Source organism: Amphiprion ocellaris, chromosome 5 (assembly GCF_022539595.1).
Source record: "Amphiprion ocellaris isolate individual 3 ecotype Okinawa chromosome 5, ASM2253959v1, whole genome shotgun sequence".
Lineage (NCBI taxonomy): Eukaryota > Metazoa > Chordata > Actinopteri > Pomacentridae > Amphiprion > Amphiprion ocellaris.
This window is the reverse complement of record NC_072770.1, coordinates 12,456,209-12,744,566: the sequence shown is the minus strand read 5'-3', so window position 1 is coordinate 12,744,566 and position 288,358 is coordinate 12,456,209. Positions and strand designations below refer to the sequence as shown.

Below are 288,358 nucleotides of genomic sequence, written 5' to 3'. Positions count from 1 at the left end.
AAACAAGATGGAGTTTTGAGTTTCCTCCTCATGTTTAAGGCCAATCCATAGGCTGCATCCGTGTGCAGCATGTGCACAATAATGCACAATAATTCAACAATAACAAACACAAGAAAACAGTAAACTCCAAGTCAAATTATTGTATTTAGTTGTCCTTACACTCACCATAGACTAGGAAAGGGAATAGGATTGCTTGTGTGCTGTTCTGCCAGAGAGTTGGGTCATTGATAAGCGACAGTTGTAGATTTGAGCATGAAAGCAGTTTTTACTGGACAGTGTTCTGATGGTGCAAATTGGTGGAAATTGCACTAATTACCTCCGTTGCTCCTGTTGTTCGTAAAGCTGCAGACTTATTGTTATAGCTACTGGGGCTAAGTAGATCTGTTTATTTACATGCAGCTAGCATTGCATACTTGCATAACAAGGTATCCTTGGGCACAAAATGAGAGTCTTGTTTACTTTTTCAACACAGGCACAGAAGATTTGATTCCATGCAGTCCTCAAAATAGGGCCCCATGAGTTTTTTCCGTAGTTGTATGCAGGCAGATGCTCACAGACATACAACATTTATGTCATGATGACTCTTGCTGACCCTCGCAAAAGTGGATACCTTGAATTGGACCAAAACAATCAAGCATTCACCAAACTTGTGAATTTGATAAATGGTATAAGATTCCTCAAAGACATGTAGCTAAAACGTAATATATATACAAAGTGCATTATATAGTTGTGTCACTGTAAGAGTCAGAAAGAAAACACAAACTATCACCTGCTGCTGAGAGACATTTAGTCAGGATGGTCAAGAATAAACCAAAAATCACTAAAAAGCAGGTTTGCAATGAATTAGAAGCTGTTGGAAATCAGGTGTCAGTGTCCACAGTCAGGTGTGTTTTACATGAGCTGAGAGGCTGCTGTGCAAGAAGGAAACACTTTCTCCAGAAATGGCACCTGCAAGCTTGACTGGAAAGAAAAGGTCCTCTAGAAGAAATTTTAGTTGTAATATGAAACAAAAATTTAGCTATTTGACCATAATGACCAGCAATATGTTTGGAGGAGAGAGGGTGAGGCCTTCAATCCCAAAGATCACCAAACTTACCATCAAGCATGGTGGTGGTATTTTTATGCCCCACAAAGTCCAGACATAGATAGATAGATAGATGGACAGACTTACGGACGCATGGATGGATGGACGGATGGACGGACGGATGGACGGACAGACGGACGGCCCGACGGCCCGACCCACTGACCCTTCATTAATCCTTTGCAGGAAATTACAGTGCCACAGCAACTTCATAACAGTCATAACACCACACACTTCATTGCATAATAAGTTAAAAAGAACAATGAATAAATACTAAGAACCATAAAAACAAAAAATAAAAAATGCAAAGTCATTTTTGTGCATTGTAAAATCTGACAGCAGCTGGAATAAAAGACTTAAACCTTATTAAGAGCTTGTGGACTGTTGTGAAGAAGCAAGTTTGTGTCAGGAAGACAAATAATTTAGTGTAACTGTTCCAATTCTGTCAAGAGGTCTGGTCGAAGATACGACCAAAAGCTTGTGGACGGCTACCAAAGGTGCCTGGCTGAGAACAAAATGACCAAAGGACTCAATCAAATATTAGCATTGTTGTATGTATACTTCTGACACAGCAGATTTAGTCATTTTTCCAGAGGACCTTCAATAAATCTTTTAAAGAACCAACATACAAGATTGTTCTTTGTGTCAAAGACGTATGTGTTTCAGTGATTCCGTCACAGAAAATTCAGTTATAGGAGTCATTGGAAACCCATTGGACTGTCATGATACATATGGTCTTTACAACTGTGTGGAAACTTTTGTTCACGACTGTATGTTGTCAACTAGGTTGGAAAACCAGGTTTCTCTGTTCCATTCCATTCCATTTGAGAAAGGTTATTCCAGGAAGACGAGAGAGAGGGGGCACTTTAGAAAGTTCTCGTGTCTCGTGGCATTTTAAGGCATAACTGTACCATATAAAGCTTTATATCACTGTCATCAAAAACCCAAATGCTTGAAGCAATCAAAGACAAAAGGAGAGGAACACTTCGAGCTGGTTTGTTGTCGCTTCAAGAGAATGAGCCCGTCTACACAAATAACGTGACATAAGCAGCAAATGTAGCTCTCCCTGCAAAGAAATTATCATGAACATTTGACTTTTTACTGTCAGAGATACAAACCATGCCCCAAAATGGGAGTCACATCCCTTGTTTCCAGGGGAGGCAGAGACTTATTGGAAGTACCTCTGTTTGTTTGAGGAAAGCAGCAAAGGTCAAACAAATAACAAAGCAATGGTGCAATTTGAGTGTTGATTCTTCACACTTAAGTATTGTGAGGTGTAATTTATCCCTTCCTTCATTTAGAACCTGAGGAGAGGAAAGGTAAAACAAACCTCAGCATCAGCCACACGATTGCTCAGAGCTGATCACATCTTACAAGAGAAAGCAGCATTGTTTTAACACAACCAGGTTGGGTAATGTGTTTAGCATGATTTAAGAAAATTCACTTGCACTTCACATCTTGGAAACACTATCTGCTGATTGCCAGGGTACGTTCTGTGCATTCTTGATTGCCTAACACAAAGTACAGCACAGCTGCAGGTTGCACATGTTTCGTCTATATCTAGATCTTCTTCCATCGGTTTTCCTTGCATCTTTAAACTGTTATTCCCCCAATCTTCACCTCCTCTGGCCTGCTGACAAAACCACAGCGAGATTTTTTTCTGACCCATGAAAAAAAGAGGACCACAACAACACTCTTTCCCCCAGGAAACCATTTAGAAAGAACTGGAACTGAGGACAATAGCATCAGCCTGATGTCTCGGTCTGTTGGTAAGCGTCGCTGCCAGGCTCCTCTCAAAGTGTAATGTAAGGTCACACATGATTACATCTGTCCCGACTATGAACTCTCTCTATTATCACACCGTCATGGAAGACACGGCTTGACTTACACCTTGACTTCTCTGATGGAAGATAACCAAGAGGCATCGAGGACTTTCAGGTGATGTAACACCCGTTCTGCTTGTATAATGATAGCAACGAGCAAGTGTTTTAATCATCTTCAGAATGAAAGTCAAGGGGTCTTTTGATGAGGTGGACAGGAGATTTATGAAAACACTCTGCTGGGAGAAATAGGTTCACCAGCAATTTTCAGCAGAAATTAGTTCCAGGTGCATCTGTGATAAATAAAACTAACCAGTCCCTTAGGCAATGTGCTAACCGTTTAGCAAAAGACAATAGAAGACATAACCCTTTCTTCTTTGTGCACATGAAAAGTTAAACTCCACTGCAGTAAAACTCACCAAACCAAACATGGATTCTAACCAGACAAAATGAGAAATTTGTACCTCTGAATTAAGATATCACATATGATGGGTCCTCTATCTTCCATCTTGTGCCAACTTAAATCTATTTTTTCAATACTAAACTCATTTGCAAGTTACATTTTATTCGATTGCTTCATTTTTTGTTCTATATGTCAGGTAATACACACAAGAAACCTTGGGCAAAGTTCTATAATCTATAATATTTTCATTAGCAATACATCTGATCAATACATTTTTACCTAACCCTGCTTTAGATTATTTTCAAGGTAATTTTACATTTACTTTGAAGCTCCTCTCTTGGTTATTATAAGGACTAGACATAGAACATTCCAGGCTATCCAGATCTTTTGCCAATACTTTGAGATTTGTTTTGTTAACCTCTTTGTCAAGGGGCAAAAAAGCTGTGTAACCAAATTGTCTTGGTTTTGCCACTGATGCCAGTAATCTGAGCAGACCTAACTTAGCTGTTGCAGTAGATAAGGTTTTCCTGAATTACCTAGCTGACTGTGACACTATATTTCCACAAATGGACCTGAAATGACATGAATGCAGACAGGTTTGTGTGTGCATGTTAAAGTGCACCTCAACATACTAACACATTTACATATATACAAGGATACATCTTTCTCAAGGGAAATGTAAATGCGCTGTCAGAGGAGGTTTCACAGAACATCCCTTGACAGCACATTTACATTTCTTGAGTGCTGTTCACCTCATATGCTTCTGTCAAACTTACATGAGAAGAACAAAGTGAGACCATATCCGAACACACAGGAGCCGACCTTGGCTGACATGGCACATCTCTGCAGCCTGACGTTCCGTCACATTAATAAAAACACTACACCTCCCATGAGACCTCATTAAGGCCCTCGCTGCCGTGCTGATAGGACAGAATAGGGCTCTCGCTTTGTATGCTGGACTTCACCGCCACCTCAGGCAGGCAGGACTGAAAAAAACTGAACCAGGAATAAAGGGCTATTGTCCGATTCCTGCCTGCTCCCACTCACTGTGTCACTGTTCATCCTTCAAACGCCGGCCCTGCCACAACAAGCCCCATGCCAAATGTTCCTGATCCACTGGGGCTGGGGATTTGGCATCCAGTGTACACACTCAAAAACAGTGATACGGTTTTGAAGTACAGTCCATTTTTCAGAGATGTATCATGACATAATGGGCGCTCATGAGGGCATGATGTGAAGTATCTGATCCACCAAAGAAGATGGCTCTTACTATAATAACAAACAATAGTGACTATTCATACTGGTAATTTCATAAAAATCTGCAGTGTGTAGGGTAGGCTACAGCTAAATTAAACTACAATCACTGCATTGACACAGTTTCCTGCATTTTGGCTCCGTACACCACCACAATGGATCTGAAATGAAACAATCAAGATGTGTTTTAAGTGCATACTTCAGCTTTAATTTGAAGGTATTTACATCCAAATCTGGTGAATATTGTAGGAATTACAAGACATTTTATATGTTCTCTCCACATTTTTGAGGGATCAGAAGTAATTGGACAAACTAACATAATCATAAATCCAGCTGTCACGTGTAATATTTGGGTACAAGTCCTTTGCAGTCAGTGACAGCCTAAAATCTGGAACCCATAGACATCAACAGACGTTGGGTTTGGTCCGTGGTGATGTTCTGCCAGGCCTCTACTGCAGCTGTCTTCATTTTCTGCTTCTTCTTGGGGCATTTTTGATTCAGTTTGGTCTTCAGCAAGTGAAATGCTGAAAACCTGAAAGACTGCACTTTAAAGTCCATCTTGATTGTTTCATTTTAAATCCACTGTGGTGGTGTACAGAGCTGAAATGCTGAAAACTGTGTTAATGTCCAAGTATTTATGATTGTATACATTTAACATCTCAACAATTTCAATTACCTGGGACAGGTACAGGTAAATAGGGCACTAGAACCAAAAAAACAGCAACGTGAGAGCTGATTATTTAATGCCATGTAGTGTATTACAGCTGATGACAACCAATACTGTTCAAAAAAGTACTGATCACTGTACGATTATTGATTATACTGGTCTGGTATTGATTTAAAACCACATTTCTGTTACCAAAATTTGTGTCAGGAATGACTCAGTGTTATGCCCTTTCTGAGGGTATCATGAATTATTACACATTGCAGGCGTGTTGTAGGCGCTGATTGCATGACGTTTTGTCTGGCAACACTGCTCGGTTGGTTTTCTATGTAGGGATAATATTCATCAGTGAGAAAAACACTAAAATTTAAGTTTTGAAACAATGTTTGAATCTGGAACCATTACTACAGAGTGGAGAACAACAAAAAAAACAATGGATTTTCCAAATTCAAATTCCATGGTCAGGACATGGAAGTCAATGATTTCTCTGCCTCTGATGATTTAGATCTTATTGATTAACAGCTTAAAACTTTACATGTACCTCAACAAGCTTTTTGCCCTCTGAAAGGGTTCTTCCTCAGAGTATATGAAGCCCTCTGCCACTGTCCAGCAGGGCCGTTTGGGATCTTAGCACTGATGAGCAACACACTAACTGGGTTAGCGGAAAAATGGGGCACTGTGGGAAATAAAACAAGGTTGTGTTTTGAGTCAAATCAAAGCTGAGGTTCCATGTCAGCGAGCACTGTGGGGAGATGAGAAATCAAAAGACGCCGCTGTTAGAATCACTTGAGGCACTCAATAAAAACCAGTAGCAGGTCCCTGCTTGTCACTTTCTCTGTTTAATGAGGAACTTGTATCGAAGAGGGAACTTATTGTTCCCAGAGCGGTAGATGATTTTTCCATTTGTCTCCATTTCTATGTAGGCAGAGTGAATCTGATAGCTGGCGTGCCTATATGGTGTCGGAACGCACTGCAGTGAAACTATATCGCTCGGTCAACAGTAAGGAAATGTACCGTGATATCCTGGTCCACAGACACAAGCAGTAATCAGATCCCAGTGCTCCCATCGCCACGGACGCTTCAACGTCTCTGGCCAGACTGGATTAAAGGTCGCTGTGCTTAAAGCCGCACGAAACAAATGACATGAGGCAAACGAGGTAGAAATAAAGCAATAAAATAAACATACTACTATCTATATACTAACTGTAATTACTATTATCCTTAGTAGTTTAAGTAGAAGCAGTTGTTTTGATGCAGTAGTTGTAGCAGTAATTTTTTTTATTATTTTATTCTGCTGTACTTCACTAATTCTTAAATTGATCTGCAGCAGTTTGGCATATTTGTTAACGATCTGTGTTGGAACACACACCATTAGTTATGTAAGAAAGTCAGGGATAGTTTCCTGTCTTGTGTGTGTGTGTGCGTGTGTGTGTGTAACTTGGCTCTGAGCAGAATGAGCCTTAAACAAACCTAGTTGTAAGAAAATGCCTGCAGGACGACTAACGAAGGCAACAAGGGAATAAAATCTACACATGCACTCACACATTCACACACTTGGCCTTTACTAAAAGCTTTCAAAGAGAAGCCCCACTGCTCAGCGAAGTCTTGAAGCCTGCCGTGTGGAAAAGTCATTTCATAAGAATCTTTAACATTCACAGCACCCTGAGTGTCTTTATTCCTCTATTCCATGTGGTACAAAACCTAAATGTCACCAAGGCATAATTATTATGTTCTTTTAAATGTGAAGGAACATGTTCAGTGCAATTTTATTACATAGTTAAATGGAGTTTATAATGTCATTTAGGTTCCTCAAACACTTATTGAGTCATGGGAAAAAGAGAGAAAATGTAAAGATGTTAAAAAAAAAAAAAAAAAAAAAGGGAAAAGTAACCACAGTAGAACATTAAATGTTCCATATTGTGGCCCTTTTCAGCAAAGTACTGAAAGTCTCAGGTGTCCCCAGATTGTGTTTTTCCATTTTTTTTTTAAAGCTAATCCCTGCAAAGATAGTTCATTTTATTACGACTGGTTAATCTTTGGTTTTAGCCCTGTTTTTTTAAACAGTTTTTTCATAGCCTGTAGTGTCAAATGCAACTAAGTAGTGGCAGTAAAACATTACATTCAGGAAGAAAACTCTCCCTGTGTTTGCGTATGACAGTGCAGAGAAAAAAACACACAGCAGCTGGCAGAGACATGATTTTACATGGATTGTTGCTGAAAAGACAGCACAGATGTTGTTAATTTATGTGTACAGTGAGTTTGTCAGATGACAACACAGTTATAAAATCAATATTTTGGCTTGGAAATGACTGCTGGGTAACCTGTAGTATTATTTGTCAATCTTTCCTTATGATCTTGTTCGGTTGTCTGAGAGCACAAACAGAAAAATATGCAAATAAAAACAGCTTCATTGAAATATGAGCTGTAATAAAATACAGTTTATGTGACCTGTCCAGTGCTTGTTTATGGCTTTCATATCACTCTTAAAGTTTCTATCCTCTCTAATATTCCGTTAACATCACAGTTTTTAAATACAATCAAAGCTAATGGTAACATTAGCCACATTAGATGCACAAGTTAGCTAACACTAAGGATTTTCAAATTGTGGTGACAGTGAAAGTAATCCACTGGATCTTCGGTTCCTCAGATGCTAGGAGTGCATGAAGACTTGTGTGTCCACTCTTGCAGCCAACAGCTAAACATCTGGTGAGCTTTCGCCAAATGACATTTTAAAATAAGCAGAAACAGCAACTCTTTCCAAATGGAATTGGATTGAGCGGCTATCTAGTCGTAATAAAAAGCAGAAGTCAACCTCTTCTTATTGTTTTATTTTACACCCACAAATTTACAACCACAAATCACTGTAAAAATGAATCCATATGGGACCTTTAAGGCAATCGTAATGTATTCATTTACCGCATTTGTACACAGCTGCAGAAAGCAAGTTAAAATGTCGGATGTATTTTTTTTTTTGTCTTTTTGATTTTAATTTGTTTTTAGTCATACGCCTCCCAGTAAGTTTGCATTTTTGTCACATTGTTCATCATTCAATGATCACAAAACAAGATTTTTCAGTTATGTTTTCCAGCATTTTAAGTACATTGTTTCTCTTTTTTTTATTTTTAGAAAAATCTTCTGCTGACATATTCATATTAAAGCAGGAACATGAGGGTCTTGTAGTTCACTTTCCACACTGGTTAGTCCAGTAGTTATTACTCTAAGATTCCTATAGATTGCACTTGATGAATTATAACAGAAAATTTTAGAAAAGTGTAGTTATGTCGTCACTATAATAAATACCACAGAGGTGAGTTATTTTTAAAAATTATACAGTTTATTCTTGTTGATAATTCAGACGAAGCACTGCATCTAAACCAGGAAGTGACTCATTCCTTCTGACAACCACATAAAATATATTCCATGCCATGACAACGTTACACCAGCTTACCTTTTATAAACGCTGCAGTGCGTCTGTTCATTGACAAAATTAAGACTGCTGGTAATTGTAGCGTATTACTGTACATCGATGTGCAGAGAGGTTGAGTTGTACCATTAGTTTCTGTACAACTGCTTTTATTTGGTCAAACACATCAAACTAATGGAGGAAACAATCCTTACTGTTAACACTTCCTCACTGCAGACACAAACAAGAATAAATGTTTAGAATTTGAAACATTTTCTTCCTAGTTAATGTGCAACATGCTCATTTTGTAATTATGATTAATTGGCAGTGACAGTGTTTCCATATACCTGAAGATTCCTTAACAAACATGTTCTGCAACAGCAAATATATCTGATTTGGACATAAAACAAATGATCGTTAACGCTTGATGGCCTTTAAGCCTGTAATGGCACTGAATGTTTATATCCGCCACTGAAATCCGACCATGTTGGTAGGACATTATGTAACATGTTTACTGACTGCTCATTCAGAGACACTAAAATATTCATATATGCATGCTTCCTTATATCTCCAGGATCAACATGTGTACTCGATGGTATCCCTAGACAGAGCAGCTGCTGTTCTGGATCACAGATTCTGTACATACCTGAGAAGGTGTAGAGTTTCACAGCAAGAGCCACGGTGGTGTGAAGCTCTGGTGTCGTTTCTTGAAAGCTGGGGAATGTGTGACATCCCTCACTTCAACACGGTGGAGGTGTTGTGTGCACTGCAGTGACGATGATGCACAGCAAATTCCATTTCATGCCCTGTAATTTTAGCAAAGCGTGACAAGCCATTGCTGCATTTATTTTCTCTGCTACTGAAACCAATTGACAACATAAAAAAAATATCTGAATATGAGCGCTACTTTATACTGCAGGTGATGCTTTTACAGTCCGCTTTTGAAAGCATGAGGAACTGCTGAACTGTGGTATTTAGTTCTGTCCAGAGACTGATAAAACGCTCCCAGCTTGCTGGGTGTGAACACTGTCTTACTGCAGATGCATCCCACATATTTTCATTCAGATATTTTCAAAACATCCACATGAAGCTCTGCAGTCTAAAAGGCCAGTAGGGGTTTGAGGGAAACATATTTTTATCTGTTTTATTTTACTGTCTTATTGTTTTGCTTTAATTGTTTTCATATTGTTGATGATTTATTTTACTGTACAGCACTTTGGTTGGTAATAAGCCTTTTAAAAGTGCTGTATAAATAAATCTGACATTGACATTTACAGACATGGACAAAATTGTTTGTAGAGAAAAACCCACAATCGTCTCTGAAATAACTTGAAACTGACAAAAATAAGAATACATTTTTAAAAAATACTGAAAATTAACAAATGAAAATCAGACATTGCTTTTGAATTGTGGTTCAACAGAATCATTAAAAAAACAAATTAATGAAACTGTCCTGGACAACAATGATGGTACCCTTAACTTAATATTTTGTTGCACAACCTTTTGAGGCAATCACTGCAATCAAATAATTTCTGTAACTCCAACTGTAATTCTTGTTTTTAATTTATTATTACCTTTGTCAGTTTCGAGATATTTCAGTGACTATTGTGGATTTTTCCTTCTTTAACAGAAGGGTACCGACGTTTTTGTCCATGTCATTAATTGGGATGCTAAATATAAACCTGACAACTCTGCATGCTGTAAAACGACAAAAGTGTGCAGCCTTTGATTCAATTAGACATTTCTATTTCTATATGTGTCTGTTTCACTACCCTACACACTCTACTTTAACAGCTTACACCACACTAGCAGGATGCTTGTAAGAACCCAAATATCCATCTGCCACCTGGCCCACCACTATAGTATCGACTTACATAACTCCATTTATGATGAAATTTTGTGCAGCTTGATTCAACCGATATCTACAAGGCAGAAATTCTAGAAATAACAACACTGCAGACTATCTAACACATAGGCTAAATGTCTCACCAGCTATCAGATGGATTGTCAAGAAACACTGACGACAATCTCCCCAGGATGAACTGAATATTTTTGGTGGCCTCTTTACATTTTTATCTAGCACTATCATCAATGTGTGCTGCACTTTGGTTTGGAAATTTGATACTGAACATGTTAACATAGCATTTAGCTCGAAGCACTGCGGTGACTGAGTGCAGCTTTACAGAGTTGCCAGTAAAGATCTGGACTCTTAAGGCCTGTTTAAGTTTTGTTAAGCTTCATTTTAGGGGGCCATGGCAGCCACATGCAAAGGCTTTAAGGTTCCCTTGCAGATTACAGGATTGTTGCGTGGTCCAGAACATAACTACACATCAGGACTACAGCGTCAATGCAGGGACCACATGTTGGCCGCAAAAGCTGTCGTGGGCTGTTTACCTGCTATGTTTTTCTGGCCTTGACACATTCATCAGTCTCTCTGGTTTGTGTGACCTCTTTGTAAGTGTAGGTGCAGCACTTTGACACCAAATGCAGATCCTGTGATAAAGTTTGGGACTTTTTATCTTTCAGATGCTGCTGGGGAAGTTGGTTCGTGAAAAATTGGTAGCTGTTTGAAATTTAGAGCATTTGTTTTCGTCACAGTGGAGCAATGATTTCTAATCATTTAGACATCTTTTCAAATCCTTAGAAACATCTACAACTTTTTATTTTGAAGGCCTCAGCACATTAAAATAAGACTGGTTGATCCTCTCACTCCCACTGAGGTTCTAATCATTGTTACGTAATGTGAAAGCCTTTATGTTAATTTCTGAAAATGACTATGAATATGAATATTTCAAGTATTAACCCAATAACCACATCTTAACCCTTTAAAAAAACAGTCCAGAACCTCAATTTGGCCACCACAATGACAAGATACCCCACTGATTGGTGTATAGTCAGTTTCTGTTTAAAGTTTAAAGCAAAAGCACATATTTTCTCACACAGTTTCTTTTTTTTTAATTATTAAAGGGAGTGCTGTCTGTTGGTAAAATCTTGGTTTTCAGATTTAACATCATACACAAACAAAAAAAAACTCCTCTTCTGAAATTATTTTTGCCATCTACAGCATAAATATTTTTTTTGCCTTTTAAATAGCATTTCCAAAGCTAGCTAGCATTCATAAAGCTCATCACTGCTATTTCCAGTCACTGTAGAAGCTCTCATCTCTGCTTAAACTCTCTGCTAGCCTGCTGCTGTGGCACAAACACAGATTTATTTCCATTCATGTTAGCAAGTCTCTAATGAGATCATTCGGAACTACAAACCTGAACAAAATCATATTGCTGGTCATGCTGGGCTGCAGCCTTTATACTAAAGAATAACCAAAGAGGCTGTTTGGGAGATTCCAGGCTCACTCTATGCTTTGTAGTAAACTGTCACAGTAAATCCACTTTTACATGTAATGGGCCAGTAACTGCAGAATGCAAAATACCAAACACAAATACACTGAATGCCCATTGTTGATACTGTTAAACAAAAGCAGTGCATGGAACAAGATTGTTATGAAAGTGGAGTATACACCTTTTGCCAGATTCAGTGAATATCTCCTCAGGGTCCACTAGCTGTTCATTCTGTGTACAGTATAAGAAAGATGTGGTGTTTAGACACAGTTCTGAGTCTATGCACAACACTACTGCTCATGTACAGGAAGAAAGAAAGATGTATGCATGTACGCTACCGTTCAAAAGTTTGGGTTCACTTAGAAATGTCCTTATTTTTGAAAGAAAAGCATTTTTTTCAGTGAAGATAACATTAAATGAATCAGAAATACAGTCTAGACATTGTTAATGTGGTAAATGACTATTCTAGCTGGAAACAGCTGATTTTTAATGGAATATCTCCATAGGGGTACAGAGGAACATTTCCAGCAACCATCACTCCTGTGTTCTAATGCTACATTGTGTTAGCTAATGGTGTTGAAAGGCTAACTGATGATTAGAAAACCCTTGTGCAGTTATGTTGGCACATGAATACAAGTGTGAGCTTTCATGGGAAATGAGAAATTGTCTGAGTGACCCCAAACTTTTGAACCCTAGTGTATGTAAATGTGTAAGTATATTGGGACTGCAGTTTAACATGCACACATAAACCTGGATGTGCTCAGGTCATTTCAGGTCCTTTAGTGGAAATATCGAGTAGCAGTCAGCCAGTTAATTCATGGTGGCCTCATCTACTGAAAACAGCTAAGTCAAGTTTGCTCATTTTAATGGCATCAGTGGCAAAACATCTGAGGAACTTCTCTATTTCTAGTAATTTATGAGGATTATTTCCCCCCATTGACATAAAGTCATTTTTCCGTACTTTGGAGACACTTCTGTGTGGTCAATGAGCTCCACATTGCAAACTAACTGTACAGCATATCCATCTCTGTAATTCCCAGTTGGGATACTGAACAATACAGTGCTCATATCAAAGCGCTGTTTCATACCACAAGAGCAGAGATCAATGGCTGCTCCATGTTTGCTCATACTGACCTTGTGCAGAAGGAGTCAGAGAGACTCAGGCATCCAGCCAGGTGAGCAGCAGGGAGGCCGGAGCGCTGAGATCACTGAGCATGTGATTAGGAAAGTAGTGTGATAAAGAAATATGCAAAGGCTGCACTCCCACACGGAGGTCAGCCTATCAGAAAATGAAGTATTCAGGGAGAGCCTGCTCCCCACTGATGTACTTTTAAAGTGCTACCATTTGAAAGCCTGGTGTAAAGCAGAGTCTTTAGCAGAGTAACCGTAATTTCCGGACAGAGAGCAATGCTTTAAAATGGAAATCCAGCGCTTTGTGCTCAAAATGTGGCACACTTCTTCGCCAGATAGAGATTAGAAGGAGAATATGGGAAGCTGGCTGTAGTTTGACTTTATATTAGTTCACAGATAAAAGGTGTGGAGGAGTTTCTGCTAACTCAGGACAGTGATTCAGGAATGACTCAAACTGTGGACATTTCTTCCAAATAAATGACTTTATTTTCCATACTGTGAAAACAAAGCTGTGTTACCTGTCTAAGTCAGAGAATAAGCTGAAAAACATACAAACAGGTAAAAATAGTATTCTATATACAAACAGTTTTTGTACATAGTGTTTCAGGTTTGCTTTAACATGGTCACAGTATTGGTAATTCTCTCTGTAATCTGGTTGCTGCTTATGATAATGAAAGCCTTTCAATCCTTTATGTCTTTTACATGTAAACATTATATCCAGATTTCTAAAACTTGGATCAGTCCTTTCCCTAGGAGAAACTCCACACTGGTAGGTGTAGACATGTTCATTACTTTAGCAGAGTAGCCACAATTTCTAGACTGAGAACAATACTTTAAAATGGAAATACAGCGCTTTAGTGCTAAAAATATGAGAAATATGGTACATTTCTTTGCCAGATAAAGTTTGGAAGGGGAATATGGGAAACTAGCTGCAGGTTGAGTTTATATTAGTTCACAGATAAAGGTGTGGAGGTGTTTCTGTTAACTCAGGACAGTGATTCAGGAATGACTCAAATTGCTGTAATTTCGAGATAAGCATCTTAACCAAAGCTTTCTCTCACCAAACTGGCTTTATTTTCCATAATCAAATCAAATCATCAAATCAAACTTTATTTGTATAGTACTTTTCATACAATAAAATTGCACCATAAAGTGCTTTACAACATTAAAAACATTAAATTAAAAACAAGAAAACCTTTCGCTCCCACCCTGGATATGTACATATATACACACAGAGACATGGCATGGCACTGAGGATCATGGAAAATAATGTGTAAAACCAAAGGTGCATTACCTGTTAAAGTCACATAATTAGCTTGTTAACTTATAAATTAGTAACTTGGGAATTCTATATACAGTTTTTGTACATAATGTTTCAGGTTTGCTTTAACTTCATCACAGTGTTACTGATTCTCTCTTTAACCTGTTTTATAGGATTTCATTGTACTGATAACTTTGCTCTTTGCTGCGTATAACAATAAATGCTTTGAATCCTTTCTGTCTGTAAATGTAAACACTGATGTCAGATTTCTAAAAGCTGGATCAACCAGGTTGAGACTCCATATCGCTTGAGTCCGCTGAAAGAAAATACTCTACGACTGCATGTGAACAGCTTGTCCAGGCTTCTAAATGCTCTGACTGTGTGTTTGTGAGCAACGTCGGCGTCTCATTTCTGACTGGGAAGAACATACTTGGTTATTTATGTAGGTGACCTATTCAAGTCTGTAGAAGACAAGTCACAGGATGAAACAAGTCAGGTCACATTCATTTAAAGTTAAGTTACATAATCCAGAATTAATGATTCCAGTATTGCTGCTTTGTGCGTGTAGCTGACAGTAATGAGTAACCACACTTTATCCTGCGTTCACGGATCAGCAGAAACACATGTCTGTGTTGCATGTAAACCTCATATTGTATCCAAGAACAGATTAAACCTAATAATCCAGACCCTCATGTCTGTGGAGATGTTTGCTGACATGTCAGCGAAAGTAATGAGTGATTGACAGGCCGGTATCATCGGTGCTGCCGTCATCAGCTGTTTACCTGTGTTTGTTTTGGCCTTGCTTATCGGCAAACAGTCCGACCGGGGTCCTGAGGGGACTTTCTGGAACATGGAACAGTGTCTGTCTGAGCAAATATTGACCAGAGCACGAAACCGCTATCGTCATGAGCTGCAGCAGGTCAGTGGCACTGAGGAGAGGCAGGCGTGTGGCGTGGACAGTGATGTGTCGCAACATGTGGGTATATTTACACACTGATAGCGACGGGTGGAAAGTAGCTACTGCTCTGGTGGACTTTTTCTGTAGAATTCCAGCTGTGCATCACTTTACACTTGTATTTAACCAATTTAGAGTTTAATAATCTGTCGCTTCTGCTAATCCACAAATATTACAAGGACAAGTGAATAATTAATTTGTTTTCTAACGAATTCCTGAAAGCATTATTTTTCCTAAGCTCGAGTGTTTTAAGATTGTAGGTTTTATATGTAAAAGATCTAAATATACCTTTTCTACCACTGCTGATAGTCTTTTGTATACAGGGTGGGCCAAAAGTTGGCTTACACTTAGTAGGTATGCACTTTACATTTTTTATGAACATTTTATTGGGAGGTGGGCTCCTGGGTGTTTTCACACTTCCAATACTGTTTTAGTATCCACTTTCTTTGCTCTTGATTTAATTTGTTTGCCATTGCTCACAATTCCTGTAAAAAAAAAAAATAATAATAATAATTTTAAAAAACCCCATAAAAATCACAACTGAAATTGGAAGAAATAACTTAATAACATTTCCAAAATGAGAATAAGAGATATGGAATACTGGTTTGGATAAATTAGATCTAAAACGTGAAACAAACAGTGAAACAACTGTAAGTCTACTTTTGACCCACCCTGTTATTATGTGAGGATTAAGCGGTGTATAGATAATGGATGGATGTTATTATGTGATAGTCATGTGGTTTAGCTCAAGTTGTGGATTGAGAATCACTTTACAGGAAAATGTATTTATTTATTTATCTGACCGTTACTTTACCAGGTAAAAACATTTGAGAACCAGTTCTCATTTGCACACATGACCTGGCCAAGAGGTGCCAGTAGGAACAAGTACACATGTAAACCACAGACACAAATTAGACACACAAACATAACATAGAACAGAAGTAAACAGGTCAACAAGGAAGAGGCATGGGAGCATATACATGTGAGAGAAAAAAATGTGCATGAGGTGTAGGAAAGTGTGTGAGTATATACATGCGTGCATGTAAGTCAGGTCCGTAGTGATCAGCAGAAGCAAGAGTCAACCACAATCTGTTGGAGTTTAAAGAGTCAAAGTTGCAAGTTTGAGGGTGTTTTTTAAGGTGTTCCAGTCGTTAGATGCTGCAAAGCGAAAGGAGTTATGGCCAAAAATAGTAGAAGTATTGGCCATGATGAGCTTGATGTATTCACTGGACCTAGTGCGGTATGATAGGAAAATGCACACAGCAGTTGGAGAAATATTTTCCTTCCATTGAGCAGATCTGCCACCTGATCCCACAGATATCCAATAACTAAGCTAACTGGGCTGAGCTCACTAGTGGAACTGCATGCGGAGGCATCAAAAACATTCAATTTGACGAACAGTGGGGTGTAAAACTCTGACACCACATTAGAAAAAAAACAGGAAGAGAAACTACTCTAAAAAAAAAACATTTAATAACACCAGAAGTTCTGACATGTAAGATGAAGAGGAAATGTTTCAGATTCTGCACTATTTCTAGGTCATAGGAAGCAGATAAGTGCCGGTGACCATCTTAATAATGTTAAAAAGGTCAGATCTGCTTGAGTTGTATCCTTCGATTGAAGCAAATGACACTAACCTGCTAAACATTTACATGAAAAGAGGCTCTCTGGGACATTTTCATGCTGGAATAACATGAATTAAGATGTCTGGAGTCCATGAAGCTGAGGGCTGCTGTTATTAAAGCAAAATGAGGCAAACAAATACTGAGAGATTCAACTTTTCACTCATATTGTAAAGATTTAAATGAGTTAAACTTAAATGCTCAGTCTCTGTTTTGTTTCTAAAACTAAGGCACGATTAATTGACTTGAATGAAATTTTACTCAGCAGTAAAAGCAGTTCGACTTCAGTGTTTTTTGTTTGTTTGAAATGTCTGATGTTGTAATCTTCTGGTGAGTCATTGTGTGCCTCTGTGTTTTTTCAATGCCATTTTCTCCTTGCAGGCACATCATTAAAGAAAAATCAGCCAAAGTTTCCGCTTTCATGGATCTCCAGCTTTAGTAAACTCGGCTTTTCACCACACAAAGAGCAGCTGTTGCGTACACATTTCTGTTTAGTGTAATAAATATCTGGTTCGCATTTGTCATCCAGAAGAATTGCTGCATTATTCAGCTACACTTTCTCATTCAGATCTGCCGTTTCATTGGGTTATTGCATAACTTTTGGCTGTTTGGGATGACTGGAAGTGTTTCCAAGGAATATTTCAGACTTCGTTCTCCAAAAAGAACATGCTGCACCACTAATGCGCATTCCTCATATGGAAATCTTTATCATCATTTCGGTCCTTGTTGTATTCTTTTAACTGTAATTGAAGACATAAACTGTTGTGCTGCTCACTGAGTTCATTTAAAGCAGGGGCTTTCCTATCAGAAACACATGTTGCTGTTTGGGAGCTGCTTGGATTCAGTATAGCTGGTAGAGCCGCAAAGCACTCCTGACTGGAAGCTGATATGCTAGAGCTACACTACACCTTCGTTGAAGCTACATTACAGGAGTCAGTATATTTTTTTTTTCCCATTTTAAACAGATTCATTCGTAATTATATCAGTAAAGTTTTCATCTGAGACTAAATTCACTGTGAAAAATTTGTATTTGATAGAGCAATGTTTGCTTAGTAAATGATTTTCAAACATCATCTCACATTCTTTAGCTTTGTCTGTCTTTCTTTCTGTGATTTGAGCAACACAACTGAAGAGTTTTCAGCAGCTAATAAAAGGACCCTTAAGTCGCCTTTCAACTTGTGTTCTTTCTATAAATCTAACAGAAACTTTACGTGTCGAATTCATGCCTAAATGCCCATCCAAGTTCACTTTTCTGTAGAAGTTGTGAGCAAGCTCAGCATCAGTATTGATCCAAAAACATCCAAAACTGAAAAGACAATTTGCATCAAAAATCACAAAACATTTTTGTCATTTACTCTGGGCCACAATTTCACAACCATTACAAACTAAAAATGTTCATGAGAGAAAAATTTTACAATGATAAAACAGATTAACAAGACCTTAAGGTATTCCAGGTTTTAACAAATAGTTAACAGGAACTGAAGTTCAGTTTGTTGCTTCCAGCTGTTTGTAGGAGTCTTTTCTCATTTAATATCAGCAGCATCAAATAGCAACAGGATCCACATGAGCATCTTCAAAGAGAGAGAGTTGCACATATTTTACGCTAAAAAAATGTCATTAATCATTTCTATTTTACAGAATCCTCAACATGGAGACAGGATCAATCAGAATTTAATGGATCACAGTTTATCAGCTGCAGGTAAATAATTTGTTACATAGTGACCTTCCTCAGATTGAGTCCTGAACTCCACCAGCTGTAGGGACTTTTTTATTTGATTTTTAGTCCAGTAGTAGCTGGATTACCATTACTATTATCATACATAGAGAGAATTTTCAATGTTCAGGAAATGATAAATGAACGAGACCATTAGTGTTTTTGACACTTTCATAAGCTTCATATTGGCAACTGGATGTACTGTTCAATCTCACATGAATGACTGTTTTTATCCCTGTGTTTCTCTGACTTTGTCAATATGCTGCCAAAGTTATCACAACAAGTCCTCAAACATTAACAGCAATATATGGTATTTCCCTAAATTCTGAAAATTAGCCAATGGACAGAACATTTTCTGCCAGTAACAAATATTTTAACCCCAGGTTGAAAATTTCTGAGCACAAAAACTACCTGATTAAGTTTAGGGGAATGTCAGGGTTTGGGTTAAAATAAGCATCTTCATTACCATGGTACAATAAAAACCACACGGTCGAGTTTATGGAACAATTGTGCTTTTTAAGGAGGTCCAATGTTTTGGTGGCCCGTCCAACCACCCCGACCTCCTCTCTATGCCGACATTGTGACTCTATAACTTTGTCACTTGACCTGCTAATTTTATTCCTGTCATAATTACTACTGCCAAAGAGGGCATTGCTAAAATTTCACAATAATGAGGTTGATAAATGACTTGTGGGGTTATTTTTTTATGGGAGGAGACTTCCTAATGAAAAAAACTATTCACAAACCAATCAGCTGGAAATTATCTCCTAATTTATGTCATAAATCGAGCCCATACTGTAATTGGCCAACACAGTAATAACTCATCCCTGGCTGCATTTATTGGCCAACAGTACACCTAATGAAGTTGTTAAAGTTGTAAAATGTGTGGCAGCAACAAATCTGATTATAAAAATATTTGACTCAGTCTGTGATGTTAACTGCATTTAGTTTGTTCACAGAACACAGACCTTCTGCAAATAGCCAGTAATGTGTGGTACACCAGGCTGCTAGATCATTATGTCAATTATTCCCTAACCCTCATCCAATTAAAATAAGAGGTTAAGTTGTTTCCCTTTGCAGAAAATATGTAAACTTTTATGAAAACTCAAAACAATGAGATTGCTTGAGAGACATTTCAGCAGCACCTTGAAATGAGCACCAAACCTGCACTTTTGAGGCAATACGATAAATGGATGCAACATGCCTCACCAAGCAGACATCCATGTAGTAGAAACAGATCTGCAAGTGCATCTATTATGTCTGTTTTGGGGTATATTTGGATGTTTTATGTCCAACTAATTGGCCAAACTTGTATGAAGAAATCAACAGAATAAAACAGAAAGTTAGCTGCTCTGTCACCAGACTAGTAACTGCAAAGCCAATTATCACTGCTCAGAAAAAGTTAAATCCAGCGACATTGAATCATGCTATCTTGAGGGTGATTGGAAACAATCAACTGCACTTGAAAAAGGATTTTTAAAAAACTATTCCCAATACTTTAAATGCATGGGTGCAAGATATAATTTCAAATATACTAATTTAGACCAACTTTTTACATTTCAGATATTATCTTGATGAGTTGTGTTGACATAATAACGTTGGTCATTGCATCAACTAAATTTTGTGTGTAATTTAAAGTCAAATTTCTGTGTTAATTGATTTGAAATTAAATTTAAATCGGGTAACTTAATGAAATTGACTTGATAACTTCACTTTTCTTCACCTTGAGCTCAGGTTTCCAAGCCCCTATACAATTTCAAACCGGTAATTTAAAACACCTTTGATCTTAGAATAAATGCTAACTCCTGTCATCTAATGTAGCTTGGTTGAAAATAACTTCATTACCAGTTGCCATAACCCAAAAAGAAATGATGCAAGCTGTTAATTTATTTTGTTGAACCCAAACAGCATTTTTTGGGTGTACAGTAGTGAACAGGAGTGTCTGTCCCTGGTATATTTCCATCTAAAGAACCCTCATATCTGTCCCTTTTCTGATTCCTGCTGAGCTCTACTACTGCTACTATCAACAGAGGCTTAAATTGCAAAAAAAAAAAAAAAAAAGATGGGCAAATATTTCTCCTTCAGCCACCAGGCCTCCTGGCGCAACTCTGATAAACCTTATTTAGACATTGAACTGACTTTGTCCTTCATGTGGCACCATCAAATCCCTGTAATAGTGCCAAAGCAGCCCCTGGGTTACAGGGACTCTTTAGATAACCAGTGTCTGTTTCGAGAGTGTTAGACAAAAGCAGGTCAAAATTACTATCCGATATGTGTGCTAGTTTTCTCCAGGTAGTACGTACCACTGCTTATGGCTAAAGGCGGTCAGTGACCAGATGCTGCCTCCAAACAAACACCCCTATTCAACAAATCTTTAAAAAACTAAGTCATTATGAAGTTACTGAGTCATCATGACCTCAGTTGATAAATTAAATTCCATTTGAAAAGTATGCTGGTGGTCATTTTAGACACCGTTGCTCCAGTAACAAGATTTGAAGGCTTATAGATGATTTGGATGCCTGCTGTGTGTCTATCGATGGACATATGTGACTTTTTTTTCCCCCCACAAGAGTCTAGGCTATCCAGATTCATTTTATATGAGAACACCTGCATTTTATTTGATTTTTTTAATACTAGCCTTTAAATCAAGCCATGAATGGTAAATGGTCTGCACTTATATATCGCCTTTCTACCTTGGTGGTACTCAAAGCCCTTTACAATATGTTTCTCATTCACACTCTATGTCTGCCATTGGGAGCAACTTCAGGTTCGATATCTTGCCCAAGGATACTTGGACATGTGGAAGGGTGTGGGATTGAACCACCAACCTCATGATCAGTGGATAACTCACTCTGCCACTTGCGCCATAGTCACCCATATAGTGTTTTCTGGAGGTTAGTTTTGATCCCAAAACAGAGAGTTGTGGCAGTGAAAGGTAAAATTATGAAATAAATAATCTTGACAGAGGAGCTCAGGTGGTTGATGATGATCAGCTGGAGACAGTGAAGTCTGTCTGAAGAGGGAGTGTAGAGCTACTGAGTGGATCTACACATGTGATAAGCACTACAGATTAAATACTCAGCTTGTTTCACTGGAGGTGGCTGAAGAGTCGCTGAGGATAGCACCATAGTCGCAGAACAATCTGCCACTGGAGAGCAGGAGAAGCCAGAGCTTAATGGAGGTCTTGATGCGATGAGATGATTTGCAGGTGTTCAATCAGCCAGCTGCAGTGAGCTAAGCTACGCCTTCAATCACACACTGAAAAGGAATGAAGGAGAACAAAAGAGGAAGGAAAGGAAAGCAGCAGTAGTCCTGTATGACTTAGAAACTGGGACAAATATCTGCTCTGTCATTATTTACTCAGTGAAGTGTTTACATACTACTTGCACATGTGGCAATCCAGGCAAATGTTGGCATGTTCATATCTATCCAAACATTGTGCCGCATACAAATCACAACATATATAAATGAATACAGCTATGCATGAGTAATTCCAACTAGTATTATGGGTGTGCAGATGGATGCAGGTTTTAAATAATTCAAAATGATCTTTTTCTTGCCACACTTGTCCATCAGACTCTAAGGGTTAAAGAATGAAAAGTGAGTCTTTTCTGGTTCTGCAGACCTGGTTTAGGGGTTAAAAAGACCCTCAATTGATGCATCACACAATAAACTTAATGGATATGCCTGATGATGTCCTAAAACAAAGAAACTAGATAAAGTAACTAGGTTAGCCTTTGTCTGGAGTGATCTGTGTTTCCAGACAAAAAGTTGATCATAATCTGCAACACAAGGCTTCAAACTGGCTTCAATGCAAACCAAAGGGTAACACAACACCTTAGTAGGTCTGTCTTCACATGCATCCATGGTCTCCTCTCTGGAGTAATGTATGATTTAGGCAATTATATGCAAACTTATGTATATGGTACTGTGTTGACACATGCTTTATCACACATCTTGTGATTGAAAGACCCACAAACTTGCTGCTGTATACTACACTTTGACTCGCTCACGACAATCTGTGTCTGCGTGGTTCGGGTCATGCAGGAGTGAAAATTTTAAAAAGCAATTATTTTTAATGACCCATGTGATCATGCATACACCTGCTAAAAAGCTTCAGGCAAATTAGAAATGAAGTTGTACTGAACAGTACTGCTGAAAATGCTCGTATGGAGGTCAGTGTAATCCAGCAGCCAGTAGGGATATCAAAAGTCTCTGACTCATGCAAACACACACACACACACACACACACACACACACACACACACACACACACACACACACACACACACACACACACACACACACACACACACACACACACACACACACACACACACACTTATCCTTGAGAAATCCCTGCACAGACAGCTGACACTGCATGTCAAAATTTCAGAGCATGCTACATTCAGTGGCAACATGTTGTGCAATTGTCCTGCTCATTACATAAGAGCCACAGTGATTTCAGAGGGCCTGGTTAGTCTGACCTGCTCACCTTGGCAGCCCACATGGACTCATATTTCATAGACCTTTGAGCTCACACCTGCCTGGCAGGGCAGCACAGGAATGTCAATCACCTATTAATATGTGAAGTTTTCAGAAATTTTTACTTACAATTTTAGTAACCTTTTCACCTGCCAGTATGTCTGTGTAGATTCTCAGTCATCCAGGTCATGGTCATAGAAATCAAATGGGCTTCTCTTGTTGGTTCTTGAAGACGTTTCACCTTCCATCCAAGAAGCTTCTTCAGTTCTAACTTCTTCCAGCTTCTTCAGTTAGAACTGACTCCTTGGATGGAAGTGAAATGTCTTCAAGAACGTACAAGAGAAGTCCAGGTTTTATTTTCCAGATTAATTAATAGATCCTAAATCTGTATTTGCAGCTACAAATGCCTTGTGTGTTGGCAGAGTTCAAATTATGGAGAATATGGTCTGTTTATACACATTTCCTCTCATGATCTGCACTGAGCAGAAAACTTGTTGAACTTCCATTACTGTATGTTAGCATTGGTTTGAAATGTAATGTGCCATTTTGGGTGAACCGACTTCTGTATTTTAGCCATCATACTGCTTTTTAAACTAAATGATCATAAATATGAGCTCTAAAACACACTACATATTACACACAGACATACAGCATTGATCCTTTATCGGGTCAAATTAAAGTAACAGTTTGATTGGATTTGCTGCTGATGGACTGGTTTAAGGAACATTGTATATTCTTGTTATTTCAGCCAGCTCTCACCGCTGATTTATAGTGGTTAAGCATAATACACTAAAGGCAACTGTAACTCAGGCGGTAGAGCAGGTGATCCACCAATTGCAGGGTTGGCTGTTCGTCCCATTGCCCCTCCACAACTCGAAATATCTGGGCAATACACTGAACCTCAAGTTGCTCCTGATCTTGTTTGAAAATTCCACCACCCTTTGGCCTGAGTAAAATATAAAGTACTTGGAGTACCACTAAAGTAAAAAATGTAAGTACAGACCAATTATTGTTTATTATGGTACATCTATGTACTAAATTCAGTCTGTCAGGACTTTCATTCATTCCAGAGAACAGACAGGGTAACTGGATGTGTCCATTTTGTTTGTTCGCAGAGTATGAAGACTTCCTTTGAGCTCCATGCAAAAAATCATGGTGTGTATTGGACGTGTCATCCCAGAGTCCAACATAAAACACCACATTGCTCTGGATCTCACCTGGCGGCAACTCAGGATCGTACAAAAAAGACACATCCTGTCCATTGCATCACTCAGTCCCAACAAAATTGGAACAATGTCCGAGCTTGAAGGAGTCAATGGGCATGATAAAATTAAGACCCGCTAGTGGAAGGATCATGGACAAGTTTGGAAGTGAACAGAAAATGAACAATAACTAATATTTGGAATTGCAGGTTTTTTGAAATGACATGAAAACGCTGGAGGATTTGATCCGACCAGCAAGCACTGCAAGGTTCTGTACTGTCAAAATGTACGAACTCTCTGAGAGGAAAACCTCCTACAGTTGAAATACTATGAATTCTTCAAGTTCAATGACAACTCATTTCAAGCCTGAGTAAAAGTCAACAGCCATGCTAGCAGTTCTGTGATGCTGCTACACCCCTTATCTGATGTTTCCTCAATCTTCATGTGATCCAGAAAGAACTGAAGAGGATCTATGAGGAGTCTAAACCTAGGATGCATGAAGACAACATTCATTTAAACTCCACTTTATTATAAATCTGACTGATTTGAAGCCGCATCACAACACGTCCACTAAATTGACGAAAAACAGAACCAACTTTAAATATTAAACATCAAGATTTAGACTGCATTTGGTTTCAGATTCCACGTCTTGTTAGAATATCTGTTGGTCTAAAAGAAACGAAAAAACTTTTGCCTACGTCATTTTTCTCGGATTTCCATTTCAGTCTGTGTCATGATTAATACTATATTCAGGGAAAAGGAGAGTCTGACGTCTTTCAACAATAAAAAGTATTTACTTGTCACTTCTATTCAGTTTTATTGGTAGCACCGTGTCCACTGTGATATTACTGTACACCAAATCAATTTTTGAGTTCTAGTTTGTAACCACACAGATGTCAGCTCTTATTTTCTGTGTTTTAACATCTTTTTCGCGCCTCAACTTTCTCCTCCTTTTTCTCTCTTTCTCTTCAGCCAGACATCTCCTACGCAGATATGCAGACTCCACTCTTTAGCAATTGTCCGTCCACTGAGACGTCTGCAGCATCTATTTTCGCTCGTCTCTTTGTGCACAGACGCTGCCAGTGGAGGCCGTATTCTCTCCTCCTGAAACCACACAGGAAGAGCAGATTTTAACAGTAAACCGCTCTAAATAGAACCTTACTCAGACTAGCTGAGACCAGAAGGCCACTGGGTTGTTTCCGCTGCACTCAGGTTTTTATTAAGGGTTTGAATTATGAACTTTTCGGCCAGTAAACATTAATATGAGCTAATGTAGAAGAATTTGAGTAGATGCAGGAAAAATGGATACAGTTATGATTCTGGTAAAAACTATACACCTCTTTATTTTCTTCTGTGTGTCCAAATAATGGCACATTTTCTATGGTTGAAACCTCAGTGAAGCCAGTGTTTTTCATGCATGCAGCGAGGCAAAGTAGGGCCACAGACCCCACAGGATCGGCAAAATATCTGAGTCTAATTTATTTGATTTATTCCTGAGCCAAAGTGGACATAAACTTTCAGTGCCATTTGTCTGTCAGCAAGATTACGCAAAAGCCAACAGGCTAAACTTCATGAAACTTGGTGAAACATTGATACAGGAAGAATATTTATATTATGTTGTGATCCAGGGCTGCATGATGGCTCAGCTGTCCCAGCTAGAAGATCCCTATTCACATTCTGGAGTTTGCATGTTCTCCCTGTGCATGCATGGGTTTTTATGGGTACTCTAGCTTCCTCCCACAGTCCAAAAATATGCTGAGGTTAATTGATAACTCTAAATTATCCGTAGGTGTGAATGTGAGAGTTCTTGTTTGTCTCTATATATAGCCCTGTGATAGACTGGTGACCTGTCCAGGTGTCCCCTGCCTTCACCTGAGTCAGCTGGGATAGACTCCAGCCCCTGATTACCTACAGAGGACTGAGCGGTGCATACATAACAGAGGATGTTGTGATCCAGATCAGTTTGATTCAAACTGATCCTCAGCTCCCCTTCTAGTCACAAATTTGCATGGACTTTGTTCTAGTGAAGTACAAGAAGTTCTCCATCCTCCATCTTCCATGGAGGATGCTTTCACGGATCTGAATTTAACACCTAAATTGCAAAGGTTCATATTGACCTCATTCAATCTTGAGTGTGTTTTATCAAACTTTTTTCATTTTTTGTCTCGAAGAGAACCTCAAAAAAGGTTCTGTTATTCCACCATTAATGTTTTGTACGACTGCAACCAACATTTTTCCTGGCTGACGCTCAGTATATAAAATGAACATATTCAAATTACCTTCGACAGGCTGTCGATTCTCATTTAAACCACACTGTAAAAGGTTTATTTGAGCTCCTATTAGAGTGAAGTACTTCACTGACAGAACTTTACTTTTGTGGCTTCTGTCAACTTCAGATCACATTTGGTCCCTTTAAACTGATGCATGAATGACAGTGAGAGTGTAAAAATTAGATTTACTACTCCTTTAGCATCTGACAGTCATGTTTCTTTCTTTTTCTGCTGCAACTCAACTGGCATTTTCTACAAGTAGGATTAAAGACCAATAAAGAATAGTACATCAACAAAATCCTGTTTTAAATTTTACATTTGGGTGAAAGAAACACTTTAAGTTGGGAAAACAGAAAACTTTAAATTTACTTTCCTTAAAATGCAGTTGTAGCAATGCTTTTTCAGTGGCATTACTACTAATTGTTAACTTAATTCGGAAGTAATTCAGTTGTGTGTTACCAACCAAAGCAATTCATTTAAGCTGATCCAACATTTATTTTTTTTAATTAAATGGTAAAGACAGTACTTGGGGCTTGTTGCCCCAAATTGTAAACAGCTGCAGCTACTGTCAGTGTTTTAAATGCACATACAGTACAGTATGAGGAACTATCTGACTGATGATCTCATTAGTTTGGCACGTCTTTAATAGGTTTATGACACCAGTCACGAACACAAAATTAGTCTGAGTTATAAATAACTTCCTTCTACATGTTGATGTAGAGCAACAGAATGTGGATAGGGGTGAAATGCAAGTTGCAAGTGATGGAGAACAGTGCAGGCTTTGTTTGAAACGCGTCTTACTGGTAGTTAGGAGGAAGTCCTACAATAACACACTCATTCTCTCTCACACATACATGAAGCCATGTGGGTCTATGTATAATGGCACACAGATGTGGTCCAACCCTTGGCTCTCTGAAGAGGATATCCTGATGACTGCCTGGTGCAGCTGCCAGATCTTCGCGGAAACACAGTGAAAGAAATAATGCAGAGACGCAGTGCAGATGATAACATTTACAGTGATTTTACAGGGACAGCGTCTAGTTTGGTGCAAGTGTTGAGATGGAGCAGAGGACAGTCCATCTGCATGCATGTAGGTACAAATTAAAGTTCATCAAAAACAAGTTACTCTTTAACTAACCCTGCTGTCCGACATTAGGGCAGACAAAAGAGCTTTTAAACAGGGAACACGGTTTCATTCGACCTTTTCCACAACATCTAAAACAAGTTTCCTTTTGTTTAGGAGGTAAATGTTTCATAATTTGGTGTTTTTCCAAGGTACAGTTCACAGTGTTTCAGAGATTATCAGGTAACAACAGTTAGTACAACACTGAGCAAAATAATAAACACAAAATCAACTGTTAATGTTTCATAAGCTTACCGCCTGCCCTTTTGTCTTTTTTTTTTTTTTTTTTTTTTTTTTGATCAATCTTTTACCACATGGAAAAACACAGCCAGTGAGTAGATTGGAACTTGAAAAGTGGAGACGAGACATAGCAATGGTGTCAGGCTGCTACTAAAGAAGTAAAGAAAATTGAACACAACATAAATATTATGCATTGACTAGTCTTTGCAATAAATACATGAAAAGGGAATCCATTCACTTACATACTGCAGTGTCAGAATGCACACTCTGAGATGGAAGTGACTCCCACACACACTGCCTACATATATCTTGCAGTAAAGGTAGACAGTGTGCTGGAGTCCTTTTGAAACTTTCACCTATGCACCCATCTCATGAAACAGATGTACAAAGAGCTGCGTTGTCCTAAATCCTACATGGAAATCATGAAATCAGCTGGCAATATGTAGCCATGGTGCAATCTGACATTCAAACCAGCCAGCATCAACTTGAGCTTGAGTTTGCCAGTTTAAAGTACCAGTTAACTAGCTTTTCTCTAGTAATGGCTGTGACTTTTAATGCATTTTTATGTTTTATTTCTATGATTTTAATGCATGATCTTAATGTCTTTTAGATCATCTTTATAATTAGTTATTTTAATGTATTTCTGCGCCACTGTAAAGTACCTTGAACTGCCTTGTGTATGAAGTATGCTGTACAAATAAATCTGCCTTGCCTTACCTTCCCTTTATAGCAAAAGTTGACACGTTTTTAGGCAGATTATCAAACCATTTTAAACCCAGTTATGACACAAAAATATCTCTCTGTGTCAGTCTGTTTCTCTCCCTAACTTATCATCCATCTACTTCCAGGAAACTAATGGTTTCTTAACGGTTCTTTGGACGACTCTGACTTCCAAAAGCACCACTCCTAGCTGAAGAAATTCTATATTTAGGGGATATTTCTGATGATTGATGCAGCAGTTTGAATGTATTTGTGTCTCAAAGCTTCTATTTTGTACTTGCTCTGGATGCTGCAGCTTGACTAAACCAATAACAGCATTTTAAGACTGCCACTGCAGACGTGTTGGTGTTTACGTACTTTATTTAGCCAGTAAAAGATCTGCGGTTTCCATAAACTGGGAATGCATTGTGCAGATGTGCAGGCGGCAGTGTGTTCAAAGCAAATGGAAGGCGATGAGAATGAGCAGCCCATTGTCTCACTGTTTCCCTTCGAGGAGGAAACGTGGTTCCCTGTGGAGGACCAGTGTATCTGTGCAGGCCGAGGTCCTCCAGGTTGCTTGGCAGGCGTATAGGTACACAAGCAAGCACAACACGTGGGAAAAAAAACATATTCAGTTGCACAAACGCGTCCAAGATAACACTGTTTCCTTGGACATTCATAGAGCAGACTCATCACTGCCATTCTGCATCCATTATCGCGTCTCCAGTATAAACGATAGATCACAGAGACTCTGAAACCCCCGAAGACAATTAATCAGCCCAGACAACCTGCTCGGTGCTAACTCACCAGACTTAATGCAGACACGAAGCACCTCCAGGTGATTAGCATGTAACCTTGAGCCTGTCTGAACACCATAAAGCCGGAGGGAACACTGATAAGATACTGCATGTGTACCAACAATATACAGTCTCCTGTGTGGTACTCAGTGTCCAGAGAGATGATACAGAGCAGACTGAATGTAAATAATGTTACGTTTCCCAAGCGGGACCCCAGGAAAATACCCAGAACCCCAAACTTTATTAAACTATCAAAAGGAAAACCGTAACAAAACAAAGAACCCCAACACAAATAAACCAAACAAAAGGTCACAAAATGGGTTCGGAAAGGTGATAGAGGTAGATTGCCTCTATCCCCCACTAAGCCAGCCAAAATGGCTGGAAAAATTATAATAAACAAAACCAAACAAAAGGAGGGGAGGGTGAAATAAATGTGCTTAGGGCGTAAACACAATTCAAAGGGGCTTTATTTCTCACAAGAGAACTATTTGACACCCGCTCTCAAACGAACAGAGAAATATGATGTGCAGTTCTCTGAAGTCGGAGCCCATCTGAACAGCTCAAGAGTCTGTCTTTTAAAGGAGTGTCACCAATCAGTCCAGCAGGTGCGTCGGATGCAGCAGCTGTAGCCACTCAGCCTAATCAACCAGTGTCCCAACAGTGATCACATAGACACATATGGAAAAACAGCAAAACAACACAAATTTGCAGTCACAAAGCCACAAAACAAGTTTGAAATGGCCAAAAATACAAGACACAAAACTCAAGTGAACTGATCAATGTGTTTTAAGCATTATTTCCTTCACTGTGGTCACTCATGAATTAAAAAGTCCCCTCACAAACATATGGCCACCAAAATTGGGCAAGACACCACACAAACTCATAACAATAACAACAGCATCTTTGGGACACAACAGGACACTGAGGTGGTTAAATATTTATCGGGTGACTTACACTGGACTTCTCATTTTCTGTCTTTATACCAGTTCTGGTGTATCACAATGGATAACTGATGTCGATCTTGTTGACACCTCATGATGTTCCAACAAGTTTTTTTTTAACCTTGTCTCTCTAATGTTGACCAAAAAGAACACAGAGCACTCTTTTGCTATACATGAAAGGGCAGACAACCCCCCAAAAAACAAAGCCTTTGGTTCAACTTTTCCTCTTCTTTTTCCAACATAAGACAGCCAGTATCCCACACACAGACGGCATTGTTCTTTTACGCTCGTTTTCCGAAACCGATCCCTCGCCAAGCTGGACCAACACGTGCCTCACCCAAATCCCAGCAAGAGCTTATGACTCCATAATCACCCAGTCTGACACAGTGACCATGTTATCAGACAAACATTGTGTCGTTGGACTGGACTCACTGATAAAGACTTGATTACTGGTGATATAGAGTTTCCTTTTTGCTTTTTGCTTCCTCCTGACAGCAGCAGGTGTGTGTTAGTATTCAATCAGCAGACACAACAGCTGTGTTGCGCCAGTTTCCACATGGTCTGCTTTTATGCAAAAGCCTTTAGTTTTTTGTGGACTTTAAAGACCTTTGGCTAAACAAAGGAACTGTGTTGTTTGCAAAATGTGCACTACGAGTGTGTAGCTGCAGCCAGACAGGTCAGTGTTTTTAGCCTCGTAGCTCAGGCCAGTGCTGCTGCTGTATGTATGTTTGATGTGCCGCATGCTGTAGTTTGTCTTTTTATGGAGGGCATTTATTATTAGCCAAGTTATGGGATATTTCTGAGTGGATTAATCAAAATATAGATGCTACTGTTCATAGGACAAACCTAAACACAGTCTGTATTATATATATAATCTATGCAATGTTGAACATTACAATATATAGACATAGAACGCTTCTAAAGTGCCATGATAAGAGGGAAATATTAATGATGTCCTGTTGAGGACCAAGGCTTTCTATAGTCACAGTCTGTTGTCTGTTTCTATTTTTATTTCTGTTCCATTTTTGTGGAATTCGTAGTTCAGTGGTTGTCATCTGCAAAATTGTTCAAACATGTTGAAAACACAATTTGCGCCTGAAGTTGTTAGAGATTATAAAAAATGTGGCAGTTTTTAATGAAATACTGTTGGAACGCAGCAGTGTGGAATCTTTGCAAACTGTGCTTTTTGGACATGCATTTGTTTTTTTCTTTCTGCTCCTGTGATTTTTTTTTTGTCATTAGTTATGAGACACTTTTATGCAGATTCATGAAATACTGGGTGCTGCCTTTCATGTTACATGCTACAAACCACACTGCTGTGTGTAAATGGTTTAATATTTCTGACCTTCTTGCTACCAACTTTCTGTCTGTCCGGAGCAAAGTTCCTCAGGCATCTACACTGAGACCTGAAACCAGGAAATTCATCTTTATTATACGACCGTCCTACTGAAATCCCCAAAAACTGCTGAGTTTGAGACCAATTTTTTTACTTGTGGAGCTTAGCTTTGATTGTTTGCAAAGTCAGACAGAGAGAGACTCCACTGGTCTTAGATGTTTGACTTTAACTGTTCTGAATGTTGTCTGTTTAGAGTTTGCAGAGTTGTACAAATTTACCTGCAGGTAAGATTTGTGACATCTCAACAACTAGCTTCATAATTAATCCCAGTTAAATAGTTAGTAAGCAAATGTGACGTTACAACTACATTCAGTGGTAAAACTTTTGAAATGCAAAATACTTACACTACCATTCAAAAGTTTGGGGTCACCCAGACAATTCCCTATTTTCCATGAAAACTCACACTTTTATTCATGTGCTAACATAATTGAACAAGGGTTTTCTAATCATCAATTAGCCTTTCAACACCATTAGCTAACACAATGTAGCATTAGAACACAGGAGTGATGGTTGCTGGAAATGTTCCTCTGTACCTCTATGGAGATATTCCATTAAAAATCAGCCATTTCTAGCTAGAATAGTCATTTACCACATTAACAATGTCTAGACTGGATTTCTGATTCATTTAATGTTATCTTCATTGCAACAAAATGTTTTTCTTTCAAAAAAAAGGACATTTCTAAATAACCCCAAACTTTTGAATGGTAGTGTACATGCAAGTGAGTATTTAAGTATTCACAGATTCTGGATTTTAGACATCATATTGGGCATTTTTATGGAGCAAAAGACAAAAATCAATCATTTAAACTTCTGTGTGAATTGCCTTAAAATGAAATTCAAGTAGTGAATTCGTTAACTTTACTTGATGCCTTCTCCACCTTTAGTCCAGGATTTCAAGTCCCTAAAAACTTGCCTGTATGCTTCCAATTATTTGGTAACTGGTCATTTGAAATACTAGTAATTGTAAACCAAAGACTGCTTGAATCGGTGAGTTATGGACTCAAATGAATACACCAATGGCAGATGTTTAAGAAACAAAAAGCAAATTTTGATCAAAATACAAAAAAAACACCACAGTCCACACACATCTAAAGCATGGGCGATGTTTTATGAAAAAATCCTAAAATGGTAACAAAAGCATGGCGTAAACAGAAGCAAGAAATAGAGAAACATGAGAAGAACTTGTATACCCCCCAGGAGTGAAAGGCTGGAGGTCACCATGAAAACCAAATACACTGGTGTGAATCTGAAGCTGCAACAATCTGCTGTAATTCTGTCAGTTCACCTGCTTTGTGGTTCTGCAACATGGACAGAAGTCAAAAGGACTGTCAGCGGCTTTGTGCAGTAATCATCCAAAGCCAAACAAGACACAAGCTGTTAGTGTAAATTTAAGATGAGCTGATGGCCCAAGGTGCATTTTACACTTTTTGTCACTTTAGGAAATCTGTTCTGGGGTTAGAGTTGTCCTGAAAATGCAACGAATCAACTAGAAGATGGAGCACATGAGTTTAGTAACTGTTTAGTGGTGAGCTGCTGATATTGTTTGGTATGTTGATGGTGTTGTACTGACAAAAAGCATTTTCCAACAGCAGGTGCCCTTTCATACTGGTTAGTCACCAGTGGCATCCCATTACCACAAGTGCTGTAGTAAATGTATAAGTATACACCAATCAGCCCCAACATTAAAACCAGCCTGTCTAATAAGCAGCAGGTCACACTTATTGCTTCACAGCTGGCGACACAGCTGTGCAATGACAATAATAAGTGCTCACCTATGAAATGTAGCAGTTTACATGAGGACGCTGTGCAGTTGCAGAGCAGTGGGAGGCGGTTTCCAGGTGAGCTGTGTGGCAGTAGGCGTGACGGCAAATGAGTTTGAACAGGCAACTGACTATTTAATTTAGGGTGCATTCATTACTCTGCACAGCATGGTGTAGTGAGGTGTCATGTGAGGATAAGAACGGAGGTTGAGTTGAAAGCCTAAACTCGTGTCTTTAAGTATAACTGATTTTAGGCCAGCAGAGTTTATTACAGCTGTGTGTAGAAAACAACTTTAAGTAATTATTACATCAAATTGTCATTCCAGTTGAGCTGCACTGAGGAATTATAGTCAAAAGAAGAATAAATTTCCTCTGTAGACGGCACCAGATTATCAGTTATAAATGTAAATCCACTTTCCTCAGTAATGAGAGAGGGGGAAACAACTGCTGTGGGTGTCCATGGACATTATTTAGCTCTAAATCAAATCATCAGGTAGGTTGGTACTTTATTGATCCTGAGGGCAATTCAAGAAACCAGCAGAATATGAAACATACAGAACATACAGAAGTAAGAAATAAGAGTAGAGCACACTGGGGATGTTGAGATATAAACAATATAAAGGCAGAATTATGTACAGAATGTATATACTAAAGCTAAAAGACTGTGCAGATAGGGTGTAAATAGGCAGAAAAATATAAATCAAATAAGAACTGTGCACTCAGTAATGTGCAAATAACCACTGATGTCCATTTATATACAAGTATGTGTTCAGTTGACCAACATTGTTGGAACAGTAAATGTTTGTCTCTGTGAGGAGAAGTTGAAGAGTCGGACACTTCCTAAAGAATCAACAGCAGAATAAAGAATTACTAGACAAAGACGTGACAACAGTCTAAACTCTACAGCATCTTCTTTTTCTCTCCAGCTCATGTGTTTCTGCTTACTGTCAAAAAATATCTACAACGGATATTTGTGGATTATATCCTTTGAGGTGTGTTTGTTAGTTTACTGACAGTTTTCTGCATCTGAGGTCTGGTTATGATGGACCAGCTGGAGATAAAACATGACATGAACAAGCGGAAACTTCCAAGTGGGTCCACTTTAGCCCAGGTGTGACCACACAGCAAGCAACACCTGACACTTGGTCAGTGAACATACATCCATGAAGTGCACATTTAAAACACGCATGTTGAGAGTGACGTGTCCAAATGCCAACAAGGTCTAACCGGTCCAAAAGTAGCTGAGCTGTAATTATCAGTCATTATATTTATTTTAAGAAAATGAATAGGTTTGACGAAATCAGAGTTTAATTAAAATGATCACTTACAAAAGAGCTTGTGTGCTTTCGAGACAGGAACACAAACAAACCCGAGTCGCTCCCTGGAATAAGCTGAAACTGGGCTCCTCATGCTTTTATGGAGGAGAGTTTCCTCCTTTTTTTTTCTTGAACCAGCTTTCAGAGTAATTTTATTTCTTCGGCTGGTTGCTGTTCAGGCTCATCTCAGCCTGTACAACCTTGGTGACATCTGGATCAATCTGCTCCTGTCAGATCTGCTCATCCCTGTGGACTGTTTCTTTAAATTATCATACATGTCAGAGTTTTCATCATACATTCAATAAACATGATCATTTCTTCAGCATATTCCACTTTTAATGAGTTTTAGGTGACATCTCGCTACTAAAAACAGTTCAAATGAACAAGTAGAAGGCTGCCAACACATACCTGAGGTAAGGCTTGAGGTTTGATGTTGATTTTACTCAGATACAGACGGTTTAAACCTGATTTCACTCCACGTAACAGGGACAGATTCTACCACATAAAAACCCTCCAGCTGTGGCCAACATCTGGCACTCTGCCAGTTCTCATTCTACAGCTTCATTCTAGTTTTATACTCCCAGAGAGAAAGTCTTCTCTCTGCCAAAGAGTTTGAAAAGACTTTCCTAAAATAGCCAAAAAATAGTTTTAAGGCAATGACACCAGCACGCATATTGTTGCCATTTTATTAGGTACACCTTGCTATTAAGAGGTTGGACCCTCTTTTGCCATCAGAACTGACTTAATTTTTGGTGGCATAGATTCAACGAGGTGTTGGAAACATTCCTCAGAGATTTTGGTCCACACTGACATGATAGTATCACACAGTTGCTGCAAATTTGACATCCATGATGAGAATCTCTCGTTCCACCACATCCCAAAGGTGCTCTGCTAGATTTAGATCTGGTGACTGTGGAGGCCGTTGGAGTGCAGTGAATTCACTGTCATGATGAAGAAACCAGCTTTGAGAATATTTGAGCTTTGTGACATGATTCATTATCCTGCTGGAAGTATCCATCAGAAGATGGAACTCTGTGGTCACAAAGGAATGGACAAGGTCAGCAACAATACTCAGGTATGCTGTGGTGTTTAAATGATGCTCAATTTGTACTGAGGGGCCCAAAGTGTGCCAAGAATGTATCTCCCACACCAGTACACCACCAGCAGCAGCCTGAACCGTTGATACAAGGCAGGATGGATCCGTGCTTTCATGTTGTTTATGCCAAATTCTGAACATCTGAATGTCGCAGCTGAAATCGAGACTCATCAGACCAGACAACATTTTTCCAGTCTTCTATTGTCCAGTTTTGTTGAGCCTGTGTGAACTGTAGCCTCAGTTTCCTGTTCTTAGCTGACACCCAGTGTGGTCTTCTGCTGCTGTTGCCCATCTTCTTCAAGGTTCGACATGTTGTGCGTTCAGAGATGGTATTCTGTATTCCTTAGTTGTAACCACTGGTTATTTGAGTTACTGTTGCCTTTCTATCATCTCCAACCAGTCACCCTGTTCTCAGACCTCTCACATCAACAAGTCATTTTCATCCACACAACTACACCTGACTGGATATTTTCTTTTTTACCAGACCATTCTCTGTAAACCCGAGAGATGGTTGTGAAAATCGCAGTAGATCAGCAGTTTCTGAAATACTCAGACCAGTCCATCTGGCACTAACAACCATGCCACGTTCAAAGTCACTTAAACCCCCTTTCTTCTCCATTTTGATGCTCAGTTTGAACTCCAGCAAGTTGTCTTGACCACGTCTACACGCCTAAATGCAGTGAGTTGCGGCCATGTGATTGGCTGCTTACATATTTGTGTCAAGCAATTGAGCTGTTGTACCTAATAAAGTGTTCAGTGAGTGTATATATATTTATCACTATCAACAACAACACTTTTTGTTTGTAATGTAATCATAGATGTACAGACAACTATCACTGGATTACTGTGATACTGAAGAAAACCTAAATATGTGGTGATACTCAGTCTGTGGTTATACGTAGCGGCTTTTTTCCCGTCATTTATATGCAGATTTATGGAGGTTTATTCATGAAGGACACAGATTATAATAATATCCTTGCAAAGTGTAAGTCACACTGAATCTGTGATGATTTAGGTGTTTGTAGCATTTGGACACCAACGATTTTAGTTATCTAACTTCAGCCTCACAGCTCCTGCTTTTCAGAAACTCTGGGGAATAGACATACACATAAAAAATGCCCAAAAATAGTAAACCTGCAAAACAAACTAAATGCAGCAAGAATCTGGAATTTCTCTTTGTCTGCTTACATTCACTACCTCACCGTTTCTAAGGTAATGTCTGTGGCCCTAGTGACAGGAAAAGTAGGCTTTTATTTTGAAGCCACGCACTCTCGTCAATGGTCTGTATACAGAAATGTGCAGCTTAGTAAATACAAGAAGACGTGTGTTGCTTTTCAGTTTTATTTGTAAATGCATCTCGGATAGAACAAAGAAAATATATATATATAATATATCCATATGTACTGAAATGTTATGTACACATTTTAGGGTTTACACTAGAAATCTTCACAACCACTGATTCATTTTTAAGATACGGTATCAGAACAGTCTCTGTGTGTTTCCTGGATGCAGCGATGTCCACTCCTGCATATTTACATACATTCATAGGATGCGATAAAACACCTGTGTTCACACAAGCATTAAAAATTCAAAAATTGAATGAAAGGAATGATGTACAATGTCGTGTACCCCGGCTTGTTGTCACTTTACAGACATGAATTACACGTGGACGGTCCGGTCGCACCCCTACATATTCACAGCGGGGCGTCGAACACATAGCAAAAACAATGTTTGAGAGCAATTAGAGCATTAAAAAATATGGGTGTCATGGCCTCAAAAATGATCACTACACTTGCCAGAAGCTCCTGGTAGTTCAGCACCATGGTGTGTCCGTTGGCTTCACCTCGACGTGACTCGAGGCGGAAGGCTGTCAGGGTGTTTCCAGTAACAGATAAAGCAGAGTTGAGGCAGATTTTGTGTCAAGTCATCAGCAAAACAACGGTTCAAAGATAGAGACATTCGGTTCCATGGCTATGCACTGAATGACGTGAAATTAAAAATCACCGGAAAGCCCGTTTGACTCTCCAGCAAGGACTATGTGGTGCAGTAAGGCCTGTAATATGATACAAACAGAAGACCAGCAAGCAGGTACACATGATTTAGCTTAATAAAACAACAATAAAGAACATTTAACACTGATCAGAAAGCTGATTCAACAATCACTGTGCGCTTAACCTTTAAGTTGTGTTTCATTTTTTTTGCATTTCTTGTGTTGCTCCGTGATTCAGCCCCTCTTTTTATCCTCCTATTCCTCAGCTGGTTTACAAAGTCTCTCCAAAATGTGAGGAATCCAGGTAGCTTATTGTGAGATTTCCCTTCACTTTGATATGCAATCAGTAGTTCCTTTCCACGTTAAGTTCGCCAAGCAGAATGACAAACGGATCCACGATTTTTGTCAGTGAACTGTGGTACAAGGTAGCAAAAATCCAGGACGAAGCCATGAGAGAAACTCTGTGGATGTGAAGGAAGAGAAACCCTGGTAGTCGCTAACAGGGATCCTAATGAGCATCGATTTCATTTCCTAAACATTGCATAAGATGAGGAATGTCCAAGACATTGGCAGCGTTCAGGAAGATAAAAGGCAGCTGTTGTTGTTATCCAGGTGAAATGGACACGCAAAAGTGTCACGTAATCCAAATAATCTTATCTTCTGCGGGGGCAGGAGATAAGAACAGAACAAACATGAGGAGAGAAGCACCAGCAGCAACAACAACCTTCAGCTCATTACAGATGACTTCTTGTTTTTTTTTTTTTACTTTGATTAGAATTAGAACAATCACAGACTGCTCAAACACAACGTGTGCTTCCACGGACTTCCTGTACGCTCACACCTCGTTCCTGAATCCTATCTGTCCATATAAGAGGGCGATCCCAGTGTTCCCAGTGATCCCAGTAATCCCAGTGATCGGAGTGGAGCATCAGTTTGCTGAGCGAACTGTCCGGCTGCTTCGTGGAAAACGGTGGACTTTGATGTGTTTTGACAGATGGTCGCTGCGGGCGAACTTCTTCTCACATACAGGACACTGGTAGGGTTTCACCCCCGAGTGGGAGCGCCTGTGTCTAGAGAGCTCATCTGACCGGGAAAACCTGGAAGGAAGAAGGGGAAAGATGATTTATATACAGTTGGAGAAAGATAGAAGTCATGACTCTGGAAATCTGAGACATTAATTTCACTTTATTACCAACAACTTCAGCTTTTTAGACCGAAATTTACGTGAATACAAAAACTTTTCAGCAACTCCACTCGTTTTTTTGCTGAAAATTTATACATTACAATATATTTACATAATCAAACTGTCCAATAATTTTGCATTTTCTGCTACTAATTGGTCCACTTAGTAACAATGGTTTGTACAAAAAGTGACTGCAAAAAGACTATGGATAGACCAATTATCAGCCTGGCAGATTACCGAGGACGATATCTGACATTTTTCCACATCATTATTTTTATTATTATTCGTTATCAATAAATTAAATGCACTACATTAAGTCTCATCACAATCAGAAATACTTCATTGATCCGAGATTACATTGATCCCATTCAGTCTTAGAAACTGAAGCAGTACAAAGAATATATAGATAAACACAAGTAGAAAAATATGTCCTAAAAATAGGAACATAAGTAGAAAATTATAAGCATATAAAGTAAAGTGTGCATTGTTTAAAAATAAATAAATAAACACAAGTATACAGTGTAATCAATAGTAATGGAGTTATATTTGTGTTATTGGATGGAGAATTAGTTATTGTAGTTGTTACACATTATTGAGTGTTAACTCAAAAAGTGAAGTGAAAATTAGTTATCTACTTAATGCTGCTTAATGCAGTTCCCTCTGTCTGTAATCAGTCTGTGGTCTCTGCAACACCTCTGATCAAAAAACACAAGCCATCGCCACAAACCAGGAAGTTAACTACTTTCACAGTGGCTAAAGCGACGCTGATGGTTCCTGGTTAAGTTAGAAGGCGGCTACAGATTACTCCCAAACAGTGTCTGGAAAACAATAACTGACAATGTTTAAGATTTAGGCCTTTTAGGGCCATAAATATAACTGCTGGAGACAAACTGTTCTTGATCTTAATTGGTTGATCTCACAGCAAACAAAGGAGCGCATCCTAGTGTCACAAGATGTCCTGACATTATCGCTCCTATTACTGGCATACGTATGTAGGGTGAGTAATCCCTGTTAATGAAAGAGCATAGTTATGGATGAGATGTTCCCTGTTATCACATGATGTTGAAAGGCTATGTAAAATATATCGGTTCTACATATCATCTTTCTTGATTACCAATGATCAGCATCAGTATCGACCCAGAAAAACCAATATCGATTGATCCCAATAACAGACGACTCAGTTTAGTTTTTTTTCTTTCAGGTTTGGTTTCACAAAGGTCGTACTCCACTAGTGTCAAGCCAGACGTAAAACAAACCAACTAGGGATCTGACAAAAACATTTAACTGCTGAAATTTCAGTATGTGAGAATTTTTCACAGCGCCAAACTTAACATGAGTTTATGATGTAATCAGAGACAAAAAACCTTTCTGTTGCCCTTGTGCCGCTCACTGCTCCCCGTTTTTCCCATCAACCTTTCTGACTAAGCCTTGCAGATTTAACTGTGTAATTATTTCTCAACAGAGCCAGAATGCTTCACATGTTGATGCTACAACTCATTTGCCTGTAACTCATTTGACAAGCAAAGCCTCGCAGCAGGATTAACGTGGAGGGAAAACGCTACTTGGCTGGATCCACATGGGTGACAGCTGCAGGGTTTCTTCCTAGTAACCCAGTTCTCTGACACCGACTGTCCCCAGCAGAGAGCTCTGCATCCCAGATGTATCTCTGCTGACCTGACAAGATGACAAATCGGTACAATCGAAGCCTGTAATTAAGCAGCAACACTTAAGGAGCTGCAATACAAAAGAACCCCAGTGCACTCTCTGTAATGTGAAGATACAACCAGCCAACAGCTAAGAGCTAAAGAATCACTGCTGCAGTAACATAGGATAAGATAAAACTTTAATCCCGAAGGAAATTCATGTGCCAGATATTGCTCAGAAAAAAATAAAATTACATAACGTAAGAAATGCAGTGCCTAAAAGGTAGAAAAGCATCAAAGTATAAGTATGATATAATACTGAAATACAATAAGCAGCTAAAATGAGGCTAGAATAGAAAACTGAAAAATAATGCTGGAAATTATACTGAGGTGATAAGTAATATCTCACATGATAATGAAATATTGCACCAGAAAAATTGGAGGAAAATGAAAATATTATATTGCACGTGTTATTAAAATTAAATGCTACACTTGATAATGAGATATTTCTCATTAAACTGGAATGTTGTACCTGACAAATTCCATGTTGCACATGAAAAGGAAATGCTACACATGATACAGAAACTGCAACTATTAAGAAAAGTAGTATCGCAAATGGTATTGATATTACTGCTTATATCTAAGAGCCCAATATGTAAGTATAATGAAGTCAAACATCTGACAGCAGTTCATACAAAGACACACTGCCAGTAAAACCACTCACTCTTCCAATAGCACCCTAAGACGCATAGGACTCTGATCAGTTTCACTGCTCAACCAGAGCATGGAGGTGGCATTATCATCACAGGATGGGATGAAATTTCATAAGTGACGATAAAAGAATACAGCGGCTTCACCAAACCCTTCACACACAACCACGTGTGTCCAAATCTGATAGCCAAACTGTTTTTTGTAGATCTGTAAACAGTAACACTGTAACTGCAACTGATGTTCCAACATCTGGTTTGGATCTGTTGCTACGTGAAATGACAGAGTGCCGGAGAGGCAGTGACAGGATTTATAAGGCTTTTAACCACTTTTAGTCTAAACTTCACTGCACTTGTTATTATATCATGTTAGCTAACAGCTGAGAAAACATCTTTAACGTTTACATTTCAAACTGAATTTTGTTAGAAAAGAGTGTTGGATTGGGTTGGCACATGAAAGGCAGAATGTGAAAGTAACAATGTCTTGTGCAACTTCAAATAAAAAATCAGAGGAAAACACACGATATAAACAACTGCCATGATAAATATAATCTGTCATCTGTCGATCAAAACTAGTGAACACGGACCAACATTTAGTAACGAAAGGCTTGCTGACTATAGAGTAAATCATTTAAAATCTAAGTATTGTCAAGTATTGGAAATAAAATAGCAATTTCAGCATCACAGGCTTTGAAAAAAAGTAACACAACTACTGAGAAATGCTGATGTGAGGTGATCCCAATGTCACAATGACTCTCACTCCAAGCATTCCTGAACTTTACACAGTTTTTAAAAATGTATTTCATTACTCATGTCACAAACATATTTATTTATTCTGCGTGCACACTTATTTATATCAATCTGGATTAAACGATAAAGGGGGAACTCCCATCGTTTAGAACGTCAACACACAAACCAAAGCCTGGATGGGTCACGTTCCCACGGCCAGGGATGACCGTCGCCATGGTTACCGTCTCTCTGTACCTGCTGCTGCCTGTAACTGTTATAGGACTCAGTAATAAAAGTCTGTTTCACTCTAGCAGTGCTTTTCTTCTCCTTTTCAGTCTAACTTTAGTGGCTCACACATGTAGTAGTTCATATATGACTTAATATCACTCAGACTAGATACTGGTGGCAGTGTATCGACTTTTTACAGTGTCCTCCGTGTCCACATCAATGTGAAATTATGAGTTTAGATAATCTTCCTTTATTATTGGAACCAATTATAGAACACAAACCACTATCTGAAAGAGTGAAGTAACAGCTTGGACGCTCCGTGCAGCTTTACTGCAAACTACGATAAGCTACGAAGGATTAGTTGTTGTGTCTTACGCTAACTGTCAGTCCTGACATCTTTTCGGGTCAAGCTACTGTCAGTAAAATGACACAAGACACGATGTGATTGCTTTAAACTAGCAAGGACCACTTTCTCTGTTACCATAGGATCAGTGGATGTTCACTGTTCAGATCTGTACAGTATGTGCTCAAGAATGAAACTAAGTAATTACCTTCACCGTGGCTTCCCAGGAATGCCTTTATTCACCAGGGTTGTGCCACACTGTATAGAGCTGTAGCACCTAGTTATATCTGACGTTTTACCTGTATTATATCTGACTAGTGACAACCTCTGATAGAACTTTCAGCTGTCAGTGGTGTCTATGTTAACCAGAAATGAAAATGTCAATGTTCGTATCATTCCAGCTCTCATTCAAGTCGTCTTTCTGTTCAATATGGGCTGCATGTGTGGCTCTGGTCTTCTCTCTTTGGGTTCCATCATCACATACTAAAAATCCTTTCATGGAACAAGAATGAATGCGTTGTTGCTCTTTGAACTATCATTTGCAGGCTGGATAACCAACCAAGTAAATCCAAACCCCCTGGGGCTTCACAAGTTCCACAGTTCTACTGTGTTTCACTTGGTTTTTTCCCATTTGCAGTGGGAAACTACATTTAAGACCTTAATTATTTTAGTTGCTGCACACATGGTGCACATTTCAAAATAAATTTGTTGAAAGGGCCCTCAACAGGGCTAAAACAGCAACCATTTACTAGATTACAGCCAGGCATAGCTGTACCGGGTTAATAATATCACTGTTTTAAAGTTTGAAGTTGTGTGTAGCACTTATACAGATATGTCCTCACAATATGAAGAGTTTGGCTAGGCAACAAAACACACAAAAAACTGAAAATAGACGCTCTGCAGGACTAACAAAGCTAATCGCTTTCACATCTTCTGGGATTACCAGTTTATAAAAACTTACTGGGAATGGGTCCATGAACATATAAAAGTTTCTTTAAAATGTCAAATTATGTGTTTGGGAGATATATTGCTTTAAAAAAAAAAAGAATATTAATGACAGGAAATGACTTAATATCATGAGGAAATGGTCAAAAGTAGAACCACCCACCACTGAGGATTGGATTGACATTGAGATTTAAAAAGGTGACATTTTCCCTAAAGAGAGCAAAAAGGTAAGTTTCATCAGAAATGGACTAAATGAACTGAGTATGTAAAACCAATACGGTCTCTGGCTCTCTTCATCTATTTTTCTTTTTATTCTTTATTTCTTGCCCAATGTGAAGTTAATTACCAAGAGTAAGCTCCCTGGTTCTGCTGTTCTTATGCAATGACAAAAGAGTGCCCTAAAAAATGGAAATGTTAGAAAACAAATATGCAATGGAAATTGTAATAACTTGCTTTTTCAAACCGAGAAAAATTAGATATTAGAAATGGGAAGTCTTGTGCAACTAATCCACCTGAACAGACGCACCTTGCACAGTAAATTTCGTTGTGTTGGAGTGACGCTGCTGCACATTTGAATATACAGTACTACACTCAGTGCATTTTCCACGCAGCCGTTCCCTCCCAGTTCCTCCCCGACTATATGAGGAACCTCGCCTGATCCCTCTCTTCCCTTTCATGCATCGTGGCAGCCTGGACGTTCCTAACCCACAGTCATGGTAACTATTCAACACTTTGTCTTTGTTCGCTCCACTTCCTCACTGCTGCTCCCTTCAAGTGATTGTGTGCAAAACTGAGACAGGACTTTTCTTTCTATCTCCCTCTCTCGCACCGCCTCAGCTGTTCCGCCACAACTTTTTCTCGTCTTTTTTTCCCTACTTCTTTAAAATTTGACTTACTCTCACTTGCTCCTCATTCCATTCAGCTGCTTCTCTCGCAAATTTCCCAACTATGTTTTTTTTTCTTTTTTTCCTTCGGGCGGCCCCCTCATTTACCCCATCACATACAGTGGGTTACACACACACACACACACACACACACACACACACACACACACACACACACACACACACACGCGCACACACACACACACACACACACACACACTTCCATCCAAACTAGATCCTGCCTGTTGTGTACAGACAAGAGCCCTTTGTTAGCTGGAACACACAGCCTGGATTACTACTGCACAAGTTTCTGCAGCTCCCCTCATGCATTAGAGCACATTTATGCAGCGTTATAAATACAGTACACAAGTGGCAGAGGACTACCAGGGTGGTATCATAGTCAACACAAAGTTTAAAAGAGAAACCTGCATGCAATAATGTTTTTAAGTGACTGAATATATAAAATCTACTTAACAGCCTGGTCTCTGCAAGCTGTGGCAGGTAAGAGTCAAAATTTACATAAGAGCTCACTGGTTGGGGCAGTTTTTGACACTTCATGTCACACACATAGATCAAGGCCAAACCATGTGCATCTTGTCGGTACTTGCCATTTTACTATGAGGAAACTCTTCATCCAGAGTGTGTGAGAGTTCTGGCAACTACATTGCAGCAAAAAACTGCAACTACAGCTTGGAAACCAAGGGTATTAAAACATGGCAAGAAGCAATTACAGCTATGCTTGGCTCAATCTGGCATAAGCTAAGAAGTGTGATTAAAAAAATATTTATATTCCACGTGGTATTTTCAAGCAAAGCAGGCTAATGTTGGTTAAAAAAACAACAACAAAACAATCAATGGGCTTATATGGGCATTTTTTTTAGCTTTCTTTGAGAAAAACAGTGCAATAGAGTTTTTTACTTTCAACATCTCTGCTACTAGTACAGACCAAAGAACCACTCTACAACATGCCAGTGATTTTTTTATTTAAAATTCAAACTACCAGTTGAACAAGGACAAAATGTAATGTAAAAGTAATATATAGTGAGTGTATAAACACCACCGGCCGTGACTCTGTCTCAGCATATTTCCTGAATCCATTAGTAAAGACGGCAATTTCTCTCATTGTTAACACAATAACAGGAGCCAGTAAAACTTTTAAATTTGTGAATTAATCTCTAAACCTGTCATTAAAGTGAAGCAGCAGAGGTTCAGTAAAAGAAAAGAGCCATCAGGAGCAGCAGTTCAGTGTCTCGCCAAAGGACACTTTGGCTCTACAGGGACAGTATTTAGTCCCATGTGACGCTCTGCATACAGCTAATGGTAACTAAAACCCATATTGCAATCAATATTGCATCCAAGGGCAGATGTCAGTTTTTTCCTTGACAGAGTTAGAGCGACTTGCATTAATACAGATTTTGCAACAAAAAAAAGAACCATAAAGACAACTGTTTGATTTGTGCTGAGCTACAAGTCCTGAACTCTCAGACAGATTTTCCACCTCTGACTCAGTGACCTGTTTCGTGAATAGCTACAGTAGGCCGCTATCTTTGTTTTAGCATAGTAGACTATATGAAGTAGTCTGCCATATGGTCCGGTAAACTAAGCTGTTGAATGAAAGTGGTGGAGGACACTAGTGAGAAAACTGTTACTGGCTGGTGGCAGCAGAAACCACTATAACGACTGTACAACCTGGTCGGACTGCCTGCATTTCACCACACGCATCCACAAGCTCGTAAATATGCCGCCAACAATAAGCACATTTATATGCAAGAAAATGCAATTTATTAGCATTATTTAAGGAGAATCTTTTGAGGGAGAACAGTCAGAGGGTGCTGGATGGTCGCAAATTGACTTTTTGAAATCACAATTACAAGTAATTCTAATTAAAAGTTGACTATAAGGAACACATTCATCCCCAGTCCTGTCAGGAGCTACTGGTCAAAGAGAAACATTATAGAGAATGTCAAACAGACTCTTCATCAGTTCGAGTCCGTCTCACTGGCCGACCTGACGTCCTCAGGAAACCAGCCAGCTCAACTCTGGCAACTCTGAACACAAGTCACACTCTATCACACACAAATAAAACACACACACTTTCAGACTAATGGATGTAAGACGATGCTTTACTTTAATGAGCAAAGAAATTGCCTCACTGATGAAGACATCCAAGTTCTCTCTCTGCCATTATACACAGCAGGTCCCAAATTAGATCTTACTGCTTTGTACTTAGAATACACAAATACGCACGCACACTCATACTGCCCCAGCAACTGCACAGCTGTTGACTCTCAGCAGGAGGTGCCCATGTTGTGCCCATGTGACTGCAGCCCACATGCTCTGTCCCAGATTTAGTTTACATCCACACAAAAAAAGACACCCCGGCTATTCTTGCACATCCTACATATCTCGCTGCCTGATGAAATGTGATTGTGCAAGCGATGCCACTTTTATTGCCTCCACCTCACATCATTCCAATTAACACTTGCCAGGCTGCATGACAGCCATCAGGAGCTCTTACAGCTGCTGGGCTTAGTGAAAAGGAAACAGGATGATTGTTTTTGCTCGGCTTTTCAGTTGCAGATGCTTGAGTCACTGTGAGTTTCCTGGAAGTCTTGCTTCAAGGGCAATGTACTCTGTTAGAAACAACAACATTCATGCAATGGAGCTGCTTCTCTCAGTTTGAGTTACTTGGAGCTTGAGCTAACAGATGACCCTCAAATTGACAGTACCAGTAAAAATCTGCACCACACTTGTTTCAATTGAGCAACATGATAACAGCAGACAGACATGTCCCACTGACATATAATTACTGCTGCTTCCAGATAGGACACGCCAATAAATGGCGGTTAAGTCCTTTGAAATTATGCAGATGCAAGCTGACGTCTGCTGATATTACTCAGTGCTTTGAACAAACAAACCTTTACACAGGATTCATATAACTAGTCATAAACATGAGTCAATCTCTGAGTCTAATCTGCTAAGATAACAAACATAAAACTGGACTGTGCCATTATGGTAATTTTGCATGAGCAGAGATCATGTTTGTGAGATGAATGTTAGATGTTATCTAGTGTCCTGCATGTTTAAATGTTATGTAGAAAAACATTCATTCATTTTGTTCCCTCTAAAGTACCCACCTCCATCCACAGCCCTGCCAGTTGCAGGCGAAAGGTTTCTCCCCCGTGTGCCTCCTCAGGTGGGCCTTCAGGTGGCTGCTCTTGGTGTACATCTTGGTGCAACCAGGAAAAGTGCATTTGTGCATTTTGATAAGATCCGCCACTGGGTTCTTCTGGAACTTCTGACCTCCAACAAGAATCCCAGATCCCTGGTTGGCGGCGCCATCGCTGAGCCCGAGAGGCTTGGCTGCAATGGGGACTGGAGCAATACGTACAAACTTGGAGGAGACGTTAAGGCTGGGGGAAGGCAGGATGTGGGGCACCAGGGCAAAGGTCTGACCTTGGATGTTGACTAGAAGCTGCGCAATTTTGATGTCTGAGGCCGGGGCAGGCTGTGGGGGATGGGCTACAGGGGTGAGAGGTGCCGCTGTGGGTTCCTGTTTAATGTGAATGGGCTGAAACTGTAGGACGACCGGCATCCCACTGCCAGTGTCTGCTGATGAAGGTTTGTCGGTTGATGCATTCTTGGGCCCGGTGCTGGATTCATGTGTGAGGTCAACTGACGTGGTTTTGGTCTCACCGGAGGCAGCATCAGCCAGACTGGCAGTGCTAGCAGTGGGGACAGTTTGGTCGGAATATTTGGCCTCCGACTCCAGTTTAGGCTCAGGGGAGGCCTCTCTGCACCACTCCAGACCAACTTCTAGACCAAGAGCCTCCTCCCGTTCTACTCCCAACCCTGGGCAACCCTCTCGGATCTCCTGCTTCATCGTCACCACCTCCATGTTCTCCTCCAGGAATTCTTCGATCTCTTCCAGTGTGGGCTGGAAGGACACTCCGAGTTGTTCCTCCGTCTCCACCTGGGACCAGGTGAGAAAGTCAAAATTTTCCTCCTTTACAGTTTCATGTTTGGGGAGCTCATCTCTCCGTGAGTCCCACAGGAAAGTGGATAACGGTATCGGTGCCACAGAACCTGCCGGCAAACTGCTGGCACCCCCTAAGGAGGCCTGGGACAGCAGGTGGTCCAGGATGCTGTCCTGGCTTTCAGCACTAGAGTTGCTGCCATAGCTGGAGCTGAGCACCTGGGAGTCCGGGCTGGAGCAGGAACGAGGGCTGGACGACTCGCTCAGGTCGTCCTCCGAAAACGGCGACGGCATCACCTGGTAGGATCCCAGGTCCGTGACCATGTTGGACAGCTGGTAGGCCGATGGAGAGCCACCGTACGTTAAAAAAGTCTCCTCACTCACTAGGGAGTTATCTACCATCCCTGGCTACTGCCAAGCCACTGTCTCTTGCTAGACTCTGAGTCTGTGGATGATTTGTAAGACAATTATTCCTTGTGCCGGTGAAGTTAGACCAAATAAACCAAGGTCAAAGAGGCCGCACTTCCCACTTGGGTGAGATAGTAAAACACCTGGTCTGGAAAAAGTAAGTGTCAGGGAAACAGTCTTGCAATCCAAGGATTCCAGCCAGGATACAGTGTATCTGAGCAGAAACAAACAGACAGTGAGAGGTCGGTTAGGTTTAATGGCACAAGCACCTACTGTGAATCTGGCAGAGGCTGAATGAATATGAGGTGATTATATATCTACTGAAAAATGCATGATACGATACCAGATCCTTTAATCCCTCTGTCATATGCCAATGTGAGATGCTAACCACAGTCTAGATATGCTAATTTGGAGATGCTGCAGTCGTACATTAGATTTTCAAGTTGATAACTGAATGCAATTGTCAAGTATGAACAGCACTGTGAAAATACAACTGTACACAACAAATCCTGAGTCACTGAGTCACTACAGTTACAGTCCTTAAACAGCATGATTTCTACATTTCTTCCTGGTTTTCAACATTTTCTGCTTGTGAGTACCCAAGGAATGCCTACTGGTGACCCCTGTTGAACAGACTGGTGTTCCCCTCTCAAAACTACTCATTTTAACCATTTCTAAGTCATGGAAACTCTCGTCTAAGAAACAATAAATGTGTTAAAGAAAAAAATGTACATTTGAGCTTCATTTCTGACCTTGATGACAAAAATGTCACCAGATTAAAACTATCAGATGTAGTTAAAAGTCCCTTAACAAATCCGGCAAGGTGAATATGAGTGGAGATTTATTTTGTTGACCTTACTTTTGTCTTGTCGTCTCATTTTCTATCTTGTGACCTCTCACACTAAGCCTGCAACTCACAACATACATTTCCCAACAAAGACTCACTGCACTGTTCCTATAGCAACCTTTGACTAGAGCATATTATTAGAGAGCTTAATCAACTAATTGATGTTTAGTCAATTAGTTTAGTCATTTTAGTCATTATTCAGAGCAAAATGAGGATTTGCGGATTCTTGTTCCTACATTGGAGTAACTGGAATCATTATTTGATTATAATGTAATAGCTTTAGATTGTTTTTTAGATCAAAACAATTCAATTTGCCTCAAGTTCTGTAATACTGTGATCAACATTTCCCTCTTTTTTTGGACAGATATAATAATCGAGAAAATTAGATGATCCTCTAATTAAAGCAAGGGTTAGTTGGAGATTTATTTACAACTTCTTTGTTGTGTATTCCCTCACATCCTGTCATATTACTGTGATTTTTTTTACATACTCTCTTGGCTTCAGTTTGTTTCTCATATGCTCAAATATCATCCAGTTTCCTATATTGAAATCAGTGACTTTTATCAGCCTCCTACATTTTAGGAGGGCCATAGTTCATTAATCATATCATTTTTTATGGTGGCCTATTTAAATAGCAGCCCCCGTGTAGCACTAATAGATAAGAAGGCTGCCATTGTTTTCCATGTGTCAGCACTGATAGTGTGCAGCATGGCTCCACTTAATCATATTTTTATTATGTCCTACTATAGTCCTTCCTAAATAGGTTATTTTCCTGGAACAGGGACCGTCGGTTCACTCTGTCCCCACCTCCTCACTGCCTCCCTCCCGCCTCAATCCCTTTCCAGGGGCCCCTGCATGGTCTGAGTGACCGAGAATAAACCCGGGCCAGAAAGAGAAGAGAGGGAAAAAAACACACACATTATTATCAGAACACACCGCATGGGGCAGCCGGGAGCAGCATGCGCTCCTCTCCGCTGCATGCGTAAATCACCTGCCCCGCTTGTTTACGGGACAATTAAAGAGCAGTAAATCAGTCAGAGCGCTGCCTCTGAAGTTGGGAGGAGGAAAATTTCACTTATCAGTCTTGACATGTATCTTTTACAGCATGCACGGTGCAAAGTTGTCGCCTTTAGTGCCACATTTTCATGCATTTCTGGAAGACATGACTGAGTTGAGCATTCCTACACAGCTGGGGCCTTGCGTTTGGACTTACAACTACACATGATCTCATTTTTGTGTTGCATAACAATGATAATGAGACCATTAAGCGCTCCGCAGCGTCATGTTTTGCAGGCAGCATGGACCAGAAAACTTAGAAATCCGGCCGCAGCGCGGTTGCAACCAGCAGAACAAAACTCATTCAAAATCCATTCATTTATAATATTTTCTCAAAAGGAGCAAAATCACAGCATAAAAACAAACCCACTATGCGCCCTATATGTCCGTGCGCTCCCCTCCTCCGCGGCGCATAACGCATGAGTAGGCGCGCGTCTCCGCTCTCAACGTAAACATGTTTTCGTCCAGGCGGCTGCAGCAGCATATGGCACGGAGCAGCTCCCTCCTCAACAAGACGGAAAACAAACCACAGAGTCTTACCTCACAGCAAATATAATCCCAGAGCAAAATGCGCAAAGGAGACGATGTTTTTTATCCGTTGCATCCGTCTATTGCCACAGAGCACGATTTGCCCTTGAGGCTCTCCATGCAGCGGCAGCAGCGTTCAGACTGGACTGAGCGCTGACTGAGTTGTACTATATGACCGTCACATGACTGCCAGTGTGCGTTACAGGCTGTACTGTAGTGAGAAATAAGAGGCTGCCGCTGAAGGCTCGTCCCGCTCTGCAGCCTCATTGGTTGGTAGCGGAGAGGAGATGGAGGCGGGTCGTCCCGTCTGTCAGTCAGGTTCTGCTGCGTGGAACAACATGTGGGAGTCAGCAAGGGAAGGAAAGGCAGCATTAGTGGTGGTAACCTGTTATCATGATGGATAACCAACGCAGAGGTGTGAAGGAAAAGTGGGTCAGCTGGATGCAGGGGCAGTGGTGGAGCTGGAAGCAGCTTTTATTAGAAGAATTATCTCAAAGATGTCAGCTGGTGTTATCTGTTACAAAGTAAACTCAACACCCACTTTATTAGGTACACCTGTTGACTGCTCCTTAAAGCAAAAATCTAATCAGCCAATCACATGGCAGCAACTCAGTGCATTTAAGGAAGGCAAATGCAGTCAAGATGGCCTGCTGAAGTTCAAGCCGAGGATCAGAGGGAGGAATAAAAGTGAATTAGGTGACTTAAAGAGAAGGAATGATCTTTTTAAGAAACTGCTGATCTACTGGGGTTTTCACACACATCCATCTCCAGGGTTTACAGAGAACGATCCGAAAAAGACACGAAAACTTCCTCGAAATTGTCCTGTTGAGGTCAGAAGAGAACAGCCAGGCTGGTTCAAGATAATAGAAGGGCAACAATAACTCAAATAAACTCTTGTTACAACCAAAGAATGCAGACAACCATCTTTGCACGTCAAATCTTGAAGCAGCAGAAGACCACACTGGGTGTCATTGATGTCAGCTATGAACAGGAACGAGAGGCTACAATTCACCAAAATCAGACTTTGAAAGATAGAAAACGTTGCCTGGTCTAATTAATCTTGATTTCTACTGCAACATTCCGATGACCAGAATTTTGAGTGAACAACATGAAAGCAGGAATCCATCCTGCCTTGTGTCAACAGTTCAGGCTGCTGGTGGCGTAATGGTGTGAGGGATGTTTTCTTGGAACACTTTGGGCCCCTTAGTACCAACTGAGCATCATTTAAACTCCACAGTCTACCTGAGTATTGTTGCCAACCATGTCCATCCCTTTATGACCACAGTGTTCCATCTTCTGATGCTACTTCCAGCAGGATAATGCACCACGTCACAAAGCTCAGATCATCTCAAACTGGTTTCTTGAACATGACAATGAGTTCGCTGTACTCCAGTGGCCTCCACAGTCACCAGATCTCTAGCCAATAGAGCAGATTTGGGATGTGGTGGAACAAGAGATTCTCATCATGGATGTGTAGATCTGGATAACTTGGAGTGTTCTGATAAAATAAACATACAGCATGAATGTCTACTCCTTACAATGACCAAGATAACAGCTAAAAAGTAAAGGCTGTTTTCTTCATCCTGAAGAAATCTGAAATATAAAAACAGGCTGTTATTTGATTTATTTAATTGGATTCATAAATAAATGACAAAATAGCAAATCCCATTTCTCATTTACCATTTTTGGGTTCTCATATAAAAAATTAAAATCTTTTCTTTTTAGCTGTAATTTGTTTGTTTCCACATTAAATTAGGAGAACAGTAAGTGGCAAAATATCCATAACACCATCATTAATGCAATCACTTCAAGACAAATGTCCAAGAGGTGAAAAGTCCAAGTCCAAGTTTCCCATTAGGTCCAATCGAGCCTTCTTTTTACACCTGAAAAACCTCTTCCCACAGTGGTATTTAACCTCTGCAGGTAAGCTGTAATTTACTGCACTGAACTGTAGTTGCTCTGCCCTTCACAGGGAACCACTCGAGCAGTTTGTCATCATGTGATCTGACTGACTTGTTCTGAGGGATACTGAGTGTCGTTCCCAGGCCTTCAAATTTGATCAAAACAACTCAAAACAAGGGAATTGCTCAACAGTTGTCAGCTTCCTTTTGTCACTTAAATGAGCCAAAACACTGGTTATGTCATTCACACTCTAATAAAGTCCCAATTTCTCCAGTCAATCTGCTGTCAGTGCTGTGTTTATAATGTTTTTATATGAAAGATTCCAAACATGGACAGGTGTTGAGGTGCATATTTCTTATATATACAATTAAAATTTCATTCATGATTAAGCTGCTTAGATGTAAGTTTGTTTTTTAAGATTCAGTTTGATTGTCATCATGCAACACAATCACAGTCCCAGTCTATCACAGGGTTATGGTTATGGTTAGTCACAGAAAGATCCCAGGGTTGGGGTTGGGACTCGGATCCCAGGCCAAGTCACTGTGCAGCCCCCAACACAACATTCTATAAAAAAAAATTCCAGATGTAGTTCCTTTGTGTAACTTACAAAAGAAAAGACAAGTTATTTAAGAATAAATACTCCAGTAGCCCAACCTATTTTTGTGGTAACGTGGAGAACGGATTCAGCAATTTCACAGTCAATGTCATTGTTATGGTGTTTAGACAGTTTTTCTTTCAGCTGCTTGGTGATGTTTGATGGTCATGGGAGCAAGTAAAGAACAAATATAAAAACATAATTTCAATAGTTGAATCAGATTTTACTGCAAATCCTATGAGGTCAGCAAGGACAAGTACCTTAATCAGTCTCTATTTGAACCCTTTGATGCAAAACATGGGTCAAAAGTGACTCAAATCCAATGGAAAATGGGTATCTCCTGACCCACACTGCGCATCAAAGGGTTAAGATTATATCCCTATGCAGAGGCCTGTAGAAGAATGAAATGGCTTTTCATCCACAGACTGGTGATGCCATCTTCCTGAAGAAAGGATCTTTTATCTCAAACATCACCTGCTCCAGAGCAAGCTAAATGTGCAGCATGATCATGAAAAGAAAACCACCTCCTGGAGTTAATAACCTCAAATCTTGCTTCATACGAGAGGTCTCAAATCCTTTATTCCAGATTTAGCACTGCAATGTATGTAATGGAAACTGCTTCTAAATTACCTCACACGCTTTAAAAAAAAACCCTCAATGATGGTACTTTCAGTCCTATCACATGGTCTCCATCAGCGGGTGGCCCACTTGTCATGCAATCATAGGTTAAAGATTATGTTAAAAATGTTCATTCTTTTTAAGCAGCCTTTAAATATATTGCAGTTGTATTAATGTTAACAATATATTTCAGTTAGAAGCTTATTTTAAATATATAGATTCTTCATCCAACAGTTATGTGAACCAGCCATGGATGCTGCAAGACCAATGCGCAAACTGATTTTATCTGCAGATCGGTTCATTAGGTTTTCCCTTTTAAATAAGACATAATGTCATCAGCGTTCATACTTCAAGTCCTACTTTTCTGTCTTTGCTAGAAGTTTGCAGAATGTTTCGATTTTAGGTTCACAACCTCCAACAAAACTAGTGCTGCTCCTTAAATAGACCTCGTGATGAGATGATTTTATTGACTGCCGTTTCCAACGACAAGAATAAACTTTGAACCTCCAAAGAAATATTTTCCAATCCTGTGCTGTGACTCTGTATCAGCTTCAGTAGTAACATCAGCTCAGTTACTGGCTGCCAATCAGAGGCCCGTCAGAGGGAAATGTGGGTCACTGCGGGTCAGAAGCTTCAGTATCTGACATCAACACTTCCTCACCCAGAGAGGAACTCACTCTCTCTGGAACAATGTGGGCAAACCAGTCGAGCTTGACAGGAAGTGTTTCAAAAGCATTAGGTTGTTCTTTAACACGCTGTTTGTTTTGCAGTTGCTCCAAGACTCTGAAAGACACCAGATTACGAGGAGAAAGAAAGAGTGTGTGTCCGTGTGTTATTCTGGGAATAGCAGCTGCAATTAGGTGTATCCACATAATTGGCTTATGATGTGGCAGAGTTTTTCTACCCCACAATTCCACATTTTAGCGCCTGGAGGAAGGAGCTTGAAATAGACTGTGAGGAGGCATCGTGTTTTTAATTCCTCTCTCTTTGTAATGATTGTGCTGGTGATCAGAAGGAATGTCTGCTGTAAAGGGTTGAGAAAGGAAAAGTGCTGAGAGATGACAGCATTTAATATATATATATATATATATATATATATATATATATATATATATATATATATATATATATGTATATATATATATATATATATATATGTATATATATATATATACATATATATATATATATATATACATATATATATATATATATGTATATATATATATATATATATATATATATATGTATATATATATATATATATATATATATATATATATATATATATATATATATATATATATATATATATATATATATATACATATATATATATATATATATATATATCTGGAGACTAAGGTTTTCCAGCTGATTAAACCACATAAATACAAGAAATGATTCCTGATTCATTCAAAGCAAATGATGAGATGAGCTGTTATATGGAAACACCCAACATTACAAAACAACAATTAAGAGTAGATCCAACTCCAATCTATACAACCACATCAGAATAATCTGTAAATGCAACTATCACCTCGTTAAGTAGTGAGCAATGATAGCAAGCTGTATATTCTAGTTATTCAGCTAGAGGCAACATTCTTATTAATTTGTAGTTGTGTTTCTGGCCACCTTAGTTCAATAGTCACTCCCCTTTAACTCCGTTTTGGTCTCCACCAATTAAAAGAAAAACAATAAAAGAGCTTGCTTTTTAGTGGTAAATGTTCCAATGTGTTCATTAAAGCTTTTCAGTTGAAGCAACAGTAATTAGAGTCGCAACTTTGAGGCCAAAAGTCGTTGCCCTGAAAACCAAAATAACACTAGAAGAGACTAAAACACCCTGTATGTTGTTATTTGTTCTTACAAGTCAATCAGTTCAATCAATCATTCAGTTAAAATAGTCTGTTGTGTGACTCTTTGACTTGTTTGTTTCATTATTGTAGACAGGGATACAAGGCTTTACAGTATACAGTTATACACCAAAATGGGAGTTATGCCTTTGTGTCTGGGTAACGACTCAACTCCATACAACTTTTTTGAAGCACACGCGTCTCTTTAGTGTGCTATATTGTTTTTTTTAGGGCAACAACCTTTGTGTTCAAAGTTGCTGCTTTAATTACTGCTGCTTCAACTGAAAACCTTTGATGAACCCACTATAAACTATCTGTCCAGTGTCCATCAGCACACAGGCAAAGGTAGCAGTGACTCGGTGAACAGATTGGAACATTTACCATGAAAGAGTGAACTCTTCTTTTCTTTGGGAGTTGGTGGACACCAAAACAGTGCAAAAAGGCAAGTCTGAAATGAGTAAAATAAGTGAGATAAATCTATTGTCTCTTCCTTGTCTTTTCTTCTGTACCTCTGGTGGCAGGCGCTAGGACAGGAACCCAGGAAAGACATCAAGGAGGTACAAACTCAAAGTGAAAAGAGGGGATTCTTTGTTTTTGTCTGTATGGCTCCTCTTTTACTGATTCTATCATTCTACACAGTTATGTCAAATCATCACATCAGTGACTCCATATTTAAACCCTGGTTCCTCATCCACTCATTGCCAGATTGTTGTGTGATTTCAACACTATGGCCTTTTAGCTTTGCTCTGTGTTTTACCTTTTTGCATTGATTCTGCCTTCCTTCTGCCTTGCTCACTCCATTTTTGCCTGCTCCACCAGCCTCTAGTTTAATTCACCTGCCATTACATCCATTCCCATTCCTTGCCTTTTGAGCCTTGCAACAAACTGTTGTCTGTGTCCTGCATTTGGGTCTAACCTGTTAATTGGAACAGCTCTAGTCTTTGCAGCATTGAGATGGTATTTGGGACTGAATCAAAATAAAGAAATTATCAAGCTAATCCTTTAATAGAGCAAAAAGACAAGAAACGTGATTTTAAACGGGTGAAATTTCAAATCGTGAAGTCCTTACTCTGCAGGTCAGTTACCTCCTGTCTCCATTGAAGTATAAACTAAAGAGCTTGACCAGGCTCTGCATGAGACCTATACAGAACACATTACAGTAACTGAATGTTATTAGGCCTACCATGTTGTGTGACAGGCAGAGCAGCATGTCTGGCTGATCCCACTTGACCCCCTAATCCAGCCATCAAACAGCTGGAGCCAACAGCGCCGAGGCGGCCCCTGTAGGGCGGCTCTCCCCGGCCTACAGATTACAGGCTCAGTCTGGAGGGATGGAAACGCCACTGATTCGAGGATTAGTCACTTGCCTTTGCCCTACTTCTTGTTCTGAGTCTCTGCTTCCCCTGGGACATATGCAGGCTCTCGTATTCAGATGGTGGATGCTAGAATCTGGTTCCCTCAAGAGATTCAACACGCCAAAGGAGGCCGCATTACGACAGAAGAAACCATTCAGTTGTAAATAAGGAAGATGATTTATTCTAAACAGATGCATCATATGAGATTCGAAGACAGCAGTGACACTATTTCATATTTTTATTTGGTGGTGACAAATATAGAAGAGCACAGACTCCGAGATCAGAGCAGTTTTCTTTAATTATGCCGCTGGATTTGCATTCCAAGTGCGAAACAAGTCAGAGTCACACCAGTCTACTTTTGGATTTGCAAGGAATCCCACATTTTCCCTCTTTTTTACAAATAACTGTTGAGATGTGTCTTTTATCTTTATATCATGGTTTTATATAATAGTCTAAGCTATGGAAGCAAATCAGACTCATCAGATTCTGAATTTTAAAAGCTGCTAAATTTCTTACTTTGAATTTTTTTGCATCAAAATTTCGTATGTGAATTTTTTATGCCTGAATTTAGCTCATCAAAATTCTAAAAACCAGTTAAAAATTCAATGTCTTCAAAATTCGCCATCAAAAAAATTCAATGTCTTCAAAATTCGTCATCAAAAAAATTCAATGTGTTCAAAATTCACCATCAAAAAAATTCAATGTTCAAAATTCGCCATCAAAAAATTCAGTGTTCAAAATTCGCCATCAAAAAATTCAATGTTAAAAAATTCGCTGTCAAAAAATTCGCTGTTCACATCTGGGGGACTCAGGCGTAAACAATCGATCCTGGCCAAAATCGAACCAATGCCCAGCCAATCACGTGGCGCTCCTCCGGTCATGTGACATAGACGGTTCCCCTCACAACACCGGGGTCAACCACGGTTACCAGCATGAACGACAGCTTCAGTGAGTGTATTAATCCTTTTTGTCCTGTATGTGGTTTATTTTTGTGAGAGTCAGTTAGCTGTAATGCATGCCGTTAGCTGCGCTAGCACAGCGCTAGCCGCGCTAATACAGCGCTAGCACAGCGTTAGCCGCGCTAATACAACGCTAGCACAGCGCTATCACAGCGTTAGCTGCGCTAGCCGCGCTAATACAGTGTTAGCCGCGCTAATACAGTGTTAGCTGCGCTAGCACAGTAATGAGGTCATACAGACAGCACGTTCTGCAGCTGGGTAGTTGAGTAACAATTTTATAAACGCACAAATGGGTGGAAGTGTGATTTATGCGCCCGAAAATGCAGTTAAGTCACAGAGCAGTAGGGTTGCCACCTTTCAGAAATGAAAATAAAGGACGCCCACCACGGCTCCTTGGGGCCACAGTTCAGTAAAATCGGAAAGATATTCACAGATTCAGAATTCCACCATCAATAACTCATTATAAACGATGCCTCTTTTCTATCGCTGTAAGGTAGACAATGTGCTACAAGCCTAGTTTTAACAACAGTAGCTGTCTTTCAAGCTGCAGAAATAACATTGGTGTCAACAGGAGCCAGTTGAAGGCTGCAGTGATTTTAGTGACACTACAATGTATAAGAGTGAAGTTAATGAATATTTGTCTCTCTTTGCTGTTGCAGCAGTTTTGCAATTTGCACACGGACCCTGTTCACTCCATAGACACCAATGTTATTCCTGTAGCTTGAAAGACAGCTACTTTTGATAAAACTGGGCTTGTAGCACATTGTCTGCCTTGCAACAATGGGAAAGAGGCACAGTTTATGTTTTGACAACCTATATCTAATGAGTTATTGATGCTGGAAGTCCGAATCTGTGAATATCTTTCCAACTTTACTGAACTTGGGGCCACTACCACCTAAGGAGTGATATATTTAATTCTGAAAAAAGCATTTAGCCATACTTAAAGCTTTAAGTGCTTTATTAACACGGACCTAAAAATTTTGTATTGTTTTATTATCACAGGTTCTGTCTGAAAAGAGGTGGCATCATTTTAAACAGTGAAATCAAACTAACAAAATGTAATGACCAACCAGTGAGTAATACTGGATTCTGCAAAAACATAAACAACTTTTTAAAAAAAAATCTAAATCTTATCTTAACACAGTTAATGTATTAACTTATTTTTGTGTGTATGCATGTATTTATTGATTTATTTAGTACTGTTAACATCAGAGTTCTGAGTGAGTTTTTCTTCAGATAGGCAAAGGCCATTTATTGATTACATATAGGCTGTTAAATGTTTATTAAAAACTAAAAAGCATTTTAAATAAAACAATTCAATTCAATTCAATTTTATTTATATAGCACCAATTACAGTCAAATTGTCTCGAGACGCTTTACAGAACCAATATGCCTGACCCCAGAGCAAGCCAAAAGGTGACAGTGGCAGGAAAACACCCTTTTAACAGGGAAAAAAACCTCGAGCAGAACCCGGCTCTGATGTGGGGGGACCCATCTGCCTGCTGGCCGGGCGGGTTGACTCAGGCATTTATTGAGTCACTAAAATACTGTAGAGTACAGACCACATCAGAATGATTATAAGCATCCTCTGGTAAATTAACAACCAGATACTGATGTCTCTCACCATATGGACTTCAGGAGATGACTGGGGGATGATAAACTGTGACCTACTGGTTGGGTTCTCTCTGTTCTCATGTTTCTTACATGTTTGTCCCCTGACAGCCGGGTCCTAATGTTTTTTGAGCAACACACCATACTATGACGTTTTTACAATGATGGTTCTACTATGAAACCAGTTTGACATGTTCAGGTGTTCTTTGTGTGAAAACTCAGAGATTTCAGGTATCAGAAGGTGGTTTTCAACTTTCTTTGTTAACTTTCTGCTTCAACTTTAAACTAAATTTCCTTCACTAACCCAGCCCTCTGGACTTCCAGTAAGCTGTGTTCCTATTGGCTGTCCAGGTGGCTGCTTGGTGTTATCAGGAACACCTGAGCAGCTCAGTGTCTTCCTGCTTTATTTAGCTGCAGACAAACATTTCCTCTGTTTCTCTTCACCACAGAACTGGGTTTGGCTCCAATGCTTTAGTTTGTTCTTTAGGCGTTGACTTGCAGCTTCCAGCAGTAAAATCGTCTTTAATGTGTTTCTTGGTGTGTTTTAGGGCTTTGTACTGGATAGTTGTCTTGGTAAATGAGGTTCTTTAGCCACAGTTAGCACATGGTGCTAATGTGTGCAGTGATTAGTGGATTTGGTGCAGCTGAGTTGTGTCTTTATCTTGGCTGTAGTGAGTCTTCAGAGGTTTTTGGTCAGACACATTCTGTATTCTTGTGAACCAACGTTGGTTGTCCAGAAGGTAAGAGTTCCTGTCCTGATTCTCTGTTCTCAGAGGTTCTCTGGTAGGCTGCAGGAGACTTTAGCATTTGGGTTGTGCTAGTTTGGTTTTTGTACGGTTTCATTTGGACGACTAGCTTGAGGCCCCTCCATGTGGCTTAGTGAGGTTTTCTGGAACAGTTCTACAAAGCAACCTGCAGCAGAAGAGACTTTGAGAGTTTTTAGGAAGTTCTGGAGACCAGACTTTAGAGCAGCAGAAACATTTATCAGCAGTTTGAGCAGGAGAAGAAGAGTAGAAATAAGACGGAAACCTTCTTGACCTGTGTGGTGAGGTCCTGTACCAAGAGTTTGAGCAGGTTGTGAAGAGTCTGTAGTTCTTTGGTCTGAAAGCACAAGAAGAGTCGACTCATTAAAGGAGAAAACAGGAGATATTGTTGCTTCTTCTGTCGCTCTGCAGTTTCCTTAGACTGAATGTCAAGTTTATATTTTAAATGATTTACCATGTGAGCCCAAGAAGACTTCAATAAACTCCCTCCCTCCCCTGGACACAACATATTTTATTACCATGTTAAATCTTTTTTAAAAAAAATATGTTTTTGAGTTTTAATTATAGTTTTAGCATAGTTTTTTTCTCTTTGCTTGTTTAGTTTTGTCATCTGTGTAAAAGGTGCTAAACAAATAAAGCTGAATTGATAAACTGAATAACTGACTAACTCATGATTGTGGCAACAGAAGTATTTTCATTGTGATTTAAGGGTTTATTTCATTTTTAAGGTTGGGGTTAAAATCTTGACAGAAAAAGAAGATTAAAAAAATAAACTACATAACAAAAAGCAATTAAATCAAAGGAAAAAAAAATAATACAGTAGAACTTTTAAAAAGTTTTATTATTAAAAAGATTTAAGAAATTTAAGATGTAATTTCTAATTAAACATTTAATTTTTTAATTAAATGTTTTGTCTTTTTAAAGGTTTAATGATCCAATTGCATTTTTAAAAATGTTTAATATTCTTCTTGTTTAATTGTATTTTTTAAATGTTTATTTCTGGAAAATATTTTATCTGTAATTTTGAATATTTGTATTTTAAAAATTTCGTTTAATTTCATAATGACATGTATTGTATCTTGTTGAATTATCTAATTCAATATTTTGTCTGTTTAATAGAGTTAAACATTAAATACAATTAAATTATATATACATATACCACCTTTTAATGTTTAGTTTTGTTTTTAAATGCTTCATTGTATTTTCTGTTTAATTCCTATTTGAAGTTTTATTGTCTTTAAGATGTAATTTTCTAATTAAACATTTAATTTTGTAATTAAATGTTTTGTCTTTTTAAAGGTTTAATAATCTAATTAAATGTTTTGTCTTTTTAAAGGTTTAATGATCCAATTAAATGTTTTGCATTTTTTAAAATGTTTCACATTCTTCTTGTTTAATTGTATTTTTGAAATGTTTAATTCTGGAAAATATTTTATCTGTAATTTTGAATATTTGTATTTTAAAAATTTTGTTTCATTTCATAATGACATGTATTGTATATTGCTGAATTATCTCATTCAATATTTTGTCTGTTTAATATAATTTAATTGTAATTAATGTTTAACTCTATTAAACAGACAAAATATTGAATGAGATAATTCAGCAATATACAATACATGTCATTATGAAATGAAACAAAATTTTTAAAATACAAATATTCAAAATCACAGATAAAATATTTTCCAGAATTAAACATTTAAAAAATACAATTAAACAAGAAGAATGTTAAACATTTTAAAAAATGCAAAACATTTAATTGAATCATTAAACCTGTAAAAAGACATGACATTGGTACTTGTATAGCTCAATGGGTTAAGCGGGTGACCCATGTACAGGGGCTGGTCTCTGACGCAGTGGCTCGGGTTTGAATCCCGCTCTCGACCCTTTGTTGCATGTCTTCCCCCCGACTCTTTTCCCCCGTTTCCTGTTTGTCTCTCACTACGCCTATCCAATAAAAAGCTAAAAAAGCCCCCCCCCCAAAAAAAGACAAAACATTTAATTAAAAAATTAAATGTTTAATCAGAAAATTACATCTTAAAGACAATAAAACTTCAAATAGGAATTACACAGAAAATACAATGAAGCATTTAAAAAGAAAATTAAACATTAAAAGGTGGTAAAACATTTAAAAAGAAAAACCTTAAAGATTTAATCGAAACATTAAATATTGGGAAAGAAAAAGAAACTCAAACAAGCCGATAAAGCATTTAGAAAAACAATTAAACATTAAAAAGACAAAACATTTGGAAATCAAATCAGACATTAGAAAAGAATAAAAGGTGAGAAAAGAGCAAAACTAAACGTTTAAGAAGAATCAAACTAAAGACGAAACATTTCAAAAGACACCAGTTAGACTTTAGAAGATCAAATTAAACAGAAGAGACAATAAAACGATCAAAAAGAGCAAAAACAGATAAAGGTCTGAAAGCGTTTTCTAGTCTGAAATGAAAACATCAAGTTGTTTCTTCAAACATTTCCTCTTTCTATGTTCTTGGTTTGATTGTGGATAGATTTACTAAGAACTCATTTCAGAAAACTGCTTTCCAGATAAAGTCTGCTAGTAGTTGAAGGCATTGATCAAACTAATGTTACCTTCTGATCTCCACAAACTTTGCTGTTCAGTGAAGAGAATCAAAGTTTGTTGAGTATTTCTAAAAAACCCACAGGTGAAGGTCTGAGAAGAACTCAGATTGATGGTCTAAATGTGAAATCAAGACTCATGGTCACAAGTTTTAAGGCTTCTGTTAACCAGAAAGTTCAAACTAACAGAGAACTACAGAGAAACTTTTAAAATTTCAGTCCTCAGACTGTCTAAAGGTTCAAACTAACAGAGAACTACTGAAGAACTTTTAGGTTTTCAGTCCTCAGACTGTCTGAAGGTTCAAACTAAAAGAGAACTACTCAGGAACTTAGAAGATTTCAGTCCTCAGACTGTCTGTCTCAATCGTACGACGCAGTGTGTAACTGTATGCAGCACAGTGAGACGGCATACTCGTTTCCGTTTCCACGCCGTCTACATCAACTGAATGCACTGAAACTTTGCTCCCACTAGCTTAGCCTCGCCGTAGCACGCAGCTCAAAGGGGCGTGTCCTATCTACTCATTCATATCTATGAGAACAACGATGGCTGCACATAAGGACGCCTGACATTGATTAGCTGCGTAAATACCATTATATACAGTCTATGGTAAATACGTATGTGAATCGCATCATTGGCTGCAGCAGCCAGTCACCGGTCACTCACTGACTCACATTGAAAAATAGCACAGAATGAATTGTTACGTGTTTATTTTATTTACAATTTAGGTTAGATTTTTTTTTTTTGTGCGCAGCGCAGATTTTCTGTGCACGGAGACCGTGTCAGCAGTGCGCAATTGCGCACGCGTGCACCTTAGAGGGAACAGTGCTGGAGGGTGTTTGTGATGCTGAAGCAGTGACCAGTTTTTCTGTTTCTTCTCTGGAGATGCACAATGAGGAGTCTCACCACATCCTGACATGAGGAAAAAGACTTTATTGAAGACTACAATGAGAAAAACTATCAGACAGCAGACGGCTGCATTCAAGGTGAGCTCTGAACATTTGATCTGGAACAGGAATTCAATAACGGCAGCATGAGCTTCACTTCAGTCTGTAGCTGCTGAATTCATGGATGAATCATCTGGCACTAGAGAGGAAGACTATCAAACATCCACGTCAGCTGATGGAGGTCCAAGAGTCTCACCAAACAAACAACCTACAGAGTGAAGACCTCGAATCTGATTGGACGGCCTCCTATTCAGCCACATGTGTGAACAAATGCCTCTAAGCTGATTTGTTTTCTAAAATAAATCTAGTTTGAGTCCTAATCTATGCCTGTGTGTTTGCTTCTTTACACCGCTGTTAACAGTTTAGGCTGTTAGATTGTTCCAGATAAAACAAGTACAAGATTCTTCTGAGTCGTTCTACCACGAGCCTGACAGGAAGAACTCCAACAGCTACTGAATGTTCCTGTGGTTCCCTCAAGGCTACAGGAGGAGTCCTATGAGGACGAGCTGGTCCACCTGATGGCGGCCAGTCGCTGCGGTTCAAAGCCAACACCGACTACATGGACTTCTACTGGACCACATGGAGGCCTTCAAACTGGACCAACAAGTTCACCGTCTCCCCGACTCGTGGGTCTGAGGACGCCGCCGAGCCTCGGCCCAGCCGGCCTCCTGTCTGTGGGTGTTTGAGTGCTGAGAGGTTTGTGGATGCATGTGAACGTGTCTGTGTTGAAACAGCAGCTTTGGACTCAGTAACGCCGGGAAAAACCAAGAGCTCCTTTATTTGTGACTTCCACTAAAAAAACTGATGAAAATAAGTTTGCCAGGGTTCTGACTGATAACAGATTATTAAATAATGAAAGTAATTGTTTAAATATTCCTTTAAACAATCCTTTTAGGTCTACATTTCCTTTACACTGACTTCTTGGTATATGTACAAGTATTTTGGGTGGAATATACCATTAAGCCCAATGTTCAAGGGTTCTTCTGGGAATATACCATTAAACCAACCTTTTAGGTAAATGTTCCAAGATGTTGGGTAGAATATACCATCAGATCAACCTGTTAGGTCTACATTGGAAGATTTTAGAGTAGAATATTACTCCAAACCATCCTTTAGCTCTACATTTAAGGTGGAATACTCCTTTATACCAAGATTTTTTGGTCTACATTGAAGGATTTTGGGTGGAATATTCCTTTGAATGAACTTTTTAAGTTTATGTTCAAGGATGTTGGGTGGAATATACCACCTGTTTTTGTGTTGCTCCTCAGCGACCCTAGACAGCCGGGTCATAATGTTTTTTGAGCAACACACCATACTATGACGTTTTTACAATGATGGTTCTACTATGAAACCAGTATGACATGTTCAGGCGTTCTTTGTGTGAAAACTCAGAGATTTCAGGTATCAGAAGGTGGTTTTCAACTTTCTTTGTTAACTTTCTGCCTCAACTTTAAACTAAATTTCCTTCACTAACCCAACCCTCTGGACTTCTAGTAAGCTGTGTTCCTATTGGCTGTCCAGGTGGCTGCTTGGTGTTATCAGGAACACCTGAGCAGCTCACTATCTTCCTGCTTTATGTGGCTGCAGACAAACATTTCTTCTGCTTCCCTTCACCACTGAACCGGGTTTGGCTCCATTGCTTTAGTTTGTTCTTTAGGCGTTGGCTTGCAGCTTCCAGCAGTAAAATAGACTTTAATGTGTTTCTTGGTGTGTTTTAGGGCTTTGTACTGGATAGTTGTCTTGGTAAATGTGGTTCTTTAGCCACAGTTAGCACATGGTGCTGATGTGTGCAGTGATTAGTGGATTTGCTGCAGCTGAGTTGTCTTTATCTTGGCTGTAGTGAGTCTTCAGAGGTTTTTGGTCAGACACATTCTGTATTCTTGTTTGTGAACCAACGTTGGTTGTCCAGAAGGTAAGAGTTCCTGTCCTGATTCTCTGTTCTCAGAGGTTCTCTGGTAGGCTGCAGGAGACTTTAGCGTTTGGGTTGTGCTAGTTTGGTTTTTGTATGGTTTCATTTGGACTATCTTGAGGCTCCTCCATGTGGTTTAGTGAGGTTTTCTGTAACAGTTCTACAAAGCAACCTGCAGCAGAAGAGACTTTGAGAGTTTTTAGGAAGTTCTGGAGACCAGACTTTAGAGCAGCAGAAACATTTGTCAGCAGTTTGAGCAGGAGAATGTGAGCTTCAGAGTAGAAATGAGACGGAAACCTTCTTGACCCATGTGGTGAGGGCCTGTACCAAGAGTTTGAGCAGGTTGTGAAGAGTCTGTAGTTCTTTGGTCTGAAAGCACAAGAAGAGTCGACTCATTAAAGGAGAAAACAGGAGATAATGGTTCTTCTGTCACTCTGCAGTTTCCTTAGACTGAATATAAAGTTTATATTTTAAATGATTTGCCATGTGAGCCCAAGAAGACTTCAATAAACTCCCTCCATCCCCTGGACACAACACATTTTATTACCATGTTAAATCTTTTTTTTTTTTTTAAATATGTTTTTTGTTTTAGCATAGTTTTTTCTCTTTTTTCACAGTTTTGTCATCTGTGTAAAAGGTGCTAAACAAATAAAGCTCAATTGATAAACTGAATAACTGACTAACTCATGATTGTGACAACAGAAGTATTTTCATTGTGATTTAAGGGTTTGTTTCATTTCTAAGGTTGAGGTTAAAATCTTGACAGAAAAAAAGATTAAAGAAATAAACTACATTTTAAAAAAACCAATTAAATCAAAGGAAAAAAACATTTAATACAACAAAACTTTTAAAAAGAAAATTAAACATTAAATACAATTAAATTATATTAAACAGACAAAATAAATAAACAAGATACAAAATGTAATTATGAAATTAAACAAAATTTATTAAACAAAAATATGAAACATTGAAGATTAAATATTTTAGATAATTAAACATTTAAAAAATAAAATTAAACAAGAATATTACACATTTTTTAAAAATACAAAACATTAAATTAATTATTAAACCTTTAAAAATACAAAACATTGAATTAAAAATTTAATGTTTAATTGGAAAATTAAATCTTAAAGACAATAAACTTTAAATAGGAATTAAACAGAAAATACAATGAAGCATTTAAAAAGAAAATTAAACATTAAAAGGTGGTAAAACATTTAAAAAGAAAAACCTTAAAGATTTAATCGAAAAATTAAACACAGAGAAAGAAAAGGAAATTTTTCAAACAAGCCGATAAAACATTTGAAAAAACAAACATTAAAAAGACAAAACATTTGGAAATCAAATCAGACATTAGAAAAGAATAAAAGGTGAGAAAAGAGCAAAACTAAACATTTAAGAAGAATCAAACTAAAGACAAAACATTTGAAAAGACACCAGTTAAACTTTAGAAGATCAAATTAAACAGAAGAAACAATAAAATGATCAAAAGAGCAAAAACAGACAAAGGTCTGAAAGCGTTTTCTAGTCTGAAATGAAAACATCAAGTTGTTTCTTCAAACATTTCCTCTTTCTATGTTCTTGGTTTCATTGTGGACAGATTTACTAAGAACTCATTTCAGAAAACTGCTTTCCAGATAAAGTCTGCTAGTAGTTGAAGGCATTGATCAAACTAATGTTACCTTCTGATCTCCACAAACTTTACTCTTCAGTGAAGAGAATCAAAGTTTGTTGAGGATTTCTAAAAAACCCACAGGTGAAGGTCTGAGAAGAACTCAGATGGATGATCTAAATGTGAAATCAAGACTCATGGTCACAAGTTTTAAGGCTTCTGTTAACCATAAAGTTCAAACTAACAGAGAAGTACTGAGAAACTTTTAAGATTTCATTCCTCAGACTGTCTAAAGGTTCAAACTAACAGAGAACTACTCAAGAACTTTTAGGTTGTCAGCCCTCAGACTGTCTGAAGGTTCAAACTAACAGAGAACTACTCAGAAACTTACAAGACATCAGTCCTTGGACTGTCTGAAAGTTAAATCTAACAGAGAACTACTGTGGGACTTAGAAAATTTCAGCCCTCAGACTGTGTGAAAGCTCAGGTCCTGAGGACTCGGGAGGTGTGGAGGCTTGGAAAGTCTTGGAACTGAGGGTTCAACCCTCCAGCACAAAGGCTGAAGTCCAACCTCCTGAGAAAAACGGTCGAGTCGAGACTCGAGTTAAAAAAAAACTCGAAAACGACAAAAAATAGATGATAAATGCGCAAAAAAAAGAAGAATTAGTATCTGAGCGAATAGCTCAGGGGGTTAAGAAGACAGACTACAGAGTGGAAGGTCGCAGGTTCAAGACCCACCACCGGCATTTTCTTTCTTTGTCTTAGTCAGGATTTTGATAAAACTTAAGAAGGGTCTGGTCTTGAACCAGCGACCTGCAGCTCCATAGGCAAATCCTTAACTCACTGAGCTACAGATCAGATGAAAAGAAATAAATTCGTCGTCCCTTTGGCATCGTAGTTTCCGAAGTGACCACATGGGTGGAGCCAAGGCGGAGTCTGGGTGGAGTCTGGGTGGAGAGTAGGCGGGGAGGTGGGTGGCGGCCTCCCCCCCTCTACTCCCCCACCTCCCCCCATCACCCACCACACCTTCCCCCGCCCGACGAGTTCTTCGAGTCTCCACGAGTTCTTCGAGTCTCCATGGGTTTTCCCGAGTTTCTGGAGTTTCCACCAGGTCGGAGGCAGAACAAGTTGTCATGAAGAGGTGTTGATGTCGGCCAGGATGGACTGACTTTTTACAGCGACTAGAAGGAAGACGACTAGAAGAGCAGGTCTTTAACCAGCATCCATAAAATCCATGGAGTCGGCTCCAGAGAAATGAAGGGAGGTCAATTTTTTATCAACCTCCATCCAGATGTTCAACTTCATATCTTTACTTTGACATTTTTAGCACCACAAACCTTTAGTATCACACTTTATCATTTATTAGGACTTTATCGGAATCCACCAGCAGATTTAGTTTTTGTTGACAAACTTTATTCTTGTCGTCGTGGGACTGCATTATTTAAAACTCTTCCTTCTATTTGACCTCATGTTTATTAGTTTTAGTGGAGAAAGTTATTTTAGTTGTCGATTAGTCTCTTAAAAACCAAATAATAAATTGGATTAGTCAAGCGGTTTAAATTTCTTACTTTGTCATATTTTAAATGTGACAGAAAATGGAAAAATAAAGTGCCTTGAGACAATTTCACCTGTAATTGGCGTTATGTAAATAAAATTGAATTAAAATTGTATGTATCTTGTAATGTTGGAGTAATTCAGCCATATATGTTGGAAAACACATTTTCTTTGACCATTAATCTGTTGATTGTTTTCTCCAGTAATTCATTTCTTGTTTTGGTTTATAAAATGTCAAACCCAAATATATTCAGTTTACTGTCATAAAAACCAAAAAGATTTACATTCATGATGCAGGAATCAGGCAGTTTTCCACTTTTTATCTTAGTTTAGTCAGAATGATAGTTGATGATGTGTGAATTGTTGCAGCTTGTGAGCCGTAGAAGGTTTTAATCTTTGGGGCAGAGTGTCAAAAAACATTTGGAAACCAACATCATTTGCATGACAATGTCAAATTAAAGGACATTTATTTCCAACGTAAATGTGTGATATTCATCCTCTGGAGCTTTCTCTTCACATCGTCTTCCACCTGGACTGGTTTGGTCGGGAGCATGTGCAACAAACATTTGAAAAACTGCACTTCAACATCAATGAATGACACTGAAGTTTAATCTCTACATAAATGAGACTGAGTCTGGATGTGCTGCTCTGTCATTAACTTCTAAGTTTAGGGAAAGTTAAAACAAAAGAGGACAGTTCAGATAAGACTTGAGAATGAGCTTATTTTGAACAAACATCTCAGACTTTCTGAGCTTCAGCACCTCTAGCAAGATATTTTAACAACAAGCAACTCAAGAGATCCAGAAGTTGGAGAGAGTTAGCTTTAGCTGAGCCAAAGAACATGTGGGACGCTAACCTAGCAAACATTTCAGACTTTTCTCTGAATTCTGAGAAATAATTTCCCATTTAATGACAGAGCTACACATCTTAACTCAGTCTCATTAAAACAGACTCTAATTCAGTGTCATCCATCCATATTGAAGTGCACTTACCCAAAATGTTTGTTGCATGAGCTCCAACAAAACCTGTCCAGGTAGGAGGCCACTTTGACAAACAGGAAGTGGAAGATTCCAAGCAGATTTATAGAAGGGGGAACCGGACTGTACGAAGTGTGGTTGAGTATAGAGGGGTGTTTTGTGGGTTTTTAAGGCTGATAATGATTATTAGTGAAACATTTGGAGTAGATATTCATTTGCAGTAAATGAAAATATTTAAAATCTTGGAGTTAAACTTAGAAGAACACAAACTCTAACAGGAAACTTTGTTGATACGTTTTTGTTTTGTTTACAGATGTTAAGTTAAAGGAGTTTTATTCGTGACGTATAACCAATCAAATCACTCCAGAAGACAGAGCAACCACAGGTAGATTAAGGTTCAGAGCCAAAGTAGCGCCATTTTTAAATGTATTTATTACCGTAAATCAGTAAAAAATAAAATACTGATAATCAGTAAATCAGTCAACCCACAATTACTACAATTCTACAATGTATGTCTCTTTCCTTTGACTTGTTATTTGTACAATATACCATGTATATGATGGCGTTTTTTCATACCAAAGGCTATACTATGATGTTTTCTAAGAGACATACGATGCTACTGTGGTTGTTCTGGTCCTGGGCTGCTGCACTCCTCCTCTGTTGTTTTCTGGATTGTACTCAGCTGCATGCCTTCGTCCACCAGGCCTCCGTTGACTCGTCCTGCCTGCCGTCTCTGGAGCTGAAGCTGGATTGGAACAGACCAAAGTACAGTCCAATCACGATGCCAGCTGCCTCTCAAAAGGCTCCTTCATCTGGCGGAACTTCTTCTGAGGGGAAGCTGAGCTGGCCCGGCAGAACTTTGGAGATGTGTTCCAGTGGTTGGTGGATGTGTGGGGAGATAGAGAAGGACCTTTGAATTGTTCAGAAAGGAAAACAGAAAACCCATTGGTAGTTTTAGTTTAGGGTGCTACTGCGGTGTGTTTTTGGGTTTTAAGAGGTGAACAGGAAGAGTTTTTTTTTCGTATTGATTATCTTTTACTTTGTTCCTGGTTGGAATGCCCATCAATGTCAACATGAAGTTCACTTTTAGTTCTGTATATTTATTTTTATTTTACTAACACCCATTTGCTTTTAACCCCCTCACATGTTGTGTTGTTGTAAACTTACTCTTTCAAATAAATACTTGTCTAACCCTCTGGAAACCAGCGTTTGTACTGTTTTTGTGTTGCTCCTCACCTACTTCAGACAGCCAGGACAAAACAATGTTTTGTGGACTAAAGGCTTTTCTATGACGTTTTTAGAGCGACATGCTATACTATGACGTTTTTAGACCAAAGGCTCTAATATGACGTTTTTTGGGCGACATGTTATACTATGACGTTTTTAGACCAAAGGCTATACCATGACATTTGTTGGACGACATGCTATACTATGACGTTTTTAGAGCGACATGCTACACTACGAGATTTTTAGAGCGACATGCTATACTATGACGTTTTCTGAATGACATGCTATACTATGACGTTTGTTGGACGACATGCTATACTACGACGTTTTAAGAGCAACATGCTAAACTATGACAATTTTAGAGCGACATGCTATAGTATGGACATTTTCTGGACCAAAGGCTAAACTATGACGTTTGTTGGGAACATGCTATACTAAAGCCTTTTTAATTGACATATTACTATGTGTTTTTTGTTTGCGTTTTTTTGTTTTTTAGCAACATATAATAATTTGAACAGTTTTAAAAATTACTATACTTTTACTTGTGCAACGAAATATTATTCTTTTTAGGCAAAGGCCATGTTTGATTACATATAGGCTATTAAATAAATGTTTATTAAAAACTAAAAAGCATTAAAAAATAATAACCAACTTAGGCATTTACTGAGTCACTAAAATAGTGTAGTCTACGGCCACATCAGCATTATTATAAGCATCCTCTGGTAAATTCACAGCCATATACTGTAGGAAATCTAGCTGATCTCATCATGATGTCCACTTACCATATCGACTTCAGGAGATGATTAGATGATGATAAACTGTGACCTGCTGGTTGGGTTCTCTCTGTTCTCATATTTCCTCCATGTTTGTCTCCTCATGCTGCCTTACTTCAGCCAGTCCATGAGCAACAGAAAACACAGTTTGCATTGTATCCATTGCCAGGGATTCCACTCTTCCCACTCCAGTCTGTACATTTGCAAACGTTTTTGCTTCTTTGAACGTGGTGGAGTTTCAGGTGTAGACATTTTTAAACGTGCGGGTGCAGCAGCGTCTGTAACCTGGCGACCAGAGACAGGACCGGACAGGACGGGACACACAGAGACGTCTGAAGTCTGTCCACTGGACCTGGCATCGGGTCCTCGCTACATGGGTCCTACGAAGATGAAATTGGTTGCCCTTAATATTTCCTGTGTTTTATTTTATTCATTATGCAGTTTTGATGAGTGTGTGACAGACGTGTACGGGGCATTTATGAAAATACGGAACAACTTGCGTCCCGTATTGATTCAATACGGGACGCAACAATTAATTGTCAAATAAAGGACGTTTCCGTAATTTAAGGGACGGGTGGCAACCCTACAGAGCAGTGTAAAGAAACTGGTCACCTAGCAACCTGAATTAGTCTAGGTAACACTTTGTTTATTATGTGTGTTTTCTGCTCAAGTTAATGTCCTGGTTTGATTCATTTTAAATTACTCCTGATCTTGAAAGGTTTTAAACTGTGCAATCAAAGTAGTTACAACTGTGAGCGAATAGCTTGAAATGAACTGCCCTAGACTGCTCTGTTCATAGCTGACCATTCTTTCACAGCGATATCAACAGTTATTGTGCAATGATAGTAATGCAGCCCATTTTTCAACCGTTTCCTGTTTAGTATGTGTAACCTCCTCTTAATTTGTTCTAAAAGAAATGTCTAATGAGGCAGTCTAGTCTTTCAGTCAGGTTGTCATTTTTCCCATTGGTGGTTTGCATTATATAGCTTTGTTTTTCTCTGTTCTAGGAACTATTGTTAAATCATCTTTATGTGAGACTTTGTTCTCGTTTGGAGCATATTCTCAGACACATGCCTCTGGATCTGGACTTCTTAGAGTTCACTTGCACACAAGAACTTGTGTTTTTAAATGCTTTATCCAACCAAGTAGAAGTTTGCCCAGCTATTTTAAATGCACTGACACAGCTACACCATCTTATCAGCTCAGAAAAAGAAAACAGGAATCAGTACATTGCAACTGTGCACTCAGAGAGAGGAGCAGCTGGGCAACAAAGAATGGTCACATCCCCAGAGCACCTGTACAACTTACTGGAACTAAATATGTCTGTCCCATGTATAGATAATGGTATCTGTGAAATATTAGCTGAGTATGTCAAATACTTTTAGATTTTTTTAAGTGAACCGTAGACCTAGTTTCAGTATTTTTTTTCTCACATTGAAATTTGAGGCTATATATATTATATATAATATCTCAAGAATAATTCAAGATAAAAGCCTGAAATTTTCATTTATTTGTCTTGCTAACATAAGCATATCAGACTGCTATTAAATACAGCGGTGGAAAGAAGTTTTTGGACACCTCATACATTTGTGAAATATTGCATTAAGAATCCCTCTGAGGTCTTCAAATGCAATTTCTATTAGTTCAGTCACAGCCATAATACGAAACAAATCCTAAAAATGTCAATAAAAACTTGAAATTCATTGGTTCCTTAAAAATAAGAAATTTTGAGTATTGGGTCATTTTGGTAGAATTTAGTTTTGTTAGTCATGTAAACAATAAACAAAAAAAGCATCATTTGTGTCTGTCTAATGCAGTCACACCTTTTGAAACACAAAAGACTTTCCAACAAATATTTCACGATAATATTTGAGATTGTGGAAAATTTTCAAGGTGCCTGAAAACTTTTTTCCACCACTGTATCTGTCAAAGCATGAAAATTTGCCATTGGAAAAATGCCACTATATTCAGAAAGATATATGTGGTCATGGTTCCATTATACCAATGTCATGGTAATGACTGGATGCAGGGCTAATTTACAAAGAAATTACACAAAACAACATGTCAGGTTTCGAAGACTGGACTTTTCATAGACCACTTCATTTTTTTCATATTTCAACTCACCCATAATCTGAGATTATTGATCTACTTGTTCAGTATTATAGATTCTTCATCATTGTTCTGAGATAGTGTCATTCAAACAACCTCAAATTTCAATGTGCAAAAAAATGCCTGTTGAAGTAGGTTGACAGTGACAGCCAATTTAAAAATATTTTTTGCTCTGACAGTATTTGGCATACAATATATATATATATATATATATATATATATATATATATATATATATATATATATATATATATATATATACTGTCAGCCTATAAATAAATAAATAAATAAATATATATATATGTATATATGTATATATATATATATATATATATATATATATATATATATATATATATATATATATATATATATATATATATATATATAGGCTGCTGTTTTGTAATATTGCAACGGATTTTCATCCCATTCACCAGTGAGAAAATAAAGTCAGTACAGTCCAGTTCATTTTTAACTCCTGCTTTAATGCTGTGATTCCATGTATTGTTCACCAGAAATATTCTTAACTTCAGATACTTTAAATGTATGGCAGAAACACGCATACTTGAGCCAGATAACCTGTCAGGTGAGTTGGGAGAACAGGTAGGGGAGGGAATCCAAAAGTGCACTTAGTTTTGTCAGTCAAGTAAAACTAACTAGATAACAACACCTAACATATCTTGACTGGCAAGTGCAAATACAAGCCAGGATATCAGTCTTAAATGATGTGTAGTCCTTGTTAAGTCCTGGGATGTGTAAGGTCTCATAGCAGGTGGAGGCTGTCAGGTATCTGCCATTCACTACTTCTGAGGAGAGAGTTCTTGGTAGAGTCTCCTATCCAGTCCAGAATTTCACCAGACTGGTCAGTTCAGACGGTGTTGCTATGGAGTGGATTCAAATTGATTAAATAAATGGCTACAACAAATGATCAAAAACAATCTAGGGTACGCATACTAAACAGGAAACAGTTGAAAAAATGGGCTGCATTTATCTATCATTGCACAATAACTCTTGATATAGCTGCTGTGAAAGAATGGTCGGTTATAAACAGAGCAGTCTAGGGCAGTTCATTTCAAGCTATTCGCTTACAGTTGTAACTACTTTGACTGCACAGTTTAAAACCTTTCAAGATCAGGAATAATTTAAAATGAATCAAACCAGGACATTAACTTGAGCAGAAAACACACATAATAAACAGAGTGTTACCTAGACTAATTCAGGTTGCTCGGTGACCAGTTTCTTTACACTGCTCTGTGACTTAACTGCATTTTCGGGCGCATAAATCACACTTCCACCCATTTGTGCGTTTAGAAAATTGTTACTCAACTACCCAGCTGCAGAACGTGCTGTCTGTATGACCTCATTACTGTGCTAGCGCGGCTAGCGCTGTATTAGCGCGGCTAGCGCGGCTAACGCTGTATTAGCGTCGCTAGCGCTGTATTAGCGCGGCTAACGCTGTGCTAGCGCAGCTAACGGCATGCATTACAGCTTACTGACTCTCACAAAAACAAACCACATACAAGACAAAAAGGATTAATACACTCACTGAAGCGCCGTCGTTCATGCTGGTAGCTGTGGTTGACCTCGGTCTTGTGAGGTGAACCGTCTACGTCACATGACCGGAGGAGCGCCACGTGATTGGCTGGGCATTGGTTCGATTTTGGCCAGGATCGATTGTTTACGCCTGAGTCCCCCGGATGTGAACAGCGAATTTTTTGACAGCGAATTTTGAACATTGAATTTTTTGATGGCGAATTTTGAACATTGAATTTTTTTGATGATGAATCTTGAAGACGTTGAATTTTTAACTGGTTTTTAGAATTTTTATGAGCTAAATTCAGGCATAAAAGATTCACATACGTAATTTTGATGCAAAAAAAATTCAAAGTAAGAAATTCAGCAGCTTTTAAAATTCAGAATCTGATGAGTCTGATTTGCTTCCATACTAAGCTCATTATGTTATAATATAGTTTAAAGCTAAGTGGTTCCCAGCCTTTATTGTCTGGCATCCTCTATAGTCAAACTTAGATGATACACCTTCATCAAAGCTGTTAGTTTCCAAATGTGTCCATGTGATGGACATTGACTAAAGGTAGTAGATATTGTTAACATGTTTTGATGTGGCTGTAGTCATACTGGAACTGTCTCCTTTTCCAGTGGGTAACTGCCTTGTCTAGATACTGCTTCAAGAGTGTTTTAGTTTTTCTGTTCGGATCTGTTGCTGTTAAAAAAGAACATGTTATAAAAAGCACTGAAGCATGATTATTTACCTTCAATCTGGATGTTTTGCATCATATCCTTTGACCTTTATGACCTCCAGTGGCTCTCTCTGGTAGTCTCTTACAAGCATCTGATGACCTTCTGTTGAAAATTGTTCCTCATGTGCAGAAGCTTCCATCTCTCTAACATTCTCGGGTTTCTGTTCTGCAGCTTTTTTCTTTAAGTCTTAACAATAATTTTTAAGTGGAACTCAGATTGTCCACTCCAGGACATTCCAGGAACATTTTCTGAAACAAGACGTCCACTTGGAGGTTTGTTTGGTTTTATCGTCTTGCTGGGAAGTCCAGTGATTACCAGCTTCAGTTTACACTCTCATTACTCCAAACTCCCAGAGCTGATCCACATTCTCTTACTTGTACTTTTTGGTCATGAATGAAGTGCAGTGAGGTTTCAGGAGATCAAGTTGTAGCTTGTTTTGTGGTCTTCCTATTGTCTACGTTGATACTGTTGTTGTTGCCTTCATCAGGTCCGCCTGCAGGTAGTTTCGCTGAGCAATAGTGCTTTGTCTTCCATAGGTGGGAAAGTTTGTTGCTGCACCAGGAAATTTATGTGGATTTTATGTGGAAATCTTCGTGTTACCCATTGCCTTTTAGGTGTAATGAAAAAATTTGTTCTCTTTTTCAGCTATAATAGGCAGGATTTATCCCTGCATGCAACTTTTCTGTCATTGTAGAGTTCCCAAAGGTTTCAACACATTTGGAAATGATATAGTTGCAACTAGTAAGTGAAAAAACAGCTGCATTTAAGAGCAGCTGAATAATTCTGACATGACTATTACAGATAATTTAATGACGTAATCTTTTCTGCAACTCATCCAAAGGTAGGGTTAAATAGTTCTGAACAATTTTGATTTTAACTGTAAGAAAATTAAAGGATGACGATGATATGAACGGGCGATGAGTTGTATTAAATCCTTGTTGTCGCTTCCTATGTGAAATGTCTGATTAAAGAACACTGGTCAAAATGTGCAAAATGCATCAGAGCTGATTTTTGTCACTGAACCCTCAACAGAGGTTGATAAAGGTTATGATCACCTGATGCCTCCGAAAGATGCAGCAGATCTTGGTAAATATCAATGCAACATGTGCATGATGTAATTGTAATATACAGTGCCAAGTTCAAACGTCTGCTTGCCAAAGCTGCCAATAGTGGACATTTAGTTACAGTCCAAAGATTTATCTGTGGCCAGATGAGGGGTTCTGTTTCCTCACTCTGTCAATACATCCATCAGAGGTGAACCAAGAGATAAAAAAAGATGGAATCCAGCCATAAAGACTGAGAAATCAGTCCTACCAGAGTAGCAATTCTTCTGTCATCCATCCACCAGGTGCCATCATCACTCCATACCTTTGAATTTTAGTCATAGACTGTTTATAAAATATAGATGTAGCGTCTTAGTCTTAAAAATGAAGCAAATGTGGAAGTGACTGAAACCTGCAATGTGTCTAACAGCCAACAGGGGGACTGCTCTTGTTGCCAAAAGAAGTCTCTTCGTACAGGAAAATGAGCCTATTTCTCAGCTGATTTGTTGTCTCAGTAAAAAATATTCCTAATGAGTTCAGGGTATCACTAAGTAGCTTCAAGTTTTCCTGAATACAACGTGATAGTTGTTTAGTAAATTATGGTCCCACTTGGAGTAAAACAGATGACAAAGCAGCATTAGTTTTAGGATGTGGCTACCTTGTGGCATGTCACTACCATATGGCTGTATGATAGCAATTCAGAACAGTCGTCTACAAACCATTGGGTGGTGTTACAGTGGTTATGTCCATCTTTAATATACAGTTTACAGAGGTCAAGGCACCTGAATTTATACCTGCAGATGTTCCCTGCTTCTATTCCTATAAACCTGCTACTCATATTTGGACCTACATCTTCTGCTCATAAGCTTTTTTTTTATTGCCTTGTACAGACAAATGTGACATCCAGACAGTGATTAGCATCTAGAAGAGCAACACGGAATATCATTATTGGATAATTTTTTAAAGAAGCAGCCTTTCCCATAATATTCTGAGTTGCAGTTCACCAAACATTTGACGAGAGTTTTATCTTCACCTGTCATTGCTAGAAAAAAACTGATGTAACAAAGGGCGATAATAATTCCACATTCTGTAAACACCAGACCTCTGGAGCTGACATCTGAATGTAATGCAGGAGTCATTAACAATTTTCATCCTTCTTCAGCTGATTTGACAGTTAAAGCTGTGAAAATATAACAAGCTACTACTGTTTCTCTGACAGAAACTGAGAAACTGAGGAAACTGTGGAATTTTAGTCCTAGATCCTTATTAGATACCTGTAATTATTTCTAGTCCACCATGAAAGTGATCAAACACAATTGCTAAGTAGCAGCAGCAAGCTGCGGCTTCAAGCTAAGCCGATGTTTTAGTACATCAAAGTGAAACACCATCAATAGCCACTACATGTTGGCTCCAACCGTACGACTCCTACTGATTTCTCTCTGAAAATACTGCACCAGTCATTTTTCTATGAATCTGGGCTCTTAAAAATACTTGCTGGTGGTCCTTTTGGATAATAAATGCAGCTAAAATATCTAATGTTAGTTCATGTGTGGAGTGGTCAGGATTTTTATGAAGCTGGCATTGGTTTGGTTCACAGTAGCGTGTTTCCAGATTGTGACACATCCTGCACTCCTTACTTGGATGACCTTGGATCCAAACAAGAAAAGATAGAGTCAAATATAATATAAATATAAATATATATCAAATACAAGGTGCAACTCTGGGCTTCAAACTTGCTCCAAAGAAAACCACTGGATGGTCTTTATAAACTGTTTGCTGTTGCTAATTACTAATAATAATTCCATCAACAACAATACTGAAAGCTGCAGTTCGATGATTTTGTAAAGCAGTAGGAGATCATAGGAGTTGCTGTCTTCACTACTGCTACTGTAGGTAACTTTATGTGGTGAATTTACTCACAGGGTAGACCACTTCCGTTATCTTTGGTCAAAATAATCATACTAAAATAAATGTGATCCATTAATAACACTATGAAGTGGCTAGCTACTCCACGTGCTTCATTCTACATCATTCTGTATTCTCTGACGCATCACCTGGTGTTTGCCGTTTTATCTCACAGTTACCTCAGTGCATTTGCACAAGTCCAGAGGCAAACAGAAACCAACACGGTGCAGATCAGAGGGCAGGCTGCACCAAGGAACTGTCAGTACATAAACCCTAATACGTCCATGGGATAAGCCCAGTCTATCCCTTGGTGAGATAAAACAATGTGCTGCAACAGATCTAATCTGCCTGTAATCCCTAGAAAGAAGAAGTATTCAGCTCTTTCATGCACTCGATTTATCAAGGACCAGTGGATACTGGACTCATAGATGATGCCTACTCACTTCAATGAAAGGCTGCATTCCAGTTTATATACTTTATCTTTTTACTTTTACTACATACTTCAGTCACCCTTTCAGAGTTCATATTGTTGAGACATATGACTTCATCATTTATACTTGTGCAAGACACTTTGAATATGTGATAAATGTTCTGCTGAGTACAGGATTGTGGGTCAGAATGTCCAGAAAAGCATGCTGACTGCACAATACAAGCAGATGAAGGACATCTTGACATTTTTTACATATTACATTTTACATATTAGGTATTGAAACATCCTAAATCTTTTTCTCATTACAACATTGTACGTTAGTTGGTCTTTGGGATCTACTGCACATGGACTTACTCAAATAAACCCTCTTTTTGTAGGTGCTTGGGATGTTTTAGAAATATAAAACCATCAAATCATATAAATTATTAACGGAAAAAGTAGTTGGAATGGAAGGTGCCCTGTCAACAGCTTTTTAGACGTCTCATTTGTCTTGGTCGTCTGTGTTTTTAGCCTAGAGGGTATTTTTTGCAGCAGTGGGGTGGCCACTGGAAGAAATTTGCAAAAAATCTGAGTGGTGATGTGAAGAGTTAATCAAACTTAAAGTCTAAGTATAATATCAGCTCAGATTCACATGATTAACTGACGATTAAAACATGCAGTCTACCTGGTTACATTGCATGCTGAGACTAAAACATAAAAATTTAAATATTAAAGAGGTGGACCTACATTTTACAATCATTTAAGTCTTCAGGGGTCACCAGCAGGTTTATGGCACAACCTTCTGTAAATGGTCTGCACTTGTCTTGCACCTTTTAATCTTAGTTGTGTTCTACAAAGTCTTTGACAACGGGTTTCTCATTCACACATGCATACTCATTTGCGTACCATCAGGAGCAATTTGGGGTTAGGGGTCTTGCCCAAGGAGACTTGGACCCATGGGTTAAGGGGTTAAACCACCAACCTTTCAATTAGTGGACAACCCACTCTACCACCTGAACAATGGGCGGCCCAAATGGGTTGTGTGAAATGTTTAGATTTAGATAGAATTACAACCTCATAATGTATTCTGTTCTGAGCTTCTGTGTCAAAACCCTCCAACATTTTTGTTGTGACAACTGTTGCTGTTACCAAGCTCTCATATTCAAGTAGTGCGGTGTAGTGGAAACGCCACAGAAGATGGCCGGCTTCAAGAACAATTCATAACCTGGTAATATTCATCTATGGGTGCTTTGTCTGCTTTCATCATTCACATGGTTGTATATCTTAATATTTCTGACCACTGTCATAATTAAGCCTCTGAAGGTCTTTTGTAATTGTAATATTTGTAGAGGTCAATATATGAAGAGATGAAAATGCTTAGAGCTGCTCTCTATGGAAGTTAAGGAGACACTATATGACGTGGATGCCACCTGCTGGTCAGAAACAGTATTCTATAAAGGGGCATGGCTTTTAGTGACAGCCAATTTTAAATGATTTGCAACATAGCTGAATGTGTCAAAAGGATATTATGTACATGGGTTTTTCTTTTAAATATGGCAACATGGTCTAACTTCAGAGAATCTGTGGCACTAATAAAAATAACACTTCAGTGGCCAGATTACTCAAAACTGCTCAAAATATATGAAGGAATCACAATTATGAATATTTGTACTTATAATACATTCTCCAGTGACAAGGAAATGGAAAAGTTTATGCATTTACTGTATTATGAAGTACACTGATCAGCCACAACATTAAAACCACTGAAGGCCCTTAATCATCTCTTTACAATGTAATGTTCTGCAGGGAAACTTGGGCTCTGGCAGTCGTGTGGAGGTTATTTCGATACGTACCAACCACCTAAACAGTGTTCCAGACAATCCAGCAGAATAATGTGCCCTGGCACAATGCAAAACTGCTCAGAAACAACTTCAGTGCATTGACTCCACCTCTAAACTCCCCAGATTCCAATCCGATCCACTCTACTCAAACCCTGAAGTGTCCACTCAACATCTCAGTGCCAAATACCAAAGGACACCCCAAGATGTTCTGTTTACTTACTCCGGTAAGTCACAGCTGTTTCAGGAACCCACACAATATTGCGCAGGTGGTATTAATGGTGTAACTTTTCAGTGCAAATGTGAACTGCACAACGTAATGGCTACAGAATGACAGTATAGGTATTCGGATCGGTTACTTCTAAACCTCATCTTCATACCAAGTACATCTCACAAAACAACTGGAGGAACTGTGGAAATTTGACACAGCAAAACGACGTTTGAAAAGCTGTCTCTTTCCCTAAAAAAAAGTCTCACTGTGCATCTTGATTCAGTGGCAAATATAAAAATCACAACTATGATTATGGTTTCCTTTATCATGCTTAATCTCTAGATGCAACAGAACCCCTTATTGATTGGTGGCTGTGTGCTTTGCTATGTAGAGATGTAATAATTATCACCCTGTATATACAGAATGAAGGGGTGACAGATACCAGGAACAGCTGTGCAAACTATTATACTGCTGCTATTGGCCCAACAATCCAGGCCTTTAGGGATGTTTCGGGGTCACCTGAGCTAGCTCCAACGATAAGATTTATCACAAACAAAGGTTATAAGTCTAACTTTAAAAGTAGAGAGTAAACTGACAAGGGGCAACAGAGGAGCCTTATAGTTAGATAAAGCTCTACACCAATTCTGATTCTGGAAACTTTTGGAACCACAAGTAAACCTGTAATAAGAGAGCAAAGTGCTCTGTTAGGATGATATGGTACAATAAGGCCTTTTTCATAAGGACTTTTGTATTTAAGAAGTAGAATTTTAAACTTTATTCTGGATTTTACTCAGTGCTAATGAAGAGAAGCTAACATGGGAGAAACAACATCTCTTTTGCTGGTTTCTGTCAGAATTCTGGCTGCAGTGTCTTGGATCAACTGCAGTGTTTTCAGGTTGTTATTGAGACATCGTGATTGTAAGGACTTAGAGTAGTCCAGCCTAGAAGCAAATGCATTGGCTAGTTTTTCAGCATTACTCTAAGACAGGATGTTGAAAATACTGCGCAGGTGAAAGGAGGACGTCCCACTATGTCCACACTGAAGGACACAACCTGATCAAAAATGACTCCAAGGTGATCACGTCCTGAGTATCTATGTTTAGATTGTGTTTATGTTTCAGGGAGAAATGCAGTAACTTCAGCTTGTCTGAATTTATAACTATGTAATAACAGGTCAGGCTTTTTGTCTTTAACACAGGCTTGAAGTTATACTGATTAGTTTCATCTGGCTTCACAGAAAAATATAGCTGTTAGTCACTTGCATGGCTATGATCTATGCACTGTTTTTTAATCATAATGTCTAAGAAGTAATAAAACTATCAGTTCAGCAAATGGGTCTTAACTGAGGTGTATGTGGAAGTTCTGCTGACAGGAACAAACTGGAAGCTATCTGATAAATACTATATGAACTAGCCTAATGTGGTTCCTTTAATCCCAAAAACATGTTCCACTTTATAATAAAATGTGACCAGTGGTGTCAAATGCAGCACTGAGATCTAGCAGGACAAGTATAGAGACGAGTCCGCTGTCTGAAGGGAGAAGATTAGTGGTCATCGGTAAATCTTCTATCTGATCACGATGAAAACAGTATATCTTCTTCAATCAAACAAGGTCAAATGAAAGCGCCTCCACACACCGTTCTGATTGTGCTTTGACTCTTTAATTCCTCTGTGTTTGGCTCTGCCACTGTAAACTTGCAGCTAAATAATAAATAAACTGATGACATTATTACAAGAAGGTAGTAACTCGTGTCACTCTGCATACAAACACATGATCGGGCATATTTTCAACATGGACCTACTGCTGCCGTAGAAAAATAAAATCTAGCAAAACAAGTCAAAATAACAGCAAATAAAGCAGATAACCCGCCAGTGGAGGCGTGCACAGCGTGGGGCGTCTGTAAGGCAACTGGAGCGTAGACAGCGCACTGTGTGTGCATGAGTGGCAATGTGGCACTGTGGAATAGACACCATTACTGTTGACACCCACAGGACACAGAGGCTCAGGGAGCCTCTGACATGACAGTGCTCTCAGCTTTGATTTTGGTACAAACTGGACTTTACAAATAAACAATATTTCTTCTGAACAAAATATCCTCATCTCCTCCTCTCAAGGTGCATTATATGTGGAATCATGTCCACCCCATCCACAAACTACATTAAGCACATGTCCAAAAAGGCCTTCAAAGTCACAGACAAAGACGAGGCAACCGTTTGATGGAGTCAAACATCTCGGGTATGTTTGTCGATGTAAACTGTGGACAGTTACGAGGTGTCAGCGAGGCCCATCAGACCTCTGACCCAGCAGCTCTCTGGGTGTCACTCTAAGTCCTGGAGGTTGATTGTGCTTCCTGTAAACTGGGAGTTATCTGAGCCGTTGTCGTCCTCAGTCATCACTGAAGGTTCCTGTGAGGAAACATCGCAGCTTAGTTGTCTCACACTGATTCTCTCTCATTCTCTCCCTGCACAGATATTATAGGGGAAAGTGGCAGTTTTCCTCAGCTTCCAAATGCTAGATAAACAAATACTGCTCATGTCAGCATTAAGATTATGGTGCATGTGTTTAAATTTCCCAATTCTACATGCTGTCAGCTGCACAGAAATGAACATTTCTTAAACACGTACAACAAAAATAACTACATAAACAACAGAACTGATAAATGAGAACTTTTCTCACCTGTAAAATGTTGACAGGCAGGTCGACAGTGAGCTGAGAGTGGGAGCTGGAGGGCTGAGAACTCAGCTGGAAAGCCAGGTCACCATCACTTGCTGGGTCATCCTGCATAAACACACGCTCTGATGAGCATTTCTTTCAATGACAGCTACACTTCACCTTGCTATTCACTGAACTCTGACCTCCATTAAAGAGTGAGAAATGGGCAAAATGATTTTAAATGTTCATATTACAAGATCTGGTCTGTATTAAGCATCAAAACAAAAAGCAAATAAACACAAATAAATGTCAATAATGCTGCTTAGAAATGAGAAAAGACATCTCTGAATGTGCCAGAGAATCATCACATTTAATGGCTTTTAGGTATCACAGTAATTCACTCATAATATTACGAACAGGTGTCAATAATGGATAATCCAACTGGTTTTAATAGCACCACTTTCACCAATTGCAACAAATGCAACCGAAAAACACTGCTTAACGAGGACCGCAGTAACTACCTGTAGCTGACATAACAACAGCACTTTAAATAACTTACAGGTTGTCGGCATCCTGACCCTTTTAAACAATTCTTCCTGTCGTCTTGGTTCCCAAATAAGTTTCTCCACTTTCACTCAAAAACTCAAATTCACACTGAGCTGATAAAATGCAGGCAAAGAAAAGCTTCTCATGGAAAAAAAATTCCTTTATGTATACATATATATTCATATTGTGAGGTATTATAAATAAGTTATAGAGGGTATTATATATTTTGCTTTTCCCTGCATCTCAAACTGAGGCATCAACATTGCACTCATCAAATGTGTGTCATCAGCCATGATTTCTGACTGCTTACTGCCGTCTTTCCCACAGATCTAAATGCAGGTGTCATTTTAGACACTGTTCCTATAGAAACCAGCTGTGTAGTCTGTGTGACTGAAGCAGGAGTGAATCAACCATCTTTCAAAGTCACTTTCATCCGAATACAAAATCAGAGGGGTCTGCTCAGCATATTTATACATGCCAGAGAGCCTGACTAATTGCTAAATGCTTAATTGTACCATGCAACAGACCTGTGTGGAAGCATCTGCATTTGTTGTGTTTCTCCACTCATTAATTCAGATTGTTCCTTTAAATTTGTCACCCGTTGTCTGTACTTTGGAGGGAGAGAAAAATGACCAAGGGAGGGAACATTAAGATGCACCACCTCCCAATGCTAAATAAAAGCCATCAAATGGAGTATAAGCATGTTTTAATGTTTGGTGGAATCCAGCTCTATCAGATCTTCACACTGGGTAGTTGGGAAATGAGTTGGACAGTAATCAGACATCTGAGAATCTCACCTGCAGCAGCTGAATCTGGACATACTGGGCCCCAGTAACAGGGTCCCGCAGGGTCAGGCCTCCATTGGCTGCTGTAGCTCCATCACTGTAACGACCACCAGAGGGAGCCAGAGGCACTGGAGCCACGGGTGCCTTAGCTCCTTTAGTTTTTCTCTGGCTTGAACCTGAAGTGCCTGAGTTGGACAAAGAGAAGCCCATTATCACTCACTGTTGTACAATGATTTTAGTCTCTGTCAAGACTGAATATGGAGCATTAAATAAAAGGGTAAATAGGTGAATTTATCGTACCAGATGAGGCTGAGGGGCCCCTTTGTTTCTTCTTCTTGGCCAGCTGAATGGCTCTGTAGTCAGTCCTGGCTGACCCTCCACTCTCCTGAAAAACAAAATGGGTGCACATTAGGGTTGGAACTAGGGCTGCAACTATCTGCACTGCATCGTGCACATATAGTATATACATATATTATATATGAACGATACAGCATGGATGTCCGTGTTCAGCGCTCTGCTTGGACAGTGATTTCTGTTACATTGCGCGCTCACTTCCACTTTCAATGACGTATCGTGCTCAGACAATTCATCATTAGTTGCAGCCCTAGTTAAAACTATCACTATAATAAACAAATCTGCATATTATGTTTTCAATTAACTGATTATTTGTCCAATTAAATGTCAGCAAATGTTGATAATTACAATTGACCACTTTCCTTTAATCTATCCAACAGTCTAAAAACCCAAGTACACTCATTGTACTTATCACAGAAGGATAAAAAGACCAGCAAAAAATTACTTCTGAAAGGTGAAAAGCAACATTTTTGCCTTTTTCATACTTTTAAGAAAAGACTAACCAAATAAATTGATCATCAAAGGCAGATTTGGAATATGTAACATTACTACTTCTTCAAGTTCTTAAAGTGGCAGCTTTTTGACATTTACAGTGTCCTTTAATGAAGAGCACTGCATGCTGCTGTGATAAGCAGAGGGAGGGAGGCTCAACAGACAGACAGCAAACAGAGGCTTAAAAAACAGTCAATAATTGATTAGGAAGATGTTCTCTCATGATCCTAAAATGTTAACTTGGGACTCTCTTAATTCCTGCAAGTACATTGCCTGCCAGAAGTATTCATCCCTCTTGGTGTTTTTCCTCTTTTACTGTATTACTTCCTGGAATTACTGGATTTGAATGGACCTAACACAAGAATCCAAATGTTTCAAAGGAGTGAAAGATAATAGCGCAGAAAAGGATGAAAAACAGAAAATTTGTGATCGCACATGTATCCATCCTCTTTGCTACAAAACCTCTAAATTTGATCAAACAAATTCAGAAATTCCATAATATGTTGATTAAAGTCCAACTGTGTGCAATCAAAGTGTCATATGATGCTTGCTGTTGTCTTTGACATTCACCAAGACAGCAACAATACAGGACAGCAAACAATTTTCCCCAATGGCAAATGCATGCTTCATCATGACAATGCACCCCTTCATAGTGCATTAAAACATGCAAGTATTGTTTGATTTTTTTGGGGGATAATATTTGTGCACAGAAGTTAAAGATTGAGATATTAAATTTTTAACACTGATGTTGGACGGCAGTACAGGACATGTATATTGTTTTGCCTCGTATCATCTTCCCAAAATATTGATCTAGTGGCTTTCAATTCAGACTGCTGTAGCTTTAATGGAAAAAGAGAGCAGAGTCCTTATTCAGACACGAGACTGACATGTTGAATTGTGCTCAGATCAACAGAGAAGACTGCATGTCTGAAAGTTGTGTATCTGTTTTTTGTTGATTTGACTGATGAGTAAATTGTTTCAACTAAGCAGCTCATTGTACCAACTGCAATAACAGTTTCCTCAAGATCCACATGCCCAGTACCAAAGAATACAGAGTAATGTTTTCCATTTCTTTTAAGAGCCGTACACCTTTAAAAACTTATAAATATTTTAATTTTTGAATAAAGAAAGACTATGTGGCTGCTCACCAGGAAGCTGCTCGGTGACACAGCATTGAGTTCTGTGTCTTTTTGTGGGCTGAAGCTGCTGCTGTGACTGGGGAAGACGAACTGGGTGAGAACTTTTCCTCCCTCCTGAGGTCCCAGCACCTCCACACAGCCCAGCAGAGGCCCTGCGCCCCCCTGGCCACCCACCTCCACTACTTTGGAGGGTGAGGCCAGCAGCTCGGCAACGGGGGTCACAGCCAGGGAAGCTGCTGACTCCACGCCCAGGGCGCTGGAAGAGCTGAGTGGGTGCTGCAGACTGGGATCCACAGATGCACCAGCACCCTGCATGGTGAGAGCCGTGAGGGTTCCCAGCGCCTCCGGGGTAACAGTCTGCACATCATCCAGGTTGAGGGTACCTTGTGGGGGTAGGACATCACCCACTGTTCCCTCCAGACCATGGTGGTGGCCCATGTCAGCACTGGCTGCCAAGATAAGAGGATCCACAGCCTTGGCTAGTGTGGTGCTAGTGCCAGTACCGAGTGTGCTGCCCACTGAGGAGGGGTCGATGGTGAGAATGCCCGAGCTGATCAGGGAGAGGTCCATTGTGAAGGTGCCGTTACAGCTTCCACCACCCACGGGAATTCCCACTCCGATGCCGGCAGTGGGCGCCGTGCCTCCAGGCACAGCAGAGAACAGAGAGCTGAGGTCCAAGTTAGTTAGCTGGTCGCCTCCGGCAATACCGGGCCCTGCAACCGTCGTTGGGGTGGAACTGATGAGTTCACTGCTGGGGGTCAGGGTGGGCGTCGTCTCCATCTGGTTCAGAACATCTGGGAAGGAGGAGAGGAAAAAAGTTTGCTAATAAGGACAGTCCACAATTTCCTACAAACAACTGTAAATATGTAATGAATGATTTTGTAAAATTGCTCCTAAAGAAAGAAATATTTTTAAATATGAGAATGAAAGTTACATCAGCAGCTGCACCTTTATTCAGTTTCATTACAATACATCATCACCTGACTGAAGAGAGAAAAACACACGTCCTTGTTTGAGTTGAGCAAGGTGGATGCAGAGGATCATCTGAGGTTGTCAGACATAACAGCAGATGTCCATAAAAGCGGCACATTCTGCCAAATAGTCAGACAAACTGCTATTTATCCTTTTCAAACATATACCGAATACTAAGCTTAGGGCTACTGTTGAATGTCAAAAAAGACAGCAAGTACATTATAGTTAGGACTCATTATCCAAAGAATATATCTATGCATGTATAAGAAACACCCTGTTTCTGTAAGACACTGCTGTCATCAAACAAAGAAGCATAAGTGGGTCATATATGGATATGTCTTGTTCTGTTTTAGGTTAACAGTACTGATTCCCTGGCTACTACAGGAAACCTAATTTGAAATGAATGAAGCTAAATGAATCATAGGCTGTTTTTAGGTCATGAGCCAACAGTGATGGTTACTAACCAGGACTGAGGTGGTGGTGTTTGAGCATGTGGCTCTTAAGGCTACTGCGGGAGGAGAAGTGCTTGGAGCAGTTGGCCACAGGACAGCGGGTCCTCAGGGTGCTGGCATCCTGCTTATGCTTCTTGGAGTGGATGTACAAGCTGCTGCGTGCTGAGAATTTGGCATTGCAGCCTGACAAACACACAGGAGGCAAACATCAGAGCCACATCACAGAAAATAAACAAACAGGAATGCTGTACAATTAAAAGACCTGACTACTACCATATTTTGATGTTTGAAGCTGTATCTGCTCTATGTACCTTCTGCATGGCACTGAAAGGGCTTGGTGCCCAGGTGTGTGATACTGTGACCCTTGAGGTGCTCGGCACGAGTGAAGGACTTTCCACAACCCTCCTCTGTACAGACAAAACGCCGGTCATCATCGTGTTTCCTGATAAACACAGACACAAATTCATACATTAAAAAACATCCAGTTAAAACTAATTTTGAATCAACCTTACCGCAATGCCTAAAACACTAAAGAAAAAAAGCTTGTAATGTCAAGATAATAAGTAAACTGTACCTATAAAACAGAAATGCAATAGTAAGGTAAGGTGACGGATACTAAAACAAAACTAAACATTTAACAGATGTGTTACCTCAAATCACAAACATTCAGTGTTGAAACATACCAAACTGTAACGCTAAACCAAAGCTACATTAACAAGCTTGTGTGACATGGCCTAGTCTGTCATTACTTGCTATTTCTACTGCATAATCCGATCTGTCAATACCTCAAGCACTAACTAACAGGTGAAATAAGTGAAGTCACAGCAGCTTTACTACTTTCAACCTATCTGACTTTAACAGTAAGCGTTGGAAGAGCACAAGTGGAAAAGCACAAGTTAATAAGCACTTACCGTTTATGTCGGAGCAACTTTGACATGCTAGTAAAGGACCAACCGCAGCCCTCTGAATCACAGACAAATGGTCTCTCACCTAAAGACAAGAAGGCAGAAAGTTTAATTGCGAGTGCATTAGGCGGTAACAAGCTAAATGTGAGCTTAGATTATGATTTCTGTAAAACTGGCCTATGTCATCCACTGCTGCACGGCTGACCTGCTTTAGTTTCCATTCAAACAAGATATTTTAGTTTCCAGTGACTACTTCTGTAATTATGGTTTGGAAATACCAAACACTGACAGTCATTGATTATGTCCGCAGCATCTGGCTGCTCTGTGATTTACTGTATTTCTGTGTCCACCAGAAATATTTTAGGAGCGCACGGCAGCCACATTTCAAATGTAATAAAGTTGGGTTTTTTCAACTGACATTTTCTGTGTTTTACAATGCAGTGAACAGATGCTTTTTGTTGCAGATACTTGGTGGCCATACTCTCATTTTAAATGACAGTACAGCTGATGTCATGGCTCAGCTGTTTTGATTTGCCTGGAATGTTGTTTAGTGTGCTCATATTTTGTGTTGATACTAATAAAGACTTTAGCTAAAGCACCATCTTGGTACTGACTTCTGGTTAACACCATGACCTCTTTATTAGCTGTGAACATAAGTACACTACTCCCAACATATATCAATGACAGGGAAATAAAAACACGTAAATAAAAAAAATGAATGCTGCATTTACCAGCATTAAAACGAAAAATAGCGCTAAAATTTGCCTATTTTGTGAGTACATGAGGGTCAGCAAGGGTCTGAGTGACATAAATGTCATAATTAGAGGGTGTCTGTGAAACTCAAACTTCTGCTCATTTCATTCATTTATCTGACAGGGACAGGGCTCATTGATCAAGTAACTTCAAATGAGCCAAGATTAGCCTACAAGACACTTGAGTGAAAGCTGCTCTCATCTGCAATGAGTGAACAAAGAGTAGCACATTCAAAGCCTCTTTGATTGAGGAATGTTTTTTTTTTGTTGGTTTATCTAAGGAGGAAGCCTAAAAATTTATCTGTGGCCTAAATACTCATCATTGTAGAATTATACCACGTATATTTAAAGACACTGTTCACTTATCTGTAGCTTTAGGTCCAGTTATACAGCACTGGACCCTCCTTCCTGAAGTACTGCAGAGATGTGAAATTGTTTCTCACTGTGTATGCATGTGGAGATTGTAAAATTATTTCTCACTGTGTATGCATGTGGAGATTGTAAAATTATTTAATAAATACCACCATATATAAGGTCAAAAATATTTTGGCACCCGTTTATACACCTGTTCGCCCTAAATAAGGTCTATGTGTGAGAAACTGAATACTTTATTATAACTTACCAGTGTGACTCCTCAGGTGGATTTTGAGACGACAGGCCTTGTCATACGTTTTGTCGCAGCCTGGATAGGAACATGTGAAATGGCCCGTTTCTCTGAAATGAGTACGATTGTGGGAGAACAGGGCACTGAAGGTGATGAAGGTTTTCTCACAGCCTGCATAGAGCAGAAAGGGGAACACGTAAATAAAAAAGTACACAAAAGCACAATTTATATCAAACCTGTAAAACCTAAATTATCAGATTGTTCAAAAATGGGGCATATAGTATTGCTGGAAAAGTACACCATGTGACTAACTGTTAGATCCTGATCAATCCTATCTCCATGTTGGGGATAATTTATAATAAAAAACAATTAGTTAGGTTACTACAATTATTCCATGTGTGTAAATGCATGCGACAGTCTCCCTTTAGAGACCCTTGTGCTGTCTGATGCTGCGGGTATTTAATAAACTCAGAGGAAAGACTGCTACAAACAGCTGGAAGCAACAAGCCAGATTTCAGCTCCTGTTAATGTTTTGTCAAAACATGAACTACATTCATTATTGGCGAGTCTCATTAATTGGAAACTCCATCTTCATCACATTAACATTTTTCTTTTGTGGACACTTTTAGTCTTAATAGATGTTTTTAAAGTACAAAGTGACTGAGAAAGATCTTTTACTAACCAACTGTGTCTTTTGCACTTTCTGACCACTATCGGTGCTGAAATGTGGAAAATCTCTTACTCAAATTGCTTCACATGACTCAAAGTAATGCAGCTTGTGAGTGCATTTATGACTGCATGCAGTTCGGACCTAAGACTGCCTCATGACTATTACAGAAAAGTGACCAGTGCACTCATTCAGACATGAAGCTGACCAATCAGATGCCATCAGATTAAAGGAAAGGAGTACATATCTGAAAGGGGCTTTGGTAGAAAAAGAGAACAGACAAGCTTCTACAAAAGAAATGATGTCGAGAAGAATTTAGACTCCTTAATATAAAATCCTTGGACCGGTTCTTCTTTTTACTATAACACACCAGACTGATAAGTACAGTTGAGTCGCTTCACCCTAAGATGTTCTGTGCAGCTGGTACAATACCAAACAGCAGATGGAGCACATGTGAAAGAAAAAGGGAGAAATTCTGAAATAAAAAGCATGATGGGAAAAAAACTATCACTAGTTTGTGTTACCTGGAAATTCACACTTGTGTGGCCTCTGCGGCTCAAAGTGGACCCTTTGGTGATTGGTGAGTCGCGTAGCACTGCGAAACCTCTCACTGCAGATTTCACAGATGAAAGCGTTGTCCTGTTCGTGGACTTTGACATGAGCCTTAAGGTTGTAGACGGTGGTGAAACGCCGTCCACAGCCTTCAAACTGGCAAGTGTGTGGCCGCTGCTTGTCGTGGGACTGACGATGCCGCTTTAACTTGTAAGAAGTAGCAAACGCCCAGCCGCATCCCTCCACGTTGCACTGATAGGGCCGTGGGTCCTCTGCGTGGTTCAGGAGGTGAACCTTGAGTTTCTGACGGGTGTCAAATGTGCAGGAGCAGCCTGGTTCTGGGCATCCAAAAGAGGCCAGTGTCTCTTTTTTGGACCTGATTAGTGGTACAGACTGGAAGTCCTCGTTGTCCGTGGCTTTGGGGGATGGAGTGACCAGATCGGCCTCTGTTACAGCACACAGCACCCCTGATTCTTGCTTCACAATAGGACAGGAGTCCAGTGAGGTGCCCAGCTCTGACAATGAGCAGTCATCCACGAGAGCCAGCTCAGAGTCGCTGACAGACAACCCAGGCGTGGGCTCTTCCTCCCGGCTGGAGCTGGCCAGTGCCAACGTGCTGATCTTCCCGATGGACTTGGTACCACTGTCATAGTTGAGAAGAACAATATCCTCATGGTCTTTCATGCCTAGGTGCTCCCTTAAGCTAATCATGTCATCCTCCTTGTGTACATACCCCTCTGGCGGGGCAGCCAGAGTCAGTATCCCATTCTCTATGGTCACTATGATGCTTTGGTTGTTTATCGTGATGGTTCCGGAGAAGCTTTCACTTGCAGGCGGGCTTGAGGAGGCCATGACCGGGTTTGTAGCGTCCTGCAGCCCGGTGGTGTCTGAAATAAAGCCCGATGTATCCATGGCTTCTACGATGCCCGCCGCCCCTGAGATCAAGGTCTCGTCGATCCGGGACGAGAGCTCCCTGACCAGCTTACTGTCATTGTTTTCGGTGCAGATCTGCCCACAGATCTTATCGCCATATTTGTTTGTCAAAACAACGTCTTCGACAGTACGGTGGTAGGCGACCTGTTTACCGTCACTCAGGGCGGAATTATCGCCCAGTAAACCGAAAATATGCTCAGGTTTTTTCAACGTTTGCGTATCAAGACAGTTCAAGTCGTCGTTAGCTTCGCAGAGAACAACGTTACTGCCGTTTCCTACATCCATGGAGCCCCGGTGACTCGGTTTCGAGCTCTCCGGTGGTTTACCTTTCACTTTATCCTCACATGATGCATCCTGTCGGGGTTTGCTCCCATCCTCTTCAGCTAAAAACAGCTCCTGTGTTGTTTTATCCGAACCGTTTATCGGTGTGTTGAAGCTGCCCGGGGCGGCGGTAGCAGCAGCAGGACAGTGGCCGGTTCCTGGCTGCTGCTTCGAGGCGCCGTCCTCACGCTGCTGCCGTAAAACTGGAAACAGTAACGTTAGCTGCCGCTGCGGTTCCTCTTCCCCTTCAAACAGAGGCAGCGCCATTTGCATTACCGTCTCCCCGCTTTCCGCCCCGTACTTCCTGCCCGTCCTCACCGACTCCAACTCATGTTCCCTCCTCACGTTATAAAGTCCGACGCTCGGTTTGATACCCGGTAAATTAACGGTCGTTTGCGGTCTGCTAACTGGCGAACAAGCCTCCTCGCTGCCATTTTCCGCCAGCAGGCGAAACGGCGACGTCCTCGGCCTGGTGTTGTTGTTGTTGTTGTCGCTGTGAGGCTCCAACGGTCCGTCGGCGTCGTTTTCGCTGGGAACAAAACGAGGTAACGATCCGGTGGCCGACCGAAGCGGAGACGAAGCGGTTCTGTGTAGGGCGCCATGTTGAGAGTGAATGTTTTGGGCATCAGAAAGCCCCTGGATTTCCATCTTGGTATCCCTGTAGCAGCGCCACAGAAAAGGCCCGCCCAAGTAGACGGAGGGGATCCGCGGAGCCACTTCACGGTTTCCAGCAGGCCCAGTGAGGCGTTCACAGCCAGCACGGAAATCCCCCACAAATCAATAGAGGGCTACATAAAAAAAAAGCTTATTATAGTTTACACGAGTTGTCACATGCTTCTACATAACAGTCTAGCAAATGGGCAAGAGTGAGTGACCCTCAAAAGACTGAAAAAAATAACAAGAAATTGTGCCACCACACTGTGAGGAATGGTCATTTATATATTAAACTAATCAAAAGAAAATGATTTTTTAAAGTATAATTCAAGTAATCAATTTTATACCACATGTAGCATTTTGGAAAAAAATGTTGACAACTTAGAAAAAGCAACCAAATAAAAACATTTAATTTCAGTTTAGTTATGTGACAGAGTTACGTGACGATCGGCGTCTGTTTGTCTGTGCGCAACATTACTCAAAAACAGAATAACAGAATTTGGATGAAATTTTCAGGGAAAGTCAGAAAGGACACAAGGACCAACTGATTAAATTTTGGCAGTGATGTGGCTCATAGTCTGGATCCACGGCCTTGTTAAAGATTGCTGTATCATTGCGAGATAGCAGCACAGCCTCAGCTGAAGATCACATGATTGCAATCCTACTACAAATCGACCGCTACTGACTTATCGGGACTTCTCCGCTGGAAATTGTACAACGACTGAGCAGCCATGGTGGAGTGCTGCAATCTCTGAGTGCTTTTCTTGTTTATTCTGTGCCAGTTCAAACCATAAGTCATCTCGTAACACTTCACATAGTAAGATAAGATTAGATGTACTTTATTCATCCCAGAGGAAATTGTAAGGGGAAGACCTTAAGAATTTTAAACAAAGAACAGAGAACCCCACAATTCAAAGTTGCCTTTGGATTCCCTATGAGCAAGCAAAGTCGGCGACGGTGGGAAGGAACCAATAAATAAATAAACATGGGGAGGGAAAAAAAATATGCCCAACAACCAGGCACAGGGAAGGCGGCCATCTGCCACGACAGGTTGGGTGAGGTGAGCGTAAGGATGAAGGGAGTGGGGGAGGCACCGCAAAATCTGACAACACAACCAAATACTGAAAATACAAAAATTCTGTACAGTCATTTTGCACACTGTCTTAACTCAGCATATTCCATTTTTAATTTTCAAATTTAATTAATCCTATTTTAACTACCACATAGCTGCTACTACTATTGTAGATCTTTTGCTACTGTTTTGTGTCCAACTTCTCTACATGCCTTAAATTGCCCCCAGGGGACAAATATATATTTTTGAAATTGAATTGAAAGGAAAAAAAGTTTTGCAGGTTGCATAGATCGCTGCACTGCACAAACATAAATCTAAGTGTGTCCTAATATCTTACTAAACAAGCCTAAATCTCAGTATCTAATCCTAATTTAACTCTTACCTGCAAAAGCAAACAAAGAGTGAATGATCCAAAACAAGACTTTGGCCAACAGTGATTTGCTGAAAAAAATAACAAGAAATTGCGTTATCACATTGTGAGTAATTGTTATTTAGGAAAATGATCAAAAGAAGAGCAAATTCAATTTGTCAGTTCATCAAATGCAACCAAATACAAAAATGAAATGCAAAAACTGACAACAACCAAGGAAGTTTTTTCAGTGAGTTTTGCAGGCAAAATTTAAAATGTCTAAACATAATCATAAATCATACCTGCAAATCTAACGTGAGGGCTGAATAACCCAAAAGAAACACTTTAGCCAACAGTGAATTGAGTGATGGTCTCTGCCTGGACACCTCCTATAAAAGTGATGAGAGAGATAAACATTTACTATTCCATCTGCTCTTTATTTGAAAATATTGGTTAATCAGAAACATTGATGTATATAAACGGACATCTCTGATTATGTACACATTACTAATTGCACAGTTCTTATTTGATTTGTATTTGCCTGCCTACTTTCACACCATCTACACAGTCTTATAGCTTCAGTATATATTCTGTGCATAATTATGCCTTTGTATTTTCTATATCTCTACATCCCATGTGTTCTGCTCTTATCGCTTATTTATGTATATTCTGTATGTTTAATATGCTGCTGGTTTCTTAAATATCCCTCAGGATCAATAAAGTAGCTACCTAAAAGTCTCCTGGATCCACCACTGATATTTAGGAGAATGAATAAAGCCACTGCCAAAGCCTAAACTGACTACGTAATATCATCAAATACACATTTAAAAGCAAATGCCTCTTTGTCACTCTGTAGAAAGATAACCAATCTACAGTAAAATTCCCAGAAATTCAGTATGTAGTTCCATAGATCCAGACATAGGAACCATGAGGAGTACCTGAAGGCAGCAGTAGTGTCCCACAGTGAGAGTGGAGCAGCAGTACATCTGAGTAGGATGACTTGTTGGAAGAGGGGAATTTGTAAGAAGCCTTCCTCTGCTTATGTTTTATCAGAATTTGAAATCTCTTCATAACTTCACAAACCATCATTTCCAGTTTAGTAGTGTTTTTTTTTTTCATTATCCCTCCACTGAGTGGCAGTGTTGTCCTATAAAACAGGACATTCTCTTCCACTCCGTGATTAAACCAATATTTAAAGAACACGGCACCCTCAAGGTTTAGACTGTGCATTTAAAACTCACTCTATTACGAGTGAACTCCTTACTGTGATGTTTTTTTTTTCTTTTTATTGAGATTTTCTTGCTCAGTTAACTTATACAGTCAAACTGCAGGGTGATATTTAAATGGCTAATTTAATACCTGGCTAAGGGTAAAGAGTTGAGAATGACCTGTCTGGGAAACATTGACTGAAAAAATTGACATTGACTGAAAAAAATAATGGTAACAAGGTGAACAAATATAATTTAAGCTGTAATTATTTCACAGCCGCAACCAAAATGTATATTAAAGGTTGAATGTTATACACTAAAAACTGCAGCAATTTAATCCCCATGAAAAAAAACAAAACAATAAATTAGAAAAATTAGAAGGTCCTTGTGTGGTGTCATCCAAAAGTCAGATTAACCCCCCATAAACCGAAAATAAAAACAACCCTAATCATTTTTCTACAGCCAATAGCCCAGCAATTACCACCATTACTACAGTTGAGCCTTAAATAACATCTTTATTTGGTTTCTAAGCAAAAAAAAACAGTGACAAACTTATAGATAAGTTCCGACCAACACAAATAGAGACAAAAATAACACATTTAGAGTATCATAGAGGAACAGAACGGAGGGAAGGAAGACAGCTCACAAAATTGTCTGTACATCACTTTAACATATTTACATTTGACCTACATGTACAGAACACAGCAGACTGTGGAGAAACGATGAGCAGAATATAGTTTGTCAGTGTGATTAGCTCATCCTGTACACTCTGTGTGGAAAGCTCAGCATGCTTCGTACAAAAATATGCAATAGGTTATATGACTTTGGGTTGGTGTGCTTTACTGATCACACATGCATGCATGTTTTAAAACGTCATACAAATCTACCCTACCATTCATGTATGTCCTATATGTTCCGGGTTATTATGCTGGCAGTTCCTTCAGCTATACTGTACACAACAACAGCAGAAATAGAAAGAATGTTCCTGCACAGTACACAAGTCAACACATGTAGGAATGTTGTCTGAAGTCATTTTTCAGATATGAATAAAGATACAGATAGTACAATCATTGGCAGCATATCAGCCAAAAAAGCATGCAAAATACCACAGGTTTCCTGTGTCGTCATATAAAAATAGAGTCCTCCCTCGCACATACTCGTAGGATTATGACAGAAATAAGGCCACATATCCAATTCCTTCCTGAAACAATGTGACAGATGCTCAATAATCCAGAGGAATCCATTCGTTATTGTCATTTTTGGCTTTATGGACCTCCCCGGCTTTCTGTTTTTGTGATCCTGTCAGGTTGAACATTCCTCTTAAGTTGTTTGCTGAGTCAATGAGTGTCAAAGGTCAGACACTAAAAGCTTTGACCCAATGGCACAGTGTCTGTACGCCAGAGAAAGAGGACACAACCTGTTGCAGTGTAGTAAAGTATGGTGGCCCTGAAAGCTCAGTGCGCTACAACGTGTGAACATGTGTGAAAATAATCAAAAGAAAAGCAAATTAAACTCATCAGTTTTACAACACATGTAGCATTTAGTAAGAAAATGCTAAGAAAATACAACCAAATACAGAAATGTGCTGTAAAAAGGGACAATGCAATCAAATCCAGAAAGTTTTGCGCGTCACATAGAAGTAGTAACATCTTTTACAGGACAATTAAAAGAATAAAATACAATAATCTTGTCAAGTAATTTCTTTATTTGTCTACTTTTCAGCTCCAGCTTAAAAAGAAACATGTCTGCTTTGCCTGAATCTGCCCTCAAGTCATTTTTGCGTGACCCATTTGCATTTTTTTTTCTTTCTTGAAATTAGCAAATTTCAATAGTTCACTGAATATTTTGAGTTGTTTTGCAGGGCTGGTGAGGTACAAAACAACAGAAGTCTACAGGGGACACTAAAAAGCCAAAAAGTTAAAACATACTTTAAGCTTAACATTGTGATTACATTATTCATTTGCTATTACAGATATCTGCTGTTAACCTTTCGCTTACTGCTAGCCTGCCATTTCAAATAACAGTATAAAATATTTCTATACACTACCGTTCAAAAGTTTGGGGTCGCCCAGATAATTTCATGTTTTCTATGAAAATTCACACTTTTATTCATGTGCTAACATAATTGCACAAGGGTTTTCTAATCATAAGTTATCCTTTCAACACCATTAACTAACACAATGTAGCATTAGAACACAGGAGTGATGGTTGCTGGAAATGTTCCTCTGTACCCCTATGGAGATATTCCATTAAAAATCAGCCGTTTCCAGATAGAATTTATCACATTAACAGTGTCTAGACTGGGTTTTCTGATTCATTTGATGTTATCTTCATTGAAAAAAAAACCTTTTCTTTAAAAAATAAGGACATTTCAAAGTGACCCCACAGTTTTGAACGATAGAAAAATCGAAATGTTAAAAAAAGTCATTTCTGTTTTGTTTGTACAACTTTTTGGTTGCATAATCCCACGTTTTTTTCTACATGCTATGCCCGTATAGTGTGACTGATAAACTGTGTTTTTTTTTTCTTTTTGCTTTTCTTTTGTCTATTTGCATGAGTTTTCTCAAGCTGCAGTGAGTCAAGCACTTCAGGGCCACTGTATGAAACTGATTCTATTCAAGCACCTACTTGCTTTTGCTCGAGTCCGTCATGCACACAGTAAAGGAAAGACAATCTGAAAATATCGTAAGTGTGGGAAAAAAAGTCACCATTCATGAACAACTGTGCATACATGTCCAACACTGCTGCAGCACCATGTACTAAACCACATTGTCCTTTTTTTTTTTCTTTTTTTTTTAACTCTTTCTTGGTGTCTTCCTTCTTGGAAAAAGGAACAAAAGTAATGGTGAGCCACTCACACACATACTCTGCTACATATGAAGTGTTCTGGCCTGTGAAATAATGTGCACTGACCGGCTCTATTCATTTTAAACAGGTACATGGTCCAGACAGCTTGAGAACCAGAGGCACCCTCCTCATGCATGATTCATTTTAAAATGACAGCCCCAGCTGAGAGAGTTACAATTTAGAGGAAGAGTGGGGGAGAGCAGAGCGCACAGACTCGGTTAGGTTCAGCTTTACAGCCAGGGCTGAAATAATCAGCACCTTCTTTTTCATTAAATTGTACAGCGGCTGCAGAGAGGAGAGGTGCCGGAGCGGAGAGTATTTCAGGCCCTTCTCCATCTCAAGCTGATTTTCAAGGCCTTGTATATTTCCTGCTCTCAGGAGTGGTCGCTCCTCACGTCCGAGTGGAATTAGTTTCGCTTCATCTCTGAATGGTCACCTTCAAATGTAAAATGACCACCACCCCTTTACAATTTGGCTTTCATGTTCAGCATACAGTTACATACAACAGATTTGTCTCAGGGGCCCAAGAATCAATTCCTGTTCCTCTGCATTATTGTTGAGCCTTAAAAATGCCCTGAGTGTAAACAATCAAGGAAAAGGACATCAGCCTCAGTGCTGTCTTTCTTTACAGCTGATAGAAGTTCAATCGGCCAGCTACTTCAGGATTTATTACTCTATTACAGCAGACACTCTTATCACTGTGAGCAGGAACTGAAGTGGGCTTGACAGAGCTGCAGACTTTAATATCTGGAGAAGTTCTCCGAAAAAAATTCCACGGTGGCTTTTGTCACCCGTATGAAATGCTAGAATAGATGACAAAAAGGTGTGCTGAGCATTTGAAGCCTTTGATTTAAATGCAGCCTGTGTCCTTGCAGAGTTGTGTGTCGTACCTGCAGAGCGTGTATAGTGCCGGACAAAAGTCAGAACCAGAAACATTTAAAAAGATAAAAAGTGTATTTTCTGCACTCTCAGTCCAGGTTTTGCAGATGAATCCTCACATCAGGAGCATGTTCTCTTCTTGTAGGTTCAGTTTACTGTTTGTTTGGTTCCCATCAACCATGCAAAACACACACACACACACACACACACACACACACACACACACACACACACACACCCACAGACACAAACACACACATCCTTTTGCTCAAATAGACAGTTGTGCTGCTCCACTCGCCTCCCTTCTTCTCAGGCGTGAGTGTTGCGTTGCTTGGGGGCAGGAGTGGTTGTTGCAGTGGTGGTGGTGGACATTGAGGGGGAGTCGGAGGTGGCAGGCAGCGGGGGCCGAGGTTCGATCCCTCGAGTCTTCATGAAAGATAGCAGCTGATCGGGGATCTCTGCCAGGACGTCTTTAGCCAGCCGGGCCATGCTCAGGACCTGGTTCCCTGACCGGTCGATGTAATCACGGAAAGGAACAAACTAGACAAGGAGCAACAATACATGTTGTTGTAACTGTTCAGTTTACTTCCTGACTGCAAGTACTTCCTGGGTAATAATGCACCGGTACATGCGTGTAGTTAAAAGTGAGAAGAAGCTCTCAAATTTGTTCTTAAAGTTCACAAAACACAACAGAGTGATGACATATAATGAATGAGTAAGCAGAAGATCATTGTTGGGGCGTCTGTCCATCGCTACGCCTCATTGTACAAGATGCTGCTTCAGCTGAATTGTTTTGTTGCAGGATCTAATTTCTATTACACACAGCAGCAGTCAAAATTATACAACCCAGCTGAATGTATAGAAGTTTTCATATATATACATAAACCTGTAGAATTTTTGCTGTTTATCTGACTAATGAACAATTTAAATGTAATCTGTTTTACACTACCATTCAAAAGTTTGGGGTCACTTTGAAATGTCCTTATTTTTTGAAAGAAAAGCATTTTTTTTTCAATGAAGATAATGTTAAATTAATCAGAAATACAGTATAGACAATGTAAATGACTATTCTAGCTGGAAACAGGTGATTTTTAATGGAATATCTCCATAGGGGTGCAGAGGAACATTTCCAGCAACCATCACTCCTGTGTTCTAATGCTACATTGTGTTAGCTAATGGTGTTGAAAGGCTAATTGATGACTAGAAAACCTTTGTGCAATTATGTTAGCACATGAATAAAAGTGTGAGTTTTCATGGAAAACATGCAATTGTCTGGGTGACCCCAAACATTTGATCGGTAATGTAGGTGTATGTCATAATACTGTCATATTCAACCCTTATCTATTTTTGCTATTCTTAACCACTCGCTACTATGTAAGACTAAAAAATAGTTTAAAAACACGATAGAGCTTTTAGAAACTCTGCTGCATTAGCTTCAGCTGCGATAAAGATTTAATTTGCATCTATTCGGATGTTCAAGCTGAGGATAGCAAAGATCAAAGAGCTGTCTCAAAGGCTAAGAGGTTCAAATATTTCATTACTGAAGATTTTTAAGACAAATCAAGTTCCAAGAGGCACAACTGGTAAGTTCATGTGCAAGTTTTAAACTTCTGGTACATTCCCAGAGAAATCCCTTTTTTACAGCAAATATCTGCACGAGGATCTGATGAAGGCAGCGACAGAAGCATTAGTGCAGATGATATGAAGAACTTCATGCCCAGAACCTTTGCTGCCCTTCATTCATGACCAAAAAAAAAAAACCACAAGAAAAAAAATGTGGATCAGACTGTAGAGTTCTGAGAGTCTGTTTTGTGGAATTATGAAACTTTAAAGCTAAATAATTACTAGACTTTCCAGAAAGACGATAATCCTAAGCAAACATCCAAGTGGCTCAAAGCTTGGTTGGTAATTATTCCTAGAATGGACCATCTCAGTTCCCTAGTTTATCCTTAAAAGTTTAAAATGTAATTTAAATTAAATTCACATCACTAGTTTGTCTTGCGGGGTAGATGTTGAATAATTCTGATAGCAACTGTATGATAAAATCTGAATTATCTGCAGATAGACATGAAATCTGAAGGTTAAAAACCAGAGTGTTAGTGCAATAATATGCACCTGGACGATGTCTCTCTCTGCAAAGCGTCCTCTAGAAGAAACTCTGACCTCGTCTCCATCCAGCTCCTCCATCGCTGCAGACAACAAACACATTTAACAGTCATCAGATACACCCTCCATGTAGTTAGTTGTACATATGAAACATGGTGATACCCATAAGTGGCACAAGAAAAAGCACATTTTATTGCAATGATAATATGAATAATCTTTATTTATTTAGCACTTTCTAGAATCAAGGTTACAAAAGTGCTCCACAGGAAAACAAAATACAACAGAAGGTCATGAAATCATCAGAATTTAAAAGACAGATAAAAGCACAACAAGGTGTATAAACCAACTTTAAAAGTGCTAAAGAGGTAGATAAAGTATTAAATTGAATTAAATTTAGTTCAACATAAAAAATAAAATTACATTAGAAAAGGCTCCCTGATAAAAGTATGTCTTAAGAAGAGATTTAAAAGGGATCTTCCTCGGGTAGATATAAGTGAAGATGAACACATTTTTGAAAACGAAACTGTTACAATATTCCAAATGAGAAGAAATAACGGCATGTCAAATGGTCTCTGTGCGTTTAGAAGTGAAAATAGGCTGTATTTTTGAAAGATTTCAAAGCTCTGATTATTGTCAAACTACAACCCAGATTTTTTATCACAGGCCTGACTAGATGTGAAAGAGAACCTGCTGTGGTGAGAATGTCTTTAGCCATAAACTGGGATCCACTGACAAGAATTATGTCATTGTAGTAACTGGTGTTGTGTGAGAAGCACTGCTTAGGATGTTCTTTTCAGACATAAATCATAACCCCAGCGAGTGCAGTTTATTATTCCATCCTTTCTATTTTCACAACTGTTGCAAACCGAATCTCACGTCTTTATCATTAGAGGAATTCATTAGAAATCAACAGCAGAGAAAGCTTCGCTGTCTGGCTAACTTGAATCATTTCCAGTGTAAACAACATTAATTGTGTCTCACAGGACAAAAACAGGCAAAACCTCAGCTGCTAAAAGTACATACATCTATCTTTGACTTTTTTTCCCCCCAGATCTCTAAACAGTGACTGAAATAACCTTCAACACTTGGAGACGAAAGAAGTCACAAAATATCAAAGATTATTACAACTTATTGACATGTTAGCGAACAGAGAGCTGACTTCTGTGCTCTTTCTTTTGTTTTCTGCTTTTAAATGTATGCAGTTACTCTTCAAAGTTAATCCCCAACACATTGCCTGTGATGATGCAAATAAAAAACCAGGCTGCTGACAAGCCATGCAGCCGTCCTCAGGGACCAACATGGATTTCAGACCAAAGACACGTTCTGCACCACATCTGTTTCCTGCTGCTGTCTAAGTGCAAGAAGAAACAAGAATATGTTCAGTAAAGCAGCCTCATTACAGCTTGTACAGGCCACAGGACGTAAAGATCGCATAAGACTGGAGAACTATGGAGTTCTGCATCAGTCTATTTATAGTTTGTTGTCAACGAAGGAAAACAGATGAGCAAGTGACAATCAAACAGATGGCATTCCCAAGAGGCACATGTGAATGTAAAGTAAAGAAAAAGGAAACTAAGAGAGAAAATAAAGAGAAGAGAGAAAGCAGAGCAAAAAGAAAGAAAAAAGCAAAGTCATGAAAATATAGAAATGAAACACAAGGAAAACAAATGGATACTGATGGAATGAAAGGAAAAGAATCATATGGAAACAAAAGAAATGGAGAACAAGTCACACTCTTAAAAGTAATTCAAGGTACCAACCCCTTAATTTAAAATATGGTTGCATGATGGGTTAGGTTTTAATAACAATAATAATAACATTAATAATAACAATAACAACAATAATAATGATGATGATGATAATAATAATGAGAAAAAGAAGAAGAAGAAGAAAGAATGTTGGTAATTTTACCAACTTAACATATTTAGGTTAACATTTCTGCATTAATTGATTTAAAACTAAATTCAAGTTGACATAATTTAAGAATAAAAAAAATTATTTGCTCAATAATGTTCATTTTCTTAACCTTGAGGTCAGGATTTCAGGTCTTCAGCTCTTTCCACCTTACATTTGGACAACTTTATCGTTCTAATTTGACAACTTGAAAACTTGTGTTAATTTTTCATGAGTAATCAACATAAAAACGTGTACTTATGCTACAAATCCTTAACTAAGTTGTTGTTTGTTGAACATAATTACATTAGCAGCTGTCACAACTCAAAAAGAGTGACACAAATTTTTTGCTGAACGAAAACATTATATTTTAGAGCGAAAAAAAGAAGAAAAAGTCAAGAGAAGGGGTGGAAATGCAAAGCAAGGTGAAAGAAAACAAGAAAGTAAAAAAACGAGATGAGTGTAAATGAATGGAAATCAAACAAAAGGAAGGGAGAAAAATGAACGAGAAAAGAAAAAACGGAAGAAAAATAAAGTGAAGACGCAAAAGTGAAATGAAGCTGAGTGCGGGATGCTGATGGAAGCTGGTGAGCCTCCACATGGCACACTGAGATGGCAGATGGTGGTTGGAAGCAGCAGGGGAGAAGAAAGAGGGGAAGGAATAAATTGACCGGACTGTATAAGAGAGAAGAGAGTGAGGCGGCGGGGGACGGGATGGATGGAGATACGAGAGGAAATAAAGGAGAGAAAGAAACACATTCAGGCAGAATGTGTGGAGAAACGGCAGAGAAGGAAGTGAAGGAGGGCTCAGGTGAGATGGGTAAACCTGAAAGTCTACCGAGACAGTGAGTGATGGAAAATCCTCCTGCTGCCATGAAAAACACATGGCAATCTTCTGTGTGTGTGTGTGTGTGTGTGTGTGTGTGATCACACTGTCAGAGGCTCAGGAATGTATGGAAATAACAGTCGGGCTTCCAGCTAGAGTGCAGTGAGTCATCCATGAAAACCCTGACATGCTTCTTAATGACAGAGAGAGAAAACAGATAAAGCTCCAACTGTATGTGACGCATCTAATAGGTTACTATCATTAGTGATAAGTGTATATTAAAGATCAAAGAATATCATTCATAAATCCTATACAGCTATAAACCATTTAAAAACTATTATGGACACGAATCCTTATTGTTGGTCAAAGTCCTTTGTGTATTTATTAGTAGCATAACAGAAATCATATAATAATCTACGAATGATATGAGATCAGATTAAAATGAGAATAAGAAAAGATTTAGAAAAGATAAGATTAAGATAAGACAGGATAAGAAAAGAATACATAAGAACAGAATAGAATAGAAAAGAATAGAACAGAATTTCGAATCAAAACAAGACAAAAGCGAAGACCGACGTTTATTTCACATTATTGAGAAGCTCATGCATTTTGTCATTTTAAACAAAGAGCTACACTTCCTCCAAAGCAGTTAACAGATAAATGTCACCGAACATAAAAGCGATTAAATCTAATGTTTGGTTGCGCAGCTCTTTGGTGAGATGACAGCATCAAGTCTGCGACCCACTGACAGAACAGAACGTTTAGTTTCTTCTTCAAGATGCTCCTCTGGGCCTTCAAATCAGCTGCCTTCAGTCGGTGTTTGTTGCAGGAGTTCTCTGTGCTCCGGCTCCTTTTCAGCAGCTAGAATTCATCACGTGGCCTCGCTGACACCTTCTAGTTAGTGTCACTCAAAGCATTGGTTGATGGGCAGTGTGTTAGCGCAGGATGACTGTCTGGCAAATCAGACTGGAGGAACTGCTTTGTACAAAATAATTCATCCTGCTGCTGCTGTCATCTGTTCCATCATTCAGGCTGACAAAGAGTCTGTTCTAGCAGCAGACAAACCTGTCAGGATCATGACATGTTGAACTAAGAAGCTGCACTGGTTTGGATCTTCACACCTTTCTTCATCTTCATCGCCTTTGTTCAATCTGGTCTCACATCCACCATCTTTCTTCTTGCCCAGCCTTGGGATTCCTGCTGAATTCTGCATCATTCAGTAGAGTTGTAGTTCTGCTCTTTGAGTCTCCTACCACCTGTGGATTGCGATACCGTCACACCTGCGACCTCCAGACTGACTATTGCATCTCTCATTGTTGTTTTGAGGTTCTTCCTCACAGCCTAAAGGGCCTTTTGGTCATCAGTTCCAGTAGTTTTCCTTGGGTGACCAGTGGTTTCTTTACTCCTCAGAACTTTTTACTCTACGTCACTTGATAAAGTTGTGAAGACAGGCTAACATAAACTTGTAAAGACCATGTGTATCATGGCAGTCTTGAGTTTCCAAAGATGGAATCACAGGGACCCAAGAATTTTGGTTCTTTCATAGATTTATTATAGTTCCTCTAGAAATTAGACAAAATCTGCTGGGTCATAAATATACTATATATAATATTTGGTGAAATGTTCCATGGACACTTCCACCTCAGCTAGGTGCTTTTGGAAGTCGTATACAAGCTTCTGGATCACCTTTGACCAACCCTTTTGACAAAATTGGTACAGTTAAACTAAACTGTTTGACTGTCTGACAGACTAGTTTCTTCAGCACAGTCCACCCAGTTTTGATGGGGTTTAAATCAGGATTTGGGGCAGACCAGTAAAAAACCTTAATTCCAGCTTAATTTAGACATTTCTTTACCACTTTTGATTCATGTTTGGGATCATTGTCTTGTTGGAACACCCAACTGCCTCCAAGACCAACCTTCTGGCTGCTGATTCTAGGTTTCCCTGAAGAATGTGGAAGTTATCCTCCATCATTTTGTAAAAAAACTAGTTCAACTAGCACCAGAAATCCCCCAGAGTATAATACTGCCACCACCATGGTTCATGGTAGGTTTGGTGTTCTTGGGATTAAAGGCTTCACCTTCTCTCCTCAAAACATATTTCTGGTCATTGTGGCCAAATACCCCATTTTTTGTGTCATCTGACCACAGAACTTCCCTCCAGAAGGCCTCTTCTTCTGCTTCCTTTGATTTCATATCCAGTACATACAGGTAAAAACACAAAATGTCACTTTTCTGCATTTCTTGAGGGCACACTACACACAATAGGACATATGCGTGGTTGGATTCCTACTTTTCATGAATTTTGCAATGAAAACTGCAGAATGTCAGCCTTACTCATTTATGTGATGTATGTGAGTAAGAAGGGGAGAAGGTCATCAAGATGGTTTCACACTACATGTTCTGCCTCTTTTAAATGTATATTAAACAAAAAAGAAAAAACAGATTAAAGATGCACTTTAAATGTCAGAAGCCATTTAGTGCTGCCATGTAAAATAGAAAATGCATAGAAATCACTTTATAAGATATTTATTCAAAAATGTGTCCCCTTTCAAAAGACATCCATCTTACTGTCTATTATTCATATATTTAATACCTTTATCTTTACAGTTAAAGCACAGTTATTCCTAAATTCAAATTCTCCAGTTTTCTTCAAACATTTTTTGAATGAAAGCTACATAATGTTCCAAAAACACATCTGTGGCCCAGTTTTGGTCATTTTAAAACATGGCTTCTCTCTAAGATAAGAGTAAAATGTATTTTTAGCCGTGTGGGTAGATAGATGAGCTTCAGGGTAGAGAGAGAGAGAGAAAAAAGATACATGGGGAGGATGAAACAAGTGAGAAAAGAAAGGTTTCCAATAAATTTTGATTTCAAAGGCTGATTCCCACATGGCTCTGACTGGGAGTGAGTGATGTGAGGAGGTTTCCTCAACAGGGGACAAGACCTGGGCAGCTCAAAAATCACATGAGGAGTGCTTGATTTATCCCCCTTCCCAGGACCATGTGACCATATTTGAAACTTTTCAACCTCATAGATCACACATCACAATCAGCTGAACATCAAGAAGCTCTGTATGTCGGATGACAGAATATGCAAAGTGTTTTTTTGAGTCCGTAGTGCAACTGACGGAAGGGGAGTAAAAGGAATATCAAAGATGATTCACCAAACACAACAGTGAAGATCTGCTCTTGTCACTTTAATTTCCCTCTTGTGCTTTATTCTTGACAGGTGAAGCGAATATCTTTCTTCACAAAGATCTGTTAAATTGGTGGCTGGAAGCAGACGGATCTATAAATACATGTACTGTCTTGTCCTCTAACTATCAACACTTTGTTTCTGCTTTTCCTGTCATGATCTTTCCATTCTCTGTTGAAATTCCATTTTTTCTCTCACACAAGCATTCACCCTTGACATGAGCCTTAACCCTCCATGCTGAATAATAGGTCCCAACGAGGGCTTTTAATTCACTCAGCTGGAACAATTTCTGACTTTACCATCCCTCATCTAGTCATTTAATTCAGATCATTTCGCCAATTAGCTTACAGAAAGACATCTATGCTTTGCAGGGCTGCTCGGATTGTGATTACGAATCTCTTTATAGTGGAGCTAAACTTTACATTATGAACTTTCCGTAGACTCTACAGATCAAACTGTTCGGACCAGATAGACTCAACATCACTCGTTTTTAGAGAAATGTCTCCCAAAAATAACTGGGTCCAGCCATCAAAACCTGCACCGCAATGAACCTCATGTAAGAACATTTTTATATTCTGTGAGGTTTGGTTATAAGAGTCAGATTCACTAAGATCTCTTCACTGTACAAACTAGCTACAAATTGTTCATTTTCTGACTGATGTATACCTGTTCACAAGATTTGATCATTGACATAATCAACACAAGGGATCGACTGATTATAAACAATTATTGCGGCCAATATCCAGCATCGGTTTCAGCCCTGAAAGGAACATATCGGCCAATCTTGAAATGTCCATATAAATGACAATGTAAAATTGTATTCACAACTAGAGTTACAGCATCCATCACTAATGGTTTGTCCCCACAGGAGCATTTTTCCTGGCATGGGAACGGGACACATCTGAACCTTCAGTCCATTGTGTTGGACCAACATGGCGGCTCGGTCGCAAACTTTCTCTTTTATTATGAAAACAGTTCAGCAAAAAGTATTTCTGAAAACATTTGAAGCAAGAAATAAGCTGTGCAGTTGCTGAATTGGACCTCATTTTAGTTCAACAATGGCTCGTTCAGACGCTTTACGAAAGTTTCGCAAGATGTCGAACCTCGACTCCCAGCACCTCATTTGTATAAAGTAGAAGTCAAGTTTGCTTTGTGCAAATGAGCTGTAGGCAACTTGGGGGTGACGTGCCGCAACATAGTTCAAAACACACCACAACATGACCAGAAAGTGACATGGGGCATTTCACATAGACAATGAATGAGAAGTGAGAACTTGACGGATCCTGGGAAAAGATGCCTAAAGTTAAGTTGCAGTTGACATCTGTGTCCTTCGAGACTCTTTATATAGGGTGTCGCTAAAGTCTGGACACATAGGAAATCTCATTAACTATATATTTTTTGCCTCCACAGATTAAATTCATCTGTTATCTTTCGATATGTCCATCCCTCACATCCAATGAGAAGTACCAGTTCAGCTCTTTCTTCTTTCAACAAAGCCATATTTAATCTGTGGAGGCAAAAAATTATCGTTAATGAGATTTCCTATGTGTCCAGACTTTAGAGACACCCTGTATGTGAAGACTTTTAAGTGTGTAAGTTTATTGAGTGAAAGAAAAATTAGAGCCAGATTCCTTCTATGTGTTCACCTGTTTGGCCAAGAAAGCTGATTCTGATAGAAAACAAAGTTGTAGCCATAATAGATGTTGCCTCAATCGTAGATGTTGCTACAAAGAAGCTCCACATTCTAAAGCAGGAAGCCTTCACATACCATTAACCTGGAAGCACAGAGGATCTGACAGTTTCAGGATGTTCATTTAAGATTACTGTCACCAATTCAGTGTCAGGTGAAGTTCCTGAGTTAAGGTATTGAATAATGTCCAGAAGTGTAGTTACAGAGCATCATCAAACCACAGTGAAGGTGACTTTGACCTCTTGGATGAAATTGCAGTCTTTGAACTACAAATTCTAATTGTTCATCTTTGAATCAAAGTGACTTTTTCTGCCAAAATTGAAGACATTTCTTCCAGCCAATCCTGAGAATGGGCCTGATGGAGAAACTAGAAACATAATGCCTCAGGCCACAGCAGATGTGGAGGAATAAAAATGTCCTACAAGTGTAAAAGCAACATTTTCATGCATCTGCTGCAAAAGAAATTCGGCAAAGAGGAACAGAACACAGTTAGCAGTGGCAGTAGTCTTAACTGACATCTGTGTATGCTGAGAGCTAATGAGGCCTAGACCTGGTATAAAAAGGAACAATGGCACATACCACTGGAACACACACTTTACTCAGAAACAGAGCATCTCCATTTATCACATTTTTCATCACTGTGGGCGCATTTTTCACTGCAATATGAAATTCTGCATTTCTATAGTAACAGCACAACCACAGCCAGAAGTACAGGTGTTCCCAAAACTGGAAAAAAGTGGTGACTCTACCTGCTATAGATATTTAACTAGCTTCTACAGTTGTCTGCTGGTGGCTTTGTGTAAACACACCCTGCAGTTCAGCCTAGTTCTGCTGAAAATTCCCAGAATTTTTGCCGAGTCACTGTTGGTCGTAGCTGACGAGCAACAATTTTTTCCTTTTTAAAAGAGTCTAGTTGGTACTGATAGTTTATGTTGGATGAATTTTTAAATGAGACGTGCAGAAAAAAAATGATTTTGATGAAATATGGTTTTGAGCTTGGTTTTGGACATGCTTTCCAGTGGAACAACACATCACATATTGTTAGTTCAAGGACAGTGGGGAAGTTCAAAATCCAACAGTCTTTCAGATCCTTGCATGTTTTATTTTTGTCACACCCTCAACATCAGCTGCCCAGTAGGGGCAGATTCTTTTCTTTCTCTTTCTCTCTCTATCAGGTGGCGTGTGGTATGCGGACAGGTGCTGTCAATCACAATCAGCAGTTTCAGCGAGCAGGTGGGAGTGTCTCTCAATCCACACCTTTCTTTCATAAAAGCCAGACACTGACACTCCACTTCGCCAGATCGTCAGCTACCATCTTCGGACTCCTGGCGGCTCGCCTCCCGGCTCTGTTTCCTCTGGAATCCCCGGTTCACCGTCAGTCTCACAGTACAGCCAGGACACTATCGCTGCAGCACCTGTCCGCTCCAGACTGCTTCACCTGCCTCACGCCACCTCTTCAGCCCCTCCGTCTGCTCTTTCCCAGTCCACGGACAGTTTCCAGCCTCTCTCTGAGCCAGTGTAGCATTGTTGTTGTTATATCTAGTATCGTGATTCTGCGCTCTTAGCATTAAGATTATTGTGACTCATAGCTCGTAAATAAATACGTTTCACTGCAAGCTCGTTCTGCCGTGTCTTCTTGCCTGCAACTGAGTCTCTGTAGCGGTCCCGTAACAATTTTATAGATATCATGTAATTTTAAACCCAGTTTTGGGGTTCAGATAGTTAAAAAGAAAAAAAATATCTAATGTTAGTACTTTTTTAATAAAAAACCCAAAAGAGAAATATTGATTTGTGCAGAGTTCAAGAAAAAAGCTTAACAAATAGTTGAAACTAGAGTTTTATTTTTGTCGCTTTGCCATCGATTCTGTTGATAATGAAAACTTTGTACACATTGCCTGTTTCCAGATGATTTGATTTCCAACAATTATGATTATGAGCACAATGTTATCAGGACCAACAGAATTGATGGAAATAAAAACTCTTGTAACCAGCTGTACTTTCCTTTCAATACTCAACTGTGAAAGAAAGTGAAAAGAGAAAATTTAATTAAAGACTTGCTGTTCTGGCCTGCTGCTTAATTACACATTATGCTGGTGGATATGTTCTCTGTTTGAAAAGAGGAATTTCCCAACATGTTGGCAGTCAGATGGAGAAGTCTGAGAGATGCCACCTCAGGCTTTGGGGAAACAGTGAAAACTCGACAGCATGCATTGGCATTTGGACTCTAACAATCAGTGGAGAATGAACACATTTTGATGAATTATCAACTCACTCATCAGAAAATGAAGATGGAAAAGTAAAGCATTCTGTCTGTCAGCACAACTCGGATCTGAGCAGAGCAGAAACATCTACAAGGACTTTATAACCACATCTGACTAACCTCTTAACTGTCACCGACCCATCATTATGCAGCGCTATGTAAAACAAATCTGTTTCTTTATGAGCGAAAATATCACGGGAATCATTAAAGACCTTCATGTGGGAATCGATATTCTCTTCACGCCATGCTTTTTTTCTCCAGGGTTCAGAGCAGATCATCTAAAAGGCAACAATCTGTTTGAACAGTGAGTTCTGTAACGCTTCATCACAGTACAGTAGGACTTCTCTATTTAAATAACAAACTGTGTTGCTAATTAGTGCAGCTGACAGCATGTCTTTGTTCTCTATGAAGCTTAACAGTAGGAAGCCTCTCTTTGAAAAACTGCTGTCTGACAGAAGCAGTGTGTTCACATATCAAAAATCTTAAATAATGTTAAATTAATGGTAATTTTAAATACAAACATTTTTTTCATCCCCACAGCACACAGGACAACATTGATATTAGACCCGATTTACTTTCAAACACTAAACAACATGCAAATGTGAATCCATGCTTTGGAAATCCATTAGATTTATGGAAAAGAATCTGTCCCTGAAAACAATGTAAATATATTAGTGAGCAGCACTGTCTGATTATTGAGCTCTCTGTTTAATTGGATGCCAGGTATACAATACCAACCAACTGTGCAGACACACCTTTTCTATGTATTTATGACTTGCACCAGTGCAGTACAAAACTGAGAAAGGTGTAAATAAAAGCAAGAATACATTTGCCTTGATGAGCTTCTCAACCCTACTGGCACTATCTTTGCCAAACCAACAAACGCTGATGTTAAACCAGCTCCCATGAGGAAACAAACACCAAGAGTTCCCTCTGCTGCAGAGGAGACGTTCATTAGAATGATCAACCTCAGAAATCGCCAATAAACAGCAGCTCAGATTAGAGCCACATCAGAGATTCCCAGAGTTCAAGCAGCAAACACATCTCATGACGGCAAAGAAACTATTACTGATGGAGGCCAGAAAGAAGAACAAGAACAAGAATACGAAGAGCAAGAACAAGAAAGAGGAGAAGAAGAACAAGAAGACCAAGAAGAAGAAAAAGAAGATCAAAAAGACCAAGAAGAGAAAGAAGAAGAAAAGGAAGAAGACCAAGAAGAAGAAGAAAAAAGAAAATGACCAAGAAGAAGAGGAAGAAGAACTACTTAAACCCAGGGACACAATAAATGGACATTACACCAGTGGATACTGTGTTTGTACTGTAAAATTTCATAATAAATTATATCAAATCAATTTTTTATTCCATGTAATTAAATAAAATCTATACAGAAAACTAGTTTAATGATCACTTTCAGAACCTAGAATTTTGAGTTCAGCTGACTAGATGTTTATATATAATATATTTAAATCACAAGTTAAAATGTAATGTTACGTAAACTAAGAATATAAATTGGATAGAGCACACAGAACTGAGTTAACATTAACTTGTAAATTAAATAATTGGTATCAGTTAATAGAACTTGACGTTTTAAATGTATAAACTTAAAGCTTTAAGTGAAGAAAATAAATCTAAGTACATTACATTAAACTTAAGATTTTACTGAAATAAGTAATGTGGTGCATTATAACCTATGAATGTTTATTTAGTTCCAGTGTTTTCATAATTTAGCACCTACATACAGCTCAGACGCAGAACGATTTTTTCAAAAATAAAGGTTTTTATGCTGTTTATCTGCCCATTCCACCACTGTAGCTATAACTATCTGTATGCAGTGCAAAATCTTCCCGTACTGCAAATTCCAAACATCTGTGAATAAGCTCTTTAGATACAATAATGCTTTAATGCTCCAAACAGCTTCAACACACAATGATCACACATATTTTCTTCAAGAACTGCTGCTGTAGAATTGGCCACTAATTACAGAAAGCTTTGAGAACTCTGAAGTATCAGGAGAGTTCTTCGGACTGACACAACTAAAGTCTATTTGATCCTGTCTGGAATCACCATAACAGTGATTTTTCTTCCAGTAGCACCAATTTAACATCTCCTTTAACGTCCTGGAGTCATTAAACTTTTCATGCAGGTTCTTATTTGCTATTCAGCATTAAGCGGTTGGGTTTTCCACTGGGATGTCTTTTCTCCGTTACAATATCGTGGCTGACATTTTCTGTCTGTCCATGGCTCACCACAGCCCTGCTGTAAATTATTAAACCATGAGCATAAACTGACTGATATTACAGGCTTGTACTGTAGGTGGAAGCAGGGGAGGGGATAAATAGAGGATTTACATGCCTGCGAGTGGCATTACATGGCTGAAATTTACACTGCTCCTGTGTATTAGTGTTGCTTTAACAATGCAGTGATGTGGATAGAAATAACTGTCCACTGCATTGCTTAAACAGCTCTTAATTGACCGATAAATCAATTCACTTACCGTCAAACTCAGCAGGGCCGACTCCCACTATGATGATGGACATGGGCAGGGAGGATGCCTGTGGAGGAAACACAGAAGGTGTATGAGCCAAAACTACAGTTTATCCATCAAAAAAAAAACAAAACAAAACACACAATTTAATTAAATCTTCAATTCAAAACACTTTATTTCTCCACTGGGGGCAATTTAAGGGACATAAAGTTGGACACAGAACAGAGCAACAACTGTACAATAGTAGCAGCAGCCATATGGAAATTAAAATAGGATAAATTTAATTATTTTAAAAATTTAAAAATGGAATATGCTGAGATAAGAATAAAGTAAAAATATTGTATTAACAACAAATAATGTACATGATGTGCTAAAATGGTTCCAAGAATATACACACAAGAACACTAGAATATAGTTTTCTATAGTAGTATTTACTGTGGCTGGAGATGATGTGGGTGGTAAACCCAAAACAATGAGGTGAAAGGCTTTAAAACAGTTTAAAGAGCTGAAGTTTCCTGCAGAATTTCTGACAATTCTCTGTGGGTTTTTCATTATGTGTCCACCTCCATATATGAGCCGTTGTTAACTGAAAATACTGATTAGTGCCGTTTTAAAATCCACACCAGACTTGTCATGGTGGCTATCAAAGCTAAAACTCACTGGTGAGTTTGTCTTTATTGTTGGATCCCAGAAACACTGGAAAAGCAGCACCAAGGCTTTAAAAAAGTGAAGCGTATTATCCTCTCTTTAAATATTTTGGCCGGTACTGTGGTGGTAAACTACATTTTAATAAGCTACTTTTCATAGTCTCATTTTATCACTGATCTGAAACACACACAGTCCTCCAGACTCCATCGCTCCAAATCTTTCAGTCTTAATGGTGACTTCAGTGTTAATCCTGCAGGATTTCTGGGCACAGTCGCAGCACAGGACAGGATTTATTAAATTCCCTCCTACTGAGTTCTCTCATTTACTTACATTTCTTAACATGGACTGAAACCACACAGACATATGATATCTATCATTCGGCTTTGGCAGCTACAGACTAAAATACATGCAGTTTTGTACAATAATACCCATGTTTACTCATGTTCATCAAATGATAGAATATTGTAAAGCACACTAATAAAAGTGTATGACATAAAATATGTGAATTTTTAGCAGAAAGGAGGGATATGTATTTTAATCACTCAGGATAATTACAAAAAAGAAGCCTTTGGCTGTTTCAATCCAGACGTACCTTTAATCAGAGATTTTTTTGAGAATGTATATAAATTAGTGTTTGCCAGACTCCTCTGCTGGAGCCTCAGGCTGGTGAAATGATTGTTTTTTTAATAAGAAACTAAAGTTCTGATTCACTTTTTCTATCATTTTCTTTGCTTTTTAGCTATGATTTAGTTTAAATCACTCTGTTGCTAAATTAGATTTTATTTAAGATTTTTACACATTCTTCCATCACTCTGTTTAACACATGCATATATGAAGTTTAGTGCCACTTTCTCTTAACCTAATTAAAATCATGATCTAATACAGTTAAACTACTTCACCTGCATAGTGCAGCCCATTTTAACAAAAACTGATTGAAGCGATGAAGAAATAGTATGAATTTATTTGACAAGTCTCTAATAGTAATCAGTAATATGTTTACTGATGACATGTTATTCCCATTAAACGCACAATATTGCAGTAGGATATTCAATTCATTTACACTTTCATGGTTAAGGTTATGTTTAGAGATTAAAGCTTGCAGGAGGTAAAAATGTAGAAGAAGAATCACCACAATCTCTGTTTTAAGTCTTTGTATGTCCAGATGAATGTCAACACAATTTGTACATTTGTTGCAACAAAGTCCAGTTCTTTTCCATCTCTTTACTGTGTTCGTAACAACTTGGGAACTTATCCACATGTCAGACTTTCCTTGTTTTGCTTTTGTACTGTAAATTTAATCCTCTTTTCGGCTTCATTTCTTGAATCCATCCTTCTGGTTTGTGGTAAATCCTGGGTCCTGCAGTTTATTTTTGACCGCCCACCCGCAGCAAAGTTAAACCACCCGCTCTTGTAAGAATTATGTTGTTTCCTACACAAACACAGTCCTCGTCCTCTTGATCATAATGTCACTTACTGCAGAAAAAATGATTTAAGACACAAAGTGACATTTACACCTAATCAAAACCACAATCTTTTCCCAACCTCAACCAGAGGGATTTAGGTTCCTAAACTTAAACCTGCTGTTAGGTTTGTTTCTCAGGAACAGAAGTGATGTTCCTGGGTCATGTTTAATTATCCAAAAATCCCAATAAACATTGTTTGAATCTCATTATTAACTTAATTAATAACCATTTCAATCAATATGTAGTGCAGTAGTGTTCTTTCCCTCTCACAGATCATCTTTCAGTGAGGATTTTTTTCATAAAAATGCATGTTAAAATGTTTTTTAAATGTACATGGGAAAGACCTATAAAATACAATAGTTTTACATGACAATGATTCTTTTTAAATTTTATTTTTCATTTTGTTTTTTTCTTTTTATAAACTGATCTTGATAAATTAACGCAAGACGCCTCTTCTGTTCAGGGTGGGTTTGCGTTTTTATTGTATATATTGATTACCCTTAAGAAGCCAAGCAGAAGAAGTTTCAGTCCGAAAGAAAATACTTTTACCATTTCTTTTCTTTAAAATTTGACCCGCAATATAACAAAAGGGTTAACCACAGAAGGCAGTGTGAGTGTTTGCCCTGGTCACGGGTGTAACAGGCACATGATTTATATGCCTACCATCTACCCCAACAACCTCCCAACAACTCTGATGCAATTAATAAATGAGGCGCTTAGCAAATAGTTGCTTCTGAATGCAATTGGGTATCATCAGCATGTAAACAATAAACCAGTATAACTGTATAGGAACTCAAGATTCTTTTTCTTCCTTCAAGATTTTCTATCCTAGGAGGAGAAGCTTTCAATCCTGGCAACCTTATGAAACTGACTTGCTTTTAAGGTATAACCAAAGTCCTTATAGGCAAGTGTTACCACCCAGTCGCCATCTTGGTAGTTTCACTTTTACAATGACCTAACTGATCTCTGCTTGTCTGAAATATGTGAGCTCTGGTCAGATGCCATGAAGCATCACAGAAGTCTTCCACAGTATTCCCTGGAACTTTACAACAAGGTTCAGGACCACATACAGATCATTAAAGAACAGACTGGATGCAGAATTGCATTTTTTTTCTAAATAAATTGAAGACTTTTTCACTTGTCAATCATATACACTAGACTAATTTCTATAACTTTAAAGTAAGTGTGTATTGTCTAGGAACATGGCATCAGATTGGGACTTGGAATCAGAAGACACAAAATATTAAATGACTCGGATCAGACTGGGGGCAAAAAAGTATTTTTATTAGGACATCCCCTGTCTCTACATAGTTTGGTGTTTAGTGTGCTGCTTCTACTCACATTGACCACGGCCTCTTTGGTCTGAGCCATGTCTGAGATGACGCCATCCGTGATCATCAGCAGCACAAAGTACTGAGAGCCGTCAGTCACTTCTGCAGCACACCTACCATCAATAAACACACAAACATGCACATGGAAGTTAGATCCTCAACACAGCCAGCACACATCTGCAACTCTGGTGAACATCAGCAACATATGTGCTCCGAATCCCAGGCCTCAAGGTGAAACATCACGTGAACTACACTGTTTCTGTGACCCCAACAAATACAGCAAATTTTCTGTTGCATTCATGACAACATGTCAGATTTTCTTGTGTATGTGAGCATGTTCAGCCAGAGCTACACAGAGTGGTTTTGAGAAAAAAGGTGAACTCAAATGCATGATTTTCCAGGTGACAACGCTGCATCAATCCTGCACAGCTCAACGTATCTGTGTGTTTGTAACCCCACGAAGCATGTTTGTAGACTTAACTGAGTATTGACCTGAGTTTCAGGGTAGCATATTTCAGGTGTGGAGGTAGAAACTGTTGGAAGTCTCTAAAAAAAATCACAATAATTTAATGTAACTTGAGACCTTCTCTAACTTTGTGATGAATAGCAGCACTGGAAAGAACTGCAGTGAGAAACTCCTCATTGTAATTCTTCAGCTCAAACAGGATTAAACTGATCTTAAAAAGTTTTAGTGTACAAAAAGAGTTTTAAAGTGTTGGCAGGAACGTTGTTTTGTTGAAATCACTGTGCCAGTTTATTTGATGTGGGCTTGTAACAATGGTTCAGGGGAGATATTCAGGTTGTAGAGGCTAAGCCAATGCTTGAAGTCCCTGAGGTGCTTCACCAGGATTTAAAGAGTTGACGCACTGAGAACCTTTACCGCATCTGATGGAGAGACCCAAGACCAATGCTTGTGGTTCCAACAATCTATGTTTTATTACTTCCAACAATTGTAGTCCAACAGTTTTTACCTAAAACAAACAATTCATTGTTACCGGCTTTTTCAGCGGTCAAAACAGTTTTTTCCTTCCGGGCGGAACACCTGCCCAGACAAAGATTGGTTCCTATTTATAATATAACGAACTCATTGGCTCCTACACAGGTAATTAGCAAAATTTTGTGTTTTATCTTTGCTTTTTGTTGTAGTATGAGTAAATGTCACCACAAATTATCAGAGAGGGTTTAGTCTGTTAGAGGAAAACTGAAATGAGTAATAGTAACATGAATTACAACAAAATTCAGAAATTCTGTGTCACAGAGAGGCTGTTAAGTTTTGCAGCTCAATTCTGGATTATAAGAAAAAGAACACAAGAATAAGAAGTTATTTTCAGACCAGCAGGGAAAATTGCTGCTTTGAATGTACTAGAAGTTAGATTGAAATAGCAAACTTAAAACAGTGTCCTGTTCTTAGAAGAGATCATCCTGAAGAGGTTCCTTTACATCAAAAGGAAGCAGCTGACTGCTTTGATCATCTCATCACGATGCCTCCAGGGGAAACTTCCACTAGGGTTATTTTGGGTATTTCCACTTGACAGGAGACCTCAGGGTAGACCCAGAAAATGCTGAAGGAAATATATATCTCAACTGTCTAAAACTGCTTTCTTGATTAATATCAAAATGATATAGAATTATGTTTCTCTGTGAAAGGTTCCTTGGTCAAAGCCACCATACACTGAGAGAAATTAGTATTTGATCCCGTACATGTGACATCATTTTGGCCACATACAAAAAACAAGCGGTCTTAATAGTAGTAATAATAGTTGTAATAGTAGGTTTATTTTACTGTAAGAGACAGAATATCAGCAACAGCAACAACAAAAATAATCCAGAAAAACACATTATCTAACAGTTAGAAATTAATTTCCAATTGATCAGCAAAAATAAGTATTTGATCCCTCAGCCAAATATGACTCGGTGAGGAAACCCTTTCTGGCAAGCAAAGACTTCTGAGGAACATCTAGGGACCATGTGTTTTTCTAGATGGCGACTTATGGCGTTACGTGGTTACGTTGCCATCTCCCATAAATTTATTAAGAAAGTCTTGTTCCATCATTCTGATGTACAGCGTTTGAGAAGTTAAAATAAATTTCGCACAGAACTAGAGCGGACGAATACATCGTCACGTGGCGCCACACAAGGAAGATGGCTTTGTTTACATTCACCCGTTGTACGCCACGTAAGTCACAGTATGTGAGTTCCGGCTTTCAGCGAAAATCGAGTTTTGTTGCACCATAGGAACGAAATTCCGATATAAGTTGAAGAGCCCCAGTATTCTGTCTCTTACTGTTAAAATAAACTTACTACTAAAATCATAGGCCGCTTGGTTTTTTGTATGTGGCCAATATCATGAAATATGAAGAGGACCAAATACTGACTTTCTCCACTGTACTTCTAGCCTGGTTCTCAGACCTCTGAATCTGGAACAATCTGCTGATTTTAATTGAAAGAATGAAGTTACGTAGTTTAGTAGCAATCTAAGAGTCATAAGGATAGATAAATTAATTTTCATTGTGAAGTTTGGCTAAATCCCAACAGCTGTTCCACTATAAAAACAGGAAATTTGATTTTATTTACCCAGCTGCACACAGGAAGGTTATAGCAATAAAATATTTAGTTTTAAAATCAGGTGCATTCTACTCAAGCTGTATTAGTAATATGCACTTATGAACATATATAATGTCCCCAACAGTGAGTTGCTGAATGATGTTGCAGTGAGTTATGTGTTGAACTGGGTTAAACTTTTGTAGACTGATGTAAGCCGTCAGTGTCAGCTTCTGATCACGCAGTGCTAATGTCACTGTAATCTTCACTGACATTCCACTTGTAAATTTTCTTCATCATGCAGTCGTACGTTCATATGAGCCTTCTGAATGGAGCTGGTGTCTTGCTCTGCAGGTAATTGCTCAACCACCAGATACTGTGATGATTCTCTGCAGGTTGGTCAGTGTGTGGATTTAAATAATAAGAGTGAATGCAGATTCCTTCCCTGCCAGCACAGGCTTATGATAATCTAGTCCACACTGACAGGGTTGTGTAAGTGTTTTTGTTCAGTGTGCGTGTTGCAGGTAATGTTAGGATCCCAGCAGGAAAGAAGGCCTGCTGTCTGACTCACTGTTTGATTGGCTCGTACTCTCAGTCTGGCCTGAGGCTGAGAGCTGACAAAATGGCAAACGCCCTCTCAGTTGGATTCTGGAGTCTGTCCTCCTGCCTGTCTCATCATCCATCCCTCTCCTTTTCTCTGTTTTCCTTTGTCATCTTTCTTCCAGATCCCCTCGGTTTCTCATTCAATGTCTTGACAGAATTACAGGTGAAACAATGGAACTGGTGACCAAACTGTGCTGCTATCTGAAGTCATCTTCCCTTTTCTGACCTTGTCTTTTGTGTACTTATGTGAAAAAATGCAAATATGGAAGAGATGCAGGTTCATAGCACATGAAATAATTACATGTCCATATCGATGTTCCAGCACATTTGTTGTAGATGCCTCTGGCACTGGAATAATTTAATCTGTTGATTGTAGCAGCAGTGCAACAATAGCAGGAGTGTGGTATTATCAGGTCGTGATGCACATTCAGGAAAGAAATTATAAAGCCATTTTTGCATTGCTTTACTGGAAAGAAAACACTTTGTTCACTCTCCAAAATAACAAAAAACTATTGGATAACATAAAAGCAGCACGAGACTGAGAAAGAAAGGCAAAAAATGAGGAGATATAAACTATGGTAAGAGAAATAATATCACATTGACTGTGTTCAAATATAGCAACTTGGAGCAATTATTATGGAAAAAAAGTGACACAATGACAAACAATTATGAAATTAGACTCTGACAGTGAGAGACAGCATACAAAACTGATACAAAATCAATAACTGGAAATGTGTGTTTTGTATAAATCTGGCACCTGATCTGAAACCTAGACTCAGTATTATAAGTGGCAATCCAAAATTACCTGATGGAAAAACAGTCAACACCCAAAAACACCCAAACAGAGAGCGCACAAAACACTAGTACTGCCATGATGCTCCTCCAATTCATGACCGGTTATATATATATTTAAAAAAAAAAAAAAACACATCATAGGTCATTTCCTCCATTTTGCCACAAAAGCACACCTTTTCCTAATGTGATAATTATGATACAGCATGTTATCAGAGCTACTGAACTTCTTTTAAATCACTCAGCCACCTCTTGTAGGATTTTAGATTTGAATGACGTCAAGGAGGCAAACTCGGACAGCCAGTTTTTATTTGAAATTCAATCTTTCTTTTAGACATGGGTGAAAAGGTAATATTCAAACTGTAATGACGTGCTTGAATTGAAAATTTGAAGTTTCCTGTAAAAATGCATCTTTAATTACATTTTTGAAGTAGTTTGGGTTGTGGTCTATTGAGGATGTTCATTTATTTTTTATTTTTTTATTTTTTTTTAGAAAACTTAGCTTGTTAATAATGGAAGAGGACTCTATATTGAGCAAAACCAGGCTGACTGAATGACCACAACAGGTACATCTGAGAAGAAGTATGTGGGAGATACTGATTCATATTTGTCCAAACCTGAGTCCTTGAAAAAATGAGACTCATAATCACCACTTTTCCTTTCTTCAACTATGTAGACATTTGATGTGGTCACATTACAGATGATGAACAAAGGCGCTGAAATATCTGTTATAGGTAAAACATGAGATATCTGAATAATAATGAGTATTTATGGAAATGGAAGTGAACATCTGTAAACCTCACTTTGGAACAAGTCTACATACACACAAGATAGCTAATTGCATCAATATAGGCAATTAGGCTGGCCTAATTAGGTAGGAATTGAGTTGACCTGATCCATGGATTGGGTACTGAGAATGTTGTCCTGATAAATTAGTGACATGTACTTGGAATAGACATTATGTTCAGGTTCTAGTTCAGGTTTCATTGGTCTTGTTGGGTCCAGTCCTTGTTAACACTGAGTCCAAATCTCTAGCTGGATGAGGACAGAACTGGGCACCGTAAGAATGGAACACCAGCGATCTTAAATGTTTATCTTCATCTTTATTGATTAGTATAGATGAGGTAATGGAGAGCCAAATCAGACCAGCACGTCAGATTAAATTAGTCTTAACTGTTGGTATCCCTAATCGACCTTAAAACAACATGAATTATAGTAAAAAGAACTGTAAAAAATTATAAAAAAATATCTGTTTTATTGTTTAATGTGCATTGTTAAGATGGATGGATAAAGGTTGAGTGTCACCCAATGACATTGAAGAGTGGATGTCACCAATATATGTCAATTATTTGCTGAATATGTTTCCATTGCACGTGCACTTGTCATTGATCATAGATCTTTGAAAAATTGTCATCCATTCATCCATCCATCCATCCATCCATCGCTGCTCCTCTCCCTCTAAACTAAAGGAGCTATGGAGGCTAAAGTGAACTTTTTCTGCTAAAGAAAACTTTTGTTCTTGTATAACCTTCTTTAATCCTCTAATACATCACCACATGCAGCTGCCAGACACATGAGGCTGAATCAAAACATTAAAAAAAATATCTGTGATATTTCCTAAGGGGCTTCTATGGGATCAGCGCCATAAGTTGTAGGCTTTGGATTCACAGACTTCAAAGACCTCACAGCAGAACTGAACAGCAACTCTGAACCTCCAGTTGAACCAGACAAGAGTACAAAAAAATAGACTCTTTGATCCAGGTTGTGTGTGTGAGTGTAGGCTGGTTACCTGTTTCCAATAATAATAATAAATAGTAAATAGTATATTCATGCATCCTAACAGATAAATGGCCCAGCTTTTCTGCCTACAAATGGGTGCAAAGTGGCCTCAGATAGTATATAAGAGCATAGACCAAACATGAGAGTTGGAGAAAAACTCTTTGTTTTTCATTGGCTATGACAATAAGAATACTGTTGTAATGAGGGAAGTTGCATATGACTGTGTATATTTCAGTACCTATGGATTACACCATGTATCGTACGCCTTCTCCTCTCCCTTTCTCTTTATCACTTCCCTTAACACCCCAAATGGACGACAAAAACAAAGAAGTAGTGGGTTAAAAACTGGAGGAAGATGAGGACACAGAGGGGGAGCAGTAAGGGGAAGTACAAGAGCAGGGAGAAAAGAAGGAGAGGAATTTTTGTTAACGGTAAAAGGAGGGTAACAGCGGAAAAGGAAGAGAAGGATACAGGTTAAGCAGGAAGAAGATGAAAAATAGTTTAAAAATACCTTAAAAAACAGAAAAAGTGCAGAAAAAGAAAAAACTAAGACAAAAATGTGTGCAAACAGGATGTGAAAAAGAAAAAAAAGAACAGTCAAATTCCCAGTTCCCTCTGAATAGGTGGCAGTTTTGAATCCCACAGCTGAGCAGCAGCACTGCTACACTCCATTTGATTATGCAACCACAATAACACTTAACTGGGACAGGATATTATTGCCTCATATAAGGGCTAAAAATACACTAGCGGGTAATAACCAGCCAAAATCCATTAAAAACAGAACATCAATTGGACTCCAAAAAAGTTTTGCTGGTGAAATGTAGTTTGTTTTTGCAAAGAGCTGGTAAAAGCTGCTCCAGAGTTCAGCTGGAACATGAGGTTTGTTGACATGCCCTCCTACCTATTAATGACTTATTTCAAGTACTAACTTTGACAGTGGGTGCATGGTGGTTCAGAAATAATCAAGTGCACTTAGTGATGATGCATACGCCTCAGATATTTCATGGGTTAACAGCAGAAACTATGAAAGACAAAAGGTTCAACAATTTTACCCTCCTCCACTCAAAAATGTGTTTTGGTCAGTGTGCTATCTCTTGGCTGTTTTACTGTACAGACTGATGTATGATCAGTTTATCACTAAAGACGGTTTACAAATTCATTTACTGAAAGTGGAAGGTTTCGCCGAGCTCCTTTAAAGGTAACTTAGACAAATGTGGTGCAGAAATTAAAAACCAGCGATCTTGAACATCCTCCACAAGGAGCCACAGTCAGTGCTGAAAAGGCTGGCTGTTGACCGAGTGCTGTACTGAAGCAAATTCACTGGAAGGGAAAAGTGTGGTCAGAAAAGGTGCACTAGCAACAGGGATGACCTCAGTCTTAAGAGCAGAACTTCAAGAAAGTTGATTCAAGAACTTAGGAGAGTTTCACAACGACTGAGTCTATTGTCAGTGCATCAAGAGTCAACAAGGAAAGGAGCTACAACTTTCAATCCTAATATCAAGTCACTCCTGAATCAGAGACAATGCAAAAGTAAATTTTGCATGGCCTTTGGGAATCAAAGTCTTAGAGTCTGGAGGAAGAGTGGAGAGGCACAGAATCCAAGGTGTCTTCAATCCAGTGTGAAGTTTCCACAGACTGTGATGATTTGTGGTGTCATGTAAACTCCTGGTGTTGGTTCACTGTGTCTTATGAAGTCCAAAGTCAACACAGCATCTACCAGGAGAGTTTAGAGCACTTCATGCTTCCATCTGCTGACAAGCTTTATGAAGATGTTAGTTACCTTCTCTAGCAGGACTTAACACCTGCCCACAGAGCCAAAACTATCAACATATGGTTCACTGACCATGGTATGACTGTGCTTGATTGGCCATCCAACTCACCTGACCTGAATCCCATAGAATCCCATATGTGGTAATGTCAAGAGGAAGATGAAACACCCGATCCAAAAACAGAGCTGAGGGCTGCTATCAAAGCAACCTGAGCTTCAAAACCACCTCAGCAGTACCAGAGGGCTGATCACCTCCATGCCACAACGGACTGATGCAGTAATGTGTAGTAAAGGAGCCCCAACCACGTATTGAGTGTTTAAATGAAACATACTTGTCAGAAGATGGACATTTCTGGATTGTAAATCCTTTTTGGATTGATCTTAGGAAATAGTATAATAACTTGAGATATTAAGCTTGGGCTTTAAGTCAAACTAAAGCATAAAAGGGTTGAAATATTTCACTTTACAGTACACCTGAATATAGCTGTTATGAAAGTGTATCTTTTTGAAGTAAAGTGCAAAAAACATGAATTGTTTTGATTTTTCAGATTGACAGACAGTTTCTGTGATAGGCTTGTCATGTTTCTTTTTTTTTGCTATCTGTATTCATGACATGCATGATACGGCAGCTGGCTTCCCATGATGATACGAGATAAGAGACGTATGCAAATGAATCACATAAATGTGCAGATTTTATGGATGAGTGACATTATGTATGAGTGAGTATATAATTTGTGTGTATATGTATACGTAGGATTGAGCTGACAGCTGTGTGAGTTTGAACACAATTGCTAGTAGTACACTTTCCTGTATGAGTGAATGTGTGCGTCTGTATGTGTGAGTGATGGTTTTTCTCTCACCGAGCCACCTGGTTGATGACAGGTGCAAAGTTGGTCGGTCCGTACAACTGAACAGTCCGCAGGCTCTGGAAGTAAGCCTCCAGTACGCCTTCAATCCCCACACAGTTTGGGTCTTCTGTGTTGGAATTCTGCGAGAGAGAAAATTTGGTTTGTGAGAAAAGATTTCTATGAAAGCCCAGTATTCATGTTAAATGATGTTCTGACCCACTACAAAGCCCTGCAGTAGGTTTAAAACAGCGGCGTCATAAGTCCACTGAGCCCCATGACAGGTGACACCATTCTGTGACCTAACTTGCTTTTAAAGTAAAGGAAAACCAAAAATGTGTTTCTAAACACAGTATACATGTCAGAAAGTAACTGTGGAAAACGTGAAAAAAGACTGAACTATGTATGACTGAAATGGAGTTAGATTTTTAAACTGTTTTTATCATGTTTGTGTTCAGGATTTTTTGGGGGCGGACAGGAAATCATGACTCAGTCATACAGTGGAGCAATGACATCTTCCCCAACACTGTATAAACTAGAGTAGAGTAGTTGTGTAATGAATGAAAAGTGTGCTTAAGAGAAAACTTCAAAACCTTTTTATCTAATCACCACACCTCATCTGTGCCACCGCTCACTGTATTTGGTAGAAATGTCTGACTGTCAGTTTTGAAGAGTTCCAAAAATTGCACTTTTCACCACCAGGGGTTTATGATGCATTTGGATGCTGGATCATACTGACGGAACAAAATCTTCACATTTTAGAGACCACTGAAATCTTTGCATTGATGGTGGAACCAGTTTAGAGACAATGTATTTTTTGGGCGGTGCTAAGCCCAGGATGTAGCAACAGTGCTGCTGAAAAATGAGTGGATTGTTTTAGTGAAACATTTGCAAGCAGGGAGGTAGTCACTGTTATTAAAATGTCTAATTCAGCAAAAAAGTAAGAAGAAATATAAACAAAATTAAAAAAGCAAGCAACCATGTCTCACTGTGAAAAAGGGAATATTCATAACAGCCTCACACAGATAGCGAATGGGAGGAAAGCATTTTGTGAACCGTGCAGCACAAGGAGTCAGACCACTTAATGTTTCTTCTCTACTCTGATGTTCAGATATACTTTTTCACACCTGTATGTCCAAGAAGGGAAGGTGCTGTGAATTCTCACAAGTTGCAGGAATTACACCTGATTTCTAACGTGATTTTGCACTGTTGGAGTCTGAATCACACTGTTTTCCCACTTTGTTCTGCCTGAACCTGTCAGTTGTTAAAAATGAATCAGCAAGACAAGGATGTATCAGACCTGTGAGGAGCCCTTTCATCTCTTGCTTTGGTGAAAGAAAGACATGAGGAACATTACAACAACTACTTTAGGTTAAAGTAAGAGAATAACTGACATCATACCATTCCTATTTCTGACAAATCCTCAAGAATACATGTGCCTTCAGTTCCCTTTCTACTCTTTGAAATACCTGTTCCTGCATCAATCTCTGTTGTAAATGCTCAGTTTGTCATTCTTCACCACACATTCATCAACTCACAAACTTTTCTGAACCCTGTCAAGGTGAATTATCTGCTCTTGATCACTGAATTTGTCATTCTGTGGAATAAAGAAACCCTTACGATCTGAATCATATGAATGGCGTCCTTCTTTTATGTATGGCTTCTTCGATACACTCGAATTTTATTTCATTTAAAGTGTACAGAAAGTGCACCGGTACTTCTTACAAGGTTATTCAAGTAAATGCAATCATACTGCACTTCATAATAAATGAGGCACCAGGTTGATCTTAAGTGTGAAGGTCTCAGAAATTTCAAAGGTGTTTTAAGATAGAAATTGAAGTGCCCTTCACACAAATGCTACTGGTGCAGTACTTGAATTTATGCAACCAAAACAGTCCAAACAGCTGTGCAACTACTAGTAGTGAGTTAGCTAGTAAAAGACAAACATTGACAATAGAAATTTGATTTCTATAGCAACCACATAGAGAGGAAACAATAAAAAATATTTGTATACAAACCAAAAACCTATACGCCGACAGTATTAGAATGTAAATATATACACTACCGTTCAAAAGTTTGGGGTCACTTAGAAATGCCCTTATCTTTGAAAGAAAAGCATTTTTTTCAATGAAGATAACATAGAATTAATCAGAAATACAGTGTAGACATTGTTAATGTGGTAAATGACTATTCTAGCTGGAAACGGCTGATTTTTAATAGAATATCTACATAGAGGTACAGAGGAACATTTCCAGTAACCATCACTCCTGTGTTCTAATGCTACATTGTGTTAGTTAATGGTGTTGAAAGGCTGATTGATGATTAGAAAACCCTTGTGCAGTTATGTTAGCATATGAATGAAAGTGTGGCAACTATGAAACTGACTGGGTGACCCCAAACTTTTGAATGGTAGTGTGTATTATACTTAGATATGGATTTGGGACACATTTGAACACCAAGAAACTCTTACATGAACAGATTTGTTCTACAGTGGCACTTAGTTTAAGTAAAATTGGCTTAGAGGTTTATGTATTTAGTTATTTATCATTTATCCAGACCTTTTGTGTAGGTTATTGAGTCTCTACTGCCTTTCACCACAGATGAAAAACACCCGTTCAGTCCAACTGAGATTACGTTTATTACCCCTTTTCAAAGTCACAAAATACATGACTGTGCTTTTGTAAAGTATTTAGTAGTTTTTATTGTCTAATAGTTTAGAAAAGAGACCCAAAAGTCTGTGTTTGATTATTTCACAGCGGCTGGCAGGTTGCTAGTTCCAGCTTTACACTGTCGCAGAGAAACTTGTACTGTGCAAAGCAGCTTATCCATAGCCAATCCAAGTGACATCTGCAGCTATTATTATACACCGTTCAGTGTTTTTACTATCAAACCTGCAAAGTGGAATTAAAAGGTCAACTTTCACAGGTGAATGTTTGTTTGGTGGCCCATTTAACAAGCTTAGGTGCAGAACACAACATTTCTGAGTTAGATAAGATGGCTGTTACTGGTATTGATGCACCACTAGCATTACCGCTTTATGCAACATTTTCTTTGGCTGTTCTGAAATAAGGTCCATGTCAACATATACGGATTCGTAGTGGTTTTCCAGCAAATGAGCACAAAACTAAGGGGCGTCATCATGAAACTATTAACAATGAAATACAGCTTTGGAAATAATTTTTAGACAACTGTGACCAACATTTTCTGCATCTTCCTTTGGTGAACTTTCTATACTGTGGGTGCAATGTCAGCTGCTTTGTTGTTTCCAAGCAGGTTCTCTCTGCTCTTCATTAAGCACTAAAATATCCATCTCCATGTCATTTCGCAGTTCTCTTCATTTACTCATCTTCGAGTGTTAATGTATATGTACAGCATATATTAATGCATATTAGAATTAAAGAGTTTTTTTTTCCTTGACATGAATAACTTCATTCCTGGAGCCACCACAGCACTGTCCACATGAGTAGTTCCTCCTCATTTATTACAAACTTATTCTGCATGATGTCATGTTTAAATATGCAACAATGGGGGTTAATTTCCACTGTGTAGGCAGTTCACACTCAAAACCTAAACATAATTAGTGATATAAAGACACAGTGAAGGTCCATGGTGGCTCTGTTATGGTAAAGGTTAGATTTTCTAGTATAGAAACATTGTAAGCTGAACAAAGTTGATAGATCCAACATGGATGTAGAATGCTTCCATCCACAGAGCAGGAAACTCATTGAAACCATTTACGCTGTGTGTTACCACATTTCAACCACATCCAGAAAGCATCAAATGATGGTAAACTATATTAAAACACCAAATGCTGAGATTTATTCTGCATGGCTAATCATCTCCTGCTTTTCAAAGGCGAGTTCAAGCAAACACTCTGAGGCTTTCCGCTATCATTCTCCAAGACGACTTTTAATTATTTCCTCTGAGACTGGAGTTTTTGTGTAGTTATATAGGTCTCCTTAAAGTATCAAAAACAGATTCAGAAGATTAATGATGGTTAATTAAACACATAAGAGCTGCGCAGTAGAAGCACAGAGCTTATCAGTGTCAAATACCTCTCATGAAAGACAAGTATTTTATCTAGTGTCCTGATATTCATTTAGTGCAAAGGAGAGCTGCTTAAATTGTGCATGTTCTTTAGAAGTTAATGCATACACTTGCTGTTGGTTAATTAATTATTCTGACCTTTAAATGCACCATATGTGTCTAATTAAAGGGGCTTTGTGAACAATAAGAATATTCTACATGACAAATCTCAGTTTCTATTATATAGATACAAACAGCAAATTTCCACTTGCCTTCAGTTTCAGCCTCACGTTTCTAATCTACAGGTAACTTTCAGGTAATTAAACAACAACTTAGCAGTTTAGGTTTATAATTTTTCTTTCATATGCAGTAATAAATGAAGCATGCATGTTTAGTAGGTTTTACTAAAATCTTCAAAGGTTAAATTATGTTATTATAATTGTCTTGAATGTATGAAGTGTTGAAGAAATTATCTAGTTTGTTTGAAAGTTTAAAATGTTTAACTTTACGTTTACCTGCTATTTTTACTTAGTTTTCTATGCAAATAGTTATTATTATTATTAAGTCGTTGGCAAACTGCTAGCATTTATTTGTTGCTGATTTAGTCATTGGTTGTGTCTGTAATTAGTCACTAAACACTGTATAATGTCTTCGCCATTTTGTAGTGCTGTCCAAAGGTTAAGTTACAATTGTTACACCCTTTATAGTGTACTCAAAGTATCCCACAATGCACCATGAAAAGTAGCATACAGTCGATGGTCACTAAACAGCAATATGTACCATCATGCATTGCGTCAAAGGTGAATGGCAGATGGAAGGGAGCCAATGGTGGCATTTCAACAGATTTCTAACAGCGATTTTATACTGTTAAGATATATTTTATAACATTATGATATATTTTATAGTGTTAAGACATATTTTCTGAGGAATATATCTTTTCTATATGTGTAGCTTGTCCAAATGACAACAGGCATAAGACAAATCCATGAGTTATTAATATTAAACTTAAAAATTATAATTCTTACTGGTATGTTTAATGGAGCAGAGCAATGTATTACAAAACAAACAAAACAAAATGTTACCTATTAATTAACTCTGGAAGATACATTTAGTATAATATGAATCACAAAAATGCTGCTCGGTTCACTACCATAGCCAACATAACATAACATAACATAACATAGGTCGCCAAATAGTAGTAACTACACAGGGAGTAGGAAATGAGTAGATGATACCGGACACAGCCATTGTGTTTTGTGTATCTGTTGTGTGTGTATTGCTGCTTTATCCAGCCAGTATGCCGTATATGCTGCCCCTTAAAAGACACTTAATTGAGTTTATCGTTGAGGTCTAGTTGAGTTTTGCTATGTTGAGATGATATATAATAGCATGACCTGAAAGATGGAGGGTGCAGGAACTAAAATTTGTACAACAGATGCTTTTCGATCACATTGTAGTGTATTATAGTCGTTGACATCCACACGCCTGTAAGATTTTTGTTATTATTAAAGTCTCTTAACTCATATGACAACTTTCACATGACTTGCTTGACCAATAGGAGCACTTGGAGCTCCTTCCACTCCCAACTTGATGAGGCAGAAGGTAGCATAAAGGACAGACAACTCACAGCAGTCTCTTTGTGGAAATCACAGACAGGTTACTAGTCATTTTTTCTTTTCTGAATAAAAACCTGCTTTTTGTCTTTGCAAATTGGTTTCTGGCACCTTGAAAGACAGTATTTTGAGTTTAGGTCCCTCTTGGTGCCCTCCTTTAGGACATCCTTGCTTTGTAGTTTCTCATTTTTGGAGTAAATAAAAACCCCTTTGTGTTGTTGTTTGTGACTGAGATCTCACGATACTCTTGATTTGTCCTGTATGTGGCATACATTTTAAAACCAAACAGTAAAACTTTACATTTGATGAACTCTAGATAGCTCACTGTGCTGACAGCAGTTCCCAAACAATAGATTCCTAATTAGAGTCGCCTTGGCATGACACGGCTCTGGGATTTGTCACGCTGAGGTGAACTCTAATTGGGAAAGAAGATTGAGTTGCCGCTCGCACAGAAATGAGAAGAAAGTTATGCAAAGTGATGAATCTCGACTTGCAAGATGCTGACACTCGTCCACTGCTGACTTCTGACCTTAGGGAACCAGGAGGATCATTGGATTTGATAAACCTGAATGGAAATGACAGCTTCAGGTTAGAGAAACTTTTGGAAGAACTGTCTCCAGTTCTCCACTAATGAAACACACGAGGCGTGTCATTGAGATATTTACAGCCATGTGAAAAGATCTGGAAATATTATCATTTTCTTAAACAATCTCCTACTAATTTCCCCTTGCAGCCTTGGAACAGACCCAAATATAAGACTTGCTTCTTTCATGTTTATCTCCCACCCACTTTTCTCATTGTTTCTTGCAAAGTAACCATCCAAGGAGACGGTCGTCTGGAATCCAAGGGTAAGTCATTATTTTTTCCTTCTGCTGCTTTGCTAATTGCTATTCTAGCCATCTTATTGGCTGACAACACTGAGTAGAGCAACGCAACCTCAAAATGCAGCTCTACACCACTGCCTGTCCTCCGTCTGCTCTCTATTCTGTCTCCGTCACTTCCCTACCATCAAACAGATAAACTTCTTTTCTCTGGGCATGATTCACAGTGTTTTCTTCTCCCACCTTTTGTTCCTTTCCTCTGCCTCAGTCGGCTACTTCACAAGATGACTCCACGATGCCTACAGCTTCTGGGATTATGCAGCCTTTATTTTCGTTTACTTAAGTTGTCCTGAATTGAATTGGTGTTTGTTATTCGGTACATTGCAAGGGGTAATTTGACTTAGACAGATACAGTATCTGTCTCATTTGAATGTTAATTGACATTAATTTAAATGATTACTAAACACAAATGATTAATAGCTTTGTGAAATAACCTCATTGAGTCCTTGAATCACTCTGGACCGCAGAAGCATGTAAATCCGCTAGCTCAGCAGCAAACTTTTCACCTAATACCCTCAAAACAGCTGTTTGCAGTCATTTTGTGTCTCCTACTGTGTATTAGGCGGATGTTTGGAGTCATTTCTGCATGTATTTCTAGTTGACTGGAATTTCTTTGTAGTGGTTTTGCGTCAACTGGTGGTAATTTGTGTCTTTTTAAGGTGGGCATGATATATTTTTATCTGACAACAGTGTGAAAATTCTTATCATATCATATCATATCATATCATATCATATCATATCATATCATATCATATCATATCATATCATATCATATCATATCATATCATATCATATGTATAATGAATTCCAGAGAAATTACATTCTTATGTGTTCAGAGTTACAGGTTGACTGCTGCTTATGTAAATGTGAGATTTGTTAGTTGTGTAACAAAAGTTAAATATAGGCATCTCAGGTTGGGTCATGGTTGGAGTTTCAGACTAAACTCAACTAATTTAATCTAACCTTCTAAAGAGTTGCCTCAGTCTTGTCTATAAGAAGAGGTTCTGTCTAAAGAATATAGGACTTTAAACATAGTATGGAAAACTGTTAAACCTGTTGACAATAAAGCAGTGGAAAAGATTTTTGCTCACTTTCGTGGCATTAATAAGCTGTTATTTTATTCATTTTGGGTTAAAGAGGAGTGAGATCATTCTTCACATTGTATACAATGTTAAATCTGCCAATGACCCAGCAAGTGTTTTGTGTTTTCTGAATTTAATGCATGTTTATAGCAACATTTCCATGACAAGAAGCATGGACAAAGGGAGCAGAAGAATAACATGCATCAAGTGGTATATCCAGTCGGGATTGGAACTGAAGGCTCACTGTTCGGGGTATTTACACCCATGTGCTATACGCCCCAAAAACTCATACTGCTAATAGAGTGTTTTGGGCCAAAGTCAACCTTGAACAAGATCCAGTATCCAGAATGTAAGTTACCTCTCCATCAGCAGCCACCAAGACCATCTGACATATTTGACATCCCAGCAGTGATTTAGTCTGAGGTAACACTTGTCACTCAGATAAACAAATAAACAAATAAAACTTTAAAAAAAAAAAAAATCAATTTGACAAACTTGTTTCTAGTATATTGCAAAATGTAGCTGGCATGTAAAACAGATGATTAACTGAAGTTTCTGTTAGTATTAGTCCAAAAAGGAAAGCACTTACTTAGTGAATATCACAAAATGTCAGGCATTTGTATTTAAACTGCTCTTTTCAAAGGGTACAAGCAGCATTTTTCTGTGCTCTGTGGCTCTCATGCTTTTAGCTGAGATTGGACATCTGAGAACCAGGTCTATTTTACCCAATCTGCTCCCATTTTGGTCATTTTATCACCAAACTTTTTTTCCCCAGTAAGAACAAACTACAACAAGTGAACAAATCAATAGATAGTGTTTACATCAGCATCAAAGAAAATCTTCAGGGCGGCTCTTCAAGGTCAATAAATCTACTGAATATGAGCAATTTTCACTGTCTCTATTGTCCACAGCTGCTGTATATTGCATGAAAAGCTTTTTTTTTTTAGTCCATTCAATCCCTGCAGTTGCCTGGAAGTAGAAGGGCTTACTGTATATGTTAATACATCTACACCTTCTGAAGTCCCACCTTCATTAAATCACATGTAAATAACACCAGTCTACTACAAAGTAATCCCCTACAACTCAACAAAAATTTGACTCTTCTATTGGGAGTTGGGATTGTGCTGTTGCACTGTAGGACATTTTGGATTATAGCAGCTCATCAGTCCTCTGAGTGAGTGCTTTTTTTCTTATCTTGCTCTTAGGATAACAGGGGTTTCATTCTGTAGTCTTGAAATGCATTATGGTGCAAATGCTCCTTTTATAAAATGGCACATGACTCTTTGTGGTGTACACAAGAAATAAAACTGAAACACCTTGAAATAATGGGGAATGAATGGCTTCACTGACATTTTTAAAATCTATTTCTATCTACTATCTGCCTCTGGTGGTAGATTTGAGGTGTTTTGGTTGTGTCGCTTTGCACCATCCCAGTGCCAAAGTCTGGAGGCAACAACTTCCTTGAGCGGTGCTGTCCATTTGTTTATCCACTGTCGCCATGCATCACTATGATTGGCTCAGTTGTTTAACTAAGTGTTTAATTAATGCACAGCATACGTACCCAAGAACTAAAACTCTGTACTTGCTAATACAGTTTACCTGTCTAAAACAAAACCTCCCTCTCCATCCAAATCTCTTACCAGTGGGAAAGCGTGGGAGATCTTGCCGTCTGGGGGAAGTTTAGCTCCGAAGCCGTATGCTGGGAAGAGTTTGTCGCTGTCGTAGTCCTGGACGATCTCCCCGACAGCCTTCAGGGCCATGGCATATGCATTCATCTGGTATGGACTCATGTAGTGCAGGGACGTGGGCTGTGACGGGTTACCTGGCAAGGCATGCAATTATGATACACCTACTTAGCTCATGATTATTACTGATTATGATAATGATGATGATGATGATGATAATGATTGCAGGAATGAAGACACCTCCAGCACTAAAAGAACCAGTCCAAGCCCATTTTCTCCACAAAAAAATTGACTTAACTGTCAGTCTGGCCCAGGCTCCTTTGAACATATTGTCAGTTAATCTTTGACCTGCCTCGTCTTTTTCCCACCTCCTTCGTCCTCCCTGGACCCACTTATAAACCTTCTGCAGTGCCTCCACTACATATATATTCAGTGTTTCAGTCAAGGAGGCCAACTGACAACCCCTGAAGCCCAAGTGGGATAAGCTCAGTAAGTGAGTTTGCAGGTTATGCTAAGACAACTTCACTGTATGTGTAATTTTAATAAAAACACTGATGTGTAGAGGATTACACTCTGTTTATGAAATGATAATTTTAGCATTCTAGCTTGAATTCTTGTTTCTTTTTCGATATTATCCCATGTTTATTTATTTAAAATCCTACAGCATCATGACCTTTTGCTATTTCAGGTTCAATTACTTCAGTAAAATTCTTGTTGAATTAAATTCCTGGTATTTCCTGGGATGCAGTTCCTCATGTAGGATATTTGATCGTTGACTGAGGCTATACATTGTAGCTTACCTTACCCCAAAACTAAGTTTCCCACTGCTATTACCAATGAATGTAACCCAGTCACAGTACTTCAATACTAATTAAAATTGGAATATCATCTGCTTGGTTGTATTGTACCTGAGAAACGTTTTGATTTGGACTGCACAGAAGTGTATACTTTTAGCGGAAATGTTAAAAATTGCAAAGGCAAACTGTGATAATGAATTTTGATTCTCAGTGTGTCTTAGATTATGTTGATATTTAGGAACCTAACAACACTTTTATACAATCTCACTTTGGTAAAACACATACCTAAATGTATTATGCACCAATGGCCTGTTGTTAAAATAAGCACTTTCCTTCCTTGGCCCAAATACAAGAGGAACAGAGTCCCCGATGAAAGTAAAAACTGACTAAAAAGGATGTTGTAGGTAAAACATGTTCACTGAACAGCAGATGTGTGGACATTTCCTGCATGCATGAAGATGAACTAGTTTCTTACCATTAGATGCTGTGAAGTCTATGGCCACAGTGAAATTGAGTTGTGTCCTGGTGGGAGATTGAACACATCAGTATCATTCAGAGCAGAGATTTTTCTTAGTCTAGTCAGATTGTTTCATCGTTCTGGCTAGACTAAGAAACTCATCAACAGCTCACTGCTGTCATTTATAAAGGCCAAGGCAAGAGATCCATATTGAGATTCTAACAATACAAGCCACAAACCGTGCTTTCAAATTGTTTACAACTGTTATGCACTGATATTCAACATTAAAGTGTGTATTCTTTGGAAAAAACTGAAGGCATATTTTAGATTTTTGAAAGGGTTTCTTGCTTTGCGGGCAGCCACTGATTTCAGCTCATTTCAGAACAGAATAAAACAGCTTTCAGATCAACTTCCAGAAACTTGTAATGGCACTCATAATGTTTGCTACAGAAATAAATGTGATGTGATATCAAATGAAAGACTCTGAAATGTTTCAGTTATTAATCTTTTTTCATATTTTATCTACTCAGTTAACCATTTGATCATTTGTGGAACTTCAATTTACCAACATGAAGGTTGAAATGCTTTTCATACTCATAACACATATTCTTCCGTCATAGCTACAGAATACCTTTCAGTCTCTAAAATGTCTAAATACCCCCCAAAAAAATGAATAAATAAATGCATACACAAATCACAAAACACATAATAGCAAAAACGCAGCAGACATTTATCTTTGAATGCATAAAGTCAGTCTAAGTCAAAATCTATTTTCATATATTTTGACACCTAATTTGATATACTTGGACATTTTATGGCAAAACCATAAATCTGCCCTCAGCCATTTTAAGGCAGGAAGGAATTGATTTCCTAGAAAAAAAAATCTTCTAAATGTGTAGGCTTGATGGGCAGAGACAAGTTATTATGCATTAAATTAATGACTGCTGAGTAACTCTAATGCCTTCCATTAGACAATGCAATTTAAACATTACATTCAACATTACATCTTTGAAATTTTTTTTTAGATTCTAATTTGTGTAATAATTCTATGCATGCGTTGACTTTGTGAGGCCCCATTATGCGAAGATAAAACATTTCTGAGTACTTACCCTCCTCTGATGAAGTCAACAAATGTGCATTCTGACTCCACTTTGAAAGACAGCAGAGTCACCTTGAAGATGTCGAGGCAGTGAAAAGAAAATGAAGGAAAAAAAACACAACAACAGAAGAGCAGAAGAGAGAGGACGAAGATCGTGGATCACATCGAGGCTCATGGTAAACATCGGTTTACTGTTCTGACAAATCACAGCTGCTATGAGTCACATCCATGAAACATGTGACAGCTGAAAAACACTCAGATTCATCTTACCGTCCCTGAATTGATGTATTTCTTCTTCTTGCCTTTCTTTTTGGGATTCAAAACCTTGACCACAAGATGGGAAACAAGAAGTGAGCTTTTGAACAAACATGTCCGAGGCTTTCAGTACATTTCTGTGTTCCTGTGGGTGGATGTCGATAATAGATTGTCCTCAGATGAAGGCAGGAATTCATAATAGAAGAAACATCACTTAAATGAATAATATATAAGACTGTCAAGGAACTATTGATTTTGTTCCAAGTTCCCAAAACATTGTTACATTTTGATTTTCCCTACGCAGTCAGAAAAATAAAGTTTGGGAGACAATCTTTGATGATTACATTTTAATTATTTGCTGATCCAAGCTGTTCAACTTTTTCGTTTCTTTTATTTTCTTATTATTATTTTTGCTATGCTTGTATTTTACCTCGTAGACATTAAACTGGCTTTGGCCTCTGGACAGTTCTCTGTAGCTGGTGGTGAACTCTCCAATGAAGTCATGACTAGAAGGAAGAAAGACAGGAACAGACAGTCAAAGAAAGGGAAACTGTAATGGTAGCACATCTGTAATATGATACTCTGTCTGATATTTTGTGGTAAGATGTGTTTTAGCCACTGTGTTGGCAGCATCCCAGTGTTTTGAAATCCAAGCAGAATTGATCGGCTTCATCCAATAAAAAGAAACCAGTTACACAGGGGACAACTGTCCTGATTGATCTGACTGATCCTCCACTCATTACTGGCCAGTGTCAACATCTCTGCTGCTGAAATCACCCACAGCATGGTGCTGCCACCACCATGCTTCACTGTAGGGATACTGTTGGTGAATTATTAATGAAGCTGAGCATTAAAACTACATTACACTTATTTTTAGGAAGCTGAAAAACTGCTGGATAGAACTGATACTGACTGGTTAATCTCAAAGAAGGGTGCCATCAGCAAGTGCCATTGTTCTGGTAACAAATTGTGCTCTTCAGGTATCAATCTTCTTCTCTCAAACATTACCATCAAAGTAAACTTCACCTTATGGGCTGACCAAACAAAGAGCAACACACCAGTCAATCATAGTTCCCTCCATTGTTCTAGTTGTTTTGGTATGTTCAAAAAGGACATTGCAGTTGAAACTGCAGCAAAATTGTGATGTCATCTCGAATCCTGGACCCAACACCACAGTGGATACAGAAAGGCTGTTCGCCCAGGTCATTGTGGGTTCCAGCTGTTTTGGTGCTACTTTTGTGAATAGAAGTCCACACACGGGAGGTGAACTTTATCATCAATGGTATATATTTAAAAAAAACATTTCAGGAAGTGTCTGAGGGCTCTTTGAAGTTCTTTTAATCCCTTTAAAAAGAATTGTTTTCTATGTCAAAGTGTTCTAGCAGTGTTATTATAGAGAGCAGAATCCTGACCAGCTTCCCTCTGGAAGTGTCATTGACAAAACATTCAAAATATGCAACACCAGGTTTTTTTTTTTCTTTATTAGGTTGTATTCTGGAAAAAGATGAAGCCAGGAAGAACACTTTATTATAAAGTGAGTGGCCTTTTGTGCAGTCCTGCTTAGCTCTCTAGTGTTAGAGTGTTAGAGGTGACATTTCAGTTGCCGGCAACATAAAAAGTGTGGGATTGCTGGTTTTAAACTTGGAAATGAATATAATTCTGACATTTCTTCTGCTTTGGTTACTCATTCTTATTCTACAATTTAAGGTGGCTGTTTTGAAACACTACTGCTGTGTGTGGCAAAAGAACCACATAATGCCAAGTGCTTCAGGTTTGGGAAAACAATATGAATGTCCAAGCTCGTGGCAAAAAAGTGGATGGTTCACATTTGATTTGCCAGGTAGGGCTGACTGCCTGGGATGGAACATACCTTCATCTATAACAGTGACGTTTGAAAACTGCTGAAAACGTTACTTCAACCCAGTCTAAACTGTAAAATAGCGCTTGAACAACAATATTAAAACAAAGGTTCAATGACACTGATGTTCTTGAACCTGTTCTTAAAGAACTAACTGGAATAAAATTAAGTGATTAACACAATGAAAAGGTTGGCCAGCATGACACGGAATGAAGATGTAGGCTAACATTTTGGTGTCACCATTTTGCAGCTGTTATGATTCAATTTCTGGACATTTTTAGGTGTATATATATATGTTATGTTATATATATATATATATATATATATATATATATATATATATATATATATATATATATATATATATATATATATATATATATATATACATATATATGTGTATATATATATATGTATATATATACAGTATAAAGAATTAATGTACAAAGTGCTGTCACTGTATAAAAATAAACAAAATTATGTTTTAATTCCTTTTGACAATAAAAATCAGATAAATATAGAGGTTAAAACAAACAAATGCATACAAATTCTACACAATTAGTAGAATTCATTCACCCATAAAACAGGATGCCAGCATTTCTCTCATACTCAGGCTCCTGATTGTGAGCGTTATAATGAAGGCATCTGTTTTGAATGAGGAGTAATTGTGCGTCTCTCACACTGTGACATGATCAACTAAAGAGAAAATATTGCAAATACTAGGCGGATGATAAAGTCAAAGGTCATCTATTAAATCAAATGCCACTGAGCATGAATAATTCACAGTGAAACAACATTTTAATTTGCGTGTAATTTCATTACTTTCCCAGGGCATGGTCACTGCACTTCATCATTGTCAGAATGGAAATATGGCCATTTAATCTTTTTCTCTTGAGAGAAGCCCTCAGAGGAATGAGTTCAACACATCATTTTTCATGTAAACAAGAAAAAATCCCCTCCAGCATCGACTGGTAAATATCAACTCTCTGCATGCCCCCAGATCATCTCAGCATTTCAATATATCACCACCTGAAGCTGTGCGTGACACCACCGCTGCCTGTGTAATACTGGTATTTAGAAGGGAATCCTCAAGGAGCAAACAATGAGTTTATCTCCCAGCAGGGAAATAAGGAGGACAAAATATAACCAGAGGGGTGGAGAGGAAAAATTACCAAAGCTGAAACACAGGAGAAATTTTAGCAAAAAAGAGACATGGAAATCAGTGCAGAAGAATCACAAAGAAGTACAACATTTAAACAGGTTGCAATGTTTTGTTGATGTAGTTTAAAATTAATGTTGCATGTGGATAATCACAAGGTATCTGGCGTCGTCTTCCCTGTTAGATGCTTCAGAAAATATTCAGACTCCTGCACTTTGTGCACACTTTATTGTCTTGTAAATGTAATTTTTAAATGGATAAAAATGTAATCCCCCCCAACAATATACACTCAATAACCCATTGTGAAAAAGTGAAAATGATTTGAATTATAATGAACTGAAATCTCTCATTTACAAGTATTCAGAGCCTTTTCAGTGGCAGCAAATTGTGATGAATTACATATTGTTTACTTTAATATAGTAACCAAGCAAAGATGACCTTGGTCTGACAGCTGATCAAGAAACCATCGATTCCTTTCCAAACCATTCCATTTAAGGAGCACTTCCTCTACCAAGCCTTTATGAGGCTATACAGAAGGAGATGACTCTTGAGAAAAAGGCAAAGGCAACGTCAAATAATATATAAAGGACTAAGATCTTGAGAAAAAAATATTCTTTGGTCAGATAAGACAAAACCTCTTGAGCAGAACTCCAAAAAACCATTTCTGGTCCTGCTCATCACCTGCTAATAGCATCCCTGCTGTAAATCATGGTGGTGGCAGCAGCGTCATGCTGTGTGGGTGATTTCAGCTGCAGAGACACTGAGATTGGTCAGAACTGAGTGACGGATCAGTCAGAAGGCAGTGGAACTTCAATGAAATCTGCTCTAGACAGTGCATGTCCTCAGACTGTGACAGTTCACCTTTCAGCAACACCTGTAGCAAACAGCCAAGACCATGGAGTGACTTCAGGACAAGTCTCTTTCTGTGGCTAAACCAACACTAAGATGTAAACCCAAAAGAAAATGAATACAGGGACCTGAATATTCTATTTTTATGGATGCTTCAGTTTGTAATAGTTGCAAAATTTCAAGCAAAACTACATGAAAGGTGTTCTGTGTGCTCGCTGTAGCGTTGATGGGCTTCACAGCCAACTCGCTGACACAACACAAAGCTGGCACTTCATCTAATGCTGCTTTCACTTGCAGTGGGACTCACTGAAACCTGGGCACTGGAGTTCCCTGGGGGCATCACTGGCAGCACCACTGGTTTTGTACGATTCATTACTCAGTTATTCATTCATTTGATGTTATAAACTGAGGTTGTATATGCACAAGCCAAGATGATTGTGCTACAGTCTGTCAGTTATAGACCACTTTTCCTTTTTTTTTTAGCTTGATGTCAAAGCATTCTCTCTTTGTTCCTGTTACAGTGCAGCGCTACTCTGCTGACACATTGTTGGCAGCTGTAATAGTTTCTGTTCAGAAAATATTCCTACCAACAAAGTGGTCCTCTAATACAACTACTGACGCTGCTAAATTTGTCGCGTTTTGTCTGCAGATTTCCAACACAAGTGTGAAAAGTTTTCTTTTTGCTTTTTTAATAACATTTCTCTGACTGACACATCCTGCACTTTGTGGCACAATGATTACAGAGGTGTTCTTTTTGTCACAATCTTAAAGTTAAGGCCTGAGATCCATGATTAAGGCTCATTGTCAAAATAAACATTTCTTTTCATTGATGCCTTAGAAAGACAAAACCGGATAGTGAATGAAACCTTGAAAAAAAGAACTGACTGTGCAAACATGCAACAGAATTAACATGCCTGTCAGGCTGATATACTTTGATGGAATCCTGGAAGACAAACATTTACTTTTGCAGAATGGAGAGTTCGAAATCTGGGGTTGAGGATTTATAAAAATACCACAAGAATTTCAATTAATCCAGTGAAATGCAAGTAAAGCAGCGACAGCCTGATAAACCCCTTGAGTTTTCCAATTAAAGCCACAAATCTGTGAGCAGGGCTCTCGCAGAGAGGGAGAAGCCCTCCTGTCCACTCAGCGGTAACCTTTCACCTGCAAGCTCTGATTCATCACCCAGCATGAGGCGGTGGGTGGAGCCATCCATCTGCTTCAATAAGGCGCTTTGAGCTCGACAGAATAAGGTGTGACATTTGGAGGATTCCATGTGGAGCAGAAAATGAAATGAAAGAAGAAAAAAATAGAAATAACAAGCGAGAGAACTCACCTGCCGTCTCTGTCCCAGTCGTAAACGTCCACCTTGACCGTCCTAGAAGGAGGTGCGATGAAAGAGTCGAGGTGAGACAGACAGGTGAGATTCACAGAAAGACAGAGGAGACGGAGGGAAAATTACATCAAGAAGTTAGCTTTTCTTCAAAGGATGTTTAATACCGGCTTTCGCGCAGATCAATACACATCATACAGCAAAAGTGAATAGTAGTGCAATATCACTTAAATGTCAGATCAATAAAATATGAGACCTCAATTACAGTGATGGTATTACTTCTCGGTTAAACAGTGGGGTATTTGCCTCTATTTACAATTTTTACATTACCATTTAGATTTACTATATTAAAAATACAGGCTCCACGGCAGTAGAAGTCATAGTTTTCCCGTTTTCTTCTTTACATTCTCTTGTGTGAATTTGGTCGTGTGCTTTGGATCGTTATCATGCAAGAATATTCCTCTTCTGCCAAGCCTCTGCAGACTGGAAGACATCTCGTCGGCCAGTATTTTGATATATGCACAGGTTTAAATGTTGCCATCTATAAATGTCATCTCCCTAACACAATTTTGTTACGAGGTTCAGTGGGAGCTCAGGTGCAGGAAATGAACAGACGGGGTTAGAATGCAACTCTGATTTATTAACAACGTTCTCTGGGACAACAAACGGAAATCAGGATTAACACTGGGAACGGAAATAGAGAGCACTAGGCTCTGAATCTTACAGCGGCACCTTGGGGCCGGGCGGAACTGTAACAGGACCAAAATAATCACTAACTCGCGGTAGGTAACACCTAGGCGAGAAAAGTCAGTCTCAAGAATACTAAACTAACACAAGGCTATCTTTACATGGATAGCGAGAGGTAACTACAACAGAAGTCTTTACAACTATGGTGCTTCTTTAACTTGAGCTATAACTACACTTGGACAACCAACTCACGACGTAAACTGGGAATGCTCAGAACTGGATCCCAGCGGTGACAGCCAGGGTTTGGAGCAGCAACAGGTGAGTGGGGAAGGACACCAGAAAGAGGGAGTCGGCTCAGGTGAGTGTTTCCTTTTGCTCGGAGGGTCCAGGGTCCAGTGCTGACGGCACAAACGGCAGGAGCGGGTGGGTCCAGAAGGAACATGTCTTTTCTTTTACAATCCGGCACTGAGAGCTGGGTCGTGTCTGGTTATATAGTGGACTAGATCAAGCTTGATTGGTTGCCCTCTACCTGTTAATGAGCTGGCTGATTATGGCCGATGGGGAACACCTGTTCCCTCCTCTGCACTGCTGGGCTGCCCTCAAAGGAAAGAGGAAGGAGAGGGGAGGGCACTAACTAGGCCTGGCAGCAGCCAGCCTGACAAATTTACTCTCATGCAGCCCCATATCATCACACCCCCACCACTGTGCTTCACTGCCAGGACTATGCACTCACTGTGGTAGGCCTGACCAGATTCACACCATCTAAGCCCAACAAATTTATCTTGATCTCATCTGACCATGAAATGTGCTCCTAATATTCATCAGGCTTCTTTTCATGTTCTGTAGCAATGTTTCATCTGGTAGTTTTGCTCAGATTTTTCCTGGATGTTGTCTATACAGGTTGAGATTATGTGTCATAACGTAGCAAATAGGCTGCGACAAAAATGGGAATAGATGTGTGAATTTGCCAGCAAAAGACTACCTAATGAATAATAATGAACATGGAAATCTGTGGCGTCAGTGGTGTAATTGAGAGGATGAATGTGGCCTTTTATAGCCCAGGACTACTGGGCCCAAATGCTCCAGGCAGGCAAGACCGTCCACTAAGACTCCATCATCTCAACAAACCAACCTACTGGGAGCAGTAAGGATTTTCAGCTTCAATATAAAATCAGTACTCCTTTACGGTTCTGAAACCTTGAGAGTGACAAAAAACATGATCAGTAAAGTAGAGACCTTCATCAGTAGCTGCTCAAGAAAGATTCTCAAGATACCCTGCAGAAAAGATCAGTAACATTGATCTATGGTTGAAAACACAGCACTTTCCAGTAGAAGAAGAAATCGGAATATAAAGATGATGCTGGATTCAGCATACTTTACAGAAACCAGCGACAAACACCAGCAGACAAGCCCCGATGTGGAAGCCTCAAGGAAAGAGAAGAAGAGACCAAAGAACATCTGATGAAGGGATCGACAAACAGACATCTAGAGGCTCAGGTACACCTGGACCCAACTGCAAGGAAAAGCCCAAGATGTGGTTCTCTAGAGGTCCCTTGTAAACGGACTATACCCCAGGAGAGGTGTCAGGGCTTATAAAGAACCTACTGGGCCACACCGTCACATATGCACTGTTTGAGCTGTCATAGAAGCTCCCATAAGTCTAAAACTGTGAAAGCTCTGGCGTTTAAAGGTCATTTTCCAACCATGTTCATGCAATTAGGCTGATTGGAAATCAGAGGTTTTCGCAGTTTAGTTTCAGTGACAACAAGCTTTCTAAGTTGTGTGCCAGTCATCCCCATTGTATTCACTTTTGTTGCAATGAGTTTATACATTTTGGGTCTATATATTCAATATAGTCTTTCTAAAGTTTTAGTTTTTAATTGTTCATATGAGCAAATACATATTCTACCTAGAATACAATTACTGAGAGGCTAAACAATTTCAAGTAATTTGACTTTCAAGAGACATTGCACTTCTCAGTGTCGTTTTGATGACATGAAGGGAACCTACACAGCACAAGGCTAGCTTTTTTTTTTATGTTGTAGCAGACCAACGTATTAACAATACAGACGTCTTCATAATACAGACATTTCAGTGTGTGTTTTCCCTGTTGCATTACTTCCATGTTAGTCTCAATAACACCAGCACTGGCCTGAGACTAACTGTACGGCCGACTGCTGGCATTATTCTGACCACCACAGAGCCCAGTCTCTGTTGGTTCTCGCATTTTATTTACTGTATCCTCCCTCTATTGTTAACAGCTACTACGAAATGCAATATAATAGTTGATCTCTGTCATGTTTCTGTCATGTAAAAGAAACTTTTGGACCTCTGTCCCCTCACCTGTCATAGTCTCCATTGCAAAGTGCTCGAACTGGGATGGTAAACGACTGCCAAACCGGGTTCAGATTGTTCTTGATCACCTCAGTCTTGTGGCAGATGGTAAACCTGGAAATACAAAGAGGAAGCTCAACATGGAGGGAATGAAAAGTCAGAAAAATATGAACTTGAGCTAGTACGGCCAAGAAATCTGTGAAATATGCTGCTATTTCTTGCAGTATGCAGTATGTGAAGTTCACCGTAAAAAAAATGTGTATATGTTTCTAAAAGTTTTACTCCCTGGGTGAGTATTCACATGAAAGTAAAGTGATAAAGTGATAGAGACAGTCTGCTGAAAAACTGCCAGCTGGGTAAAATGCATTAGACATGCATGAGTAGAAAAAGTCCAAGCTCACAGAAGGTTTTGGTCCAGAACAGTATGTCTGAAATACTGAAAGCTACACGTGATTTATTTATTTTTTGGCTGATTTAAAAAGTGTAAATTTAGTATGATGGTTAGGTTAAACACTGTTAAAGAACACTTTACCACTTATAAAAATACAGATCTTTTCTTTAGAAAGTGTGGACCTTACAGACAGTTTTGGCCTGTTTTTTTTTTTTTCTTGTTTTCATTTTCCTGTGGTATGATTCCCAGTTGCCCTGGATCTTTCCCAAGATTTCCCATCTATATGACTGCAGCAAAAATGCCAAAAATGATCTAAAAAGACTGAAACAAATAAGGTACAACTAGGTTAGAAAATATGATCACAGTAGGTTAACTGGTCAATTTGCACTGACCGAACCAAATTCTCACTTGTGGGAAAGTCTCTTGTCACTTTATAAAGGATATGTTCTACATCAGCAGCCCTTCCAGGATAAATCCAGTATTTTAGGTGGCAAAAGGAACAAACTCTCTGTGAACAGCAACATGTTTCATGACACTGATTTCACCCACGCTAATGGAGACTGTTCGATTGAACTTATTTAACATCTACTAAACATTTACTCGGAGTTGGATCCAAATTAACTGATACCACATCAAAGTAGTTGTCAGTGTTGCTCCATTTTGCTCAAATTGATGGACAAAAAGTCAAATGTAAACTTTGCTTACAGCAGTTGATAACTTTCCAGTTTCAGAAAAAGTTTGTTCTCATCATTTCTGTATAAAGTAACCAGTTCTTCCATCTTGTTACTTGCTGGCAGATTTCCACTTGTCAGCATTAACAAGGGAAGAACTGTGACAGAGGAGCAGCACATCGGCCTCAGCTGGACCAACAGATGGACTGTCAGAGTGACTGTAAATCCTTTTGCTGTACAAACACACACTCCTGACAAACACACACACACTTACGTCCCATCCTCGTTGCTTCGGTAGAAGACAAGGAACGGGTCAGACTTGCCAAAGAAATCCTTTTTATCCAGCTTGTTGGCACAGAACTGCATGGTGGCGATGTCCTGTGGGAACAACAACAAAGTTACCACGTTAGAAAAACAGCACAACCAGGGCCACAGAGGTTGTGGCTGATAAATGCTAAAAGGAAATTCGAAAACCTTAAACCGAACTGGTTTCTTGTATAGACGGCACACATCGAAGTTTTTGCATTAATGTAAGACGTAGGCAATGCATACGTGCAGCAGAAGGTATTACCTCCCTCTGACTAATGTAAGAAATACATCTATAAATATAATAACTTGTAGGTCAAAAGTCCATGATATTAGATAGACAAGATATTTCTTCCAGAGATAGAAATTTGCACAATTATGCGGGACTGGTTACTTTTCAGTTCTACTCCATAACGTTCTAGTGTTGCAAATACATGGGTCAGAAATGGCCATTGAGCAGGCTTAGGTGTCTAATTCTGTGAGGACCTCCTCTTTTTTTTTCATTAGGATGGAAATAAAGTAACGCTGGTTCATGTCAGTCAAAGGTCTGTATGCATAGAGCAGGAAGCCCTCCGTGGTACAGATGTAGTCTCCCCCTCCTCCTTGTGGTTGGACTTTGGGACAATTTTGGTATCCAGGGTGTTATTAACATGTTAAAACTGACATAAACTGGAAGCGCCATCATGATTGCTGTAGTTGTTGGTGGACCTCCTGGCTTCACAACAATTCACACCTTGAGGCATGTGAGTCCTGATCACCGCTAGACATGTGAGCTAGAAGTGAAGAAGCCTGTTGGATGAGAGGTCAAACCTCTTTAAGAATCTCAGAGAGAAGTCCAGTTGATTTCTACTGAAGCTCCTATGATTACCATGACCTGGATGACTGAGAACCTACACAGACATATTGCTATGAAACTTCTCAAACTTCACCTGGTTCTCCCACAGTGCCATCATGGCACCCAAGTCCATAGCAGTAATGACACTGTACTGTTTAAAACCAACTTCACCAATTTCAGTGTGGTCTTGGGGCTTGAAGAAATCATTCTCACCGACCACACAATTGCTGGGCCGGTTCCTGATCAGTCAGTTGGTGAGGGTGGTTTTCCCTCCATTGGTGTGCTTCGTGTTCTTGGATTTTATTAAAAATGTTTGATTTACAAGATATTTCTTCCAGAGACAGAATTTTGTCCAATAACTCCAACAGGCCTCTCCTGCCATAGGTAATTAAAGTGAATAATCTTCAAGTTCTGAAGCCCTCGAGGTCTGTGTGATGGAGTTTAACATTCATCTGCATGATATAGAAGTGAAGGTTCAACTTAATTCTCTGTATACATTACAGGAAACTGCTTCCTCAGTAATCAGATCATTCATTAGCATGGATGTAATTGCATGTGTTTGCATGTTAAAGTACATCGCATGATGTGCATGTTTGTGTGTGTGTGTGTGTGTGTGTGTGTGTGTGTGTCTTCTCCCTTTGATTGGAGTGTCTGATTATTTACCCACTGTGGCAAGAAAAGTGAACTATGAAACCGGATAAATAATTCATGAGCAGCCGTCGTCGTCACTTTGAAGGAAAAGTACAAACTGACTTTGCCTGATGCAAATACTAAAATTATTCTGAAGCCTGTGTGGTCATTTGAATTCATTTGGCAAAGTTAAAAATGGAAACAGAATGTGAGGATTCAGACTATATTGCTTAACTTTCCGACCCCCGTTTCAAACTCTTTGAACAGCAGGTATGTGTGGCTCTAATCTGATACTAACCCGGCAGTTACTGAGCTCCTCGGCGGTGAAGATGATGGTTCCACACTTCTTCCCAGGAATCCCACTGAAGGACGAGAAGAGAGAAGAAGAAAAAACTTAAACATTAGGAACTTAAAGAAAGAAATCTGTCCAATTTCGTTGCAAATCGCAGTGACAGTAAATATATTCTAAAGAATTTAACCCTGGCAGTAAATGTGAAGATGCAGAGATGAACTTATTCCTGCAATGCAAACTATTTACTGAAATAAGGAAAATTTACTTTGCAAATTCAATCCTGTAAGAGTAGATTGCAAAAGAATTAAATGAGGCCTCCAAGTTACAAATGCTGCTAGGAAGAGTAGGCAGGGCATGACAAATTGTACATCCATATTTAATAGAGATCAATTTTAATGTTATATTAATGCTCATATTACTTTTAGTGTGTTCTGCTCAAATATTTGGAAGGTTTGTATTTTGGTTCTGTGCTAACATTATTTCTTGAAAACCTTTGTGCCAATAAAGCCCCTCTGAATTGAAATCAATTAAACTGAGAGGAAAACAAACAACAGCAGTGAAACTTCTCAGTTGTATATGGAGCTACAGAAGCTAGTTTGTGATAATTTTGTGCCCCAACACCTGCTGTACAACCGAATATTGACAGTAACAAATGAAATAATACTTGAAAAGTCATCCATCCATCCATTATCTATACACCGCTTAATCCTCACTAGGGTCGTAGGGGGGGCTGGAGCCTATCCCAGCTGACTCGGGTGAAGGCAGGGGACACCCTAGACAGGTCGCCAGTCTGTCACAGGGCTACATATACAGACAAACAAGCACTCACACATTCACACCTACGGGCAATTTAGAATAATCAATTAACCTCAGCATATTTTTGGACTGTGGGAGGAAGCCAGAGAACCCGGAGAAAACCCACGCATGCACAGGGAGAACATGCAAACTCCATGCAGAAAGATCCCGGGAAAGCCGGGACGTGAACCAGGGACCTTCTTGCTGCAAGGCGAAAGTTCTAACCACTACGCCACTGTGCAGCCCCTTGAAAAGTCACAAGTATGAAATTTCTTCTAGCAATAAATAAATAAATATCACAATAAAAAGTCAGTCAGTAACAGTCAGACAGCTGTATGTTGGTAGAAAACACTTGGGAGAGCTGAAAGATATTGAATAAAAATGTAAACACAGTTTGCAACGTTTTATTAAATCCCGTCCATTCCTTTTGACATGGGGGAAGTTTGTTGTTCCAACACACAGCATTTCTACAACAGTATAGATGTCATGAAACAACCAGCTTTATTGGAAATGATAATGGGAAGGTGAAGAGTCAGTCACAGAGCAGAAACCACGGGTCAGTAATGACTGTTTCCACCCTTTGTATCATGTAGCGCCACAAATCTGTGACATGCAGTTAATGTAGTTGTCGATGCTGCTTGTGAAATGTTGTCCACTCTTTCTGAAGTTGGTGGACGTTTTAAGGGACGTTGTCAGACATGAACAGCAGTCTGAAATGATTTCTTAGATGACAAATGGTGGAGTTGCAGATACTCAGTTGTCTGGCTACAACCTTAACAATCATGTCAGCATCCAGCAGGCCAGCAACTCGTTCTCATCTTTTTCTTGTCAATTTGTTGCGTCTTGTCATTTGAATAAAGCTGAATTTAAAAGTGGTTTTGTATTAACTGGTGAAAGGAGTGTCTGTGTAGTGGTATCTATCTCATCATTGGGTTTTAAAACCAAACATGACCAGGCTGCAGATTAACTCACCAGTTAAAGGCTCAAACCTTTTGTGCACAAGTCATTAACCATAACAACTTTTGAATTTCTTCTAAAAATTGTTAAAGGAATCAAAAGTAAAAAGAACAAATGCATGATGATTGTCAACAGAAGCATTTAGTTGCTACTGTTTAAACTTTTGATTGAAGATGAAACACACAAAAAGGATTAAATGAGAAAAAAAGTCAATGAACTTGCTTAAGACAGATGGATAATTTATTCTTCCTCTTGGGGAAATTCAAGCTATCCAGTACCTCACACATGTCACCTTCAAGAAAAATAAGGAAAATAAGGTGCAAACCATGCTGATAAATCTGTGCACTATGCACTCCAAAACAATAAAACTAGATTGTGTAAAAGTGGAACCATAAGACCTTCAAGAAGAAAGATTCAGCCTCAAAACATCCTTAAAAATCATTTTAGAAGGCACAGGCAAATGAAAGGCCAGAATATGCTTCTATGTCTTTGTCATTTATTCTCCAGGAGTATTTGGTTTCTGTGCTTGTGGCGTCAACAAAATACTAACCTCAACATTCCCACCGTTCTTCATAGTTGACCTGAGAATCTTCTAAAAATCTATCCTCAGTGAAAAACTGTAGTTTGATTCTAATGTTCTCTGGCGTTCCCCCAAATGCAAATCAGATTAGTTCTATTGCTGTCTGATTGTACATGCAGAATTTTGACACCAACAGATGCGGAGATTCTGGCATAAAATTTGGGGGTTCTGGAAGATTTGTTTGCTTTTGCGTCAAATGGTCTGCACATAATTTGATATAAAAAAGGCAACAGCAGCCACTAGAATTCAGAGGTTTAAACCTAAAGGACTGCACAATGTGTTTTATATGTCATTTGTTGTATGTCACCTTTATCTGGAGGCTCTGTTTTAAAGGGGATTAAATGTTTGCTTGTTCCGTCTAATCACAACTACCTCCTAATTTCTCTCAGGGAAGACAGGACTTTTCATTCGGTGATGAACTGTTGAACAATCTTGGTAATTGTATCGAAATTGGATCTAGATTAGAAAACGAGTCCTGCAGTCATTTCTCAGAAGGAGAAATCGCCGGCTACAGCTGGAGCTCTGTGCTGTTTTCTCTGCCTTAGAGCCGCTGGAAGTGACGCTTCATTATCAGCGATGATCATGCACTTTCTTTACTTTCTCATAAATCTGCTTTGAACTTTTCAGGATTGTTTGTTCTTCTTCTAAACTTTTATCTTCTCTCATGGCGTGTTCCGAAACACAGTAAGTTTTAAAGGCAGACAAGACAAAAGTCATCTTTATCAGCAGAATGTTTTAACTTTGCAAGAAGCTGCATAACTTAAATTCATGAAAATCGTAATAAGAGAACCGAGGAGTGGAACTAATGAAAACAGTGCACAGATGACAGACAAAAGTAAAGAAATCAAACTGAATACAAAACAAATTGTCATCTGATTGTACAGCAACCTGTCTGTTATTTTCATAGTTTTTTGTTGCTGCAGTTTTTGGAACCAGTCTGAGCACAAATTCCTGGACCCTGGCGCAGTATTGAATTTGCATCAAGATATTTTGCACTCCAGGTGCCCTACAGTCCTTCGGCACGTTGGGTAAAGCCCCTCATCGCTTCAAGCACACATTGTATGTTATACAATCGTGTATTTGGTTAAAAGGTGTTAAAAAAAAAAAAAAAGGTCATTCTTAGCGCCACAAACTAAGAATTCACAGCCATGCCAGCAGATCTATAAGGCTTAATCTTTGGTGCTTGAAGCTACATGCTAATGTCAACATGCTAACATACTGACGTTTAGCAGGCACAATCTTTGCCATGTTCAGCTTCTTAGTTTAGCATTTTAATCCTGAGGCTGACATGAATGTGTGAACTGAATGTCATGTCAATTCGACCAATACTTGTCAAGATGTTTCCCTCAGGGCCACAAACTTGAAGTTCATGTTGCTGCTAGATGAGCGGTTTGAGCATCGCCAGGATTCACTGTATTGTATGAATGTCTGGTACTGAATTTTGTGCCAGTATATCCAGAACATTATATCTGTATACATTTTAAACTTCGTGGCAAACTATCCATTTAGACGTGGAGATATTACAGTCTGGATCAAAGTGGTGATAATACACACAGAGAAATCACATACTGTTAGTAATACATGTGTTATCACTTAATTATTTCTTTTCTATGGTTTTGCACATATATTGTTGTTTTTCACTTGTATGAGCCTCCATTGTGGCTTTGTGTTTGCTCATCATGAAGTAATAATGCGATGTTTTACCAGTGTCTATGATGTAGTGAAGTACAAGTCTTATTTGACGTTTTAAACATTAATACAAAGAAATGACCTTATAACACTTTTGTTGTTTATGTGAAAAATGAATTTGATGGCATCATATCACAGCTCATCATAGACAAGCATTAATTGGACAGACTTGCCATGTTCCTTTTCTGTAAGTTATTGTTTTGTTTTGTAAGATCATATCCATTCATGTTTCCAAGTCATGTTTTACTTCCTCTTTTCGTTGTTTTCCTGCCTCTGTGACTGCCAATACTGCCATACTCTATAGTTTGCCAGAAAAATATATTTTTTACTGTCAAATGCAGTGTGTCAAAAATATCAGAATGTCAATTTGCAGTATGAAAGCCAGCACGCTTTTCTGGCCATTCTGACCCACAATCCTCTGCACAACGGAAGATTTGTTACATGCATCTGTCTCACATACATATGTCTCGCTCAACTAACAAGCTTGAGCAAACTGACAGATGATTTCACACTATAGACTGCGATGGACACATGAGCAAGATGGTCAATGCTTCAGGCGCAACAGCAAATTGTGTGCATACTGCCATGCGACAGTGCATACTTTGTAAGAGCAGCTGCAATACCTACAGATAGGAAAAAGAAAAATATGTGATTTGGAAAGCAGGGATGTTCTGCTCCTCCCTGACTGTTTCTACCTGTTCCCAATTACCTTTTCTTCCCTGGTGGATTTAGTCTTGTGCTTCTCCTTTGGTGTTTGTCAGGTCATCTGTCAGTTCCTTGCTACTTGTGTTCATCCCCAGTCCAAATGGATTTCATTCCACTATTTTCATTTAGTGCTTTAGTACGTTTTTGCTCCTTTGTATTTTGTTTTTATTTTTGTACCTCAACCTGTTACCTGCACTTTTAATACCTACACTTGAACAAGTTTCATGTAAAGCAGGCTTTTGTTCTTGAAACACGCCTCATGTATCTTAACTATGATTGCCTAAATTGTTTAATAGACAATTTTTGACTAAACAGGTAAGAATTCTAATAACTTGACTGATCCCTTCCTCACCTAATGCCATCATCACGTCAAAAGTTGTATTTGTCCAGTACTTTGGTTTCTTATCAGATACCTGCACAACTTCCTCTGCCTCAGCTAAACTTTGCATTTACTGCTAGTTAGCAATGCAGATATCAAATCTAGCTTCAGAATGAAATTGTCCTTCTCTGTCAGACATTGAATCTGCATGGGAGCAGGAGCTTGATAGGATAGTTGATGAGAAGACTTAATTGGATGCTGTGGAAACTCCTCCTCCACATGTGCTCGACATTCACTTATCTAGTTTAAATCACATTCGCCATTCCAAATTAAAACCTGCCAGAATTTAGCTGCAGCTTGAGGTCATAGAGCTCTGGAGTGGCATCCCTTATGAGCTCTGATGTCAAAACCAAACCAAGTCATACTGGGTATGGAGCAGAATAGATGGGCCTGCCAGGTGTAAGAGGGCTTTTATTTTCCCTCTTGATATTGCAGAGATTGTCAGGCAATCCTTTTAGGTTGGCCTTGTTTTCTTTTTATTAGCTGCTCGTCAACTCCTGCATTATGGTTTACTGTCTAATATTCAGTTCATGTAGAATTATTTCCTGTGACTGTTTTTCTGTTATATAATTTTGAATTCAAATGATTGAAGTTGCACTTTCTTGTATTTGTATGAACAATGTTTTAGGCAGTTTCACCTGATTCAAATAGTTAATAAAGTAACTTTAATTGTTGCTTCACAGAGCCACGTCTCATGCTTCATTGTATAGCAAACCTGTTTGCTTCACTAGTTGTTGTCAGAGGTTAAAGCAGTTCCTTGGGTGAAATTCCAAAGGTGGCATCGTCGGCAGCTGCTTGATTTTTGAGTATGGTTATATCTACTCTTGTTCCAAGCTCCTCCACACATTGTTTGCTCATACACTCGCACATTACAGGTATATCTTTGGAACTGCTCCAGAAGGGACACAACTTTCTGTATGTGGATCTGATACTTCTGAGAAGGACGAAAGCTGCTCCACCCAAACTGGATTAGAGATGTACCCTAAACTCATCTATAATGAACAGCTGTTTGCATTTTTCCTGCCACCTGAAAGACTTTTAAAGACACTTTTTGCCAAGCGAAACATTTGATGAGTTCAGCAATGTGCTGTTGGCCACATATTCTCTTCTTGTCTGTCTGTCACCTTGTCTGTTCGTATGCTTATCAGAGTTTTAGCTCCCAGATGGTTCAAGTTTGTAAACGTTTCTATATATATATATTTGTCGTCACTCTTTTTCCAGCACTCCCCCAGTATCACTTTTTATCCCCAAAGTTTTTCCCTTCAGTGCAAACAATACACAGTAATGTGCACATACTGTATATATTTGCATGCTGATACAATTCTTGTTATTTCAGCTTTTCCCAAGGGCTAATGGTTCGAAGCACACATCTGTAAAACATGATGCAGGCAGTGTGATGGCATCTGCATGCATGACTTCCAATGGTACTGAGTCACTGGTAAATATTGATGATGTGATAGAAATGTACAGAGATACACTGTCTGCTCAGATTAACAATACAGATGACCAGTGACCCAAGACATACTACAAAAAGAAAACCAGGTGTTTCTGATGGCACAGAAGTGAAATCTTTTTCAATGCCTAAGGTACATGTTCACAATATCTCGCATCCTGTTCACTGTCTTTGTGAAACGCACAGCACTGCATGTTGGTTGCGTTGCAGTGCATTTCGGTGCGTAGTGCCAGAGTTGCCCACAGCTCATTTACACAAAGTAGTTTCATTTCTACTTTATGTAAATGTGGCACGGGGGAGTGAAGGTCTGATTCATCGGCAAACTTTCGTTAAACGTCTAAACTAGCCGTCATTGAACTAAAACGAGGACAAATCCAGCAGCTTATTTCTCACCTCAAATGCTTTCAGAAATACTTTTCACTGAACTGTTTTTGTTATAATTGAGAAAGTTTGTGACCAAGCCGCCACGTTGGTCCAACGCTTCTACTGGACTGAAGGTCTGAAGGACTGTCATGTGACCACCTAGTGGCCCACTAGTGACCGCCCACCAAGCAGGTGATATTCAGATGTGGTACATTTCCATGAGAGAAAAAACTTCCCTGTGAGCACTTTTTAAAGACAAAACTAAAGGTAGAAAGTCCTGTGATGAAACAGCCAGTGAAGACCTGGCAAAGCATCATAATGTTGGAATCCCATTCTTTGGTGATGTGCATTGGTTCCAGACTTCAGGGCGTCAATGAAAGTATTAAAAATGAACATATTATTTATGACTATGTTAATTTTTCTAATTACAGTTAAGCCCCAGAAAATAGGTTGCAATTCCTATGTGTGTCGTATGATAATTTTGTTCAAATTCCTAAATTAAAGCTTAAAGTCTGCACCTTATGTGCATCTTGAGTGTTTCATCCCAAATCTATTGTGATGTACAGATGCACGACTATGAATATTGCGTTCCTGTCCAAATATTTCTGGAGTTGACAGCTGACACTATCTTATAAAACCACACCTGTCAGAATTTTTGGCCCATTTCCCACTTCCTGGCCTGGACTATCTGGGCTGTCTTTGCAGAAGGATTACAGGCCGACTGCAAAAACTGCATAATTAAAAGTTTTCAAGTCAAGTTGAGCCCCAGAAAGAAAGTCGGGAAAACCTTTATCATCCTCTTGATAATTTCCTGTGGCTGCGTGTCACACTCCACCTCACAGCACGACGCGCCGATTCGTTCCATCCACTTGAAGCGGCGCCGCTCTGAGAGGGCCGCCCGATGCTGCACCGAGATTAAAACGCCAGCTGAGATTCAAGGATGTTGCCGTAAACATCCGCGACACGCACAAACACACTCAACACATGCACACAATCCATTATGCTGGAGGGGACCTCAGATGATAATACTGCTCACAAACACATAAGACATTCTCCTTGAGAGGCCGTTTCCTGTGTCCTTGAACTGTGCTTTCACCTCACTGTCAGCGTACCACAGTCACGTAACTCCGGCTGCACGAGGAGGTAAAACTCAAACACCTTCGCTTGAAACAACAATTAATTCCTACATTTCATCTCCTCTCTTTTTCTTTTTTCTTTTTAATCAATCTGTGCTGACCCTCTCACTTTAACGAAGAGCGCAAACCGTGATGTCTGAGCGTCTGCAGGCTGCTCTGATAATGACTTTCGTATGGTCACGTGGGATGGTGGGGATACCAACAGCGTGACACACAAACGTAATGCCACAGAGGCTCTTATTCAGGTTCCTGCTGCTGATCCTAAAGGTTCAGCAGCACTGAAGTTGCACCTACTTGACTGGAGCCAAAGCACAGCAGGATGGAAGAAATCAATACAGTAAAGATGAAGAAAAATAACTTAAAATGGAAGCCATCAAAGCGAGTGTGTGTGGGCGTATGTGAGAGAGTGTGTGTCCCTCAGCAGGAGTTTTCCCACATATTTCTTGTTCTCCTCCCACATCTTCCACTGCCTGATGTGGGTCCCCACTCCCACACGTTATACAAGCTCACACACAGTTGCACAACTCTAAAGTGATACAGCAACATAAAAATGATTGCCTTTTTTTAAGATAATTATATCATTTGTTAAATAATAGTCCCACAACTTATTAATATTTGTTTAATCAGCAGCAGCAATAACAATAATAATAACAACCATAATAATGATAAGAATAATATTTATAATAATAATAAACTAAAAAGCAAAGCAAGAACTGCTAACCCGAGGCAACAAAGGCAGGAAATATACTCACTTTTAATCTCAAGTACCTAAAACTGAAAGTTGAACTTGTCCTGTAGATGAATGTTAACAGTTTTGAAAAAACACTCTTACATTATACAACAGTGCAATTTCATTTAAATATCTAATTAAATATCCTTCCAGTAATTGCATTATTTCTTAGTGGAACCATAAGGTACTTGCTCTTATGCAAAATGAACTGCTAACAGTTAACCCTTTAAAGTGCCCTCATTGAAATACTTGGAAATTCAAAATTTCAACCCTAGAGTGTTATTAGAGCACTTTTGTGACATGATTAATTTTTTTTTATTTTCATGTTGAAATTCAAGGTCAATGAAGTTACCATATATGGGTCCTTGCCCATTAGTGGTAAAAATTTTTTTAAAAATTCCTAAAAAGGTATATATCATCACTTAGCACAACTACTCAACCGTAAAATGTGTGAGTTTTGTCAACTAACCATGGTCAGTTGTGACATTTTGACTGCAAATATGGAGCCGCAAGTCCGTATTTTTCCAACTTTGTAGAAAAAAGAAAGTTTGATATGTTCCAGGCCTCTGCTGATTGGTCAAATGCCACGATGTAGTGTGCTGTAATGGAGAGCGATCTTCTCTGATTGGCTGGGCGAAAACCACATGTTTCTCAACCTCACTGAGAGGCAGGAGCAATGTCACATTTAATGTGTGCAAAAGTTGCTACATATGATCACTTACTAGATGAAGGGCTACAATGGGAACTTAATGCAATAAAAGTCAGCACACGTTTCATTACTGAAATTCAAATGCTCTGTTTTTTCAACACACTATGTCTCCCTTTTATTGATGACACACTCAACCCTCCTCAGCATGAAATATACCAGTGCTGCAAGAATTTCCAGAAAGATGTTCTCTGCTTTTTCATCAGACCTTTTTCTGCTGGTCTTTGCGTTTCTTTTTAAAATATTCCAAAGGTTTTTTTCTTGGGTTCAGGTCAGGTGACATACTTGGCTGTATGTCGTAGCTTTCACTATTTATTTCTTTAGAAATTTTTGATTTTGGCAGTCTGCTTTGGATGAATATTTCTCTTCCACCAAGCTTCTGCAGACTGGGATTCATCTTATCAGCCAGTATTTGGGTATATTTACAGATTTTCATTATTTCATCTACAAATGTTATCTCACCAACTACTTTTGCACTCATGCAGCCCCATATTGTTGCACTCCAACCTCCATGCTTCACTGTCAGGACTACACATTCACTGTGGAAGTACTGGCCAGGTTCACTAAGCACACAGGGCCCAATCAGGACCTAGTTAATTTAGCTTGGTCTTGTCTGTCCAAGCAATGTACTACAAACATTTTTAAGGCATGTTTTCATGTTCTGCAGCAAAAGTTTAATATTGCAGTTTTGTGCTGAGGAGCAGGGAAGTTTTTTTTTCCCTTGAATGCCATCAGTAGGGTTTGACGCAATGTTCCTCACACTGTCTAGCTGTTACAGAAATGCTGATGTCGATTGTTAACTCCTGTGCCAATTTGGAAGCACCTGTTTCACTCACTTTTGTTTCAATAGTCACAGATGTGTTCACTTTTGTTGACCATAACTTTCTACTTTGGGGTCTGTATTATCTATATAATCTCTCTAAAGTATTTGTTTTTGATTGTTTATGAGAGGAAAGGCTTTAGATGGAATGTAATTATTAAGAGGTGATACAATTTAGAATTGTACTGTACATGAACAGGAAATGCACTTGGCAATGTGTTGTTTGCAAAATATAAAGCAAATACTATATAAGAGGTACATCCAGCCAGTGTTTATACACACATAATCAAATACTGTCCATGTGTATCCTAACAAATTATACATAGACAGATGTGGTAGCATGACTCTAATGTTCAGTCTTGATGCTTGATTTCATCCCTTACTGACCCTTACTCTATTGTGCAACCAAACCCCCAGGATTGGAGTCAGTAGTGGCCAAACTGTGATCATTGTATGAAGCACACTGGTCCAAAAAGCACTTTTCCCTCACACAAAATGACCCTGCAACATTTCTGCAACATTTATTTCCCACACCTTTGCTAACTGCCTACTGGCCACAGCAGGATGTCAAAGGTTAAAGATGCCCTGGGGTGTATTTTGTGTGGTGTGCTGTGGCTTGTAAAAAACAAGAAAAAAACAAAAAAAAACAAAAAAAAAGCTGTAAGTGTGCAGAGTTGTGCCCATATGGATTTAGACTCTTGTTTAACAGAGCATCTTTCTCTACAGGGTGGATTAGATGCTGATGTTCAGCTGCCGAGATGTAAAGGAACTACAAAATGATGCAAACGATGCAAAAAGAAATGCAAAAAATGTTTATTTTTGTCACTTTGAACCTGCTTCCGTCTGGAGGTCTTATTTCTATGTTGGACAATGTGATGTTTGTGCCTCTGGGTCAGTTGTTGCTTAACAGGTGGTGCTGGAGGTTGATCACGCAACATTAATATGTTAACATTCTTCATTTTTACTCTTATGCTCTGTCAGTTTGTCAATTTGCTAAAGGCAGACTTTCACTTTCACTTTTGCTGTACAGTTGCAAATCTCTGTGGCAAAAAGTGGTAATTACAGGATAATAGAGCACTTATTTCTGATGGGTTTCAAGCCGGAGCAGTTCTGGACGATAGCTTCATCGAATTCTCATGAACTCATCTTGTTAACCAGCGATTGCAGTGCACACAGTCAACAGCTTATCTGGTACTGTGTTGGAAACTGGAATTGGCAACTGGACCTAGAACAGATCTGTAACATGTAAGGATGTTCCACTAATGGAAGCATCCACAGTATTTTTACAAACTGGAAAATAGCGTCTGGTGACTACTGATATGTAAAATACAAATTCTTGTTAATGCCAGGTGGTGACATTGACCAGCTACCAGGCAGAAAACCACTAAAACAATCCTAAATACAAAACTATGGGAAAAATTCCAGTGCAAAGGCTGCTTTATAACAGGGACATATGATTCTGTAGTTTCACTGACACAAACAAACAGTTGAAGGAGGATTGTGAAGAAGGCAGCTGAGTGGCAAAACTTCCTCATAAGGACTTTGCCAGCTACTTATTGCTATGAAGTGTTCTATAAGTCAGTGGTGCCTTTAAATTTACATCAGTGGTGTAGTGGACCTTTGAGAAGTTTGCTTATTCTAAAGTGAGCCGTCTCGTAATTACATGATCTCCAAGGTTCTGCTGTGAGAAAATGCTCTCCACTGTTGATTGCGAGGTTATTTGTAATTATGAAGGCTAATTTTTGCTTGAGTGAATATGACCCATCCTGCTGTGCCTCTGATTGGCTTACCTTGATGCCAATCATTTCTCCTGCCTGAAGCTAACCTAACACAACCAATGAAGGCAGTGAGTGCCAGTTAATCAGAGATAGAGTAGGGCAGGTCGTGTTTTCGGACTTGCTTCAAACTAATGAAAGATGCACTTAAAAATGATTTTTCAGTGGCGAAATGAAACATGAAACAGAAGTATGCATATAATGTATACTCGCATATCCTTCACTCTTATCCTATTGTTTGGGATCACATATGATAATGTTGATTGGGAATCTACTTTTAATGTGCCTTTTGTATATTAACAAATCAGATGGTTTGCAATTTACTGATGAAAAGTCCCCTTTGAACTAATCATTCAAATGAATTTGCATTTGACAATTTTGCATTGTACAGTACTGTTGGTGTGACGGCGTTAAGAAAGGACAGGGAAAGTAAAAGTAGAGCAATGGAAACCTTTATATCCTGTAAGAGTTGAAGCAAATCATATTCACCTGAACCTATAAAATAGACTCAGAAGAGTTTGTGTTTACGTTAAAAGCAAGAAATTAGTTACTTAAAAATACCTTCTGTCTTTCTCTGGCTGTTGGAGCAAGGAGAACTGAAATTTTAAAAAAAGCTTCCTTCTACAGTAATTCTTTCTGCTGAATCTCTTAAACCTGTACTAATACACTATAATCCTTCAATTCTGCTCTTTTTCAAGATAGTAACATAAAAGAAAAGTTACATGTAGAATTTTTCTGCCAAAACTAATTTACAGTTGTGTGTTTACTTTACAAAGGATTTGTATTAGTACAGAAACGTAATATTTGGCTGGCAGTTTAAGATGGCTGAGACTAAAATCACTGGATGCCACAGATGGAAAACAAGTTATAACAGACCATTTACCCAAGTAATGGTACGGAAATGGATTAGTCAGGTCAGAGGAAAATGTATTTGCTCCTCCACTGCACTTAGAGTTTACCTAAAATTATCCCTGTTGGTGGGGAAAACTGTTCTAAAATGTCAACTTTTCAGAAAACTTTGTATGAACTTGACAGTAATGAATTTTTAAATGTTGTGGGGTTTTTTTTTTGTTCTGCTTTGAATGAAGTATACATACTTTTTCCACCTCTGGTGTCCAAAAGAGCATTAAAGTCCATTTAACAATAGAATCTGTTCAAACTGTGCTATGCTGCCTTCACTAATTCCATCAGCTGAAGTAGCAAACAGTGGAGGAAAATTATGTCAAGTTATGTAAAGCTGGGTTTCTCAGGATATCATGCATATTATATAACCTCCCTGTGGCCATGTAAGGACATCATGTACACAGCGTGATTAACCCGATCTCTCCACAGTGACCGTGGGCAGCTAACCATCGACCCAGCGATGACGTGTGCAGTGAAGGGGATCCCTGTCAGAGCTATAAATAAAAGACTGGAAATGTAAATGCATCTAAAGCATCTAGAATCGGCAGAGCCTGGATGCTTTCTGCTGCTGCCTGTACCAGATGATGGTGTGCAGTGTTTTTGATGTGGGTGTGTGTGAGGCTGCTGTGTGACATGACTGAAGAATATATTCATGTATGTGTAAGTAGGAGTAGAAAGTAGCAGAGTAAAGACAGCCAGATACTCTAACTAAAGGGGAGATCAACTCATTTTATACATGAGGACTGAAGGGAGCAACATACAGCCTGTAATCATAGAAGGTCACGACATAAATGAATAATAATCCACATGAAAAGTCACTAGATTTGTGTTTTTTCTGTAAACAAAGATCATTTTAATATCTCCAACTTGGAACCACTTGGATGATGCTGGACAATTCTGGAAAACCTCCAATTAAGTGTCAACATTTTTCAGATTTTTAATTTCCTATCTACACATAAGAACTAAAGTATGCTGAAAGTACAGGAATAATCCTAATTATTACAAATATCACATAATGTCTAAAGTACAGTACAGGTTGGCCAATTGAAAGAACTGGTTAATGTTGGTTTATGGTTGTTTTATAGTCTGTGTTGGGTTGTGGAATAGTGTTTCCTGCAGGAAAGTCGTACGTGTCCATCCACCACCCCAACCTCCACACCATTACTCACTGCTTTGCTGCATTAAAACCCACATCACTCCTTGTGTTAGCACTGAATATTGATACTGGATGTATAATGTGAGGTGCAGAATATAAGTAACTGTGTAGAAACACAAGAGGTTGGACCAGCAGTAAACAAACGTCCATATGTGAGAAAATAAGTACAAATGGTAGAATTTGTGCAAATTGCCGTTTAAAAAAACCCGTAGTACACATTTGTCCTGGGCAACATTCAGTGAGGCAAAACAAGCCTCGTATGTTGTTAAATTTTGACATGAAGACAAGGCAACTTGTACCTTTGCACAAATAATGACATTTAGAAACCACTAGACACGTCAGTTTTTTGTGGTTCTTCGAAATAATCCACATCTCCATTTTGGCAACCAACCTTGGCTTGCTACACATTCAGTTCAATTCAAATTCATGCAGATCTGCTGTAAACTATTTTGTCAGTGTCCTCACCAAATTTCACTGCTGTAGTTGTTTTTCTGAAGGTGAAATTACAAAAATTCCATGGTCTGAAAATGTGAAATTCTCAGAATTCTGCCAAAATATTTTACAGATCATATTTTTGGATCCAAAAAAACAAAAACACATAAGTAACCTGAGTAAAATTTAAGATTGTGGAGCATCAACACTATCTCAAATGATATGGAGTGATTCTATAGAGGGATCACTAATTGAATAACCCTAATTTTTCCCCCAAAAGTATCAGCTTTTCTGGCTAAACTGTTGGCCTGTTCACAACCTATGTGATTGCCTGACTGCACAAGCTGTGATGGTCAGACATTCACTTCAAACCTCTTTAGTTATCTCAGGTAAGATTAAAACATCTTACCAATTACTACAAGTTACACAAGGACTTTTCTCATTGAAAGGCTTTGGGCAAATGTCCTTAATACATTTGCAAATCACATTATAAGTACATACACTACAGAAATTAAATGGCTTTTTCTTTCAGTTCTAAAATATATCAGTGGAAGTAATCACAGATGTGGAGGTTTTATCTTTCAATAACATAGGATTTGTATATATATTTAAAAAGAGAACTGGAGATGGCTCCTTCAGATCTGCTTTAACAGTGATGTACATTAAACAGTAGATCATTAACATCAGTCATCTAGAACTCATGAGCAATGATTAGAGATGATTTCAGATGCTATCAATAAAATATCTCCAATCACCAAGTTGCTTTTAAAGCTGCGTTCCATTTAATTGAATGAAGAAGAACTTGGAGTTTTTCTGAAGAAGAAAACGTTACAATGTCTGAAAAGATAACATAGACTTTAGCTTTGACAGAATCAGTACAGTCTGGCTCTTCTTCTTCTGAAGTTTTCTTTTTTGACAGTTTTAATGACATTTTTCCTGCGTTGAAATAATCACATTTGGGTTGAACTTTGTTCTATACAAGTCAAAGCATTCTTGATCTGTAATTAATTAAATGCAAATCAAATGAATCACAAGGGGGTTGAGATTTATTTCCGTCTTTCTTTTTTTTTTTTTACCTTTATTTTAACCAGGTTAGTCCCACTGAGATTTTATAAAAAGTCTTTATTTCAAGCAAAACCAGGCCAAGACAGCAGCATCACAATAAATATTAATGTGGCAGCAAACCAATAAACAATGTAAGAGGCAGAATGAGGTCAAAGTGGCAATGAACAGGCAGTAAAACTGTCTCTATATAAAACCCCAAAGCTTCATTATCCAAAAGGTCTTGCAGGTTCAACTTCACAAAGTCCCTCATCATCGTCTCCAAGACACTTCTGAATGCACACTGTACTGGTGGCCTGTGTTTCAGGTAGGGGTTTGACTAAGGTTGGCTATGATGAAAAAACAGAAGTAAAAGAAATTTCCTGCATTTTTTAGTGTATCTTATAATATTGATAGTAAAATAAAATTTAAGTATCATATTTAATGTTTTGCATTACTATTGTAACAACTCTACAAACAAGTTAGTTTCCTTAATGAAAACCTTATATTTGGACAGAATACAATTAGCTTTAAATAATGCTCTGGTAGCTATTTTGAAGAAATTTAACTGCAACAAGAAAACATACTTTATATACTTTCAGTTTTCTGCTGTAATGCCCAGTAGTAACTGAGTATATCAACATTTTTTTCCACTCATCTCTTCTACAATTCTCATTTTGTCAAATGGGCTGTGGGTTGACAAATCCAAATCTCCTTTAGTATGGTAACAAACAACAACCAGCTCCAGGCTAACAACCTACAACACTGAAAATCCCACGTTTTGCCAGAGATTTGGATCGTGCAGTAAAGCAACCCTGTTGAATTGTCTATTTTAATGACAGTTCCCGTCTCAGTATGTGCAACTGTTCCACAAAACAACTGCCTCGTGACTATTTTGATGTTACCTTGTTGTTGCATCCTTCGCTTACTTCTGCCAAGTATGATTGTGTTTGATTTAAAGAAATACAAACAAGCCAGTGCAGTTTCTTCCTCTACAGCAGAATGATATTGCGATGCAGCAAGATCATACTGCGCTGCAGAATGGTCTGGTCATGCAAGATGAACTGGGCTGAAGGCAGATTAACAATTTCACAAAATATGTGAGAAAATGTTGAGAAAATGTTTCAGAACCATTGTCTTTTATCGATATGGTTCCACTGAAAACCGCTGAATTTCTTACTTTGATAAAATGTGTTAAAAAAATAAAATACAGTAAACGTTGACAGCTGTTTTTGGTGATGAGCCCATTTCTCTGGAAGAGATTACTGACTTGGAATAGGATGCTGAGTTTGTTTTCATCTCCAGGTTACCTAAAGGCATTAGCTAACTTCATTAGCTACGGTACATTAGTCGCGGGATTGACAGTGACACTGACTGCTCTACTGCACCTACAAATCTGAGTGTGAACCCAATGACAGGAAATACTGATCTGTTCATCTCCCAACTTCAACAGAAAATCTTTGGGACCATAAAGTATACTGACTGGCCTTACAGGACATGATCTACATCACTAAATTGAAAATGGACGGGTCAGCACAGTAATTCAATTGTATTCAAGATGCTGTGATGTTTAAGAGCTTTAAAATACTCAGTAAAGGGACAGTCGGCATTGAAAGGAATATAAATGGCAATCTAAAACTGCTTTACAATGAATGATGTCGCTCTGAAAAACAGACATAACACCAAAGTGTCTCATGCCTGCAAAATAACACTCATCTACTTTTATTTTTTCACTTTTGTCTGATTCAGCAGATGTATAAAGACTATAAAGCAGCTTTCTCCTCCCCTTCTGCATGCTTCTAAATGTTTTTCACTATAGAAAACAAGAACCTCAGCAGCAACGAACAAGCTGATCTCTAATATATGCGTTTACCTCAGCTCAAAGAATAAAAGAGCTGTGAATAAAAAAGCAAAATAATGGTCCAGAACATAACATAAAGTAATATATTTCATGTGTTCATAACAATGTGGGAAAAAATGGAGGCCTCTGGTACTGAAAGCGAGGATGCATGATATTCCTACGTCCACAGGTTTATTCATGCAAAATTTACAGCTTTCTAAACTGCCTGCTGGTTAATAAATGTAGTGTTCTGATTTTCTTTCGACTGAATCTCAGCATCTAATAATTACTAATCGACCACCAACTCATGGAGGTAAGGAGCATAATAGGCAACTCCCCGACTGAAAATACACAAATGAATGGAAATCCAGCTATAAGACGTCCACCACCATCAACATCTTACCTCAACGTGTTTTCTTTCCTGCATAAGTACTTACTGTTTGCAGTTTTGCACCACAGAATATATAATATCCAATATGAATGTAATTCCTAGGATACTGTCCTATTGTTACATTAAGCAAGTTAACTATGTAAGAGGCAGGAAGTACAGTTCAGAAACAAACAAAAACTTGTCTGCCTACTGTGAAATGATTTTTCTTCATGTTAACAAATAGTTTAGTTCTTCCAGTGTCAGAACTTTTTTTTGACATGGAATAGTTCCCTAGAACACTACTTGAGAATTTAACCATCTTAAACGCGAACAAATAAACAATTGTGCCATCAGCGTAATATAGTAACTCAGGTAAATGTGTGACTGGTTGACCGTCGTTTTTTCATGATATTTTGAAATGTTCAGTGTTGGATTGATTACTACAGAGAAATACGGCAGAAAAAATAATTTACATTCCAACAATATGACTTAGTTTCTCTGGTGATTGATGTGGAAACGAAACAAGCGTGATGTCTAATATTTCTACCTTATCACTTGAAAGCACAGGATTTTTGTGCCATTTCTGCACTACTTTATATGAGAAACTGAATGCTCATTAGGAAAATAAACCATCCAAGAGTGTTACGTGATTTTTAGAAAAACCAGCATTAAAAATATCTAACATACGCTATAGCTGCGGCTCACATACACCGTCAAACTTCAGCGGAGAAGAGAAATAGATTGCTCCATCATTTTATAGTGAAATTTCCCCCTGTGAAGCCATTCTAAAGTGAGAAAATGGAGTCCTCTCCTCTCAACCTGTCATTAGGCTGCACTGATGGCCTCCAGCAGTTTGCCCCATATAGGCCAGGTCTAATCATATCTGCTCAGAGGGAGAGAGATGTCCTCTGTGGTCAGCGTGATTACTGTAGGAGCAGCACCGTATCAGTGACCCCGCCTTCGCTGTGCATGAAATGTTGCCATGGTGACACGGGATTGGTAATAATAATTTCTAGAATCCAGAGAATTCCTGAGAGATGAAGGTTGACTGAGGGAGGGACACTTTAAAAGCCAGTGTTATATGTGATATGTATATATTTGCTGTATATCAGGTTTTGAGTGCATTTAATATACATGTTCACTGCAGTTTTAAAACTTTGTTCTTTCTGGTTTGCACAGTCAAAGTTTGGAATGGTCCGTTTGTCGCTATTTATTGATTTAAATGTCATGTTCTCAAATTTTTTCTGCCAGGCTCCCCTTTGGAGGACAAAGGCCCCCCCCGATTAACTTTGCATATGTATACATATCTATATATATATATATATATCTATAGATATCTATATCTATATCTATAGATAGATAGATAGATAGATAACCATAAATAATAGACAACAGTAATAGATCAACAATTCATGGCATACAGCAACACTAAGTCAATGTTAGATAAGTGTTACCGTAATAAATTCACTGCAGTCAACTATCAGCATCTAACACTGTAGCATAAATAATTATCTGTCTCACTAAAACCCAGCATGTATTTAAACTAAACTTGACAAAGATTCTCAGCTGACAAATTACCTCTGCCAACCTGTTGAGCTGTACAATACAAACAATACAAAATGAAGCTGTGCAGTATCAGTTTTTGTCGAGCCGGCTTACACAAACAAATTCCAGCTGTGTTAAACTTGCGTTGTAGTACAGTCCTCTGAGTCCTAAATGAGACTGAAGGTTTATGCAAGAAAATAGCATCAACTCAACCTGGGTCGGGTTCCTGTGACACTAGATAAGGTCCAGTATCCAGTGGTAAATGTCCATTTAGATTATTTAAAGTGTCTGCAGTCTTCTTAACCTCTCTTAAACATACACTACCGGTGAAAAGTTTGAGGTCACCCAGACAATTTCATGTTTTCCATGAAAACTCACACTTCTATTCATGTGCTAACATAATTGCACAAGGTTTTCTAATCATCAATGAGCCTTTCAACACCATCAGCTAACACAATGTAGCATTAGAACACAGGAGTGATGGTTGCTGGAAATGTTCCTCTGTACCCCTATGGAGATATTCCATTAAAAATCAGCTGTTTCCAGCTAGAATAGTCATTTACCACATTAACAATGTCTAGACAGTATTTCTGATTAATTTAATGTCATTCTCATTGAAAACAAATGATTTTCTTTCAAAAATAAGGACATTTCTAAGTGACCCCAAACTTTTGAATGGTATATTTATTTCAACTTAAATGTTTGCTCGGGTGTGGAAGTGAAGAAACCAAATGTTGGAGCTCCAGCACTAAAAGTAAAAAACTGTTTGGACATAGACATTTTCATCTGCAGCTCCAATGCTGAAAGGTGTTTTGTTATTTATTTATTGTTCTCTGCACTGTACTGGTCTCTCCAACACTGCAGATGAAAATATCTCTTTATTCCCAACAGTTCTAGACATTGTTTCAACCATCATCCTTAGAAAAGCTGTTGCCTGTTCTGCCAAACACCTCTGATCCTCTGCTGCTCAGCTTCCTGTCAGTGACATGGACATAGAAAAAGAGAGGCAATACTACATTCAGTGTGCGAGTCGTACCTACACACGTGGACAAAATTGTTGGCACCCCTCGGTTAATGAAAGAAAAACCCACCATGGTCACAGAAATAATTTGAATCTGACAAAAGTTATAATAAATAATAAATTCTATGAAAATTAACCAATGAAAATCAGACATTGTTTTTGAACTGTGGTTTAACAGAATTATTTAAAAAAATAAACTCATAAAACAGGCTGAAAATAATGTGACCATAGGGACATGTTCAATCAAGGTGTGTCCTCAAATTAGCATCACAGGTGTCTACAAACTTGTAATCAGTCAGTCAGCCTATTTACAGGGTTACAAGTAGTCACTGTGCTGTTTGGTAACATGGTGTGTACCACATGTTACGTTTCCCAAGCGGGACTCCAGGAAAATACCCAGAACCCCAAACTTTATTAAAGTATCAAAAGGAAAACCGTAACAAAACAAAGAACCCCAACACAAATAAACCAAACAAAAGGTCACAAAATGGGTTCGGAAAGGTGATAGAGGTAGATTGCCTCTATCCCCCACTAAACCAGCCAAAATGGCTGGAAGAATTATAATAAACAAAACCAAACAAAAGGAGGGGAGGGTGAAATAAATGTGCTTAGGGTGTAAACACAATTCAAAGGGGCTTTATTTCTCACAAGAGAGCTATTTGACACCCGCTCTCAAAGGAACAGAGAAATATGATGTGCAGTTCTCTGAAGTCGGAGCCCATCTGAACAGCTCAAGAGTCTGTCTTTTAAAGGAGTGTCACCAATCAGTCCAGCAGGTGCGTCGGATGCAGCAGCTGTAGCCACTCAGCCTAATCAACCAGTGTCCCAACACTGATCACATAGACACATATGGAAAAACAGCAAAACAACACAAATTTGCAGTCACTAAGCCACAAAACAAGTTTGAAATGGCCAAAAATACAAAACTCAAGTGAACTGATCAATGTGTTTTAAGCATTATTTCCTTCACTGTGGTCACTCATGAATTAAAAAGTCCCCTCACAAACATATGGCCACCAAAATTGGGCAAGACACCACATAAGCTCATAACACACACTAAACATGGACCAGAGGAAGTGAAGGAGAGAGTTGTCTCAGGAGATTAGAAAGAAAATTATAGACAAGCATGTTAAAGGTAAAGGCTATAAGACCATCTCCAAGCAGCTTGATGTTCCTGTGACTACAGTTGCACATATTATTCAGAAATTTAAGATCCATGGGACTGTAGCCAACCTCCCTGGATGTGGCCACAGGAGGAAAATTGATGACAAATGGAAGAGATGGATAATATGAATGGTAACAAAAGAGCCCAGAACAACCTCTAAAGACATTAAAGGTGAACTCCAAGGTCAAGATACATCAGTGTCAGATCACACCAACCGTCGTCGTTTGAGCCAAAGTGGACTTCATGGGAGACGACCAAGGAGGACACCATTGTTGAAAAGAAATCATAAAAAAGCCAGACTGGAATTTACCAAACTGCATGTTGACAAGCCACAAAGCTTCTGGGAGAATGTCCTATGGACACACCAGACAAAACTGGAACTTTTTGGCACATCAGCTCTATGTTCACAGATGCAAAAATGAAGCATATCAAGAAAAGAACACTGTCCCTACTGTGAAACATGGAGGAGGTTATGTTATGTTCTGGGGCTGCTTTGCTGCATCTGGTACAGGGTGTCTTGAATCTGTGCAGGTACAATGAAATCTCATGACTATCAAGGTATTCTAGAGAGAAATGTGCTGCCCAGTGTCAGAAAGCTTGGTCTCAGTCGCAGGTCATGGGTCTTGCAACAGGATAATGACCCAAAACACACAGCTAAAAACAGCCAAGAATGGCTAAGAGGAAAACATTGGACTATTCTGAAGTGGCCTTCTATGAGCCCTGATCTAAATCCTATTGAACATCTGTGGAAGGAGCTGAAACATGCCGTCTGGAGAAGGAACCTTCAAACCTGAGACAACTGGAGCAGTCTGCTCATGAGGAGTGGACCAGAATACCTGCTGAGAGGTGCAGAAGTCTCATTGACAGTTACACAAATGGTTTAATTGCAGTGATTGCCTCAAAAGGTTGTGCAACAAAATATTAAGTTAAGGGTACCATCATTTTTGTCCAGGCCTGTTTCATGAGTTTATTTTTTAAAATACCTCTGTTAAACCGCGGTTCAAAAGCAATGTCTGATTTTCATTGGTTAATTTTCATAGAATTTTTATCTATTATTACTTTTGTCAGATTCAAATTGTTTCTGTGACCATTGTGGGTTTTTCTTTCATTAACCGAGGGGCACAACAATTTTGTCCACGTGTGTAAATATGCTGCCCATGCAGATAGGTGTGTACAGTGAGTGTGTCCACTCTACAAAATGTGATGCCGTCCTTCTGTCAGCGTCTCTATGGCTGATTCATTTTCATTACAAGGCAGTGAAAAGGAGAGAACAAGGGGGGGAGACCCACTCACCATGGCCTCTAGCTCACACACACACACACACACGCACGCACGCACGCACACACACACACACACACACACACACACACACACATTGTTACTCTATTTTCCCCTCTCTGTGCTGTCACCCACTGATGGGGATGACAGGGCGACAGCATGAGCAGCTCATTCAATTACACAGCTTTCTGATGAAAAGCTTTCATGTTCTCCAGAGAGAGGAAGGCGACGAGGGAAGTGGTCTGCGTTTCGGCAAAGATACAGGGGATGTAAGACGATTAGTGGGGAAGCACGGAAAGGAATGGATGTAGAAAAAACTGTGTGTGGGGCAAGTAGTTTGGTGATACTAGAATGATACTAAATCATATTTCTCTGCACTTGTTAAGCAGTGTATCCCACTAAAATGCTCTGGCACATGCTCCAAAAATAGAAATGTTATTTGTACAGATTCTTCACTTGTATAAACTAATCTTTATGGTCAAATATCACAATTCTCTCTGACTGAACCATAATAACAAATAAACTTTATTCATAGAGCACTTTTCAACAAATAGAGACAGGAGATCAATGAATAAATAATACAATTAATGCAAAAAAGCAACAATATTAGTAAAAGGCTCCTTATAAAACATCTATGAACCATCTTCTATCTTGTATTAAGCATTCTTTAACTTTACGGTAACTAAAAAACACTGCTGACTGTTGATTTTTACCTTTGAAATCTACTTCTGTGCAATATGTTTTTACGTTTTATATAAAGATAAGTGCATATATAATGTAATTATGCAGACTGAATGTGGAAATGTGTTGTGTGTGTATAGTTCACTTTTAGTCTTAGTTATTATTTTTATGTATCTTTGACTGGTATTTATAAGCTCTTTTTACTGCTGTTTTGCACAGATGAGGACTGCACTTTCAAATTAGGTGTATATATAATGACAATAAATGTATACTGATTGACTGATAAAAGTTATTTAGTAATTTTCAGTTTTTTAAAGTGACAAAATCAATTTCTCAGTCTCTGTCATTCCACAAAGACATGAAGGTTGCTATGTATGACTGAACATTAAAGCCACTGAAGGCAGAAATGTGGAAAACCAAATAAAAAATTTTAAAATGCCAGAATTTGATAAACTGGATGCTCCTCCTGTAGCTCTCTGTTCTAGGCTCCTCCCACCAGACGAACATAGACACACTTCATAGCCGAGCCAGAAGTCACGTTGACATTTAACATCCCACTCAGAGGTTAAACTGGGATATAAAGCCAGAGACAGATCTGGAGATCAGACTCAGACAGCAGAAACAGGGGCTTTTTCTCACGTTGTGAAAATTGTTCAGACTGTGTTCTGTGTGTGTGGATTATCTGGGGTCACCAAAAAATTGTTTCTGGAATGAGATGTTACAGCTGTACACACACACACACACACACACACACACACACGCACACACACACACACACACACACACACATATATAAATAAAAATAAAATCTGTCGTATTCTAGGGTTCAACAGATATGAACCTTTGAAGAAGCAGAAGCAACTTGAAATTTCATGAATGACAACTTTCTGACAACAGAAAAATCATTTAAAGCAGCTGCTAATCTGCAAGCAGCTGTTAATTTAGATGAGGCAACATTTAAAATCAAAAGAAAAAAGTTTGTCACAATAATACAACATCTCAAACATACAGGCACGTTATAAAATACACTAAATTGACAGACCACTTTTTAAATTATCTTCTTTACTTATTTTGACTAATATTTGCATTTGCTCAGAAAACACTAGCAGTCCTGCCATATATAAAAAACAGACATATCTTTGCACTGATCCAACTACAGGCTTTTCACTACTAGTCCAGCTGTCGCCTCATTTTTCATGTATCTCAGTGATTAGATCAGTTCCATTCTCATAATAATTCCAACAATTTCCAATAATTTCCGAAACTGAAAACACTATTTTATTTTTGCAGCAAAATTGAAACCTCCCTGCAATAACCCACTTTATATGGCAAAAAAATCGTGATTTTCAGGAGGAAATGCTTTTTGGCCTTTTTTGCTGAAAATAAAAGTGTAGCGAGAGTCCTCATGGATTCATCCTGAACACGACTGCTTTGTTCCCAGTGATTTCACAACACAGCATCTCTGTTTGCTGTGCAGCTTGAAAGCATTTCGGTTCACAACAATCACAATGACACATCAGGAGATGTTTGTGATAAAGTCAAAGAACAGGAGGTGATGTTCTACATTTGTTTGTTCAGTGCATGACACAGTCTGAGAGCAGATTTTAAGTTTTCTATTTCGCCTGATGTGTGATTGACTAAAATTTTCCAATCTGAAGCCTGAAAATGGAACCAAGAGGAGGTTCAGAAGTCAAGCTTCCTCTCAGACCGCTTGAATTATAATATGCTGAAAAACTACGATTGAATTTTTGCCCAAAAACCTCCCAAATAGATTTCATTTTCAGTTAATTTCTTCAATCATTGATCTTTAATGTTTGAGTTTAGATTTTATTTGCCATAGTTCTAGTTTCCAAAGTTTAGATTTTAATTAGTTTTCTTATGTTTATCAAGAAAATCTGTCATCAACAAATCATCACAAAGCATGCCTTCTTTGCGATCTAAAAACAGCAGATCGTGAGTTTTTCCACTTTAATCCCACAATTGTCTTAATTGCTCTGGTGAGAGCTGCTCTGTAGTTTGGGTTAACTGGTAGCCAATGAACAGAAACATGAAAGAACAGAGAAGTAAAGATAAGAGAAAGGAGATTAAAGTAGGTTATCCTCCTCTTCTTTCTTCCTGTCCAATTAGAGTTGGCACTCAAACATAACCATCTCTGTCTCTTTTGTCATTTTGCTCTCCCTGAAAGTAATTACAAGCAGGCACCGGCTAACTAGAAAGCTGCCAACTCATCTCTGTGCTCGTCTGTGTGAGTGAAGCTAAAGCAGCAATGCAATTAATGCAAACTATACGAAGAATGACTGAGTAAATGAAGTGAGAGTAGAGACATATGCTAAAGAACAGTGTCTGGACTTTGACTGAAATAAACCTTAGACTAATTGTAACGTGGACCTGGCACCATTAAGGTCCTGGGTGAGATCTCTGTTGCTAGAAACCATTTTTCTTGCACAAGAGTGCTTTCAGTACATCTCAACCAGTAGCTTTTTGCCTTAGAGGTCCATCCATCCATCCATCCATCCATCCATCCATCCATCCATCCATCCATCCATTTTCTACTGGGTCCAGGTACTAACAGCTAAGGAAAGTGGTTCACCTGTCACTCTCTTCCTAGGAGATCCTGAGGCAATTTCATGCCAGATGGAATATGTACACGTTCGAGCAATTTCTGGCCCTGATCAGGGTCTCGTCCCAGTTGGATGCCCCTAAGAGAAGGTGTCCAGTGGAATGGAGATGTCCAGAAGGCATCTTTACCAAATGCCCAATCCAATCTATCTGAGTTTAGATTAGAATTGGAGCTGTCTTCATCCTGTTAACAAATCTAATGTTGTCTTCTGGTCATTTAAACCCAAGGGAACTCTTCGCACATCTGTTTCATGAGGCAGGTGTGTTGGAGAGGGAAGAGCACATCCGATGATACAGATACAAAAACAGACTCCAGCACACTGTCTAACTTGACCTTCATCAGGAAAATAGTAGACTATATCTAGTACTATTTTTACTAGATCATCAAACAGTCTACTATTTGCCCGTTGAAGGTTTAGTACCGAAGCATTGCATATAAATTTATGTTTGCAAGTTAGACATTGTGCAGGAGTCTGTTTTTGTACATGCTGGATGTGTCTTCTGGTGGTGAGGACTAAGCTTCTCCATCCTTCTGGGGTCTTGCAGAATAAAGTTGTGTGCAAAATGTCACAACGTTTACAAAGAAAATCATGTAATCTGCTCATTCAGTCTTTTCGTTTTCATTGCACCGTAGGATCTGGTAGCTTCGATCGTAACACAATAAAGCAGATGAATTGTAGTTACTGGATGTAACTGCAGAAGGCTGTACTATGAAGCAAGATTAATGGATTAGCAGGTATGCTGATCTGAAAGTCAGAATTTTCAGTGTCATGAAGATGGCTCTCTTTAAACTTAGCTCGATCACAGAGATAACTCTGGGGCTAATTCGATCTGGGACAGGTTGTGTTGAGAGTTACGGATTTAAATCAGCTGTAAGAAGCGTCTTCCTTTAACCACATAGTTTCCTGATGATTCTTTTTGTGTGGTACAGATTCTAAGCTCAGCGAAATGTTAAATCTGCAAACTTTTTAAGCTGTACATTACTAAAACGACTTAACAAACTTGTGCCAATCGCATTGACATGGAACCCAACAGTTAATGATGCAGAAATCCCAAAAATATGTTTTTATGTTATTTCCTGATTTGCTGTCAAGTTCCTTTATACTGTTGGTACTGCAGCTGGTAGACACAGATTAGAAATGAATTCGTTCAATTATTATTTTTTAGAGAGAATATTGAATCAGAAACATTAATTTTGCTTTGATTTGGCCGAAAATTAAAGTGATATCCTACATTATGGGATAATGTCAGATTAAATGCACTTCAATACAGTACCATGTTTAAACGCAAAATTTGAAGTTTAACAGCTTTAATATGCATCTCTCATGTTAGAGATAAACAGCTGCATTGATCCATAAAATAAATAATAACAATAAAAAATTTTTACTGGCATTTTTGTCTTGCATCATTTGCAATAGCAGCATTTTTTACGACTATGTCAAACTCACTTCGCAGTACATCCTTCAATTCTACAAACACAGGAGAAATATACATGAATGCTTCATATGTTAGCCTATCTCGCAAATTTTACATTGTGAATGGCGATTTTGCTTCTCAAAATGAAAATTGTGCTAGTTCTGTCCGAGTTCAACCATCGAGACTGGGACTTTTCCTGGGCTGGTCAGTCGTTCTTACAGTTGCTTTTGGAAAAGAAACAAAGCTTTGTATTACCCCTGCTGGAAAAGAATCTGCAAAAATCATGTTCTTGAAAGGTTAATCACCTTAACAATCTTAATACAGGAAAAACCTAGAAGCATGTAAAGGTTTAAGTCACTATATAGAGAAAGATTTGATGTAGTTTGAACTTGTTCTTAGTGACTGGAAGTTCTTGCAGTTGGTACATGCAGCAGGTTCAGACTGTCGTAAAACAGCCCACAAGGTTTGCAGTGGACAGTGGCTTAAGGATGCTTGGACTGCTTGTGCTACTATGAAGAATAAGAGCTATGTCTCAGTACGAAATTAACAATGTCAGATTGGGCTTCACCAGCAGCAAACAACAACAGTTTCATCAGTTTTGTTTATGATTTCCACAGACAAAATCTCAAGGTTCAGCCAGGGAGAAAGAATCTCCATAAAGGTGACCTCAGGATACTTTGCAGATGATGTGATTCTGTTCAGATGGTGTGCAGTCAAGTGTAAAATAGCAATATTTGGATTGTTCCCTTCTTATTGGAACTGAATCAATTCCCAAATGAAGAACTTCAAGTATTTTGGGTTTCAGCAGCTGCTGCTATAAATTCGTAGTCTGGCTGTTGGTTGTAGTTTGACAATTCCTCATTTCAGAGCAAACAGAATGAAGTGACCCAGCCAGGCATGAGAAGCAGAAACCCCTAGAGTAGAAATGTAATCACAGAAAAGGACACTGCATGTACCGGATGACTGGAAAGAAAGGTGAATGTACTTATTTTTTTATTTTAAATACATAATACATGACAAAGTGTGTCAGGCAGTGTAACTCGAGTGAGCTGGCATATTGAGGAACTCTTTTGAAAAATCTGCAAAGACACGAGTAAGAAAGAGACAGAATAGCAGATGGGACCAGCAGGAGGATGAGCACCTTCTCCAGAGTCGATAAGGTAAAGATAAAACATGTCCATTCATAAAAAGGAGCCCGATTCATTATGCATTTTTGTGTTTCTTGGCTCTTGCACTCGCTCTTCTACTGAAATACGGTGAGAAATTTCACGCAGGATGAGAGGAAAGCTTTTTAATTGGCAGCGAGACGGCATTGTGGGTAATTCTCTTTTCACTGGCACTTAAGTGGATTATTGGAGAGTTTCAGAGCAAAAAGCAACAGGAAGTGAATGAGAAGAGGCAAGAAAATTTGCTGTTGCTGTCCGTCTGGAAGCTTTCCAGTTTCATGCTGGTTTGGCCTACATAAGAACAGAGTGTTCCATGAGAAAAAAGCACTCAAAAGACTTCAAACACTAGAAAAATAATGTTTTAAAAGAAAGCAGGTCAGTCAGCCACTTGACAGTTTCATAACCATGCATGTAGATGGAGCTGCCGGATAAATTGCTTCCACTGACACTAACCTTGTATCTCTTACAGTCAAGTGTAGGGATTTAGAATTCAATTTTAATATTATGAGGTCAAAAATATTACGATAAACAATATAATCACTATATTCAACCAATATTCTTAATAATATTTATGCATTGCTAGAATACAACAATTAGTGTTCATATATAAAATATAAAACTGGCTTTTTTTACTCTACAAAAGCATTCAATCCAGTTAAAAGCATCATGAATTGAAAAATGAACTCTATGGCTTAAAAAATGTGGAACCATGAGTTTGAATGCTCAAATATGTCATTTTTTCATGCCCCAAATGAGCAAGTTTGGTAGAAATAAGAAGTGTGCCAGTGTGGAATTTGGTTTCCAGCTCTCCATCCATGCAGCTACTGTACAAAATGTTCACAATCTTTTGTCAAACATTAGTTTTGGTTTGCTGTTTACCTCTATTTGGCAGGAAAATGGCAGGAAGGGAAGGACATGCAACAAATGACCTGGTTTGCACTTAAATCATGGAGAATGTGGTTATGTTAGGAAGTAAACATTTAGTTTCCAAAGGGCTCCACAAAGTTTACCATTTTAACCCAGTGACTATTTTTAATCGAACTTCTGTTGTTATCAGGCAAACTGACCATAAAGGTCTTGGTTTTCAGCTCCAATACTGGCACAAGACAAGTCCTAGATTTCCCACAGGCTTCTGTTGTACAAGAGACTCTTTGCTTCTTAATTTCAATTCAATTCAATTTCAAGTTTTTATTTATATCGCGCCAATTACAGGTCAAATTATCCCAAGATGCTTTACAGAACCCATATGCCTGATAATCTGCAAGATTATTTAAACAAATCTGACACATTTTGAGCTCAGATTTTTGATTTTATCACACAGAGGTAAACAGTAAAGCAGCTTCCACAGTTACTGTCTTATGCAATATGCATGGTGTCATTTCCAGTCCAAAGTGAGGAGTCTGGACAGACTATGGGCTGAGACAGCATCCTATTTAGGTTAGACCCAAAGCCCAGTGAGCTGCTATTAGGTTGCTTTTAATAATAAATGGCCACCAGGACTGAGGTTGAGCCTCTAGTCGGGGCCGTAAAATAGCGTAAAAAACGTTCATCGGTGAGCGGTGCAATCCCTGCAACGCCTATTATCCTCATTACACTTAAGGAAATAGCTCATGGCAACTCGCTTTGAGCATTAAGAGCAAGTTGGAGAGAAGGAGCGAGGAGCTATAATTAAAGTCCTGATGTGGGAAGCTGGTGGGAGAGTTAGAAGTCAGACTCACCTTATTGCATATTTGCTCAGGCTATTTCAGGATAGACTCAGCCGAGAAATGCCTCTTATAATCTCATATAGCATTGCAGTTGTGTTTCTGTTTCAATTAATAAATGATTTATGGGCTGTACAGTGTACATAAGTGAGGGGTTAGAAAGGTGCTGGCCAGGAGCCGCTGGCTGAGTGTGAGGAAACTGAAATAAATCTCCAGAGACGCTCTGACCTGCTTTTGCTGCTCCTGTGAAGTACAGAGGGTGGTGATGGAAAGAGTGACGGAGGGAGATACAGAAGAGGAGGATCTCCCACTGCCCACCCAGTATGGAGCCACACTGGATCACATACATTCTATTTGAAAGGATTCATTTATGGAAAGATGCATAAAAACTCCTCAAAATTATTATAGTAATTGCAACTGTGCACTGGTGGCTGTTGTAAAGCCTTCGACAGGCAACACGTTTTAATCTAGATGTTGCTGTTTATTGTATTGTACTTAAACACCAAGTCAAATTCCCTATATGTGAAAACCTATTTGGCAATAAAATCTTTTCTGATTTTGATTGACTTTGATTGCATAATGTGCAAAAGTTTCACCTCTCAATAATTGAATAATTAAAAAAATTATGTAAAATTATGTGAAATTTAAAAGCAGCAGTGTATATAAACTATATAAAAAATACAGAAGCCCATCATAGAAACTCAATTTTAACAGTTTTAACAGTTAGGTTGAACACTATTATGGACAGTCTGCATGGTCAGAAATGTTGGGTTGCACACAAACATCTGTACAGTTGTCTCTCGTGGTCCTAAACAGATGGTGTAATTATCACTATTGCATGCTTATATTTATTATTAATATTAATAAAAATTATATTAATAATATTAATATAATCATTTCATTACATATTTATGATTCCGCTTTTCCAAAGTACAGTTACATAATTGCATGTTTTATTACATGTAAAATAACTGTTGCAGTTGTTGCATATTTAAATTTATATGGACTTTACTGTTGATGTTGTATATTTAAATTTAGAAGGATTTACTGTTGTTTACTGTTGTTATAGTCGAAGTATAATGTTATATATATTTATGCAATGATTTTACTGTTGGTGTTGCACATTTATATTTTGTGTTGCATTTATATTTTTATCATAGTTTTACTGATCTTAGATATTATGATTTTATTGTGCTTGTCACATAGTTATATTAATAACTGAATTTACAGTTGTTGCCATATTTTTATGACTCTACTGACTTGGAACACATGTTTATATAAATGTTTAACATGTGAATATTTAATATTATACTTCAAATGATTTTATTGTTATTTCATATTTATATTAATATATTTTTTATTTATATATAAGTTTAGAATGCTTTTATTGTTGTGTTTTTGTATTTCTATTCAAAATAATTTTACTGTTGTTACATATTTATAATAATTTCAATGTTGGTGTTGCACAAATTTAATACACTATTGTACTATTTTTTTTATGACTCTACTGGTGTGTGTGCGTCTGCCTTTATATATATATATATATATATATATATATATATATATATATATATATATATATATATATATATATATATATATATATATAAAAACATGGAAATATGTAATAACAGCTGTTGCGGTTACACATAGGTGTGATGATGTTTGGTGACTCAGCTTTTATCTGTGGATTACAAACCAGAATAGCCTCTTGGGAGCAATAAAGATTCTCTCTGCTCTGTGCACAGGAGTTAATTTAACATTCTGTTTCTTGCAGGTACCGTCTGCCTTTTTCATCGACTTTAAATGTTTCACAGCAGCTCCAGAGCAACAGCTGGTAACTGCCATGAAGTTTGCTGTGATTTTATCTGCTTATGAAAACAATAAAAACGAAAAACTTTTCAAAATTTTACCAAAAATATCTACACTAGTTTTTTAATATATATATATATATATATATGTATATATACACACACACCACTAGGCGATGTACTAATATATGCAAGATTAATGCACATTTCAGTCCCAAGGTTTATATTTTCTTTTTCCATCTGTGGTCTCAGTAAATTCACTGCTTAATTAAAAAACTGGAGTGGCACAAAGACTATGGTGCTGACATTAGTTTGCGACAGGCTTAATTAACATCCTCCACTGTTTAGAGTCAGCTGGGTTACAGCAACACACTTATAGATTTTAAGAAAGCTTTAAGCTGCTGCAAAAACTATCAAATATTTCATTGCAGTCACTGGAATGATGGGATTATTCACCTCCCATCAGGCTGCGAACAGTGTTTTTTTTTTTAGGATTTCACAGAATTGTACAGTAATGGCAACTTGTCTGGATATACAGTTATATAGTTATTGAGTCATAGACAACACATCATGTTCCACTTCTTTCAACAACCCTCGGCGAGGAATACACGGGAGATAAACACTGAGAGAAGAGATGAAGACACAAACCACATCTGTGTGATCAGAAAATAACAGCTCTAATTCAAGGGCTTTACACTTGACAAGGAATCTTTTGTTCTGATGTAGGTACGTGAGAAAGAGACTAAAGAGGGACCACCTGGGGCAAAGAGAAATATTACTTCTCAAAGTAGATACTCGAAGGCCTCCCAGCGCTCTTTACTTTCTCTCGAAAAAATGTTTTTTATTCTGTTTCCATCAACTTTCTGTGATCCTTCTGTCAAATTGTCTTTCTTCATTACACAGAACTTTGCTCCTGCTACTTCATTCTCCACTGATGACCCATCGCTTGCAAACGTTTCACCCACATACGTTCTGATTCCTCAGGTGCACACTCATCCAGTCTCTGTGTCACCCGCTTAACCACACAAACTGTTTAGAAGTGTAGTAATAACTGTGGGAGCCTGGCATACATGTGACATGAAAAAAAAAGACCCAAGGCAAGAATACAGTATGAATGACAGGATGAATGCAACATCTGACATGACAGCAAGCTGAGACACTAGCATCGGAATGTCATGCAGTTCTAATGAGAGTAACTGCAACATGAGTGCTTATTAAATGATACAGTAAGTCTGGGAATTCTTTACTTTTTTTTTGTATGTCAATAAATCTCATGACATGAATGTATTCTACTAACAAGTGTGTGCAGACGTGTTATTCTTTAGATCCACAGAGCCTCATGTTGTACCATCTGTGAGTCACTGGGTAACATGTTCTTCAGTGCTATGATCAGACAGTAAACAGTCACTGGAGCGACAAAAAGTCCTCAACAAATCCACCACATGCTCCTCTTCATGTAACGTTTGACAAACAACACAGGGTTCAGTTGTTTAAAGAGAATCAAACAGCAAATACAGTGCAGAGGCAGCGGAGGTCATTCCAGATGTTCTTCTCCCCAGCAACGCTTTCTGAGTTCTTCCTAGGGGATCCTGAAGTGTTGCCAGTATAGATGAGATACACTACTGTTCAAAAGTTTGGGGTGACTCAGACAATTTGATGTTTTAGTTAAAAACTCATACTTTTATTTCTGTGCTAACATAATTGCACAAGGGTTTCGTAATCATCAATTAGCCTTTCAACACGATGAGCTAACACAATGTAGCATTAGAACACAGAAGTGATGGTTGCAGTAGATATCCCATTAAAAATCAGCTGTTTCCAGCTAGAATAGTCATTTACCAAAGTATTTCTGACTAATTTTTTTTTTTTTTTTTTTTTTTTTTTTTTTTTTTTTTTTTTTTTTTTTGTCTGCATTTGTTCTCATTGTTTAACTCCACAAAAGGGGAGTCAACATTATATGAGATTGATGCATATTTTAGTCTTGCAACCAAATATTTTAATATTTAGTGCATGTGTGTGACCATCACCGGCCCTCCCTGAAAGCTAAGTAGACCTTCTTTATTAGAATTCCCTATTATAAGCCAGGGAGGGCAGTGCTACACCTCAGTGATGTGTGGGGGAAACAAAGACTGGACAGGACGAACAGGACGAACAGGATGAACAGGGATAGAAAATAACAGGCGTTGCTATTGCAATTAAAGATTGTAAGGTGGTGTGTTATGCCCAACTACTAACTGTCCATCAATAGAAAAAAAAAAAAATAAAAATTTGAAAAAAGAAAAGAAAACCAAACCAACACAAAAGAAAAAGAGATTCAATAATAAATGAACAAACGGTACTGAGCACCATAATTGTGTGTGTCTTGATAGTATAGAATAGAATAGAATAGGCCAGAAGAGGATACTAGTGCGAGAGAGAATGAGTTTAGGGTAGAGACTGGAGAGATTCTCAGCACATTCTGGCGGGACCCATCATTTGCTGAAATGGGACTCGGCAGTAGCTGGCGAGACCTGATCAAACATGCAAGTGTGAAGAACCCCGAAGCCCAGAACAGCAATCACGGCAAGGCAGGGCCAAGCCAACAGGGCACCCCTCCCCCCAGGCAGTAGGAGCCACAGGGCGGCACCCCCAGAGAGCCACCGGGGCCACCGTGAACGACGAGGACCCAGAGAACAAGAGGGAGCAGCTACCGACACCCCCTGCGCGCCCAGACCGACCCAGGCGGCCCGGGGCACGAGGACCCACCCGCCACCCAAACCCCAACCCCGCCCACCCCAGCCCCCACCGAACCCCCCACCCCACCACCCGACCCGCCCACCCCCATCCCCCTCTCCCTCCCCCGAGGGGGCCAACGGCCCCACACAGCCAGGAAGCCAGACACAGGGGCCGAGCGGCCCACCGAAGGGGCGGCAACCAGCCCATCACAAGGCAGGCCACCACCGGGAGCCGGCCAGAGGAAATCGGAGCCGGGACCCGATGCGAGTCCAGAGGGTAAAAATGGACAGTGTGGTGGGGCCCGGCGACGCCGACAGGGAGGCACCCCGCATACCCCCCGCACCAGGCCCCAGGCGAGCGCAGTACACCCAGGGCCCCCACCCCCCGCAATGCGCCCTGACAACCCACCGGGACAGAGCCACCACATGCCACTAGCCCGCAGTACAGCCACAGCGCCCACCAAGACGGCCAATCCAGCCCCCGCAGCCCACCAAGAGCCATCGCACCTGCCCGGACCCGTCGGGCACGCAGGAGAACCCCCCCCGACCACAGCCCCCAGGTCCCGGGGACCCCCCAGCCACAGCAACACGGATGATGGTCCACCCCCGCCACCCCATAGCCATAAGGGGGCCGGGTCCCACCAGCGAGGCCATATTAGTGAAATCCCCCCATTACTCCCTATTAATATGTCTCCCGATCCCAGACTGGAGACATTATCCCTGCACCGTGATAGTGTAACCCTGAGTGTCATGTGGTGCATTAAAAGTGGGGAGGCTGGGCGAGGCGTCCAGGGGGCAGGCCAGAGGACCACAGAGGATGGCTACTCTGCAGCCTACCCTGACCCAAGTTCCCTGAGCCGTCCCAGACCTACCCCCAAGGTGTGAGTGTGTGTGGTGCATTAAAAAGAAATTAGAGAGCAGGGGAGGCAAGCAAGAGGGTGATGGGGAAGAGACAAGGCCGTAGAGCCCTGCCATCCGCCCCACCACAGAGCCCATCGTTCCTGCCCCCACCTGCTCTCGGGGCCCTAACTGTTGTGTCCCTATATGTGCCTAAGAGTAACTATATACAGTGATGTGTGAAGTATGTGAAGTGCACAGTAAGAGGCAGTCTGGTGTGGATCCGGCCCATGAGGAGAGAGCAGCGGGGGAGACAGGTAGTAAGACCACCAGGTACTGATGCAGAGGGCCCCCAGAGCCCAGAGGCAAGAGGCCGAGGTGGGCCCACACGAACCCGACCGGCCCGGCCAGCACCGAAACCCCCAGAAGTCGCAGCGCTGGAGCAGCGCCCCGGCAGACGCCGTAGCCCCACCACGGGCCAGCCGCATGCAGCACCCCGCCCCGGAGGGAGGACCAGGCCGCACCACTAGGAAGCAAGGGCCATGAGCCCCCACGCCCGCCCCGGAGCCGGCACGTCCAGGATGCAGGGCACCCACCCCGCAGCACCACCGAGACCCCACCCACCCCACCACACCCAAGGACAGCACCGGGCCCGGACAGAAGCCCCCAGCCAGCAGAAACTTATCTCCAGTGGCGGCACACAGGCAAGTACCAGGGCCTGTGCCCGGATGAGCCAGAGCCACCCCCCCAGAGAGACCACCCGGCCCCCATGCCAGACCCCCAGGCAGCGGAGGGCCCCCAGCCCCCCCAGGGGAGGGAGAGGGACGAGGACGAGCGGCCAGGCAGGAGAGGAGGGAGGAGGAGGGAAGCAGAGCAGGAAAGGACAGGGGAGCGACCGGAGGGCCGACCCACCCCAAACCCCAGGGCCAGCCAGGGCGCCCCAGAAGAGACCAGCCGCCGCTACCCCCAAGGCCCCGGGAGAGCGCACAGACCCAGCAGACCCAGGGCTCAAAGGGAGAGACACCGGGGACACCCACCCCCAGGCAGAGGGGCCCGAGCCACGCTGGCCCCGCAGAGCCAGAGAGCGACCCCAAGAGCAATAGGGAAGGGACACCACTAGTGCATGCACACAGCCTTGAAGTCCATGGTGCCATCCTACTTAAAAAGGTAGAGGGTTAATAAACTGAAATAAAGCAGACAGAAGTCAGACCATACACACAGACAGAATAATAATTACAATTTTATGAGGGAAATGGCATACGCCCACATACAAGCGGAGGCTATAGGTTAATATTTATTGATTTAATAAATGGAGACCATTTTTCTTTGAAGGAATCCAATTGGTTTTTTCTGATAGCAGATATTCTCTCAAGTGAAATGTGTTCTGTGAGGAGGTTCAGCCAATGGATGATGTTGAGGGCTTTCTTATCTTTCCAGTTAACTAAAATAGTTTTTTTGGCAATGGCGATAGCTGCAAGTGTGGGTTGGATATGAATGTCTGGAAGGGCTGTTTGCGTTAGATCACCAATTAGGCAAACGGTCGGGGAATGTGGAATCCCGCAGTCCAAAATATTGGAGAGTTTCTGTGTGATTGTTACCCAGAATTGATAGACGGGTGTACAAAGCCACAGAGCGTGAAAGTAAGTGTCCGTCATGTTTTGGGTGCATTGCGTACATGTGTCTGAGCGTGAGAAGCCCATTTTATACAGTTTATATTGTGTTATATGTGTTCTGTGAAGCACCTTAAATTGGATCAATTGTAAGTTGGTGTTTTTAGTCATTTTAAATGTGTTTTCACAGATTTGGGTCCAAAAATCAGAGTCAAAAGATTTGGATACGTCTTTTTCCCATTTTTGAGTTGGTAGGTGTATAGAGTGTGTCTTTGAGAGTAAACTATAAATTTTTGAGAGATTCTTCTTATTTCTTGGAGAGAGTTTCACAATGTAGTCGACAAATTCAGGTGGCTGTAAATCCGTTGGCTGTAAAGTAGTCTGAAGCGATGGAATTCTACTTGTAATAGTCTTCTTTACCTGTAGGTACTGAAGAAAATTTCCATTTCTTATTTCAAATGTTTGGAATAAGTTTATATATGTCCTAAATGTGTTATCATCCAGAAGGTGATGGAGGTGAGTGACTCCTCTCTCTGCCCATGTGCTGAAATAAAGAGCTATTTTGTTGTTTGCAAAATCAGGGTTGTGCCAGATTGGGGAGAGTATACTGGGTTTTAATTGAGAGCCTGTGATTTCCAGTGCTTTCCACCAAGCAGACAAGGTGGAAGCGATCATAGGGTTCTTGAAGCAGGAGTGATGTTTAAGAGCAGAAGAGATAAAGGGAAGGTCAGAGATTTTGATCTGGTTACAATCTAACTGTTCTAGTTCTAGCCAGGAGTTATATTCTTCATGTGGATGTATCCATTTGGTGAGATATTGTATTTGGTTGGATAAATAATAATACATGAAGTTGGGAGCCTCCAGTCCCCCTTCGGATTTATTCTTCTGGAGGGTAGTCAAGCTGATTTTAGCCTTTTTATTCTTTGAGTAGAATTTACCAATAGCGGAGTCTAACGATTGGAACCACTTTGATGTGGGTTTAAATGGAATCATGGAGAAAAGATAGTTGATTTTAGGTAATATTTTCATTTTGACTGTAGCTATTCGTCCCAAAAGGGAGATGGGGAGGTTGTTCCAACGCCTCAGATCATCACAGACTTTGTCCAAAAGTGGAGTGAAGTTCAGGTGAACTAATTCTGAGAGTTTGGAGGAAATATTTATGCCCAGATATCTGATGTTGCCAGTAGGAAAAGAATAATGCGAGTTTTGGGCTGCGGGCTTCCACGAGTTTTCTGTTAAAGGTAATATAATTGATTTTGACCAGTTGACGGAGTAGTCTGAAAGACGCGAGAAGGTTGTGATGAGGTTAAATACTTCCTTTACTGAAGTTTTGGGTTCTTGTAGATAAAGTAAAATGTCATCTGCGTATAGGTTAATTTTATGTTCAGACTCCAGAGCGCAGATACCTTTGATATCGGTGTTCTGACGTACAGCTGTTGCTAATGGTTCGATAAAGATCGCAAACAATAAGGGAGAGAGTGGGCATCCCTGTCTTGTTCCCCTTTGCAGACTGAAGCTTTGTGAAGTGATCCCATTAGTGGTGACTGTAGCCTTGGGTGAGTTGTACAGAGCTGATACCCACTGGATAAATGATTCTCCGAAGCCAAATTTGTGGAGCACAGCAAAGAGAAAGGACCAATTGACTTTGTCAAAGGCTTTTTCTGCGTCCAGTGACATAACAATAGCTTCTTTGTTGTGGCGTTGCGTCAAAGAGATTAGATTTAGAAGTCTTCTGATGTTGTTGGTGGAGTGTCGGCCATTTATAAATCCTGTTTGATCGCTGTGAATTATTGACGGGATGATTTTCTCCAGCCTAGAGGCGAGAGCTTTTGAGATAATTTTGATGTCGGTGTTGATTAGTGACAGAGGTCGATAGCTAGAGGGAAGCGTAGGATCTTTGTCTGGTTTCAATAATAATTTAATTGCAGCTGTATTCATGTGCGGACTGATATAACCATTATTTTTAATCTCTGTCACTGTCCTGAAGAAAAGGGGTGCTAACATTGACCAAAAATGTTTAAGAAATTCAGCAGGGAAACCATCAGGACCAGGTGCCTTGCCTGCTGGCATACTGTCTAATGCACATTGTAATTCTTTCATAGTCAATGGAGCATCTAATATGTCTCTGTAATTTGACGTTAGTTTGGGCATGTTTAAATTGTTGAGAAAATTATCTATATCTTCTATGTTTGGGTTAACTGCTGCTGAGTATAAACTCTGGTAATAATTATAGAAGGTCTGGTTGATTTCCTGAGGTGACTGAGTATATTTTCCTGAGGAATCCTGAATTGCTGTTATGAAGGATTTTTCTTTATTGCGCTGGAGTTGGTTCGCCAGAAATTTTCCTGATTTATTATTGTGTTCGAAATCATTATATCTTAGCTGTTGTAATAAAAACTCTGTTTTCTTGGATAGGATATTATCGAGGTTTAGTTTTGCATTTTGTAGTTCGGACCATAATTGATCACTTGGGTTTATTGCATAATTCTCTGTAAGTTGTTTAATTTTTTCTTCAATTTCTTTCTCTGTTTGTAGATCTTTTTTTTTCTTGTATGAGGAGTATGATATTATTTTACCTCTGATTACGGCCTTTCCAGTTTCCCAAAGCAAAGATGGGGGTAAGTCAACAGAGTCATTGTTTTTTAGAAAGTCTGCCCACTCACTCCTTATTACTCGATCAAATTCTGGGTCTTTGAGTAGAGAGATGTTGAGGCGCCAAGTCTGAGGAGGTTTAGGGATGGAATCTGTTTGCAGGCTGAGTGATATTGGTGCGTGGTCGCTGATAATGATTGGGTGGATTTTAGTAGTGACTTTATGTGCGATAGAGTTATTTAAGAGGAAAAAGTCAATTCTTGAAAATGTTTTGTGTACCGCAGAGAAAAACGTATAGTCCCTCTTTGTTGGGTTTTTGAGTCTCCAGACGTCGTCTAGTCCGAAATCTTTCATATAGTCATGTATGACTTTAACTGATTGTGACTGTTTTACGTGTATTGGACTATTAGATCGATCTACTGAAGGGTTTAAAACTATGTTGAAGTCACCACCGATAATAGTTATTGAGTTAGCAGATAAGTCTGCTAAGTGAGAGAAAACAGTGTGAAAGAAGGCTGGATCATCATTATTCGGAGCATAGAGGTTTACAATAGAATATAATTTATTAAAGATTGTTGCCTGGATAATAATATATCTGCCCTCTGAGTCCGTTACTGTACTGTTTAAAGTGAATGGAATTCTCTTATGGACTAGAATGGAGACCCCTCTTTGTCTGCTGTTATAACAAGATGAAAAGATGATACTATAATTCGAGTCTGATAAACATTTTTCTTCCGACTGTAGTAAATGTGTTTCTTGAAGGAGCAAAATATCTGCTTTTAATTTAGAGACATAGTCCATGATTTTAACTCTTTTTGTTTGTGAGCGTATGCCATGAACATTCCAGGCTACAATATTAAACTTGAACATAGAGAGAGAAGATGTTCTGTCACTGAGTATGTAGTAATGTAATATAACATCTGTGTGTGTCCTTGTGAGCTTTCTGTTGCTGTCTGTGAGCTGTGAGTGTTGGAGAGAGATGTATACAGCAGGTCAGGATCTATATATACATTATATAATAGCACATCATTGCCTGAAAAACTATCAACAAACACATTATAAAACATACAAGCACAATAAACATGGGGAGTACATAGAGTGTGAGTGAGAGTGTGGGGGGTGAGTGTGTGAGAGGGGGAGAGGGCTAAAGGGAGACATATAGAGAGGGAGAGAGAGAAAAGTAGAAGGAGGAGGGGGTTCTCCAGTGGGGAGTGTAGGTTAGGAGAGTGAGACATTTACACCTGTGACATTTTTTTTTTTTTTATAACATTTTCTAACATAAATGACTAAATGATATATTAAACGTTTAAGCCATTTTTTTTTTTTTTTTTTTTTTTTTTTTAGAAGAGCCAGGTGGTAATGGAGGGTTCCCGAAATAGCTGCCCATCTATGTATAGTTTGTCCACAACCAGTGCAGTCCGTTTACCTTTCTGTCTGTGTTCTTTCATGATGGGATATAATACTTTGCGCCTCTCGTTGATTTCCCTGGGAAACTGGTCGTTCATCCCGAACGACGTGCCTTTCAGCTCCCGTCCTTTGCTCCTTACGAGCACTTTCTGCTGGAAGTGCTCGAACTTTGCAATGATAGGACGGTGACGGTTTCCTCCTCGGGGTCCGAGCCGGTGGACGTGGTGGAAAGTGATGTTTTTAACAGTTTCCGCAGGGATTTTAAGCGCCGACACCATGAAGTTTTTAACAAGGGTCTCTGGGTTATCCGGTGTGGACTCAGGGATACCAGAAAAGATCAGGTTGTCCCGCATGCTCCTCGACTGGATGTCCAGGACGGTCTCCCTCAGGGTTTTGTTTTCTTTTTTAAGTGTACACACCTCTGAAGTGACCGCTGTCAGCGTGGACCGGAGTTCGGTGTTGTCCCTCTGCAGATCCTCGATCTGCTGGTGGGTGAACTCCAGGCTTGCTTTCAGGTCTTTTATCTCCTGGTGAAGCAAACTAAGAATATCGAGCTTCTTATTAATAGACTCGAGAACACTTACCTGGATATCCGTGACCTCCAAGTCTTGTGTGTCCGTCGAGGAGTCTGCTTTCTTCCTCTTGCTCGGGTTGGCGTCTTCCATGGTGCACCGGACGAAGTAGTCGTCAATAAAGTTCTCAAGGTCCTCCACTGTGAGCACTACCGTTTCCGATCTTGAGCAGGCTATTTAGTTAGGTTGTTGTTTTATTTATTTATTTATTTTTAATACAAATACGTCGAGATAACGGCGATTTGTTTACTTCTCATCTAGCAGCTGGGAGCCGCCATGTTGAATTTCGTCACTCTCACTGAATCTCGCGATCTCACAGCATCTCGCGATCCCTCTGACTAATTTAATGATATCTTCATTGAAAAAAGCTGTGTTTCTTTCAAAAATAAGGAGTGACCCCAAACTTTTGAACGGTAGTGTACATAATATGTCCAGTGAGTTCTGGGTCTGCCTCAGGGTCTCTTCCCAGGTGGACATGCTCAGAAAACCTCCAATGGAACTCTCAAGAGAGGCATCTAAATCAGATGTACGAACCACCTCATCTGGCTGCTTTCAACACGAAGGAGCAGCGACTCTACTCTAAGCTTCCTCCAGATGTCCGAGCTTCTCACCTTATCTTTTAGTCTGAGGACAGCAACCCTATGGAGGAAGATCACTTCAGCCGCTTGTATCCACAATATCATTCTTCTTTCACTGCTTCTTTCGGTCACTACCCAGAGCTCTTGACCATAGATGATTTACCAGTAGTTGGCTTCCTGAGCTCCACCTTCTCATTATTTGATTCGTCTGAAGTTAGGATCATTCAAGCACTGCCAGTATGTCAACCACACTGAATGAAATCTAATAGGTTTGTTTGGTCTGTCTTCATATATGCAGTCGCTCTTAGTGGTCTCAGAGGATGAGAAGTGTCTCTAAGCCACTTCTCAGGAGTGGAAACACCTGAAGTTACTCGACGCCACCCTGACCAAGGAGAAGCGGCACTCCATTATTGAAAGACAAGCTTCATCCTCTTATTCTCATCTTTTTTGGAGAAGTATTCATACCGTAGCAGGATAAGTAGTCCAAACACACCTCAAAGCTTTGACCTAAAGACCAAAGAAGACCAAGGACTGTGTTAAACTTTCCTCCACAGTCTTGATTCAAAAATATATCCAAATGATTCAAAATTGACCAAAATGACTTGAAACTCACATAAAATGCTTTAAATTTAACCAAAATGGCTTGAAACATTAAAAATTACTCAAAAATGTATCCAAAATAAATCAAAATTGACCAAAATTACTTTTATGGAGCACTTAAAAACTGAGAAAAGCAAAAAATCCTGACAAGGCAAGAAACTCTTTGGAACGCTGTTGCATAATGCTGGAATAACATAAATTATCAAGTGTGAATAAACTGCTTGGGTTCATGTGCTGCTGTCATTAAAGCAAAAATAGGACAAACAGATTCTGAGAGACATTTATCACAGACATTGATTTAAACTGAACTATTCAGTGATGCAAGGGTTGGTAAACTGTGACTTCTTGCCAGTTAAACTAAATGGGTTCTATTTCAAGAAAATCTCTGTTATATGTACTTTGGATTGACAGTTTCGGCATCTAATGAGGATGTCTCCTGAACACCTTTTTGCAAAACATGCGACTGGTAGAATGACCTTGGAGGGATTAGATCCATCCCATCTGGCCTGTGACTGCCCTAGGATCCCCTGGGGGAAGCTGAAGGACGTGACTGGGGAAACAAAATTTGAAGGCTTCTCTGCTTAGCTTGTTGCACTGTGATATAGGAAGGGATCGGAAAATAGACAAATGGACAGACTGCAGTTTCTTAATTAACTTTTGTCCAATGTTCGTCCAATCCGTCTAAGCACAATTGATTTTCAATGTCACACATTTAAATATGTGTATCACCCAAAACGGAGATTTAAGGACAGGGCAAAGAAAAGAAGGAATATTCAGCTGGAGAACCACCCAGTCAGCCTGGTAGTGATCCTAAATAAAATATGCTGATCACCTGCAGGGTAAATGGTGCTATAAATAGCTGAGCCGGTAAAAAGCCTCTCAACAAAAACCCTCAAGAACCCCTCAAGATCTCTCTCATCACTGATGCCAGTCGGAACGGGGCCCACCGGTAGAAATGAATCTTTTTTCTTTGCCAGCATCTCCTCACAGCACGGGTGTGACAAGGAGACAGTGGGTGGCAGACTATGGCATCTCCAGCTAATTATCTATTTGGACAAAGATCAAACGCCCTACTGTGGAAATTATGTTCAATGTTTATGCAAGTCTGAGCCATCGATGTGCCAAAAAGTGTGCAGAGAGGAGAGAGGTTGGAAGAAAAAGGCTTTAACAGAAGCCTTGACAAGGTGTAAAAATAAGTGTCACAGAAAAATGCTGGAAATGAAGCAGTACGCTATTAATTTTCTCCACGCATTCACACACTGCCTCAACAAATACACCAATCAGTCACAATATTCAGATTGCTGACAGTTGAAGTGCATGACACCGATCAGCTTCTTTAAAAGCAATATTCTGCAGGGAAACTACCGTGACACATGCCACCTACCAAAACCCTGTTGCAGACCAAGTACACTCCCCCATGGCAACATCAGCAGGACAATGAGCCCTACGACCAAAATAAAACTGCTCAGGAACCTGACAAAGAGCCCAAGATGTCAACTTGGCCTCCAAACTCTCCAGATCCAAATCTGATCACACCTTGCTAGCATCGGGTTGGTGCTCCTTTTGCTGTCAGAACCACCTTAATTCTTCACGATATAGATTCAACAAGGTGCTGAAGGCATTCTTCAGTGATTTTGGTCCATATTGACATGATAGCATCTCCTGTACATCCATGATACAAATCTCTCATTCCACCACATCCCAAAGGTGCTCTACTGGATTGAGGTCTGGTGACTGTGGAGGCTGTTGGAGTACAGTGAACTCATTGTAATGTTCGAGAAACCAGTTTGAGATGTTTTGAGATTTGTGACATGATGCATTATCCTGCTGGAAGTAGCATCAGAAGATGATCCACTGTAGTCACAAATGGATGGACATGGTTAGAAACAATACTCAGGTAGGCTGTGGAGTTCAGATGATGCTCAATTGGTACGAAGGGGCCCAAAATGAGCCAAGAAAATTTCTCCCACACCATTACACCACTAGCAGCCTGAACTGTTGATATAAGAAGGATGCTGTCATGTTGTGTAAGTCAAATTCTGACCCACAGTATGAATGTTACAGCAGAAATCGAAACTCATCAGACCAGGAAACATTTTTCCAATTATCTTTTGTCCAATTTTGGTGAGCCTGTGTGAATTGTAGCTTCAGTTTCTTGCTCTTAGCTGACAGGAGTGGCACCCGGTGTGGTCTTCTGCTGCTGTAGCTCATCTGATTCAAGGTTCGGCATGTTGTGCGTTCAGAGATGGTATTCTGCATTCCTTGGTTGTAACAAGTGGTTATTCGAGTTACTGTCTTTCATGTCAGACAAGTCTGGCCACTGACATCCAACTTCTGGCATCACTAAGGTATTTTCGCCAAGAGAACTGCCGCTAACTGGGCATTTTCTCTTCTTTGGACCATTCTCTGTAAACACCAGAGATAGTTGTGGGTGAAAATCCCAGGAGATCTGCAGTGCCCGTCTGGCACCAACAACCATGCCACATTCAAAGTCACCTAACCACTTTTTCTTCATCATTCTGATGCTCACTTTGAAATTCAGCAGGTTGTCTTGCCCTTTTCTACATGCCTAAACACACTGAACTGCTGCCATGTGATTAGACATTTGTGTTAAGGAGCAGTAGAACAGGTGAACCTAATACACCGACCAGTGAGTACACATACAAGGTAACTTTTCACTCTAATTTAAACAGTTTTTTGTTCAGCCAGTCCAATAAGCTACTTCACATAATTGCTATATGGTAACAAAGATCTCCACCCTCGCTGCTCACAGATTTCTGTACTTTTTCACCTGTTTCTTGAGTTGCCTGCTTTGAGTTTAACATAAATACTACTGAGGTATGGTACAGACATGACTTTGCAAACCTGCTCCAACTGCAACCCAATCAAACATCCTAATGCGAATCTTGATTATCTTTATGACATATGGAGTATTACGAAAAAACAGCTTTCTTAAACCATGCGCATTTTTTATTTGCAAAGCCTCCCCAGAGCCTACAAAAACCTATACATATGTGTAGTACAGTGCTTAAAATCGAAACAAACCATGAAGTGAAAAACCTTTTGCTGTGTTATTCTATCTAAATAATTTTATTCAGATAAATGAGACTCATTTTGGGGGTCTGCATTCAGTTCTCTTAACAATAATAAAATCATCCCTGAGGTTGTTTTAGTTGTTGTTGTTCAGCTGCAGTCAGAATGAAAATAGGTGGAGTTTAGGAGTTTTCGTTGGTTGTCCTCCTCTTACCTCGACAGTTTCTTTCTTCCTGCGTTTAATTATTTACATGCAAAGACATCATTTAAAATTTAAATGAGCCCTAAATGGCACACACCAGAGTTGGGCGTCTTGATGTTAGCAGGACATAGTATATTGTGCTTTATTGCATCCAGTACAAATGACTGAACACTGGAAAATTGTCTTATCACAAGTGTAAGTGAGCTGCATTTATTTTGACTCGGAAAGAGGTAGTTTCATCCAAATTGAAATATCTGAGGTCTTTTCCTAATTGCACAGAGGTTAATTAAAAGGTTTAAAGCCAGCAGTCGATAATGGGAAGAGCGATGAGATGAAAAAAATGGGTAGTTAGAGAACCCACCATCTCATTTTTCATCTGAATCTTAATTTTATCGGTGAGCTGCTCACAATGTAAAATGCATGTAGAAGAATTTAAGACGCAGAAATTGTCAGGATGCTGCTCGGAACAAATACGAGGCTGTGGAGCTGCTAATAACAATACCTGTCAGTGAAGAACATGCAAGGTATTTTTAGTCAGACTATTGTACTCTGAAGTGATTTGGCAGTCTGTGTCAGTGAGTCACTGTAATAATTTTCTGAACGGTTTCAGTCCAGCACTTCGTCGTTTAACTTTTAAACACACTACATGAAAGGGCTGAAAGAAGGATGACAAAGATGAATTTATCCAGCTGGTCAGTGTCTGTCTGAGCTGAACAATGCAAATGGAAATGAAAAAATTCAAACAATCCCATCATCTTGTCATTTATTTTTCCCATTGCAGCTGTGGAAGGAAAGTCATTCAAGCACTGCTGTCAGCACTAAGCTTCTGTCTGAATAGGAGGTTGGGTGGTGGTGGGATCCACTGTCACCTTCCTCCTCGGTCTGATTAAGCTCAGACCCTCCAGCTCATACATCTCAATAAAGCTCCTCGACAGCTCTTTCCTCCTGTAAATTGATGTTTGCTGGAATTTAATTTATTTTGGGAACGTGACTCCATCCCCTGCACTGGTGGAGATCTAATTATGCATGTATGAAATAAATACTTAGGCTGCTGCACCAATTCACGGTGGCACAGTGACTTATAGGTGGGTGTGGAGGTATGAAAATGGATGTAAAAGGGGCGGGGGGCAGAAAGAATAAGACAAAGATAGTCAATGGAAAGTGTTTGACTCCCACAGGAGAGTAAAAAAAACAATATCTGGTTACTGTCCATGCAATGCAAACACAGAATCTCCAGGATTTTAAAACACTGAAAACTCACTGAAGGTGATTCTTTACAGAAAAATCACATGAATTTAACATGTGGGAACATGTGGTACCATACACCTTTTTAAAATTTTTTTTGGTTCCTTCCCACCATCACTAAAAGGGAATCCAAAGGCAACTTTGGATTGTTGTGTTTTCTGCTCTCCGTTTTTAATTTGTGAGGTCTGTATCTTACTATGCTAAGCACTGTGAGATGCCATATTTGGGAATCTGTGCTATATAAATAACATTGATTTGAAAATAAAACACATGTAGAAAACCTGTCACTGCAGGTCATACAATGTGCAGCATGTTTAATTTTTTTCTACAGGTAGTGCAGTAATATGTAGACCATTTCTCCATATGCAACAGTTTAAAGGAAGTAGAGGGAGAAACTTGCATTATTACATGTGAAATCCATACAAATACTCATGAGAACCTCATTTGATTACATGTTAAATCTGTGGTATTACAATGAAAATTAAAAGTGAGACACAGACTCCAGTGAAGTTTGTATTCAATCATTAACATATTTTCACACATTTAACATGTTTAGAAACACCAACCAGAACAGTTTTTGTGATGTCAAATTCATATGATTTTTCTGTAAGCGATAAAGTCGAGTAAAGGGGGTGGATGAACATGGAACATTGTGACGACCCTCCACTTCAACACCAGATGTGCCTGATCAGGAGCCGAGGGTCGCCACCTGACTGAGCCACACCTGCAATCAGTGGCTCAGCTGCATTTAATCGCTGTCCTTTCCAGTCGAGACGGGATCGCTGACAGGAGCGGTGTGTCTTTGGAGCTCCAGCCCCACGCTGGAATGGATTTACTGATTTGGCAATAAAACCTTTGTTTTCTTCACCGTACAGTGGTTGTCTCCATGTTGTTGTTACAACTGTGGAGTCCAGTTGTAACAACATTATTTTACTACTCGCAAATGAGAGTGATTTCCCAAAATAGTGAAAAAGCAAAAAATATTTTAAAAGTAGCTATGAGGGTTTTGTCTTTACTATCTGTGGAGGAAAAAAGCCTTTGCAGGGGAAGATCATTGTTGTAGCCACTAGGATTTTTCCAATAAAGTACCGAATGACTTGGCCTTTGCATTATATCAACCAACACAAAAAAGTTTTGAAATGGCTTTTGAAGGAAGAGAATATTTAGATCAACCCCTTTTTCTAGAAATGACGCTGCTACAAAATATAAGTGACTTCATGTGCATCGTAGTTGCTGCTGTATTATTTTCAGAAGAAACTTTTAGAAACTACATTGGAGTCACCTGAAGGTGGGTGGATTTAACATCCAGACTCCCATCTGTAGTCCACAGCTTATTTCCCCAACCATGAAACTCTACTTTTAGATGTCTCTGGCAGTTTTATTTCCTTAATTTGCACTTTCACTGCAGACAAAGCACCAGGAACAGAAAAGCTCTAACTCAGGTGGAGAGGTAAGAAACCTTTAGTTTCATTTTATCTTTTAAGGTTTATCGCTGTCCCCAAATCAGTTTCCCACATGCTCTGCTCCGAAGGCTCCCTGAGGACGTAATTGAGAGCTCATCTCACTTTCATGGCCTTGTGAGTTGCTTGATTACAAAGAACAGCTCTGGTGGAGGACTTAGCAGTAGCAACATCCTCACCACCCAGAATCTCCCACACAGGAGCTCAAGTCTCCTTTCCATGGCAACATGCTGTCTGAATGACGCAAAATAAATACGATTCAGATGGGCACGAGGACACTAAAGCAGTAGTCAGATCAAAACACAAACTTCCTGCTTTGTGGAAACTCATCCAACATATCAAAGGCAAAACTACAGGCTTTTATGTCACTTTCAGATTGGAATCTGAAGCTTTCAGAGACAGGAATCGTCAGGTTCTTGTCAGATGAACAGAACTGATGTTTAAACACTGGCTGGGCAAAAAACAGTGAAGTACCACGGAGTGAAGTGACAAATCAATGCAAAGGTCTGTTAACAGGCAGGAGCGATAGGGACTGATCAAAGAGCTGGGCTCGTGCCAGTCTGCTGTATCAGTGGCACACAGGATGGGAGAAACATCAAGCATCCATTTACATATGGCTTTTTAATATTTAATGGCAGGTGGGCTGCCAATAGAAAGAGATTTACATCTGAGAGGCGAAGCCCTCGTTAAGCACACAAGTTAATAAAGTGTGCCAGTTGATATGTGCTCGGCTCATTAGTGATTCTTTTGTCAAACCTCTGATGAATATACAGCAGTGTTTGAAGTGTTTGGTTTAGCTGGGATTAAGAGCACTACTTTGTCAAAACCTGCATTTGAAGACCAAAGTGGAATCAAGGAGTGTCAAAACATATCTGCAGGAGGACAGAGAGCAAATCAATTACTGTTCTGAGGGACTGAAGACACCCGGCTAACCTCCTCCGCTATCCTGAGAGAACTTCAGATTCACTGCACTGTAAATACCACAGGGACAGCCGAGGCTCGCTCCTTACCATATTCAAACCCATCTGAATTTGTAATGTGTGAGGCAGCGGAGGAGAAATAGTTGAAGAGCAGAGGATCCCCAGTTGTGCGTGGCACCATTTAAAACAGAAAAAAAAGGAAGAAATGCTTCAAGAGGCAAAAGATGACTTGTTCTGATCTGTATGCACATACAGTAGGTCGGAGGTGGTAACTGGTAGGTGGTAGGTTGTGTGTTGCATCATTTATTGAGAGACTCGCTCTGTTAAAATCACAGCTTTAGAGACTCAACAGTCACTGATGGGCAGATTAATAACCTGCCTTCATATTTCATGCCTTCATTTAAATATAAAACAGTGTAGATATGTGGGTCACAAACTTTTTTTTCCTGGCATCCCGCCTTCATAAACCAAAAATGCTGACACCTACAGAGAAATACAGATTAGCACAACAGGATTACATTAACCCCATAACACCATATTTTGCTCCTGGTCTTCCCCACCTACATTTTAAAAATTGCTTGTTATGGATAGTGAAACATGCCTCATTTCCATGCTCACAAATACCTACTTTCCTGCTGGACTCCCAGATGCTGGTTGCTGTGGAGACCATTCAGTCATTCTAGGTCACGTCTCTCTGAACATTTCCTAATGTAGGCGAACGGTAATAGTAAAAATAACAGCGAAGTTAAACTTGTGGGAATGATTCCATAGGGCTTATTATCAAAGGTTTACGTAACTTTTATTTAAAAAATCTTTGCTTTAACTTTAACTCTTTTAGCATTGACAGATGAAGCCAACAGCATTGATCAAGTCATCACAACAGCGATGAATGTTAACGTCTGAGATCACTTGGACGGTGAAGTTAGTTCTTGTAGTCAGCGTGATGTATGTAGGAGAAATAAAGACCTGAGTGACTTTGACAAGACACAAATGATTCCAAATCATGAAAACATCTGATAATTAATTTTAAAATTGCAATTCAGCACATTTATTTTTTAAATGCCTCCGAACAGATCACAAAAATATTGTTAATGTGACTCAACTTGAACAATGCCAATGTTAGATGAGTTATACATATTTTACAACACATAGAAATTTCTGAATGTTTGCGTCTCCTAATTTGTTTTAAGAGGGGAAAAGAAGTGGGTGAGCATCAGGAATTTAGCATTTAGATTAAATTCAAATGACATTTGTGGGTTTTTTGTCTTGTGTTGTAATTAAATATGATCAAAGCACTCGCACACAGTCCAGATGATGAAGATTTGCTGAGCTTGAATGTAAAACTTTGAAGAAGTAACAGTTAGGAATGCTTTTTTAAGATTCAAGATTAGGTTTTCATGGATTTTTCTGCATATGTGAGCTTTGTCAGTCTGAGAAATGTCCTAAAGTGATGTTACTTGAATCGTCATCGGTTGAGGTTGAAGACTACAAACTTTAAAAAGTGAAAAAGTTTGGGGTTGTGGAGTTAGAGAGAGGTGTCTCATACAGACTCTAGGCTACATTAGCTGCTGCTAAAATAACTGACCTCAATGTCGGACTGAACTATTTGAAGCAAGTTTGAGGAAGGTAGAAGCAAAATGCTAAAATGATGGTACTCCATTATTGCCATGAGGGAATATACAAGATTTGAAGCCGACTTTACAGGAGCTCGCAATAATGGAAATATTTTCAGAGCTGCCATAAAGATCTGTTTACTGATCTGTAAGCATGCAAATTTGTGGAATCAGTGTGACATAAAATCCAAAAGATAATCAGATTAAAGTGGTTAAAGTGGATGAAGGTGTTTTTCAGTGACTTAAATGTGCTGATCTGGTATCTCTGTCTGAGCTGCGTATTACATGACATGCCGAGTCATTCTGCACAACATGCTTCAGCAAAAACTCCTCCGTATTTTAATTACTTTTCCTTACTGCTATGCATTAAAATGTTTCCTCTCTGCTTTCCACAGTGCACAGATTGCATGCTGGGATTGACATATTAGTGAATGTGGATTATTTTGTTAAAATATAAAGTGGCTTTTCAAATGCATAAGTATGGTGTATTTGTGCTTGGAAATCCACCTTTAATAAGCCTTTATTGGTAGTAAGTGAAACAATAACCGTGCAACTTCATGTAAAACTTGAGACTAGCGTACATTACCAAAGCAATTGATATTGATATATTGATGAATGGTTTTTCACCATCTTTGTGCTTTTTCTGGCTCAACAGAAGAGTGTGTGTCGTGACTTGATGCTTGAGGTGGGTTTCCCTCATAATCCTGTCCTCCGCACGCTAAATGCCACAGGGCCTTCTTCCTCTCCCCACCCAACATCTGAAAATAGATCCTCACCGCCGCTCTGATGTCATCCTAAGCACAGGAGAATAGAGCAGAATGAAGGAGTTGGCTTGCCCAGCTGGATTTTTCATCAGTACAGAGTATAAAGTACACTTCATGCTCTCAGTTTCCTTGGAAACACGTCTGTTATCAAAATAAAAGAAAAAAAAAATCAGTATGCATTTCTAATCTTTGTGTCTGTGTGTGCTCTCAGGTGTGTCCGTCTATACTTATCTTCTGAAAGGTCAACTTTTCTGTCAGTCTGTCTGATGTCAATGGGCTGGAAGTCTGATGCTTGTACTATGTCGATATTGATGTGTTCTCCAAGAAAGTTTGTGTAAAGACAAGTCCAAGTTGTAGCAATCTGCCTTCATACTAAGTGCTCAGGTGGTAGAGGTTGTTCAGGAAGTGTCCTTGGACAAGACACTAAACCCAACGTTGCTGATAACACATAACAAAGCACTTTGAGCACCAGTAGAGTAGAAAAGTGGTATATGTGCAGAGCATTCATCTACATGGATATTGTCTAGGTTGCTGTGACTCTTTGGGGCTTCTTCTAACACATTTGTAACTTCAAGTCCAACTCAAGACTCTTTCTTTGATGTTGTCCCATTTAAACAGGACAGTTTTGAATATGTCAAGCTTAATACAGCCTGAACTGGACACACAGAGATAAAATAGGTAAGATTCTTCTTATCTAACTCAGGTAAAGCAGCAAAGAGGTATTTTTTACCAAAATGTCAGACTGTTACCTTTAAACTTGGCATTTTATTATGCCACACTATTACTGTTAAATTTTCATGCTGTGATGGTGAACAAATCTAGCTCCTGTGTGTCTCAGTCCATCAAACATTTGCTTGGTTTGACATGAGCGGTATCGCAACTTTTATATATAGTACTGTTCAAAAGTTTGGGGTCACCCAGACAATTTCATGTTTTCCATGGAAACTCACACTTTTGTTCATGTGCTAACATAACTGCACAAGGGTTTTCTAATCATCAATTAGCCTTTAAACACCATTAGCTAACACAATGTAGCATTAGAACACAGGAGTGATGGTTGCTGGAAATGTTCCTCTGTACCCCTATGGAGATATTCTATTAAAAATCAGCTGTTTCCAGCTAGAATAGTCATTTACCACATTAACAATGTCTACACTGGATTACTGTTTAATGTTATCTTCATTAAAAACAACAACTTTTGTAGGCCTATATCTGTTTTTGTTTTTTTGTTTTTTTTTTCACCAAGGGAGTGTGACTTCCATCCAGGTTGCAGGAATCAATAGCCCCTCTCTGCTCCTGGATGCACTTCGCCTCTTGGCAACACAACCCACGTCCGTCTCATAGCTTCTCTTGATGGGACTCAGCCAACACTTCAAAACACCCAGACACCAAAGTTGCTGTAACACAGTACTGGCATCCAAGGGCATCAGAGCCTCTCCGTCTCATTGACAAGCTGTCTGAATTAGGAAACGCTCCTGCGGGCTTCAACCAAGATAAATGACGGCGCAGGAGCAGCTGCCCGATCGGCTTTGACAAAACACAGGAAGGTCTCAAACTGGGAATGTGATTTATAGGTGGCTGATTAATAGATGTGCTGCTTTATGCCCCTGTAGAGGAATCCTCCTTTCACTGCTAGGTTGTTTATGTTTTCATTTTAATGGGAGGCTTTTCTAATCAATTTTTATTAATATCCAAGCCACACACGGCATGAACAGCATCTCGGTTTCACTTTGGTCTTCATTCACACCTGCAATAAAGCAAAACAGAGCAAAATGGATTCTTTCCTCCTTTGTGAAATACTCAGAAACATCTAGGAAGGCACGTGCATGTTGCAGCTCAGCCCGTCACGATGGCCGTCTAATTATAGGCAGAACATGTTGGAAGCTCTCCGAGGCTCTCAAAACACAAACAAAAGGCCCGGTAAAATAGTAGCTTCATCTTGTTTCTTGTTGTCAGCCTGAGGCGAGCACGCTGCTCACTCCTGCGCTCTCTTAAAGGTTAGCGAAGAAAGAAGGAGAAAAAGCTGCTTCTTCATCGGATCTGCTGTCAGCTGCTGATTCGGTGATGACGGATCGATCAAAGGCCGACAGATGACGTTCACTTTCATCAGAACTGCACTGGGTTTTTGTATTCCGACTGCAATGCTATGTGGTGCATCCAAAAGCAAAAATAAAATGCTTTTAACCTTTAATATCTGACTGGGTCGCGCTGTACATGCCCCAGTATGTAGATTACATTTACACTTGGGAGCTTCACAGTACAACAACCGGCTTTCCAGACACGCCAATGACAAGATGCATTTAAAGGGGAAAAGCCCTCTTCAAAGGACAACTTATTAATATGTGAAGATGGTGGAAGCTGCATTTACATTCTCCTGGCCCTCCAGTAGTCTGGTGATGAAGTCAAGGAGCAAGTTCTAGCAAACAGTGTGGCTCCAAAATCAGCATTTTATTCTAATCACTACCAGCCTGACACGTAGGCATGAACAAGACAGTCCAACATCCTCAATCCTGTCAGTATGTCTGATATCAGCTGCCACAAATCTGAGCCAGCAAACACTAACATTGTGCAGATATTGATGTGTGGTGTGCTAAGCTAAAGCAATCGACCATCACCTATATTGATGTCAACATTGGTTTAACCTGTGAATGTCCAATACAGACTCTGTAGGTCCGAGATGTATTTGACCTTAGAAAACACACACATTACCACACTTCAGTAGATTTTATGCTGTTATGTACTTCATTAACGAGCGAGCTTATCGCAGAATAGCCAGCTTCTAATATTTTTTAATGTAAAATGACACTGATGACAGAATGTTTGGTTTGTTGTTCAGACACTTTACTGAAATGCTGCTGCTTGGAAAATAGTTCCTAAGTACAAAGTTTTGTATCATAGTTCTTCATATGTTGGATTAAATAAAGCAAATGTATTTCAAAAAGTACTCAAAGGTTCAGTATGTGTTCAGTATTTTAAAGAAAATGTGAAAATCAGAAGCAACACAGGCACTTAAAGTCGTAGTGCAGCTCTGTTGCAAATCCGTCCACATCTTTCAAAAGTTTCAATGATAAATGCGCTCTACCATTTCTAAAATTTGCTGGTGACACCCTAATTACCTGTTTTTGCACCTGTTTTATAGATGCCAGCATTATGGCACCTTATTGCTATTTATATTTCTTTGACAAGCACAATTTGCACGTTAATTGTATGTTTGTACATTGTTTCCTTCTATATCTTGAGTGTAACATGTCTGAGCCACTGGATACCTTGAATTTCCCCACAAGGCTGAATGAAGTATCTATCTATCTATCTATCTATCTATCTATCTATCTATCTATCTATCTATCTATCTATCTATCTATCTATCTATCTATCTATCTATCTATCTATCTATCTATCTATCTTTCTTGACTAGGATACTTGATTTCGAAATTGTTAGTTTCTGAACAGGGACACAACTTCATATTTCACATTTATGACTTGAAAACAGTGACTGTCATAACTTGAAACACAAACACTAGAATTTGAACTCAGGCCCAACTTCAGACTTGACTTGGGACTTGTTAGTCTTTAGAGATTCTAGCTCAAAAAGAAGTGAGATTCCATCTGTCCTAAATAAGACAGACGTCACTAAGATCTCCACATGAAGCTTTGATCCACAGGTGCAGCTACATAATCTGCTGCATTTTATTTAAAATCCTGAAAAAAACAGCAATGTGGTTCACACAATAAAGGAAACATCCCTGATCACTCGGCTCACCAGCTATCATCAGAGTGCAATTGGGACAAGTGATGGCTCAAGATATGACCCACATTCACATGGGTTCTCTTGGGAATAAAATCCTCCATCAAAACAGTACTGAAAGTGCTTTCTTGACTAACTTTGAATATTGGTAATAATGTGGTTGTTGAGTGAACTAGAAAAGAGTATGTGAAGTACAAAATAACAGAATTAGCCAAGACACAGATGTTTGGATGTGGCATATTCACTCCCAGGAAACAAATGTAATGACATTGCTGTCACATTCTCATAATAATATTTTAACAGATGGTAAAGCCAGCCTTTCATTCTGATGAATTTTAACCACACTCATCCCGAAAATGTCTGTAATGTCACAGTTTGAGTGTGAATAATAAAAGAATACTGACAAATGTGATCACAAACTGCACAGTTCTGACATTTTGCTGGAAAAAAAATTACATTTTCTACACGTAATTAGAAACAAGTGTCGATTTAACCTCTGGCGCATCATATGTGCTAGAACACAGATGTCATACCTGCCTCTGGAATGTTCATACTAATTATAATAGAGTATAATTATAATAATAGCACAGTTTTTCTTGGGTTTGTGGGGGACCGCAAAAAGGATCTTAATGTTAAGATCACAATCCTACACAGGATTCATGGAGGAGCCTGCATGCATCAGCATCTGCCAGTATGTTGTACTCACGAAAGCGTCCTCTCCAGTCTGCTGCCAGTTGAGCCGATGATCTCTCCCAGTGTGCAGAACATCTGACCCAGGAAGTCCTTCACAGATTACAGGAAACCAGCATCATCAATACAGCACACTATCGGCCAACTTCAAGCAACTATTGATTTTCCCACAAAACATTTCATTTTTATTTTGTGGTATTTTATCTGCAGCTAAATCTTCTCATTCATTCACCTCACGGACTTAGGGGGCTGCTCCAAAATCCATCTGTTTTTACGTGCATTTTCAACTGCTAAGTAAAAAACCTGAAGTACAAACGATGAAAACTTCAAAGATCAGATCTGACTGGAGCAATGAGGAAACTCCAATCTTCCTTTGAGTGAAATTGAAAACTATGGCTGAAAAAGCCAAGTCCATCATGTGTTCTATATTCTTTTTCACAGTTTAAGGATTGACTCTTTCAATTATATCAACTCGTCGTGCAATCTCCTTCTGCAATAGTTAACTGGCACTGATTGGAGATTTACTACCACTAGTTTTTTTTTTTGTTTGTTTTTTTATCTCAGTCTCACTCAATACATCCATTATTGTTATGTGAATATTAGTTTGCCATTTACACCTGGTATCTGCACACAATTTAATTCCAAACTCATCCAGATTAGGGAAAGCACATGTCAATGCAAAGTGTGAATGCATGCAGAATCCCCTGGAATTCAAATGTGTATTGGACTGAATCAGCGCTACGGTATTGGAGGGAATCGTGTTGTTTGTGACATTACGTGACACACTGGGACATGTCTAAGTCGGCATGCGCAATCTAACTGATTTACATATTGATATTGGATCAGATTGCAGCACAATGCTGATAGTACAAATTCATTTTAATACCAGATATAAATGCAAAGACCTGCAGATGGGTTGTCGGTATGTAGATAATGTATGCAGGCAGATCACATTTTAATGCCAGGTGTAGATGGTCCTGGAATAAGAGGCAATGACGTCTTAAAAGCGCTCCAAGCTGTATGAAAAGCATCTTCACTGGAAGCTTGACATTTATGCTTAATGCTGCTGCTATCATTTATCTACCAAGTCTGATCACACTGCACTGTCACATCACATCGTGCTTTCATCGATGCACCGACTTTCACACTTGAGCCAAGCACATAAAAGTTTCAGATGATTTTCTATAATGCATCACTAATGAAAACGTATCCCTGAAAGTCTGTCAAAAAGCACCACGTTACTACAATAATGCACCATCGGTAAGTGGGCAGGCGAGCTGAAATGCATTGAAAGGAACAGGTGACTAAGAAAAAGAGATCACATTCTTTTATGAGATGCTGAGATTACAATCAAAGTCTCTGAGATGAGAGAAACCTTCTCACAATTCTGCCAAGATGGCCTCTTATCTGTCCACTGTGACTTCCTTCATTCCTAAAAGAATCAGCTACGCAGTCACAGAAACACATTCAGAAGTCTATAAGTTTAACACTGCACAAAAACCTGAGGTAAGATGGGAAAATGTCCAGCAGATAGAAGGAAGAATGTTGAAAATGCTGGCTTACCTTCTGCTCATCCATGTAAGGAGGCAGTGAAGAAAGGCAGATAGGAGTTAGGGGAAAAGCTAGATAAACACATTAACAACACCTCAAGTTGATGCCAAAAAATGCATGCATACACACTGATAAAAGCTGTCTTTGTTGCTTAGTACACTAAGCTGATGTGAGATGCTTTTATCATTAGTTTGATCAACCACTGTATGATATAAATATATAAAAAACACACTATCCTTTTGATTGAATTTATGCTTTCTACATTGATTGGACACCACTTGATCTAACCTGCATGTCTTTGGACTACGGGAAAGGTTACGACAAACCACTGACCCAAACAAAAAGAAAATTCAATTCAATTTTATTCTTATAGTGCAGATTCATAACATATTTCATCTCAAAGTGCTTAGCACAGTAAGGCACAAAACTTACAAACAGAGAACAGAAAACCCAACGATCCAAAGATGTCTTTGGATTCTCTAAGAGCGACGGTGGAAAGGAACGAAAAAAAAAAACTTGGATAGTGGAGAAAACAGGTTTCACAACATTCAAAAATGGCTGAAGGCCCTGAAAGAATTTAATTTTCCCAGAATTAGAACTGCTTTAGCTGTAACTGTCCCACAAAAACACTGGAGATGCCTCAATGTAAAACAGTGGAGCTCTGATCAGTAACTACACTGCAACGCATGCATGGTAGGGTAACTGGTTAACTGATTTTCTGTCTCGGCATCCCACCTCTCACAGGTAGGAAAGACTCCAGCCCCCACCTGCAACACCTCTACAAAGCGAATATAATCAATGGATGGATAGATATTGTAACTGACAAATTTAGTATGTTTGTTACTGATGATAAAATGCTCCAAAAATGTGGCTTAATCTACCTTACATACCGACTGGAGCATGTACTAACAGTCACTATACAACAATCAGCCACAACATTAAAACCATCTGCACCTGCTGCCAAAACAGCTCTGATCATTGTTACATAAACATGGGACCTCTATGGGTTTCTTGTTATGTCTGGTCCTGGGACATCGGCAGTGGATTCCTTGGGTCCACTGGGTTGCTGGATGGATTGGGTGTGTCCCAGTAAAAACTGTGTTGGTACAAAAATGTGATCTACTCCAGATTTAACCCATCTAGGCATAGACATTTTTCATCTGGACCTGTTCTAAAGTGATTCAGATGCAAAACAGCACACTAAAATCTCCATATAGTTTTATACTTACACAAAAATAATGATTTTCCATATCAAAAATTGTTTATAGAGTCTTTAGCCTTTGTATGACAATCTATTCAAGATGTGACCCACCTAAGCTTACTGGCTTTTGATCTGGATCTGGTTTGATGTGGTCCAGGTGCAAAATAACACAGTGAAATCTCCAACATTGTAATTACATTTTCACAAATAGATTAACAGTTTTACGAATCAGAAACTGTAGGTTGAATCATCTTCCGTCTCTGTATGACAGTCTAGTCCAGAATCTAGTTCATTCACTTTTACCTGTCAGTGGTTTTAATGTTGTGGCTGATTGGTGTTTGTCACATTTCCAGCAATAGCAACACATTGTTTATAGGGTCCCTTCAGTAAAACACCATGTATGGATCATGAACATTGTTGTTCTAATGTAGTTTTGTGGCAAAAAGTTCAAAGGTCACTGTACTTATTTTTTGTTTGTTTGTTTCTGCCACACAATTCTGTTCAGCAACATTACACACTCACATCCAAAACCAATCCTCTAGTTCTATGTATCTCATCATCATATAAGCATCTGAAAATGTGGTGATGAAAATGGAAAATAGTCCTTGGGGGGAAAATGAGGCATGCAAGAGTGCTGATTTACTGTACTGTACAACATCATACTAAAAGAAGAGAATTTCAGATTTCATGTATTTGATCCATTGATTGAAGTAAAGATTAAAAAAATTAAAGAAGATTTTTCCTGAAAATAGGAAATGTAGTGAGGAAAAAGGCTGCATGGGGACTGTGACTGATTAAATGGATGAAACCCACTAGAAAAGAGTAAAATATGTTTTGTTTTATTTGATCAACTGACTGGATGTAAAAATAACAAGTAACTGAAGACAAAGCAAAACCTGTAAAACTTCAATCAACAAAGTTATTTATTCGTGTATTCAGGTACATTTTTGACCTGATATAAACCCACATGTCATTATAAAATACATTAAAATGCTGAAAAGTAGCTTACATGTTTGGAGAGGTTGGAGCTTCTGGTATCCACATTGTATCTGCAGTTTAACAAAAAAAACAACAACAAAAAGCAGACATTAGAAGAAATCATAAAAATACATGTATGGATCTGGAGCAGCGTTGAAATGTGATACAGTTTGAGTTCAACATGCAGATTTAAGTCTCTCTCTGGCTGATCTTTTTCTGCTGTTTCCCCCTGAGGATTTCCTTTTGGAAGCATCACCAGAGGTTTCGCTACAAAGAAGCTCATGTTCAACGAAAAGGAAATCCACTCTAGTGTGGAACAGCGTTACCCAGACATCCTGTATTCTTCAGGTCATCATCTCTTGATGGATCTCTCCATCTTCCAGTCATTTCTTGTCAGGATATTTTTACAAAGAGGACAAATCTTTTCACCTGTTCTCCTCATCACTTTCCTGCTCCAGAGTCACATTCACCTGACAGTAAGTAACATCCTGCATGAGTTTCAAACATGCTGGGAGCGTAAAGGTTCAAAAAGAGGTTGTAAAAAGGAAATTCCTCACTGACTCAGGGCAGGAACGGCACTGAGTACTGTACTGACATCTCAACTGTACTATCTCGGTAATGTTCAGCTCTCCAGAGGGCAGCCAGGCTTGGAGTCGATGAGTGACAAAGCTTCTGTATTTTAAGTTTTGTGCCGAAGCCCTGTGGACCGGCTGCTCCCCTGTTAGCTGAGACAAAAGCAATGCTAAGAAAATAAAATATAACTGTCAAACTCAGCAGAGTCTCCAATATCTAGAACGATTCCAACAGTTGGCACAAACTTCCCTCGTTACTGATGCTTTTTCATACAATCTATGGCAATATTTGCATTTCAAAGTGAAACGATGGTTCGAAGGACTATGAGGAGGACAGTTTGTTTTATGTCCCTCTGCAGTCTTCTCCCTTCCCTCTTTTGTCTTTAACAATTGTTTTTGGCATATTTCCCAGTATTTGTTTTTATTCCTTTCTCCCATTTTCATCATTTTCTATTCACTTTTCTATCCACTAGTCTCCTATACATGACAATTAATTTGCATTTCCAAACTTATTTTGGAAGAAATGCAATACTATCTGTTTTTAGATTCAAAAATGGTGACTTATTCTCACTTGTTTGTGCATTAATGTGCCTGTCCAAGACCACAAAAGGGTCCATTTATGCACCTTGTTACCAAACATAGCCTTGTTTTATTTTAGTGGTCAGTTTCAGATAGCATTAGCCTTTCTGGCTCCAAACACAATGGAGTTAGTCAGGTGATATTGTTACAGAGCTAGTGGTATGCACAGGGAGGAGGTGGGGTAGATGGACGGGTCGACAAAACATTTAACACAAGAGAACACTGCTTGTTTTCTGTTTCAAAAAAAGATTTAGATTGTCTCTTTTAATCATGAAAATACTTTAAACCCGAACTATGATCTTTTCCTGAACCTAAGAAAAGTGATTTTCAATTTTTAGAAGTGATTTTAAACTGTTAATCTGTGGCATATCTTCTGCTGCAAGTACATTGCTGTGGGTCATATCAGGTGGTAAACACAAACCAACTACATGGAAGCTTAGGTTTCTCTCCAGTGCTGGTTATAGCTGTCAGTCAACCACGTTGGACTGGAGCATCTCTCTAAATATGGAATGGATTGACACCTGTGTTCCCCACCAAGCCTCTGAATTAAACTATAGTGCCCATGTGGCATTGACATCTTAGGCCTTGAATTTAATACTTAGATACATTTTGAAAGAATTTTATTATTTTTCACCAGTAGGTTGGACTATTTCTTTAATGTGTGAAGTTTCTCCACGTTTAGTAGATGGACTGCCACAAAAATTGTCCCCTGTATTTCACCACCAAATCTGAGGACATTTCCATCACCCTCAGCTGTTAGTGTGCTAAAATAAGCAACCAAGTAGAGCCTAATTGTTCTATACATTTGTAGCAACTGGTTAACACAGTAAACCAGATACAGAATGAAGCACTGTTTTAATTTGCTACATTGACAGAAATACAGTCAACTATAGCTTAAATTTGGTTGCAACCACTGACAAAGTTGGCTCTCGGGCTTTTTCATTGCAATTCTGATGCTTTTTTGTTCGTTTTTTTTTTCAAATTTGCTGTAAATGCCACATATGACGCATTGGTGTAAATATTATTTAAAATTTTTCCAATTCAGATTCGAGACAAACCTCTAGTATTCCGATACACATACGCTCTCTTTTCATACTATTTGGACCAATTTCATTTATTTTTAAAAGGTCAACTCATTTTAGGTCTGTGTGCTACCAGCAATGATGACTTTGTAGTTTTTTGTGAATGTTTTGGTCACATCATCGTTTTTCACTGGAAGATATTACTGACATTAGAAATCCTTGCTATCTCTGCTAACTAGGAGACTGACAGCTCATCATTATATCCGTACAGTATAAACCCTTATCTCCAGTATTAGCATCCAGTGCTGGTTACTACTACTCATTCATCTACACCTCCTGGATATGACTTTATGGTTGCATGTTGTCCCGGTTTAATAAACTGTTGACAGTTTTCTCTGGGACTCATTAAACCTCATAAACCACAGAAATACAAATGTCAACCAACGTGTCCTTTTCCAGAGTCTGGTGCACAGATTATGTTCATTATGGACTGTGTGAGCCTCAGGGGTGGAACTGTACAAGAGAAGACTACTCATCTTCGATACTTTCAGCTTCATTTGCTCAAATAAAACTTCTTTGCAAATGTGTTTATATAAAACCCATCCATCTATTTTCTGCTGCTTATGCAAAAGTCAGGTCACAGGCTTATCATGTTAGTCCAGATGTCCAACTCTTACTAGCGAGTCATAATTTGTTCCCAGGCCAGATGAGATATGTGTGGTCTGGATGGGTAGAACCAACCTATAAACTCATTCTAGTTAACTGTATTCTCATTTCTTTGGAATACTACTCAAAGTTTATGACCACAGGTAAGGAAAACTTCTAAACATGGCCTCAAACTTCCCAGTTCTGACTCTTATCTCAACCATGTCACATTTAACTGCAAGCAAGCTGAACCCCATTATCAGCAAAGAGCAGAAGATACATTCTAAGGTCCCCAAACCATATTACCATAGTATTAGCAGTAATGCCGTATTAGCAGATAAACCGATTTGGCAAAAGAAATGGTTTCTCTGTCACACTCCCTCCTATTCCTCTCTTCTTTTCTCATCATCCTTTCCCTTTCTTCAGTGCTTCACCTTTGGTCTTGTGGTGCTAAGACTGACAGTTGAGGGTTCTGCATGATCAGAAAAAAAGCCCTGTACAATGTGGCAGCATGGCAGGTTTGACAACTATGTGATAAACCAGCCAACATCCCCTGCATCAGGAAAAGATGCTAGTCTGAGTATTTTCTGAAGGAAATAACAAAAACAGAAACAAACGGGGGAAAAAAATCTAGCCCATCGCCACTTTTTCTAGTAATACCAGCTGAGAGGGCATTGAACGGGGAAGTCACTTTGGAGAATGAATCTAACTACAGTTCCCACTAAAAATCACTTTGACTGCCTGCTGCTTTCTGGATTTAATTTTCTCTAGGTTTAGCAAATGCCAAGTGTGGAGTTATAGGGCTTTGAAGAGGGAACTAAATGCAGGGTACTAATGGAAATAATGGAACTGAGAGAAAGTTAAAAAAAAAAAAGCCTCCAGCTACATATACAACCAGCCGCCCAAAAGTCCCAGATTCAGTGCTTTGTGACTTTTAAAACAGTCACTCCAAACCCCCATCCCACCCCCACACTCATACTCACACTTTTATTAAATTTCTCTCCTCAGTATGTCACCACTAGTCTTCAATCTCTCCACTCTTTCATTTTAACAAAAATAAAAAATCTCTCTCCCACCTCCCACACTCGCTTCGTAGAAATCTCCTTCTGCGGTTATGTCAGATTGATCTCCACGCCGAGCTTGGGTGGGATCAAATGAAATTACCTCGCAGTAGGATAAGCCTGTGAGCGATGGACAAATGAGATTTACGTGTGGAGGAGCAATAGAAAAATCTAATGACCTTCATTTACACGGGAGGCAGCAGACCACCTTCATGTAATTTCTGACTGTATGTGAAGTGAACAATGAAAACTGTGTTTAGCTACAGTCTCGCCTTTATATCTCTCAGTCCACATAGTTTTTTTCTTTTTATAGCAATCTAAATAGTAGGATTCAGATCAGACTACAGGGATCTTCTGGCTTGAGCTCAACACATTTGTGCGCCACCGAATCAGAATCCACGTTACTGATTTAGAGTGTAGCATCCTTTGTACTTCTGAGACTCCTGAGATTCTGCTTTATCCAAAAAAAAAAATAAAAAATTGGATTTCCTCTACTTTGTGGCTTTGTGACATTTACTCAAACACGTGAAACTCTGCAGTAAGAGCATTACATCAAGGATAATGTGCAGCAAGGCAATTTAAGCTGATTTATAGTGCAGATCGTTGTGGTGATTAGTGCAGTGGAATCACATTACTGTGATGTGTAAGCCAGCGAAAATCAACACTGTAAGTAATGAAAGCTGCATTTTTTTTCATAGAATACATCTTGATTCACGATGTATGGAGGAACAATGCAATGAAAAAGTTTATTTTGGGCATAAAGCATCAAAATGGCCAAATAATTGACATTGCAGTTTGTCTGTATCTGTGTTCCACTTGTCTGATAGCATGAATAAATACACAATGCAGTATTTAGTTTACTTTTTGTGTCTGTGAACTTACAAAAAAAAAAAAAAAACATATCATGCGTCTTCAAATTGGCAATTGCAATAGAAGTTAAACCAAAATCAGATGACCTTTTTCAAGTCAGGAGATGTTCATCCTTCACTGGTGAAGTACAGAAATGATTTTAAAGCTCTTTAATTTGCTTTTAAAGCACTGTGAAGGGTGGCACCAGATTATATTTCTAAAATGCTCATCCCCTATTAAATACTGAGACATTCTAAAAGTCACTTCCGTTTGTAGTTAAGTTTTCTATATAATTTTTAAGCTGGTATTATAATTTGCAATGAAAAAGATTGTGTCAAATTTATAACAAAACTGAAATATCTCCACAAGTATTCTCAGACTTCTGCATCCCACTACCTCCAGGTCCATTTTTGCCTCCATTTACATCATTACTTCCACAAGGATCCACAATACAAGCTGTAACGTGGGCTTGACTACATTCCCGGCCACGTCACCCAACATGGTTTAAGTGAGGTAGGCAGTTATTTTTTGTTTGTTTGTTTTTTAATTGCTAACACAATACAGAATGGGAAATTGAATTATATATAATTTGAGGAAATGAAATGCCCTTTGTGACACCCTGCTTTCTTGTGATTAAATGTAGATATTATTTCATAAGGCTGTGATAAAAGAATACATCTGTTTTGTAGTCAGTGAAATGTACAGTTTGTTTGTGACCTGGTCGAACTGAAAAAAAAAAAAACATGCTCATTGTGGTGTTTTTCTGCAAACTGTCATTGAAAAGGCAGCACTGCTAAGTGATTGAAGTTGTATAGTGTACAACAGAAGAAGTTGTGTAATATCACTGCTACAGCTCCAGAGCCTTGGTTTTCTCTCCTGCTTTTCTTTCATAAGTCTGGACAATCTTGGTCCACCAGAGCAGTGTCCCTGGTTATATCAGCCGACCTGCTGAGCCAGAGCTCTCTCACATCCAGTCACCCATGCTCTTCTTTTTTGTTAGTTTGGTTTGTTTTACACCAAACATACAGCCCACAGGATGACTTTGCAAAGTGTAAAAATTACAGAGACATTAACTGCAATTTTTCAATAAAACTAAATGATATTTTAAATTTGTCCACTGCACTGCCACAACTTATACGTATTTTTTATGTATAAACTGTATACATTTACAATGCAGTGAGATAACCTTTTTCCTTAGTAGTTCCCTTGAACTCTTGAACTTGTTTTATGGCACTTATCCAGGTTGTTTTCTCTCGACTAGATTGTTGCTTGTGTTGAATCTACTCTCAGATGTACGTCGCCTTGGATAAAAGCATCTGCTTAGTGAAACTGTAGAAACTGCAGAATTGTAGCTCCCACTTGAGTTTGTATGATGTGGTGTGTCAGTTCAGGTGGTCAAGGTTACAACACAGATGTGGAAATGAATGTTAATTTGAAAAAATAAGTTGCTTTGATCATAAAGTTAAAAAAAAACAACAAAAAAACTATATTTTTGAGTTGCAGATACCTGTAAAAGTTTTGTGCCTTTGTAGATACACTGTGATCTGTAAGTTTTAATGTGTCAATGATAAACTGAGACATAACATTGTTGAAATTGCACATATTTTTTTGCTGATTGGTGGTTTGCACTTTCGCCTTGCAGTTAGAAGATCCTCGGTCCGCATCTTAATAAATGGCCTTTAGTTTCAGTAAAGCTGTGCATCCCTTCCGCTGTGTTGCAGCGTAAGAGCCGGTCGTAACATCACCTGCATGTCAAATGATTGAAAATTGTTGCATCACCTGACAAAATCTTAATTACTTTCAAGTTGACAAGTATCATCTTAGAAACATCAGAAACAACTACTTTCAGAGAGACTGTATTCAAAATACAGGCCCTTGTGTACAGAGGCTCAATGCAACAAAAGTAAATATAATCACTATCACACAAGTGAGAACACAAGCTGAGTGCATCCATCACCTCCAATTAATCTAACTGTCTGAGCATGGTGAAGAAAAGTCTTATCGATATTAGGAGCACATTTTTTGTACAAATGAGATCGAGAAAATTTGTTCGGCTCATTTTTAGCGTGGACCTGGCCAGAACTACCACAGTGAATGCATAGTTCCGATAGTGAAGCGCAGAGCTGCATTAGTGCAAACACTAGCTGACAAGATGACTCCCAATCTGCAGAGGTTGAGGAGGAGAACATGATAACGATCCATCCAAAGCCAAAATCACACAAGAGTCTCTAAAGAAGAAAAAAAGTGAAAACTATGACTTGGCCGAGTACATCATCTGACTTCAATCCGATCCAACACCTTTGTACTATTTTAAAGAGATATGTGGAGCAATTTGAACCTTTTGTGTGTAGCTCTGGAGTGCCACCTACTTAATGCGACCTTAAGATCTGGAAGAGGAAGGACACTAATGATAGGACACATTTTAATTGCTTCATTATGGAGACTCATTGGGTATTAATGACAGCTTAAATGTTTCAAGACGCTGAACAGCTTGTGCAAAATCCAATCACTTCGCCATTACTTCATTTCGTATTTTTTCTCACCATGTTTTTGCATGTTTGTTTTAAATTAAGCCATGGTGGCTTTCAGTAATGTAAAGAAGGAAGCTTATGAATTAATTTAAGGAGGTGTGTACTGGAATGTGAAGGTGATCCTGTGGTGATTTACATTTTCCGTTTCCATCCTGGTTGATTACACTCTTACTCACAAACTCAGCCTGGAAATGAAAGCGCGTAGATGGAAAAGCTCTAATTACACACCAGGACACACTACATTAAGTAAAGGTCTGATTCATTCCTTTAGGGTGCAGGAACAAAATGTAGAACAACCTTAATTACTTTTTTCTTTTTTACAATAACCAATGATTGCAACACCTGTGCTCTCTCTTACACAAATAGTCCTTACAGCTATATTTATCCTCTCTTAATTTAGCTGGTGTTTGTTTCACTGAAATGACTTGGTGGGTCTTTGATAAGCTCCCATTATTACAGTTCAGTTGTTCCATCCCCTTTAATGTTGCATTTGGAGTTTGTCACATCCATGTCCTTATCAATCCTGAAATCCACCATCTCTAAATATAGCTATGATGTTAGTGTCCTTAGGTGGACATGTTGCAAAGTGACATTCCCAAGTCTACACGAATTAACTAGGGGCTTGAATGTAGCTGGCACATTGGGTTTACCCATAGTTAAAGGTGTTTATCTCAATGACATGTTGAGGAATGTGAGTCACAAAGCACAGTAAGAGCCTTCTGTCTATTGTTTTATTATTTAAATTACAAAAAGACGTCTTTCTAAGTGAAACAATATATTTACTCCGTCTTTAAAAATGTCTTCAGTAGGAATGAATGGAGCTGAGAGCCACAGGCAAGGAAGTAAGAAGGCACTAATTGGTAGTTTTGGTCATTTCATTGGGTTTATTGACGGTGAGCCTTAACCTATAGCGCTATGACTTTCTGGACAGTTGTTTTGTGTGACAGTATGATCATAAACTTAGAATTTAACTCCCAGCTAAATGTGGCACTCAGACAATGTATTTCTGTTAAAAAAAATCACTTGTGGATTACATTACCACTGACTTTACCTCACATGTTCTGCTTTTGTGATCTCACTTCAGTCCATTCAACTCCCAAGCCTTATAGAAATAATACATCACTCTGCTCCACATCTATCTATTGTGATTCAGTGTGCTAAAAATACCCAGCACAGAGAGGTGGGAGTTTAATAATTGATTCCCTCTACTGGGATGTTCACTTTTATTGGAATCCCCTCTCATGACCCCATATCTGGGAGACCACAGCTCTCTCCTGAGACTCGGTACAATCCATATCTAGGTCATGCAAGAAAAAAGGCTCCACACACATTTATTTGTGCTTCTGAGACACTGTGTTTGGGATTCTTGTTGCATGGGAATGTGAGACGATGTGTAACATTAGATATCAGTGTTATTCATGGGGAAAGTGGTCAATAAAGAGGATATTTGATCATTATACTACTAGCAAAGAACATTTAATAAGGTCATGAGATATTCCATGTCAAAGAGATGTCTGAAAATCATGCAGAATCATTGTCAATCTTAATATGCAATTCAATTCAGTTTTAGAAGGTAAAGACCTTACAAATTTTGAACAGAGAACCCAACAAATCCAAAGTTTCCTTTAGATTCCCTTTGAGCAACAGTGGGAAGGAACCAAAAAAGAACTCCTTTAACTAATGACCGAGCATCAGAATCAGAAACGCCCTAATAATCCCTACAAGAACACAGTTTTGTAATAGTTGCTCAAGATGTGAGAGGTGTAAAATGATACAACACAAACAATATTATGTAGAATAACAAAGCGCTAGGATGCATAGTCTGCAGTGTCAGGTAACAGAGTGGATGATGGATCATGCTGACCATGTTGAAGTAGAAGAGAGCTGTTTGTAGGATGTAATTTGGTGCAATATTGTCAAAATAAGTAACATCCTGACTCAGAGTGATGCTGCAGAACCAGTCCACGCATTTGTAACCTCTAGACCGAGTCTATTGTAAGCCCTTATTGTCAGTATGCCCCAATAATTCTCTTAAAAACTTCCGGCTGATACAAAAAACTGCAGCCAGACTTCTGACAGAAACCAGTAAGAGAAATAATTTTTCTCCTGCATTAGCTTCTCCTTATTTACTACGGGAACAGATATACATAGAAAACTCTAAATTACCAAGCTCACGTTACCATAAAGACCTTACTGTACCTTATTATCCTAACAGAATATTTCGCTCTCGCTTTATTTGTGGTTCTGAGAGTAAGGAGAGGTTTTCTGGTTCCTTCCAACAATTGCCAAGTGTTTGCTCAAAGAGAATCCAAAGGAAAGTTTGAATTTGTTGGGTTTCTCCGTTTAAAATGGAAAAAGGCTTCACCTTACAGCATGCTGTGAGATGGCATATGTTGTGAATTAGTGTTGTATAAATACTGAATAGTGAAGCACTGAAATATTGAACTGAATGACACCAGAGAGAGGGAAGTGCTTGTTCTTAGGGGGCATCTGTTGGTGGCATGCATGGACATTTTTCTTGGCTCAAAGTGACAGATGAATTTGAACTACTTCTTTCAGACATGAGATATTTAACAATGCTATCAAGTCATAAAAGTAATTGTGTTATTCAGACATGGCTGTCTTTTATATTAATGTTCTTCACAGCTTTATTCACACATGCAAACACCATTACAGAAAGTGCCATGTTATGCTGCGATGTTTAGCATGTAGCATACATTATTACACAGTATATAATGCCACATGCACTGTACTACAGCCCTGTAAAGCAGCAGCTGTCTAGCATCAGTCATTTACTCAGCAAAAACATTTTTACTGGTGTTATAATGCAACAACATAATATTCTATTACTTATACTTCTTATACTTACATGATTTTTTTCAGGATTTCTCAGATTTAGACGTGTATATTTATTATTTTACTGCCTGTTGTTGCTGAGTACTGTAGCTCTATATACCACATCAAATTCCTTGTGTGTGCGAATTCACATGGCAATAAAGGCTTTTCTGATTTCTGATTCTGATTTTTGAACAAATTTAAAACAATTCCTTTTTGTTGTTGTTCAAGTTGGTTTGCAATTATTAGTGTTATTTTGATATTAAATGAACAAAAAGAGTTGCAGGTCTGAAAGGTGCAAGAAATATACAAAAAATAAAACAACACCACAGTTTTGGGTTGAGAAAACATGATTACTGAAATAGATCTGTGTTTCCTAAATGGGGATCAAGTGCATCGAAAAACACTAATGCACTGAGCCACATGGATTTGCAGGACTCAGGAAATTACAGAAAATTACACGTTGAGGCTTTTTATTTTTCCCGATGCTGTGAGTTGGACTCTGCTGAAAGGTGTTCATGTCCTTCAGGAAAGCTTGTGAGCTGCACAAAACTATCGTGTTTACCATCTAAATTATTTTTATCCCTTTTTTTAAAAGGTGAACAAAGAGCAGGAGTGATTTTGAGTGACGGTATTGTGTTAATTAATTTGCTATTCCAACATCTTACATCTGCTTAAGTTGCTCTTCAGAAATTGCACTTAAAATGTTTAAACAAGCTTTCAAGTGTATTTTATGAGCTTTTAATGACGAATCACTGCTGGTTGAGCACTCAGTAGAGCTCCATTAGCTGTTCAGGGACAATGTTCAATGTTGCATCAAATGTTTTCAGAAAGTGAGGATAAAGTAAATATCTGATTTGATGGAATTATTCTTTCCTCTTTGCTGAATTGAAAACACTGAACAAGTCAAAGCGTGTACTCAGTGGAAGTTTTGCAAGGTAACACAGGTTTTGCTGTCACGTGTGAAGGCCAATGTATAAGGTGCATTCTTCATAAGGGTTTTAAAGAGAGGAAGAGTGTGTGCATGTGTTGTATTTTGCACCACTTAATAATTCAACATTAATGATTTGCTTTGTCAGGAGATTAAGACTCCTCACTAAGCGGGGCAGCAGCTGTCCCAGGGGAGGAAGCTTCAAAATGCAAAACGTCATGCAGGCAGAATAACAATACATTGATTTTATGATTTCTGAATTCATTTCCAGCTCGGTCTTTTTCTTGTTCAGGTTTTTAAAGCCCTTGGAACGCTCGCATTACCACAACAGAACTATCTGAAATGAATATTTACAGTCTGTCACTCTAAAAGGCTTTGCATGTGTTTTACTGTAATGCAAAACGTAGGAGAGCAAAATGGATTAAGTCTGTTGTCCTGGGATATCATAGTCTTGTAATATCACTAATAAAAAAAATAAACAAAAGAGAAATGCCAGATGAAACCAGAAAGCGTCACAGCAAATCAGTCATCTTGCTTTCACAAAATAGAAGGTTCTAGGTGCAGGCGGATGTCTGGACGAACTACTGCAGCTGCTGAGTTAGCAGCTCACAGCAGGACTGGACTGGCCATCTGGTGGACTGACACCACTGTCTGTTCTTATTGTTGTTTGCTTGGTTGGTTGGTTTTTCTCCTAATTGACACGTCTTTAAACCTCTCTCCATTTTGCACCCGAAGCCTTGAAACGACGATGGATCAGACAAAACACAAGGGAGATGCTGCCAAATGTGCAAAAATCAGTTTGCTGCAGGATCTTCTTCAGCAGCTGTGGGCCATGGCGATGATGACACAAGCAGAGGGAATGTAGATGAAGTAGCAAGCAGATCCAGCAACAGGCTTGGTGCCCAGCATAACAATATATCATGAGTGATGATAAAACTCAGCGAAGAGCAAACTAGCCGCTGTTTGCAAAGTTATGATGGTGACATCACAATAAAACAACTTCTACAGCTGTTATCTGCAGTAACTTGTCCAGATTTGTACTTCTAGGAATGAAGGTGAAGCCTGCTGGGTAGCTTGTCATGATATCAATGCTGTCCAGGAGGTAGCTAACACATTGTGCACACCGGCAAAGACAGTTACAAGACAAGTTACATTCAAGTTTCAGCACTATAACAGCCATCTTAGTAACACCCCCTATCTGAATGAATGAACTGTAATTTCAATGGTCAGTACAAAAACTGTATGTATAGAATCACCAGTTCAAATCCAATAAAAATCTCTTAAACAGTTTGGTTACTTAGCTCCAAAATATGGTTGAAAGTGTTTTTACCCCCACAGGTTATACTTCTTCTACACTGGCACAAAGTTTAACAGCACCATGTCTAAATCAGTGCAATCAGCAGTGATTCTCAGGGTTTACTCCCTATTATTCAAATCAGCATGACAGGATTAATCTTAAATTTGCCAGAAAGTTGCAACACTAATGCACAATATCAACTATGGTGAGCTGTCTGTCCTCCTTATCAAGGGTGACGTTTAGAACTGACAACAACTTACAGCAACAGACTTTATGCCAACCTTCTCAAATGGGAACAAGTACCTGAGATTTACAAAGAGGTCAGAGAATAAGTTTAACATCAAGCTACACAAAGCAGGAAAAGAAATCCAAATGAGAGGGGAAGATAATGAAGGGCAGAGTGGCATAACAAGTCTTAACTGCTGGAGCAAATGCAGTCAGGTGTGTTTTTGTGCATGATCAAACAGGGAACTGGTGAACAGTCTCCCACTGTACTTAAAGGCGGTTAACACATTTTGATAATGGATTTTATCATCTAGAGGGAAGAGATGCCGTGATTGAATGGGGGTTAAAGTTAGGGTAGTTTGGGGGATTAGTTGTTTGGATTAGGGTAGACAGACAAGATCCAGTCAAACACCAAGCCCTTATTAAAGTCCTTTTAACAGGCAGTCTGTCGGTTTCGTGTTCAGAAAATCCTCCGGCCATGAATCCCAAGAGAAACAAGCTGGTTTACACACTTTCCAGTTTTACAGAATTAGTTTTGTAGTAGATGGGCAGGCTAGTGTCCAAACCCAGTCAAAAATGGCAGGTTTTTAGCCCTGCAGGGACATACACAGAAATTAGCATCTCCAACATCAAACAACTTTGTGGATATGTCTCCTAGCCAGAGTGTTTTAACAGCTAGTCAAACCTGGTGGAGAACTGTTTAATCCTAAACCTCATATATTTAAAAGAGCTTAAATTTCAAACCTCCAACCATACTGAAGAGGAGCAGTTAAGGGTATATTGAGATCCCAAGCCAGTGGTCACAGCATAAATTATTGTAAACTCCATCAAATCAATACCGGTTCATCTTTTAGAGCGAAAATAAATGAACATTGATTCTGTTTAATGCAGATCGCAATCAACAATCCGTTGATTTAATTTTGAAAGAATGTTGCTGCACACAGATGTTCATAATGGACATTTAATGCATCAACTCAGGCTGCAGCTTCTTCTAGGATCGACTGACGATTGGGATTGGTTGAATTGATGTCTCACCCTGCTGTGGCTGGTGTTTGGTGCTATTGATCATGCAGTGATGGCCAGAGTGGTGATCCATTGGAGGGATGTGAGCAGCTCTCTGGCCTCTTCTTCTACCACCCGACCCCCTGCTGGGTCTCTGCTCTGAAGCCCCCTGCAGGGGCATCGATCCCCGCTGCAGAAAGAATGGGGCAGCTGAAAGTGTAAGCTCCTGTCTGCTTTTATCTACCCACAAAAAGCAGAGTTTGAAATGGAGCAGTAAGTACAGAAGCTGCGCAGATCTGTAAATAAACACCAGTAAATAAATAGCAAACAACAACAACACCTCTCTCCTCGTCTCTTTGTTCTCCTTTCTTTGAGTCCTTTGGGTTTCGGTTTGGCAGCTCATCTGCGTTGTGCTCATTTGCCAACTCTGTAAGTACATTTCCTCTTAATTCTCCTCAGTATTACTTCAGAATATCTTTATAGCGTTTAAAGCTCTGAACCAAAAAACAACTTAAATATGAATAATGAGGTCTTGGTGATAATTCAGAGGAAAAATAGATTGTGACAAACATAAAAAGGGACTTAAAGGCCTCATTACCGAGGGAGATACTGAGTCCATTTTCAACAGTAACACGAAACAATCTAATCATGAATTAATGACTTTAAACACTTTGACACTGCTAGAATATTCGGTTGAGAAATCAGAGTTCTGCTTCCAGATAATGATCTTTTTTTTATCCAACTCTGTAAATTTAATGGCTCAGGAAGACCCAGATCCATCCCTGTGTTTCCATTTCGCATTGTGCTGCATTAGTATGCAGATTAATCAACCGATTAATAAAATAGTCAATAGAGCCCCTCCCCCCCAGTTCAAACCCCCCCCATAAGTATAGTAGAGAAGAGATAGGTTACTGAATTTTTGCTATACAAATTCCTTAAAATTATAAAAAATATTTAATATCAAACCCAGAGTTGTAGTATGACCAGCAGGAGTCAGTTGCTGGCTGCAGTAACACTACAGTCTATAAGAGTGAAGTTATTGAATATTTGTGTCTCTCTTCGCTGTTGCAGCGGTTTTGCATTTTGCATATGGTCCCTGTTCACTCATCGCACACCAGTGTTATTTCTGCAGCTTGAAAGACAGCTACTTTTGATTAAACCGGGATTGTAACACACTGTCTACCTTACAACGATTTGAAAGAGGCATCGTTTATGTTTTGACAACAAATATCTAATGAGTTATTGATGCCGGAAGTCCATCCATCCATTATCTATACACCACTTGACCCTCATTAGGGTCGTGGGGGGGGGGCCTGGAGTCTATCACAGCTGACTTGGGGTGAAGGTAGGGGACACCCTGGACAGGTCACCAGTCTGTCGCAGAGCTACACATACAGAGAAACAATCCCACTCACAGTCACACCTGTGGGCAATTTAGAATAATCAATTAACCTCAGCATATTTTTGGACTGTGGGAGGAAGCTGGAGTATCCGGATGAACAAGGAGAACATGCAAACTCCATGCAGAAAGGCCGGAACACGAACTGGATTACGATTTTACCGTACTGCATTTTGTTTCCTGATGTCACCGTAATTCGCTGGCTTCATGCTGTCATTTGCGAGCATTTCACCACAAATAACATAATTCTATCTTGTCCTTTAATAAAACCAAATTTAAGGTAACTCTCGAGGTATAGCCGGAGTTTTTTTAGGGACTGATGATTCTTCACCTGTTTTGCGTTTTTCAAACATCGTTCCCATCAGTAACTTTCTAACTGCACACAAAAAAAATGAATCAGGATGAGCTAGCGTCTAGCGAGCCAACCTGAAGAAAGTGTGGAGAGCAGCAACGCAGCAAAGGATTTTTGAGGAAAGAGCAAATAAATGTGTTTTAAAAATGTTTTATAGGTAGACTTGTGATGACACAGTGAGTCTGTTACTCTAATTTTATTCAGAAGGTGAAAATCTAATTTTTATAACCTCACAGCTTTAGAGCAGACAAAGCTTTGCGCCCTCCTTCTGATCTGTGGCGCCCCCTCTCGGGGGGTGCAGACCCCAGGTTGGGAACCACTGGATTAAAAGATAGAAAAATTCTAAGTTTGTGGCAGCACTCATTTGAAATGTGGTTTCAGACAGATGAAAAGGGGAGCAGCTGCAGGAGGCAGACTGAATTTTTAAATTTGCCCTTTTTTTCAGATTTTTGCCTCTGCAGCTTTAATTTGTTCATCTATTCAAGTGCTTTTTTCACCACATAGCAATCCAAAAGTTGTTCTCCACTTTTTTACTGATCTATTAAACATAATTTAGTTTTTGTATGAAAGTTAATAACATTATTAAAAACTGTTTATAACCTCTTGGTAAATGGTCAAAAAGTAGCACAAAAAATATTTTAAAAAACTGGTAAAAGGTGAGAAAGTCTGTGGCTGTTGTGCAGAGAAGTGTTGAACTTTTACTGATTCAATGCTGATTTACAATTTGATGAGAGTCATTCAGTCAAAAATGCTTTTATGGCAATCAGCCTTGACTGGAGCCTTCGAATCCTAGTGGGTACGAATCGGCAGGCCAAAATAACAGGAGGCTTGATTGAAGTCGTTCCCCGGTATAACAAAGGAAACAGACAGCAGCGTAGAGGGAAAAGGCAGAGATATTTCTACTTACACATCAAAGCGAAGGTTCTGCTTCTCTTCAAAGAAGAAATCAAGGACAAACTTCCTCACAAAGTCGGGGTTCAATGTGTTATCAATCACTTCTGTCCGGCCAAACTGGAGGAAAAACGGAGACACAGAAGGAACAGAAAGTCAACACCACACTCATCAATTTTACTTTTAGTAAAAAGGAAAAGCAGCAAATACTGTAAGAAGGGAACATGTATTGTTGCGTTGCTTCTTTTGCTTTGTTTTTGGTAGGTTTACCAGCTAATATGTCACATAATGCTACACTGTAAGTCAATCTTAGGGATCTTATTATCTTATTGGAGTAAAAGTGACCCAGTTATCTCATCTATATCTGCTATCCGGCCTTCTCCTTGCATTGGTTGGGGAAATGTAAATGACATAGATTTCTTTGGCTGGGGAATCAGGGAGAGCTGCCAGAGTAGCTCAGCTGTAAAACCAAGCGATTTACAAAATCAATTTAATCACCTCATTATCTCAAGATAGACATTCTAATCAAACATATTAACCTGAAGTAGGATGGAGGTAGAGCTAGATAATGACTCACAACCAACACAACGGTAAAAACACATGATACCTGAACAACGTATTGTTTAATAAAAATGGCAGTTTTTCCGAAAAACGCTTGACTGAGCCACAGTGCATAGTGATTTTGATCACAATGAAATCTGGTCAGTTAGTTTATTTATGACCATGTTATATATTTGTAGTCTTAATCTTAATCTTAACCCTTGAATGTGTCGCACACCAACTTCGAACCTTAAAATGACCAGTTTCAGGTACCAGGAAGTAAACCACTAAAGAGAAGAACAAAGCAAAATGAGTTTAGAGATGCTCCCTTTAAAGAACTAACAAAATACTTTGTATGCTTTATGTGTGTGCACTACAAACTTTATGTGCTTTTACAAGCATAAATGATCCTTTTTAGTGCTAGTGATAGCTTGCCTGCTTGCATGCAAATGTTCCATCGAAACAAACCCTCCCGCTCAATTTTGAGTTGACACTGTTTCTGCATCCTGGACTTAGTATGGCCCGAGATGATTGTGATTGTAAAGAAATAGAAACAATCCAGTGTTTCTTTCCCTACAGCTGAATGATAGCATGGTGCAGTCAGGCCATTCTATAGTTCTGTCTGCCCAGAATAATCTGACTAGCATAAACCTTGTGGTCTAGCAAACATTACTTAACTTAAGCCTAAGCTAAACTAGTTATCGCTAGTTTGTATCATGTTTACTCATGTGACTGCTAGAGAGATTACAATTCTAGCTCAGTTAACGTTAAATGTCTTTGATTTCACACCAGGCAAACGTTGTACTGTGTAGCAGCATAAATGAAGTATATCAACATTTTAACATGATGTTATTTTTCCTGTTATAATAATGCTTTGCTGCTTTTTTCAATGGATAGCTTAAATTAAAATAGAAAAAGCAGATCACATCTCGATAATTAGGACAGAATGGAACAGTTTACACCTTGATGACTATTTCTTGGGCTCTCCTCACTTGTGCACCCACAGTTATGTTTTATTTTTAGGCAACCTCAGGGAGACAGCATCAGTTATGACAGCAAATGTCTCTAAAAGACATCTGTTTACATTCAATTAATAGCTCCATCTAGCCGCCGTAAGAATCATGGCAAAAGCAAAAGAAGACTTTAGGCTACATTGTTAGAGAATAATAATTTGGTGCATCGTCTTAAGCCCAAACTATGATCTTTTCCCTAACTTAACCAAGTAGTTTTGTACCTAATCTAATCAATCATTTGCCAAACCTTTGGCAAAACAAGAGTTCATGATTTAGGTTTTTATCATGGTTCTCAGTAGCTAAAAACTGCTCAGGAACATTTTGAGAAGCACGACCAAGAGCTCGGTCATAGTTCCAGTCAAGCATTCTAATACTCCATACATGGGTGTGATGATTAATATATGGCTACCTTTGACACCAGCACTATTAAATGGTAAAAACACACACAGTATTTGCTAGTGTTATTCTGCCATTCTGTGATGAGTGTTAATGGGATCCTCACATAAAAAAATATCCTGTTGGTGGCTTTACAATCACACACTCAGTCCTTCACAAGACAATGCCACTGTGCTTCAGGAAGGTAACAATGAGTTATTGATCTGACAGATATCTCTAACCCCCCACTCCAACCTCTGTACTTGCTCTCCTCTTGTCAGCCATACAGTGGAGATAAGAGATGGCTCTCTACCAGATTACAGTCTGGATTTCAGTCGGTCCTGGTTACAGATGTCGCAATACTTGTCAGCGGCTGCTGAACCCTTCAGAGTGATGAGTTTCGATTGGCACAAGAGGCAAAGTTACGTTGTCAATAGTCATTAAAAAGTGAATCACACACTAAAGTTTTGTCAACAGACTTTTCAAGCATCTTTTTTTTTATTAATCATGGTATTTCCACATTTTTTGTTGTATATTAGGAGACATCAACAGTTCACTATGAAGACTGTTGTGTGGTGTACAGCTCTAAAAGATCACATTAAATGACAACAAAGGCCAGTCAACAGCATAATTATTAGTTGACATTACATCCCACAGTGTCTGGTAACTAATGAACGGTAGTTATCTTAATTGGTTGTATGCTAACTAAACAGACAGTTGAGCTTTATAGTAAAACCAGAGCTTTACCTTCCATTCCACGGCCACCGTTTCATGTTTTTACTGCTGGGGTTTCTGTTACTTACAGCAGTGTGCCAACGTTTCAGGCGTTTAAGATGCTTATATTCTTCTGCTTCACACAGTACCATCAGGAAGGCATCTGATCAGTCCCAATGCATTTTGCAGCAGAACAAGCCCAAACATCCAACCGGAGTCATAAAGAACTACGAGGGTATTTCAGAAAGTTCTCGGCCTCACCAGAAAACATCGCAGGAGAAAGATAGCTCTTGGATTTTCATTAAAGTCTCCTTTAACTTCAGTGCACTTGGTCCACCCATGTTTCAGCTTCACTATCCCTTTGCAGACAAGGGTCACATCTCAAGACTCCAAATACTCCTCAACAGTATGCAGGACTTTATCATCACTCTGAAAATGTGACCATGCAAGTCAGATTTTAGTTTGGGAAAAAGACAGAAGTTGGTGCAGTTAGTAAAGAGTATAGGGCAACACATTTGGCTGCTTCTGCCTCTGTGCTGCGTGGACAGGAGCACTGTCCTGGAGCAACAGCAGTTGGCTCGAACTTTTGCCATCTTTTTTTTACTTTAATTGCTTTTTTCAGTTGTGGCAATTCTGATGCACGGATAGCTCCCATTCCCATTAATGGTTTGATCCTTTTGCAAGAAGTGAAACATGAGCAATCCTTCACTGTCCCAAAACACAGAAGCCATCCCCTTGCCAACAGATGCTTGCTTGAACTTCTGAGGAGCCACAGTGTTACTGCTGTTTGCTTTGATTATTTGATTCGGAATGAAAGTGGTGAACACATGTCTCATTCTGGGTCACAAGTATCCTGTGCAGTTTGGCTTTATCAGCCTCAAGACGAGGAGAAAGTGTCCTCGAAATTTCTATTCTCTTTGGCTTTTCATCTGGTGTGAACATTCGGGGCACCCATCTTGCAGACAGTTTGCTCAAAACAATGTGAAATGAACTAATACTGATGTCCATTCTTTCTGATACGCATTCGACAGTCATACGTCTGTCATTCATGATCATGTGGTGAATGGCCTCTGCTTCATCGTCCATTATTTTGGGGTTCCCACATGTGGGTCATCTTTGTTGCAGTGACATAAGGTTTTATTGAATAAAGTCATGCCCCAAAACAGGAGTTACAGTCCTTGTTTCCAGGTAATGCCAACAACATTTTGAACTACTCCAGTAAGCACAGCTAAAAGAACAGGATGCAGCAGATGGTCCAACCCTGACAGACAATATATCAGCATCATGGAGTCAGTCTTGGAATATATGAAGAGACAGAAGAAGGATTTTAATGTCTGTTGTGCTTGTAATCCAGGTAAACCATGTAATATGAAGATGTAGCAACAATGGAAAAGCGCCCACCTACTGTACAATCTACACACGTACAGCACAGACATAGAAAGACCCTTCTTCCCATGACAGCGTAGCAGTTCTGGGGTGAACCTGAAGCGGCGGGTTGCTGTCATGGACAGAAACTTAAAGGCCTCCTGCCACCACTGCTCTGCTGACAGCTGCCAGAACATCCAGCAGTTTCAGCAGCAGCCCCACTGATCCTTAAAACGCAGCCCTGTGTTACATATTTACCAGAACTATTCTGTCTGGCTTCACAGTGGAGGAGCCCTGACATGCCTCAAGGGACAGGAGAGAGAGCATCTCATCGTATTCCCACTGGATTTAAGAGCAGGTGCAGATAGAAGAAAAAGAAGGCAGATCTCTTGGCTCACTGTTGCATCACAATCTTTTGATCCAGCAGTGACAGCAGCACACTGGAAGACCATACAGCCCCCTGGCCATAAATAATAATACACAACAACTACCTGTGAGGAGTGCATTTTTCACAAATGACTCCAAAAGCTATCTCAATTTATATATTTATTTCTGTTTCTTTTTGTTTTCATATTTCATTTGCCACTATGTTCAGACTAAGAGGAACGCAAAGAGCAGGAAAAACACAAGAGATAACGAGTGAAATCCAGATGCAAATAGATTTCCATCTACAACTTTGTACCCTTGCTAGATTTTGCATCAGATTAAACTCTAGTGGTCCTCATTAGGGGAAAAAAAGCTCTTGTGCTTAAAAAAAAGAAACACAAAAGAGCGAAAGAAGAAGATACACTGGACAGCTAGAGTAAAAGAAAGCAAATTACAGTTTTCCAACCTTACAGAGCCAATTCTGACACATCGAGAAAAGACATACACTACGATTCAAAAGTTTAAGTTCACATAAAATGTCCTTGTTTTTGAAAGAAAAGAAGTTTTATTCAATGAAGATAACATTAAATGAATCAGAAATCCAGTCTAGACATTGTTAATGTGGTAAATGATTATTCTAGCTGGAAACGGCTGATTTTTAATGGAATATCTCCATAGGGGTACAGAGGAACATTTCCAGCAACCATCACTCCTGTGTTCTAATGCTACATTGTGTTAGCTAATGGTGTTGAAAGGCTCATTGATGATTAGAAAACCCTTGTGCAATTATGTTAGCACATGAATAAAAGTATGAGTTGAAATTGTCTGGGTGACCCCAAACTCTTGAACGGTAGTGCATGTAATAACAATATTGGCAGGACTGCAAAAGACTTTAATGGAACTAAGCCAATCTTATGAGCGTATGAACAACGCCTGTATTTTGCAAGTCAAAAAGTTTGCCTTGAATAACATCTTTACTACTGTGACAGAAATCAGAAGACAGTTGTTACTGTGTTTGTCTGCATGCAGTTGTTCACTGCTACCAAACTGCTACACAACCATATTTGTGTTGGTGTGGATCCCAGTTTCCCTACAGTCAAGTCAGACTGAAGTATCCATGGAAAGGAGATAGGTGCTGTTGATGACGTCCCCAACTATGGTCTCAGATGGTATGATAATGTTCAAAATACTACACAGACACAGGAAATTATATTTCATTAAACAGAACAAGTAACAGTGGTTCACCATGTGCAAGGAAGTATAAAGGCCTCACAGCCCTGCTCCCTTCTGCAATTCAGGGAAAAAAAAACAACTTTAGTTCATAAAAAGGGAATCACTCCATCTGCCAGTGTATAAATATATTTATAAATTTGTGATGAAATTGGTAAACTTGCTTTCTATTAAATGTAAGCTTCTGTATTGTTTGTCCATTTTCAAGAAGGCAACTAATTACTTCATCAATATTGCAGCAGCCACTGCAGTGCAAACCACTGCAACTCTGAGACACCTAAACTTCTGTTTTTGCTTTATCTAACAGTAAAATGTGAGCTATAAATGCAGGTATGATGAAGATAGTGTCCTTCTGAGGTCTCAGGGGTGTGCACAGTCAGTTACAGTTATAATCAGTTTTGATATGTGCAAACTAAGTGGAGCCCTTTCAGAACCTTGGGGAGACACCTAGTTAGTGCAGATCTGTTCAGTAGAGCAGAAAGGATTAACCCTTTCCTCCCCGGAGCTCCCTGCACTGAGACCCTAACACATCCTTACACTGCTCACCAAAATTCATGGTAAATTTGTCAGAAAGGTGGTTTTGGTTTAGTTTTGGTATGCCTGGCTTAGCATAACAACTGAAAACACACACAAACCTAGCTCTGTCCAAAGTGAAGACTATAGCTACCAATGTTTCGAGATCAATAATGAAGTCTTTTTATCTTGTATGTTGTATCCTCCTGTGTGGTTTCAGCAACAGTTACACGCTGGGTCTGTTTCATGATTTATTATACGAACAGCCACTGGGATGGTGGAGAGCTTTCAGACTTGTCAGGTTTTGCTCCATTGTGCCGGCACAGAAAAATTGTGTCCACTAAGTGTATCTGGCATCTGGTGCTGTGGATGAAGACACAGCATAGCAAGTAATGGCTGGATGGATAAACTGCTGTTTGCCAGGAGATAGTTCCAGTATCTAAACCCAAACTGTGACGCTGGTGCTGGTCTGGAACGCATTCGGCATGACTGATCTTTTCATCTCCTGAGTGGATTTAATTAAGAATAATGCTAACAATCTCAGAAGTGTTTGCTTTTTTCTATGATTTGACCTCCTTTTTTCTTAAGATGAAGTACAAATTTTCATTGCCATTTAACACAAGGTGGTGCCGGAAAGACAAATATGGCAATGGAAAGCCATACCTCAGCCCATAAAGAAAGACTCCCTGGGTTGTTCGTGGAAGCAAATTTACTACCACCCGCTGTTGACTTCCATTGTGACTGCAACCCTTAATGGTTGCAGCAATTAAGATAGAGGGATGGAGGAAGTGGAGCGATGCAGCTAAGGCTAAGTTGTCTAATTTCTCTCTGTCTTTCCCTGTCCCGATCTGTTTGAACTATTTTAAATGACATAGGACATTAGGACTAAGATTTGAGCAGAACCTCTGAAGATACACTACTGTTCAAAAGTTTGGGGTCACCCAGACAATTTCATGCTTTTCATGAAAACTCACTCTTCTGTCCATGCGCTAACATAATTACACAAGGGTTTTCTAATCATCAATTAGCCTTTCAACACCATTAGCAAACACAACATTAGAACACAGGAGTGATGGTTGCTGGAAATGTTCCTCTGTACCCCTATGGAGATATTCCATTAAAAATCAGCTGTTTCCAGCTAGAATAGTCATTTACCACATTAAGATAAGATAAGATAAGATAAGATAAAGTTCTTTATTTCTTCCCACTCCAGGGGAAATTTACATTGTTACAGCAGTTTTATTTACAATATATACAAGGGTGGCAACATTTTTAACAGAAAAAATAAAAATAAAAATAAAGTTTAAAAGTGCAAAGATGTGCAGTGCAAGAATGTCTGTGCAAATTTTATGGTTTGGGGTGGTAATGATATAGTCCAGTTTATGTTAACATCAGCCAGTGATGCTGATGTTGTAAAGTCTTATAGCAGATGGAATGAAGGACCTGCGATAGCGCTCTTTCTTGCAGGGTGGATGTCTCAGTCTGCTGCTGAAGGAGCTGCTTAAAGACCCCACAGTGTCATGCAGTGGGTGAGAGGGATTGTCCATGATGGATGTGAGCTTTGCCAACATCCTCCTCTCACCCACCTCCTCTATGGAGTCCAGGGAACAGTCCAGGACAGAACCAGCCCTCCTGACCAGTCTGTTTAGTCTCTTTCTGTCCCTTTCAGTGCTCCCTGCTCTCCAGCAGACCACTGCATAGAAAATAGCAGACGCTACCACAGAGTCATAAAATGTCCTGAGCAGAGTCCTGCACACTCCAAAGGACCTCAGTCTCCTCAGCAGGTGGAGACGACTTTGGCCCTTCTTGTACAGGACCTCTGTATTGTGTGTCCAGTCCAGTTTGTTGTTGAGGTGAACACCCAGGTATTTGTATGTGTCCACCATGTCAATGTCCAAACCCTGGATGTTCACCGGTGCAGTCCGGGGTGTCCTCCTCCTGCGGAAGTCCACGATCATCTCCTTCGTCTTACTGGCGTTGAGCTGCAGATGGTTTAGCTCACACCAGTCCACAAAGTCAGAGATGACCATCCTGTACTCCCGCTCGTCCCCTTCAGATACACACCCGACAATGGCTGTATCATCGGAGAACTTCTGGAGGTGACAGCTCCCAGAGTTGTAGTGGAAGTCCGATGTGTACAGGGTGAAGAGAAAGGGGGAGAGCACTGTCCCCTGTGGGGCCCCCATGCTGCTGACTACCACATCAGACACACAGTCCTGAAGCCTCACGTACTGTGGTCTGTTGGTGAGGTAGTCGATGGTCCATGCAGCCAGGTGACAGTCTACTCCCGCTCCTTCAAGCTTCACCCTGAGCAGAGAAGGCTGGATGGTGTTGAAAGCACTGGAGAAGTCAAAGAACATGACCCTCACAGTGCTGTTGGGTTTCTCCAGGTGAGTCAGTGATCTGTGCAGCAGGTAGACCACTGCATCATCCACTCCAATGTCTAGACTGTATTTCTGATTCATTTAATGTTGTCTTCATTGAATAAAACTGCTTTTCTATCAAAAACAAGGACATTTCCAAGTTACCCCAAACTTCTGAATGGTAGCTTATGTTTGCACCCCTGTAAGGTTGTTGTTCTTGGGAAGAAGGACTCCACATTTCTTACATGGTATGGGTTAAATTTACACCTATGTCTATTGGCCAATGAAAGGAAACATCTGGCTCTCTGTTAACTATAAATGCTGTTGCATTTGTACTTTGTCTTTGAGAATCTGGATATTCACCATATTGTACAACAACTAAGCAAAGTGTTTCGATTTTTTTGAGTTTAATGATATAGCAAATTTCTGTGACATTGTTAATTCACATCTAGTATATATAACACTTTGGTAGACTCAATGCAATGCAAAATGACTCAAGCGATGTAGAGGGAGAAGAGGCAGAAACTGAGGGAACAAGAATGTAAAGAAGGAACTAATGATTCCAGATTTGAAGAAAAAGTCCTTCAAAGCTGCCCAAGAGATAGCAGACAGACGACTACAAAGTCCAAAAAGCAGAAATGGAAGAAACAAAAGAAGAAATCCAATCTGACTTAACACAAAAAATAACTGGACAGACACTGTATTACATCGATGTCCATGTCTTGTCCACGTATGTATTCCACATCTTTCAGTGTTGTTATTTAAGTATATTCCAGACACTGATCTATAATAGACGGCCCGAGAGTGAGTTTCTGGATGATTTTCTGAGATAGAGACTGGTTGGTCGCCTTTCATCCTCTCTTATGAGCGTCTGACAGAGTGACTGAGGTAAGGTGGGGTTTATGTCGCTTTCATTTTACTACTCTGACAGTGAGCAACCAACACCAGGCTGCTATAAAGTCATCATGAGAAATACTGAGCGCCGCTGGATATGTCCCTGTTGTCCTTACGCACCGCCGAGTTGCATCACGTTCAGTCAAACATGACGCAAGACAGTAGTAGAGATACTGATTTCAGAGGAGCCAATCTGTGGTTGATGAGGAAAGTTGGAAGCTTCCGGCACAAGGCAGTCCATTACGCTGCATGTATGAGTGCGTGAGGTTTGTATGAAGCTCCCAGCAGTACTGTAGCTTTAGCAGGAAAACAGCCCGGCAGCTTTTCTCTCTTTTTGCTGCATCTGTAATGAACTGTCAGCGAGTGGAGGAGATAATACAGACAAAGGAAGGACAGCAGGACACATGGACAGGTGAGAAGGAGAAGTCCATCCCAGCGGATCCAGAAATGCATGTAACACCCACCATGTGGACACAAAATGTCAGTATAAATTGAGATGGGACAGTTTTTATTGTTAATCTCCAGAGCTTGCTGGACAGATAGGCGAGCGTGGCTGCATGCCTCCTGGGGGAACAGGTTATGCTGGTGGTCAGGTTCTGGGAGAAATGAGCTAATGAAGTGAAAGACAGAGAAAGACTTTGGCATCCACCATGAAGCTCAGTAAAATGCTACAGTAAAGCAACTTACTGCTCTTCCAGGGCTGAGCTGAGAATTTTGAGATCCCTGACGCATGAGCTGATATATTTTCCCACTCCAAATCTGACAACAATTAATACTTTCTCTTAAAAAATGAATCCCTCAGTTACTTCCTGCTGTGTGGACATCTACACTCTGTTTACATGTGAAACAAGTGGCACAAAAGCAATACTACTGACTGTTGTCTATTAATGAAGCTCTTGAAATTACTAGCAAGTTGTACCCTACAGATGTAAGAATTCTAAATTAGTGTAATATAAGTGCTACTCTTCCTTTGTCATTACTCAAAGTATCCTTCAACGACTGTCTGTTTTTATTATGAGTAATTGTATTACATGCAAAGCAAAGGATCTTTGAAGAAAATTTTAAAAATTAAACATTTTGACTGCTAAAATATTTACTGTCATTATGAGAATAAAAAACTAATTCCAATAGTCAATAATAAGATAAGATATGAACCACAGGTAACAGCAAATAATGTTTTTTTACGATATGATGCACTTTTATTAATCCCACAAAAGCAAAATTTGATTTGGTCCAGCATAAATATTTAAGAAATATCAGTATGAAAATAAAAACAAACCAAAAATATTCATATGTACAGATTGTCCAAATTCCTCGAGATGTGGAAATAACAATATTGCACAGATCAATGGTGTTGCACAGATTATTTCATGAGTAGAAATACTGATAAAGAAGTATTAATACTGCACAGATTTGATCAAATGTCCCATAAAATACACAGCAAGGAAATAATTCTGTGGATGTTTTTCTGTCACAGAAATCCGTTTTCAAATTATAAACTCGGTAAACAGTGTCTAAAAATAGCAGGTGTGTAAAATTAGGCCTTCAGAGTGTAAACAGATGCATCCCAGACAGATGGTTGACAGAGCTAAGAGCTGAGCATCATGAGCAAGTATAAAAATGGTGATTTAAAGTAGTCTTTTATACTTTTCCTGTAAAATTCGGTTTGTCTTTGTCAAAGCTGCAGGGAGCTTGCACTTTTTGCCCCAGTGTACACTCTGGGGTTAATTTAAGTCAAAGCTGAGATCTGCCTCCTGACATCCAAATCACAATAATTATCTGATAAGAATAAGAAGTTGCCCTTGTGAGCATCGGTTCTGCTGCTCATTCTGGACAAGAAACTGACTGGTCCTGCTTTTCAGAGGACGGAACATTTAGAATTTACCATTTTGGAGGTGAAAAATTCCTAACAAAGCACTTCTCTCACAGACTAATACGTTGAAATGAACACAGTGAAAGAAGTCAATTAAGTCTTTTGGGGGAGTCTAACACTGAGAGAAAGTTGGAAATTGGTTTTATACAAAGGAATCTGAGCTGGACCTCCTGTTTCTCTCTCTCTCTTTCACACACTGACAAGAAGAATGTTTTAATAAGGTCTGTTTCAAAGAGTTTCTCCTTCTTCCTTTTGTTTAGTAAGTTTTCTGTGCTTCTGTCACCCACTTAGAAAACTCTCAATAGTTTGTTTCTGGCAGAGCTGTAATTATTTCTTTCTTCTCATTAGTGTGAGAATTAGATTTCTGCTAATTGCATCAAAAATTGCCTTTAGCCAAATCTGCCAGTGTGTTCAGACAACCCACGCTCTACAAGCTGGTGACAATACACGTGTCACTGGGAGGCTGCTGGTTTCCGTTCTAACCGCTAACAAACTGCTACGCTGCTGCCCAAGACGACTGGAAGAGAAGGAAGTGGGCAGATGAGTGGGACCTGGAAGCATATGGACGATCTCCAACTGTGGCTGCACTCCAACCTGGCAACCCCTGAAAAAAAAAAAGCTCTTCTGCTCTTCAGTCAGCTCGGATTTATAAAAATAAAAAGCGGCGGAAAATACATTCACATCCAAACCATGCGCCTCGGTTTCATGCTGTAATCAACGGAAAAAAGGGCTCCGGAAATTCCACAGTGAGAGGAAGGAAAAGCTTTGGCTCGCTGCTGCGATACAGAGACACTGAGCAGAATAAAGTATAGGATGCTCTCAGATAAACTTTTATCTTCTCACAGAGGCGAGAGGCATTTTATGATATTTTTCAACTGTGATGTCTTTGCTCTGATGGAGGCTTAAGAGTTTATCCTGCACAGTTTCTAAATCTGTGATAGGATTACTGCTCTATCGCTTCCAGCAACCTGAGACTTTCCCATCTACTGTATATGAAGTTTAAAAAGGTATATTGCATCCATGAGCAAAGCAGAAATCCATTTTAGTCAGTCACTGTCAGTCAATCTGCAAACAGTAAACCTCAGAGAAATAAAAGACTGTAATAACAAAGAATAGCTGGAAACCTGATGAAAGAACAAAAAGCATAACTAGAGATGAAGAATTTAAAAGGTTAATAAATGTAAAATAAGTTTTAAGAGTTTTTAGGGGCTTTTCTTGTGGTGGGACTCATTATCCTAGAAAGCAATAGGAGCTTTGTGTAGAGCATTTGTGGGTGTATTTTCTTAAACTGAACTGAGCAGTTTTTTAGCGCAAACAAAAGCAAACAGTAACTGAAAACAACAGAAAACACAGACTAAAAAAAAAACTGAAAATTGTAACCAAAAACACAGAAAACAGCAACTACAAACAATAGAAAACAGCAATTTAAAACTACAGATAACAGCAACTGAAAACAATAGAAAACTGTGACTGAAAGCAACAAAAAACAGCACAAAAACAATGACTGAAAACTATAGAAAACATCAATTGAAAACTGCAGAAAACAGCAACAAAAACAACAATTGAAAACAACCGAAACAGTGACTAAAACTATAGAAAAAACAAGCTCAAAACAACAGATTAACAGCAACTGAAAATAATAGAAAACAGTGATTGGAAACTACAGAAAACATCAATTGAAAACTGCAGAAAGCAGTGATTGAAAACAACAGAAAACAGAAAAAAAAACAACAAAAACAGTAAGTGAAAACAACAGAAACAGTGACTGAAAACAATAGAAAACCAGGACTATAAACAAAAGAAAACAGTGACAAAAATCAGCAGCTGAACACAAAATGTACTGCACAATATTTGGAATTAGGCACTTCCACAAGTTAGCTAAATACATGTAACACTGGCCGTATAGTTTTTTTTATATTTTAATGTGGAAATATTACATACTGCATATTTAATTCATTTTGTTCCATCAAAATCAAGGCTAATTTTAACATACATGTATATTCATAGTGAAAGCAGTCTTGGGTTAATATTGCTGGCTCATTGGCAAAAGGAAAATATCTGATAATCAGCATACAGCATATAATCGCTCCACTCTTGACTTAAACATGTCACAGGAACAGTTCAAGCTTCAATGCTGAAGAACCAGCAGATTATTCAACCGTGTGTGCAGCCAGTGAAACCACATCATGTAGATTTGTCAGATTTCTCAAAAAGTACACATATAAAAACATAAATTCAGTCCTGGAATAAGAGAAAACTGTCTTTCTGCTTCCCAGCCTGAGAGCGGCACGTCGTTTCATCCATCATACGCTTAAAGCAGCTCAGTATTCCTGTTGACGCCGGCTGCCACTCAGCATCACACAGCTGTGATTACAGTGACACGAAACAGAATTATTTACCTGCAAACTGATCCATACTGTTCTATGGGTGCATCGAACGCCACTTTGCAGCGTGTGTGTGTGACTGTGTGTGCTGGTGTGTGTGTTAGTGACTGAGTGTATAGTGCTCAGCTGAAAGCGTCGTCTCCCTGTGAGACTGATTGAGCCTCGCTGAGATCCGTGCACATGTGTGTGGATCCCCGCCGAGGTGAGACTGATTTTCTTTGATGGCACAAAGTGCAAATTGCTGCCAGGCAGCGAGCGAGAGAAACCAAGGTATAAGGAAGGAAGAGATGAGGTTTCGTATTTACACACAGCCAGTGTTCCAGGGCCGACCTCCCGAAGCGTTTCGGATGGTTTTCCAATTTATGAATTCCTATATTTGGCTGCGCAGGCTTCACAGAAGGGCTTATTTTTTATTACATTCTGTTTGTCATAAAAGACTGTGATCAGTGTGACCGTCACAGGACATTTTTCCTCCACGCCTGCTTAGATTCTCTTTACTGCTGACCTTACCACAGGAAGGCACAGGACATTTTGTAATATGTCCGTTTGTTTGGGTTCTCGCAAATGCGCTGTGACTGAAGAATGTTTTTCTCAAGGATTCAGCTCTTTTTGGCCCTGATTTCTGTGGGATTTTTGCTTTCTCCACCCCAAAAGCAAGCAAAAAGAGCGCTTAGTGCCTGAGTGTTGAACTCATTTTAGTTCAGGGGCCACATACAGTCCAGTTTGATCTTAAGAGGGTCGGACCAGCAAAATCAGAGCATAATAATCTATAAATAACAACAACTCTTAATTTTTTACTCCGCCAAGGAACGCTGGAGTTATGTGACGATCAGCGTACGTTTGTCCATCTGTTCGTCCTGCTGTTAGCAACATTACTCAAAACCAGACCAACGGATTTGGATGAAATTTTCAGGGAAGGTCAGAAATGACACAAGGACCAACTGATTAGATTTTGGCAGTGATGTGGCCTATAGTCTGGATCAACGGATTTGTTAAAGATTTCTGCGTCATTGCAAGATAGCGGCAGCTATCAGCTCCCTGCTGATGATCACATGATTGTGATCCTACTACAAATCGACCACTGCGGACTTATCGGGACTTATCCATCAGAAATGATACAAGGAACAATTGATTAAATAGTGAGGGTGTTTCTGAGTCCCATCAATTCTCGCCGCCCGCTACATACGCGATTTCATATCTGGACATATAATACACATGTATAACACACACCTGTGCTCAGCACAAGGTCACTTTGTTTGTGGGTACATCTATATTAAATGGCCACAACATATGCCGCCATGATTTCTGCCACAAAATATTTCAAGATTTCAGCCGTCGGAAATGATACGACTGAGCAGCCTTGGTGGAGTACTGTGCTCTCTGAATGCTTTTCTGGTTCTTTTTGTTTTAATGCAAAAAAGTACATTCTGAAAATGTTCATATGCAAGGAACTATATTTTTACAAAACATAATGAACAAACTGAAATTTCTTAAGAAATATAATTTTAATTTAAAGAACATTATGCCTCAGTTTATCATTTACACATTACTACTTACAGATCACACTGTATCTACACACAGGTGTCTGGAACTTAACAATCTAATATTTTACTTTAGGATCAAAACAACTTGTCAAGATATAGAAATTATTTTAAATTTACAGTTTTACAAATTTGCAGTTAATGTCTTCTCTGTAATTTTTACGCTTTGCAAAGTCGTCCTGCAGGCTGGATTGGACACCCCAGACTGAGTGAATTTAAAATGAACTTACATTAACTGAACAGCGTATTTCTCACTCTTCTAAAATGAAGTTGAGCGCATTATTGGGAATCTAAGTGGTAATTTGACATTCAGAGCTTCAGACTGCAGGCGCTGCTGGATTAGTGCTGGTGTTTACTACTTATGCACAGCTCTGATGGCAGGTGGGAGACGCTGCAACCTAAAAATACTTCCTCATATCTGATTAGAGCCACTTTGGGGATGCAGACGTGAATGGGTTTGGGCTGTTTATTATTTTTAACATACTCTCAATGTAACATTGCGTTAGTTAAAGTCATATTTAGCAATGCATGAGTCAGCAAATCAGAAATCTTCATAAAATCTGCTTACTGTAAATGACCTCGCACTATAGTTCCCCTGCTGCCTTCAAAATGTGAGTTAACTGAACTCATTTTGAATTATTAGTTTCACGCTGTCTGATGGCTTTTGAAACTGGGAAACCAGCTGTGAGAGTTGGAAGTCACAAAAAGCACGATATGATGGAAACAGGCTGATGTAGTCAAAACTATCATGCTGTGCAGTTAAACACAATTTATACCAAACTAATGTTTAGTTTCATTTAGTCCTTCCAGCTGACTTCTCATTCGATTAGCATATTGTCAGTTATGTAAAAACCTCTGCGTTGAATCCAATAATTCTGCATCTGAAGGTGAAGTCTTTACATTTGGGTTGAAGATAACAGTGACTGAAAAGTAAGGAAAACAGCAAAAACAATGGTTGAAAACAACAGAAAACGACAACTGAAATTAATTGAAAGCAGCACCCGAAAGCAAAAGAAAACAGTGGCTGCAAAAACAACAGAAAATAGTGACAGAAAACAGCAAAAAACAGTGAACAAAAACAACAAAAACACTGATTGAAAACAACAGAAAATAGTGACTGAAAACAACAAAAACAGCGATTGAAAACTAGACAAAACAGTGAAATCAATAGAATATCATAACTGAAAACAATAGAATATAATGAAAACAACAGAAAACAGTGACTGAAAACAACAAAGACAACAGTAACTGAAAACAACAGAATATAATGACTGAAAACAACAGAAAACAGTGACTGAAAACAACAAAAACAACGATTAAAGACAACAGTAACTGAAAACAACAGAAAATCGTGACTGAAAAAACATAAAATGGTGTCTCAAAACAACAAAAACAGTAACTGAAAACAAAAGTTTCCTTTAGTCCTCCTACCTGACTTCTCATTCAATTAGCATAATGTCAGTCATGTGAAAAGCTCAGCGTTGAATCCAATAATTCTGCATCTGAAGGTGATACATTTACATCTTAGCTGAAGATTTACAGACAGTTTAAAGAAACACTCACCTCTCTCCACTCCTTGGTCCCCAGGCCTTGAACATACAACACCACCACTGGAAGAGAAACAAACAGATGTAGGCCTTAGAGTTTAGTGCTCAAAATCACCCAAAAATGCAGCTAAACACTGGTGCAACCAACTAAAATGCTTGCAAAAGTGCCCTTCTTTTGAAGATCCTCCACTTCCTCCTCTTGTAGAATCCTGATGAACTTAAAAACAACCAGCGTCTACATATAACTACATAAAACAAGACTCCTAGAGCTTGAATGTTGGTAAAATGTGTAGTTATATTTCAGAAGAAACATGAAAGTCTGTTTGGTGACTCTTACCCAAGGTATATATCAAATTTAAGTTGAAATTAATTAATTAAATGATTGAGATTCTTGAAAAATAGATGATTTAACAACTGCTCTTTGCTGTCGTAGCTTATTAACTGAATGTCATTTAAAAATTCAATTCAACCAATAGAACAAAACCACTGCAGTTGCTTTTAGCCATTTACCTCAAAGTATATGTCACCATTTATTATTGTATTACCTGTTTCTGTTGTTTTTTTGTTTGGTGTTTTCTCTTTATGTCCTCACACTTTTGTATCTACCTTTAATGCTGCCTCTTTGCCAGGTCGCCACTGTAATTGAGAATTGGTTCTCAGTAGACCTACATGGTTAAATAAAGGGCAAATAAATAAATAAAATAATCTGAAGGCAGTCTTGAGGGTCTTTTTTAGTAGGCTGTGGGCCATATTTTTGATGTTACAGTTGAAACACAAACTTAAAATCCCTGTAACTCCAAATAACTTACCAAAAAAATACGTTAAAAACACAGGTCTGACTCTGTTTAAGGAATATATATGTAAAGACATGATGGTATGTAACATATCTGCTGGAAGTGGAACCACTGCTGAAACTTTGACGATGCAGCTGCTTTTCTGAACTTCTTGCTTCATTATTCGTGTTGCTTCTGTCTTTCATCAGTTTCCATAATACAGTATAGTAGACACTTCATAAAAGCTTTATACTTGCTGTTCTCAACACTTTGTATCTGGAAGGTTCTTTCATGTAACTAATGCATTTTACATTTCCAGGCTGCACTCATTTGAGAAGAGTAGTGAAACTCTAACATCAGTCAGTACTGAACCATATAAGGAAGCCTTAGTGGACAATCGGAATTATGTTTTTTATGCAGTGTCTGCACATAGCAACAAAGGCATGGGTGAAGTTCTGGAAAGATTACTGTTATACATGATAATACTGTGATTGTGGTTAAGATTAGGCAACTAAAACACTTGGTTAGGGACAGACAGTGGTTACAGACAGAAATAGGGTTTAAGATAGAGTTTAGGGCCTTAGATAACCAGGTTTTAAGAAACGTAGCTAAAGAAAATTCCAATTATTGCTAGTATTTCTATTCACTACAATAACACTGCATAAATTTTAGACATTGGCTCATTGAAATTAACTGTTGCTGGTGGTGTTCATTATCAAAGGCTGGTAAACATTTGCAGAAAAAGTGGGCACAAGCACAGGATTGGAAGTTTTAGGTTTATTTTGTGTATTTATGTAAAGAAGACTTCAGTTTCCGTATTATTTCGCACAGATCCGATATTTTCATCTTAGTCCACAGCTATTTTTGACCATAAATTTAAGATTTCAGCTGAGATTGGGGTTCATCCAACAGCCAGTGGAGGAAAAAAGTTGTTACATAGTCTTGTGGTTCTGTTTGAACCTTTATCCAAATGGCAGTGTGTCCAGAAGAGAGATGAGACCAATTGTTTATTGAATTAATTAGTGAATTTTATTGGTGTCGAATGCAAATTCCCAAGAGAAAATTGGTGCAGTACTTGCCCCTCCACCACCCTGACCTCCTCAACCTTAGCTACATAGAAAACACAGTGCTGCCTGCATTAGTATTGTACATCAGACTCATGGGATGCAAATCATTCAATATCAATAATACTGTGTTGGGGCAGTGATAGCCAAGAGTATAGTCTATTGTAAAGCAAGTACTACATATAAAATACACACTGATAACAAAACAAAAATAATGTGCACAGAAATTCTAACTTAATCGGTAGAAAATACAGGCGGCGGACTTTCTTAGAGGCTGCGTGCAGACAGAACACAAAACGACGGCTACCACTTCGTTCAGAGAGACGATAAATCATGCTCACACACACGGACACCCACAGTGAAGAGCTTTCAGCATCATGCCGAGTGTTTCAGCTGACAGCTCAGTTGGCTGTCCAAACACTCAGATTCTTCTCAGGCCTCCAGAAGGTTAAAAGCAGTGCAGTGCTTCCATTAAAACCTGCCCCTCTTTCTGCTCCCACTGCTGCTGCTACAAGATGACTTTTTTGGAGCGAGTGTTGAGAGAACATTTTGCAGTTTGCACACTGAGAACACTTTTGTTTTCACATCTGTCTGAAAAAACTGGTTCAGCCGGTCACGCAGAGACTGACAGAAAAGGAGGAGTTTGTTTACTTTCTCTCTTTCTGTTGCTCCCGTTATTTCCTATCAGTTTCATTTTCTGCAATATTTTTCTCTCCCTCCACTCCTCTCATCCATTTATCATTTTCACTTTTCTCCTCTAGCCTCTTCCTTCTAATTTTTTTCTTTCTTTTCCACCTCTTTCTGCAGGAATTGAACATCAGCTACTCAGATCTGAACAATAATAGCAATGCTATGTGCAATATTAGTTTTCCCAACAGTTTGGGCAATATCATTTTCATGTGTAGCATTTCATTTCATGCACAAAATATAATGTGCAATACTTCATATCTTCATTTCTCAGGTGTAATATTTGCAAAATTTTGAATACATGTGCCCTATTATGTAATAAAATAAGAAATAAGGTGAAAAATGTAATTTTCATCTCATTTTTCAGGTGGAATATTTCATTATCATGTGTGATAGTACATACTACCTCAGCATAACTGCCAGCAATTACTTTTTACTGTTCTATTCTATTCTTATTTTAGCTTATTTACCTTACTACTTTGCCAAGAAGGCGGAGCTTTGGCAGAGTTATGTGACGATCGCCGTAAATTTGTCTGTCTGTTAGTAACATTATTCAAAAACTGACTAATAGATTTGGATGAAATTTTCAGGGAAGGTCAGAAATGACACAAGGACCAACTGATTAGATTTTGAAAGTGATGCGGATTATAGTCTGGATCCATGGATTTGTTAAAGATTTCTGTATCATTGTGAGATAGCGGAAAGACATAACTGTAACTATGACAACAAGTGAACACATGATTGTGATCCTACTACAGATCGACTGCTGCGGACTGATCAGGACTTATCGGAAAGGATACAACGAAAAATTGATTAAATTGTGGGGGTGTTTCTGAGTCCCATCAATTCCTGCCGCCCACTACACATTTAGGTCACACAATTCGGTTTCCGTACATGACGTACACATGCATAACACACACCTGTGCTCAGTGCAAGGTCTTTTTATTTGTGGGTAAATCTATATTAAATGGCCACATTCTGTGTTGCTGTAATTTCTGCCATGAATTGTTTCAAGAGTTCATCCTTCAGAAATAATACAAAGACTGAGTGCTTTTCTTGTTTCAGTCATGTACAGTATTGTATTCACTTCTTTCTGCTTTCTACTTTTTAGGCACTGCATTTCTTATGTCATTTTGGGGGGTTTTCTGAGCAAAATCTGACACAAGAATTTCCTTTGGGATTATTACACTTCGATCTTATCTTATCCTATCTTCCTCGTCTTTCTTGTCCTCTTGTCTTGTCATCCTCTCCTTCACTTTCTTCTCTCCTTTGCCTCTCCTTTCATTGTTCCCCCTCCATCCCTCCCCTATTCTGCTCCTTCCATCTTCTCTTCCTCCTTTCCTTTCCTCTTCTCTTCCTCCCTCCCTCCCTCCCTCCTCTCCCCACATGAAAGTAGAGCATGGTAATGGCAGGCCACAGTATAGAAAGCATAACGTTTCTGCTTCAGTGGGACAGGAGGCCAGTCGACCACAATGACCCAACCACCACTGGGACCCACACATCCCAATTCTCTCTGCCATCCCTCTTCAAAGGAGAGAAAAAAAGGAGAGGCGATGAAGGAAGAGGGAAGAAAACAGGGTCAAGCTAAATTAATAAATACCCACACAGAGAGAAAGAGGCAAGAGGCTGAGAGTTTAGGAATGGTTGGCTAACTGATTCCATTTGGTGGAAAGAGGGAAAGTGAAGCATTTATGGACACTGACCAGGTTCTGTGTGTGTGTGTGTGTGTGCGTGTGTGCGTGTGTGTGTGTGTGTGTGTGTGTGTGTGCGTGTGTGCGTGTGTGTGTGTCAGAGACAGAGAATGAACGTACTGCACAAACACAGATGTTTGTTTACAGAAAGCTGATAGATTTTTTTTTTTCCAAATAGGACCTTTACAACAAAGTGCTGCACAGGATACACATGCAGAGAGAACATACATATAAAGCATTCGTGGTATGGTTGTTGTTTCCAGTCAGGCTGGCCTGACTGTTTCAGACACTGCTGATCTATTTTCATGCACAACCATCTCTAATGTTTACAGAGAATGGTCCAAAAAAGATAATATATCCGGTGAGCTGCAGTTCTCTGGGTGAAAATTGTCTTGTTGATGGCAGAAGTCATAGGAGTATGGGCAGACTAGTTCGAGATGATGGAAAGGAAACTAAAATAACCACTAACATTATAAGCAAGGAATGCAGAATTACCATCACTGAATGCACAACACGTCTAAGAAGAAGAGCCCACCAGGTGCCACTCCTGTCAGCTAAGAACAGGAAACTGAGGCGACAATTCACCAAAATTGGACAACAGAAGACAGGAAAAGCAGAGCTTTGTTTGATGAGTCTTGATTTCTGCTGTGCCACTCAGATGGTCAGAAATTGGGTGTAAACAACATGAAAGCATGTATCCATCCTGCCTTGTATCAACAGTTCAGGCTGCTGGTTGTGTAAAGGTGTGGAGGATATTTTCTTGGCACAAATTGAGCACCGTTTAAACTCCACAGCCTTCCTGAGTATTATTGGCCTTGTTCTGATGGCTACTTCCAGCAGGATAATGCTCCATGCCACAAATCATCTCAAACTGGTTTCTTGAACATCACAAGTTCACTGTGGCCTCCGCAGTCATCAGAACTCCAGATCCACAAATCTGCTGCAACAGCATGATACTATCATGTCAATATGGACCAAGGGTGGAGCTGGAACAGGCTGGCAAACGTTTGGGAAAGTATGAAGATGCAAGATGATGTCAGGCCTTGTTTGTGATAATCAGTATCTTGAAATCAGTTCTATAGTTTGTGGAGACCCACTGAAAGCATGTGAGGATGGACTTCACAACCTGGTTTGCATTGGATTTCAGTAAAATTTGATTGAAATCTGAGTTCCATCTTCCTCAGAACAAACTGTAATTTTGGTGATCTTCTGACTTTTCACCTTGTGCCATCATCAGGTTCATATTGTTACGTGGCCAATACTTTGGTTTATGGGTGATATCTACAAAACTAAGGGCATTTTCTACAGCATCAGCTGGATTTCTGACCATTAAGACCCACTTCTGCAAACACAAGAGTGTCCAGTGTCTGTCTTCTCCCCTCCCAGACAGAAAACACCTCATTTTACTGTGTACAACAGAACAGGTTTCTGTTCATATTATATCAGATCTTTGCATATTTGTCACACTGAAGTCCAGTTCCATCTTTGTCACTAACAACTAAGGAATTTATCCACATGTCAGACTTGCCTTATTTTGATTCTAGATTGTAAAAATGTGCTTTAGCGCTTAGATGCATAAGTGGGTCAAAAATGACCCGGTAAGGTCGTTTTCTGGCAATATCTTTGTGTTACGTTTCCCAAGCGGGACCCCAGGAAAATACCCAGAACCCCAAACTTTATTAAAGTATCAAAAGGAAAACCGTAACAAAACAAAGAACTCCAACACAAATAAACCAAACAAAATGTCACAAAATGGGTTCGGAAAGGTGATAGAGGTAGATTGCCTCCATCACCCACTAAACCAGCCAAAATGGCTGGAAGAATTATAATAAACAAAACCAAACAACAGGAGGGGAGGGTGAAATAAATGTGCTTAGGGTGTAAACACAATTCAAAGGGGCTTTATTTCTCACAAGAGAGCTATTTGACACCCGCTCTCAAACGAACAGAGAAATATGATGTGCAGTTCTCTGAAGTCGGAGCCCATCTGAACAGCTCAAGAGTCTGTCTTTTAAAGGAGTGTCACCAATCAGTCCAGCAGGTGCGTCGGATGCAGCAGCTGTAGCCACTCAGCCTAATCAACCAGTGTCCCAACAGTGATCACATAGACACATATGGAAAAACAGCAAAACAACACAAATTTGCAGTCACAAAGCCACAAAACAAGTTTGAAATGGCCAAAAATACAAGACACAAAACTCAAGTGAACTGATCAATGTGTTTTAAGCATTATTTCCTTCACTGTGGTCACTCATGAATTAAAAAGTCCCCTCACAAACACATGGCCACCAAAATTGGGCAAGACACCACACAAGCTCATAACACTTTGGAATGAAAAGTTTTTATCATTTTATATTCCGGCTGTTCCTCGAAAAACATGGTTTCAATATCACAACATTTATATTTTTTAGTTACCTTTTATACTTTAAAAAAATGCAATATTTGTATTATTACCTCAAGCTGTTCAACTCAAATCAATTCAATTTTATTTATATAGCACCAATTACAGGTCAAACTGTCTCAAGATGTTTTACAGAATGCATATGCCTGAACCTTCATTACTGATAATATCATACAAGAGGTGATGAAGTACACAAACTTGGAGGGATGGAGAGCAGCAACAGCTGGAGGAAAAGAGTGGAAAAATGTCAACAAAATGGATGCTGACATTCTTTCATTGCTGCTCTGTGTAATATTCTTCTTTTTCAGTTATCAAAATGTTCAAAAACTGTTAAAAAGTGAAAAATAAATATACTTCAAACATGAAATCATTCCTGTGTGGACCAAAATATAATATAAACAATAATACAAATGATTATTCTTAACCAAAATGACAATAAAGACATAAAAACACTTTAATTCTTAGACGGGTCATTTTTGACCCACTTATGGAAGAGTGTAGGGTCCAATCACTCGTGCATCTAAGGGTTAATCATTTTTTCATCTTCATCTGCTAACTCCATCCTTCTGGTTACAGTAAATCTTGGGACCTGCAGTTTATTTCTGCCTGCAGCAAGGATTAGAACCACACATTCCCAAGAGATTTCTGTCGAGTCCTGCTGGATCCCAATCCCACCGCAGTCCACTAAACTGTAATCTGTATTTTGTGCTAATTAGCAGGAATGCTCCAGTAGCTTTTATTTCAGGCCAAATGTGAATATGTACATTTTCAATGGAGAATTTCTGTCAGAGAAACGGCAACATAAAAGTGGTTCTGAGTACTGCACCTGCTATAGCTTGGATGGTATGCTTAACAAATGTTTCCATGCTAATGTGTTAAACAAGACAACAGGCTAATGTACAGCTGTCTGCAGTCTATGGCTGTTGACTCTTCATATGTAACCATCCATGCTATACAAAGAAACGTCTATATTAACGGTGAATTGTGTATCCTGCTCTTCATCTCAAGTCAGCTGGGTCCAGTCTCCAGTGACTTCCACAGGACAAATCTGGTGTAGACAATAGTATGTAATATAACTAAATATATTGTTTATACACTGTTATTGTAAATTTACCGCACTTTCTTTGCATACAGTCATTCACCACTTTGGTACAACTCGACAATCTATTGCATTTCGACAAAAATGTCCCGACAAAAAGTCTACTATTGCCCTTAATGTTTAGTATTGCCTTCACTGTCACTGTCATAGAAGTAGCATAGCTCCTCTCATAAAACACACTCCCACTGGTTACTTTATGTTGAAGCAGTTCCCTCGAAAGGATATAAGGATAAGCGTGAGGAAGTAAGGTGATGTCGTAGATCCATAAGATCAGTGTAGGGAGGAGGTCGAGGTGGATGAATGGGTTGACAGAACACTGGACTGCATTAGAAGACATAGCTGTCGGTTTCTGTTTCAAACCAATTCAGGAGGTTAACCATGACCATGCCATAACTCAAAACCTGGCTCATTATTAATTATTGTTACTTTTATTTTAACCCAAACCCTGATTTGTCAAACCCAAGTTGTTCATTCACCAAAACCTCAAATATATCTGTGCCATATTTCATGGTGTCAGAAGGGTTGCACAATTAGGAAATGCTAATATGGGTTACAAATGACTTTGATTCAGAATGGAGGACTTGTTGACTGTTGAATGTGTGTAAATGGGAAAACTTTTGTTAGAGTTATATGATATTGGGGACTTCTTTGTTATCGTCTTCAGTGAATAAACTGAGATGATTAGTTAAATCCAGGGTGACAGTCCTCATATTGATAACCATTCACCAAGCTAAACTCAGTGTTTAATTGGATGCAGTTATTTTCACATAGAAAGTCAAAAAGATCAGGTAATTTGGGAACAAAGGCAATCAGCAAGTCCCAACTGAAGAGGATGTTTAAAGTAATTGAAAACAGACACGATTTAATGTCAAAATTTAGGGAATGGAGAACTCATGGAGCTTCCATGTTTCTGGGATAAACTTCAAAGCAGCAGTCAGTGGTTTGGGCCTTTTACGTACAAAAGCAAAGATTCATGCAATGGATTATCAGAGTGAGGAGAAACCCATCACAGGGAGCTTTACCAGGTCATCACCGTCCGCCTAAAGGATGTGAACACATGATAGCCTCAATCAAAAATCTAGTCTCACAGACATTTCCACAGAGGTGAAGCCCAGCAGAGACTGCAAACACACACTTGGTGGAAAAATAGGATGAAACCTAGGGTTTCTACAGAAATCAGTCAGTCAAATTTAATGCTTTTTAATGCCATTTTAATACTGTGCTGTAAAAATTTTAATGCCACCACCGCAAACTCAATAAATTACACGGGTTTGTTTTTTCAAAAGATGATTTTTATATGAAAGCTGTCCCTACATTTCACTATTTCTGAATCCGGAAACCACCCCTGACCACCAAAGGGCTGTAGTTATTCTCTGAAATCCACCTTTTTGAGCCATTTTTGCTGGAAATAGGTAAACAAGACACAAAATGACAAAAATGAGATGCAAAGCAACAAAAACGAGACACAAAATGACAAAAACGAGACAAAACAACAAAAACGAGAGACAAAACGACAAAAACGAGACAAAACGACAAAAGCGAGATGCAAAACGACAGAAATGAGACACAAAACAACAAAAAAGAGACACAAAACAACAAAAACGAGATGCAAAGTGACAAAAATGAGACACAAAATGACAAAAACGGGATACAAAATGACAAAAACAAGATACAAAACGACATAAACAAGACACAACATGACAAAAACAAGTGACGAGGCGAGGCAAGGCAACTATTGACGAACTGACGAGCCGAATACCAGTCGCGCAACATCATCCGACGGCGGGGGGGACGATGACTGCAGAAAGAATTGTAAATGCCATTGAGAATCCAATTTAATGATTTTTAATGCCAATTAAGGCCTTAATTTTCGCAAAATCAACTTAATGACTATTAATGCTTTTTAATGCCCTGCAAAAACCCTGCTGCTTTTAAGGCAATCAGCCATTTATTTCTTCTATTTCGTTATGTAGAAGAGGAACGGCACTGCTGGAGCATGGAGTTACTTTCCTGTCTTTAATTAAAAGTGCAGTCTATTACGTTCAGCATTATTTCCTCAGTTTACACTTTGTAATGCTTCCATCCAAACCCTGACCTCTTTCCTCCAAAGAGTTCCAGTTTGCTTGAAAATCTGCTCTGCTCCTGTTCTAAACTGTTTGCTTGCACTCAGAGTTAGTGTTGCAGCACAAATGTCCTTTGCTTCAGTTTGAGTGCATCTCCTCACGCTCACGAAACTTCTGCTCTCAGATTTGTGCTCTCGCTCTTGGATCTTTGTGAAACAACTCTGTCAAAAGTCCCCAGTCAATAAAATGGAAGCTATGATGTTGATCAATGAAGTTGTCAACGTAAACAGTGTCCTATACACTAGTTGCTGCAGTGCAATACCCAAAATGCTGCTAAACTGCATTTCATGGTTGTTTAACAATGGCAATAAAGATGTATTCTATTCTATTCTAACCGGGCTCAAGTACTACACTGATTTTCTTATAGGACTATTGCAGCGAATACATACCAATGTTCTTTTTTATTTTTTTCAATTTATTTATTTATTTTTTTTACCATAATAGTGACATATAATAATTGCCCCAAGATTAGACTGGAGGTTGTTGATGTTTCCTGTAATGAACAGGATTTTTGAAAATGGTATCATATTGGTAGCATAAGGGGAGGAGAAAGCCCAAGGAAATGCAAGTCAGACTATGCTGACAATAATTTGTATATGTATATATGACCTAGTTTTCTTTATGCAACTATAAACTAGTGCACTATGGGGTTAATATTAATATTAATGTAGTCACACTTGGTTTTTGTAAGGACATGGTCCCAAAAGAATAAAAAGTCTTTTAAAAAACCCCTCTTGATGTTACCCGCCCAAAAGAAAACCAGACATTCTGTTTCAACAAGCTTCATCCCTATTGTTTGGAGGGTTGTTCCAATAGTAGGCTCAGTTAGCCAGTTCATTGTGTGGAACATAATGGTCTCACTGTGTCACGCTATTATTCTGCCATAGGGGAAAAAATAACCTGGCTTGTTTGTATTCCTTTAAACTAATCATAGTAATCATGGTTGGGGCAAAGCAAAGGATGCAGCTACAGTATTCACTCAAAATAGTGGTAGGTGGAATTGTTATGGTGGAATGTTTGCATGCAGACAGATGAGCACTGTGATTAAAATGAATAATAAGCCTCAAAAATCAGCCAGAGCTGCCTTACTGCATGAACCAAAACCTTGCAGTTTCAGTGCTTTAACACACAGGTAGTGGAAAGGGGGGTAGAATGTGGATCGAGATTGTCCATTAATGGCAGGCGTATATCCATAACCTCTATCCAGTGAGTCAGATTATCGGAAAAACAAAATCCAGAAGCTAGCGTATGTAATAATTCCTGATGTCCTACAAGAGCAAGTGAAAAGATGAAGGGCATTTAATGAACCCTGGATGGCAGGAGTAGATGAACCCAGTCACACAGGAACTATTCATAAGGGATCATCATCAAAGCTGTCGCTCTATTGATCGTTGACTTTGACAGCGATGTTTAATACAGATCTGAGAGCTAGAGCACAAATCTGAGAGGAAGTTTGAGCATCAGGAGATGCATGGAACTGAAGCACAGGACATTTGTGCCGGAACATTAATCCTGAGTGTAAACAGTTTAGAATGGGAGCAAAACAGATTTTCAGCCAAGCAGGAGCTATTGGAGAGAGAGGACAGAGTCTGGAGGGAAACATTACAAAGTGTGAACATAAAATGAAGGAATAATGCTCCTAAATTGAAAGATCACACTCTTGAATTAAGATAAAATAGAAGCCCATTCTTGGAGAGAAGAGCTAATGTACCACTTTGATACTCTCAGGCAGGTTATCGGACGACAACACAGCAGCTTGTTGCCATTCTGGCCTATATTTAATACAACACCTCCATGGTGTTGAGCTCACTAAGAGTCCCTGCTGATTTTTGTGTTCCTGAAACGTGGTGCTCTCAGGAAAAACATTCACATCTGGTTGTGACCTCTATTAAGATAAAGAAAGTGAAAACAGACTTCCGATGAAAAGCTGCCATTAAAGGTGATATGAATACAAAGCTGAGAGCCAATACTCCGACTGAATTCCAACTGGTTTGCTTCATTATTAAGTCTGATATTGTGTTCATGTTGGTCGACAGAAAATGATATGTGACTGCAATTAACTGCAATAACCTACATTTTCATAATAATTAGGGATTAAATGTCGAAAGTGGGCGATCGAAGTAAGAAAAACAGCAAATTACCACGACTTTGCAGTTCTTTTCAGCTCTATAGAGATTTTTTTTCTTTTTTAGCTAATTATTTCGATCTTGAATTTAAATTGGGATTAATAAAGTATTTATCTATCTATCTATCTATCTATCTATCTATCTATCTAGTTTATATTTTACTGAATGACCAGCTGTGTTTTATTCAAGTTTCTTAACTTTCTTGTGCCAGCTGAGTGTGTCTGCATCCGAGTCCTATTCCCTTATCCTTCCATTACACTACTTTCTGCTTCTAGAAATGAGATTAACGACAACAACACTAAGAATTTACCAAAACATTTTGGCTCATTCTTCTGACGGCAAGCTAATCATGGGTCCACTGTGCTCAAACCACATGGGATGTAGCTGCAGCCATGTTGGTTAAGTGTTGCCTTGAATTCTGTATGAATGTCCAACGGCATCACCCAAAGTTGAGATTCTTAGCTGGTCTAATGTCAGGTCCTTGAGTTTCTGGGTTTATGCAGTTCTCTTCTTCTTCTGGTCTTGCCTATTAGTGGTTTCTTCGCAGTCGTTACATCATGAAGGTCTGATTCACACAGTCTCCTCCCAGCAGCTTATGATTATATGTGTCTTCTGCTTGAACTCTGGGAAGCACTGTGTTGCTCTAATCTGAGCTGCTGGTAATTGGTGATTTCTGAGGCTGTTATTTCTAATACACTAGTCCTATGCAGCAAAAGGAAATACTCATGTTGCTTTTGGCTTCCAGTGGCACTCCTCAGGAGAGACAGTTTCAGCGTTTGATAGTTTTTGTGACTACATGTTATATTATATACAGGATATTCAAAATTCTTGAATGTTTCCAGACTGACCAACCCAAAGTGTTGACAACTTGTCATTTGTCTTTAAATAGTTGAGTGGTTCTTGCCATGATATGGTTTACTACAGTGGTTGAACAGGATTGGACTGTTTGTTGAAAATGAACACTACTTTGAGACAACAGTCTCATTAAGAGAGCAAAAATTCCACCACCACCTCTAGGCGTTAGTCTCTGATCCTGTTTATGGTATTCATGTACAGGATCTTAAGGTGCAGTTGGGGGGAGGAGGGTGTCTGTTTTTTTTGGGGACAGCGTTGTATTGTTGGCTTCATCAGACCATGACCTTCAGAGTGCACTGAAACAATTTGCAGCTGAGTGTGAAGCAATTACAGTCAGCACCTCTAAGTCTGAGGCCATGGTTCTCTGCTGGAAACTAAGAGGGAGGTGCTGCCCCAAGCAAAGGAGTTGAAGTATCTCGGGATCTTGTTCATGAGTGATGGGAAAATGGAGCGTGAGATGGACAGTCAACTTGGTGCAGCATTAGCAGTAATGTGGGCATTGTAGCGAACAGTTGTGATGAGGAAGGATTTACCGGTCTTGATTTACCGGTCAATCTACGTTCCAATCCTCATGTATGATCGTGAGCTCTGGGTAGTGACTGAAAGAACGAGATCATGGGTACAAGCAGCCAAAAGGAGTTTCCTCTGTAGGGCTCAGTCATGGAGATGAGGTGAGGAGCTTGGAGTGGAGCCACTGCTTGTTCACAGTGAAAAGAGCAAGTTGAGATGGTTTGTGCATCTGATTAGGATGCCTCTTGGGGAACTTCCTTTGGAGGTTTTCCAAGGAAACCCCCAGAACTTGGTGGATGGATTATGTATCTCATCTGGCCTGGGAACATCTCGGGATCCCTCAGGAAGAGCAGGTGTTCTGAGAGGGACGTCTGGAATGACCTGCTTCTCCTGCTGCCTCCGTGACCCGACCACGAGTAAGTGGAAGAAAATGGATGGATGGATGGATGGATGGATGGATGGATGGATGGATGCTCCACCAAAAATTTTTCACTTCAGAGGTTTTCTGGGTATATCCAACTGGGAGGACTCCCAGTGGCAGACCAAAAACTCACTGGAGGGGTTATAAAGGTCATGTGAGCTGGAAACAAATGGAGCGAACATTTGTTTTTGATTTACATGACTACAAATTCCGATTGTACATTTTAGAGTACTAAATGATGGATGAAGGGCCAGTTGTCTGCAGCAAATCAGTAATTCATTATGGAGTCAAAAGAGTATGTGAAGAAATTCTTCCTCCTTTAGGTTGGGTTGCAAAAGGTCACTTACGAGACAGGCCTCACAAAGTTCACTTACCAGAAGTGCCTTCAATTTAAGAATATAGCACCAGCCTGTATCTATGGCAATGAGAACATAAAGAACTTCTCTCTATTCTTATTTTAGGAGAAAGACTTTGCATTCTTAGCATACTGTCTCTCCCTAACCCAATAAATACAGCCTGTTATCAAGAGGGCTATTAGGACACAGGGTGGCTTTATATGTGTTCATTTGATCTTCTCTATTCTCCACAGCTGAGATTTAGTAAATACTTCTGCCTCATGAATCTTCCTCCCGCATGAGCTGAAACAACACAAGGCACAAATCTAACCTCTTGCACCATCACATCAAATTGCTCAACAATGCCAAAAAAAATACATACTGCCTACACAAGCTTTAACCTGGAAATGAGTCTCCATCACACAGAATATTACCATCTATTGACTCTGGTTCTAAACAGATGCGGTATTGAGGACTAGGTTCAGTCATTTATCAGAAGCTGTCAATGCTGTGTGACATTATCAGAAGGCATCGACCCCGTCCTGTTGTGGCCGGACGCCCAGGTCAGATAGAGGCCTCTAACCAGAGACATGAAAGAGCTGAGGGGACACTGTGGCCACGGAGAGTCCAGCTTCCCCCATTCCCCCTGGTGGGATGGAAGGGTTTGAAGTTCAGGACCCCTCTGACACAATCATTACCCTCCATCATCGCTCTACACCTCCACCCAGCCCAGGAAGAATAATACATGAGTCTTTTAGTCTGTTGTCACTACTGTTGTCAATACACTCAAAAGTGTATTCTTTTACAAAGCCCCAGCTGGATTGCTTTTTGATCCTTCAAAAGCTATCAATAGCATTCAACAAACTGTAGTGATTCATCATCCCCCACATTATTGTCTAAGGGCAGAACCCTTGTAATGTGCTATTTAGCAACAACACCTATAAAATGATGTACTGAGATCAAAAGGTAGGTCAAAAGGCAGAACCAGATAATTGTCAAAATCTTTTATTTAATAGCTTCTTAAATTTAGTTCATGAAAGGATCTAAAATATTCTTAATCTTCACTGAAACCTCTTTCATGCCTCACCGTCGCTCTGTTTCATGTTGGAAAATCTGTGATGATGATAAACATGATAAATGTTCTGAAAAGCTTATCAAAGCTGACATTTACCTTTTCCCTATATTTGCAAATGAATCCACATTTTGCAAAGTCACAAAGTTATCTGATGTTTTTTGACTTCGCAGGAGCTTTATGATACTTACTGATTGTTAAACAAGATGTGGAAAATGTTGCCTCTGATCTGGAATCGACGAAAGAGTTGCAAATCCACAGACTGTCAGATAATTAGGTTTCAGCATGTACTTCTGAGAGTTAAGGGGCTGTAAGATTAAGCTACTGTCAGGATGCACATAAATATCACACTTTTCACTTTTTAAAAGTATATAATCTTATGAGGAGTTACTTCAAACAAGCCTTTGTTGGCTTTCAAAGCTGCAAAATGCCATGAAGTCTGTTGTCCGTCTGTGGAAGCTTGAATCTGTGGATCTTACTGTAATACCATATCAGGGCTCCAGGTCAAACTCTCTCATTTCTCTCTCTGCACAACACATAAATTTAGGTGCACTAAAACTTTTTCACCACATTGACTAATACATAATAAATGTAACCAATTTTGTCAGTTTCCACAAGCATTAATAATCTTAATAAATTATGTAAACAAATGTAAACAGGATTAAAGGTGCAGATAAATGTTTTCCTCTTTTTCATCAGGGTGATTGATGATTTAAAGTTGGTAAAAGTGAACTTTTTAAAGCTATAATATTAGAAGTGTTAAATTTTAATATAACTTCTTAACTCTGACTCCTCACTGTTTCTGTTTGCTGCTACCAATAAAACGCTGCTCTTCTGGCTAAACACTAGTCATTGCACAGGAAATGTTTCTTTGAGCATATACATTTTAACAATGACTCTCCAACAACAAAAACTTACCTTTTTTGTTTGGCTACACTCTTTGCAAAACATGCAATGCATAATGTTGCCCATTTTATCTCATATTTCATACTTTCCCACAGCTTGTAGAGTTTAATGCAGTTTAGAGGGTAGAATGCAACCAGAAGCTAAAATTTCCAGACATTCTCTTCAATGCCTCACCTGTATCAGTTGATGCTACAATTCACTGATGTTCTATAAATGCCTCGCATCATTGGTAGATGCTAGCTGTGCTGCTGAGCACAGAGAAGCCTCTAGACTCCTTGCTCAGTTACTGCAGCGCACTAAGATGTGAAATAAAATGATCTTATGTAAACATATGTAATGCAGCACCGCACTGTGAAGCAGGTAAAAGTGAGCAACCTCAGATCCTCAGATCTGCACTTAAATACTATGTATCATGTTTTGCTGACAAGTCTTTAGGGTCGCTCTAGAGATTGGATCAGCAGCGATCAACACACTGTTCATGCAGGTTAGATTTCTGTCCAACTTGATCACGACTTTCTTTGACGTCTCTCAAATGTAAGCAACAGTAACATCATGAGATCAAGATTGCAGCAGTTTACAGATCCAGAGGCTGCAGTTGTTCTACTGCGATTGCACGACTTTCAGGTATGATGGGAAACTTTTCATTTTAGTTGATTTACAGAGATTTTAATTCTATAAGTATTGGTTTCAAAGATTTATTCTACATATGGAATACTTTATTTATCACACATCATCAACTGCAGACAGTATGTAGCTCTAGTCTCTGGACACTGGCCTGATTTCATTCTATGACTATTTAGCAACACCAACATTTCTGTTAAGGAATGTGAGGATTGTTAAAATAACATTTGTACGACGCTTCAATTCGACAGTCTGAATATCTGATCAGTAATAAAAAAAATTGCAAATATTGTCTAAATCTTGCATAACTGTCATCATCCAGCTACAGTACTTCTGACTCTCCATGTGATCACTCATTCCCCAAACAGCCCCAACAAACCATGTAGCTCTTCATCAGACGTCCTACATGCTGTAGCTTTCCAAATATTTCTTCCTTCTTTGTTTTTGATTTTTTTTTCTCTCGACAAACCAGTTAGAAATGGTAAATTTTTCACCTCAACGGACTAAAATGACAAAGGATGCAGTGAAGTATTTTATGTATGACTTGCATTAAATTGTTGTCTCATGTTTGGTTTAAAGCTGGCAGAATAGTTAAGTGCACTATCTTGTTCCAGTTGTACTTCTTGTACTACTTTGTTGAACATTATAATCATATTTACCATAAAGCGTTTTATTTTTCTCTCCTTAATGAGACTTAAAGTGTGAGCAGTGATTTTTCAGTCACTCCTCCCAATATTGTTTTATCGTGTTTTCTGTACTGTAATAAGAACCATATTTCTCTCTATAAATCTGATTGTGTTACAAAATAGCACAGAGCACCTACACTTAAGGGGATTTAAAGTTAGAAAGCGCCTGCTTCACCCGACTTGACTTTTTGTTATTGTGTTAACCAAAAAGCTGCACAAGCTCACATGGATTTTGTTGGGTTTGCTCAGTGTAATGCTCAAAGAGAATTTCTTTTCTTTTAGTGATAACGCTGTGTGTACTCTGACACCGAGATCTGAGGCTCCTTCATCGGCGCTACAAAGAAACACAGTCGCTGTGGAATACGCAACTTACACAGACACACACACACACACACACACACACTCACACACACTATCAAACACTGGAACGACCACACAGACATGCATGGACTCACTGATGACAAACTATAAGCACCACAAGGCACAGGACTGTACACAAATACAGTCTTGTATACTGTTTTTGAAGTTGCATATGAATGCAGCATCCACAGAAAGTAGTCTAAAATAATTCTCTTTTATAAGAATTGGTTTTCTTTGTACATATGTATCCTCTTGTCCTCATCGGGTCCCTGAAGCACAAACTAAGTACCCTGTATCTTGTTTCTGTAATACTGCAAAAGTGCATCAATAATCTTAATGTGTATGAGCAATAACCACTACCTCCTACTACCTAATATCTATAAAGAAAGAAAAACTAATCTGCACAAATACAGAGATTACAAGAGTGGCTGTAAACATACAGACATTCACAAAACCATCATCTTACAATCTATTGCCCCAGTTTAGTCCAGCAGTAAAGGTAATTCCTACACTTCAGATGGTGTGTAGACACTTACAGGCAGGTTCGTGTCAATCATGCTTGCATTTTTTGCCAATAACTCCTGTTCTTGATAGTATGGCTCTTCTCCTACTTCCTAACCATTGCTGCAACTCTTTTACATCATCTGCCAGTTGCTGCCGATCCTCTTGTACCATTTTCCATCTTACAATCTGGTTTCTTATATATTCAGGAAGTTTCTTTCCATGTGGAGCCATGATATCTCAGATGCCATATAGACCAAAACTGTGAAAGTTTGTGGCATTCTTGGTTTCCTTTAAAAGTTTGTTAATCAAGTTAACCTGCATTGAACTGAACTACATGTGGACTTACTTTTGTTGCATTTTGGTTGTACTTTGGAGCCTTTATTTTCAGCACCTGCTTCAATTAGATTAAATAACCCTGGCTGCTACACATCTGAATCATTTTACATCTGCTGAACTAGGCTATAATGTGCAAAAACACTATTATGGTGCAAATATAACAAGTAAACTATACAAAAACACATTCAGAGGTGTACTTGCTATACAGCAGCAAAATAAAAAAGATTGTGGTAGCATGCTCAGGATAAGAAACAGCTAAACTTTATGAATTATGTCGACAGAGAGAACTACTGTGTCCCAGCAGAAGAAGGTGTCTCAGTTGAAAACTTGCCAATCAAGTTGAAACCTTTCCTGACATCCATGCTATTTATTTTCTGTCATCCTCTGTCATTTCTCTCTTTGTATCCCGTGCTCTCTGTTATTCTTTTATTCTCTTTCAAACAGCTCAGAGTTGCACTAATCTGTTGTCCACCACTTAGTGCTGTTCCTAAAGGTTTCTGTACTTCATACTGTGCAAATGTGTGGACAGTAATCATTAAGCGTCAGTCAGGCTCCAGCGATTAGTCGCCCTAACTGGAAACCAACTTAATTGAAAGTTCTTGGCATTCGACCCCCGAGACTCGGCTTTTCATTCACTCGGCTGCTGCATTGTGTCCCTAAATGCTCTAAGAGACACTCGCTGTGTTACTGCTCACTGATGCTTGCTGCTCGCTGATAAGGTGCACGAGGTAGTGATTTAATAAATGCTGCATGAAATTGAACACATTCAGTTTGACTAATGTGTTGTGCAGTGCAAAAGACATGAGGGAATGTGAAATCACGTCAGAGCAGAAATTACAAATGAGAACACTGAGTTTGATTAAAAGAGTGAAGGTGAAAAGAGGCAGTTACCTGGATCTGACTTAGAGAAGGTGTCCATGTCTAACAGATTCCTGCAACAAAAGAAAAGAGACATTTGAAGACTGACAAAGGGTTTTTGTCTAGTTTTGAACATAGTCATATATAAAATACAGTTCCAGTCAGTCTAAAGCAACTGCAACAACACTGAGTTGTCACTTTTGTGTGACATTACATAACTTCAAGATGACATGATGACAGCGTGAAACATAGGTTGGTAATTAAATTTTAATTTGTGTACTCACACTGGAAAGTGACAAAATGACACGTGCTTAAAGAATCAGCACGCATCCTAAAACATCCAAGTTTTTTTGTGTGCACAATGAATGCATAAACTCGTTTCACACATTGCAGTACGCACACGAAATAAAGAAGCTTCTCACTGCTGCAGAGGACTTAAATAAATAACATTACAGCTTTGGCTGAATTTCGAGAATTTCATATGTTTTCATCTCACCTGGGAATCCATTTTAATGGTTTCTTCACAGAGGCAAGAAATTTGATGAAGATACAGATGAAATTGTTGTATATTTCCTACAAAAATGCATTCATGGTAGAAGTTTATATTTATAACTGCGGGAGTTATATTTCTGGAGATATTGATCCCTTAAAATGGCTTCTCAGGTACAATATGAAAGTGAAAAGAATTCTCAATTCTGAAAACGTGAAATTTTCAATATTCAATTCAAATATTTTGCTGAACTTAGCTTTGAGTCCCAAAATAACAAATAAGTTAACTGTTAACACAATCGGCAAAAGCGCAGCAACACATTTGATGAATTTTGCCTCATTTGACACAGACTGACCCACAGATAATCCATTCAAACAAACTGAATTTCTATTTCTGAACAAAGTGAAACACCTATAATCCTGTTATGTGCAACAGACGTGTCATAATTCATTTCTATCAACTTTCCAGATTAATGTCTCCAAACTATATCTGGAAGAACTTCACTATAGGCTCTTTAGGTTCTGGTAATTAGTTTTTACTGTCCAAAATCTCAAACTCTACTGTACCTTACTATACCTACTGTACTATACCTTGAATTGACCCAAGGAGATAAACATCTATCTATCTATCTATCTATCTATCTATCTATGTTTCTGTATGGGCTCCACATTGTCTGGAAATCTGGTGTTTCTGCACAGTTCTGGGTCTATAAATGAGACACAAAGTGGCTTGGACCAGTAGCAGTGGCAAAACTGTGAGTTTTTTTTTTATCCATAGTAGTAGCAGATGGCCACGGTCAGCAACCTGTTTGTGTTTTTATAACAGATTCAGGCTTATCCCAGTAAAAGGGGCCTCGACGGTGAAAAGGGTTTCTGCAAAGTCAGACGTCAAACAGACCACAGTGCTGTGTGAAGTTTGGAAAAACTCTGTATTTGAACTAAAAGTAGCAACACGACAATCCCGTTCCAACATCCGAGACAAAAGCAGCAGTGGAATTGGAGCAACGTGTGTCTCTTTGAGATTCAGATTCCAGCTTCTGTCCCAGTTTTAAAACCACAACTGAAAAAGCCTCTCAGTTGCGACCATTTTGCTCTGTGATGTTTAGCAGCAGCTACTCAACACTGACTCCAGCACATAAATGTGAAATTTAACAATCATCAAAACAGGATAGGCACATTTTTAAGAAACCTGGCTAAAGAAAATGCTAATTAATGCCTATTGTAATTCACCACTGAAACCACACAATCATCAGGGATATTAAGAGCGGGTAGAATATAGGAAACAAATGATATAGGGAGATAATGACAACAAACGAGCTCTAATGGGTCATTCAATCTCAATCCAAATTAAATAAGTTCACCCCTGACCATCTCATATATGTCAGATTTTTTTTCTTGTGCATATCTATGTTCAAAGGTAAAACATGGATACAATTTTTGAGTTAGAACTTCTTATAGAGAGGTGGGGTCATGTTCATTGTTGCATCTTTTTCTTCACACCAATCTGTGGAGCAATGTTGGAAGTACCATAACTTGACAAACAATGTAGCTAGAGTCCTGGAATTTTGCAGGCTCATTAATATGTACATGTGGTCTTAATAAGAATAATAATAATTCAAACTAGTTATATGATGGTGCAAATGTGTCTATTCTGATATTCTACCAAAACATAATAGCATAATAGCAACAAAACAGTATTTTTCATCTGTGATTGGCACCAATAGGAGCTTTAGAAATGTAAAGAATGGTGTCAGTCAAAGGCATATTTTGTGAGAAAAAAAAGGAATTTTTTTTTTTTGTGTGTGTGTTTTTGCATTGATGGACAATATTATGACATCATTGGGCAGGTATGATAGATGAAACCACTCCAATAGTGTCCCAACTGGAAGAGTTATACAATATTGTTATTGGGATAAAAGAAAAGTCATGGTTTTTGAAGAATTTTAACTGAAAAATTAATGTTACCTCTGACCCCAGGTTGTACACATGATCAACTCAATCGATTTTCACCACTTCGTAAATGGTAAGATGGTAGATTGTAAAATAACAGCACTTACACTGCATTTTTCTACCTTAGTTGAAAATTGAGCACCTTGGAGTCCACAGCCCCAAAGACTACATTCTTTCATCACTGACTAGATTTTCTAAAGCCTAAAAACTCAACAAACAAAATGTTTACTTTCCACAAGTTGTGTGTTGTTGTTGACTTACTGTTGCAGAGCTGGCTTCATTCCACCTCTTCAGAATAACTCACAGAACTTCATTAAGTAAAATTATCTCAACATTAACTTAGTCCAAGGTTCACAGAGAGGACAGTGTAGCAAAAAGTGTTCCTTTAAGGATGGCAGCCAGCAGATTTGTGACTAAAAAGCAGCTCCCACTGAGAGCCACGCAGCTTATCTTCCACCAGCCTGCATGAACAGCTTTCTTTCCTTCTCTCCCAGCAATGAAACATTACAGTCTGTCAATCGGCTCTGTAATTGGTCTAATGTTGTTATTTGCTCGTGTTTATTTGTGTCGTTGGAATTTCACCAATTAGCTGAAAAGCCAACACAGGGAGCCTGAATTGCTGAAACTGCCTTATGTTCCACCATGATCTGCTTGACAGAAGCACACATCGTGTTCGCTCACAGAACAAGTAGTTTGCCATCAGGAAAATGAAGAGATTTTGCATCCACATTACAAATTTATGCAGAAAAGTGCTCAAAAGCTTAACAGTTTTACTAGTCAGGCAGCGGTGGCTCAACAGTTGAGGGTCTGGGCTCGCAAACAGATGGTCGGAGGTTCAAACTCTCCATTACTGGCCCCTGTGCAAGGCCCTTAACCATATCTGCAGGCCCCAAATTAGATATTGGAAAAGGGAATTTTAAAGTGCTATAATGAATTCATGAAAATAAAGGCTTTTTCCTCTTATGGAGCAATTGCGGTGATTCAGAATGAAGTCTCTACATTGTATAGTTTTTGAGTTATTGTGTTACCAAGACTGTGTTTAAAAAAATCACAGAATTGCAGAGCCACAGACTCACAGAGTAACAGAATCAAAGGGGTAACAATATCGCCGGGCATTGCGGAGTAACAAAATAATAGCCACAAAGTACCAGAATGACACAGTAACAGGGTCAGAGTCACCAAATACTGGCATAACAGTATAACAGAGTCACTCAGTCAAAGAATAACAGACTTACAGAAAAACAAAGTAAGAGTCATGCACTAGAAGAGTTATAGGCCAACAGTCACAGTGTAACAGAGCCACTGATTAAGTGCCCACAGTTTCTCTGTAATAACCATCATTATTGCAATTTTAACTCCTCAAAGTCAAATGTGTTTGATTTTAATTGGTAGCAATGATTATTTTGCAAGCAGAGGTTTCAAACTAGATCTGTAAATCCATCACATAAGCCCTACCTAATAATCTGGGCCAAATGTCGATGTAGACCAGATATGCCTCTGTAGATTCTCAATTATTCAGGTCATGGTAATCCTAGGAGCTCCACTAGAAAGCAACTGGACTTCTCTTTTTATGTTCTTGAAGACATTTTACCACTCATCCAAGAGTTCAGAATAATCCTCTTGGATAAGAGGTGAAACATCTTCAAGAACCTAAAATGAGAAGTCCGGCAAAGACCATATTTCTCCTTTCAATTGTTGGAGGGCTGAAACAAAAGTAAATTAGCCCAAAACTCCAGCAGTGTGAGCCCCGTCTAACAGAAATGAAATGGCATAAAATCTACTACTGGCATACTGCTTCTGACCTAAAGCAGTAAGCAGTGTGTGACGAACATGAAAATTTCTCATTTGCCAAAGATATCTGGATGATGACGCTGATCAGCTTTCCATGGTGAGCTTTCTGCATGATTTATTGCATCCCACAGTGCATTACAGCCATAGTTATGGGCATTTGGTTCTTTCCTAGATTTATTTTAGATCTTCTAAGAACATGACAAAATCTGCTCGGTCAAAAATATTTGTACAAAACTGCTAATATTTGATTAAATCTTTGGCCATTTTTATCTCCACTAGGCACTTTTAGTAACCGTCTACAAGCTTTGACCACTCCTCCTGAGATACTTGGTACAGTTCAGCTAAATTTGATGGATCTTTGAAACAGACTTGTTTCTTAATCACAGTCCACAGGTTCTTGATTGGGTTTAAGTCAGTACTTTGGGGAGACCAGTCTAAAACTTTAATTCTAGACTGATTAAACAATTTCTCTACCATTTTTCATGTGTGTTTGGTCTTTTTGTAACACCCAACAGCATCCAAAATCCAACCTTCTGCTCCAACCTCAATGCTTGTTCTTCATTATTCCATTTGTGTAAAGCACCCGTTCAACTGACACCAAAACAGTCCCAGAGCATAATAATGCCACCACCATGCTTGACGGTAGGTTTGCTGTTGGGGTTAAAGTCTTCACCTTCTCTCCTCCAAACATATTTCTAGTTGTTTAAAGTACAGAACGTTCCTCTATTAGGCCTTTTCTTTGTCTCTGGGATCAGCAGCAAACTTCAGTCGAGCCTTAAGGTGCTGCTGTCGGCCCATGGAGATGTAAGACAGGTTTGACTGTGGACACTAACACCTGTGTTGCAGTAACCTACATTAAATCTATGAAAGAACCAAAATGCATGATTAGCTCACGATATGAGCTATAGGAGCCACAGGAAATGCAACATTGCCATGATACACTTAATCTTTATAAGTGTTTGTAAAGTTTTGTTCATGACTGTAGCGTCCAAGTATGCGAATAACAGTCACAGCATTATGGAGTTACAGAGTCTCACCACTGAAGGCCCCCATGAGTGTGTGACGTGGAGCAGGTGAACAGGTTTGGTTACAGTAATCACATCTCCAGTCTGTTAAAGAAAGCTCAGAAACTAAGGTACTTCTTTAGAAAATATACGAAAGCTAAATTCATGTGCCAAGTTCTTGTTAACTTTTGCAAGGGAGCAACAAGAAGCATCCTAAAAGGACACATCAAAAAGCAGAATAACAGAAGTCTGCAGCATCCTATGTATCATGGTGGTAGGTAGTGCAAACAAGAAAAGGCATGAGTTGAGGTGCAAACTCCCCCTCTCTGGTCAGTATTATTAAAGTTGACACATAACAGGATGTTGTGTTTTCTCATTTTGTCACTGCACCAAGGGAAATGAATCACGCACACAAACACTGAGAGCATCAGAACACACACACACATCAAATCTGTGCCAGGATTACAGCCCAATTTCCTTCTAACAACTTGACACATTAGTGAGAATTGACTGCGATAATAAACACAGTGTGCAATAAAGAGCTGAGATGCGGGAACTGACAGATTGAAACGTTGGATTCTCGAGGGTTCATAGCTGTCAGGGTGATGAGGAGAGTCTCAGGGCGACTGCAGGGAGCTGCACAGTGTTCACCCGCACATGTTCACGCTGTTCTGTTCGTGTGTTCATACAGTATGTTCATGCTCACGCGTGGGACTCAGTACAGCAGCTTGTAGTGCAAGAAAACAGAGCCATGTGGGTTCTCTGCACAAATTAATTATATCTACGGAGTTTGTATTTTTGGAGGACAGCTGTCACGTTCTGTCAGAGAAGCAGAATGCATCAAGACAAGGAAACCTCAATAAAAATCTACTTTAATCAACTGAAAATCTATATGTGGAATACCGTTTATCATATCATATACACAACCGTTCAAAAGTTTGGGGTCACTTGGAAATGTCCTTATTTTTGAAAGAAAAGCAGTTTTTTTCAATGAAGATAACATTAAATTAATCAGAAATACAGTCTGGACATTATTAATATGTTAAATGACTATTCTAGCTGGAAACAGTTGATTTTTAATGGAATATCTCCATAGGGGTACAGAGGAACATTTCCAGCAACCATCACTCCTGTGTTCTAATGCTACATTGTGTTAGCTAATGGTGTTGAAAGGCTCATTAATGATTAGAAAACCCTTGTGCAGTTATGTTAGCACATGAATAAAAGTGTGAGTTTTCATGGAAAACATGAAATTGTCTGAGTGACCCCAAACTTTTGAACAGTAGTGTATATAAAAAGCTGTTTCATGTTGTTGTTTATTCAATATTTCTGTTACTAGCTGCCTTTAACAAACACCATTAACACAAGACAGTCACCGGCTAAGTGTCACCATTTAACAGAGTTGTCTGAATAGACTTGTCAGCCTTCATAGTCCAATCAAGTCTAACAATAGCACACTTAGTTTTTGTGAAAAGATGGTCCCAAAATAATATAAAGCTTTAAAAAAAATAAAACCTATCGATCTTACACACTCGATAGAAAACAAGACATTCTGTTTAAACAACCATGCATCCCTATAGTTTAACTTGTTCCAGCAGTGCTCTCAATTAGCCAGACCATTCTGTAGAACATAACAGTGTGGCTGCACCACTATTGGACATCATTGTCCAACGGGGGAAAAAAACGCCCTGGCTTGTTTGTATTTCTTTAAACCAATCACAGGTGAAGCTCAGCAAAGGACGCAGCTTCAGCATTCCCTCAAATTAATGACAGTGGAATTGTTGTGGTGGAATATTTGTATGCAGTGAGGCAAGCACTGCCGTTAAAATGAACAATCCACTGCAAAAAAAAACCTACCATAACTGCCTTGTTGCACATCCAAATTCCCAGCAAAACTTGAAATTTTCAATGTGGCAGGTCGCTGCTCGGACGTTGTTGTTGCCGCTTCCAGCGCCTATAAAATGTATTAACCCCCCTTAAGAGTTTTCCCCTTTTGGAGCTTTTAAACACTGAACATGGTCAACTTATTCTGGCGTTCTGGACAAAAACAAACCAAATAAGACAATTATTGACAAACAGAAAACAAGTGACTGCATAAGTATTCACCCTCCTTAAAATGGCTCATGTAATTCAACACAGGTGCAGCCACACAAGTCACACAATTAGTAAGACTGAGATTATCTGAGTGTAAGGAATGTTTCTTTGTAGTATAAAGACACCTGTATCTGTACAGTCATTGGTGAATCAGTACTCCTGGCTGTAATTACACCATAAAGACAAAAAGACACTTGTAACAACTCTGTGAAAAGGTTATTGAAAAGCATAAGTCAGGGGACAGGTACAAGAAAATCTCCAAGTCACTGAATATTCCTTGCAGTTAAACATTGCTTTTAGTCTTAATATCTAATACATATTTTTGCCATTTAGGGATACTTCTGATTTTTTATGGATTTTACAGATCTATTGGATGAACCATTTGGGCATAGAAATGGGTTGACATGTATGGGTGACTGGCTGAAGTTTCGACTTTAGCTTTAGATGCTGTTCAACAAGTTTATCAATTGGATGCACTATCAAGGGTTAAATCATGGGTCCAACTCTGGAAACAGGTGCTGATGAAATTTCATGAAAGCTGTAGGATTATTCAAGCAAACAAAGTAATCACTGGCAAATGTGTTGAGTCATGAAAGTTTGAATTCCAATAGAAAGGTTTTTATTAGACTAGAGAACTCATGGCAAATCCAAGAAACATATTTCAAGCTGCATGGTTCAGTAAAATCAAGTTGAACTGATTAAAAAAAAAACCTTCCTTGCTCAATTAAAGTGACTGCATATCTTCACTGATCACATAAAATTTTTTTATTTATCACAAAACGTTGTCAAACACTGCCATTTAACTCCTGACTTGATTTCCCTGCCTGTCTATTACTATTTCCGGTGATCACTGGTGACACTTCTGCATAGCCTTCAATTATCAATTTGCGATACTCTCCGTAAGCATCTTGTGGCTGTTTATTGGTGCCGTGATGCTGTTATAAATAGCTTTACGGATGCATGTGTGTGTCCCTGGGAGCCTCACACTGCTCACTGGTACATACAGTACATCTGCAGGCAATTCAAGACATTTCCTGAGGGATCTGCTGCCAAGACTGTTCTCTTTCTTAATGCTTAATCCCACCATCCTTTTTGCATATTGTGATGTTGTTTTTGTTTATTGTTGTATTGCAGCATACTGCAGCTGACTTGAGTGGATATATAAAATGAAACTTGAAATATTACCAGTCGATCTGCACACATTTTTTCATGATTTCCCACTAAGTTGGGTGAACACGTGTACTGGGGGACTTATTAGGGGTTGCTTGTTAGCAGAAGCTCCACTCTGACAAAGCAACAACTCCCACGTCTATGACAAGCAAGGGGCAATGAATCACTAGAGAGAGCAATCTGCTTTGCTGCAGAAAATAATCAGATATGCACACAGCGAGGACGCCTGCCTGTCATCTGAAAACTTTGAAGGGTTTTGTTTGGTGCTTCACATTCGCTCTGAGACAGAAACTGTCTTTGAAGCTTTTGCTGAGGCACTGATCTTATTTGGGAGACAAAGGTTTTTGCTTGTAAAGTGGCCTCACGTTTGAGACCTTCAGGACACGATGTGGGAGAAGCCGAGTATCCAATCAGAGCCGTCCCCTGCTGTGATTGACATTCTCCCACTGTGAAGTCCTGGCACCCTGCGCTCACTGACCTACCTGGCATTTCACTCTGAAAGTGCTGCCAATGTCGCTTTTTAGCATCGGCCCACCAACCGAACTGTGCAGCCGTCACAGCAGCAGCGCGGCTCTCAAATGGCTTCTCAAAAGAATAATGAAAAACTTTCACACTCACAACATGAGTCATACTCTCGTCAAACAGCTCATTAAACTTTCTGAAACTTACATCCACTCTTTCATTCATAGAATGTGGCACTAACAAAAAAAAACAAAACAAAAACAACCCAAAAAATACTATTTATTTCAATAAATAACTGCCAAGACAAGATGGCTCCTGCTTCAGTGCAAGTATTCTTTAAACAACCAATAGTTAGTGTAGTTGGGCTCCTGTTTGGTGCTATCTTTAATGTTATTGAACAAAGAAACACAGCACTCTTTCAGATAATGTAATGACTCACTGATCGTGTTAGCAACAACAGTTTTCACTAGTTTTGGCTGATGATCATGGCTGATATTTAGCATTTTTCTGATGATCTGTACTTTTATTGATGGATTATCGATGAACTAAATGGGCTACTTCAGGTCCTCTCTCTGTCTGTCGTCACTCTGTGGTCTCAGAAATGTCTCTCAAGCAGCAAAAACTGAACAAGAAACACAAGCCGTTGGCACAAACCAGGAAATCAGCTTCTCTCACAAAGGCTAAGGCTACACTAGCGGCTAAGTTAGAAGGCAGCCACAGATTAACCAGAAACAGCATCTGGAAAACAATAATTAATAATGCTTTAAATAAAATAAAAATGACAGAACAGAGAAAAAGTAAGACAATATAGAAGAACAACAGACATAACTGCAGGAGACAAACTGATAAATCTCAGTTGATCCCACATAAACAGAGGAGATAATTTAATGGCTCCGATTAATATTTTATGTATTCAGTTATAGTCACCCTTATGAATGAAGAAGTCTAGTTATGAATGACAGATTCTCTGCTGTCACATGATGTTAAAACATTACATTTAATGTATATTAGTCACAAATATCAGTTATCGACTTTTCTTGATTACCAGTAATTGGCCCAAAAAAAATAAAAAAAATGCCACTAAATTAACCTACATTGTGGATGTCTTGTTGTGGCTCTGTCTGTGAGTAATTACACAAACGCAACACTTCCCTGATTTTTGCTCCTAGTTGCGATTGTATTTGATATTGCGGCTCCAACTGTCTTCACCACCATAGCTACTCAGTTACTACAGATAACCGTTTCTGGTTGATGTAAAACATCACGGGGACAGATTTAAAACTCTGGTATACTGTGAAATAGAAAGATTTGCCTGGTCCTGGTGGACTTAATTATCACTGTGTGAACTTACTTTATGTAAAACCCCACTTTCTCCTTTAAATGAATAACGTGTACTAATAACCGTCCTTGGTCCAACTCTACTCTGTTCCAGCACCCTTAAAATCACAAAGAACATCCATTCTGAGGAGCTATTTTTATACTTGTGGCATCCCACCAGTCAGGGACACATGTCGGGGGGAATTGGGGTTAATAGGTGCTTTCCTTGCTACAGAGACGAGGTCATTTATTTCCACCTGTCTCTTAAACAATCCTCCACCATCAGTAATCTTTGCAGACTGCAGGGTGGCCGCCACACTGGGTTCGTCTAATAGTATGTAGAGCAGCGACGAGGCAGGCAGGCTGCCACTTACATAAGACAAAAGGAACAACTCGGCTTCCCTCCACGCTATCTGTCTGCTGTCTAACCCACATCCACGCTGACACATCATCTGACAGAGCCGCTCGCTCACACAGACACTGTGTTCGCTCTGCAGCCAAACCGGAGCTTCTTCTTCAGTGGGGAGCCTCCATAATGACAAGTGATCAAATCAGATGTGTGTTTATGCAGCAAAAATAATGTTATGTCACCGCTGATTTATTTTTATGTCAACACAGCAGCTGTGATAGAGCAAAAGAGAAACAGTGTCACATTGTCTGCTTTCATCATCTGAGAGGTATATGAAATAATGATGTCTGTAGACACCTAAAATAAAGGATTTTTATTCATCTAAACACACGTATCTGCATGTTCCTGACAGTGTTTTGTTCTATATACCTGATTAACTACTATATCTGTCATCTGATTCCAATACAACAGAAGGAAATATCAGAATTTCTCCATGGCCTCCTTAAATCTGGCATTAATTTATATTTCATTTTGTATACACACCAACTGAAGACTATAAATTGGCAAATTAAAACCTAAAGGGTAAAAAAGGTGAACTCTTTGTAGGGCCATTATCAGCACAACTTACAGACTAGTAATTCCAGAGACTAAAATCAGACAAATAGCAATGATTAGTCAAAAGGAGGAAAGAGGCAGAAACTAAACCTACAAGGACAACAAACCAAATGGAAATAGATATCGTTCACTGCGCACCAAAGCACTCCAATATACTGTAGTGTTCCTTGGCTGAATTACATCCATATATCAAACAGAATGAAATAAGATATTGCAAAAAGAGGAAGAGACAACTTCTAATTAAGCAGCTTCCTCGAGGCTCTCATATAGAAAATATATTTATTTAAGATTCTAGTAAACATAATGACGCCTAAAATGTTCTCTGATCTGTCGGATGAGACTTTTCTTGTTCTGCACATTCCAGTAACACATGGGCACTACTTCGAAAAAGAGAAAGAAGGAAAATTTTCATCTTGAATTTACGGGAAATTAAACCCACATGGACTCGGTTACCTCAGAATTTTGACTGCTAAACTGAAAATGTAATCAGTCAAGTTTGAACAAACAATAACTAACGTCAAGTCAGTCATTACTTTAACAACTGTTAATGGTCTCAACGGCTAAATCTGGCTCTAAAAAGTGTGCCAATGGTTATTTTGGAGATCACTGCTCCATTAATGAGATTTGAAGGCGTATAGAAGGCTTTGATGTGGGAACTCACCCTGCTTCCACCTATTGAAGCTTCTGTTTAAAGAATAGAGAGTGATTTGAGTAAGCTTAACATTAATCTACTTCATACCAGAACCTGTCCTGTTCACAAACTGTACCTAAACTAGCAAACATTTCCCTACATTGTAAACTATTTCAGGGTAGCGAGTGTTAAGTTTGGGCATGCTGGTCGACCTTTTTGTTAGGAGTTTGGATGTTCTCCATCTTCCTCTCGCAGTCCAAAGACATGCATGGCAGGTTAACTGAATCTAAATTGGCCTTTGGCATGACTGTGAGTGGGCATGGCTTTCTGTTTGAGTTAGCCTTGTGATGAACTGGCATCCTGTCCAGGGTGAACACGATGTCTCGACCAATGTCTGCTATAATAGGATCCATCCAACCCTGATTCTCTACGAGATGAAGGTGGATGGATGGACTGTTGTGCGTTTCGAGTAAGCTAGCTTTGCGTCAGTCAAAGAAAGCATGGCCTGTTTCAAGAGTGTGAAAATGAAGCTGAGGATTGAGTGATCAAAGGAAAAACAGTGTAAATGCATTTTATTCAAAAAATATTTTTGGTCCTGATGTGATTTAAAAACTTTTCAACTTCTGGGCTGGAATTCAAACGCAAAGTTATTGTAGATTTAAAAACAGAAAAAAAAAAAAAGGCATACATAATCATAGTGAATATACACTATTGTTCAAAAGTTTGGGGTCACTCAGACAATTTCATGCTTTCCATGAAAACTCACACTTTTATTCATGTGCTAACATAACTGCACAAGGGTTTTCTAATCATCAATTAGCCTTTCAACACCATTAACTAACACAATGTAGCATTAGAACACAGGAGTGATGGTTGCTGGAAATGTTCCTCTGTACCTCTATGGAGATATTCCATTAAAAATCAGCTGTTTCCAGTTGGAATAGCTATTTACCACATTAACTATGTCTAGACTGTATTTCTGATTAATTTAATGTTATCTTCATTGAAAAAAAATGCTTTTCTTTCAAAAATAAGGACATTTCTAAGTGGCCCCAACTTTTGAATGGTAGTGTATGTCTATGTAAAATATTAGTGTATATTTCTTTAACTTTTACCTTGCAAGAATATGGATGTATGCATATGTATGTATACAGTCATAAGGAACCCTGTGTTTGGATTTAATGAATTAGACCTACTTAAAGAAATAAACTCTTTATTTACACTGTAACTTGGCAAAGTTTCACCTCAATTATATGAGTGACCAAGCTACTTCTTAAAAAGCACTGCAATGAATGAGCTACCATTTTGTTTTCTAATGGACTAATTTTACACTCATTGGACAACAGCAGACCTCTAATGCAGCATATTTAACTTTCCTAAAATTTACTTAAACTTGCCAATGGATTAATTTTTTTTTTTTTTATTGGTCTGTCTACTTAGAGGTAGCAGAAACAAGTAATCAACACATCACTGACATATTATCACCTTAACGTTTATAAAGTTAAAGTTAATTTGGGGCATTTTGTTGCAAATAGTTGCATGTTTATACATCTAACAATTATGAAGCACCACTATTTGTTTTAGTTGTGTTTCTGACAATCTGATGAATCTAAATCATGCATTTACTTCCCTTTAGCTCTGTTTTTAGTCTCTGTCATGAAATATATATATGGCTTTTTGGTGTACAGCTGCCTGTACATCAAAAAAAAATAAAATTAAGTTTTGGGTCCAGCAGCCCAAAAAAGAAGCTGAGAAAACAGCTGATAATTCTCTCTAAGTTCATCACTTTCAGAGATACCTTCCACATGGTCACATTAATTTTCTTTGGTGTCTTTTGATCCATTGTTATTATCAAAAAAGTACAATTCTTTTAAAGTTTATGCAAAACATGCAAATGTAACTGTTATTATACATAACAAGGAGCATGACTGTATGTTGGTATTTTTTGGGTGGAGAGTTGTTTTTATTGTTTTCCATTTTACATAAACTGGACTAAACGTATGGATGATCAGTTGGGGTTTTCCACTCTTTGCCTTGCAGGTTTTTCAGCCAGAATGCACAATGATGGATTTCCTCTTCTATTTTTGTCCCGGCGTGACATCAAACATCTTCTACAAAACGCTTACAGCAGGTCTGAGCAGCTACCTGTCTGAACATAAATGCACTCATCCTGTACACAGACATGCATCCTCCCTAATCTCCCCTGATTCTCATTTTTCACTGGTGTCTAATCCATCTGAACAGAAAGCTCGGCGTCAGGCATCTTAACCTGAGCGGGAAACGCAATCCGCCTCATTACCAAGCTCTGAGCTGCAACACGACATCTGGGGTGTTTGAGATGAAACCCTTATTGGGAAAAACAAGTGACATGAGAGAAAAGATCAACCGGGACATCAAGTGCGTTGAGACAGGCTGATTTCTTTTTTCCTTCAGGCAAATCCGCCTCATATTATGAAACATGGCAGACTTACTCGAGATCTAAAAGCAGCATAAGCAGACAAGTCACGATCAGGTGAACCTTTTCAGAAATAAAGTCACATATTCGCCTCCGGATAACCTCCCCTGACAATATGCTCGCGCAATAACGAGACGGTGTGGCTACATGAAACCTTTTTAAAATCATCCAAATGTCAAGTACGTGTCAAAAGACATCAGGCGAGTCAGACTGGTATGGATTTTCTCAGACAGGAGATGAAGAGAGAAGCTGAGGTAGGAGGATGTTGACGGTGCTGCAGCTGAGATCAGGCTCAGTTCAGAGGTTGGCTTGTTGAAAGAGGCGGCAGCTGCTCAGATAAGAAGGAACCAGAGTTAGAATCCGCCTTCAAAGGGGTGTTTGTTTGTTGCAGCCTTGGTCATCCTAAATCTAGACATTTTCAAAAACTACCAGCCACGACTTCTGAGTAAAGGTCTGATCAGGAATCTCTTTTGATTCCCCGGACGATCGATCAACTTGTATGATCAGTACTGGGACTGGACATTTTGAATATTTCTCATTTTCAAAGCCAATTAATCATTTAATACTGTAGTCTATGATAAACTTTCAAGAGTGACTCAATAATGAGCAATAAATGAACAAGGGAATTTCAGACGGTCCATCTGTCATCCTCATTCTGCATCATCACTGTCAGCTGGTGAGTTGCACAACAGTCATTTTGGCATCTGTGAAATGTGGCACATTGTATTGTGGGATTTTGAGCAATAATTACTTTTTCTGTTCTATTGTGAAATTTTTGAGGGTTCTTCATAGTTGATAAATTAATGCATTCAGATTTCAGACACTAACACGGCAGACTGGAAACGCAGTGCGCTTGATGGATTCAGACACCCACTAAAAATCTAGATTTATATCTCAGATCTCATTTTTTTCTGATGCTATTTATGGCCAGCATTCCTCTGCAGGGTTCAGACTGCATGCAACAATGTATGTACATATGTGGACAAAATAGTTGGTACCCCTCGGTTAATGAAAGAAAAACTCACAATGGTCACAGAAATAATTTGAATCTGACAAAAGTAATAATAAATAAAAAATTCTATGAAAATTAACCAATGAAAATCAGACTAGGGCTGGGCAATATGGCCTAAAAAAAATCTCAGATTTTTTCACAAAAAATCCCGATTCACGATTTATCCAATTTTTTTTTTTTACCCCCTACCTATTCTCAGCATCCCGGAGTCCAGTCTACTCTATGCAAATAAGCTGCAGCCCTCTCCAGGTAAACACACCGGATCGCAGCTGGAAATGCGCCGCATGTGGCATGCTGGTCCGGTTGCGGTGCATTTCCCGCTGCGATCCGGTGTGTTTACCTGGAGAGGGCTGCAGCTTATTTGCATAGAGTAGACTGACTTCTACTTCAGTGGTTCCCAACCTGTGTGACTTGGAGCCCCTCCTATAAGCTGCACCCCAGCCCCAGCACCCCACCCACCACCAGGCGGATGTTGATGAGAAAATCGATTTTCATTAAAACAAATCGACATTAAGTACACACTCGAATTAATCGAAAAAATCAGACATTGTTTTTGAACTGTGGTTTAACAGAATTATTTGAAAAATAAACTCATGAAACAGGCCTGGACAAAAATGATGGTACCCCTAGAAAAGACTGAAAATAATGTGACCATAGGGACATGTTCCATCAAGGTGTGTCCTCTAATTAGCATCACAGGTGTCTACAAACTTGTAATCAGTCAGTCGGCCTATTTATGGGGTTACAGTAGTCACTGTGCTGTTTGGTGACATGGTGTGTACCACACTAAACATGGACCAGAGGAAGCAAAGGAGAGAGTTGTCTCAGGAGATTAGAAAGAAAATTATAGACAAACATGTTAAAGGTAAAGCCTATAAGACCATCTCCAAGCAGCTTGATGTTCCTGTGACTACAGTTGCACATATTATTCAGAAATTTAAGATCCATGGGACTGTAGCCAACCTCCCTGGATGTGGCTGCAGGAGGAAAATTGATGACAAATGGAAGAGACGGATAATACGAATGGTAACAAAAGAGCCCAGAACAACCTCTAAAGACATTAAAGGTGAACTCCAAGGTCAAGGTACATCAGTGTCAGATCACACCATCCGTCATCGTTTGAGCCAAAGTGGACTTCATGGGAGACGACCAAGGAGGACACCATTGTTGAAAACAAATCATAAAAAAGCCAGACTGGAATTTGCCTAACTTCTGAGCTCAGGTAGGAAATTAATTGCTGGAGAATGAGTTCATGTGGAGGCAGGTAAAGCTACTGCACAAATACTGGATGATGCAGAAGACAAAGACCGGTTTCAACAGCAGTACAGAGACAGAATGTCTGACAAAGTAGTGTTTTTCCTGCTCCCAGTTGGTTCTACTATATGTATACTGGTACTGTATGTACATTGGTGAATTTAACTGGAGCTTTCTGTTAGCACCAGTAACCAAAGGCGTCACCAAATAAATCGACCAGAAATCTTATAGCAGAATTAACTTTTAGGCCTCCAGAGGACAGAATTCCTCAACAAAGTTCGACACAACAATACCAAACATCAAATGACTGTTAAGGAATAATTATTCTATAACTGGTGAATCTACTTTCTCTGGCCAGTTCATGACTCAACTAATGCTCCCAACTAAAAAAAAAAACAAAAAAAAAACAAAACTGCAGTGATTCATAGCCCTCTAACCACTGCTCATCATTCTCAGAAGCACTGGTGCCACTAATAGCATCAGTAATAGCTCATTTCATAACTGTCCCAGCAGGTCATTGTGGACAATAACACATCCTAATAATCAGAGGGAGAACTAATAACCCTGCATTCAGCATTGAATACAACAACAGGTTAATATACCCAACAGGTAGAAAACTTCCCAAGGCAATGAGTTGTTTTTAGAGGACTGGCCCAACAGTAATATAAAAATAATAATAACACTGGGTCAAAATGGCCTGTGAGTCATAGTTTGCAGAGTTAGCTCACTATTGTGTCTTTGTTAAATTGACTTCTGAGTGTATCAGTACTTCAGCATGATCCTCAGTGTGCAGGAAGCTGGAGCTGATGGGTGTAGCCATCATTAAAATGACAAATCACTCCTCTGTTGGAGGAGTCACCGTGTCCTATAAGACCTTTTGGGCTATTAGGGTTTGACCAGAATTATCAACAACCTGATCTGATTTAGCTCCATAGCTTAAAGCAGGGCTATTCAATTAAAAATTGACTCGGGCCGGATTTTCAGACTAAGAACATGAGCTGGGCCGGACGTTTTTAGCAGACAGTGAGCAAAGTTAACCATTTAAAATAAACACAAACAGATAAGATAACAAACACACTGGATGTTTACTAACGTATTGCCACATCCAAAAGGACATAAACACAATAGAAGAGCAGTACTTAAACTAAACCTGTGCTGAAATACTGCTTCTTTAAATTTTACATTTCAAACACACAACTTCAACACATTTTGATAGGTAAATATAAGCACAGGTTAAGGTGCATATGAACATAAAAACTAAGTGCCGATTAGAAACACCATCTTTTGTTTTGGTCACATCTCAAAGTGCATTAAAAAGTAACTTGCTTAACAGTAACTTTTCAGAACTTGAGACATTTTTCTTCTTTTGAAATAACACAAAACAGAGTTTGTCCCTGTCCATATTTGGTCTCATCTGAGACAGTCACATCTTCAGTGCATATAATCAAAAAAATAAACAGTAGGCACAGTGATAGTTACTATCCCTTTGAAACGAAATAAAGCTGACATCAAAGTGCAATAATAAAGTGCAACTAAGTGAAATAACTGTCAAAACAAAATGTCTTTCTTAAATATTAAACTTATAATAAGTGAACAGAAAATAGTCACATAAATACATAAAACTACCTTTAGTGTCTGCTACAGCACGCTGCTTTGTTGCACTTACCATGTCTCGAAGACATCTGTGGCGAGAATGTTTGACGTGTCAGACCTGTTTGATAGCAGATGTCACACTCGTCTTAACTTTATCGTCCGTTAAAACTTCATCCACGACAGCCAACATGCAGTCCTTCACAGTTTCTGAGTCTGTGAACGGCCTCTTTTTCGTGGCCCTTTCCTGAGCTGTGCAGGTCCGCTTCATTGTAGTACAGCTCCGGTTGTAAGATGCAGTCAAACTCTGAATTATAGCCGCTCTCTCATGACATCCCTCGGGAAAGTTTGTCCGAAACGCGGCATGTTTTTCCAATGTGGTGTCTTCGGATATTATAATCTTTCAGCGCTGCAAAGCACTCGTTGCAGAGTAAACGCACTGGTTTGGCGTTCAGACTTGGTGGTAAATAAATAAATAAATACTTGTCAGTACACGCAGGATTAAACCGACGGTTTTCCTCGCCGATTTGTCGTTTCAGGATAGAAAAAGAAACGCTGCTATTTTCGCCTGTATAGAACTGGTAATGTTAACTTTTCAAACGCGTCTCCTCAACACAATGCATTGTGGGTTAGTTGCTAGGTTTTGCATTCAATGTTTGCAATAATGTTGGAATTTTTGTAAGAACTTGTCAGTGTTACTGAAAGATGTTTTTCTGTTTTTCTCGGCCCAATCACTCGGCAGTTGCTTTCGGGCCGCATGTGGCCCGAAAGCCGCTGATTGAATAGGGCTGGCTTAAAGGGTTCTTCCATGTCTTTTCCTCCAGAGAAAGGTCGGCCTTCAAAAACTCAGTCTCCTCCTCCTGGCCTGTATTTACAGCTCATGTCTGCTTGATCTGCATTGAGGATTCTTCTGTGGCCCACTGAGCCAACCTTATTCTGTCAGCGTCAGGGAGCCGAGACAGATCCTCCCTAACCTCTATGGACTGCTGCGTCCCAGAGACACTGCGGTCCAGGAACAGCTTGTCACAATCAGCAGCTTCAAGGCTCTATTAGCATATAGACATCACCTCGGACATGGAAATGCTTTTGTGTGAGAGGATACACGGGCTCTGTTTTCCAATTCTGTGGCAGGAGATTTGCCGGCTGCAGCTCCACGACTTCTAATTAAAATTAAAGAGGCATTAACTCTTGATTTTGCCACTTGAGGGCATAAAGAACAGTAACAACATTAGACATTAACAGCATTACAACAACTTTAAAGCTGTATTCATTGTTGTTAGAAAACATTACCTAACTATTGCTATTTACACATCCAGTAGACACAGAGCAACATTAGCTTCCACTAGCATCCATTTGAAGTTTCTGTACAGCCAGCAAGGTCAGAAACTTTCCTTGTAGCTCCGTTTTGGTCTCCACCACTTCCTATGGCGACCTATTTAGTGGTAAAATTCTCCACTATGTTCGCCATTTGTTAATTGTGTCTGTCTGCTGTTTGGTGCCTATAAGAAGCATTCATCCCCCTCAAAAGTTTCCCCTTCTATCACCATTGAATCACGGTCAATGTAATTTGGCTTTTTTTGACCAGAATCTACAAAAAGACTCTTTCATGTCAAAGTAATGTCAATTAATTAAAAATAGAAAACATAAAATAAGCAAGTGCATAAGCATTCATCTTCATTTAAGGCATGGAGTCTGTATGAAAAGGTCTCAGTCAGCATTGTACATTTGAACGCTGCAATTTCACATCATGCTTCTTCCCAAAACTGCTCAAGCTCAAAGAAACAAGTTTAACATGAACGGTCAGACCAAAACAACGGACTAAAAGATGGTCAAACACTCTTGCACTTGTCAGTGAAATCACTGTTTTCCACATTTTAAACGGTAAACTGAACCACAGCAATCTTTTTAAGCTGCAGAAATCACAATGAAAAGACATGTACGCAGGTTTTGTACAAGAACAATCCACCCCAAGCACCTTGTGATCAAGTGCTTGATTCTGACAGAGAAATTTAAATAATAAAAATGCAACATTTTGGTTCTGTCCCTTCAATCGAGGTAAAAGATGTTCCTTCAATAAGGAACATCTTTTACCACAATCTGCAACTGCCAAAAGGAGATTCAAGCACAAAATCTATTATTAATGAAGCAAAACATTTTTGAAAAATAAGCCACATTCTCATATAACAGAAATCTATAAGGTAAATTGACTTTTTCCATTAATTTTAGTTAATTGTATCGCTGAACATCTGCATAATACAAGGATTTAAAATTAGTATCAACTATAAAGAAACTATGGCAGTTGGGGTGTGGATTACAGCTTTGGCATGTCCTGTGGTGTTCAGCTTTTAAATACAAATGATATTTAATTGTTTAGGGGGGCAAACAAAGTCCAGTTTTGAAAAAATAAATGATTTTGTATTAATTTTGCTCGCCTTATAAGCTTTTACATAAGGAAAATAACCATACGTGGAAAAAAAAAAACCTACAGGTGAGCAAAAACTAAAGTTAAAGATTCAAAGTATACATGTCAGTTTCATTATTTCCTCAGATAACCAGAGACCAACAGCTGAGTATTAGCTCAGACTGTCATTGTCTGAGCTAATATTCAACAGTGGTGATTTTCTAGTTTAAAAAAGCAAAATAAAGCAATTTGAACATTTTAGCTTGAGGAATAATGATTGACATACGTCACCAATTTCTGACACTTAAACACTAAACAATCAGTTGATAATTTAATGAAATAACTATCACAAGTGTGGAGAATGAAAATACTCATTAGTTGCATCCTTAAAGCGCCTCTGTGATTAAATAAAACAACCCTGCCAAAGGAAAAAAGAGTCTGACTAAAAACACAACTTTAGGAAAAAATGAGCACAATATGAAGCAAAACTATTTAGGTTTTAAAATCAGATTTTGTGTCTCTCTTTGGGACAGGATGCGAGGATGGAGGACCTGCAAACTGGCAAGAAATTGGAAAATCTTCAGATTAAGCAGACTGAAATGATATAGAATAAATGTGGGCTGTTGGCGGCCTTTAGAAGCTGAGATGCTGCACCTTTTTGGTTATAGCAAAACCATGTGGTTCGATAAATTAGATATTCAGAAAGCAAAAATTTTAAATGTGGTAATCTGTGCAGATTAATGTTCATCAGGCAAAGCAACAGATGCACATTTTGACAGAAATGTCAGCACTGCTGTTCTGTATAAAAGAAGATTGTCCATCATGCCATATGCCTACAAATCCATATGGAAATTATCACCTGTACATGGGAAAAGTGTACATAGTCTTTATTTTTAGCCTGACTGCACTTTTCTAATTCTTGTCCTGCTTCTTACATGCCTCTTCTGACCAAAACACTCACACACAAACTTTAAAAAACACTTCATCACCTGCATTTTTAGATTTATTATTCCCTTACTGTGTTGGTGCCGTTTCCATGTGCTAATATTAGAGTCTTGTAAAATGAGTTTTAGTGCTGTTAGATGATTCCCCTTCAGGTTGTATTAAAACATCCATTGTTCACATCAGCATTCCTCTCTGTCTTTTTCTCTCTATTGTCGGTTGGCACATTTAATATCCACGCATTCATGTGATCTCAGAGTTGCGCTCTCCGGAGCTCTCCAAGGCACTCAGAATAAATCCTGCTACTGTTGGTTACCGCGCTCCCCCACGCACTTCTACACCCACAGCACATGCAAATTCCTGCTTAGCCTAACAAAAAAAAAAAGCAAAAAAGAACAGAGTTTCTCCGCGCTCGTTAAAGACACAATACCGATGAAGAAAAAATACGCACAACTATTACGCACAAAAAAAAGAGCGCGCCTTAGAATTTATCACGACCAAACTGACTTTAAGTGGCCAGAAATGTGTGATTGTGTGAACTTAAAGAGCTGCATGTTTGATAAAGGAGCTGCTTACCTGCAAGAAACGGTGACTTCAATCTTGGTCGCAGGTACGGTGGAGTTGAGCGGGTCAAATTCCCCTATTGTCGCCATGGCTGAGGCTGGTTTTCTTTAAATCACTTCTTCTCAATCGCCGAAGTTCGCACTTATTCTACGAGGCGGATTTCTCTGCTGGAATATAACGTGTCTGTTCCATCCACCCGGGAATCACGGGGAGAATGTGCTGGTGTCGGTTGTAGTTGTGGATGCTGACGGTCGCTGGAGCGCAGCTGAGGGTTAGAAGGCATACCTGAGGATGAGGCTTTCATTCATGACGAGAGAGAGAGAGAGAGAGAGAGAGAGAGAGAGAGAGAGAGAGAGAGAGAGAGAGAGAGAGAGGGAGAGGGAGGGAGAGAGTGGGGGAGACAGAGAGAGAGAGAGAGGAAGGGAGGGAGACACCGGAGTACAGCTGTGGATCCTGAAGCTTCCTTTCTCTCCATCCATCGCCAGGTGGAGGCAGAGACCTCCATAAGTTGTTCTGGCTGCGTCGGGACGCAACTTGTGGTCCTTTTATGGAGGGCGATTAGTGCCACTAGGCGCGGGTAGGAGACAGGAAACAGCAGGTGGGAAGAAGCTGTTAAAGAACAGATAATAATAATAATAATAATAATAATAATAATAATAATAATAATAATAATAATAATAATAATAATAATAATAATAATAATAATTTCATATTATGCCAGTCAATTTAAGTCATATTTCATCGTACCAGTTACATTTACACTGTTCTGTGAATAGTCACTACTATTAATTCTTCATTTCGCCAATGTAAACTTGTTTATTAGCTAAATAGTATGATTCACAGACCTACCAAAAGCTAATCAACCCAACGATCTTTTTTTTATTATTATTATTTTGGCCTTTTTGTGGTTTAATTGAGAGATAGGGAAGTGGAGAGAAGAATAGGTGAAGGACCTGCAGCAAAGTTCCATAAGCTGGATTCAAACCCACCACTGCTACATATATCCCCTGTTTATGGGTCATCCATTTAACTTGTTGAGCTACAGGGGATTGTAGCAAAGTTTCAGGCCAAGGGAAAGAAAGCATGAGGACTTGCCCCTGCTGCTGCATTCTGGGAAACCCTGAGGTTTTTTTCCACCGTTGTTGTACCAACAACAAATTACAATTTTAGCTTATTCACAATTACAAATGTAGACATAATGAGGTACACACGATTGGTCTGATGTGAATTTTCATGTCAAGTATAGCTATTTTATGTTCAAACAAATCAGAATACCAACTCTGCTGAATAGACTGTAGTTTTCTTTTTTACAGTGTACTCAGTCTGCCATTAAGGACTCGATCTCATTTGTCGTCAGTGGCCCCATGTCTTTAAACAGGCAGTCCATGTAATTTATAGGCCGTATCCTCTGTTAGTTTTGCCACATTTAAGCTCACATAAGATCAGTTTGGAAGCCTCCTCATTCTGATGTCTGACAAGGTGACCTGCCAGCTTTATTTTCTTATTAAAACGAAAGATTAAAATATTACATACAACAATAAGACTAAAAACAGAACATCAGAGAGGGAATAAAATGTTTTACGAATGCTGAGGGTTGTACTATGAAGCAAGATTAGTGGGTTATTGAGGTATGTTGAGCCTAAAGTCAGAGTTTTTAGTCTCACAAAGGTGGCTGCCTTTTAACCTGATAGATCACCATAGTAACTGATTCTGTGGAGCTAACCTGGTCCAAAACAGGCTATGTTAAGAGTTTGGGATTTATATTGACTGTAACAAGCATCTCCCTTTAACCAAATCATTTCTATTTAATATAGAGAATATTCAGTCAATAACATTAATTTCACTTTGATTTGGCCAAAGGTGATAATCCTGCATTATGGGACAGTGTCACACCATGTTTCAATATATGATGTTTAAAATTTGACAGTTTTAATGTGCAGCTGTCAGTTAGAAATAAGCAGACACACTGATTGTAAAATAAAACACATGCTTAACAGTTTTCTACCAGCTTTCCTGTCTTTCATCATTTGCAGTAGCAGAACTTCACCAATATAAACTTTAATATTCCTCATTGTTCTTCTTTAAAACAACCTGTTTCCTAAAATAGGCAGGATACCATTGTTCTATTTTGGGCAGAAGAAGAGTCACAAGATGCTTTAAACCAGTCCTTTAACATGATTGAGTCTGAAGCAGAATGTCGGAGTTAACTAAGAAAGTTGTTAATCACATTTGTGATATCTGATATCTCTGACTGGGGTATATTTTTCATCGAGATGACTCACACAAAGAAAGCCTGGCTATTTCAAACTTAGTTTTCCTTGTTTTCAGCCTGGAAT

At 39.1% G+C, this 288,358-nt stretch overlaps 3 protein-coding genes and 1 long non-coding RNA gene across 5 annotated transcripts; 1 reads left to right on the top strand and 3 right to left on the bottom strand.

Annotated features, from left to right (window-relative positions):
• Positions 1 to 37,298: 37,298 nt before the first annotated feature.
• Positions 37,299 to 51,644, bottom strand: klf15 (Kruppel-like factor 15). Its single transcript, XM_023288036.3, has 3 exons — positions 51,451 to 51,644; positions 47,761 to 49,221; positions 37,299 to 39,058 (listed from the first exon to the last, which is right to left on the bottom strand). Exons 2-3 carry the CDS (start codon positions 48,999 to 49,001, stop codon positions 38,890 to 38,892), a joined length of 1,410 nt encoding a protein of 469 aa, XP_023143804.1. The 5' UTR covers positions 49,002 to 49,221; positions 51,451 to 51,644; the 3' UTR covers positions 37,299 to 38,889.
• Positions 51,645 to 64,570: 12,926 nt separating this feature from the next.
• Positions 64,571 to 64,940, top strand: LOC129348914 (uncharacterized). The gene is made up of 2 exons (XR_008601667.1): positions 64,571 to 64,659; positions 64,723 to 64,940. It is a non-coding gene; the product is annotated as an uncharacterized LOC129348914 (long non-coding RNA).
• A 19,144-nt stretch (positions 64,941 to 84,084) lies between these two features.
• si:dkey-156n14.3 (zinc finger protein ZXDC) lies at positions 84,085 to 95,280 on the bottom strand. Its single transcript, XM_023288035.3, has 10 exons — positions 93,291 to 95,280; positions 92,118 to 92,270; positions 90,750 to 90,828; positions 90,150 to 90,280; positions 89,851 to 90,021; positions 88,424 to 89,208; positions 86,730 to 86,814; positions 86,442 to 86,614; positions 85,123 to 85,224; positions 84,085 to 84,851 (listed from the first exon to the last, which is right to left on the bottom strand). Exons 1-10 carry the CDS (start codon positions 95,218 to 95,220, stop codon positions 84,765 to 84,767), a joined length of 3,696 nt encoding a protein of 1,231 aa, XP_023143803.1. The 5' UTR covers positions 95,221 to 95,280; the 3' UTR covers positions 84,085 to 84,764.
• A 6,474-nt stretch (positions 95,281 to 101,754) lies between these two features.
• LOC111580325 (copine-9-like) lies at positions 101,755 to 286,382 on the bottom strand. Of its 2 annotated transcripts, XM_055010558.1 has the most exons (20): positions 286,035 to 286,357; positions 263,966 to 264,006; positions 244,521 to 244,567; positions 227,803 to 227,906; positions 211,627 to 211,666; positions 207,882 to 207,961; positions 151,055 to 151,118; positions 149,260 to 149,363; positions 147,933 to 148,037; positions 144,906 to 144,947; positions 140,134 to 140,209; positions 139,719 to 139,772; positions 139,459 to 139,520; positions 138,368 to 138,414; positions 137,051 to 137,232; positions 127,824 to 127,951; positions 119,491 to 119,593; positions 116,048 to 116,105; positions 103,697 to 103,770; positions 101,755 to 102,121 (listed from the first exon to the last, which is right to left on the bottom strand). In XM_055010558.1, exons 1-20 carry the CDS (start codon positions 286,109 to 286,111, stop codon positions 101,891 to 101,893), a joined length of 1,719 nt encoding a protein of 572 aa, XP_054866533.1. In that variant the 5' UTR covers positions 286,112 to 286,357; the 3' UTR covers positions 101,755 to 101,890. The 2 variants fall into 2 exon arrangements, with proteins under 2 accessions (XP_054866533.1, XP_054866534.1); XM_055010559.1 differs by lacking the exons at positions 101,755 to 102,121; positions 103,697 to 103,770; positions 116,048 to 116,105; ... (9 more) ...; positions 149,260 to 149,363; positions 151,055 to 151,118 and adding an exon at positions 199,266 to 203,460 and having other exon boundaries at positions 207,882 to 207,958; positions 286,035 to 286,382.
• Between the last annotated feature and the right edge of the window lie 1,976 nt (positions 286,383 to 288,358).

What these genes read in the sequence shown, in the direction of transcription:
- klf15 (XM_023288036.3), bottom strand. Translation starts at nt 49,001, where the DNA reads ATGGTAGATAACTCCCTAGTGAGTGAGGAGACTTTTTTAACGTACGGT. An exon ending in TGGCAGGGCTGTGGATGGAG is followed by an intron (nt 39,059 to 47,760) that starts GTGGGTACTTTA and finishes TCTTCCTTCCAG; the next exon opens with GTTTTCCCGGTCAGATGAGC.
- si:dkey-156n14.3 (XM_023288035.3), bottom strand. Translation starts at nt 95,220, where the DNA reads ATGGAAATCCAGGGGCTTTCTGATGCCCAAAACATTCACTCTCAACAT. An exon ending in AAGTTGCTCCGACATAAACG is followed by an intron (nt 90,281 to 90,749) that starts GTAAGTGCTTAT and finishes TGTGTTTATCAG; the next exon opens with GAAACACGATGATGACCGGC. An exon ending in GGGCCCCTCAGCCTCATCTG is followed by an intron (nt 86,615 to 86,729) that starts GTACGATAAATT and finishes TGTCCAACTCAG; the next exon opens with GCACTTCAGGTTCAAGCCAG.
- LOC111580325 (XM_055010558.1), bottom strand. Translation starts at nt 286,111, where the DNA reads ATGGCGACAATAGGGGAATTTGACCCGCTCAACTCCACCGTACCTGCG. An exon ending in AGGAGCTCAGTAACTGCCGG is followed by an intron (nt 149,364 to 151,054) that starts GTTAGTATCAGA and finishes TTGTTCCCACAG; the next exon opens with GACATCGCCACCATGCAGTT. An exon ending in AGACTTCACAGCATCTAATG is followed by an intron (nt 137,233 to 138,367) that starts GTAAGAAACTAG and finishes ATGCCTTGCCAG; the next exon opens with GTAACCCGTCACAGCCCACG.